Consider the following 242,739-nt stretch of genomic DNA (forward strand, 5'->3'; position numbering starts at 1 on the left):
TCTTGGGAACAGGGACGACATTGGCCAGCCACTCTGGGTACTCAACCACTGATAAGAATCCTACACTAAGCTGCTTCTGGATCTCCTCTTTCACCTGCAAGCTCCAACGAGGGTGCAATCGTCTCAACTTCTGCTTAACCGGTCTGGCATGGGGCAGAAGTGGCAAACGATGCTGGACGATGGATGGATCAAGGCCTGGCATGTCCTCATAGGACCATGCGAAAACGTCCAAGTAGGATCTGAGTAGCTGGATGAGGCTGTCTCTCTCATCTGTAGACAAATCCGATCCGATCCTCAACTCCCTAGGCTGATCTGCCGTGCCAAAGTCAACAATCTCGGTGTCCCCTACAGCAGGTGAAACTCTCTGATCAACGGGGTCTGAATCGGAAGCAGAAGACGAATCATCGTCTGAGTCATGCTGCGCAATCTCATCATCAATGTCAAAAATCTGTGATGTGGGTGAAGATAGTGCAGATAAATCAATAACATGAGAGGCAGGAAAATACTCAAAGGTGCTCAAATCCATAGATGAAAAGTCAGAAACATAGTCATGACGGGAGACAAATCCCGATAAAACATCAAAGGTGAGAGGTGGGTCCACAAGGTCGGACGCTCCCTCAACTAGGCCAACAGGGCCATCAAACAAATCAACAGCAACTATAACATCCTCGACGGCCTCTGGAGTGGGGGCAACCTGGATCTCCTCGACGATCTCGAGGACGGACACCCCAAAGAGATCAAAAGGTGAAGCGAGCTCCGGCGGGGCCATCTCCTCGGTCTGGCTCAAACTCATCGCGAGCATCTCATCAACGTACTCGTCACGCGGCACGGCTCCATCCGCTACGTCTCCAATCTCGGCAAAAGTCCCGTGATCATCGATCTCATCCGGGAAGCAAAGCGTCATAAGGCTCGTGCAATCTGGAGAAGAAGGAGCAATCAACACAGAAGTCGAAGGACCAGGGGCTCCGTCTCCCAATCGTAACTGCTGGACAAGGCGCTGAAGCTCAACCTCCTGGGTGGTACTAAGTCCGCTAATGATCACGTCTGCGCGGGTCAATGGCTCTGATGCCCTCACAAAGTAATCAGATAAGCTCATGGTGTATGGGCGAAGAGGATAGTCGAAAGGTGTATGAGTCAGCCGAGCCCTCACTCTCTCCTTGCGCAAGCGCGCCATATAGAGATAATCGGCCTCAGTGGGGATGAACCCGAGTCCGAACGGTACGTCATGATCAGGGATGGCTATGAACTCGCTCGGTCCATGCTGACGTCGGCCCAACCCCATGCCGGGTAGATAGGACATGCTCCGCATAATATCGAGCACCACTGTGCTCCCATGCTGGTCAAAGGACATGGCCACAAAATCTCGGCAGAAATCCTCTATCTCTACGGTCTGCACCTCATCGAAGGTGAATCCAGTCAGAAAAAGATCATCATCAGTGTGACTAATCTCGAGCACAGGCTCGGCAGCAATGAACATGTCTCCCACAGACTGCACCACGACGACCTGACCATCGTGAATAAACTTCACTTTCTGATGAAGGGAAGAAGGAATGGCCCCGGCTCGGTGGATCCATGGTCGGCCCAAAAGCAGGTTAAAGGATGTAGGAATCCTTAAAACCTGGAATATAGCGACAAAAGTGGCCGGACCGATCAGTAACTCGATCTCCAATGTACCCATGACCTCCCTCCGAGTACTGTCATATGCGCGAACGGTCTGAGTAGAGGGACTGAAATCAGAAGGAGCGTATCCAAGGGCGATGGCAGTGGCAAGAGGACATACGTTCAGGGCCGAGCCATTGTCCAAAAGGACAGATGGAACTCGGCGGCCTGAACAACCGACAGATATGTAGAGCGGGCGAGTGTGGTCTGAGCCCTCCGGTGGCAAGTCATCATCGGAAAAGACAATACAAGTGGCTCTGCCAGCCGTCATCATATGAATGAGTTCCTCGGGAGTGGTCGTGGTATCAACTCTGATCTGGCTCAGAGCTCGAGTCAGTGCATCCCGATGAGTACTAGAGGACGCTAAAAGGCTCCAGATAGAAATACGAGCCTGAGTGCTCTGCAACTGCCTCAAAATCTAGTCATCCTCTGCTCTGACCTCCTCCTGGGAAGCAGATGTACCCTCAACTGGCCTAGCTGCCGCGGGAGGTGGCTGTCGCATCACTCTACCCCCTCGGAGGATATACTGGATGTCCGGAGTCTGAGAAATATCAACATGTGGAGCTCGAACCTCCTCAACATCTGGGATCAGAATGTACGGCGTCTGAACGCTATAGCGCATGAATGTCAAAGGCTCGGAAGTGGTAGTCTGTACAGACGCTGCCTCAGGAAATAATCGGAATGGAGCAGGCATCTGCGGCTCTAGAGTCACCCCACTCGTCCCGTAAATCCCAGCTGGCATGATAGGCTCTGGGTCTGGATCATCCCAACTCAACATATGGACATGATCATCAGTCTCATCGAAGTCCAAGAAATGAATACCACCAGCTGGTGGAGGAACTGCATGTGTGGTGTGGGTCGGCAACGGGTTTGTGGTCACACTCGGCTGGCCCAAGTGTACCAAACCCTGGTCTATCAGATCCTGAATAGCGTGCCTCAGAGCGGTGCATCGATCGGTCTCATGTCCAGGCCCCTGATGATAAGCACAGTGTAAATCCATCCTGAACTGAGCTGAAATCGGCTGAGGTAGTGGCCGAGGGGTGAGAGCAATCAATAAACCAGCCTCCGTAAGCTTCCGAAGAGCCTGGCTCAACGGCATGCCTATCTGCGAGAACTGCCTCTGCGTCCTCAAAGCAAACGGAGCAGAAGTCTGCTGGGCTCCTGGTCGGGGATAAGGCGCCGCAGGTCTCGCGGTGAACTGAGCAGCGTAGCATGGCTGCCCTGTGGCTGTGTAGGAGACCGCGGGTCTCTCAATGCCCTGAGTGGCATAAGAAGGTAAAACCAATGTCTGCGGCATGTGTGTCTGATCATAAACCGGACGAGGTGTCCGTGGCCTGTACTGATGAGATGCATAGGAAGAATGAGGCTCAGAAAACTGTGGGATCGGCTGATGGCGTCTGAAAGGCCTCTGACTGGATGAACTGATAGCGCCAACCTCTGTCGGTCTCGGTCCTATGAATGGTTTCTTCCCCTTAACATCACTAGGGGAAGAATCTGCCCATAAACCTCTCGTGATGCCGTCCTCGACATCATATAAAGCCATAACCAGAGACCCAAAATCTGTGAACGGGACCCCGACTACATGTCTGGCGATCCTCGGCTGTAGGCTCCTCAAAACCATCTGAATTTGGTCTCTCTCTGATGGTCTATCCACTATCTCAGCTATTTTCCCACGCCAACGGGAAATGAAAGAAGAAACGGACTCCTCTGTCCTCTGCCTCAGAGCCTCGAGCTCTCTCCTCGATACGTCTACAACAGTGTTAAACGAAAACTGTCGTAGGAACTCCTGGGCCAAGTCATCCCATGTACGGCGTCTCGAAGACTCCAGAGACGCAAACCAGCGCTGAGCCGCCCCACTCAGAGATAGGGGGAAAAGAGTGATCATCTGAGGCTCGTCCAGTCCATGAGCCCTCATCACGGTGCTATAAAGTCTGAGGTGGAGGCGCGGACAACCAATACCAGTGTACCTCTCAATATCTGGCATCCTGAACTTAGCCGGCAAGCTGGCTACCGGCATACCCCCAAAATCATCCCAAACAACTGATCCATCTGACACTCTCATCTGCCTCATACACTGCTCGATGCGGTCCATGCGCGCATGCGTGTCATCAGCGACAACGGCCTGGGCGACTACGGGTGGAGCGATCTCAGAATGCCCGTGTAATACATATGGTGATGCCCGATGCACTGAAGGAACAGGTGGGGGTGGTGGAGGTGGGTGTGAGTCATATGGCGTCTCATCCTGAACTGTCGATGGTCTACCCTGCTGACCACCGATCTCCTGCCTGAGGCTAGCCAAAGCCTCCTGGATAGAAGCCATGGCAGCCGTGAACTGATCGACCGTGACAACCTGCTGATCCATATCTGGTGTATCTGAAACCCAAACTAATCTGCCCTCTACTCTGATCCACGAAACTATACCCAGACTGAGAGTAAAAATCCTGATCCTGAAAGTACTCCTCCTCTGCTCTGATCCACAAAGGTATATCAAGACAAGGAACAAAGGTCCGATCCTACAAAGCACGAAGAACGGAATAAGGATATGGCTCGGGGAATGTATAGAAGAAAAGATAATCTGAACAGGAACAAGCAAAGCATCCAAATGAAGATGAGCGGTCCGACCGTACTCAAACTCGTCATGATCTCAGTGCACTCTCAACTGGAGACTAAACAGAGGGAAAATCGGATCCAAAACTGCGACTACAGAGGCACGGAAAGCCCTCAGATGCACCCACGTGTAGGGAGGGAATCCTAATCGAAGGATCTACGGCTCAACCTACAAGGTCAAGGTGGCTCTAAATGGATAAGGGTGGACTTTAAAATATCCCTAGCAGAAGCGATCGTACCCTCCGGCGGTACGCAACCTTCTGCACGCCTCAAAAGAGACGGGGCGCTTCCATGCAAGGTGGTCATCACCTCCACACATGCACTACCTCGCATCCCAGGGGGTTTCCTATGGTGAAACCTCTCAAACTCTCAACACTCAATAGTCGGCTAGAGTGCACAGTGAATGGTGTGGGTGCATCCGAAACCCTAAGAAGCTAAAGCAGGATATGAAACACATTGGCCACACAAATATCCATGAAACCTAGCTCCGGGCTATACAGGTCTTCAATGATCGGTCTCCAATCGACATCAAAGTGTCACTCTCCTCCAGAATGCTCCCGTGCATCGATATAGCCCGTCGCTAGACCCTACTCCTAATCTCTGGCTCGGTCAGAGAGCAAGCACACAGAAGGTCTCACACTTGCAATAGTGAGAACCGGGATGAAAGGGATGACCGAAACCAAGAGAGTTGGAGGTAAGGGGATATATGTGCGGCCCACATAGACAGGCAACATGCAATCATGCAGAAGAAAGGCAGTCACGCGTCATACAGTCAAGCAAAGTACAGGATATATCACTCATGTCCACACAAAAAGCTACGACTATCAGGATGAATAGCGATATGAACATCATGCTCAAAAGACGATCAAGATAATATGCCAGTCAGAGAAAACAACATAGCCAGCTGAGTGATGTACAGCGGTGAGTGTATGCATGTGAAGTGATCAGAATAATCATGGCAAAATCAGGATCAATGTGCTAAGCAATACGAAATGATCAATCAATATAGTCAGCATGTCAAAATCTCAAATGAATATATCAATGAAGCATAGAGAAAATAGCTATCTCGGAATCCTCTATCAATACGAATCAATCATCATAATCAGCATGTCAAATATCTCAAACAAATATATCAATGAAGCACAAAGAAAATCACTATGTCGGAATTTCCAATCAAGATAATCGACCAATCCAATCAATCATGTCAATGTCCCAAGCAAAAACTCGGGAACCCTCAATGTGCAATCAAGAAGTGAGTACCCACTGATAGACTCATCAAAAGCCATGTTTGCTTCATCTTAAGTTCAAGCTTGACCCTCTAAATTTTCCCCAGTGGAGTCGCCATTTTGTGGACCCCGCATTTCGGCTCAATGCGTTTCCCACTCGAAGGCGAGCTCGATTTTTATTTGAAAATTTGATTTTATTAATTATAAAATGACTTGGAGTCGCCACTTATTTTTGTTTTATTTTTAAAAGGGTAAACAAAATAAGAAAGAAAAACCCTAAGTGTGACTCCTTACTTTGGAAAAGGTGGCCTGTGAAAAACCGGGTCGGGTTCGGGGGTCAGGTTACTTATCAGGAAGGTACGGTAAAAACCGTAGCACCCCTCTAAGTCCCTAAAGACGGGTCTCTACTAATAAAATAAAGCAATCATGGCAGTGGACGAGTAGATCAATGAGTACCCAGAATAAATCATGCACACGTGAGAATCAAAATATGCTTGGACAATTACCAAAGTGAAAGTAGGTGCGTACCCGGGGCAACGAGCCACCATGCGCTATCAAGAGAGAGGTTAGTGCACAATTAAGAAATAATAGCATGCATGTCGGAGAGCAGGATAAATAAATCATATATGATAACCAAGTCAATCAATCAAATCAATCAATAGATCATAAGATCATGTATGTGAGGCCCCCACCAAAGCCCGATTAATCTTGCATGAATTAATATCACAAATTCCATTATTTAGGAATTATGAAGATTCATCATTCTTGCTTGTATAAAAATTAAAAGAAATATAACATTATTTAAAAATCGGAGTGAAATTAAAATTGTTCGAGAGAAAATTAGATTTTTGATTATTTGGAAATTGAAGTCTCGAAAGTTATTTGAAGACTGGAGTCTTGAGAATTAAATTTAAGAATTGGAATTTTGGATATTAAATTTGAAAGAAATTAGAATTTTGGAAATTAAATTTGAAAGAAATTGGAAATCAAAATTTTAAAGAATTATTTAAAAAAGGAATTTAAAAAAAAGAATTTGAGGATAGAATTTTGGAAAATTCGAACTTTGGAGAATTATTTGAAAATGAAAATTTGTTTTGAAAAAAAAAGAAAAAAAAATAAAAATAAAAATAAACTTTGATAAAATAAATAAATAAATAAATAAATAATAATAATAATAATAAATGAATAAATAAGTAAATAAAATGGATAAGTGGGCTGCCCGTGAATAAAGGTGGATTGGAGAAAAGTTATGGAAAAAGTGAGAGAGAGAAAAAGAATTGCATAAATGATTAAATAATGGTTTGGTGGTGAAATGAGATTCAAACTTATTATTATTTTTTCATGACCCACTTTCCCATAACTCTTCCAGATTTGGGCTAAATAATTGAAGTTAATTTACACCACATGCAGAATGCCAGCCACAGTCACATATATGACGATAAAAAGCTATTAGAATGGGCGCTTTGACTTTTGTGGGAAACACGCGTATCATCCTCAACTGCGTGGGATGCTTGAAGGACCAAATAAAAATATATATATATATATATGGCGTTGCAGAACCTGGTGTCGAGCTGTTGAACGACGAGGCTAAAATCGCGAGAAGCCTTGTGGAGAAGAGTGTAGCAGAAGACCCAGCGCGGCTCTGGAGGGAGCTGCTTCTTGGGATGGCAATCCGCCATTTTCAGCTTCAACAGCGGGTATATGTCACCCGGATAGGTCAAAATCGCTCCCAAACTGCCCATTTTCTCCACATTCCTCTGTGTTTCGAGATTTGAAATTCGAGATTTGGAAATAGAGGTGTGACGGGCATGAAAAAAATTAAGAAGATGACAAGCTGAAGGTGGGCGTGCTCGTGAGACTTCATGTACATGGAAAAAAATGAAGAAATGAGCTAAAGATGGGTATCAGTGATGGAAATGGGTATGATAGATAGGGGCGTGAGAGAAACGAGAACGGTGATCTTGACTCGCGAAGGCTGCCGTGAGAGGCCATGACTCACCCTTCTTCCTTATAGCTCATGCATTTAGATGAGTATCGAAAAACAGAGGAAAATTATAGCAAAGAGACATCTCCACAAACAGAGCATAATAACACGAATAGCATAGGATGTCCGTCAAGGTTTCACCGCATAAATTATTAGTGAGTTGGCTGATTGAGTCGGAGAGACCAAATCGAATATGAACAAAACATGATTTTCATGCACTCACAATACGAACAAAACAGAGTAAAAACATCTTTTAGCAAAATGCAATGGAATACCTAATATAAAACAATAACAAGCAACCCATATCCATCTCAAAGATCCCCAAGTAAATCAAAAGTGTAGCTTTAAGCCCACACTCGGTCTAAATGATGCAAAGAAACCAGTGAAGAGTAAGGTAAAAAAAAGAATAATGAGGAAAACAAAGACCTTGAACCCACACTTACCTTTTGATCTTCTCTTAAAAGAGTTTGTTTTTGCTTTGAGCTGGCTGTGTCTCCCTTGGAAAACAGTTCTTCAAAGCTCCGCAACCCCCCACCAGCTTTGTTCTTTTTTCCCTCCCCGAGCTCTCTCCCCTCTCTCGTAATCCTCTGTCCTCCTTCCTTCTTTTCTGTCCCCTCTGTTCCCCTCTTCTTGCCGCAAGCCAGCCGTATCCCGTCCCATCTGCAGCCCCCAAAAGCTCTGCCTTCTCCCCTGCAGCTTCAGAGCCCCCAAACACAGCCCTCCCATCATGTCGAGCCCCGGGAAATGAAAATTAAAATTCAAAAGAAGGGTCCCTGCTTCCGGGGGTCTACAGTATCATATCTAGTCAAAATTTGAGACAACAAAACATGATCCAAATGGAAACAATGAGGTTAGGGTGTTGGATGTCATTTTCATTTTCTCTCTTTGGATGGAAATAGACTTCCCCCCTACAAAGTTGGAGTTTTGGACCAAAATATTTAATTTAAGAAAAAAAAACAAAAAAAAAATCATGTTGAATTTTGAAATTATTTCCCAATCCAATCCCTTTTGTACAAGTGGATGGTCCATTTGTTTTGAATCAAAATCATTCAGTGGCCCTAAACTTACAAAACTACCCTTTTAAAATGCTTTCCTTCAAATTATTATTTATTTATTTATTTTTATATCCAAGGAAACTTTCGTGAAGAGTGACCCAAACCTGGGTGCTCCCCTTCTGCTTTCCTCCAAATTATAAATGGCTCATGTTCCAAAGATAGTCATTTACAATGAAGGGAATGGCTTCTTAGACCTTCATAATCATAAATAAAATTAAAAAACAAAAAAATAATAATAATTTAGAATAATTCCTGACAGTCAATGAGATAAGAATATTTAAATCCAACAGGGGCAAATAGAGTTTGGAGATTGAATTATTTGATGAATATAAGAAAATCATGCACACTTGCCCTTCTAAAGTGTGCATTTCCAGGAGAAATAAACACCAATTCATTGATTATTTCCCCCCTTAAAATTGCAGAGAAGAGTGATTCTGGGAACCAAACAACTAAAATTCCCCAATCCCACATATATTGGGTTGTTTTATTCACTCTTTTTCAAGTGTCAATTATCATTGTTTGAGATCTGCATTGTAGTCATGTATCCACTTCTGAAGGATCTCCACCTCTTGCCTCCTCTGCTCAATCAGCCAGTCTGGGTCCTCTTTCGTGGCAAACCGAAAATCAACATGGTGAGCCCCTGGGGATTAAACCATGGATCAATCAATATACCTCTAAATAAAATCAAAGTAGAAGGAAAAGTTATGTTGAGTGATGTACTCACCTTTCTTGGTCACAAGGGCTACAATGCTAGCAGATATATTTTTCAGCACACTGCACAATTCAGATTCAATGTCAGTCAAATCTCTGAGACAAGTTGTCCAGTTCATATTTAGTTCATGATGATCAACATCAATGAACTAATCCTGAACATGGGGAAAAACACGCTTCCTATTCGTTTCTATGTTTGGATTGCTTGTTAGAAATCAGAACTCATGGAAACCAAAACTCTTTCTTGTCAGGATTTTAATTCCTCTCTTTTCTACGGTATCGTGATTTGCTTCCAATTCTATTCCTATTCCCGAGTATCAAATGCAGTCATGAGAAAAGTCTATTTCTTCATTTAGTATCTGCAATTTGTTTCCAGTATCAATTTCTTCATCTCTAATATGACTAGTTGCAGATCTGCATAACATCCCATGAATCTACTTTATCGACAGTGCCTTAATTTTTGCATTGCAGACTATTGGAGAAGTGAAAAAAAAATTGATTGACTGACCTGCCTCTGCTCCATGGATCTTGCATTCCATTGGAGAAAATAATGTTGCTGGCTGATCTTTTCAGCACTTGTTCGATTCTCTGCTAGGACAGATTTCAGAAAGTAAATCTCACAAGTTCTTATTCTTGGGAGAATTGTAACTTATTTTACTCATGTTCTCCCTAATAAAAAAAAGCATTTGAAAAGGAGGAAAAATAGAAGAAAGAAGACTCACACTGCCTCCAAATTCAGTCGTGATCCAGTGTGGTCGAGGCATAACTCCATATTTCCTCGTGCATTCATCTGCAAATTCTTTGTACTCAAAGGAAGATGGAGGAAACATGCTTTCATTGGAGCAAGTCAGTGGCATAACCATCTCTGTACATGCCTGAAAAGTCATTTGCAAATTATTGTCTGTTTACTTAACATCAATAAGTAACTAGTTCCAGCGGAAATGTCTCCTCTGTGTCCAAAAACTCTAATTTTCAAACAAAATAAAAGTAAAAAATCGATAAAACTGATTAATTAAATTGCCGTTTGGAGCCATTGGTCAGTGTTCTACAAATTAGGTCCAATGTATTGCACTACTGCACGAAAAAGTAATAAGGATGAGAAGAAATATCGCGAGCCCTTGTTCATGCTTCAATATGTATAGATGGGCTTATAATTAGCTTGTGATGGTGAGGGCTAGACAAGCTAATTATACCGAGCAATTGAGCATGTAGTAGCACATTTGAGTCATCTAGATTTAAATCTGGTTTGTTCTGAGTCAATATATGCCTCCAAAAGGGGTGGTTTGTATGGTAATGAACAAAACAGAAATCAGTACCTGCCAATCCCAACCATGGAGGCCATGAGCATCTTTTCCATTCTCCAAGTCAAAGCATTTTTCTGTACCAGAATAATTGTAATATAAGCTAGCAGCTGCAAAAGCCCTGCTAACATTGGTAGCCCCATGTGGAAATCGATCAATAATCTTGCACATCTGCATCCAAAAGAAATGGTTTATGAGAATTATTGAGCCTTTGGAATTAAACTTTTGATTGAATCACATATATACAGGTTTCAGTATGAGCCATACCTCCTCAACAGGATACGCAGGTAACGGCATCATAAAATTGGCTTTGGTTGGATAATTCACCATGGCTGTGTAAACAAAAGCTGACCATAACCAGTCCCGAGCTGAATACACCGAGTTGATGTCCCTTAAATTTGAAGAGAAATTTGAGCAAGCCATCCCCATGACAAGTAGGAAAATGCAGGAAAAGAGAGTAAACATCAAAGCATTCCTTTGGGACACAAAATAATTAACAATTTGGATTTCAGGTGCTAATGATTAACAGTGTGTAGAACTTGTTCCAATTAAAACCTAGGAGTACTTAGCAACTATGACAAAACATCATGAGAAACAAATTAATGTGAATTTTAGTTTGTTTTTATTTTGTCATTTATCTTTATAGATGTGATATTCTCAGTGGAATTATAACATCACGCTCTCTTCCATGTAGATATTTTCACTCAGTATGCAACGAGTTCTCACTGCTTTAAAACACATCCATATAATTAGGAGAAGCCTACTATATATATAATGTTAGAAACTTCTTCCTCTATCTGATGTGTGATATATCACAATTTTATCCCATGGGATTGTAAGGTAAGATAAAGAGATGTCCCTTGTCGGGTCAGACAATTAAACTCTCACACCAGATTCAGGAATTGACTTTGATACCGATTGTAATGACATGCTTCTTTCATAGAGATATTGATATCACATAAATAATTGAGAGCATCACCCCTGACCCACCTCCTCTCTGGGCCTTTATTTCAGCTTGTTTCTTAGCTGATAGAAGGGGACAAGGAATGGTAAAGTTTTCTGCATCTCTTTCACATGGCAGGCTTTTCAGGTATCAAAAGTGAATTTGTAAAGAAACTCGACAAAACTATTCCTAGCAGTTTCTTTCCTTTTCCTTTTTGTTCATTTTCGTTTATACATTTCCAAGTATGAAGTCAAAACTTACTTGCAAGTTCTGAAAGTTCTGCTGACCTCCGCCAATCCTCCTTCCTTAGCTGACATGGCGTCCAGCTCTGCCCAGCTTCCTTTTATCACCTCATAGCAATTCAAGCTTGCTTCCTGCTCAAATCCATTGAAAATTCTTTCATAAAAGAAAAGATCATACCCCAAAAAACAATTTCAAGAAGTGGGGGAAGAGAACAGAAGAAACATATATCACCCAAACTCCAACAAACAAGAGGATAGAGAGAGAGTTTACAGACCTTGAAATCCTGGGAAACAGCATCATAGAAGCTCGACCATGGAGTAATGTCATCAAACTGCAAAATGGGGGCTGAAGATGCCAAAGCTCCAATGGCTACATGTGGGTATTTCAATCTAAACCAGGCAGCCAGCACTGTGAAAGAGAGAGAAAGGGTGGTTTCATTAAGAAGAAAAGAAGCAAATATACCTACTGGGTCTGCTATAAATCTACTGTGGAACACTAAAGAGAGCATTAATGGCTATTCAATTCAATAAATGACAATCATTTCTGATATTACTATACCCAGAAGGAGAAAGTTCCATTTAATGAAGAAAATATTGGATTTGATTCACAAACGTAAGACCCACGAAAAAAGACCACCATCATATCACACCAATTCATTTTACAAAGCAGAAAAGGGAAATAGGAAAAAAAAAAAATTCAGAATCTGAGTGGGATCTTTATCTTACTTCCTCCATAAGATCCACCAAAGACCACAACAGGGGATGCTTCAGAAGACAGATTCTGCTTCAGACTCCTTATCAAAACTGCAAAATCTGCTAATGCTTGTTGTGAATTCAAGTACCCTAACGTCTCCGGAGACTTGTAAGACTCCTTTCCGAATGGCATTGATTCTCCATAAAATCTATGCTGAAAAAACAAAATCACACAGAAAACAAAATCTTAAGCAGTCTAGTCCCCATTACCAAGATTCAGCTACCGAGCTTATTTTAAACAACACCCAGATAGAGCTCTTATGATTTAAGCAAAACCAATATGGAAATTTTACGTTTTGACGAAAACCAAGAAATAAAAAAGGTGTTTTCCTTGTTTTAAAAACGCCCATAGAGCGATGTTTGTGGGGTTTTAGGAAGCAGTACTTCAATGAAGACCAGCATGGCTCGAAATGAGGGAGCAATGTCGAGCAAGAAGCCAGTGTTGGAGGCAAACCAATCGATGTCACCCTCATTGCCCGTGTAGACAAATATGGGAGCTCCATGGGTCCAGTACTGGGTGTTGATGAGGTACTTCTGGTAGAAGATTGTGGAGCTCTTAGGCGTGAAGGTGAAGTGGTCCAGGAGCTGAGGGAAGTACTGGGTCTTGAATGGGACCTTCGGTTTTGGTTTCTTTGCGTTGCGTACTTGTTTCAATGCAGACCCATGAATTGCTCTTGGAAACACCGTTGAAAGTGATTCAGAAGTTTTTGCAGTTGCAGCTATGGTGAAAAGAAGCAGAAACAGTAGAACAGATGGAGAAGAAGATGAGGCCATTCTCCCCCACTCTCTCTCTCTTAGGGACACTTGGAAACAAGGGTTGCTGTTTGCTTGCTATGTGAAGCCAAACCACATCCCTACGTTTCAAAAGCAATTTTGCTATATCTACCAAACGACTCAGATATTATGAAAAAATCTGTAGCTAATTCATTATATTATTATTTTATATGGTGGGATTTTTCATATCATATGAGTGTACGCAGATACATCTGATATGGTCAGTGACAGCATTGGTGGCTCTCAGCATTGTCATGTCAGTCCCTGATATCTAGTCAATCCTTCCTTTCACAATTTAGCCTTTGTAGAGTGTATTTAACGAAAATAAATAAAGTTATGAGTGACATACAATGGATGAGGATGATAATACATTCACGGATGTCTTTGAGATTAGAAGAGACAAATCTCAAAGCTAAATCTATGAACTTGACTCAATTTGAGGACACTGAAGTAGCTGGAAACCAAGGTGATTAATGAGTTTTGGGTCAAAATTAACGGCCTATTTATATAAAAAAAAAAATATTAGATGTAACCATTTTATAAAATTTATGTTCAAATTAACCTTTTTTTTTTTTTTTAACTAAACGGGAGTCACGTTATAGAAATATACTTTTTTTCAAAATTTTAGTTAAAACCTCAATTGATAACTAAGACTTCATTTTTGAACTGAAACCATATTGTCAACTAAAGCTTCAATTTTTGAACTAAAGTCGCAATTATCAATGCCTCAATTGTCAACTGAGGTTTTAGTTAATTTTTTTTACTTTCAAATTTAATTTAAAACTATTAAATTACAACTTATTATTGAAATTAAAAATATATACTTTAATAATAAATTATTTATATTTAAACTTAAAAATCTAGTATTACTTCAATAAACATAAATTGATAAATATAATACAATAAATTAAAAATCTTAAAATAATAAAATTATATGACATACAAATAAACTATAAAAATTTATAATTTATTAATTTTAGAAATTTAATTTGATGTTTTTTAAAATATTAATTTATTTGTATTATGATAAATTTATCTTTATCGAAATAATAATGTACTTTTAAGTTTCCATATATAGATTTTTTGACAAAATTAGTTAATGAAATTAATTAGAAAAAGTCTACTTCAAACCATTTATACGATGGAAATATATATATAATCTCATATACCTCTATAAGGAGAGAATTTATGGATAAATTTCACATAATACAAATAAATTAATATCTTTAAAAAATAACAAATTAAATATCTTAAATTAATAAATCATACAATTTTATATCTTATTTATATGTTACATAAATTTATTACTTTAAGATTATTAATTTATTAATAAATAAAATATTTATTTATAATATCATTTATCTATCAATTTATGTTTATTAAAGTAATATTAGATTCTCAAGCTTAAATATAAATAATTTATTATTAATATATATATATATATATATAATAAATTAAAATTTAATAGTTTTTAATTAAATTTTAAAGTAAAAAATAAATAAATAACTGAAGTTTCAATTGGTAATTGAGACTTTAATTAAAAAATGAAATCTCAATTAATAATTATGGTTTCAGTTTAAAAATTGAAGTCTCGATTAGTAACTGTCACTTCATTTTTTTTAAAGTTTTAATTAAAATTTTGAAAAAATATATATATTTATATGATATAAGTCTTAGATGATCCAAAAAATGTCAATTTAAATATAAGTTTGATAGATTGATTAGATATAATTATATATATATATATATATATATATATATATATGTATTTTTTTTAATTTTTTTTTTTAAGATGGGCCATTTTGACCCAAAACTCGTGATTGATGGCCTTCTTACTTCTAGGCATGAAGTTGTAGGTACTGAAAAGCAGCAGCTGACTTTTCTAAAGAAGTATAAATTAAAATAAGAGAGAGGGAGGAGGAAAAGCTGGGGAAGCATGAGCTGACCTTGTAAAAGGTGCTCAATCACAGTTTCACGGTCCATGATCACACAATAATACACACTACACTCCAATATGAGATTCTCTTCACCCTTCTCATCCATCCATTTTCAACTCCCTTTTTTTTTTTTATTCAATTCATGCTTACTTATTCCCTTTTTTTTTTTTCTTTTTTTAAATTTAAATTATTATTTATTAGGATTTCCAGTTATTATTAGGGCATCTTCAATGTAAGATGTTATAAGGAAAATATCAAACTAATTTTTGGGATTGATAATTACTTTGAAGCCAAAATGTTACAACACTTCAATGTAAAATGCAAAATGGTTTTTTTTTTTTTTAAACTTAATTTTTAGATTTTTTTTATTTTTATCAACTACTATTTTTCCAATAATTATAGGGAAAAAAAAGTTTTTTTTTTATAAAAAAAAGATGCATTTAAAACTTTCAAAAATCATACCAAAGATCACAATGAAATTGATAATGTGATATAATTAGGGTTGCCGTAGAAGTCTTTTTCGAGGAAATACTATCAGTGATTTTTCATGATTATAAATAATTTTTTAAAATTTTAAAAATCTTTCTTAAATTTTATTAAATATTTGATTTTTCTTAAAAAATCATTTTTTTAAATTAAAAACATTACAAATGGATTTTTAATTTGACTTTTCCTTATAAAATACTCGATTTAATACTTAATGAGTACATGAAAACTTTGCATGGTTAAGAAACTTATTAGGGATGGTTGAGCACAATTTGAAGAGTCATAGAACTTTACCTACATATGCCACATTCTTCCACAACAATAACCCAATAATAAATTAACAATATCTATAACAAAATATCAAGAAAAGCATACCAAAATATATTAAAGGAGATAAAAATCATTTAAAAAAAAATCTTTCAACAAGTAATGAGAACATAAGGGTCTCACTAGTTGGCAATTCAAGAGATTAATACGATGATTCTACATAAGAGAGTACTGCACAAATGATTAGTAAGATCAGCCCACTAGTACCCTTGAGAAGGAAGAAAGAAAAAACACTCTTTTCTCTACCAATTTTGTGCTCCCAAGCAACAACTATTCTCTTTGATAACACACCCATATATGACCATGACATGCCCACCAATAGGCTTGAGTTGCAACCCAAAAGAATATGCTAAAATGGGCTTAAAAACCTCAACCCTCATGGGTTAGACTAAGGGACTAGCCTCACATGAGGGGAGGAACCCCCATTGCAACTCCATCACATGGGTTTAAGTAGGGATGGCAATGGGGCGGGTCATTTCGGGTACCCGCCCCGCCCCGCCCCTAATGGGGTGGGATATTATTTTTTTAAATGGGTATGGGACGGGTTTGGGATTTTTTTTGAAACCCGGGGCGGGTTCGGGTATTGCCCCGCCCCGCCCCGCCCCGATTATATATAAAATTAAAATTAAAATTAAATTTAATTTAAAATTTAAAATTAATTTAATTTAATTTTTATTTTATTATTTTTAATATATAGATAATAATAAATTATTTTTAATAAAATAAGTTATAAAAAATATAATTATTTAATTATTTATAAAATATATTTATTTTAATATAATTAAAAAAATTTAAAAATAATTTTTTTTAAAAATTAAAATTAAAATTAAATAAAAAGCTAAACGGGGCGGGTATGGGAATGTAGCATACCCGCCCCGCCCCGCCCCGCCCCGCCCCGTTTAATTTTTTAAATGGGACGGGGATGGGAATTGATTTAAATAAACGGGGCGGGGTTGGGAGGGGGGCGCCCCGCCCCGAACCCGCCCCGTTGCCATCCCTAGGTTTAAGGATGCCAATTTGGTGCACAACTCCAACTTCGATTTAGGAACCACTTTTATCAAATTTTTTTCACTAAGCGACCTTTACTTCAATCATGCCTCTTAACTAATGAAATCTCACATGAATATGCTTGGTGTAGGAATGATACATGGTGCCCTTGCCTAAATCCGTAGCACCTTGGTCATTCATGTTGCTTCAAACTCAATTCTTAGCAAAAATATTCAAATATAAGCCCTTCTAGAAGTGTTTGAGCTCCCTTAAAACAAAAGCACATACTTGAGTTGCTTTTCAAGTATTTGAAAATTTACTTCATTGCCTCTCAATAATCCTTTTTAGGGTTAGACAAAAACCTACTCATGACCCTAATTGCATGAGCTATATATCTCATGCATACCATGACATGCATTAAACTCTCTATAGTAGAGTGTTAGGTTTATGCTAATCTAACATAAGGTAAACATCTATGAATTGAGTATTGCTTATTTTATGCAAATTTTAATAAAATTAAATGCAAGTGCTCACAAGGAACAAAAATAATAAGAGCAAGTGAATAAAAGAGAAGGGAAGAGAAATTTGCAAAAAAAAATGATTTTATTGAAGTTTAACATAACTTGATCTACGTCCATTTTGCTCAAGTTTCAATCCTAGGTCTAAGGCTCCAATATGAACAAGGATTTTCAAGTTAGAGTATTCAAACTCTTATACTTGGATTCTTAATTCCAAGGAACCTTCAATAAATCATCAAGAGATGTCTCACTTTTGAGTAAATCTCAAATGATACAACTTGATAAACCCCAAGTGATGTAGCACACTTAGAACAACTCACAAGTTTACAACAAACGAATTTCTAAAACCTAATTCCTAGTGTACAAGTTCGAGCTTAAGACTACATGATGAAATTATGATTAAGGTGCACTAAATGGATATCAAAGGTTTAAAAAGAAAGTGTACTAAAAAAAATACTTGCAAAGGTTCCAAAGATTTTTCAACAAAGTTTTAGAATCATGTCTCTCTACAATAAACGAATTATGAGCATTTATATACAATTTCTAATAGGAAACTGATAATTAAACTTATTTTTACTTGATTAAAGTACATGAGTGGTCGATCGATATACAAGCCATTGAAGGTTAGAAAAGTACTAAGCAATCATAAAAAGTTGTTTGCCTTGGTCAACTAAGTGATTGGTTGATTGAGGACTCAACCAATCAAGCTATAAGCTTAATAGATGCCTTATATCAATCATAGAAAAAAAATTGATCAACCACTAGTTAAATAAACAAAACAAAAAACTATATTTAAGAAATTATTGCATAACTATACAAAACATTGACTAAAATTTATGTCAAAATATGTAGTGGTTTCAAATACTATTTTTAGGCATATTTACAATGACTTGGATGTTCTAAATTATCAAGCATATATCTAATAGATGAATAAAATACTTTAATTCATCAAAAATCGAAGTTAATAAATGCACATAGTATGACATTTACACTTTTGTGCTTGCAAATGATTAATAAATTAATATATGTATATATCTTAAAATATTCTAAATATCATCCACATAAAAAAAAATCCATTAAAAGATGGTTGTTGGAGTTTATGTACTTTAATTGCGAGTTAATTTGTGATCTTTTATTAAAATATCATAAATATTATAATAAATTGTAAAAATTAATGAGTATTGTGATATTTATCGTCTCAAGAATAATGAAAACAACAAGAGAGAGAGATCTAAATTTCATTCTTTTCTATGTAAGGGAACATTAATTATTATTATTATTATTTTTCTTTTGCCCCCAAAATATAGAGAGAGATTCCAAAATCTCTGTTTCATTCTTTTCTATGAAAGGGAACATAATTTTCTTTTTCTTTTTTTTCTTTCGCCTCCCAATATAAAGATTTTGTTTAGAAAGTTTAAAAATAAAAGGAATTGCTAATGTTTCATGGTTGTTATTTAGTATAGCTTTTAACCTATGTTTTTGAAAAAGTAAAATAGCTATTTTATTTTCTAATTGATTTTATGTCTGAGATTATATTTAATCTGTTTTTTTATTATTAATAATAATGTATTTTAAATATATTTTTATTAAAAATAAGAATAAATTTTATATTCGTAATAGCAGTTATTAAAAACTAGTTTAGTGGATGTTTGATAAATCAATTTAATAACTTAAAGTTACTTAATAACTTAATTTAAGTTATTAAATAAATTAAATATATTTAATAAAATAAGTTAATGGTATAAATGAAAGTAAAAAATAACTCTAAGTAATAAATAAAAATAATTAACTTATTCTTCAGTTTACATCTTCATTTTATCTTTTTATCCTCATTTGTCCTAATTGCCTTCACGATCTCTTTTACTATTCCACAACGTCCATTGTTACTTGACTTTCTTTGTTTTAATTATAATTTATGAAGATAAATATATTAATTTGATGATTTAGAATAAAATTTAAATTAATTTTATTAAACAATCTTGATATCTAAATAAAAATTGAGTAATAAATTATAAGTCAATAAGTTAAATATAATATAATTTAAAATCAACTTAAATCATCAAGTAATAAATATTAAGTTTTATTAAACACCTCTTAAATGCATCTATAAAATTTCTTAAGAGATTTTTTTGAACATGTCGATATAAATGTATTATTATTATATATATATATATATATATATAATCAAATATTATCTTAAAAGTATAATATAAATGTTTTGTTATTTATTTAGAGTGTGTGTTATTATAAGTGAATATTTTTAAATTATAATTGTTTATTTAAATAATATAAATATATTAAAATGTTTTATTAAACTATAGAAATAAAAAAAAAGGAACAAAGTAATCAACATAATAACATGATCACATATAATTTTTATTATAAATATAATTCTTAAAATATTATTTGATTATATTTTTTTAACCATTTTTTGTTAGTGACGATTAAAAAGCAAACAAGATTTGATTGATTTCATTTTCTAAAAACCGTTTTTTTTCACTTGATTAAGATGGAAAAAATGGGAAATAAAAACCATTTTTAGAAAATAAAAAACTGAAAACAGTTTTCAAAACCAAATGTAACCATATATTTTTGTTTAAAAATAAATTAAAGTTTAAAGGGAACTTACTTGGATACGTCCTTACATCTTTGTCCAAGGATATTTTTATATTAATTTTGTCAAAAAAATTACTTCCAAAAGAAAATTCCAGAAATTTCCCTTTTTTTTTCTTCCCTCTTTTTGTTTTTTTGTTTTTTTTTTTATAAATAAAAGGCAAATACATCCAAATGAAGGGTCTAGAAAGCACTGGACCTATCTGGGAAATTCAGGGCACTGCCCACGTGTAAGGCTATTAGACGCCCACGTTGCCGTTTGAATAAGATAGCATCCGACACGCCTTATCGACCCAACGATACCAGGAGTTCTCGATCCAGAATTCCAAAACCCCAAAGTGCAAATCGGTAATTCAGAAACCCATCATCAAAAAATGGCCAAGAAGGAGATGGAAGTGGTGAGGGGTATTGACCTGCAGAGATACATGGGGAGGTGGTACGAGATAGCTTCATTTCCCTCATTTTTTCAGCCCAAGAATGGTATCAACACAAGGGCCACCTACACTCTCGAGGCGGATGGCACTACTGTCCGCGTCCTCAACGAGACTTGGAGTGATGGCAAGAGGAGCTACATAGAAGGCACTGCTTACAAGGCTGATCCCAAGAGTGACCAGGCCAAGCTCAAAGTCAAGTTCTATGTTCCTCCTTTCCTCCCCATTATCCCTGTTGTTGGAGACTACTGGGTTTTGTTCCTTGATGAAGAATACCAGTATGCTTTGATTGGCCAGCCTTCCAGGAAGTATCTTTGGGTATGTTCCTTGATTATTATTATTATTATTATTTCCCTTTTTCATCTGCTTTCTTCACAGGGTTCTTACAAAATTTTCAAATTAATCTGGGATTCCTTTTCAAAACAATTGTTTGATTCTTTTTGTTTAAATTTTTAATGGGTGGTTTCTATTTTTCCAGATATTATGCAGGCAGACCCATATGGATGAAGAGATCTACGAGATGCTAGTTGAGAAGGCCAAAGAAGTTGGGTATGATGTGAGCAAACTCCGCAAGACAACCCAGACTGATCCTCCCCCAGAAGGAGAAGGCCCCCAGGACACTAAAGGCATTTGGTGGATTAAATCTATTTTTGGAAAATAGGAAATCTATGAGTGAAATAGGGTTTTGCTTTCGTCTACCATTACAATAAAAGGATCAAAACTCTTATAGCAAATCTAGTTTGGGGTTTGTGTTTGTTAGTCTCCTTTGTTCTTTTGATTAAGGTTACGTATTTGTTTATTGTAATAGACAGTGTGTGGATGCATATAGTTTTCAATCCTTGTAAAAGTTAAAGTATGAACTGTGAAATTTGAACTCTATCTCAAATGGGTATCTGTTAAGTTGCTTTCATATGAAGTTTCATGGCTATTTTCAGTGGGGAGATGGGACATGAGGGTCCACCCGCCCTCTACCTTATCTCTTACTACCTTTTACGTGTTATTTGGATAGATTCAGATTCGTTTCTTGGAGTTTAAGAAAAACGCAGTTGGTCTTGGAATGAAAAATAAATGTTATTGATGGAGGCCATAGTTCCACCAACCCTTTGACAGGGTTAAATTGTTCATTGTTCATTTTTTTTTTATTTTTTTTACAGCCATTAATCATTTTCATCACGGTTTGACAGGGTTAAATTGTTTCATTGCCTTCCTATTTGTCTGCCAGAGAAATTTACATTTTAATGCTTATGATCATTAGAGAGTAATATTAAGAGGTTTGTTTTTTTAGTTTTTTTGTTAAGAGATTTTAGGTTGTTTGTTTGTTTTTTTTTTTTATAATTTATTATAAAATTTTGGTTGAATAGAAAAAGTTAATTGATATTTTTTAAAATAAAAAAAAATATTATTTTTTTTAAATTTTTTAATATTTAATATATATAAAATATTATAAAAATAAATAATCTAATATTTAACGACATTCAAATTTTATTTAAAATTAAGTAAAAAAATAAATTCCACCTACTTGAAAAGTTGTCGGCAAGACAAACATGTGTCTTAAAGATAAGTAAAATCTATATTTTTTTAAAAATTATTATTATTAAATAATATTTTCTTTTTATTTATTTATTTTTATTTAAAAAAGTTTTTAAATAATTTTTCATTTTTTTCAATGATATCTAAATATAAAAAATTTAATTTTCCTTATATCTTCTGTCATTAATGTTTTCCACCATAAATATTTAATTTCCATCATCTTACAACAACTAATTTATTTTCCCTTGAAATCTATAATTCCCTTTGTATCAATAATTGAATTTTCCCATCAACACTCACCCCATGAAAATGCCAAATTTTCTTCCAATTTCCAGATTCTCTGTATTCATTAAATCCAGGTTGACCAATCAACTCATCAATTTATGGAGGAAAAAAAGGTCCATCCATAGAGGTTCACATGTATTCTCTCCTAGTGTCCAGGTCAAATTGTCACGAGATACACAAAGGGGTTCCCCTTTTTCAATACCTATTCTTACTTCTTAGAACCAAGGGTTAGCTAAGGATAAACTTGTCTCGTATTCATCCTTTCCCACCCTTTTTTTTTTTTGCCAACCATAATTGTCAAAACAATTATGGTTAACTAATCATCCAAGAGCTAACAGGCTTATGCAATCCAACCAAAGCTTTATGAGTAGGAAGTGTTAACATACACTAAAATTTCCCAACATAAGGCCTTTTTAACTGAACATATAACATTCACAATACTTTTTTAACTCACCTTGCCCCATATTGATACTGTTTAATCTATAATAAGCAAAAAACCAACACCAGTATCAGCTGTTTCCCCATTTCCTTTTTTTGTAATCCAGAAAACAAAATACAATAATAAAAAAAATCAACAGAATTCTACCAAGCAAACAATTGATGATTGGTATAAACAGACAGATTACACAGTCACCATTTTGTCATCCATCTTCTTCGATACTAGAACACGTGATGTGAGGGCCATTACGGTAGAGCACCTTTGCTTTTGAAAGCTTACAATATACTACAGCACTGATTGGTTTTCTTCGCCTGCTTGTAGAACATCTGTTTCAACCACCACCGTCAGCTTTTGATATTAGCAAACAACATTCAGGCCCACGCCTAAGTTTAGAGATTTCTAAAAGAAAACCCTACTACTATCTAATAAGATTTCAAAATTTAAAATTTAAACCCTACTATTTCTTCTTGTCAATGGAGCATTCATTTTGAATTTGGTTCATGGGCCCAACACAAGGTTCTCATTTCAAGGTACTTTCTGTAAGGCACTTTCTATACCAGACAAAAAAGCCATTAAATGATGATACACATCGGTATGGTTGATTACTACTTTATTATTTGGAATTGAATGACTAACTTTATGGTTAACATTATCATTAGTTAACTATCATGCTTAGCTACCATTCTGCAAAAACCCAGAACCATGTTGTTATTAGAGAGTAGCAACAGCCCATTAATATAAGCAAATAACTTTAGATTCATCCCCTTTAACAATTATCTAATATCAATAAGAGTGGAACATCATATTAGGTATTCAATAACAACAGAGCTAGGATTCATATTATATTTGTACAAATATGTTGGTTTAGCAGATTGGATTGTGATAATTCTTCCCAGAGGTGATTTCAGAAACACTACCTCCCAATCTGAGCCTAAACTGTTTAGAGGCCCTTCAAGAAATTCTTTTATTTACCTTGATTCCACTCATCTCAATCTCTCAGAAGAAAATCATGTACCAGGAAGGAGAAAAGAGTTTTATATAAAAGCATATAATTTCATTATGTGTTAAAATATTTCCTTGATACAATCAGAATGATATGCGTCAAGCAAGTTTATTTGCTGAACAGTGGAGAACTAAAGACTGAGGAGGAAGTGGAGCCTGAGAATGATATTATGATGCAATTTCAGTGCATTTAGTAAATGATTACCACTTAGGCACATGTTCGCATTTTTGATAACTAACCGTGTCCAAGACTTGTGCTTTCAGTTGTAGGCATAAACAATCTACAACATTTCCTTTGGAAATTTGGCCACTCCCACAACAACCATCATAATGCTCACATGATATGATATATAACAAACATATCAGCTAATATCAGCCTCAGAATCTGTTGCACTCTAATTTACACTTTGGGACCTATCATCATTCGTGTTAGACACTGTTTAGTTATGTAATTCTTTCCTCATAAGTGTTGATAAGGATGTCACAATCCAAACAACAATTATAACACCAGCTTAATGCAGGCTGATTCCTACATTATAATAATATTATTATTCATTCAATTCAATTCAGACTTTAATCTCAATTGCTTGGTGTCAGCTATACAAATCCTATAATTCATGCTTCATAGCTAGACCTAGACATTAATGAGGTATTCTGTTACCTGCCATAGGGTAAAACACACTTGCATACAATGGCAGTAAACCAAAAGAGCAAACAACTCTGATTCTCAAAACCATGCACCATGCATGTTAAGAAGCATAGAGATACGCTGAAGGAGATACAAATGCACGGGCCTATGTATAGAGCGGGTAAATATAACAGTAAGATGCAATTAATGTACAGGTACCTGTGATGCTGTGCTGAGATCTGAACTTTTCTCAACTAAACTGTCCAGCTTCTCACCTCGTGCAAGGACACTATCAATAGTCTTATGCTGTGTCAAACAGAAAAATACATATCAAAGAAAAGAATAAAGATAGAAAAATAAAAAGAAGGAAAAAAGGAAACAAAATTAGACAGCAGATAGTTCTCCATCGTGAGGAAAGTAAATTTTATTATTATTATTATTGTTTTTTGCCTTTGCTACGCAACAAAATGATTAAGCATGCTTATTGCCAAATTGAACACATAATCAATTGATCATTGCATTTTCAAGTTCAGTCTACATTATAAGTGCATTCCAGTATCTATAAAGACAATCAAATGATGTGAATAAAATTACAAAAAGAGCCACAAGAAGTGGACAACAAGGGCACGTATAAATTAAAAGACTGGACAACATGAAGGCTATATCATATGGCAGAGACTGTTACTCAGTGTTGCAAGCTCTCTGAGGCCCCTCAGTTTAACTATTTTAGGACAACAGAAAAATCAGTAAACCCTCCATTGAAACATTTTTACCTGATTACAGTTCACATATGGAGGAAAATCCTTTTGCTGAATTATGAAGGGACTGCAAAACTGGTAGCCCAACACCTGCCAGGGTAGCCCAGTTGGTCAGGGCGAACACTAGGAAGTGTGGTCCCAATAAGTGGCACATGGTCCTGGGTTCAAATCCTGCCACTAATGATACTCTAAATTTACACCGTAGTTGTTGCGGGGTGGTTAGCACCCCAAAGTTTGAGTCCCCATGGAGAGTCCTAAGGGTTTGACCATGAAAGGTTCTACTGTTATATAAAAATAAATTAAAATAAAAGGATTATTTATTATTATTAATCCCACAAGATTTTTAAAATTGACTTCTCATGTGCATTTAATTCATTCTGATAGAAATTGCCTTCTCATGTGTATTTAATTCATTGTGATGGGCATCAAAGGTTTAACCAGCAGAAAACATGATTTAAATAGGACTATCTTATAATTGACAATAATATTCCATATATACACACAGGGATACATATATTTTATCTTTAATATTATTATCCCAAAACACCTGAGATTGATGACTGACAAGGAGGTTATCTTAAAATTTGACAACTGGGTTATAGAAGACAAGGAGAAAATGAAAAAAAGAGAGAGAACTTGATTTTATTCTAATTGCCATGAGCCAAAACACCTGATTTTGCATGAATGATAATAAACAAGCACGTGGAACTCACCACTGAAAACCAGATTATTGTGATTAAGGAGTGTTCTTCATCATGGGATTCATTTTGTTTTGTGTGTGTATGAGCAGGCACCTGGGGGATGGTGGGTATTGTTGTAGGATATTAAAGATTGGATTCAATACTACATACAAGTACATGGATATATAGAGGACCTAAACTCAAAATTTTAGATCCTTTCATCAGTTAGCTATAAAGAGGCAACTGATACGACAAATACATTTTCATTAAAAAAGAAAGGTACAAGAGATGGATGAGAAAACGTCAATATGGTTCACCATTCCCCACGATAATTTTCTAGGAAAGATATCAGGATCCAAGTAATTAACATAAAGGCTATTTTAACATAAAGGCTAACCAATAATTAGATACTTCAAAAAGGTCATAAGATCAAAACATATCCAACTTTAAAGTGACATATAAATAGCAGAAGCAACTGCAAACCTAAGAGCACACATATATGATGGCATAACCAGCAATAAAATTTCCCTATTTTCATATCACTAATAATTAGCTGTCTGATGACACAGAAAATACAACAATCAATAAGGAATCAAAAAAGCATATTTAATATGGTTATTTACAGGTATATGAACTGATAAAGAAGGAAAGAGAAAGACAATCTATTTATTCATACTGGATCTATATACATAAAATAATGCAATTGTAAATTAAAACTCACAAGAATAATTTTAGTTTCATCCAACTCTCTCTGAATTTTCAACAACTTATCAGCCTCTGCAGGATCCTGAAGATTTCAAAGAGAACAGAATAAAAAGTATTTTGGGTTATAAATGACCATAGCTTGAACCATTAAAGAAGAAAGGAACAAATCAAATTGAAATAGTTTATGATGCAAAAAAAAATTAATTGTACCTATATGCAGCCTTATGACGCAACAAACAAAATGAGAAAAATGTGGAGAAATACCTGAAATTTGGCTAGTGCTTCATTCAAATAGGGCCATGGTTGAGTGTTATCTGCTTGTACAGTCCTCCACGAATCACCAAAATTCTTCTGATACTCATCTATCACCTGTCAGGCATACAAACTTATCATTTGCACATGGAATCAAGCAGATGCCAACTATCATCTACAATTTTCTATCACAAAATAAAACCTCTATCCTAACCATGCTAAATCTTGGGATGCAAATAACTTCCAAGCATCAAGCAATTTAGAACTCAAAAAATCAGCAAACACAGTGCCTCAGTATTTTAAGTATCAACAAGTTGATTAGTCATTGAAGCTCACTTGTGTTTCTAGTATAAAAGTAAAATATATATATATATATATATGCAAATTAGGTTATAATCTGATGGTCCTCAAAAAAACTAAAGTATCCCACCTCCCTCTCTCCAAATCTTGGCACCACATAATTACAAGATCGTGACAGAATGGAACCTCAGCCAACAAAGAATGCAGTGGACTTAGTTGGCCTTCTCCACATCCACCCACATATATCCACCATCAACATGATAGTTTCACAACATATGATTATGGAATCAGGATAGAGTAGCATCTTGATCTTAAATGGCCTTCTCAGCTTGAATATGCCTCTTATTTGAGTTATTTCTCCCTTCCCTGCCCATCCCCCATTACCCCCCCCCCCCCCCCCCCCCTCCTCCCTCCATCCCTCCTACTGGTGGATTATAATAAAACTGACCCTTTCCCTTTAGCAACTATAACCATGTCCAAAGTTGGCATGACATGCCATGAATAGGATATTTACCTGAAATTTTAGAAACCTAAGTTCTTCTCACACTCAGCTAGATAACAAGAGCATCAGATCAAAAAGCATGATGTGAAGAAATTATTTATAATGCTTAAAACAATAGTGTCTTAGAATTCGATAACAAATTATATATATAATTTCAAACTCTCAAGACTCCAACAAGAAATCGATTTTCAGAGTTGAATATTTCCTTTGTTGGCTATAGCAATTGGAAAATATATACTTGTTTCACAGAAAACTTGATCTTTATTTTTATTAATTATGTAACTATTTTATACATTTGTATTAGACTTACAATATCTTAAAGATATGGATGCCGCAGAATGTCAAACAAAGCCCCACTTAGAACATACATCTGCACTAGACTAACAAAGACAAGAACTTGGAGAAAAACATCTCTATTTGTGCTGTCATCTTCAAATGATTCTCGATAAGTTCAATGAAGAATTCAGCAAACAAGAGGTGATTGACCTTCACAAGTCCACTTTTGCTCATTGACTTTTTATGTTACAAGATTGGGAAGGGAATATGAGCATATTCTTCTTGTCATCTCAGGTAGCTTTTCTATGAAATCTTTCTTAATTTTTGTTGACAAGATTCATTCCTTGCAAAAGTTTTTGGCAAATCTCCAATGCCTTCCAAAGTTGCTTTAGTTTCCCACAGGTTGCACACTTTGGATATGCAAATACCTTTACAAAAAATGACTTCTTTTTCAAGGAATGGAATATAGACATGTTCAGCCCATCTTAACTTGCACCACAACCACATACGATGCTCACTCAAAAACTTTAATTCGATGTTTAAACCCACAAGATTGGAAAAAAATAGGCCAGAAGATGAAATGAGTGAGAAATGGATTCAAGCCACTCCAAACCTACCTCTGAAACTAGGTACCATTGCAAATGAATCATATCAGTGATCATCTTTCCAAATTTAGATATGGTTGACTTAAAACAAAAGAAATAAAGTATGCCAGATCAATTATCTGAAATTTCTTTTGAAAAAAACAAAGACAATAAAGCCATAAAAATTGGGTTTACCTGGTTGAGCAAGGAAAATGCGCTTCGAACAGGATAGTGGTCATCCATAAAACCCAGTGCACAAAGACCATTTCTGTTGTAAGAATGCACTTTATATTCTATATAAAAGCCACCAAAGAATATTCAGCATTTACAAAAGAAAACATCTTCACAATAACATATCAAAACATACAAAAGACTTTCCACAGGAAACAAAACTCCAGTGCCTGCAATTTATAATCAATTCAATTCTAAGATAGCCAATTATGTTTTCTCATAAAAAATAAAATAAAATGAAGAAATATAACATTTCCAAACCTAATCGAATCCAAATCTCACCAGATGAGAAAATTAAAAGCCCTATCAATAGCTATAAGATAACAGAATATTTGAAACAATCGATTGCTTTTTAAATGATCCAAATCATCCAACCTATATTGGACGATCCGTGAGAGAAAACTTCACGCCCATATTTAAAAAGAAAAAGAAAAAGAAAAAGCCCAAAATTCACCCAATATAATGTTTTCGATTACACGAAATCTCAAAAATATACAAAAAAAAAAAAAAAAAAATTGACCTATTCGTCCCCTGGTTCATCGGATTTAAGCTCCGATCGCTGACCAACAAATCGAGGGAACAAAAAAAAGCAGAGGAAAACGAAACCAAACTTCATATCTTTTCCAGTTAAAACGAGGAAAAAAATTAAAATTTTGAAATTGTCGTTTTCATTTGATTTCCTATAAGTTTGATTTCTCGGTAACCAAACAGACAGAATTATGCAAAATAAAGGAGCTGGAACCCTGATTTAAGGGGAGAGAAGGAACCTTCGTGTTGGACGGATTGGCGTTGAGAGGGAGGAGTCCTTTTGGCAACTGTCCGACCCACGAAAACGATAAATTCCTTGACGCTGGATCTCTGAAAGTACCCGAAATGGCCGACATCGGATGCGTTCGCCAGGATTATCGCGTCGGATCCATCCGGATTGCATTTCAAAACCAGAAGTGCCGTGATCTTCATCTTTATCTCTCTTTCTCTCTCTAAAAAAACCCTCCCCCTCTCTCTCTCTCACTATTGTTTCTGTAGGCTTTCGTACGTGTTGATCCCAGTAGAAGAAAATGCGGAGTTGTTATCCGCTGTGATGGGGAGTATTTGAAGGTCTTGCAGCTGCTCCCCTGCAGCAATCACGCTCTGCCGACATCCAAGTTTTATTGCCAAACATATTCGGCACTCATCCACTTTGGGATGTGTAATTTGTTTTCATTTTTACTTTAAAAATTAAAATTAAAACATAGACATATTTTCAAAAATTAATTTTATAAAATATTTTTAGAAAATAAATATTTTCTTACAAATAAAAAAATTAGATATTATAAACATTTTCACCGGATTATCAATTTCAATCTAAATAAATATCTTAGACTACTTTTAGGATTGATTAAAATAAATAAATAAATAATTTTTTTAACATTTAAATGATAAAAAATTTCAAGTGATAGAAAACTTAAAAAGTATTTTTTAAAATTACTATCAAACAAGTAATTAGATAACGATAATAAAAAATATTTTTAACATTTATAACGCTTAAAATTTTTTATTTTTTAAGTTGTAAAAAATTTAAAAACATTTTTTATAATCATTGTCAAATAGACTTTTAGAGTGTTATTGATAGTAATTTTAGGAAGTATTTTTAATATTATCAATACTTAATTGTTTCTACTCAAAGTGTTTTAATGAAAATTTTTCTCTAAAAGTGGTTTTAGAAAAATTGTTTCTCTAAAAAACACTAAAAGTAATTTTTCAGATTTTTAAAAACATTTTCTAAAATTTATCCAACACCTATATTTTTATTTTTTTTTCTAAAAATAGTGTTTGGACTAAAAACACTTCTTAGAATAACAATTAATCGAGTTTTTTATCCTATTACAAGTTTTTATTTATATCATAATTTAACCTTAAAACATTTTTTCAAGTAATGTTAATTTTACATTATACCCAAATGTCAAAAGGTTTTACAGTTAAATTAAAATACAAAAGGACAATGGTGATTTTTTTTATATATAATTTATCCATATATTTTTAAATTTTGTTATATAATTATTAAACATTTTTTTTTTGGTTTCTAGAAAATAATAAACAAAAATATATCAAATGATGCTTTAATGTGTTAAGTATTTATAAAAGATAAAATATGGTGAAAAATAATTTCTATTAAAAAAAATATATAAGAACATAGTTTTATACCATTTTACTGGACGATAAATTTAAAATAAGGTAAAAATTCTATGCAACAAGCACAAAGACCAAATCATTTGGAAAATATTTATTTTTGAAAACATAAAAATCATTTTAATAGAACAGTGTGAAAATTATATGCAAGAATTAGCTTTTATTACTCTTGAGTAATACCAAAGTTAAGGAAACATTAATAATAGACTATGTCACTCCTTAAATGAATAATTAATAAATTTAACGTTTCAAGTTACAACCATATAATAAAAGACATAATATGATTTTTAAAGAATATAAGTGGAATTAAAGAGAGTTTTTTTTTTTTTTTAAAGGTTTTTGGTTAGATGAGAAATTGGGTTGGAGGGAGATGCTCATAATAGGAGTTAGGGGGTTTCAAAAAACCGTTGGTGTATTAGCGGTTTGAGTTGTCTACTTCCCTCAAAAACACACAAAAATGGCTGAATGTCTGGAAAATAGGAACCAACCCAGCTATTAATATGACAAATGTTTGGGAGTTATTCACCATTAACCTTCTCCCTTAACTCGCTTTTCCCCTACTCTCTCTCTCTTCCATTACATTCCCTTGAGGGTTTCTTGCTTATGTGAAACTTGAAAGGGAATGAAATTTTCTCCTTTCTAGTCCATATTTTTTCCTGTAAGTTCAACTGGGTGGCCTTTCTTCTTCCTTTTTTTTTAATTTTCTTTTCAATCCATTAATATTGAAGCAAGTTCTTCTTATGTTTTACTTTGTTTTTCTTGTTCTTGCTTTCATTTTTTCCCTTTCAAGTCTGGGTTCCATGTTGTGGTTTTCTAATTTTTACCTTAAGCAATGGTTGTGTTTGAAATTTTGACAGGATTAGAAGAAAATGATCAGGTGTTTATTTCTTTTCTCCTTGTTGATCCTCTCAACTTCAGCCCAGAAAACTTCCTCACAAACATGGCAGACTTTAAATGGTATGAAACAGCCACGGATCCCCACTATTATTGAAAGAAGTTGAAGGTTACAATATAAGTTTTACTGTTACATATCAGTGCTTCTCTTCATGTTTGGAATGTCTACTTGCCTGCAGGTGATGAGCCTGTTGTTATAGCCCGTGGCGGATTCTCGGGACTTTTCCCTGAATCTAGCCAATTTGCACATCAAATTGCGCTTTCCACCAGCCTGTCCAATGTAATTTTGTACTGCAACCTGCAACTGACAAAGGATAGCGTTGGCATATGCCAGACAGATATAAGACTTGATAATTCAACAAATATAGCAGCTGTCTTTCCAAAATCCCAAAAAACCTACACAATTAATGGAGAAAATGTTCAGGGTTGGTTCGCTTTGGATTATACATCTGATCAGCTCTTTAACAATGTAACATGTAAGTCTTGGGATGATGCCTCTTTTTCTTTACATGAAGCCTTTGGTTGGCAATGGTAGCAATGACTGAGGGGCCTGAAAGTGACTGTTTTCTCTTCCTTGTTTTGTTCTTTTCCCTCAGTGACTCAAAGCATATACTCCCGGCCAAGTTTGTTTGATGGCACGCTGCCATTATCTACTGTTGATGATGCAATTGGGATCAAACCCCCTGGCTTTTGGTTGAATGTTCAGGTATCTGTGCCTATTTTCTAGTTCTTTCTCAGAAATGAGAGAGATGTGTAGAGAAATATATATTGTTTTCTAGGCACAGGCATTGGTATTTTTCTGATTCATTTCTTTGGTGTTACTCTGCTCTTTCTTGTAGTATGATGCATTCTATGCTGCAAACAAACTCAGTGTATCATCATACATTCAAAAGACTACAAGATTTATGGGCATAAGTTACATTTCATCTCCTGAGATAGGTTTCTTGAAGAACATGAATAAAATCATAAACAAGGCCAAGACCAAACTCATCTTCCGGTTCCTAGATGCAGACGCAGTCGAACCCACAACCAAACAACCATATAGTTCAATATTAAAGGATCTTTCCTCAATCAAGTCAATTGCATCGGGAATTCTTGTCCCTAAAGAATATATATGGCCTCTTAGTAAGGACCAGTATCTGCTAACTCCCTCTAGTGTTGTAGCCGATGCTCATAAACAAGGCCTAGAAGTATATGCTTCTGGATTCGCAAATGATATGCCTGGAAGTTACAACTATAGTTATGACCCAACAGCTGAGTACCTGCAGTTTGTCGATAATTCAGATTTTTCTGTTGATGGAGTGCTCACAGATTTCCCTCCCACAGCATCAGAAGCCATTGGTGAGACCATCTCACTCTATTCACTGAAAAAATTATAATAGTGTATGATCCACATGTTATGGGTTTATTCTTACCATGGATTCTCTTTCTTGTGCAGCATGCTTAGCACACAACAAGAATGCTACCAGGCCTAGCAAAGGTAAGATATGAAATCACAATCTTCTTTATCATAATAAGTAGGAAGAATAAAAAATCGATCTAAGGGGGCAAATGCTATTGTTTCTTGCCATAATCCTATAAGTTTTCAGGGAAAATTTTGGTCATATCTCACAATGGAGCAAGTGGGGTTTACCCTGGCAGTACTGATCTTGCATACCAGCAAGCAGTAGATGATGGGGCTGATATAATAGATTGCTCAGTCCAAATGTCAAAAGATGGAGTTGCCTTCTGCTTAAATTCAGCTGACCTCTTGGGGAGTTCTAATGCCATGACTTCTTTCATGTCTCGATCTACCATGGTCTCTGAAATTCAACCGAAGAGTGGAATTTTTTCGTTTGATCTCACATGGAGCGAGATTCAAACACTGACGCGTAAACTTCTTAAAACATTCTTCTACATGTTCACACATGGGTTCTGAAGTCTGATAGAGCTATATCTCTCTCATTTCAGCTCAACTAACAAGTCCACTCCCAAATAGTGGCTTGGCAAGAAACCCAGCAAACAAGAACCAGGGGAAATTCATAACTCTCTCTGATTTCCTGGACTTTGCTAAGGCCAAGGCAGTTTCTGGAATTTTGATCGACATAGAGGTAGTAAGCAATTTAAATTTGCTAATTCCCACTGTCTCTACATATCTACTTTCATCCTGAATTCGAACACCCACTCTTTCTCCTCAGAATGCTGCCTACCTAGCATCGAAGAAGGGTCTTAGCATAATAGATGCTGTGACAGCTGCCTTGAGCAATGCCACCTTTGACAAACAAGCAACCCAACAAGTCATGATACAATCCGACGACACTTCAGTGCTGTCCAAGTTCAAGAATGTCCCAGGTTACAAGCGAGTTCTATCCATCAAGGAAATTATAGGTGATGTACCCAAGCAGACAGTGGAGGAGATAAAAAAATTTGCTGATGCAGTCAACCTCCCAAGATCGTCCATTGTCACAACTAATGGTGGCTTCACTACAACTTTTACCACTGTTGTTGATGAACTCCATGCTGCAAATATCTCAGCATATGTCTCAGTTCTCAGGAATGAATACGTCGCCATCGCATTCGATTTCTTCTCAGACCCGGTTGTGGAGCTTGCTACTTACGTTGGTCGCCTTGGAATTGATGGGGTTGTGACTGACTATCCAAAAACTGCAGACGCATATCTCAGTAAGCCCATCACATACCCAACTGTCTGACATTAGCTTAATCCGGTTCCTAACAGTTGAAAAAACTTGCAGGAAGCCCCTGCTCGGATTTGAATGCGAAAGTGGCATATTCCATATTGCCAGCAGAGGCGGGTGCATTACTTGGGTTGGCAGAGCCGGAAGTGTTGCCGCCAGCAGAAGCCCCGGGGCCACCGCTCACAGTCGACGACGTTGTAGACCCACCACTGCCACAAGTATCATCATCAAATGGCTCAACAGCCGATCCGGCTGCTGGACCTGTTAAAGCCCCTCCACGTTCAAGTGGTCGGGCAAATGCTGCCAATATGGGTCTCCATCTATTGGGAATTCTGCTGATTAGCTTACTTTCTGCGGGATATTAAATTTTATTGACCTTCCCATGGACTTTTATCTACATTCTTTTCCTATTGAAGTGGAAAATGTAAATTTTATTTTAGAACTAATTGTCACATCCTTTACAAATTCATTTCATACTTGTACCTAAAAAACTTATTTGTGATTGGTTTTTAGTTTTTACACATTCTCCTACTTGCTTTCTCATATCCATCAGTCAATGTTGTTCTGAATTTTACCTTTTTTAAAAATTTTGGAAAAGTTTGCTTCATACCCACAAAATTCCTGTCCATGAGTTGGTCATCCAAGGTCATTTTATTTTCCTATCCGCATTTTCTCATCAACCAAATAGGGCACACCCAATCTTTGGCACCCATAAAGAAAGAGGGAGAATGGGAAGGATGAGGCTCAGATTCGGCCGGAATCAGACAAAGAAAAGGTCCCCGCCGTGGCTGCAACCACAGTTGCCAATGGAGGCCATCCGGGTTGCCTCGCCCAAGCACGGGGTTATTGTTCTTCAGTGCCTGATTTTACTCGTGCAAACATCATCACTGCCTCTTTTTAAAGAGAGAAACAAGAGAGGAGGAAAAGAAGAGTGGGTGTAGAAGGGCCGTTGTTGATTTTGGTGTCAAAGAAATCATGGGCTCCGGTGATCTGATTGGATCAGTTTCAGAGAGGGGCAACGACCCTTCGCAAACTCCCCAGCCCTCTGAAATCTCTGAGCCTCATTCTTCGGTAGTTGACTTCAGTCATGACTCTTCTTGCTACTTCAATTTATACCGATGCCCTAGACTCTTGAAATTTTCCATTTTTTTTTTATTTTAATTAGAGCTTTAATTCAGAGGGGTTGGGCTGAGTTTGCGTCTAACTCGGGCCCAACCAAAATTAATAAACCCGAACCAGAACCCAATCAGTAACCTAAAATGTTCAACCTAAACCCAAACGTATACCCTGAATTTTCCCTCAATAGTATAAAACTTGTATACTCGTACATGCATCTTCCTCTATTCATTTGAGTTGATACAGGTTCTTAGGCAATGTGCAAGGATTGGTGGGAGAGAAAATGGCAAAATGCAGAAAAATAAAAAGAAAAATCATGATATTTCAAAACGATGTTGGTTTTGGTGTGTTCGATATCGAAGGTCAACAAAAAGAAGCACATTGTCAAATGGTCCATGGAAAGGTGATGTTGATTTTGGTTTGTCAAACCGACATTGAATTAATGACCACAGCCCCCCATGTTTGATTGATCAAAGTTGAAGGGAAGCACATTGCTGAAATGCTCTATTGCCTCAATTTGATAACAAAGCGACAATCCAAAGCGACACCATTTCTGATAGGGAAGCCACTATTCCTAGCTTATAAATATGAAAATGAGCAATTATGTTAAGGACACTTACTTTTTGAAACAAGACGAGGGGAAACTTTGTTGAATTATTCAACACAAAAATAAGAATAAGAACTGTAATTGAGAAACTTGAGTCCCAAGCACTAGCCTCCCTTAACATCAAACGTGGGCATTTAGGTATAAACACTTGCCATCTTCTTTAGTTCTTGCATTTTGGCTTTGTAATGTGAGTACGGTAAACATTTGTGTATAGACCTTTATATATTGTAGTAAGTCATTGGTGATGTGTGATGAATCAATTTTAGGATTTGAAGTGAAGGCCATGAAATTAGAAAACCCACTTTTGGAGAAGTGAATCCATGGTTTCCAATGTTTTATTTACTTCATTTTCACATGTCTACTACCATTTTTGTATTATTTGGCTTTTAATGAGGGTAGGAACAGTTTGAAATAGAGAAAAATAACCTCAAGTTTTGAATTTTGATATCATGTCTTTTCTTTTTTTTTTTTTTTTAATTTAAGGGTCTTTTGGTTGTTTTTAAAAACTATTTTAAAAAACATTTTTTGAGAATAGTTTTTAAAAAGATTTTTTATATTTTCAACAAAAAAAAAAAAAATGTATTTGAAAACTATATTATGTGAAAAAAATTTTGTTCTCAAAAACAAAAAAACACATGTTTGATTGAGTTAAATATAAAAGTTTTTTAGAATAAGTAAAAGCAAAAAAATATTTGAAAGTTATTTTTTAATTAATAAAATATTTTATTCCATAATATTATAAATAATTTTCATATACACAATTCATTTAAATTAAAAAAAGTGTTTCATTTTAAAATTTTTACATAAATTATAATTTTTTTAAAGAAAGGATTTTTATAACTATACATAAATATATTAATCTCAATAATTTAAAGAAGAAGAAAGGGCTTAAAAAGGCTAATGGATGAGGGTGTGATAATCATGTGAAAGTCACCTTTGTGAAAAATTTAAAAATAGCTAAAACAACACAAAAAAAATATATAAATATAAAAAACAATTTATTCTTTAAACAGTAAAAAAGTATCATATTATTATTCTAAAAAAATGATTTTTGAGAACACAAAAAAACAAAAACACAACCCTACCCAAATAAGTTTTTTATGTTTTTGGTTTTAAGATCAAAAACAATTCTTTAAAACAGGAACCAAACAACCCTAACCCTTTTCATGTTTTTTTAAAGAATAACTCATTTTTTCCCTAAATGTCTTGATTATTTTAAATATTTACATACATATTAAAAAACAAAAAATATTGAAGACATTATTTTATCAAAATGAGACCAAAAACTAATGAAAGATTAGATTTTAAAAATTAGATTTTCAATCACTCTTAATTAAAAAAACACAATTTAAAAAAAATTAAAAAGATTAAATCATTCTTCACATAATTATTAAAAAATAAAAAGATATCAATTATGCTTTGTGGGACCAAGCATCATGACTCATCTTCTTTGGGCCTCCCGCTACTTTAATCCTACACAGATGACACATTTTTATTAAGATCCAGATCCTATTATCATGGACCGGGCAATGGAGGCTCAGATCCGGCCGTAATCAGACGAGCTGCTGGGACGCCATGGCTGCAACTACGGTTGCCTGTAAAATGAAACCCATTTCACAGATCACCCGGGTTGCCCCGCCAAGAAACGAGCCCTTCATAATCTCTGATTTACTTGGAAAGTATCATCATAGCCCCTCGATTTATTTACTTGGAAACAGATCCAGGACCCTTTCAAGGACCCTAAATACATCCAACCAAACAATAATAAATAAATAAATAAATAAAGATGGACATCACGGGTCCAGGGAGGGCTCAGATCCGCCCGTAATCAGACAAGATCCATGTTCGCCATGGCTGCAACTACAGTTGCATGTGAAAAAACAGGGCATAGAAACCCATTTCACAGACAATCCGGGTCGCCCAGCCAAGAGATGGGTCCTTTCAAATGTCTGATTTACTTGGAAAGTGTCATCACAGCCACTTAATTTTCCTGCACATTTTCTCAGCAACCAAACAGATACAAGATCCTTCTCAGAAAACACATTTTAAAACACAAACAAAAAAACCAAAACAAAACAAAGATCAGCCTCAGCGCGGAAGTGAATAGCGCGTAAAAGGAAGGCTCAGATTCGCCTTTTATCAGACAAGAAAAAGATGACCGTCATGGTTGCAACCACAGTTGCTTGTGAAACAAGGCACAAAAGGTCCCATCACACAAACCATCCGGGTTGCCCCGCCAAGAAACGGACATTCCCAGTGCCTGACTTACTCTGAAAACGTCATCACAGCCTTTTATGTTGCCCATATGAACAGAGAGAGAGAGAGAGCTGTTGATTTTCCAGAGAATCAAGACAGCCTCTGATATATATGTATATATATATATATATATATATATATATATATGTACACACATGTGCATGAAAAGAAAGGAAAGAAAAGAAAGAGCCAAGGAAAAGGGCTGTTGACGGGCGTAGTAGAAGGAATCATCGGCTCCGACGACCATGAGATTCAGAGAGGGGCAACCACCCTTAGAAACTCCCCATCCCTCCGACACAGTCCCTGGAGCCTCACTCACACACGTGTATGAAAAGAAAGAGCGAAGGAAAAGGGCTGTTGATGGGCGTAGTAGAAGGAATCATCGGCTCCGACGACCATGAGATTCAGAGAGGGGCAACCACCCTTAGAAACTCCCCATCCCTCCGACACAGTCCCTGGAGCCTCAGTCTTAAACCAATGGGGTTTAGCCCTAAGATGTTATTTGGTAATCTGATCATGATTTGCAGGCAAAGGTTGTGTTTTTCAGCCTGGCTCAAAAATTGTGGATTTAAGGTTCGTGAAATTTAAATCCAATGGCACAAAAGCAAAGAGACCCCTAGAACAGATCCAGAAAACACAGGGAGCCAAAAAAAAAAAAAAAACGCAATTTTTTTGGTTTTCCTTGGGGGTTTTGCATGAATTTTCTCGGAAATCAAACAAGGATGAATTTTCCCGGAAATCGAATGGGGGATGGATTTTCTTGGAAATCAAACGGGGGTTGCAAAAACAAAAAATAATAACATGATTAGATTAGTACCTGCGAGGATTGAGAGTGGCAGAGGAAAATAGGGCTTTTTAAGGGATTCTCTCGTCCGGAGGGCAAGTTCAGAAAAGGGCTTCTTGATGCCCCAGTGAGAGAAGTGGATGGCCCTTTCCATTTTTATATTTAGTAGAGAGAGAAAACAAGGAAACAAATCATGAGAACAATTATTCTCTCTATATAAATAATTATTAATTATCCATCTTTATTTTGATTAAATCACTACCAAAATTTGATTTTTATAAATTAAAATTAATTTGATAAGATAAATTATTAATAATTTTAATTATTTAAATAAATTAATGTTAATAAAAAAAAGTTATTACCACATATTTTTAATAAAATCTTAAAAATTAAATATCAAATAAAATATTTTATATAAATTAATTTAATTTTTCATTTAAAATGTAATAATACATGTTTTAATAAAAATATTTAATTTTTTAAAATAAATATTATCTTCAATAAGATGGACTCCTTTCATCTAATAATATGATACTAAAGACTATTATAATATCATATATATTATATTTATATATAAATTATTTTTATTCTATAAAATCAAATATTTCTTAACTCAATTCTAACTTTATACACTTTCAAAATTCATATTTATTATTCTTAAAATTCAAATACCGAATCTACTAATATTTTCTATTTAATCATATTTATGTCAATTATATTTACAAAATAACTTTATAATATATATTATTGTTATTTTCCTTCTTTTTTTTTAAGTTTTTCCAAACATTCTTATAAATTTTAAATAATTTTTGCTCGACCGATATCCGTTTACCGATCTTTACTCTGTATCTATCCAAAATAAATGAAAGATAGTTTTTTACAACAATTTTTTTAATGATTTTTAAATCAAAAGTTAGTTTTAAAATCTGAAATATTTTTAATCCACTATTATGTTTTTAAAATTATATAATTATTTTTTAAAACAATAAAAACAAATAAAATAATTAAGGTTATGTTTAGTTTATTAAAAAAAATGTTTTATCATATTTGATTTAATAGTGAAAATAAAAATATAATAATAATTAAAATTACTTAAAAACCAATGTAGCTTTAAAATTTTTTTTTTGATCTTTAGCTTAAAAAAGAAAAATAAATAAAACGAATTTGACAAGATAATTAATCTCTCTGAAAGGAAGAGACTCAAAAGTTTTGGAGGAAGAAAAAAAGGGAGTAAGATTTGAGGGATAAAAATAAAGAAGGAACAAGTGGGTGGGTATTGCATTATATCCATGAGTTGATCAATAACTAGCTCCATTTCCTTTCCTTTATTTTCTTGCCAGCCAAACAAAATCTTAAGTCTGGAACCATCATCCCAGAAACCATTTATTAAAAGCCATACGCCAAGGATTCGTATAACACCATGGAATCAACCATCATCACCCTCTCAAACCTACATGCCATAGCTACACAGACTCTACTCCCAAGTTCCCAAATAACCAAGCTTCATATCTACTAGCTCCAAAATGGTTAAACAAGATGAAAGAAGGAAAGGAAGAGATTACTTGATGAGAGCCTGGTAAAGGCAGATCTGCAAAAATTACAAGCCTTGTCCACATAGCTTTATGTGGTCCCATGGTATCTATTTATAGCCCCATGAAAGCAGAATTACTTCTTCATTACCAAATGTCAGCATAGGCAATGCCCGACCTCCATCTTCCCATGGCTGCCAAGCCCTTTTATCAATATGTGAAGATGCAAACCAAAATGGTTAGCCCATCATCCAAAGCTAGCTCCTCCTCCTTATTTACACCTAACGGTTTCCCTGATTCACAACAAGTTCAATTTCCTTGCTCGACATCTTTCAGATAGAACAGAACAATTACGATTACAATCACAAAATGTAACACCACCCCACATCTTCCTCTGTTTATCTAAGCATTACAAGACCTCAAAGTTGATGTTCCATCATCATAATAGGCATGGTGTATTTCCAGTCTCAAACAAGTTAAGGTTCCATCCTAACACCATAATGGTGGGTTGTTTTACTTCAGACAACGAATCTGAGTCAGTTAACAGGCAAAAAGAAACATTCAATAGTTCAAGAAGATCGCTTAGAATTTTCTGAAAACCTCAAAACCGTTTTCATTTATAATTACAAACCAACCCAAAAATTGAACAATACGAGGCACTGGGCTGAACAATCACCTCAGAACTCTGGTAAAAAAGATGAAGGTTTCTATAGATAAAATGGCCTTTGCAAATAAAGCAATGAGAAAAATGGGATATAAATTAAGGAATGATAGAATGAAAATGTTGAAAGGAATTGCACATGGCTTCAAAGAATGAATAGATTTGGTACCCTTGCCGAGAAATTACATGGCTGCCTTGCCCCTCTGTTGAAGTACTACATCATGCACAACTTCCCCTGCTGAGTTAACAAAGTAGGTTTCCTGCCATGGAAAAAGAACATTTGTTGGTGCTTCAACAAGAACAAATTTAGTAAAAAAAGACGAATACTCACAATCTCTAAGGAGCTGACTCTATGAAGAAGGAACCCATTAACCATTCCCCTGAGGAAACAAAGAAAAAAATTTCATATGTATGAACCAATGTAGAACACCATTAGGAACTATGAACAGAAATACTCACTTACTAAAACCTGATATTTGATTTACAGAAGCAAGAGGAAGTTTTTCATCAATTGAACCTGGGTTCCTGATGTAGGCTATACTATCTTTACGAGCATAGTCACTACATCCCTCCCCACTCAGGTACACATCCTGATGAGCAAATGCATGGATAAAGCGTTACTTTCTTCATAGGCACCAGAAAGATTCCAAATTTGACATATCAGAAAGTTGTTCATTCAATTCATTAGGAACTGTCTTAGATTTTCATATATATTGAAAATTTTGGACTTTGATCATCTCAAAAGCAAGTTCTCTAAAGAACCCAAAATCAAAACCTTGGGCATGGGATGTCTTCACCCATTGATACTCAATGGGGAGAGCCATAAATACTTACCACTCCAAACTTATAAAAAATATGGTGTAGATGCTCATAAAGTTGTATTTCTATTCGTTCCCTGTTTCCTTCACAAACAGCCAATGAGCAGAAACCAACAACTATGCGCCTGGATCATAAGGAGGAAAAAAGGAGACAATTAGTACTTGGGAATTGGGATGGATAGTTTCTTTATTAAGTTAAATATGGAGTTGAAATGGTAGGGGTGCTTGGCAATGGCAATAGGACAGCAAACAATGAAGGTCCAACATAGTAACCAGAGAAAACAAAAGGAAAACGAATGTTTTAACTCAACAATTTGGGTTAAGGCAAAATTTAAATGAAAACCAGAATTTTATTGTTGAAAGAAAGAAAATTTGTGAAATAAAATTAAGTTGAGAAGTAGATTATCACGCATCAGAACCACTCTGAACTGACATGATTTTCAAATTTTTCAAAATTTTCCAGGCATTACAACCTTGCTTATTCCTAGGTTCATGCAATTATAAACAGCCAATATGGTGCAATGTAACCTTACCAGTCGCTATCTGATGTTTCTAGTGTCTTTGTCAGCCCATGTAATTGATCATTTCCAGCACCATTTAACGGATTCATAAGCATAAAATCCTTCAAGTTTCAAAGAGGAGACCAATTAAGAGGAAAGAAGAATGAAATGCGGCATAAAGGAGCAGAAACCAAAAAACAGAAACAAATGGGGGATAAAATGTGTGATAAATACATCTATGGGATATTGATAGTGTAACTAAATGAAATAGATATCAAATCAATCATATACACATATAAATACAACACAGAAATAAGCATGGCCATGGTGAAAAAGGGCTGCAATGTGGGTTGTAACCAGAGAATGGAATATGGACAAGGAGCATAAAAAATGATTTGGCAGGCCAAGAAATGGCTATTTTAATATGATGAAAAAGAAAAAGAACAAAAAAAATTCATTATGAACATGACTTGAAGAGTACACCTACGCTCAAATAATGACCAAGTGATCAACTTTAAAATCACATTGCTAACCTCAGCCCTACCCCTCATGGAAAAATGGAAAAAATAAATAAAAAGAAAAAAAATTCTTAGAAGGCCTTGAGAAGGGTAAACCTGCTGGGACTCAAACCCGGAACCACCCCACATCCCCACCCTCAACCCAAGCTACTCGAGCCACGCCTCAAGGGTGATAAAGATCTAACCTTCAGCATTGAATAAAAAATAAGCTAAATGTGCAAAAAATATCCAGTATTTTCTCATGCATTTTAATTGCTTACTAGACTAGATAGAATCTCCAGTCATTGATGAGAACAAAGAACTCAGTGTCTTTATTATTATTATTGAATAAAAAATAATCTAAATGTGCAAAAATATCCAGTATTTTCTCATGCATTTTAATTGCTTGCTAGACTAGATAGAATCTCCAGTCATTGGTAAAATTCAATAATTCCAATTTCCACCAGTTGATTTGTCAAGTCCCTAATTAAATAATGAAAGATAAAATACTTTGATGAGTTATATACTAAAATATTTGTGCTTCCCAATCTAATTCTAACAAGAACCCTACAAAATGCACACCTTAATCCAACTCAACCAACACTCAATCTTGCGATTGCCTCATAGTCCACAAGGTACATCGGAGAGACCTAACTTATCTTGATGTTACAAGATTTCACATGAACATCTGAATACATCTCCTGGGGCATGGTAAAGACGAATATAAAAACAAAATGAAATCAATACAAGAAGTTGATAGCCCCTCTATGATCATAACTGGGGTCAGCACAATCAGTAACATAAGATTCATGGCGTAGTATCGCATTCCAAACAATAAAATATTGAAGTGTATCATAAACTCAACACAAGCATATGCAATGTCAATTATCATTAAGTCAACAATGATATTAAACATTGGTATAAACAATTGAAACAATGACAACACAAAAGGAAAAAACCTTATACAACTATTAATCTATCCTCTTTGGAAGTCTTTTATCATCTTCCACAAATTTCCCATTTTCCTCCATATGCTGCACAAAATCCGACCCCATATTTTTTGTATCTTTGTCATCATTAAAGGAAATAAATGCATGCAACTTTTAAAGATTTGAGGCCATGTGAAAAACTTGTCATTTGATGTCAAGTTTTTTTATATGAAAAAGTTTTCCAAAATGAGAATGGCAGAACTATCAATCTATCTTCATCTAGGTTTGGAGCTTCTTGAGTCTTTTATCAATTATCATCCACCATAAAATTCCAGTTTTCTTCTGTAAATTGCTCAACCTCCAACATAATTTTTAATTTTTTTTCTAATTAAGATTAAATACATGCATATTTTGAAGATTAAGCCATGTGGAGAATTGTCAATCAATCGTAAGTTTTTCCTATATCAAAAGCATTTTTTAAAATTTTCGGCCTTGTTGGAAAAAAGACCTAATGAGATGGGTTTGTATCACAAAACACTAAGGATTGACTCAAAAGTCCCAATGAAATTATAGCTACTGTAAAAACCATGTAACCGCTTTCAAGCTTAAACCCATATTACAAGAGGATGGTGGAAGAGGCCTCTCTTCTGACTGACATAATAACCATGAGAAGTATTAGCCAACAAATCTTAAATTGAGCAAATTCAACAAACCAGTTGATACCTTAAATGCCCCAGTATCCAAACTAATAATGTCTAAGGTCTTCCCAAAAGGTATTTTGATCTGCTTTAGGAAGTAACCTGTTCCTTGTCCTCTTGAAACTCTGGTACTGTACCTACAAGAATTACAATTCAGGATTACCACACAAAGAGACTAAACCAAAAAGACTGTTACATTAAAAACTACATTGGAGTCCAAGTTTTGTAACAATGAAATTTCAAAAGATGAGCTACAAAAATGACACAACTGATTGCAAAGTGGATGGCATACCAGGGAACTTTCAGTGTTGAAAAACGCCAAGTACCCTGTAAAAGAAGATGTCATCTTCTAAGATTGTTCCTAACAGATGAAACCAATGAAACCTAATTAAACTCAGCAGTAATTTATTTTCTAATCACACACCTATAAAGCAAAACAAAATAAAACTACAGAATTAAATATGAACCACTATTCCATTACTCCAACCAAAGCATGGTTTCTATTATTTCAGTTAAATTCACAAAAAGTTAGGAGAGAATCATTTCTACAACTTACCCAGAGTGAAGCAATGCATAACTTTGATTAAATTTGGCTAAACTATGACAACTAAAGCTTCCATATAAATGGAGTGTAAGCCTGAAGGTGCCACAAGAAAGTTCATATAACAAATAGTAAAAGGGCTTCCCACATTGAATTTACTAGCCATGGTCTTACATTCTGTGTGAGTGGATCGTCTTCCCCAAGTTCACTAATGTTTATCACAAACCTTGCCTCATAAGTCTTTGCCGCCTTCTCCATCTTCATGGGAAAAAACAATTCAAATTAGAACAGGGAAAATAGAATATAAACTCAAAATGCTATTAATGTTAGTAGACGATAATCATTTAATGCAACTAAGTTCAATAACAGAGGGGGGAAATAACAAAGCCTAAAAACAGAGAAGGTGGAAGGCAGAAGTAACTTGGATGAATTAGAACCAAGAAGACAAGACAAGATCAAAACCAACAGATGAGAAGGCTGACACAAACAATTGAGAGAGATCAAAAACTGAACCATATAATAAAAAACTCACTCACATGATTATTCTTTGGCCAAAAGATAAAGGTTATGTTTGGTTCCAAAAAGTACCAAGGAAAGAAAAAAATACTAAGAAATATTATTATGTTGCATATACAATTAAAAACGGAAAAAGAAAGATCTTCTAGGGTTCAACAACTGTCATATTAAAAAAATAATAAAAATAAAATTTCGATCCCAGTAAAACCTAACACAAAATTCTTTCCTCAAAGCAAAATCATTCACATAGAAAGTAATTGAGAAAGAAATAATAAACTGTTTGGTTGCTGAGAAAATGGAGACATAGAAAAGGAAATCAAAATTTTGAAACTCTATTATTTCCATTATTTGAAGGCCTGGAAGAAAGAGGGAAAAAAACTTCCACTCTTACCTTAATTTAGGTTGTTTTGTCAATTTCGAGAGGGGAAAAAACAGGAAATTAATTTCAAGCGATTTCACTTTCAGCATTCTCAGCAACCAAACGGAGCGTCTGATAAAACTATCATATCCACCAACAGAGCCAAAACCAAATATACCCACCATCAACATCTTAAAACAAAATCCATATAGAACGAGAAAAACCCATGCTTTTCTTCAATGAACAAAAGGAATCAATAGAGAGGATGAGAAATAGACCTGTTTGAGAAGATGGGTTTGTTGATTAAGAGGTCTAAATCCTCCTCTAACACTGATAAAGTAAAGGTCAAGAGGCCTGCTACTGCCACTGCTGCTGTGGGACATGGGCTTCTCCCAAGGCCGACCCAAGTTGAATGCAAGCAAGACAGCCAAGCAGAGAGACAACTGTGTTATAACAGTGCGAACCCATGAAGGTTTCCCCATTGTTAACACAGGTCTCACAGCCTCAGCTATTCAACTGGTAATTGATTTCACTCATAGATCTGAAGATATATGAGGAACGTAACCGCCGTCACCCGTATCTCTAATCTCCTCAATGTTATCTGTAGGGACCCCTCCCACACGTGGCACACATTTTCATCCGAGTTAATCTCATCCGGATTTCCCCAAGAGTACACGTGGTGCGCTTCTCCTATCCGGACTCCCTCAAGAAGAGGCACACGACACTCACAAACATAACATCCAGATGACTGCCACAGCGCATCCGGACGACCGACATACACTATCCGGGTATATATATCCGGATCATTGATTGAAGTAAGCAAGTCTTACACGTTATTACAACAACCTGTCATGGCCCACGTTCCGCCACCTGTAGGGTGAAAGGACAAGAATGAAGTGACGGCAAGTCACTTCCTGCGATCACTTCCCACGATTTCTGACAGTCGCAGCAACTACCACGATCTCTATCAGCCGCCTATAGGGTGATGATGGCCCTGCCACCACCTAGTGTCATCATGACAACACAAAATATCTCCCTACCATTAAAGAGAGAAACAAAGCTTCTGATATTATATATATGAACCTTCACACAAGGAGTAAGGTAAGCTTGCTATACCTAGTAAAATGCCAACTGATTTATCTCTCTCTAACCATGGCTGACAAAACCATCGGAGGGTGCGTCCGGACACCCTGTCCGGACGCCTTTTGCAGGTAGTACGATTGAATCAAGAATCTATATTAGTTGAGATCGTGCATCCACCCATTTGGCAACTAAGTGGATCACCAGGGATGCGACGCTTCAACATTATCAATTGCTTGATTAAGATATTCGCTAATGAAGCTCCACTTGGCAGGCAGGACCCATTATTGAAGGGAAATGCCTTTATAGTTCGTTTATATTATGGACTCTCGGACTAAAATCGCTTTGTCATATTTGAAACTTTCCTCACAAACAAACGCACCATCAGCCATTAAACATCATATTTCAGCATTCTTTTTTTGCACATTGTCACATTCCTATCTCCTAATTTTCAAAAATTATTTTAAATTTAAAAATTGAGTTACCACTTCAAAATATAAACTTTTAAAATAAAATTATGTACATTTAAATCCATACTAAATATGTGTATTTGCGTTTATTGCCTTGTAATAATATTTTATTCTTTATTATTATTATAATTTAGATGAGTTGGTTCGATCTAATATAATATTTGAACAAATTTGGATATTTATTTTTAATATTCCGATTAGACTTTGGTTCATTTTTTAAACCTCATCTTAATTTGGATTTGACTTGGGAGATACCTCTAATGAAAATTAATATGGTTCTCTTCATACATTCTATTCTACTTTTCTTTTAATATCTTTGTTTATTCTCTCGTATTTTCTTATTCTTATTCTTTTATTTCACAACATGTTATCAACAGAGTTATGAATATATAGAAAAAGAGAAGAATACTTAAGGTAGAAAAGAAAAAGAGAATAATTCATCTACAAAATTTCTTATAGATATGTAGTCTTATTCTCTTCGAATGAAATATGAATAGTATGCATTGTATTATTATAATTTTTATTTACTTTATCTCATAACCAGAAGTTATGTGAATCATATTTCATATAATTACATATTTTAATTATTTAATAACTAGAAATTATATAGAAAGTTTTTTATAACCAGAAGTTATGAAAAAATATATGTCCAATCTTCATAACTAGATGTTATGGAGTAAATTACAAAAACACAAATACGTAGTCGGAAGCTATGCATAAGATCCCTAATTACTTTTTAATTGTATTATATATCTAAAAGTTATATAAAATAACATTATATGGCCAGAAGCTATATAATGAATAGTTCATAACATGAAGCTATGTACAAATCCAAAATTACAAATATACGACCAGAAGCTATGTATATAACTCATAATTATTTGTTTTTAATTATATAGTTGTGGACCCGCAAATTTCACGTGCGCCCCCACTCGATCGACGAGACTCGCTTTTTGTTGGTGAAAAATTAATTTTGGAAAATTCAGAGTCACCACTTATTTTATTTTTATTTTAAAGGGAAAATAAAATAAGAAATAAAACTCTAAAAAAAATGACTCCATAATTTTTGGAAAAGCGTGTCTTTGAAAAAAAACCCGAGTCTAAGTCCGGGGATTAGGTTACTTATTGGGTAGGTACCTCTAGGAGGTAGCATCTTTCTAAGCCCTAAAGAAGTCTCTACTGACTAAATTGGGGGTAATATAGCAATTAATTGATTAATTGGGGATACCAAGATAGGTTAAAGTGATTTCAAAAAATAACATGCCAAATAGGATCAAATTACCATAAAAGAGAGTTAGGGTGCATACTTGGACGACTTCTCAAGAGCTATCATAAAACATGAAAGTTAGTATTGAGATACATCACACAACACGCATTTTATCAAAGATAATCAAACAATGATCAAATATATATCAAGGCAATCAAACAGGATAGCAAGCATGGACATAGTACGCAACGACAATCATATTCATAGGGTTTAGAAAGTGGGTATTAGGGAACGTACCTGGATAGCATTTATAACTCCTAATGCACTTCCTCAAGACATGGGGGTTAGATAATAAATAATAAATAGTAAATCCTAGCATGCTTATCTAATTAATTAGCAAAAATTATCAGAATACGGAATAATTAATTATCATACATATCTTGTATACAATTCCTAAAAAGAAAAATGTAAATATAATTACAATAAATAGCAGGGTGGTAGTAAAAATAAATTTTGAAAAAGATTTTCTTATGTAGGGGTTTCACCAATTCCCCAAATTAATATACACAAATTTAGCCTAAAATTATCCCATTTATTTGGGACCACAAGCTTTCATTCGCGTTTTGTTCAAAACCAAAATTTTTGTTGAAAATTGAGAAAGATGTGAACCGATTAAGATACGGTTGCATATTATTTTTTAAAAAAAAGAAAAGAAAAGAGATTTTGATTCTAGAGGCTTTAAATGAATTTTATAAAAATAAAATAAAATCTTAAAAGGTTTTTTTGAGAAAAAGAGTTTTGCTTTAAAATAAAAGAAATTAACTTTTAAAATAGCAAAAATAGAAAACAAAATATCAATCAAAACAAAAGGAAACAAAGATCACAAAATAAAGATTTTAGAAATTATTGTCAATTAAAGTGGTGAGAGTAAAGGCCAACCTTCATGGGTTTCCAATGGCCCTAAAAAAAAAAAAAAAAAATTTGACCAACAATTACTAAGGCAACAAATTTATGACTTCCTAATCAAACAAACTAACAAAATTATCATACAAAAACTAACATTTAGATTTCAAGAAACATATGAATAACTAGAATTAAAAATGTAAACTTTACCTCACAGGATCAATTAAACTAAAGAATTAAGATTGATAACACGTTCAAATTAAAAATAAACTAGAATTTAAACTAATCGGAATTAAAACTATAAACTTTACCTTACAAGACCAATTAAACTGATAGATTTAAGATCAATAACTCATTCAAATTAAAAATAAACTAAAATTAAACTAATTGGAATTAAAAATATAAATTTTACCTCACAAGATCAATTAAACTAAAGACTTAAGATCAATAACATATTCAAATTAAAAATAAACTAGAATTAAACTAATTGGAATTAAAAATATAAATTTTATTTAAACTTTCATGTAGATTAAAATAAACTAGCATAGAACTAATGAATTGCAATCATAAAAGAGAGACATTTAATCTAAGAAAAATAAAAGATTGTTCGAAATCGAGATTTAAAAGAATTTATCACAAACAATTAATTAAACCAATCAACAAAAACCCAAACTAAAAAAAAAAGAAATAAGAAATAATGTATCAAAAACCGAAAACTAACCTGTATTGTATCGGAAAAATACTCTCTTGATGTGTCAAAATGACAGCCCAATTAGTCTTTCAAGTCCTCTGCCATTCCCCAAAAAAAAAACTCTTGCGCGTGCCCTCTCAAAAAAAGATTGCCTCTTGTATGTGGATCTCTGCTCCAAAAGAAAAGTCCTCTCCCTGCGCCAAAGAAATAAAATTCCCGTGTCTGTCTTCTCTCTTACTTCTTCATCAATTTTCAGCCGTTGAAGACCCTCGTCAAATGCACATATATTTAATAGAAAATTCAGTCACTTCACTAACAACAAGGAGTCATAATTTCCTCCACTATTCTGCCATAATTTTCAGCTCACTTATCAATGCTCCTTCACCAAATTTCCAACGCATTTCATTGTGAATTTTCAGCCATGAAAAAAAAGCTTCCATTCACAGCCACAATTCCCGTGTGTCCACCACAAAATTCAGTTTTCAAGAATTCACCTTTTGCATGAAACTACCATCAAAGGAATTCTCCATATGCAGCCATATATTCCGTGATTCATCCATGGAGATTTATAAATTCAAGGCCATTATCTCCATTAAACTATTTTAAAATTCATCCATGGAGATTTATAAATTCAAGGCCATTATCTCCATTAAGCTATTATAAAATTCATCCATGGAGATTTATAAATTCAAGGCCATTATCTCCATTAAGCTGTTATAAAAGTCATCCATGAAGATTTTATATGCAAGGCCATTGAAACCTGATTGGAATCAAGTAATTAATATTCACAAAGTGGCTGCCCATTCTCCATCAGAATCAAAGTGTTAACACGGCTGAAAGTGAATGAAAGCCTTTCCCTTTAACCAAGGCATCAACACGGCTGAATGTGTATAGAATCTTCTTCATTAAATCAAGGCGTCAACACGCGTAAAGGGGATGAAATTCCTGCCCGCTTCGATGGAGATCTCCCCTCCTTCCCAGAATAGTGCAGCTGAGTTCCAACCCCCCACCTCAAAAATCTGATTCTAAATGTCTCCGACCTGTTGTGTGTGTAGCTCTCCCGATCTGACCTGTGCGCGTGTTCTTGGAAAATCAGAATTGTGCGTGGACTCCTTCATGCGGCTGTGGAGACTTCCTGAAGTGGTGTGTGGCTGTTAGTGCGTGGTCCCCATGCTTGAGATTCAACTTAAGCACATGCATGCATGGATTCCTTCAATGAGATATCCTTACTCATTTTTTGCATGAGTTTGTTGACGTAAGTTACTAGGGAGAGGGTAAATCCTTTCTTTCTTTCGCTATTAGTTGATCTAAAGGCTTTTATGGTTATTGAGTGCACTAGACTAGAAACATACTTGCCCCATTAGCATGCATATAACGGAGCAACCAGCCCCCTTCAACATCTCTCATAACGTGTTCTACACTGTTGAAAGCTAAATCCACATGAGGTGTGTGATGCATAGCTAAAAAAACGCCAGTGACTAAAGATTTTCGGAGAAGTGATGCAAAACCTGTCTAGTCCTCTCTCACTGCAAGTCATAGGGCCAGAAAGTCAAGCATGGCCCAGCCCGTACCTCTCTTTCCTAGCTTCATCTTGGCTACGCTCGATCATGAAACTATCTCACCTCCGACTTTTTTTCACTATTTACTCTTCTCTCATTCATGCACCATACATCTTATCTGTAATGATAAATTCAGAATTCAATCTGCTGTTTCAGTCTTAACCTCAATGATTGCTGGTTGATCCTGAACTTCATGCTTATTTGCCCTTTGTGCAACTCTTATTTTTTTCTTGGATTGGTGCACATATTCTGCTGTTATAATATGGATCTTGGGAGTAGGCTTACTTGATGAGGCAACATTAAAACTTGACCTTTTTCCCGGCTCGGTGGAGATATTTCTGAGCCTATTGTAAGTGGACGGTACAGAGAACAAGAATGAAAGACTTCAATATTGGCTTCCCACAGGTTATGGGTCCCGTCTGCACTGTCTTGATGACATAATCACAGGGCTTGTAAATCCGTTGTTTCGGATCACACAGAATATGCAGATAACAGAACCTTGTTAGCGCCCTCGCCTAATCCTCCTTGAACGTCTGTATAATCAAAAGCCCCTCATCTTCTTCCCAAGACGTCAATTTCTTTTTGTATGGAAGTTTCCATATATTCTTCTATGGGCAGCAACTTCTTTTCTTCCTTGTAGTCGTGTCTTCCTTATATGCATGGTGGAGGTAACTTTATAAAATAATGCAGCTGTCACTTTCCTTTCTCTAAAATTTTGGTGATCTTCCTTCCAAATAGATGGCAGCCCGTTTTTTAGAAAAATAATAATAATAATCTTATTTCCATCCTTCATTCAGCCGTGATCTGCTTTCCTTTCTTCAACACTATAAATCTCATTTCCATGTTGCATAGAATATCCCCACATATATGCAGCCGTGTACATTACATCAAGAATCTTCTCCAATGTGTGCATTCGAATCTCATGCCAAAATAAAAAAAGAATTAAAATTAGTAAAGGTCATGAAATTGAAAATTAAAACTAATTTAAAATTATGCAATTAAAAAAACATTATGTCTATCATAGGTACACAAAAATAATTAAGACATCAGTTTACACAATTAATCATCAATCTCATGCAATATTCTATCAAATAAATAAATAAAAACAAATAACTAACCAAATAATAATAAATAAACAAGTAAATAAATAAATAAAATAAAATAAAATAGATAAATAAATAAATAAGAAATCGAGTACATGCAAACATTAAAAGTGCAAATCATGCAAATTATGTAAGTCATGTAGGAATTACTGAAAAGGTGACATAGGTGGGCCAGGATGCCTAAGTGGACCTAAAGTGAGTGCGTGTAGGCTAGAAGGTGCCTAGATGGGTCTAAGCGGGTCAAGGTGAATCTAAGTGGGCCTAGGGTTGTGCTTAATGGGCCAAGTGTATTTAAAAACTATCCTAAAAATGAATGAAAAGCCTAATTCTAAATTAAGGCTGCCAAGGGTCACAATAAGGAGTCAGATAATCCCTCAACCAAAGTCTCCGAGATGGCTCAAAAAAAGTAAGTAGTATGAGTAGCTATGGGCCACCAAGGAACTACTGTAAAGTATCAAATAAGTATCTAATAGGGCATGTGCTAGGAGGACAAAATTGAGGGTCTACAATAGTATAACTGAAAGTTATACAAAATAATATTTTATACCCAGAAGCTATAAAATGAATAGTTCATAGCTTGAAATTATGCACAAATCTGCACAATGAATAGTTTATAGCCTAAAGTTATGCACAAATTTATATAAAAAATAGTTCATTGCCTAAAACTATGTACAAATTTAAATATTTTCTTGTTCTAACAAAATAATCATAACTTGAAGCTATGAAAGATATTAACTTTTAATTTCTTTATTTTCTTTTAATTATATTGTTGTGGACCCCGCATTTCGGCTCAATGTGTTTCCCACTCGATGGCGAGCTCGATTTTTATTATTTTTGAAAAATTGATTTTTATTGATTATTTGAAAATGACTTGGAGTCGCCACTTATTTTTGTTTTATTTTTAAAGGGTAAACAAAATAAGAAAGAAAAACCCTAAGTGTGACTCCTCATTTTGGAAAAGGTGATCTACGAAAATCGGATCAGGTTCGGGGGTCAGGTTACTTATCGGGAAGGTACGGTAAAGACCGTAGCACCCCTCTAAGTCCCTAAGTCGGGTCTCTACTAATGAGATGAAGCTGACATGGCAATCAATGAGAAAATCAATAAATACTCGAACCAATCATGCACATATGAGAGTCAGAAAATGCATATAAACTAACCAGAGTGGGAATGAATGTGTACCTGAGCAGCGAGCCACTATGCGCTATCAAGAGAGAGGGTTAGTGCAAAATAAAGAGCATAAACATAGCTCACATGTCACTAAATCGAGTACAAAATCATCAAAGGCACGCATGACACTTCACTCAAAATTCATTTTTATTTTAAAGAAAATTTATTTGATGTTGGGCCCTCACCAAAGCCCATTTATTTTGCACGAATCAATTCCATAAATCCCATCACCTGAGAATTACAAAATTTGATTTTTGGCTTATTTTAAAACATTTTAAAATCAGAGAAGTTATGAAAGTTGCATGCCGAAGAGAGATGGCGGCAAATTTTATTAAAAACAGAATTTTGGAACCTAAAGAAAACCTAAGGATGAAAGATGGTAAATATTGAAATTATTTGAAAATCGATGTTTAAAAAAGTTATTTGCAAGAAAGGAGTCAGAAAATTATTTTCTAAGCCAAAAGATTGATGGAATGGGAGGTGACACGTGACCCAAAGGTGGCCATGCAGAGAAAATCCCATTATTAACCCACTTTGAAGGAGTGTTCTTTCTCTTATTTCCTTTCTCAGTACAACGAGCCTGATTTGAGGAAAAAACTGAGTCAACTTCCAGATTTAGGGCCTCTCAGCAATCCTTGATTTGATCTATTCTGGGTTCGACAAAAGATCTTCCCTCTGCATCTCAATCTCTCTTTCCTGGTTCACAATCTCCTTGGGAACATCTTCTATAACAAGAGATTGCACTTGAGGACAGGCAACAACTTGCATGGCCAGGTCATCAATTAGCTTCACTTCTTATCTCTCAATTCGCATCTTCAACAGTTTTCAAGCATAGAGTCTCCTTTCCAGCCTCACCTTGGCCTCCTGAGTTCCATTGCTTCTTGCATCACTCGCCTCGCTTTACAGCATGTGAAGTCCTGTACTTCCACTGGAGCCCATGCTAAACTGGCTATGGATGGCTTGATGGAGTTGCTGCCGAAGATGAAATGAGTAAAGGGCCCCTAAGTTAAACCCATCATGTCGTCCCATAGGAAAATGCTGAAATTGCATCATAGATACAACACTATCACAAAGTTATTCTTTCCGGTGAGGGTCCATAGGAAAATCAGTAATTCCACCCTTAAATCCTGGTAATACAGGAAAATCTTCATTCTGGATACTGAATTCTCAGTTTTGATGGACAACTCCAATGCTTTGTTTCCACAGAGAACCCAGCTATCCTTGAAAACTACCAGCAGAATTGGGGTGAGCGATCAGTTGGGGAAGACAGCAACAACACGCACTGAATTTGTGACGAAACATCTGAAAAGCGGGATACTAGCTGATGAAGAGTGTAGCTGAACAAGTGATGAGAAAATTACTGACAGCACGGTGTGGGTCGCCATGGATGGCACTCTATAGACGGGACTGTGGTCTGGGAATGAGGCTCTCCGATGTGAATAATCGGTATCTTAAAGGCAGTCTCATCAGTTATAACTTGGGGATGCAAACCGCACACCCATATCAATGAAACCAATGATAACATACTCTTGATCCTTGATGGAATATCAATCTAACGACATAGGAATCCCAGGTCAATCTGTGAAACAAAGGGACCTCAAGGTGAATGGTCAGCAGTGCATTTTCGTCGTCCTCACGGAAATTGATGTCACAAACGGGCCTTCATGATTGGATTTTCCTTTTCACTGTTCCATTGAGGATGGTATTTCCCATGCATTTTTCCATTTTGCATGAAGATGAGAAACTTCAGAACAAATCTCAGCAGCATATGTACGTGCCAAATCCTCTCTGAAAAGACACGGTTGCGAAACAGAAAGAGTGACCCCCATTTACAAAATCTGACGAAAGGCACAGTCGATGTTTGGTCTGAAATGAGTATCGGAGCTGGATAATGAAAGGGTGATGAGTTGGAGTGGTTTTGGGTGCTAATGTAGAGTGAGAACTGTGATGACGGGTATCAGTGGGTGATGGCATCCATGAGTGAGAAATGGATATGCATGAAGGGGTGTGGTGTAGAAATGGAAAAGGTGGCGGAGGATTCATGAAGGTGTAGGGCTATGGGCATGGTGGTGTGGGATTCCATGATGTGGAGATAAGAGTGTGGGCATGGTGAGGATCTTACAAGTTGATGGAAAATGGTGAGAGAGGAATGGATGATGAATTGCATGAAAAGTGGTTTGCATATGGTACAACAGTGGGAGAAATGTGTAGGTGGGTATGCGGTACAAAAAAAGGAATGGGTATAGCAAGCATGAGGTGTGATAGCTGGTGCATGATGACAAGAGTGATGGTGAGCTTGAGGTGGGTTTGATGCCGTGGATGCATGCATGGGAGTGATGGTATGAGATGTTGGAAGTGGGCATGGGAATGGTGGTCAATGAGAAGGGTGATCACACAAATGATGGATACGAGTATGGGGTAACATGATGAGCAAGCGGGCATAGAGAATAAAGATGAAGGGCCCAAACCATACTTCACCAGCTATCTTAAGATAATCCAAATCACCAGCACTAAGGGGTTGCCTTGAAGAGAGGAGTAAACTGTGAATCTGAACTTGATATTTTGCCATAATCAACAGAGGGTCGTGCCAACATGAGAGACCCAAAGACAGAACCAATACCACTTCCAACAACACTGAAGACCTGAATAACTTGAAGATCGGTACAGTTATTAGCCAGGTTTCTGATGCAATTTGAACAGAGGTTGATATTCTCTTTCCCAATGATATAATGGCCACAGGCAAAGTTATTGATAGCGTCCTCCTTGACACTGATGAATTGCTCTGAACGAAAAGGGTTGCCTGTGTGCTCCAAGCTCCACTTAATTAGTTACAGTAGGCTCAAAGTATGCTGGATTGGCACGAAAGACATGCTCCCTAGCATCGGTTTCATCTCAATCTCTTTTGGATGACCATAATAGGTACCAAAGAAGCCATGGTTGCTCAACCTGGTTCGAATCTTCCCAAAGACTCTAGTACCGATTTCCCTTAGAAACGCCCAATCTCAAACGGCCGATCCAAACAAAACAACCAACACTCCAAAAGAATACCAAAAACAGAGGAGAAAATATTGAAAGAATGACACAAAATAAAGCGAGGAAAGCATATTTTCAGAAGTTTCATTTCATGAATCATCCATGAACCCTCTGATTAGGTGAGAAAGACCCATCTCCCAACACGACTACAAGCACTCAGCATAACAGAGACTATCATACTCAAACCAGCAGTGGATAAAAATGAATGCAAGATTTAATCTCAACAAACAACAAAGCCGCCTTCATTATCTACCCCAAAACAAACCAAATGAGTATCCAAATATCAAAAAAAAAAATATGTAGAAGAATGACAAACGTACCTGAAAATCTCTTTCTCAACCAAGTATATGGGGCTTCAAATCCACTGCTCTGTTTCTAGCTTGCTCTTTAAGTCAAAACCTTCCTCTGTAACTTGTTTGCCTTCCCAGAGTTTGAACCTCTTTGCTTCCTCAAAACTCAAGAAGACCTCTCTTCTCAAAACAATATCCTCCTAAACGGTCAGAAAAATTACCTTTTCTCTCCTCTCAGACTAACACTCTCTCCTCCCCCTCCCCCAATGGAACCTCTCCTATTCTCTCTCCTCTATTTTTCCTCCAGTAGCAAAAACTTGAATCTCAAGCAAGAAAATCGTCTCTGAATGTGAATCTCTCCCCTCTCCAGCCAAACTTCGGGAAGGAAACCACACTCCTCACAGCAGAAAAATGGCTATCACCCTCACTCTCAGTAAGAAAACTCTCCCAAGAAAAAAGCTCTCTCCCCCTAGAAAATCTCCTTTCGCAGCCCAGGCACTTCACCTTCTGAAACTTAGAACTCTCTGAAAAACCCCGCCTGGAACCCCCACTCTCTTGACCTCCAAGCCAAAGGAAAATCCCCCTCACGGCTCTCTCATCACTGCAAAAATCCCGCACCTCCCTCCAGAATATCTTTTTTTTTTTTTTTTTTCTCCTCTATAACAACTTTTCTTTTTCTCCCGGATTTGCCCCTCCAACCCACTCTGCCGCAACAGCCCCCTTCCTCTACACCACCCCTCTGCTAATAACAGAAGACGCTCCTCAAGACAACGGCCTGCAGATCCTCATGCCACCTGTCAACCTTCCATTGGCATCCTAAAAGCATCATCTGATTCTGCACCAGCCTCTCAAGAGAAGACACGTGGTGGAGCAAGGCTCTTCCACGTGGCAAAATGAGCAGCTGCCTGAATGGCCCCAAATGGGGGGTCTACAATTGTGTAACTGGAAGTTATACATAAATAGTTCATAGTCTGAAGTTATGCACAAATTTACATTAAAAAAAAAAGTTGATAACCTGAATCTATGTATAAATTTGCATATTTTCTTGTTTTGACAAAATAATTATAACTCAAAGTTATGAAAAAATATTGGCTTTTAATTTTTATTTCGTATTCACTTATTTTTCACAATAGAAATTATGGAAAACAATTTTTATTAACAATTCTTTCATAGCCAGAAACTATGCAAACAATTTCTAATTCTCTTGTATAACCAGAAGTTATACAAAACAAAATTGTCAATGAACAACTATGTACCTAGAAGATATATAATTTTTTTTAAAATTTTGTTATATAACCAGAAGTTATATCATAATATAATTGTCAATTGTTTAATGTTATTGTAACATTACTTAAATTTTAATTATTCATAACCTGAAGCTATGAAGAAAAAGTTAGTAAATTAATAATTGTTAGAGCTTGTATAGCAAGAAGTTATATGAATATATATATATATATATATATTATATAACCAAAAGTTATATAAATATTATTATTCATAAACCGAAGTTATGAAAATAAGAAAATTAATATTCTTTGTGCTAATAAAATGTTATGTCAAAGTTGGTAATATGTACTTTTTTATAGTTAGAAGCTATAGAGAACAAAATTGTTAACTAACAATTTTGTACAACTTTATGAAATTTATATGACCAAAACTTATAATGAAATATATTATAGCTTGAAGCTATGATAACAAGCATATAGATAATATTTACATATTATCAAAAGATTAATATTTTGTATATCAAGTTATACAAATAGACAATTGTTTGATAGTTTTTATAAATTTCTATTATTAGAAGTATACTGTCATTAGTAGAAAAATTTATATATAGATGTGGAATTTTGAATTGCATGAAAGTATGATATTTTTGTATTATAGGTGATAGTTTGGAATATTTTTTTTATTCTAGTTATTTAATATACAATAATATTTTGATTTAGAAATTTGAGATTTTTTGGGTACATGTGAAATATATGACTTGGTCATATGATTAATAAATTGATTTCGCATGTCTTATTTGTTTATAACATGTTTTTATGATTGAAAATTTTTGAGTTGTATAAAATAATATATATTATTGCATGTTGTCACATATGATATTTTTATTAATGCATTAATTTCATTATTCAAGAATATCTTTTCAGAAACAATACATTCAACTATTATTTTTAATATATTATGTTATATCTTTACATACATATTTATATAGATTTGTAATGTTTCGATTTAAGTTTTGAAACAATAAGATGCTTTAAATCATGATATGTTCTTTTGAAATTTTGATTTATGAATTAATTTCTGCACATTGATTTATATCGTAATAATATTTTGAATAAAAATTATTGATCTATCACTACAATTAGTTTGATTATTGAAAGACTTCCTAGTTATTTCATATATAAATTGTTCCACACTTATAAAATCAAATGTGTGAGATATTTAAGAAACAAATAACTTTAAATTATCTTTTTCATATTTGTTTTGTTGTGTTATATATGCTTTCATTGTTTTTACACAACTTATTAAGGTAAGTCATCATCGATGACTAGTATATTTCCATTTGATTTTAACTCTTTTTCTATGATAATATTTCTTCAACTCTATAAAGGTGAGGTCTTTATGACATGTTTTATGACTTGTTATTTTGATGAAACTCTTGTCTCATTAATTGCACAACATTGATGACAGACAATGTTAATACTATATCAGGTGATAGAAACCTAATTAAAGGCTCCAGAATAACTTATACTATGTCATTAGTAGTATTTGATTCTATGTGAATGACACTTTATACGATGCTAGATCCAGAAGAATCTTGTAAGACCAACTTAGTTCCCCATGGTAAAAGGTCGTATGGATGTACATTATAAAACCAGAAGTTTTTATTTTGTAACTAGTCTATCTATACACTTGAAAGATAGAATGACACGTTGTGCAAATTATCATTTTAATTAGACAATTTTCTCGCCGTTAGGGGTAGAAGAGTCAATTCCAGAAGAACAGCGTGAAATTATTTGGAATGCATTGACTTTGACTTATCTTGATCCTCGTACTAATCAATGTGAAGTGGAAGTTCAAAAGATTATTTATTTGCAAGAACTTGTAAATCAACTACTAAATGTTTTCATTGATGCAAAGAAAGTGACGATCATTTTCACTTACCTAGAACATTCCAGTACGAATTAATGTCCCTGAATGACAATTAAATAATGCGTTGATGTCCCTGAATGACGATTAAATAATGAGTTGATGTCCCTGAAAGACAATTAAATAATGAGTCTAATGCACACTTGTAGACCCCCTTTTAGGTCATTCCTACCTTGCAGCTCAATTTTACCACGTGGAAGAGCCTTGGTCAGCCACGTGTCAGCACCTGAGAAGCCATGAGAGAATCATAATAGTGGTTTGGGGAGCCAATCAGGAGGTGACGCGTACATGGGAATATACTGGCCGTTAGAGGAGCAGATGCTGGCAGCTGGAGGTGAGGTGCTTTTGGAGAGGTTGCCAGCTGCAGGAAGGGGGTGTCGTCTGGCAGCTAGAGGAGCTCTCTGAGCAGGCCGTTAGAGATTTTTTTTAGGTGAGAGAGGGAAGCTAAGAAGAGGAAAAAAAAAGTCAGAGGAGAAAGGGGTGAGAGTTTGAGGAGAGTTTGAGAGAGAAAAGAGAACCTGAGGGAAAACGAGACAAGAAGGCTGGTGATAGGGAAGCTGACAGCTGCGGGAAGGTGGTCCGGGCTGCCGTTGGGTGATTTTTCGAAGGAACGTTTGAGGCTGGAATAGAACATCGGCACTCTCAGGTATGAAAGCAAAAGGTTTATTGTTAGTTTTTTATTCTTATTGATCCTCCATAGTTGCTGTTGATATTTTGAATGTTGTTTAGTTTGTTGGGATGAAATCTTGCTTTCACGGTTGTCATTGCTGATTTTGGTATACTCTGCTTCTATTATGAATGTGCCTCAATGTTGTGTTTAAAATGGATTTTCTCACCTAATCAAAGGGTTCATGGATGGCTCATGAAATGAAACCTCTGAAAACCTTTACTCGTTTTCTTTTTGTGTTTTTTTTTGTTTTGTTTTTTTTATTTCAATGGGTCCTTCTTTTGTTGTGGCCAATATTCTGCTTCTGGGTCTCGTTTAATGCCATGGCTGTGAGAAGAGGTTATTTTGGGTTAAAGAAGCAAACAAGTTGCATGAGGCTACTTTTGGCTGTTAGAGGGGAATATTTTTGAGGGAGTATTCTTTCTGGGAAAGGGAAAAACGAGTTGTTGAAGCAGCTCCACACCAGAAAAAGGTGAAGGGAATAGAGACGGAGCCCTTGCAGAAAGAGTGAACCCATCTTTGAACTCTATTCAGCTCACGTTTTGACCCAAAATCTATTCAATATCACTGAAGACAACGTGGGAAATCTCTGTATGTCACTCGAAACTGAACAGTAGAAGAATTTGTGGGACGATATTGAGGAAGTAGAAATGCTTGAATGTATTAAAATTCTCAGAGGTGTACTATGCACCAGGGCCTGTCTTGAGGGGATAGTTTCTTGGCTAGTTTCATGCTGGTATTGGGAAAAGTATTGGGGTGCTGCTCATGACTTGAGTGAGGGAGAGAGATCTACAAAGAGGGAAGTTGCTGGTTTTGACGACATTAGAGGAGGATTCAGGGCATTTAAAACAGAGGAGGTTTCTGGAAAGAACAAGGAGGGCATTGTGAGGGATTCTGGCAGAGAGCGAGAGGGGAGGATTCTGTTAGCTAGGGGACAGTTTCTTTGCCTGAGGGCAAGTTGTAGGGAAAAGGGGGAGAGGAAGAAAAGGAAAACGGGTGGCAGCTGAGAGGATTTGTGAGGAGAATAGGATGCACAGTTGAATGACATGCAGCCATGGAACTCCGTGCCTTTGATTTTGGTGTGCCTTAATGGAGGAATTATTTTTTTAATGAGAGAACTCACATGTGGCAGTTCAATGGCTGAAATTCTTCAAAAAAAAAAAAAAAAGTCAATGAGTTAAAGTGGTTATACATGGAGAAATTAATGGTTGAAATTCAAACGGGTGTACGTGGTGGGTTTTTGGAAATTCAATGATGAATATTCAAGGCATTTGATAGTGCACATCAACTAGCGAGTCGGCAATCCGGATGCACAGTTTTTGGTTTGTTTTTATTAATTTCACTTGCTTTTCATATTTTAATTTTTCTTTTAATAGAAAATTGTTCGAGTGAATTTGGTTTGCTTTTAAAGATCGATTTTAAATTCTACTTTAATGTTTAATTCTTTAACTTCTTTTAATTCATCCTTAGCATTCCTAATTTACTAAAATCCAATCTTAATAATCATCCTTAGCATTCCTAATTTACTAAAATCCAATCTTAATAAATCATTTGTTATCGTATTTCTTTTCCACTTATGCATGAATTGCATGGCCACCTTTTAGGCCACGTGTCACCTACTGTTTCAACATCTTCGACTAAAACCCTCTTTTGTAAATAATTTTTAAATTCTGTTTTTTTTTTTAAATAATCCTAAAATCTAGGTTTTTTTTTAAAAAAATTTCAAATAACTTCAATTTTTTTTTGAATTTCATCATTAGAGTTTTTAGGTCCCGAAAATCCGTTTTCCAATAAAATTCGTTGCCATTTTTCTTCGGCATACATTTTTCGTTACTTCCATGCTTTTAAAATATTTTAAAACAAGCATAGATTCAATTCCGTAATTCCGAATAACAGGGTTTATGGAATTAATTCATGCAAAATAAACGGGCTTTGGTGGGGGCCCCACATATGTGATTTATGATCGATTAACTGATTGATTGATTTAATTGTCATGCATGATTGATTTATTCTGCTCTATGACATGCTCGAAATTATTTCTTAACTATGCACTAACCCTCCTCTTGATAGCGCATATTGGTTCGCCACCCAGGTATGTATTTTCCTGCATCATGGTCACTCCTTATGCTTGTTTCTAATTCTCATATGTGCATGATCGATTTGGGTCTTCATTGATTTTCTCATTGGTTGCCATGTCAACTTCATTTTATTAGTAGAGACCCGACTTTAGGGACTTAGAGGAGTGCTACGGTCTTTACCGTACCTTCCCGATAAGTAACCTGACCCCCGAACCCGATTCGGTTTTTTGTAGATCACCTTTTCCAAATAAGGAGTCACACTTAGGGTTTTTCTTTCTTATTTTGTTTACCCTTTTGAAAATAAAACAAAAATAAGTGGCGACTCCAAGTCATTTTCTTAATCAATAAAAATCAATTTTTCAAAATAAAAATCGAGCTCGCCATTCGAGTGGGAAACGCATTGAGTCGAAATGCGGGGTCCACAACACTTGAAGCGTGGTAAACCCTGAAAAGGCAAACAAATTCCTTTAAAAGAAAAACACAAGGAAAGATATATGAAATGTGACACTCTTGAAGAAGTCGCATATAAAATGAGTTATTAAAATGATTGATCAATCTCAAGCAGCCCCTAAAGAGGCACAGTTTAAACAAGTAGCCTTATGATAGGTATATGTTTAATAATTAGTTCCTGAAAATGTACAAGTACCTGATATTGATGAGATCTCAATTATTTACTTATATATGAAAAAAAAATGGGATTGAAATACTCTTGTCATTAACAATATATTTTCTTTCCAAATAGCTGTTGACATCATAAGAATTGATGAGGATCCCAAAGTAGAAACTATGAATGAATGTCAACATAGAAAAGATTGGCCAAAATGGAAAGAATACATCCCAAAAAAATTATACTCATTAGAAAAATGAGAAGTATTTGAACCTGTAGTCCAAACGCCTGAAGTTGTCAAACTTATTGAATATAAATGAGTATTTATAAGAAAGTGTAATGAGAAAAATGAAATCACGATATATAAAATGTGACTCATAGCTCAAGGTTTTCCGCAGAAACCTAGTATTAACTATGAGGAAACATATTCTCCTATGATGGACGCAACCATATTTAGATATCTAATTTGTTTAACAGTCTTAGAATGACTAGATTTGCGTTTCATGAATGTCATTATTGCATATTTACGTGAATCTTTAGATAATCACACACACACACACACACACACACACACACACACACACACATACATATATATATATATATATATATATATATATATACGAAAATCCTTGAAGGATTTCAAATACTTGAAGCAACTAATTCAAAATATTGTAGCATATACTCAATTAAGTTACAAAGATCCTTGTATCAATTAAGCAATCTAAAAACATGTGATACGATCACTTCAATGAATATTTGAAGCGAGAAGTATGTATGTATTACCTTATTTATTTATACATATTCATTATATTGAATTTTTGCAATTATTATAGTATATGTGGAACATTGAATTTTTTTGGAACTCCTGAAGAGCTTACAAAAATAGTTGACTATTTAAAAATTAAATTTTGAAATGAAAGATCCTGGAAAACAATTTTTTTTTCCTCGACCTGCAGATCGAGTATTTTTCAAACGAAATATTAGTTTATTAGTCAACATATACAAAGAAATTCTTGAAGCACTTTCATATGGATAAATCACATCCATTAAGTTCTCTGATGATAGTTCATTCACTTGAAGTGAAAAATGACCCTTTTTGTCCTAAAGAAGATAATAAAAAACTATTTGGTCCAAAAATACCATATTACAGTGTTATTGGTGCATCGATGAATCTTGCAAATTATACATGACCAGATATTGCATTCCTTGTTAATTTACTTGTGAGATATAGTTCTACACCAATTCAAAGACATTGGAATAAAAACAAGCATGTACTACAATAACATGGGTCTATGTTATTCCAAATGATCAGAATCTTAAGTGCTTGAATATGTAGATGTTGACTATCTTTCACACCCCCACAAAGCTCGATCTTAAATGAGGTATGTATTTATCTATGGTGGTACGACAATATCATGGAGATCAATCATGCAAATAATGGAAACATGTGGACTACCCTCCATCAAAGGTAATGCTACCAAGTTAATAATGCTGCATGTATTGCACAAATTAAAGAATGATACATTAAGGGTGATAGAATTAAGCACATATCGTCCAAGTCTTTTACTTTCATTAACTCAAGAATAGTGATGAAATTGCTATTCGACGAATAAAATCAAGTGGCAATTTAGTATATCTATTCACAAAGGCATTGTCAATTACAATACTCAAGAAGCTCATTGGAATACGCCGACTCAAAGATCTCCATGTTGTACTACTAGAGAAAATATAATCATGTCAACATGAGGGGGAGCTAATTGATAAAAATATCACTACGCTACACTCTTTTTTCCTTCATCCAAGTTTTGTCTCATTGGGTTTTACTGGCAAGGTTTTTAATAAGACAATTGTGGTAATCCAAAAAAATATTGTACTCTTTTTCTTTCACTAGGGTTTTTCCTAGTAAGGTTTTAATGAGACATATTCTTATGATCATACAAGGAGGAGTATTATAAAATATGAGATTTTGTATCACTATGGTAACTTGTGGATGATCATTCATATTAATATACATCTCTTTGTAACTCCCTATAAAAGGGAGATACCTCTAATGAAAATTAATCTGGTTCTCTTCCAACATTTTGTTATACTTTTCTTTGAATATCTTTGTTTATTCTCTCATATTTTCTTTTTCTTCTTCTTTTTATTTCACAACTGTGGACCCGCATTTTTCACGTGCGCCCCCACTTGATCGACGAGACTCGCTTTTTATTGTGAAAAATTAATTTTAAAAAAAAGTTGGAGTCGCCACTTATTTTATTTTTTATTTTTGAAGGGAAAATAAAACAAGAAATAAAACCCTAAAAAAAATGACTCCATAATTTTTGGAAAAGCGTGTCTTTGAAAACCCAAGTCTTGGTCCGGGGATCAGGTTACTTATTGGGAAGGTACCTCTAGGAGGTAGCACCCCTCTAAGCCCTAAAGAGGTCTCTACTAACTAAGTTAAGGGAAGCGTGGCAATTAAATGGTTGACCTCGGGTACCTAAGTAGGCTAGGTGATTCCAAAAAAAACATAACATATCAAACAAAATCAAATCACAATTAAGGAGAGTTAAAAATGCGTACCTGGACAGCCTCCCAAGCGCTATCATAAAACATAAGAGATTAGTTTGGAGATACATCACACAACATTGTTTTATCAAAGATAATCAAACAATCATCAAATGTATATCAAGGCAATTAAAGAGGATAGCAAGCATGGGCATACATATTCATAGGGTTTAGAAAGTGGGTATTAGGGAACGTACCTGGATAGCATATTTAATTCCTAATGCGCTTCCACAAAACATGAGAGGTTAGATAACAAACAATAAAATAAGAAGTCCTAGCATGCTCGTTATCTAATTATCATAGCATAAATTGTCAAAATATATGAAAACAATAATTATCACACTCATCTTGTATACAATTTCTAAAAAAAAGATAGATATAATTTCAAAAAGTGACAAAAATGGCAACAAAAATAATTTTTGAAAAGATTTTCTTATGTAGGGGTTTCACCAATTCCCCAAATTAATATACACAAATTTAGCCCAGAATTATCCCATTATTTGGGACCACAAGCTTTGATTCGTGTTTTTGTTCAAAACCAAACTTTTTGTTAGAAACTGAGAAGGATGCAAACCGAACAAAAAAATGGTTGCATATTATTTTAAGAAAATGAGATTTTTTTTATTCCAAGGACTCTAAATGAATTTTTTTTTTAAAATAGGTTTTTAAAGGGATCTTTTAAGGAAAGTGTTGGATTTCAAAATAAAAAGAAATTAATTTGAAAATGACAAGACATAAGGAACAAAATACCAAGCAAAACAAAAGTGATTAAAATCGCAAAGTAGAGTTTTTGACAACTGAGAAAATTGAAGTGGTGAGAATGGAGGTCAATCTTCCCTATTTTCCGATGGCCTCCGAAAAGTAAATTTTACTAGAGATTACCAAAGCAATAAACTACTCAAACTCAGGTCAAATAAGCTAACGAGATACCCACCAAGAATTAATGACGAATATTCAAGAAACACATCCATTAAGAATAAAAATCAAGAATTAGCATGAGATCAATTAACCACACAAACACATCTAGATTTATTAAAATGAGACAAATTAAATCAAAGCAAACAATAATTTTCAAACATAGAATTAACTTTATTAATGAAGTAATTTTATATAAAATACTTAAATCGAATAGATGAGTGAAACTAAATCAGGGTAAACTAAAGGCATGAATTTTCAAATATAGAATTGATTTTATTAATGACCTAAAATTTTACAAACTCCTAAAATACTTAAAATGAATCAATTTAAACAAAAGGAAACTAAAACAAAATATGGATTTAGGGAATCTAATTTCAAAATAAATTACATTATTAAAATGAAACCTAGGCTTAAAATGAATTAAACACTAATTAAAGTCAATCTAAACTTAAATTCTTAACATACATGATCAATTATTTTAACAAATTAAAATTTTACAAGAGCACCTAAACCTAAAGTTATATAAAAACACTAACAAGAACAGATTTTTAAAATTAAATCTCTAACCTATAAAAATTAGTTTTATTAATAAATAAATGAAATAGGTAATGCATGACTAAATAAGTATAGCTAAAACAAAATACGGACTCATGGAATTAATTTTTTTTTTTTTTTTTGTGTATAAACTTACATTACTGGAATAAAATTTGAGCTTAACAAATGTTTTTAACACTAATTAAGGTAAGTTTAAAATCTAATATTTAACATATAAAAATCAATCATTTCAACAAACTAAAATTTTACTTAAACCTAAAACCAATTCAACCGACCTACAACAATTTTTTTTTTTTAAACTGAATTTTTAGCCCATAGGATCAATCTTATTAATAAATAAATAAATTACAAAGAATTAAATTAATAGCAAATAAATAAATAAATAATCAATAATTAAATGAATCAAAACTAAATTAAATAAAGATCAACTATATATTTTTTTTCAAGTAAAGCTACATAAAATTGTATTTTATGAATTGAATATAATACATCAAAACTAACCTTAAACAACACTAATCTTTAATGTAATAAATCAAAAAATTAAACAAAAAGTGAGATTGTGCTCCCATATTAAAACGAATACATGCTGGAGCCAATAAAACAAATCAACCCACTCAACCCAATATAATAATCCAACTTTAAATAGTACATCACAAGACATCAAAGTTCCACCCAATGTAATAAATAAATAAAAAATTAAACCAAAAGTGAGATTTTGCTGCCATATGAATACATGTTGGAGCCAATAAAACAAATCAACCCACTCAACCCAATATAATAATCCAACTTTAAAAAGTACATCACAAGACATCAAAGTTCCACTAAAAACTCATAAAAAAATAACTAACTTACCTAGTTGGCTTACCAAAAAAAACCTGGTGGCATGTAGTTGCTTTCTCTTCCCTAATGATGCTCGGGAACAATGGTATTGGTTGATGGGAACTGATGAGTTTTGGTTCTTCAGCCAATACTCTTATTTCAAATCAACAAAGCTCGTCTCAAGGAACGGTAAGTATAAATTTAAGAACCCCGCAACTGGTTTTCAATTATTTTGATAGCCAATAAAAAATGGATAATGTGTTCCAGAAGTTGGACGAACATGAGGACGTATGGCAGGAGAATGGAGAAAAGCAAATGTGCGGCCTGGTTGTGTAGTTGACGATGATGGGAATTGGAGGATTCTCTGTTTTTAAGGATATGTGGATGGATGGACTGCTGTCCAGATGGTTCTCGATTTTCAACCAAAGGAAGATTCAGAAGACTCATGCGACAGGAAAATTCAGATGACGCAAACACCAACTTCGGCCTGGCTACGTCAACTTCAGCAGCGGGGTTGACCAAAACGATCTGGGTGTTCAGGATCTAACCATTGGTGAGTTCAAATGTTGTCTCCCTTCTTTCCCTTCCAAATCTTCCCGTTCCCTCTCCTCTATACCTTCCCAATCGCGGGGTGAATAGCCGATGAATCACCAAACAGTTGCGTATGTGGGTTTCCCCAAAACAACTTATCTCTGCTCTAAAAAAAAAAACCTCCCTCTCTCGTGTGTCTTCCTTCCTTTTCTTTTCTTTTCCTTCTTCTTCCTCTTTTCTCAATCTCTCCGACTCCTCTCTAGCCACCAGTGATCGAAGGCACCGTAGCCAAGGTTTTCCTCTTTTCTGATCATTTTTTTTTCTCTTCTTGAATGCAAAAAAATATTTTCTTTCTTTCCTGGTGCAGCTGCCACTTCCCTCTAGAGAATCATTTCCTTCTCAATGGTCCCGTTGACTCTACCAATATGGAAAAAATCCCTCACCGGTCTAGAGAAAACCCGTAATCTTCCGCATCAGTCCAACATGATTAGAACCCTACATTTTGAACCTAGCCTTCATTTCCATCCCTATACACACCGAACATCTTCTTTTCACCTGCCAAAATCAGCTTTGGTAAGTTTCTAAACCTTCCCATCTCTCTCTTTCTTCCCTTTTTCATATCTGTCTTGGGTTGAATGCTCTTTCAAATCACGGTCGAATCTCCCTTCCATAGAACCCTGCAATAAAAATAGTAAAAACAAAATCATCCAATTAAATAGTAATAATAATAATAATAATAATAATAATAATAATAAATAAATAAATAAATAATAATAATAATAAAGATGATTAATCATATACATGTACAAGATAACCAAAATATTATTTCATGATAAAGAAACATAACGTTAGTATCTTATAATCTCCTAAAAATAAATAAATACAAGAACAAATAAACTAAAACCCACTTAAAACAAAAATCAAACAAATAGAATTCCAGAAGACAAACCTTAGTGTACTAAGCTTAAAGAACTACCCAAGGGATTCTAAGTGGGCCTAAAGTGGTGCTTAATGGACCTAGCCTTCCTAAGTGGGCCTAAGTGGGCTTAGAGTGGGCCTAAGTGTATCTAAGTGAACCTAGGATGCCTAAGTGAGCTTAAAGTGGTGCCTAATGGGTTAGGCATGTCTAATGGGCCTAAGGTGTACTAAGTGAACCTAAGGTGCCTAAATGGGCCTAAGGTGACTAAGTGGGCCTGAAGTGTCTAAATGGGCCTAAAGTAATCTAGTGGGCCAAGTGTACCTAAATGGGCCTAGGGTTACCTAATGGGCCAAGTGTGGTGCCTAAGTGGGCCTAAAGTGCCTAAGTCTAAATTAGAGCTGCCAAAGGTCACAATAAGAGGTCAAATCATCCCCCAACCAAAGTCTCCAAGGTGGCTTAGAAAAGATAGGCTACACGAATATTAACGGGCCACCAGGGAATTGTTATAAACGACATGTGCGAGGAAGACAAAATTGAGGGTCTACAACAACATATATATATATATATATATATATATATATATATATATATTAACGGGCCACCAGGGAATTGTTATAAACGACATGTGCGAGGAAGACAAAATTGAGGGTCTACAACAACATATATATATATATATATATATATATATATATATATATGTTGTTGTAGACCCTCAATTTTATATATAATTTTTTTTAAATGTATAAATCCATTTTATTTTTTTATTAGCTTAAAATTTTTATTTTTAAATATAGAAATGTATTTTTGTTAAAAAATTATATTTCATATTTTTGTTCCATTATTACTTTTATTCTTTCTTTTTTGTTTGATTTTTGCATGTTATGTTGTCCATTTTTCGTTTTTATTTCTTTCATTTTTTTATTTGGAAAAAAATAAATAAAATATAATTAATAGTGACAAATGAAAAGAGAAAAAAGAAGAAATGTTGAAAAATAAAAATAAAATTGGTCATTTTCGTGCATTTTATTTTATTTGTGTGTTTCGATTATTCTCCTTTTTAAACAATTGCATAAAAGAAAAAAAAATGAAAATGATTGTAGGTGATTTTCAAAATAGAGGTGATTTTCTTGAGGAAAGAATTCGAAAGTTGATGTATAATGTTGAAGAAGAGCCTTCGTTGTAGGTGGGACGAGAGAGGAAACAACTTTGAATTTTGAAACTTTACCATCTAAAATCAAAACAAAATCAATTGCAATTTACGCAATTTTGTAGGAAATTATTATTATTATTATAATGGTATAACAAGTTTAATATAAAAAAAATAAAAAATTTGTAGTATAAAAATATTATAATAAAATAAATAAATTTATTTTCAAAAATATGAAAATTAATATAAAAATATTAGGGAAAAATTATGTGTACACATAAAAAAATAAAATATAAAATTGATGGATTAAATTATTATTGAAATTATAATCCGACTTAAAGTCAAATTAGAAGAATTTTATGAAATGTCATATCAAAACTAAAATACTAAAAAATTTGTAGAATCAAAAGAAAATTATACTTTTGTTTGTGAAATTATGACTATAAAGAATAACTCAATTCATTTTCAACTCCAGTAAAAATTTTGATAAGTTGTGTATATGCATGTCTTGTTTAAATCTCAATATCTATAAAATCTAGTGAATAATAGTGTGGACCCCGTATTTCGCACGATGTGTTTCCACTCGATGGCGTGACTCACTTTTTGTTTATTTGTGAAAAATTATGATTTTTAGAAAAGACTTGGAGTCACCACTTATTTTTGTTTTAGTTTTTTAAGGGAAAACAAAGTAAGAAAAAAAAACCCTAAGTGTGACTTCTCATTTGGAAAAAATGGTCTATGAAAAACCAAATCTAGGTTCGAGGGGTTATGTTACTTATTGGGAAGGTAGGGTAAAGACCGTAGCACCCCTTTAAGTCCCTAAAAATGAGTCTCTACTAAATAAGGTGAGTCAAACATGACAATTAACTAGGAGATCAATGAATACCAAAATGACTATAGGTCAAAAGCAAGTTATGATAATGAATAAATAAAAAAAGTGAGAGTGAGAGCGTACCTTGGCAGTAGGTAATAAAGCGCTATCATGGAAACAAGGTTAGCTCAAGTATAAAATTATTACGCGCATATCAAAAATCAAGACAAAAATCAAGCAATATTCGTTAAGCATAACATTTGACAATCAGAAGAGAAAACTCATATGTGGGGTCCTCACCAAAGCCCAATTTATCTTGCACGAATTAGTATCACAAATTCCATTATTTTGGAATTATAAAAAATTCATTCTTGCTTATTTAAAATAAAGATAAACAAAAAATTATTTGAAAATCGAAGAAAATTTGTACAAGTGCATACCAAAATGAGAATGGTAGCAGACTCATTAAAATCAGGATTTTTGGCAACCTAAAACCCTAATAAATGATTAAAAGTTGTAGATAAAAAATATTTGAAAATTGGAGTGGGATTAAAACTGTTTGAGAGAAAACTAGAGTTTTGAAATTTATTTGAAAATTGAAGTCTCGAAAATTATTTGAGAATTGGAGTTTTGAAAATTAAATTTAAGAATTGGAATTTTAGAAATTAAATTTGAAAGAAATTGGAATTTTGAAAATTATTTGAGACTTGGAGTTTTGAAAATTAAATTTAAGAATTGGAATTTTGGAAATTAAATTTTGAAATAAATTGGAATTTTGAAAATTATTTGAGAATTGGAGTTTTGAAAATTAAATTTAGGAATTGGAGTTTTGAAAATTAATTGAGAATTGGAGTTTTGAAAATTAGTTTTAAGAATTGGAATTTTGGGAATTAAATTTGAAAGAAATTGGAATTTTGAAAATTAAATTTAAGAATTTGAATTAAATTTGAAAGAAATTGAAATTTTGAAAATTATTTGAGAATTGAAGTTTTTAAAATTAAATTTAGGAATTGGAGTTTTGGAAATTAAATTTAAAAGAAATTGGAATTTTGAAAATTGATTGAGAATTGGAGTTTTGAAAATTAGTTTTAAGAATTGGAATTTTGAAAATTAAATTTGAAAGAAATTAAAATTTTGAAAATGGAAGTTTTAAAAATTAAATTTGAGAATTGGAATTTCAAAAAATTATTTGAAAATAGAAATTTGAAAATTACATTTAATAATTGGAATTTTGAAAAATTATTTGAAAACAAAAGTTTTGAAAATCGGAATTTCGAAAAATTATTTGAGAATGGAATTCTTAAAAGATCAAATTTTTAACATAAAATGATGGATTAGGAGGGTGACACGTCAAACATTGGATAGCAGCCCTCTAGAGTGGAATCCCAAGGTTCTCCTAAAAAAATACCTCAATGTCTAAATGGCTATAAGCATCTGTCCAAAAAAAAAAAAAAAACAATAGTAGATTTTCCATTTGTTCCGGTCACTACTAATATCTTAATACTTCTTGGAAGAATTTCCGTAGCAAAATCCAACTTAGACAATATTCTTTTCACTGATTGCAACAAGAAGGAAAGTCCATGACTTTCCAAGGGAACTCCTAGTGAAACAACTACCATTTCGGCATCCTTGAGAAGCTTTGTGTCAAAGTGTCCAAGAACGGTTTTCAAATGACCATGCTTTTCAAACAGGAGATCGAGCTCAAGCGAGAGCAAGCTTTGTTGCAGCTCTACCAGATTTTCCCAACAAGAAAACAGGAAACTCTCAACCAAACCCAAATTCACGAAAGAGAATCAAACCATATGGGAAACATCTGGATCGGCGCGGTAGCTACAGTTTTGTAACAAATCTCACTTGGGGTCTAGAGATTCATGTTACCTCAAGCTTTTTCTTGTCAGCCTCATCATCCCATGGTTTCACATCCCAGTGTACAGTCCCATACCCAAGAATGCATAAACACCAGGAACAGGGAGAAAACAACAAAAACATAGCACAAATGAAGAAAATAATATGAACCATCAAAAGCCACACTTCATGTCTTAGTCAGTGGATGAAAAGGATTTCTAAATATCACAAAAGAGATAAAAATTAGTTGGACCAATTTTTGAACACAAATTGGAGCAACAAAGAAGCCGTTAACTATGAAAAAAAAAATTCATGAATCACCCAAAGATCAACAACAACATATCTCAATAATAGTGGATGAAAGAAAAAATTTTCACAATGGAGAACTTACTTCAGGGAAGACGTTGGAGGTCTTTCTTCTATAGAGCCCAATAACCCGTGAGCTTCTTCTCTACTTCTCTCAACTCACCATTTCACTCATAGAAAAACGATTCATTATGACCCCCCTCAAATCTCAGCTTATCTTTTTTCTTTTTGTTCCTTTTAAAATCCCTCAGCTGCCACAAAAACCCAGCACCCACTTTCCAGATTTTTCTCCCAGAAAATCCTCTTCAGCTGCTGCCCCTTTTTCTCTCTCCTCTCATCATAGTTTTCTTCATTTTTTCCTCCGATCCCCTTATCTTTTTAGTTTTCTACCCCCCCTCCCCAGTTCACCCTCCAAACCTGCAGCTACCCCTCAGACTACTCCCATATTTTTTTCTTTCAAGCTCTCAAAACCCTCACAACGCACCCGACTCTCCTTCAATCCCCTTGCTCAGTTTTTCATTTTTTTCAAGCTGTCACCTCCTTCGGTCCAGCTCTCCCTCTCCAAGCTTCAATTTTTCTCCCAAAAAAAACCCGTTCTCTCCTAATTTCATCCTCTGCTCAAGACAGCTCACCCATGTTCTATTTTTCTTTCACTTCTAGTCTCATCCTCCATCTGTTCCATTGTTCTTGGTTCAGTGAAGACGTCACCACTCTCAACCACCACCATGGCGAGTTGGTGACATCCTTTTCCATGCGTCTCAATCATGCAGCTTGTCCACCTCATGGAGAGGTCATCCCCCACTTTTCCAAAAAAAAAAATCTAGCTCACTCCCGAGTACCCAATGAGGGGTCTACAAATAGTTACATCAAAATGATCAATTCAAAAGAATTTAAGTCTGTATTAAAAGAGCAAAAAGATTTATCGTTGAAAGAAATATTTGAAAACACTCTGTTGCCAGTTCGAATTACTAGCTCCATAGGATTGCAACCCACCAACTATGTTATCTGAGATGCTTGCCAATCTACATGATCACTTCCCATTGGCATCTTTCATAAGGCCATCAAGAGTGGATATTTTGTAATATACACGTGGATACATTTTGGGATGTAGTTTGATATTTTATATTATTTTGTATTTTTGGTGTATTGACATTTTCATATTAATGTTGGGAGGTTGGATTAACACTTAAAATTTTTAAATACATTTTTACCTATGTTATTCATCATGGATGAAATAAGTATTTTTGAAATTTTAATTTTTAAGATTTTACTTTATTCCACTAATTTATTTTTATCATTTTAATCAATTCTATCTTCATAAAAAAAAATTATAAATAAGCTTTATAAGAATTCATTTTTATTATCAAATAATTATTTTGTTTTCTTAACAAAATAAATATTTTATAATTTTGAAATAAAATAATAAATACTATGTAACATTATCAAACGAGTTTTTTTTTAAATTTTTAAAAAATAATTATTGATTTTATCAAATAAATAAAATAGTATTTTAATCTATGGACCCCTTACTATTTTTCTTTCCTTTTCATGTATCACATGTTTAATTATTTTTTATTAAAAATTAGTTTTTGATAGGCATTGCTACTATAATACCACTTTCTTTTCATTAAGGAGAGGCACAAGAACCCATTACGATTAGACAATGGGTCAAATCATGAAGTCACATCTCACTAGTAGATTAAAAAAAAAAACTTTTATAACTTTGTTGTTATCTTTTCATTTTAAGGGTAAAATAGGAAAAAACAATTACGATGCACTCTAAAATTGCTTTTAAATTTATTCCAAAATTACCCTAAAAAATTTGCCATGAATGTGAGAAAAGTGGTGATGTGATAGAAGGAAAAAGTGATGAAATGAAGAGGCATGAGGTGTTGATTGGAGGGTGGCACTGTGGATGACGGTCCTATGGTGCCACACCGAGGTGAAAGTGTGGGCTAGTAGTGATAGTGGAGAGAAATGGATGCAAAAAATGGGTATGGTGGGCAGATGAAGAGAAAGAGAAAGAGAAAGAAAGTGTTGTGATTTGCAACGGTTGGTGGTATTGGAGAAAGGCAACATTTGGTGTTACAGAAGAGAGACAACATTGTGTCACAGGATGCACAAATGACCCTCCCCATGGGCTTATTTTGGAGGTGGGAAGCTTATGGAAACTCCTGAAGCCATCTACACTAAGCCATTGGTGGGAAGAGTGTGGAAGCTTCTAAAAAAGCCTAGGGATGTTCGCACATCTTTACATTATGGTGGAAGGCATGAGAAAATTCCAAGACTTTCTAGAGAGTTCTAGAGGTCTCTTGTATATTCTTGTACGTAAGCTTGTACATAGAATTATATAGGGTGTTCTAGAATATTCATGAGTTGTAAGGAACCCTCCAAGGTTCTAGAGAGTCCATTGGTGTTTATAAATGAGGGTCTTATTTGGTCAGGGCACCAAGCAAGTGAGTTTCCAAGCATTGTATAAACTTTCTTTGAAATCAGTAAAACTTCCGTTCTTTAAGTGTTGCCTACTACGCCCTCTAAAGCTTTTAAGTTGGGTGCATCTTTGCAAAGCAAACTAAGTATCAGGACTAATGTTGACTTAGCAAGATCAAGGGTCTTGACTTGTCTAAGTGTCGCACAAGCTTAGGAAAAGACTAAGTTTGTGACAGTTGGCACTAGGTTGTGGATAAGTGGTGGTGGTGATGTGGAGAAAGTGAAGGAAACATAGAAGAAGAAAGAAAAAGAAATATGGGAAAGGAAAAGGGAGAGAAAAAAATACTACTAGGTAAGGGAAACTATGAGCGGTGGCCAACGACGACACTAATAGATAATGTTATCAATGGTGCCGATAGATTCGGTGGAAGCGGTAGATTCAGTGGGAAGTGAGAGGCGACAGTGAATTGAACTTTGGTGGCAAATCATACACGACTACCCTCCTCCCATCGCAATCACCATCATTCTCATTTTTCGCTTAGGATCAATGTGCCCTCTCTAAGCAACATTGACAACCCCCCTCCCTCCCCTATCTTTTTCATTTCTAATGTTGTTTTCTACAATTGGAACTAGGTTTTCAAAAACATCGACTATCTCTGGAGGAGTAGTACTAGTACTGTGAATGATTGAAATTGTGATTTCAAAATTAGGTTGGGTTCCAACATAGAGGTAATAGAGGTTGTTAAGCCTTCAGGAAGACGTGCACAAGTGAACAATGTTCCTAGAGATTATAGTGGTGGAAGAATACCATAAAAAGATAAGAAAAGAAAAGGGAAAAGGACTCTTTCTCATGCCACCTACCCATTCTCAGTGTTGACACATTTTTCTAGCTGGCACCATTCCCTCCAATCGTCACCTACCCATCATCACCACCATCCCTTACTTTCATGGTAATTTTTTTAAGATAATCTTGGAACAAATTCAAAAACATTGTTAGAGCGCATGAATTAAGAATTTTTTTTTTCTCAACTTTATACTTAAAATGAAAAGATAAAAGCAAAATTCCAAAAACCTTATAGCTTGTTTAACCATATAACTTAAAAACGGTTATCTAATTTTAAAAATAGAAAACTGTTTTTTAACACTTTCAATTGTGGTTGGTCATTATTCTAAAAAAAAATAATAATAATTTAAAACTAGATTGAAAAAAAAATCAGGAAACAATCTCATTGATTTAAATTATTATTTAATTACTTGCACAATCGTATGATTATTATTATGTTTTTGTTATATTATATTAACAAGTGAATACTATGTTGTTGATTCTAGATATCCTTGTATTATGGGTTTTCTTCCTCCATATTGAGGTGAAAGGTATTATTTGTAATATTATCTTAGCAAAAGTTGTCAACCAAAGACTGATAAAGAATTGTTCAATTATTGACCTTCCTCATTTATAAATATAATTGAGTATTATTTGTGTTTTAAAAGCACGTTTTTCAATTTTAAAAATGATGTCATCTTACAAACCAAGTAGACAACTATAAATAGTTGTAGCTTGTTGTACTCTTTATAATTTCATTCGTAAATAGACTTAAAATGATGTTATATTTAGACAATGGGAAGAAGAACTTGAATTTGAAGATAAGGACGATACTACAATTGAAGTAAGTTATGCAATGAATTTATTAGATGAAGCAGCAACGATTATGACAACTTATCAAGATCGTATTTCATAGTAGAAATGGAATGCTTATGTTAATAGTTTGTAAACATTAGTCATTAAATAGTTATATTAATATACGAAGCAAGAATGTGAAATATGAAAATTGTTTAACTATTATAATTGACTTGAAGTGTTTGTGTGTACTTGGTTTGCAATTATTTTTGTTAGGTGCTTTCAATTTAAATTTTTTTTTTGTTTTTCCCATTAAAAAAATCAATCCAACTATTTATTTTACTCTCTTTAAAAAAATGAATATTAAAATTATTTTTAATCTTATAGTAATTTTTGTTTCATTTGAATAAAAAAATTGTTTAATAATTAAAACAATTATTTATCTATAATTTATATAATTTGAATTTTATTTATTTATTTTTAGTGAGATTTAACTTGAATGTGATTTATATTAATGTAAATTAAATTTTAAAAATAAAAATACAAAAATTGTTTTTAAAAACAAAGACGATTCTTTTATACAAACAAGTTTTTGTTTTTTAAAAACTATTTTTGAAAGTAATTGGCCAAACAATTTTTCTTTGTAAAAAATACAAAAAAAACCATTTTTTATTCTTTATCTTAAAAATAATTTTTAAAATTAAAAAACACGATCAAACACCTTATTTTGTTTTTATTTTTGGTGTATGATTGCATAATTTTTTCATTTTTTAAAATTGAATTTCAAGCAAGCTCATAATTATATAATTAAAAAACTTGTTTGATAGTAATTTTAAGAAGCAATTCTAATATTTTTAACACTTAAAAAATGAAAAAAGAATTATTTTTCAAGTATACAACGAAGAAATACTTGTTAGGATCACTGCTACACATTCTCTATGTAGACATATCCCACTTCTAACTCTTCAACTTCTGAACTCTTTTGATGAAATCCACACTCAAACCACTCACAAGCTCCAAATTCAAGTCCCAAATGCAGCCACTGCTTCAACCAGGTTTTGGAGTCAAAATAAGAGACGTAGTGATGAATTCCAGATAGTCCATATCTTAAAGTGAGAAAATATCCAAAAAAGAATTTGTTGTGTTGAGAGGGATTGCTTGAGAAATTCAGGATTAGGGAATTATTTTATCTCAGTGTGGTTTAGAATTCCAGTTTGGCAAATTCAGGATTCAGGACTGGCTTTGGGTTCAAAATGATTTGGGGTTTCTACTCAGAAACATCCAAAAATTGAACTATTTGACAAATTTGGGGTGTGGGAGCTGTTCCTTTGTTTGTGGGATATTTGTGCATGATTATGGAACTGCTGAACTGTGTTACATAAATTCAAATTTTATTTGCTTGATGGGGAATTGGTCTGGGAAAAGATAGCTGAAGAATAAAGGGATTGATGTCATGGGATAAGGTTTTGTTGGGTGGACTTGTTTTCCATGTTTTTTCTCCTCTAAAGGTTAGGGGTGAAAAATTGTATTAAATTCATTTTTTTGTGCAGATTTTATGATTTTAATGTTGTTGTTTTCCCTTTTGAATAAGGAATATAAAAACATTTATGGAATTTGATTTCTTCCAAAATTAGATGAGTTATGAAACCAAAATAGTGGTTGCATGTGGTTGAATCTCGGTTTTTATTTTATAATTTGTCATCCAAATCAAGCAATTCTTATATTTTTAGTTTTGAAAATGAATTCCAAAAGCATGGGCTAATTTATACCTTATGTATATGAGTTTCACTTTGTATATACTTTTTGTTTTTAAAAACAAAAAGTAGGAAGTGTATCCAAACACTTATTTTTACTTAAGTTATAAAGTAAGGAGGTGGATTTATTTTATAAGTTGCTTTTGGTGTCAAAGAAATTATTCTTAACATAATTATTAAAAAAAAAAAGATATCAATTATATTTGATTGGTATTATCAATTATGCTTTGCGGGACCAAGCATGCCCCATCTTCTTTGGGCCTCCCACTACTTTAATCCTACACAGATGACACATTTTTATTAAGATCCAGATCCTATTATCATGGACTGGGCAATGGAGGCTCAGATCCGGCCGTAATCAGACGAGCTGTTGGGACGCCATGGCTGCAACTACCGGGTTGCCCCGCCAAGAAACGAGCCCTTCATAATCTCTGATTTACTTGGAAAGTATCATCATAGCCCCTCGATTTTCTCATTGGGAACCAAACAGATCCAGGACCCTTTGAAGGACCCTAAATACATCCAACCAAACAATAATAAATAAATAAATAAATAAAGATGGACATCACGGGTCCAGGGAGGGCTCAGATCCGCCCGTAATCAGACAAGATCCATGTTCGCCATGGCTGCAACTACAGTTGCATGTGAAAAAACAGGGCATAGAAACCCATTTCACAGACAATCCGGGTCGCCCAGCCAAGAGATGGATCCTTTCAAATGTCTGATTTACTTGGAAAGTGTCATCACAGCCACTTAATTTTCCTGCACATTTTCTCAGCAACCAAACAGATACAAGATCCTTCTCAGAAAACACATTTTAAAACACAAACAAAAAAACCAAAACAAAACAAAGATCAGCCTCAGCGCGGAAGTGAATAGCGCGTAAAAGGAAGGCTCAGATTCGCCTTTTATCAGACAAGAAAAAGATGACCGTCATGGCTGCAACCACAGTTGCTTGTGAAACAAGGCACAAAAGGTCCCATCGCACAAACCATCCGGGTTGCCCCGCCAAGAAACGGACATTCCCAGTTCCTGACTTACTCTGAAAACGTCATCACAGCCTTTTATGTTGCCCATATGAACAGAGAGATACCCCTAAAACAGATCCAGAAAACACAGGGAGCCAAAAAAAAAGCAATTTTTTTGGTTTTCCTTGGGGGTTTTGCGTGGATTTTCTCGGAAATCAAACGAGGATGAATTTTCCCGGAAATCGAATGGGGGATGGATTTTCTTGGGAATCAAACGGGGGTTGCAAAAAAATTATAATAATAATAACATGATTAGATTAGTACCTGCGAGGATTGAGAGTGGGAGAGGAAAATAGGGCCTTTTTAGGGATTCTCTCGTCTGGAGGGCAACTTCAGAAAAGGGCTTCTAGTTCTTGATGCCCGAGTGGGAGAAGCGGATGATGGCCCTTTCGATTTTTATATTTAGTGGAGAGAGAAAACAAGGGAAACAAATCATGAAAACAATTTTCCTCTCTATATAAATAATTATTAATCATCCATCTTTATTTTGATTAAATTACTACCAAAATTTCGATTTTTATCAATAATATTTTATAAATTAAAATTCATTTGATAAAATAAATTATTAATAAATTTATTTATTTAAATAAATTAATATTAATAAAAAAAAGTTATTACCACATATTTTTAATAAAATCTTAAAAATTAAATATCAAATAAAATATTTTATATAAATTAATTTAATTTTTCATTTAAAATATAATAAAACATGTTTCAATAAAAATATTTAAAATTTTTTTAAATAAATATTATCTTCAATAAGATAAGTTTCTTTCATTTAACAATATGATGGACCCACATCGATCTTCATTTTGATACTAAAAACTATTGCAATCTCATATATATTATACTTATGTATAAATTGTTTTTATTCAATAAAATCAAATATTTTTTAACTCAATTCTAACTTTATACACTTTCAAAATTCATATTTATTATTCTTAAAATTTAAATATCCAATTTATCAATATGTCTCTATCTGCCGATGTTTTTCTTCTTGATCATATTTAGGTCAATTACACTTATAAAATAACTTTAAAATGTGTATTCTTGTTTATTTTATCATTTTTTGAAGTTTTTCCAAATATCCCTATGACTTCTACATAATTTTCGTTCCACCGGCATTTTCATACTTACCCTGTATCTATAAAAAATAAATGAAAACAATTTTAGGTTAGGAGTTATAAGGACAGCTAGTATTCATGCAGAAAATCAGCATCAGAATTCGTAACTGCATTTGATCAGCTAGTTTAGGAAATCTGTACAGCTCATTCTTTCCTTTATTTTCACATATGTTGTTATACGTTAGCACAAGTTTAGGAGTAATTTTAGTTTCTCAAATCTGTATTTATACCTCTTCTTCTAATAAGAATTGTGTGAATCATTTTGTCTAAACCTCTATATGGTATCAGAGCCCACCTTAAAACTCCAACGAGTATTTCCTGTCTTTCTCACTTCTGCTATGGCCACTTCTTCCTTTGATAGTTTTCCAATAGCCATCAATGCCACCCAGCAAATTATTGCACGTCTCACACCAACCAACTTCCCTTCATGGCATGCCCAATTTGAGTCTCTCCTCCTCGGCTATAACCTCTTTGGCTATGTCGATGGCACTCATACCTGCCCACCCCTACCGACGTCAACTGATGCAGCTGCCACTACCGCTCATCACCTTTGGTTCCGTCAGGACAAACTTATTCTAAGTGCAATTCTGACTTCAGTGTCCCCAGCTGTGATACCACTCATAGCAACCTCCCAGACGTCATATCAAGCCTGGACTAAATTGACAAAACTGTATGCTAGTCGATCCAGGACTCGTGTCATGCAGCTCAAAGAGGATCTCACCCTCATGCAACGTGGCAATCGCAACATTACAGAGTACCTACACTCTGTAAAAACCATTGCCGATGAGCTTGCTCTCATCGATGCCCCATTATCTCAAGATGACATCACCCTATATGTTCTTCATGGCTTAGGATCAGATTTTCGTGACATTGTTGCCCCGATTCGAGCCTGAGAGTCTTCACTCTCATTTGAAGAATTACATGATCTGCTACTTGGTCATGAGGCATATCTTCGAAGGCTTGACTCCACTGCTCAATCCTTGGTAGTTACTGCCAATACCACTCAACGCAGGGACTCACGCTCCTCAAAGAATCAGTCTTTATCAACTTATCAACAATCCAAGAATGACTCCAGATCAAAGTCTCGACAGTCGAAACAATACAAATACCCTCCAAGGTGTCAATATTGTGATCAACAAGGCCACATTGCAAAATACTGTCCGAAATTGAAACCCTCTGAAGCCACTGTGAACTGCACAACTACTACTTCTAGTCTAGACAAACGTTGGCTCATTGATTCTGCGGCTTCCCATAATATCACTTCTCAGGTTTCAAATTTACAATTTCACTCTGAATATGATGGTACTGATGAAGTTATTATTGGAGATGGATCAGGTTTGCCCATTACTCATTCCGGTTCTCTTACTCTTTCATTTCCAAACAGAAAATTTCAAGTTGAAGATACTCTATGTGTTCCTACCATTAACAAAAACTTGATATTTGTTCACCACTTCACAAAGCAAAACAATGTTATCCTGGAATTTCACCCAACTTATTTTCTTGTGAAGGATCGGAGAACGGGGGAGATTCTTCTTCAAGGACCGTGTGAAAATGAAGTCTACCCTCTACCCTCATCGCCTGCTGCTACTCCAATTGCTTTTGTCCATGAACGCACATCAGTAGCTGGTTGGCATCAGCGCCTTGGTCATCCATCCTTCAAAGTTGTCACTCGCCTCATTAGTTCTTTCTCCCTTCCCACCACTTCATATCTTTCTGGTTCTAATAATTGTCATTCGTGTTCTACCAATAAAGCTCATTAGTTACCCTTTCATAAACACGGTCTAACTAGCACAACACCATTTGATTTACTTTACACTGATGTATGGGGACCTTCTCCCACTCCTAGTCTCAATGGCCACAGATATTATGTTATTTTTGTTGATCACTTTACCAAATATGTGTGGTTCTTTCCATTGCATCAAAAATCAGATGTTAAAACCATATTTCCTCATTTCTATAAAATGATTGAAACTCGTTTTAACATAAAAATTAAAGGAGTTTATTCCAATAATGGAGGAGAGTTCACTGTTCTTTGACCCTTTTTCACAACCCATGGCATTAGTCATTATACAACAACCCCTTATACACCCCAACAAAATAGAGTGTCTGAGCGTCGTCATCGCCATATTGTGGAGACAGGTCAAACCCTTCTAAGTCATGCCTCTCTTCCATCAGAATATTGGGCTTATGCTTTTGCAACAGCCACATATCTAATCAATCGACTTCCATCACCTGTTCTTCATCATAAATCACCTCTTCAAGCTCTCTTCAAGCAACAACCTCGGTATGAAAAATTACGTTCCTTTGGATGTTTCTGCTTTCCCTTGATGAAGCCGTATAACACAAACAAATTTCAAAAGAAATCTGTTCCTTGTATCTTTGTTGGCTACTCTACTAGCCAAAGTGCATATCTATGTCTTCATCTACAAAATCAACGCATATACACCTCCAAACACGTAACCTTTGATGAATCTGTTTACCCCTTCAAACAGGTTTCCATGCCATCACCCACTGACTCATCCCCACCAGAAACCTCTTCTTTTCAGGACCAATTTTGCAGCTTGCTTCCAGGGAGCTTCCAGCAATCACACGGGCTCAAGGAGATATCCCCTCTGCTTCTTCGACTCCAAGTGAAGATCCAGCTCTTGTGCAACCTCAAGAGGCACCACTCTCCACTTCAGATCAGGTACCTCTTAGACCTTCTACTTCTGTTTCTCAACCAGAAAATTCAATACCATCCTCTCCACCACCATGTCCACGAACCATCATCACTCGCTCCATGAACAATATCTTTCGGCCAAAACAACTCCACACTACCACCAAGCACCCCTTACCTGAACCACCCGAACCAAGTTGTGTAAGTCAAGCTCTTAAAGATCCTCACTGGCGCAAGGCTATGTCAGAAGAAGTGACAACCCTCCTTCAACATGGGACGTGGGAACTGGTTCCTCCCACTCCTGGCCAGAATCTTGTTGGGTGTAAATTTGTGTTTCGGAAGAAACGAAATCCCGATGGAACAATCAGTCGATATAAAGCTCGACTTGTCGCTAAAGGATTTCATCAACGGCCAGGTATTGACTACTCTCAAACCTACAGCCCCGTCGTAAAGCCAGCAACAATTAGGCTTCTTTTAACCATTGCTGTCATGCATGGCTGGCCCCTTCGTCAGTTAGACATCAATAATGCATTCTTGCATGGTAATCTTGAAGAAACAGTCTTCATGCATCAACCTCCAGGATTTGAAGATCCATCTCAACCTCAGCATGTTTGCAAGCTAAAAAAGAGTATCTATGGTCTTAAACAAGCCCCACGACAATGGTATAAGGCCCTTCGGGATGCACTCCTCAGCTTTGGTTTTATTCACTCGGCCACTGACAACTCTTTGTTCATCTATAAGTCTCATGATATCTTGTGCTACTGCCTTGTTTATGTTGATGACATAATTGTCACAAGCAACACACTCAGCTTTGTGAATAACATTATCAACAAGCTTGGCTCTACATTCTCAGTCAAAGATATGGGCTCCTTGCATTATTTCTTGGGAATAGAAGTGATTCCAACGCCACAGGGGCTCTTTCTATCTCAACATCAGTATATACGGGATCTCCTTTCACGAACCTCCATGGAAAATGCTAAAGAAACACTCACTCCAATGTCCACTACAACCAAGCTTACAGTTCAAGATAATTCTGAATGTGTTGACAGCACTGAGTATCGCAAGATCATTGGAGCACTTCAGTATTTGGGACTCACTCGTCCCGATATTGCCTTTGCAGTCAACAGATTATCTCAGTTCATGCAGAAGCCGACAACAAACCATTGGGCCGCAGCAAAAAGACTACTCAGATATCTTAAACAGACCATGTTTCATGGTATCCTTCTCCAAAAGCATGATCAATTCCAACTCAAGACCTATAGTGATGCGGACTGGGCATCAAATACGGACACTCGTGTTTCAACCACTGCTTTCATCACATTCATTGGTCCTAATCCAATCTCATGGTCTGCACGCAAGCAAAGGGCAGTCTCAAGATCATCTACAGAAGTAGAGTTTCGGGCACTAGCTACTGCCACATCAGAAACAATTTGGCTTCATTCTCTTATCAAGGAACTTGGTCTCACTCTCATAGAAGCACCTCAAATGTTTTGTGATAATATTGGCGCCAACCATTTCAGTTTAAATCCAGTCCAGCACACACGGATGAAACACATTGAAATTGATCTCCTCTTTGTACGAGATCTTGTCCAAAAGGGAACTATTCGTGTTCAGCACATCCATACCATTGATCAACTAGCTGATCTCCTTACAAAATCACTCTCACGTCAACGCTTTCAACTATTAAGATCCAAGATTGGTGTTGCAGATGGCACCTCCATCTTGAGAGGGCATATAAGGACAGCTAGTATTCATGCAGAAAATCAGCATCAGAATTCGTAACTGCATTTGATCAGCTAGTTTAGGAAATCTGTACAGCTCATTCTTTCCTTTATTTTCACATATGTTGTTATACGTTAGCACAAGTTTAGGAGTAATTTTAGTTTCTCAAATCTGTATTTATACCTCTTCTTCTAATAAGAATTGTGTGAATCATTTTGTCTAAACCTCTATAGGGGTGGACTTGTTTTCCATGTTTTTTCTCCTCTAAAGGTTAGGGGTGAAAGCAACTTATAGCTGATGGTTGTTTTCAGAAATAAGCTGATCATATCATAGCTGACCGATTTCTTCTTTGGTCATCTTGAAGCAATTTTAATATTTATTTTTCAGTCAGCTACCTTCTATCTCTTCTTAGCTATCTAAAAATCCTCACTCATCGGCCTCCCAATATCAATGAAATGGTGCCCAAAATCTGAAGTGGCTTGAATTCAGTTCAGGTCTAAATAGTGGTTTCTGAATGTTGTTAAGTGGTTTATTTTTACATGGCAAAACATCTAAAATTAGTAATAAGATTTAATTATTATCTTTCTTCTTATAATTAACAATATTTTCAAATATCTCAAAATGCCAAAATATATTCCTTCTTATTTTATAAAATTGGAATTAGATATTTGAAAAGTAATAATTTGAAAAAATAATAATAATTTAAAATATTTCCAAATAACAAAAATACGAAAATTGACTACATTACAATGATGGTAATTAATATGTAATTAATTATGATAGAAGTTAGTGTTTCTAATTATATTTGGCTATTAAGAAAATGTTAGAAATTCTCTAGGTTGAGTTTCCTTAATTTTTCTCTCTTTTTTTCTAGTGGATGTTTAGATAAATGTGAGTTATGTTTTGGAGTTTTAATTGGAGAAATTCTGTGATGATGTTTTATGTCAGTTTTGTTGCATTCTGAGGTGTTGAACTTTGAAAAATTGTATTAAATTCAGTTTTTGTGCAGATTTTATGATTTTAATGTTGTTGTTTTCCCTTTTGAATAAGGAATATAAAAACATTTACGGAGTTTAATTTCTTCAAAAATTAGATGAGTTATGAAACCAAAATAGCAGTTGCATGTGGTTGAATCTCGGTTTTTATTTTAGAACTTTTTGGATTTATTTTATAATTTGTCATCCAAATTAAGCAATTCTTATAATTTTAGTTTTGAAAATGAATTTCAAAAGCATAGGCTAATTTATACTTTATGTATATGAGTTTCACTTTGTATATACTTTCTGTTTTTAAAAACAAAAAGTAGGAAGTTATAAAGTAAGGGGGTGGATTTATTTTATAAGTTGATTTTGGTGTCAAAGAAATTATTCTTAACATAATTTTTAAAAAATAAAAAATAAATTATATTTGATTGGTATTATAAATTATGCTTTGTGGACCAAGCATGACTCATCTTATTTGGGCCTCCCACTACTTTAATCCTACACAGATGACACATTTTTATTAAGATCCAGATCCTATTATCATGGACTGGGCAATGGAGGCTCAGATCCGGCCGTAATCAGACAAGTTGCTGGGACGCCATGGCTGCAACTACGGTTGCCTGTAAAATGAAACCCATTTCACAGATCACCCGGGTTGCCCCGCCAAGAAACGAGCCCTTCATAATCTCTGATTTACTTGGAAAGTATCATCATAGCCCCTCGATTTATTTACTTGGAAACAGATCGAGGACCCTTTGAAGGACCCTAAATACATCCAACCAAACAATAATAAATAAATAAATAAAGATGGACATCACGGGTCCAGGGAGGGCTCAGATCCGCCCGTAATCAGACAAGATCCGTTTTCGCCATGGCTGCAACTACAGTTGCATGTGAAAAAAAAGGGCATAGAAACCCATTTCACAGACAATCCGGGTCGCCCAGCCAAGAGATGGGTCCTTTCAAAATGTCTGATTTACTTGGAAAGTGTCATCACAGCCACTTAATTTTCCTGCACATTTTCTCAGCAACCAAACAGATACAAGATCCTTCTCAGAAAACACATTTTAAAACACAAACAAAAAAACCAAAACAAAACAAAACAAAGACCAGCCTCACCTCAGCGCGGAAGTGAATAGCGCGTAAAAGGAAGGCTCAGATTCGCCTTTTATCAGACAAGAAAAAGATGACCGTCATGGCTGCAACCACAGTTGCTTGTGAAACAAGGCACAAAAGGTCCCATCGCTTAAGCCATCCGGGTTGCCCCGCCAAGAAACGGACATTCCCAGGGCCTGACTTACTCTGAAAACGTCATCACAGCCTTTTATGTTGCCCATATGAACAGAGAGAGAGTGAGCGCTGTTGATAGCCTCTGATGTATATGTATATATATATATATATGTAAAAGAGCGAAGGAAAAGGAGCGTAGTAGAAGGAATCATCGGCTCCGACGACCATGAGAGTGGCAGAGGAAAATAGGGCCTTTTTAGGGATTCTCTCGTCTGGAGGGCAACTTCAGAAAAGGGCTTCTTGATGCCTTAGTGAGAGAAGTGGATGGCCCTTTCGATTTTTAGATTTAGTAGAGAGAGAAAACAAGGTTAACAAATCATGAGAACAATTTTCCTCTCTTTATATAAATAATTATTAATTATCCATCTTTATTTTGATTAAATCACTACCGAAATTTCGATTTTTATTTTGAAGGACCCTAAATACATCCAACCAAACAATAATAAATAAATAAAGATGGACATCACGGGTCCAGGGAGGGCTCAGATCCGCCCGTAATCAGACAAGATCCATGTTCGCCATGGCTGCAACTACAGTTGCATGTGAAAAAAGGGCATAGAAACCCATTTCACAGACAATCCGGGTCGCCCAGCCAAGGACAGGTCCTTTCAAAATGTCTGATTTACTTGGAAAGTGTCATCACAGCCACTTAATTTTCCTGCACATTTTCTCAGCAACCGAACAGATACAAGATCCTTCTCAGAAAACACATTTTAAAACACAAACAAAAAAACCAAAACAAAACAAAGACCAACCTCAGCGCGGAAGTGAATAGCGCGTAAAATGAAGGCTCAGATTCGCCTTTTATCAGACAAGAAAAAGATGACCGTCATGGCTGCAACCACAGTTGCTTGTGAAACAAGGCACAAAAGGTCCCATCGCACAAACCATCCGGGTTGCCCTGCCAAGAAACGGACATTCCCAGTGCCTGACTTACTCTGAAAACGTCATCACAGCCTTTTATGTTGCCCATATGAACAGAGAGAGAGAGAGAGAGCTGTTGATTTTCCAGAGAATCAAGACAGCCTCTGATATATATGTACACACATGTGTATGAAAAGAAAGAAAAGAAAAGAAAGAGCGAAGGAAAAGGGCTGTTGATGGGCGTCGTAGAAGTAATCATCGGCTCCGAAGACCATGAGATTCAGAGAGGGGCAACCACCCTTAGAAACTCCCCATCCCTCCGACACGGTCCCTGGAGCCTCAGTCTTAAACTAATGAGGTCTAGCCCTAACTTTTACTCATCCTTTCCCTTTTATACTACTCCCTGTCTTCTTCTTCTTTGCTTTTATTTTACTTTTTTGACCTTTCTACCCTCACTAAACCCGGTATCAAGGATTGAAATGTCGAATTTCGGGAAATTTCCCGATATTTCCTACCAGTCCAGCCCGCGCACAGGATACAAAATCTGTCCATTTTTTTAAAAAAAAACACAAGATGTTATTTGGTAATCTGATCATGATTTGCAGGCAAAGGTTGTGTTTTTCAGCCTGGCTCAAAAATCGTGGATTTAGGGTTCGTGAAATTTAAATCCAATGGCACAAAAGCAAAGAGACCCCTAGAACAGATCCAGAAAACACAGGGAGCAAAAAAAAAAGCAATTTTTTTGGTTTTCCTTGGGGGTTTTGCGTGGATTTTCTCGGAAATCAAACGAGGATGAATTTTCCCGGAAATCGAATGGGGGATGGATTTTCTTGGGAATCAAACGGGGGTTGCAAAAAAAAAAATAACATGATTAGATTAGTACCTGCGAGGATTGAGAGTGGCAGAGGAAAATAGGGCCTTTTTAGGGATTCCCTCGTCTGGAGGGCAACTTCAGAACAGGGCTTCTTGATGCCCCAGTGAGAGGAGTGGATGGCCCTTTCCATTTTTATATTTAGTAGGGAGAGAAAACAAGGAAACAAATCATGAGAACAATTTTCCTCTCCTATATAAATAATTATTAATTATCCATCTTTATTTCGATTAAACCACTACCAAAATTTCGATTTTTATCAGTAATATTTTATAAATTAAAATTAATTTAATAAGATAAATTATTAATAATTTTAATTATTTAAATAAATTAATGTTAATAAAAAATTTATTACCACATATATATAAAATAAAATCTTAGAAATTAAATATCAAATAAAGTATTTATATAAATTAATTTAATTTTTCATATAAAATGTAATAAAAATTTATAAATAAATATTGTCTTCAATAAGATGATTCATTAGATGAAACCATATCAATCTTCATTTTGATACTAAAGACTATTACAATATCATATGTATTATATTTATGTATAAATTGTTTTTACTCAATAAAATCAAATATTTTTTAATTCAATTTTAATTTTATACATTTTCAAAATTCATATTTATTATTCTTAAAATTCAAATAAATCTACTGATGTTTTTCTTCTTGATCATATCTATATCAATTATATTTATAAAATAACTCTAAAATATGTATTTTTACTTATTTTATCATTTTTTTTATAATTTTCTAAATATTCCTATAAATTTTAAATAATTTTCGTTCCACCAATATTTTCATTCTAATCTTGTATCTATCGAAAATAAATGAAAGACAATTTTTTACAACAAAATTTTTTATGATTTTTAAATCAAAAGTTAGTTTTAAAATCTCAAATATTTTTAATCCACTATTATGTTTTTAAAATTATATAATTATTTTTTAAAATAATAAAAACAAATAAAAATAATTAAGATTATGTTTAGTTTGTTAAAAAAAAATATTTTATCAAATTTGATTTAATAGTGAAAATAAAAATAAAATAATAATTAAAATTACTTAAAAACCAATGTAACTTAAATTTTTTTTTTTTTTGATCTTTAGCTTAAAAAAAAAAAATAAATAAAATGAATTTGAAAAGATAATTAATCTCTCTAAAAGGAAGAGACTCAAAATTATCGGAGGAAGAAAAAAAGGGAGTAAGATTTGAAGGATAAAAATAAAGAAGGAACAAGTGGGTGGGTATTGCATTATATCCATGAGTTGATCAATAACTAGCTCCATTTCCTTTCCTTTATTTTCTTGCCAGCCAAACAAAATCTCAAGCCTGGAACCATCATCCCAGCAACCATTTATTAAAAGCCATACACCAAGGATTCGTATAACACCATGGAATCAACCATCATCACCCTCTCAAACCTACATGCCAAAGCTACACAGACTACTCCCAAGTTCCCAAATAACCAAGCTTCATATCTACTAGCTCCAAAACGGTTAAACAAGATGAAAGAAGGAAAGGAAGAGATTACTTGATGAGAGCCTGGTAAAGGCAGATCTGCAAAAATTACAAGCCTTGTCCACATAGCTTTATTTATAGCCCCATGAAAGCAGAATTACTTCTTCATTACCAAATGTCAGTATAGGCAATGCCAGACCTCCATCTTCCCATGGCTGCCAAGCCCTTTTATCAATATGTGAAGATGCAAACCAAAATGGTTAGCCCATCATCCAAAGCTAGCTCCTCCTCCTCCTCCTCCTTATTTACACCTAACAGTTTCCCTGATTCACAACAAGTTCAATTTCCTTGCTTAACATCTTTCAGATAGAACAGAACAATTACGATTACAATCACAAAATGTAACACCACCCCACATCTTCCTCTGTTTAGCTAAGCATTACAAGACCTCAAAGTTGATGTTCCATCATCATAATAGGCATGGTGTATTTCCAGTCTCAAACAAGTTAGGTTCCATCCTAACACCATAATGGTGGGTTGTTTTACATCAGACAACGAATCTGAGTCAGTTAACAGGCAAAAAGAAACATTCAATAGTTCAAGAAGATGGCTTAGAATTTTCTGAAAACCTCAAAACTGTTTTCATTTATAATTACAAACCAACCCAAAAGTTGAACAATATGAGGCACTGGGCTGAACAATCACCTCAGAACTCTGGTAAAAAGAATGAAGGTTTCTATAGATAAAATGGCCTTTGCAAATAAAGCAATGAGAAAAACGGGATATAAATTAAGGAATAATAGAATGAAAATGTTGAAAGGAATTTCACATGGCTTCGAAGAATGAATAGATTCTGTACCCTTGCCGAGAAATTACATGGCTGCCTTGCCCCTCTGTTGAAGTACTATATCATGCACAACTTCCCCTGCTGAGTTAACAAAGTAGGTTTCCTGCCATGGAAAAAGAACATTTGTTGGTGCTTCAACAAGAACAAATTTAGTCAAAAAAGACAAATACTCACAATCTCTAAGGAGCTGACTCTATGAAGAAGGAACCCATTAACCATTCCCCTGAGGAAACAAAGAAAAAAATCACACAAACTTCATAGTTTCATATGTATGAACCAATGTAGAACACCATGAAGAACTATGAACAGAAATACTCACTTACTAAAACCTGATATTCCATTTACAGAAGCAAGAGGAAGTTTTTCATCTATTGAACCTGGGTTCCTGATGTAAGCTATACTATCTTTACGAGCATAGTCACTACATCCCTCCCCACTCAGGTACACATCCTGGTGAGCAAATGCATGGATAAAGCGTTACTTTCTTCATAGGCACCAGAAAGATTCCAAATTTAACATATCAGAAAGTTGTTCATTCAATTCATTAGGAACTGTCTTAGATTTTCATATATATTGAAAATTTGGACTTTGATCATCTCAAAAGCAAGTTCTCTAAAGAACCCAAAATCAAAACCTTGGGCATGGGATGTCTTCACCCATTGATACTCAATGGGAAGAGCCATAAATACTTACCACTCCAAACTTATAAAAAATATGGTGTAGATGCTCATAAAGTTGTATTTCTATTCATTCCCTGTTTCCTTCACAAACAGCCAATGAGCAGAAACCAACAACTATGCGCCTGGATCATAAGGAGGAAAAAAGGAGACAATTAGTACTTGGGATGGATAGTTTCTTTATTAAGTTAAACATGGAGTTGAAATGGTAGGGGTGCTTGGCAATGGCAACAGGACAGCAAACAATGAAGGTCCAACATAGTAACCAGAGAAAACAAAAGGAAAACGAATGTTTTAACTCCACAACAATTTGGGTTAAGGCAAAATTTAAATGAAAACCAAAATTTTATTGTTGAAAGAAAGAAAATTTGTGAAATAAAATTAAGTTGAGAAGTAGATTATCACGCATCAGAACCACTCTGAACTGACATGATTTTCAATTTTTTCAAAATTTTCCAGACATTACAACCTTGCTTATTCCTAGGTTCATGCAATTATAAACAGCCAATATGGTGCAATGTCTAGTGTCTTTGTCAGCCCATGTAATTGATCATTTCCAGCACCATTTAACGGATTCATAAGCATAAAATCCTTCAAGTTTCAAAGAGGAGCCCGATTAAGAGGAAAGAAGAATGAAATGCAGCATAAAGGAGCAGAAACCAAAAAAAAAAGAAACAAATGGGGGATAAAATGTGTGATAAATACATATATGGGATATTGATAGTGTAACTAAATGAAATAGATATCAAATCAATCATATACACATATAAATACAACATAGAAATAAGCATGGCCATGGTGAAAAAGGGCTGCAATGTGGGTTGTAACCAGAGAATGGAATATGGACAAGGAGCATAAAAAATGATTTGGCAGGCCAAGAAATGGCTATTTTAATATGATGAAAAAGAAAGAGAACAAAAGAAATTCATTATGAACATGACTTGAAGAGTACACCTACGCTCAAATAATGACCAAGTGATCAACTTTAAAATCACATTCCTAACCTCAGCCCTACCCCTCATGGAAAAATGGAAAAAAAAAAAATTCTTAAAAGGCCTTGAGAGGGGTAAACCTGCTGGGACTCAAACCTGGAACCACCCCACATCCCCACCCCCAACCCAAGCTACTCGAGCCACACCTCAAGGGTGATAAAGATCTAACCTTCAGCATTGAATAAAAAATAATCTAAATGTGCAAAAAATATCCAGCATTTTCTCATGCATTTTAATTGCTTACTAGACTAGATAGAATCTCCAGTCATTGATGAGAACAAAGAACTCAGTGTCTTTATTATTATTATTGAATAAAAAATAATCTAAATGTGCAAAAATATCCATTATTTTCTCATGCATTTTAATTGCTTGCTAGACTAGATAGAATCTCCAGTCATTGGTAAAATTCAATAATTCCAATTTCCACCAGTTGATTTGTCAAGTCCCTAATTAAATAATGAAAGATACAATACTTGATGAGTTATATACTAAAATACTTGTGCTTCCCAATCTAATTCTAACAAGAACCCTACAAAATGCACACCTTAATCCAACTCAACCAACACTCAATCTTGCGATTACCTCATAGTCCACAAGGTACATCGGAGAGACCTAACTTATCTTGATGTTACAAGATTTCACATGAACATCTGAATACTGGTTTCCATAATTCTTTGTTATCATACATCTCCTGGGGCATGGTAAAGATGAATATAAAAACAAAATGAAATCAATACAAGAAGTTGATAGCCCCTCTATGATCATAACTGGGGTCAGCACAATCAGTAACATAAGATTCATGGTGTAGTATTGAAGTGTATCATAAACTCAACACAAGCATATGCAATGTCAATTATCATTAAGTCAACAATGATATTAAACATTGGTATAAACAATTGAAACAATGACAACACAACAGGAAAAAACCTTATACAACTATTAATCTATCCTCTTTGGTAGTCTTTTATCATCTTCCACAAATTTCCCATTTTCCTCCATATGCTGCTCAGAATCCGACCCCATTTTTTTTGTATCTTTGTCAACATTAAAGGAAATAAATGCATGCAACTTTTAAAGATTTGAGGCCATGTGAAAAACTTGTCATTTGATGTCAAGTTTTTTTTTATATGAAAAGGTTTTCCAAAATGAGAATTGCAGAACTATCAATCTATCTTCATCTAGGTTTGGAGCTTCTCAAGTCTTTTATCAATTATCATCCTCCATAAAATTCCAGTTTTCTTCTGTACATTGCTCAACCTCCAACATAATTTTTAATTTTTTTTCTAATTAAGATTAAATACATGCATATTTTGAAGATTAAGCCATGTGGAGAATTGTCAATCAATCGTAAGTTTTTCCTATATCAAATGCATTTTTTAAAATTTTCGGCCTTGTTGGAAAAAAGACCTAATGAGATGGGTTTGTATCACAAAACACTAAGGATTGACTCAAAAGTCCCAATGAAATTATAGCTACTGTAAAAACCATGTAACCGCTTCCAAACTTAAACCCATATTACAAGAGGATAGTAGAAGAGGCCTCTCTTCCGACTGACATAATAACCATGAGAAGTATTAGCCAACAAATCTTAAATTGAGCAAATTCAACAAACCAGTTGATACCTTAAATGCCCCAGTATCCAAACCAATAATGTCTAAGGTTTTCCCAAAAGGTATTTTGATCTGCTTTAGGAAGTAACCTGTTCCCCGTCCTCTTGAAACTCTGGTACTGTACCTACAAGAATTACAATTCAGGATTACCACACAAAGAGACTAAACCAAAAAGACTGTTACATTAAAAACTACATCGGAGTCCAAGTTTTGTAACAATGAAATTTCAAAAGATGAGCTACAAAAATGACACAACTGATTGCAAAGCGGATGGCATACCAGGGAACTTTCAGTGTTGAAAAACGCCAAGTACCCTGTAAAAGAAGATGTCATCTTCTAAGATTGTTCCTAACAGATGAAACCAATGAAATCTAATTAAACTCAGCACTAATTTATTTTCCAATCACACACCTATAAAACAAAACAAAATAAAACTACAGAAATAAATATGAACCACTATTCCATTACTTCAACCAAAGCATGGTTTCTATTATTTCAGTTAAATTCACAAAAAGTTAGGAGAGAATCATTTCTACAACTTACCCAGAGTGAAGCAACGCATAACTTTGATTAAATCTGGCTAAACTACAACTAAAGTTTCCATATAAATGGAGTGTAAGCCTAAAGGTGCCACAAGAGAGTTCATATAAAAAATAGTAAAAGGGCTTCCCACATTGAATTTACTAGCCATGGTCTTACATTGTGTGAGTTGATCGTCTTCCCCAAGTTCACTAATGTTTATCACAAACCTTGCCTTATAAGTCTTTGCGGCCTTCTCCATCTTCATGGGAAAAAACAATTCCAATTAGAACAGGGAAGATAAAATATAAACTCAAAATGCAATTAATGTAGTAGACGATAATCATTCAACTAAGATCAGTAACAGAGGGGGGAAATAACAAAGCCTAAAAACAGAGAAGGTGGAAGGCAGAAGTAAGTTGGATGAATTAGAACCAAGAAGACAAGACAAGATCAAAACCAACAGATGAGAAGGCTGACACAAACAATTGAGAGAGATCAAAAACTGAACCATATAATAAAAAACTCACTCACATGATTATTCTCTGGCCAAAAGATAAAGGTTATGTTATTATTTTTTTATGTTTAGTTTCAAAGTAGAAAATAAGCGATAAAATCAAATATAATTAAAATTATTTAAATTATATATATTTTTCAATTATTTAGTCTATACATAGAACAGAAAAAATAAATAAAATGAATTTGAAATAATATAAAAAATAATTTATTAAATTTAATTTATTTTTAAATTTTCTTTATCGCTTTTTCTTTCTTCCTATTTTTCTTTTCCATTTTTTTCCCACATTTTCTCTTAAATTTTCCACTAAGCAAACAAAGCCAAAGATCCTCAAGTTGCATATACAATTAAAAACGGAAAAAGAAAGATCTTCTACTGTTCAACAACTGTCATATTAAAAAAAATAATAAAAATAAAAATTCGATCCCAGTAAAACCTAACACAAAATTCTTTCCTCAAAGTTAAATCATTCACATAGAAATTAACTGAGAAAGAAATAATAAACTGTTTGGTTGCTGAGAAAATGGAGGCATAGAAAAGGAAATCAAAATTTTGAAACTCTATTATTTCCATTATTCGAAGGCCCGGAAGAAAGAGGGAAAAAACTTCCACTCTTACCTTAATTTAGGTTGTTTTGTCAATTTCGAGGGAGGAAAAAACAGGAAATTAATTTCAAGCGATTTCACTTTCAGCATTCTCAGTAACCAAACGGAGCGTCTGATAAAACTATCATATCCACCAACAGAGCCAAAACCAAATATACCCACCATCAACATCTTAAAACAAAATCCATAAAGAACGAGAAAAACCCATGCTTTTCTTCAATGAACAAAAGGAATCAATAGAGAGGATGAGAAATAGACCTGTTTGAGAAGATGGGTCTGCTGATTAAGAGGTCTAAATCCTCCTCTAACACTGATAAAGTAAAGGTCAAGAGGCCTGCTACTGCCACTGCTGCTCTGGGACATGGGCTTCTCCCAAGGCCGACCCAAGTTGAATGCACAAGCAGAGAGACAACTGTGTTATAACAGTGCGAACCCATGAAGGTTTCCCCATTGTTAACACAGGTCTCACAGCCTCAGCTCTTCAACTGGTAATTGATTTCACTCATAGATCTGAAGATATATGAGGAATGTAACCGTCGACACCCGTATCTCTAATTTCCTCAGTGTTATCAATTGCTTGATTAAGATATTCGCTAATGAAGCTCCACTTGGCAGTTGGCAGGCAGGACCCATTATTGAAGGGAAATGCCTCTACAGTTCGTTTATATTATGGACTCTTTGACTAAAATCGCTTTGTCATATTTGAAACTTTCCTCACAAACAAACGCACCATCAGCCATTAAACATCATATTTCAGCATTCTTTTTTGCCCTTTTGATAATTGTGACACTGTCACACTCCTATCTCCTAATTTTCAAAAATTATTTTAAATTTATAAATTGAGTTACCACTTCAAAATATAAATTTTTAAAATAAAATTAAGTACATTTATACTAAATATGTGTATTTGCGTTTATTACCTTGTAATAATATTTTATTTATTTTATTCTTTATTATTATTGTAATTTAGATGAGTTGGTTCGATCTAATCTAATATTTGAACGAATTTGGATATTTATTTTTAATATTCAGATTAGACTTTGGTTCATTTTTTAAATCTCATCTTAATTTGGATTTGGCTTGAGAGATACCTCTAATGAAAATTATTATGGTTCTCTTTATACATTCTATTCTATTTTTCTTTTAATATCTTTGTTTATTCTCTCGTCTTTTCTTCTTCTTATTCTTTTATTTCACAACATGTTATCAACACAGTTCTGAATATATAGAAAAAGAGAAGAATTCATCTAGAAAATTTCTTATAGGTATGTAGTCTTATTCTCTTCGAATGAAATATGAATAGTATGCATTGTATTATTATAATTTTTATTTACTTTATCTCATAGCCAGAAATTATGTGAATCATATTTCATATAATTACATATTTTAATTATTTAATAACTAGAAGTTATATAGAAAATTTTTCATAACTAAAAGTTATGAAAAAAATATGTCCAATCTTTATAACAAGATGTTATGGAGTAAATTACAAAAATACAAATACGTAGTCGGAAACTATGCATAAGATCCCTAATTACTTTTTTATTATATTATATAACTGAAAGTTATATAAAATAACATTATATGGCCAGAAGCTATATAATGAAGAGTTCATAATATGAAGCTATGTACAAATCCAAAATTACAAATATACGACCAGAAGCTATGTATATAACTCATAATTATTTGTTTTTAATTATATAGTATAACTGAAAGTTATACAAAATAATATTATATAGCTAGAAGCTATAAAATGAATAGTTTATAGCTTGAAATTATGCACAAATCTGCATAATGAATAGCTCATAGCTTGAAGTTATGCACAAATTTATATAAAAAATAGTTCATTGCCTAAAACTATGTACAAATTTAAATATTTTCTTGTTATGACAAAATAATCATAACTTGAAGTTATGAAAGATATTAACTTTTAATTTCTTTATTTTCTTTTAATTATATTGTGTAACCGGAAGTTATACATAAATAGTTTATAGTCTGAAGTTATGCACAAATTTACATAAAAAAAAAAGTTCATACCCTGAATCTATGTATAAATTTGCATATTTTTTTGTTTTGATAAAATAATTATAACTCAAAGTTATGAAAAAATATTGGCTTTTAATTTTTATTTCATATTCACTTATTTTTCACAATAGAAATCATGGAAAACAATTTTTATTAACAATGGTTTCATAACCAGAAACTATGCAAACAATTTCTAATTCTCTTGTATAACCAGAAGTTATACAAAACAAAATTGTCAATGAACAACTATGTACCTAGAAGATATATAATTTTTTTTAAATTTTGTTATATAATCAGAAGTTATATCATAATATAATTGTCAATTGTTTAATGTTATTATAACATTATTTAAATTTTAATTATTCATAGCCTGAAGCTATGAAGATAAAGTTAGTAAATTATTAATTATTAGAGCTTGTATAAGAAGTTATATGAATATATATATATATATATATATATATATATATATATTATAACCAGAAGTTATATAAATATTATTATTCATAAACCAAAGTTATGAAAATAAGAAAATTAATATTCTTTGTGCTAATCAAATGTTATGTCAAAGTTGCTAATATGTACTTTTTTTTATAGTTAGAAGCTATAGAGAACAAAATTGTTAACTAACAATTTTGTACAACTTTATGAAATTTATATGACCAAAAGTTATAATGAAATATATTATAGCTTGAAGCTATGATAACAAGCATATAGATAATATTTACATATTATCAAAAGATTAATATTTTGTATATCAAGTTATACAAATAGACAAGTGTTTGATAGTTTTTATAAATTTCTATTATTAGAAGTATATTGTCATTAGTAGAAAAATTTATATATAGATGTGGAATTTTGAATTGCATGAAAGTATGATATTTTTGTATCAGAGGCGATGGTTTGGAATACTTTTTTTATTCAAGTTATTTAATATACAATAATATTTTGATTTAGAAATTTGAGATTTTTTGGGTACATGTGAAATATATGACTTGGTCATATGATTAATAAATTGATTTCGCATGTCTTATTTGTTTATAACATGTTTTTATGATTGAAATTTTTTGAGTTGTATAAAATAATATATATTATTGTATGTTGTCACATATGATATTTTTATTAATGCATTAATTTCATTATTCAAGAATATCTTTTCAAAAACAATAGATTCAACTATTATTTTTAATATATTATGTTATATCTTTACATACATATTTATATAGATTTGTAATGTTTCAATTGAAGTTTTGAAATAACAAGATGCTTTAAATCATGATATGTTCTTTTGAAATTTTGATTTATGAATTAATTTCTGCACATTGATTTAGAACGTAATAATATTTTGAATAAAAATTATTGATTTATCACTACAATTAGTTTGATTATTGAAAGACTTCCTAGTTATTTCATATATAAATTGCTCCACACTTATAAAATCAAATGTGTGAGATATTTAAGAAACATATAACTTTAAATTATCTTTTTCATATTTGTTTTGTTGTGTTATATATGCTTTCATTGTTTTTACACAACTTATTAAGGTAAGTCATCATCGATGACTAGTATTTTTCCATTTGATTTTAACTCATTCTCTATGATAATATTTCTTCAACTTTGAGGTCTTTATGACATGTTTTATGACTTGTTATTTTGATGAAACTCTTATCTCATTAATTGCACAACATTGATAACAAACAATGTTAATACTATATCAGGTGATATAAACCTAATTAAAGGCTCTAGAATAACTTATAATATGTCACTAGTAGTATTTGATTCCATGTGAATGACACTTTATACGATGATAGATCAAGAAGAATCTTGTAAGACCAACTTGGTCCCCCATGGTAAAAGGTCGTATGGATGTACATTATAAAACCAGAAGTTTTTATTTAGTAACTAGTCTACCTATACACTTGAAAGATAGAATGACACGTTGTGCAAATTATCATTTTAATTAGACAATTTTCTTGCCGTTAGGGATAGAAGAGTCAATTCCAGAAGAACAGCGTGAAATTATTTGGAATGCATCGACTTTGACTTATCTTGATCCTCGTACTAATCAATGTGAAGTGGAAGTTCAAAAGATTATTTATTTGCAAGAACTTGTAAATCATTAACTACATGTTATCATTGATGCAAAGAAAGTGACAATCATTTTCGCTTACCTAGAACATTCCAGTACGAATTAATGTCCCTGAATGACAATTAAATAATGCGTTGATGTCCCTAAATGACAATTAAATAATGAGTTGATGTCCCTGAAAGACAATTAAATAATGAGTCTAATGCACACTTGAAGCGTGGTAAACCCTGAAAAGGCAAACAAATTCCTTTAAAAGAAAAACACAAGGAAAGATATATGAAATGTGACACTCTTGAAGAAGTTGCATATAAAATGAGTTATTAAAATGATTGATCAATCTCAAGCAGCCCCTGAAGAGGCACAGTTTAAACAAGTAGCCCTGTGATAGGTGTATGTTTAATAATTAGTTCCTGAAAATGTACAAGTACCTGATATTGATGAGATCTCAATTATTTACTTATATATGGAAAAAAAATGGGATTGAAATACTCTTGTCATTAACAATATATTTTCTTTCCAAATAGCTGTTGACATTATAAGAAATGATGAGGATCCCAAAGTAGAAACTATGAATGAATGTCAACATAGAAAATATTGGCCAAAATGGAAAGAATTCATCCCGAATAAATTATACTCATTAGAAAAATGAGAAGTATTTGGACATGTAGTCTAAACGCCTGAAGTTGTCAAACTTATTGGATATAAATGAGTATTTATAAGAAAGTGTAATGAGAAAAATGAAATCACAATATATAAAATGTGACTCATAGCTCAAGGTTTTCCGCAGAAACCTACTATTAACTACGAGGAAACATATTCTCCTATGATGGACGCAACCATATTTAGATATCTAATTTGTTTAACAATCTTAGAATGACTAGATTTGCGTTTCATGGATGTCATTATTGCATATTTACGTGAATCTTTAGATAATGACACACACACACACACATATATATGAAAATCCCTGAAGGATTTCAAATGCCTGAAGCAACAAATTCAAAACATTGTAGCATATACTCAATTAAGTTACAAAGATCCTTGTATCAATTAAGCAATCCAAAAACATGTGATACAATCACTTCAATGAATATTTGAAGCGAGAAATATGTATGTATTACCTTATTTATTTATACATATTCATTATATTGAATTTTTTCAATTATTATTGTATATGTGGAACATTGATTTTTTTTGGAACTCCTGAAGAGCTTACAAAAATAGTTGACTATTTAAAAAGTAATTTTTGAAATGAAAGATCCTGGAAAACAATTTTTTTTTCCTCGGCCTGCAGATCGAGTATTTTTCAAACGAAATATTAGTTTATTAGTCAACATATACAAAGAAATTCTTGAAGCACTTTTATATGGATAAATCACATCCATTAAGTTCTTTGATGATAGTTCATTCACTTGAAGTGAAAAATGACTCCTTCTGTCCTAAAGAAGATAATAAAGAACTACTTGGTCCAAAAATACCATATTACAGTGTTATTGGTGCACCGATGAATCTTGTAAATTATACATGACCAAATATTGCATTCTTTGTTAATTTACTTATGAGATATAGTTCTACACCAATTCAAAGACATTGGAATAAAAACAATCATGTACTACAATAACATGGGTCTATGTTATTCCAAATGATCAGAATCTTAAGTGCTTGAATATGTAGATGTTGACTATCTTTCACACCCCCACAAAGCTCGATTTTAAATGAGGTATGTATTTATCTATGGTGGTACGACAATATCGTGGAGATTAATCATGCAAATAATGGAAACATGTGGACTACCCTCCATCAAAGGTAATGCTACCAAGTTAATAATGTTGCATGCATTGCACATATTAAAGAATGATACATTAAGGGTGATAGAATTAAGTATATATCGTCCAAGTCTTTTACTTTCATTAACTCAAAAAGAGTGATGAAATTGCTATTCGACGACAATTTAGTAGATCTATTCACAAAGGCATTGCCAATTGTAATACTCAAGAAGCTCATTGGAATACAGCGACTCAAAGATCTCCATGTTGTGCTACTAGAGAAAATATAATCATGTCAACATGAGGGGGAGCTAATTGATAAGAATATCACTACGCTACACTCTTTTTTCCTTCATCCAAGTTTTGTCCCATTGGATTTTACTGGCAAGGTTTTTAATGAGACAGTTGTGGTAATCTAAAAAAATATTGTACTCTTTTTCTTTCACTAGGGTTTTTCCCATAGGGTTTTTCCTAGTAAGGTTTTAATGAGACATTCTTATGATCATCCAAGGAGGAGTATTATAAAATATGAGATTTTGTATCACTATGGTAACTTGTGGATGATCATTCATATTAATGTACATCTCTTTGTAACTCCCTATAAAAAGGAGATACCTCTAATGAGAATTAATCCGGTTCTCTTCCTATATTTTGTTATACTTTTCTTTGAATATCTTTGTTTATTCTCTCGTTTTTTTTTCTCATTCTTTTATTTCACAACATATATATATTGTTAGGAATTTGAGGCTAATCCAACTTATGGTAATCACCCTAGAGGGGGGGGGGGGGGGGGGGGGGGGGTGAATAGGGTGATGGTCTCTTTTCGCAAATTTAAACAAGTGAATGTAAGAGACAATTATATACAAATATCAATATATATATATATATATATATATATATATATATTGTTAGGAATTTGAGGCTAATCTAACTTATGGTAATCACCCTAGAGGGGGGGGGGGGGTGAATAGGGTGATGATCTCTTTTTGCAAATTTAAACAAGTGAATGCAAGAAACAATTATATGCAAGTATCAATATATAGACAATTGCATATAAATTAAAGAGTAGGGAAGAGAGAATGCAAATACAAGAGTTTATAGTGGTTCGGCGCAACCCGACCTACATCCACTCTCCTCTAATTTCAATCCTGAGCTTGAGGTTCCATTAATCCAAGACTTCCAAACCAAGCCTTCAAGCAATACAATTGGATTATGGTTCCAATTCACCCTCTTGGACTTTTGGCTCCAAGCACCCTTTACACTTCTCAAGAGATATCCCACTCTTGAACAACCCTTCAAGTGATACCCCACACTTGAGAAACTTCCTCTCAAAGATTTACAAATGAATGATCTCTCAAAAATCCTAGCACAAAAACTTTAAGCTCAAATGATACAAGAAAAACTATGATTGAATGGTGCACTAAAGACATGCAAGTTTTGAAATAATGGTGCACTAAAAAATACTCTTCCAAGGCTCAAATATAATCAAGAAAGATTTGGGAAGATTAAGCTCTCGAAACAATGAATATTGGAGCCTTTTTATAGAAGAAAAAAACCAAACTAGCCGTTGGGGGTTCGTCCGGTTGAGCTAGGGGTTGATTGGTTGACTAGCCGTTAGCATTTAATGATTGGTAGGTGACTGTTGGGCCTCAATCGGACCTCGACCGGACCTCAACCGGTTGATGTTCAACCTTGACCAGGAAGAGAAGGCCACTAGGAGAGAGAGAAACTTTTTAGCCTCCTTCAACCGGTCCTCGACTGAACGAGCACAACCGGTGAATCGGTTGAACCGGTTGAATCATTTTTTGGCTCAATACCCAACCTTTTTCAACTTAAAACCTTTTAACACAAGTTTGAAAATCATTTAACACAAGGTTTTAGTTAAAAATATGAAATCATCCAATTCTTAAAATTTTTAAAACAATATTACTTTTGGATGATTTTGATGCAAAAATAAAGAATGAAATGCATGAAAGTCCTAGTGCACCAACAACCTTACAAAGAGATCTTATGAAGCTTTGGTCTTAAAAAAATTTTCTCTTTGAGGTGATCTTCTTCTTCATGATTTCTCCTTGGCTTGATTTGTCTTTATGATTGCCACTTTGGAAATCATTTTGCCTAATCACACTTGAAATATGACCATTAGTTTTAAACCTTGTTTTGTTATCATCAAAATCAAGATTAACCAAACTTTGGTTTCACACACACACACACACACACACACACATATATATATATATATATATCAAACTATAATTATATAATTTTTTTAAATGTATAAATCCATTTTATTTTTTTATTATCTTAAAATTTTTATTTTTAAATATAGAAATGTATTTTTGTTAAAAAATTATATTTCATATTTTTGTTCCATTATTACTTTTATTCCTTCTTTTTTGTTTGATTTTTGCATGTTATGTTGTCCATTTTTCATTTTTATTTCTTTCATTTTTTTTATTTGGAAAAAAATAAATAAAATATAATTAATAGTGACAAATGAAAATAAAAAAAGAAATGTTGAAAAATAAAAATAAAATTGGTCATTTTCGTGCATTTTATTTTATTTGTGTGTTTTGATTATTCTCCTTTTTAAACAATTGCATAAAAGAAAAAAAAATGAAAATGATTGTAGGTGATTTTCTTGAGGAAAGTATTCGAAAGTTGATGTATAATGTCAAAGAAGAGTCTTCGTTGTAGGTGGGACGAGAGAGAAAGCTACTTTGAATTTTGAAACTTTACCATCTAAAATCAAAACAAAATCAAGTGCAATTTATGCAATTTTGTAGGAAATTATTATTATTATTATAATGGTATAACAAGTTTAATATAAAAAATAAAAAAATTGTAGTATAAAAATATTATAATAAAATAAATAAATTTATTTTTAAAAATATGAAAATTAATATAAAAATATTAGGGAAAAATTATGTGTACACATAAAAAAATAAAAAATAAAAATTGATGGATTAAATTACTATTGAAATTATAATCCGACTTAAAGTCAAATTAGAAGAATTTTATGAAATGTCATATCAAAACTAAAATACTAAAAAATGTGCAGAATCAAAAGAAAATTATAATTTTGTTCGTGAAATTATGACTATAAACAATAACTCAATTCATTTTCAACTCCAGTAAAAAATTTGATAAGTTGTGTATATGCATGTCTTGTTTAAATCTCAATATCTATAAGATCTAGTGAATAATAGTGTGGACTCCGCATTTTGCACGATGTGTTCTCACTCAATAGCGTGACTTGCTTTTCGTTTATTTGTGAAAAATTATGATTTTTAGAAAATACTTGGAGTCGCCACTTATTTTTGTTTTATTTTTTTAAGGGAAAACAAAGTAAGAAAAAAACTCTAAGTGTGACTCTTTATTTAGAAAAAACGGTTTGTGAAAAACCAAACCTGGGTTTGGGGGGTTAGGTTACTTATTGAGAAGGTAGGGTAAAGACCGTAGCACCCCTCTAAACCCCTAAAAATGGGTCTCTACTAAATAAGGTGAGTCAAACCTGACAATTAACTAGGAGATCAATGGATACTAAAATGATCATAGGTCAAAAGCAAGTCATGATAATGAATAAATAAAAAAAGTGAGAGTGAGAACGTACCTTGACAGTAGGTAATAAAGCGTTATCATGGAAACAAGGTTAGCTTAAGTATAAATTTATTACACGCATATCAAAGATCAAGACAAAAATCAAGCAATATTCGTTAAGCATAACATTTGACAATCAGAAGAGAAAACTCATATGTGGGACCCCCACCAAAGCCCAATTTATCTTGCACGAATTAGTCTCACAAATTTCATTATTTTGGAATTATGAAAAATTCATTTTTGCTTATTTAAAATAAAGATAAACAAAAAATTATTTGATAATTGAAGAAAATTTGTACATGTGCATACCAAAATGAGAATGGTAGCAGACTCATTAAAATCAGGATTTTTGGCAACCTAAAACCCTAATAAATGATGAAAAGTTGTAGAAATTAAAAAATATTTGAAAATTGGAGTGGAATTAAAATTGTTCAAGAGAAAACTAGAGTTTTGAAAATTGAAGTCTAAAAAATTATTTGAGAATTGGAGTTTTGAAAATTAAATTTAAGAATTTAAATTTTTAGAAATTAAATTTGAAAGAAATTTGAAATTTGAAAATTATTTGAGAATTGGAGTTTTCAAAAATTAAATTTAAGAATTGGAATTTTGGAAATTAAATTTTGAAAGAAATTGGAATTTTGAAAATTATTTGAGAATTGGAGTTTTGAAAATTAAATTTAGGAATTGGAGTTTTGGAAATTAAATTTGAAAGAAATTGGAGTTTTAAAAATTAATTGAGAATTGAAGTTTTGAAAATTAGTTTTAAGAATTGGAATTTTGGAAATTAAATTTGAAAGAAATTGGAATTTTGAAAATTATTTGAAAATTGAAGTTTTGAAAATTAAATTTAAGAATTTGAATTAAATTTGAAAGAAATTGGAATTTTGAAAATTATTTGAGAATTGAAGTTTTGAAAATTAAATTTAGGAATTGGAGTTTTCGAAATTAAATTTGAAAGAAACTGGAGTTTTGAAAATTAATCGAGAATTGGAGTTTTGAAAATTAGTTTTAAGAATTGGAATTTTGAAAAATTATTTGAAAACAAAAGTTTTGAAAATCAGAATTTCGAAAAATTATTTGAGAATGGAATTTTTAAAAGATCAATTTTTTAACATAAAAAGATGGATTAGGAGGGTGACACGTCAAACATTGGATAGCAGCCCTCTAGAGTGGAATCCCAAGGTTCTCCTCAAAAAATACCTCAATGCCTAAATGGCTAAGCATCTGTCTAAAAAAAAAAAGTAGCAATAGTAGGTTTTCCATTTGTTCCAGTCACTACTAATATCTTAATACTTCTTGGAAGAATTTCTGCAGCAAAATCCAACTCAGACAGTATTCTCTTCCCTGATTGCAACAAGAAGGAAAGTCCATGACTTTCCAAGGGAACTCTTAGTGAAACAACTACCATTTCGGCATCCTTGAGAAGCTTTGTGTCAAAATGTCCAAGAACGATTTTCAAATGACCATGCTTTTCAAACAGGAGATCGAGCTCTAGCGAGAGCAAGCTTTGTTGCAGCTCTACCAGATTTTCCCAACAAGAAAACAGGAAGCTCTCAACCAAACCCAAATTCACGAAAGAGAATCAAACCATATGGGAAACATCCGGATCAGCGCGGTAGCTACAGTCTTGTAACAAATCTCACTTGGGGTCTAGAGATTCATGCTACCTCAAGCTTTTTCTTATCAGCCTCATCATCCCATGGTTTCACATCCTAGTGTACAATCGCATACCCAAGAATGCACAAACACAAGGAGTAGGGAGAAAACAACAAAAACATAGCACAAATGAAGAAAATAATATGAACCATCAAAAGCCACACTTCATGTCTTAGTCAGTGGACTTAAAGATAGGTGGATTAAAAGGATTTCTAAATGTCACAAAAGAGATAAAAATTAGTTGGACCAATTTTTGAACACAAATTGGAGGAACAAAGGAGCCATTAACTATGAAAAAAAAAATAAAGATTGGTCGTATTGGAGAAAGACAACATTTGGTATTGCAGAAGAGAGACAACATTGTGTCACATGATGCATGCACAAATGACCCTTCCCATGGGCTTATATTGGAGGTGGGAAGCTTCTGAAAACTCCTTAAGCCATCTATACTAAGCTATTGGTGGGAAGAGTGTGGAAGCTTCTTAAAAAGCCTAGGGATGTCCACATATCTCTACATTATGGTGGAAGGCATGAGAAAAGTCTAAGACTTTCTAGAGAGCTCTAGAGGTCTCTTGTATATTCTTGTATGTAAGCTTGTACATAGAATTATATAGGGTGTTCTAGAATATCCATGAGTTGTAAGGAACCCTCTAAGGTTCTAGAGAGTTCCATTGGTGTTTATAAATAAGTGAGGGTCTCATTTGGCCAAGGCACCAAGCAAGTGAGTTTCCAAGCATTATATAGCTTTCTTTGAAAGCAGTAAAACTTCTATTATTTAAGTGTTGCCTACTACGCCCTCTAAAGTTTTTAAGTTGGGTGCGTCTTAGCGTAGCAAGCTAAGTATTAGGAGTAATGTTAACTTATCAAGATCAAGGGTCTTGACTTGTCTAAGTGTCGCACAAGCTTAGGAAAAGACTAAGTTTATGACAGTTGGCAATAGGTTGTGGATAAGTGGTGGTGGTGATGTGGAGAAAGTGAAGGAAACATAGAAAAATAAAGACGGGAAAGGAAAAGAGAGAGAAAAAAAGACTACTAGGTAGGGGAAGCTATGAGCGGTGGCCAACGACGACACTAATGGATAATGTCGTCAATAGTGGCGGTAGATTCGATGGAAGCGGTAGATTCGGTGGGAAGTGAGAGGTGACGGGGAATTGAACTTTGGTTCTCCTCCCATTGCAATCACCATCATTCTCATTTTCCGCTTAGGATCAATGTGCCCCCTCTAAACAACATTGACAACCCCGTCATCTTTTTCATTTCTAGTGTTGTTTTCTATAATTGGAACTAGGTTTTCAAAAACATCAACTATCTTTGGAGGAGTAGTACTAGTATTGTGAATGATTGAAACTGTGATTTCAAAATTAGGTTGGGTTCCAACATAGAGGTAATAGAGGTTGTTAAGCCTTTAGGAAGACATGCACAAGTGAACAATGTTCTTAGAGATTATAATGGTGGAAGAAGGCCATAAGAAGACAAGAAAAGAAAAGGGAAAAGAGAAAAGGACTCTCTTTCACGCCACCTACCCATTTTCAGTGTTGACACCTTTCTCCCATTGGCATCATCCTCTCCAATCGTCACCTACCAATCATCACCACATCTCTTACTTTCATGACAATTTTTTTTAAGATAATTTTGGAACAAATTCAAAAACATTGTTAGAGTGCATGCATTATTAAATTTTTTTCTCCACTTTATACTTAAAATGAAAAGATAAAAGCAAAATTCCATAAACCTTGTAGCTCGTTTAACCATATAACTTAAAAACAATTTTTTTAACACTTTCAATTGTGGTTGTTCATTATTCTCAAAAAAAAATAAAAAATAAAATAAAACTAGATTGAAAAAAAAATCAGGAAACAACCTCATTGATTTAAATTATTATTTAATTACTCCCATAATCGTATGATTATTCTTATGTTTTTGTTATGTTATATTAACAAGTGAATACTATGTTGTTAATTCTGGATATCCTTGTACTATAGGTTTTCTTCCTCCATATTGAGGTAAAAGGTATTATTTGTAAGATTATCCTAGCAGAAGTTGTTAATCGAAGACTAATAAAGAATTGTTCAATTATAGGCATTCTCGTTTATAAATATAATTGAGTATTGTTTTGTGTGTTAAAAGCACATTTTTCAGTTTTAAAAATGATGTCATCTTACAAACCAAGTAGACAACTATAAATAGTTGTAGCTTGTTGTACTCTTTATAATTTCATTCATAAATAGACTTAAAATGATGTTATGTTTAGACAATGGGAAGAAGAACTTGAATTTGAAGATAAGGACGATACTACAATTGAAGTAAGTTATGCAATGACTTTATCAGATGAAACAACAACGACTATGATAGCTTATCGAGATCGTATTTCATAGTAGAAATGGAATGCTTATGTTAATAGTTTGTAAACATTAGTCATTAAATAGTTATATTAATATACGAAGTAAGGATGTGAAATATGAAAATTGTTTAACTATTATAATTGACTTGAAGTATTTTGTGTGTACTTGGTTTGCAATTGTTTTTGTTTCAATTTATTTTATTTTATTTGTTTTTCCTATTAAAAAAATCAATCCAACTATTTATTTTACTCTCATTAAAAAATGACTATTAAAATTATTTTTAATCTTATAGTAATTTTTGTTTTATTTGAATAAAAAAAATTGTTTAATAATTAAAACAATTATTTATCTATAATTTATATATAATTTGAATTTTATTTATTTATTTTTAGTGAGATTTAACTTGAATGTGATTTATATTAATGTAAATTAAATTTTAAAAATAAAAATAGAAAAATTGTTTTTAAAACCAAAGTCGATTCTTTTATACAAACAAGTTTTTGTTTTTTATCTTTAAAAATTATTTTTGAAAACAATTGGCCAAACAATTTTTCTTTTTAAAAAATACTAAAAATGCCATTTTTTATTCTTTATCTTAAAAATAATTTTTTAAATTAAAAAACACAATCAAACACCTTATTTTGTTTTTATTTTTGGTGTCTGGTTGCATAATTTTCCCATTTTTTAAAACTGAATTTCAAGCAAGCTCTTAATTATGTAATTAAAAACTTGTTTGGTAGTAATTTTAAGAAGCGATTATAATATTCCTAACACTTAAAAAAAAAATTATTTTTCAAGTATACAACGTAGAAATACTTGTGAGGATCACTGCTACACATGCTCTATGTAGACATATCCCACTTCTAAGTTCTAACTCTTCAACGTCTGAACTCTTTTGATGAAATCCACACTCAAACCACCCAAATCCAAGTCCCAAATGCAGCCACTGCTTCATCCAGGTCTGCTTCATTCTCATTTCATCACTTCCTTTTTCTATTAATTATTTTATGATTGTCCTTTTTGTTTCTTTTGTATGAATCCTAAGTGTCTTATTGTTTTCCATGGGCAGAAAATACTTCCATGAGAAATTCTTCCCCAGAAAATTTCCCCAACCTTGTCTGGTAATATACCCATGTTTTTTTCCTAATCTTTTGCGTCAAGCTTGGAAACTTCTGCTTCTGTCTTGTGCCCCTTATGATGGGTTTTGGAGTCAAAATAAGAGACGTAATGATGAATTCCAGATAATCCATATCTTAAAGTGAGAAAATATTCAAAAAAGAATTTGTTGTGTTGAGAGGGATTGCTTGAGAAATTCAGGATTAGGGAATTATTTTATCTCAGTATGGTTTAGAATTCCAGTTTGGCAAATTCAGGATTCAGGACTGGCTTTGGGCTCAAAATGATTTGGGGTTTCTACTCAGAAACATCCAAAATTGAACTATTTGACAAATTTGGGGTGTGGGAGCTGTTCCTTTGTGGGATATTTGTGAATGATTATGGAATTGCTGAACTGTATTACATAAATTCAAATTTTATTTGCTTGATGGGGAATTGGCCTGGGAAAAGATAGCTGATCACATTATCCCACCTTTGATATCAGCTGTTGCTTTGATTCTCAAACTTTTAAATGGAGAAATGACTGTTGTAGAGAAGAATAAAGGGATAAGGTTTTGTTTGGTGGACTTGTTTTCCATGTTTCTTCTCCTCTAAAGGTTAGGGGTGAAAGCAACTTATAGTTGATGGTTGTCTTCAGAAATAAGCTGATCATATCATAGCTGACCGATTTCTTCTTTGGCCATCTTGAAGCAATTTTAGTATTTATTTTATAAGCTGATTTTGGTGTCCAAGAAATTATTCTTAACATAATTATTTCTTTTTTTAAAATATCAATTATATTTGATTGGTATTATCAATTATGCTTTGCGGACCAAGCATGACTCATCTTATTTGGGCCTCCCACTACTTTAATCCTACACAGATGACACATTTTTATTAAGATCCAGATCCTATTATCATGGACTGGGCAATGGAGGCTCAGATCCGGCCGTAATCAGACAAGCTGCTGGGCCGCCATGGCTGCAACTACGGTTGCCTGTAAAATGAAACCCATTTCACAGATCATCCGGGTTGCCCCACCAAGAAACGAGCCCTTCATAATCTCTGATTTACTTGAAAAGTATCATCATATCCCCTCGATTTTCTCATTGGGAACCAAACAGATCGAGGACCCTTTGAAGGACCCTAAATACATCCAACCAAACAATCATAAATAAATAAATAAAGATGGACATCACGGGTCCAGGGAGGGCTCAGATCCGCCTGTAATCAGACAAGATCCATGTTCGCCATGGCTGCAACTACAGTTGCATGTGAAAAAAAGGGCATAGAAACCCATTTCACACAGTCCGGGTCGCCCTTGGAAAGTGTCATCACAGCCACTTAATTTTCCTGCACATTTTCTCAGCAACCAAATAGATACAGATCCTTCTCAGAAAACACATTTTAAAACACAAACAAATAAACCAAAACAAAACAAAGACCAGACTCAGCGCGGAAGTGCATAGCGCGTAAAAGGAAGGCTCAGATTCGCCTTTTATCAGACAAGAAAAAGATGACCGTCCTGGCTGCAACCACAGTTGCTTGTGAAACAAGGCACAAAAGGTCGCCCAAACCATCCGGGTTGCCCCGCCAAGAAACGGACATTCCCAGTGCCTGACTTACTCTGAAAACGTCATCACAGCCTTTTATGTTGCCCATATGAACAGAGAGAGAGCGCTGTTGATTTTCCAGAGAATCAAGACAGCCTCTGATGTACATGTACACACGTGTATGAGAAGCCCTTTTCTGAAGTTCCCAATATTTCCTACCAGTCCAGCCCGCGCACAGGATACAAATTTTTTTTAAAACATATGATGTTATTTGGTAATCTGATCATGATTTGCAGGCAAAGGTCGTGTTTTCCAGCCTGGCTCAAAAATCGTGGATTTAGGGTTCGTGAAATTTAAATCCAATAGCACAAAAGCAAAGAGACCCCTAGAACAGATCCAGAAAACACAGGGAGCAAAGAAAAAAACAATTTTTTTGGTTTTCGTGGGGGGTTTTGCATGGATTTTCTCGGAAATCAAACGAGGATGAATTTTCCCGGAAATCGAAAGGGGGATGGATTTTCTTGAGAATCAAACGGGGGTTGCAAAAAAATAATAATAATAACATGATTAGATTAGTACCTGCGAGGATTGAGAGTGGCAGAGGAAAATAGGGCCTTTTTAGGGATTCTCTCGTCCGGAGGGCAACTTCAGAAAAGGACTTCTTGATGCCCGAGTGAGAGAAGTGGATGGCCCTTTCGATTTTTATATTTAGTAGAGAGAGAAAACAAGGGAAACAAATCATGAGAACAATTTCGCCATGGCTGCAACTACAGTTGCACGTGAAAAAAGGGCATAGAAACCCATTTCACAGACAATCCGGGTCGCCCAGCCAAGACATGGGTCCTTTCAAATATCTGATTTACTTGGAAAGTGTCATCACAGCCACTTAAATTTCCTGCACATTTTCTCAGCAACCAAACAGATACAATATCCTTCTCAGAAAACACATTTTAAAACACAAACAAAAAAACCAAAACAAAACAAAGACCAGACTCAGCACGGAAGTGAATAGCGCGTAAAAGGAAGGCTCAGATTCGCCTTTTATCAGACAAGAAAAGGATGACCGTCATGGCTGCAACCACAGTTGCTTGTGAAACAAGGCACAAAAGGTCCCATCGCACAAACCATCCGGGTTGCCCCGCCAAGAAACGGACATTCCCAGTGCCTGACTTACTCTGAAAACGTCATCACAGCCTTTTATGTTGCCCACATGAAGAGAGAGAGAGCGCTGTTGATTTTCCAGAGAATCAAGACAGCCTCTGATATATATGTATATATATATATATATACACACATGTGTATGAAAAGAAAGAAAAGAAAGAGCGAAGGAAAAGGGCAGTTGATGGGCGTAGTAGAAGGAATCATCGGCTCCGACGACCATGAGATTCAGAGAGGGGCAACCACCCTTAGAAACTCCCCATCCCTCCGAGACAGTCACCGGAGCCTCAGTCTTAAACTAATGAGGTTGAGCCCTAACTTTTACTCATCCTTCCCCTTTTATAGTACTCCCTGTCTTCTTCTTTGCTTTTATTTTATTTTTTTGACCTTTCTACCCTCACTAATCCCTGTGTCGAATTTGGGAAATTTCCCGATATTTCCTACCAGTCCAGCCCGCGCACAGGATACAAAATCTGTGCAATTTTTTTTTAAAAAAACATAAGATGTTATTTGGTAATCTGATCATGATTTGCAGGCAAAGGTTGTGGTTTTCAGCCTGGCTCAAAAATCGTGGATTTAGGGTTCGTGAAATTTAAATCCAATGGCACAAAAGCAAAGAGACCCCTAGAACAGATCCAGAAAACACAGGGAGCAAAAAAAAATAAAGCAATTTTTTTGGTTTTCCTTTGGTGGTTTTGCGTGGATTTTCTCGGAAATCAAACGAGGATGAATTTTCCCGGAAATCGAATGGGGGATGGATTTTCTTGGGAATCAAACGGGGGTTGCAAAAAAAAATAATGTACCTGCGAGGATTGAGAGTGGCAGAGGAAAATAGGGCCTTTTTAGGGATTCTGGAGGACAACTTCAGAAAAGCGGATGTTCGATTTTTATATTTAGTAGAGAGAGAAAACAAGGGAAACAAATCATGAGAACAATTTTCCTCTCTCCGTATAAATAATTATTAATTATCCATCTTTATTTTGATTAAATCACTACCAAAATTTCGATTTTTATCGGTAATATTTTATAAATTAAAATTAATTTAATAAGATAAATTATTAATAATTTTAATGATTTAAATAAATTAATATTAATAAAAAAAGTTATTACCACATATTTTTAATAAAATCTTAGAAATTAAATATCAAATAAAATATTTTATATAAATTAATTTAATTTTTCATTTAAAATGTAATAAAACATATTTTAATAAAAATATTTTAAAAAAATATTGTCATGGACTCATTTCTTCTAATAATATGATGAAACCACATCGATCTTTATTTTGATACTAAAGACTATTGCAATGTCATATGCATTTGTAAACCTCAAAATTTGTCTTATTTTTATTTTACATTAATTTTGAGCTCAATTTTGTTCTTAGATTTTAAAACCCGATTATATTTTATTTTATTGGCTCATTTATACATTTTAAGTCTTAATTCTTATTATTTCGTTTATTTTATCTTATTTTTCCTTTCTTTTTATTTTATTTTATTTTTTTCTCTTTCCTTATTTTCCCTCATTCTCCTCCCAATTCCCACTTTCTCTCTTCTCTCTCCTATCTCCTATACTAAGGATGAAAATATCGGTAATCACGAATATATCGGTACTTCGATTTTACGGATATATCGTATCGGCGGATATTTTGGAAAAAAATATCGGTAACCTTAAAATTGTTAAAAACTTATGAAAATATAAGAAAAACCTCATAATAATATAATTAAAAGTATAATAGACATTTTAAAGTTATTTTATTGAAAATTTTTATATATGTATAACATAATTTATCATATTTGATAATAATATCGTATGCATCGATAAAAATATGAATTTTATAAGTGTACATTTATTATTAAATTACATATAATATTATGATATTTGATTATAATATGTCTAATTTTAAAATATATATTAATATTAAAATATGATCCATTTAATTCAATTGTATTAAACAATATAAAATAAATTATGATATATATATATAAATTTTTAATATTTAATTAATTATTAATGATATTAAAAACATTATGAAGAAAATTATATAATTTTTATACTTTTTGATAATTAATTAAAAGAAAATTTTGTATTTAATTATAAAATAATTATAATTAATTTGCTATTTAAAATATTCTTTTAACATTTTCTTTATATAATGACTTTAAGTATATATATGTTTGGTGCACTTTATATTACAAGGGCAAGTTAGCCGCAAATGGAGTGAACCAAAAGGTTTGGGGTTCAGATCCCCTCAGAAGCAATTTCAAGCAAATATCGTTGGATCGTGTCGATACCCTTCGATACACATATATCGTCGAAATATCGCGACATTTTCCTCCTTGCCTATACCTACCTCCATACCCTTTGCCATACCCCCACGTTCAAGACCCATACTCTGGCTCTTGATTGATATTAATTTTTTATTTTTTTTTCCCAGGCCGGACTGCATTTGTTGGGCCCTTTCTCCATTTTTCTTTTTTCTTTTTTTTGGGGGAAAAAGGCAACTCCCCCCAACTCTCACAAGGTTCCCGATTGTTTCTTCTTTGGGCTCATCAATGGCGGGAGAAGAGCGATTGAGCTTAAGTTTAGACTTGCTGATGGCACCGACATCGGTCCAAACAAGTATAATCCAACTACCTCTGTGGGATCTCTCAAAGAAAAGATACTTACACAATGGCCTAAAGGTTGCAAATCCTTTTTACCCTTTTAATCCCCTGCTTCATGGATCTTGATATGTTGGCTTCTTTTAGATTATTGTCCTATTTGTTTCCTTCTATGCATGTTTTCCATGATTTTCTTTTATTGATTTGGCTCAACATTTACACCTCCGTATTTAAAGAATCATGCCTTCTCTTTTTTAGATTGTGTGTTAGATGGGTTTTCTTGAGAATTTTTTTTTTCTTCTTCTATGAGAATGTTTGTTTCAACAGAAAAATACTTTGTGGATATATTTTCTGGAAAAAAAAAAAACAGAGAATAAGATTCATAAATTAAGGCTTTATTTTTTATTATACTGAGCATCATGGAGCTAGGGTGTAGACCCCCTCCCGGGGAGGAGGAGTTTTAGGCCATTTTATTTTTTGCTATCATAATGACTTTTTTGACCACCCCGGGATTTCAGCTGAAGGAGGTGGCCAGATTAGATGGGAAAAAACAGAAGAGGAGAGAAAGAGGAAAAGGAGGGCTTGCTGAGGAAGACAAAAACAGGGGAGAAGAGAGGGAAGAAAAGGGAGTTCTGGGTGAGAGTTTTAGCTGGGGTCTGGGAAGGGGAAAAAACACGCTGGGAAACACCTTGCAGGAGGGCGATACAGGTATTCTTCCTGTTGGCTGAGGATCTTTTTGTGTTCATCACATTCTATTATGCTTTCTAGCTAGCATGAGATGCTATCTCAGTTCTTAGAGGCGAGCAGCTAATACTTTTTTTAGTATCTAATTTTGCTCACTCATATTCTGCATCTGATTTTCTGACTTATCCTTTAGACTCTGTTCTGCGTTTTTTTCTTTTTTTGTGAGTTGTTAGTCATGCCCATCTGGTTTTCTCTTAGAAATCTGTTTGAAATACATTTTGACACACCTCCTACATGTGAGCCCATGGATCGTTATACGAAATGATGCGTGTAAAGGGTCATTTTGTGTCTATTGCTTGTGCTCTGTTTTTGCTGTTCTCCCTTTGTCATTGGTGCTCGGCCATAGAGGGGATCAGACTTTCCATCTCAGCTTGAAGGAGTAAGAGGACCCAGGAGATATGCTCCCTGTCTGTGAGTACTAGAAAGGCCATGGCTACGCTCCACTCATTTCATCTGTAAATGAGACATCTAGCTTGTTTTGTACTGGTGACTCAAATCTATCCATTGAGGTGGCATTCTTCCGTCAACTAAACTTGAAACCCTTTTAAGAGAGACAAACCATGTCATTAGCTGTGGATATGAAGACAAGACTGATTAGGCAAGGAGATTGGAGGAGTTCATGGTTCAGTGATAGAAGGTATTTTGACCGTGTTCAAGATGTATGCACGAGGTTGGATTTCAATGTATGGCTATAATGGGAGGTTCATTACGCCAATGCCATTGCTCATCCCCCTCATACCCATGTCAGCCACTTTCTACACCCTCTCACCATCATTTCTCTCACTAAACCATACCTCATACCCATTAAATCTTTCATGCCTTTACCCATATTTCCATTACGCCCATGCTTACCACGTATCCACCATGGCCACGTCCTCACTCACTCCTCCTTACACCCATATCTCACCTCCCATGTGTGTCATCATCCTTCTTAGTCCCATACCCGTATACCCACTACCCAAATACCCCACTTATCCATCTCTTACCTGTTTCTCTCTCTATATTATCACCATACCCATACCATGCTCGTCCTTATTAGCCAAGACCACCTTGCATACCCACAAAGTTCATCACCTATTGCTCTCCACGCCAAACATCTTCCATTTCATCAATCACCGAAAACCCTTTTTCTCACTGTTTTAATGTTCCTTTCTTACCAATCCTCTTGCCATCTCACCCACGTCTACGTTACCCATGCACGCCTGGCTGCCCAGGTTGTTGTGAGTCTCCTCTAAGGTCCCGAATCTACCTAGCCTTCATAGTGGCAGCAGGAGCATAATAAAAAAATAAAAAAAAGGAAAGAAGAATGTATTGCATGGTAGGCATGAAACCATTTAAATAATTGGTGAATTAAAAGTCAAAGATATGAGTTTTTTTTATATTATTTTTTATTCTTAATCAGTGGCATGGTTCCAGCAGGCTTCAAGATGGTTTTTTTTATTATTTTTTTCTCTTTTCTCCCACGTGTCATCTTCTTAATTCCACTTTACATGTTAAATTTTTTTTTTTAAAGTCCTATTATCAAATAATTCTTTTAAAATCCCAACGTTTCAAATTCATTCATTTATTTTATCTATTTTATTCATTTATTTTTTATTTGTCTATTTATTTATTTATTTAAAAATCTCAATCATTAAAATTCAATTTTTCAAAAATCCGACTTCCAAATCTAATTTTTAATCTAAAAAATTCTAGTATTCACGTTCACTCGTTTAAATATTATTTCGTTATTATTATCATTATTTCATTTATTTATTTGTTTATTTCCTTTAAAAATTCCAATCATTAAAGTTTAATTTTTCAAAATTCCAATTTCTTTCAAATTTAATTTCTAAAAATCCGAATTCCAAACAAACTCTAAAACCCCAAATTTCTAGTGATTTTCGAGATTCCAATTTTTCAATTAAATTTCAAAAATCTAATTTTCTTCGGAATAGTTTTAATTCCGCTCTGGCTTTCAAATAATCTTCTGCTCCTCTTGACTTTAATAAGCAGGAACAAATTTTTTGTAATTCCAAATAATGGAATTTATGGGATTAATTCATGCAATATAAATCGGGCTTTGGTGGGGGCCCAACATACGTGATTTTATGATTGATTGATTTGTTTGTTATGCGCGATTTATTTATCCTGCTTTCCGACATGCATGCTATTATTTCTTAATTGTGCACTAACCTCTCTCTTGATAGCACATGGTGGCTCGTCGCCTAGGTACGCACCTACTTTCACTCTGGTAATTGTCCAAGCATATTTTGATTCTCACGTGTGCATGATTTATTCTGGGTACTTATTGATCTACTCGTCCACTGCCATGATTGCTTCATTTTATTAGTAGAGACTTGTTTTTAGGGACTTAGAAGGGTGCTATGGTTTTTATCGTACCTTCCTGATAAGTAACCTAACCCCCGAACCCGATTCGGTTTATCACAGACCACCTTTTCCAAAGTAAGGAGTCACACTTAGGGTTTTTCTTTCTTATTTTGTTTACTCTTTTAAAAATAAAACAAAAATAAGTGGCGACTCCAAGTCATTTTATAATCAATAAAATCAAATTTTCAAATAAAAATCGAGTTCGCCATCGAGTGGGAAACGCATGAGTCGAAAAAATACGGGGTCCACATAGTGGCGACTCCACTGGGGATATTTAGAGGGTCAAGCTTGAACTTAGGATGAAGCAAACGTGACATTTGATGAGTCGATCAGTGGGTACCTATTTCTTGATTGCACATTGAGAGTTGCCGATATCATTGGATGCATGCTTGGTTATTATACTCATTTGAGATTTTTGACATGCTGGATTATTGATGATTGAATCTTATTGCATTGTTTAGCGTATTAATTCTAATTTTGGCATGATTGTTCTGATCACTTCACATGCGTACACTCACCACTGTATATCACTCTGCTTGACATGTTGATTTTCTTACTTGTATACTAATTTTGATCGTCTTTGAGCATGATTTTTGTATTACTATTCATCTTGATTGTTGTATTCTCGCTTATCTTGTGTGTACATGATGATATATCTGAGCTTTGCCTGATTGTGTGTCGCATGACTGCCCTCCTTTTGCATGACTGTGTGCCGCTTGTTTATGTGGGTCGCACATCTATCTCCTTATCTCCCATCCTCTGGTCTCGGTCATTCCTTTCATCTCGGTTCTCACTATTGCAAGTGTGAGACATTCTATGTGCTTGCTCTCTGACCGAGCCAGAGATTAGGAGTAGGGTCTAGCGACGGGCTATATCGATGCACGGGAGCATTCTGAAGGAGAGCGACACTTTGATGTCGATTGGAGTCCGATCATTGAAGACCTGTATAGCCCCGAGCTAGGTTTCATGGATAGTCGTGCGACCAGTGTGTTTCCTCTTCTGCTATAGATTCTTAGCGTTTTCAGATGCACCCACACCATTCACTGTGCACTTTAGTTGACCATTGAGCGTTGAGAGTTTGAGAGGTTTCACCATAGGAAACCCCCTGGGATGTCGAGGTAGTGCATGTGTGGAGGTGATGACCACCTTGCATGGAAGCACCCCGTCTCTTCGGAGACGTGCAGAGGGTTGCGTACCGCCGGAGGGTATGATCGCTTCTGCTAGGGATCTTTAAAATCCACCCTCATCCATTTAGAACCACCTTGACCTTGTAGGTTGAGCTGTAAATCCTTTGATTAGGACTCCCTCCCTACACGTGGGTGCATCTAAGGGCCTTCAGAGCCTCTTTAGTCATAGTTTAGATTTGACACTCCCTCTTTTAGTATCCAGTTGAGAGTGCTCGGAGATCAGTATGAGTCTGAGTATCGGTTGGATCACCTTTTGTCATGTCATCTTGGATTATGTTTTCCACTCGATGAGTTTAGTATATTTTCTCCTAGGGCTTTCGTCTTTCTTTCTTAGTTCGACACATCCATTCACTTTGTCGTCACTTGATGGATGCTTTGGGATATGATCATGACCATCTTTTTACACTGTACACCTATCACGGGCCCAGTACTTCATCTTTCGTTTGATCCTGGATTCGATTTTTGACTCGATGCTCATATTTTCATTACAGAAAGGTGAAAGGCACATTTTTACATTCACACATTTTTCGAGAGAGTCACCTTGACCACCTTATCATCTTTATCTTATGGAGCTCGAGTTGAAAGTGAATCAGAGATATTGTTGTTGTTGTCGCTTGGCTTTCCTAACCTAAGAGCTATCGGGTGCCTTCTCGAACTTCATGCGCCCCAGAGACTGCTCATCATACGTGTCATAGGTGGTGGGGGCCTCAAAATTTGTCTCTCTACTCAAGTCGACCCCGACATCCTTGAAAGCACGGGTAAAGAAGCGGTCGTAGGGGAGTACTAGCGTCGAGCTCTCAACACAGGAGATCATATGCATCATCATAAGGTATCTAACATGAATCCGTCTCCCGATGAGGATCGAGTCCACAATGAAAGCCTCGAGGTAGGAGACCTCGTCTCGATGTCCTCCACGTGGCAAGAGAATCGAACAGATCATATGGTGAAGGACTCGGCTAGTCATTGTCAAGCTGTGAACTGATGTTTTGCCCATCTCCTAGGGATCAACAAGTCTTCACAACCTCTGAACAGCCTCTCTAGGCTCAAATCCTGGCACAGTGGGCCACGCCTTGGCCTCATAAACACGGAGTCCAATCGAAGGGATGTCGAGAATGCGGCAGATGCTCTCGGGACTCAAACGGATCTCAACGCCTCTCATAGTGGATAATACGGGTCCTCCAAGCCCGTAGGTTGCCCGAGAATAGAAAGCCCGCACCAGAGTCGGGAAGACCGGCTCAGAGATCGTCACTACGGGCAGCCATCCCATCCGTCCGAATAGCCTCTCAAAGTCAAAGTGCTGAAGTTGAGAGAAGTTGACACTTCTCCCTGGAATGACTTTTCTCTGGGCAAATTTCTGCTTGTAGCGTTGATAGTCTTCATTCGAACTGAAGAGTGTCGTGTCAAACCTCGCCTTTCGACGATCCTCCGTCTGCTCGGGCTGAGATGGCTCAACAGGGTGCTTACCCTGAGCCCTAGAAGTGCCCGTCTCTCTCCTTGGTGCCATCAATGAAGCGAAAAAGGAGTCCAAAGAGAGAATGAAAGCAAAGAGGAAAAAGCAACCACCAACCCGAAACCCTAGACGCCCGGAGATGGAGCTGAACAACCCTGAGACGCACGGTGCAGAGAAGAGATGCTCTCAAGAGGTGAAACCCTGGGTTTCAAACCAAAACCCTAGCCCAAATCTGTCCCAAAATCAAGTCCTCAGCCTATAATCGGTTTGAAATCTGGCCAAAAAGTCTTTGGGAAGCAGGGATGTGAAGGGGCGGCAAGCTTTGGAGGAGAAAATGGGATAAATGAAGCGCGCGGGGGGCGTTTTAAATTCTCAGCCCTGACGAACCGGTCAACCGATTCCTCAACCGGTCGATCGCCTGGTCAACGATCAACGGTCAATTTTTCCAAATTTTCTTGCATTTTCTTGTCTCATGATCCTCTCCCTGCCCTTTTTAGTTGAAATCCCTAATTTTTTATGTCTAATGCCATGGGAATTTTGATTTTTGGTCAAAATTTGACCTCTTTCCTATGATTATTTCTATATGATGCATATGATATGAATTTCACGCAATCATATGATATATTCAAAAGCAATATCAACAAGAATTCATCAAGCAATCATTTGATCATAAAGAAATCACCCCTAGTTGTCTTCTAATATCAACAAATTGCTCTTCACTTAGGTGTTTTATAAAAATATAGGCAAGTTGATCTTTTGTGTTTACAAATTCAAGTGTAATGTCACCCTTTTGTGCATGGTCTCTAAGAAAATGATGTCTTATCTCCATATGCTTAGTCCTAGAGTGTTGTACCGAATTCTTTGAAATATTTATGGCACTAGTGTTATCACATTTTATAGGAACATGCTCAAAAATCAAATTGAAATCACCAAGTGTTTGTTTCATCCAAAGGATTTGTGCACAACATAAACCGATTACTATTTATTCGGCTTCCGCCGTAGACAAGGCTACCGAATTTTGCTTCTTACTATGCCATGAAACAAGTTAATGTCCTAGGAAATGACAAGTGTCACTAGTGTTTTTCCTCTCAACTTTACAACCGGCAAAATCGGCATCTGAGTATCCAATTAATTCAAAGTTATCACCCTTAGGATACCATAGGCCTATGTCCATAGTTCCTTTTAAATATCTAAGGATTCGTTTTACAGCACTTAAATGAGATTCCTTAGGGTAAGATTGAAATCTAGCACACAAACATATACTATACATGATATCAGGTTTACTAGCGGTCAAATATAGTAAAGAACCTATCATGCCTCTATACATAGTTGAGTTGACGGGCTTACCTTTCTCATCCATGTCAAGCTTGATGGATGAACTCATTGGAGTCTTCATTGTTTTGGCTTCCTCCATATTGAACCTTTTGAGGAGATCCCTTATATACTTGGCTTGATTGATGAAGGTTCCTTCCTTTAGTTGCTTGATTTGAAGTCCAAGGAAAAAGTTAAGTTCTCCCATCATGTTCATTTCGAACTCACTATGCATACATTTTGAGAATTATTCACAAAGAGAGACATTAGTAGCTCCAAAAATGACATCATCAACGTATATTTGAACTAAGAGCATGTCATTATCTTTGGTTTTTATGAAAAGAGTTCTGTCAATTTTTCCCATTTTAAAACCCTTTTTCAAAAGAAATTTACTCAATCTTTCATATCATGCTCTAGGTGCTTGTTTCAAACCATAAAGTGCATTTTTAAGTCTAAAAACATGATTAGGAAAGTTAAAACTTTGAAAATCGGGTGGTTGTTCAGCATATACCTCTCCATTTATAAAGCCATTTAAGAAAGCATTTTTCACATCCATTTGATATAAAACAAAGTCTTTAAAACATGCAAAGACAAGTAGCATCCTAATGGCTTCCAATCTAGTTACGGGAGCAAAGGTTTCTTCATAATCTATCCCTTCTTCTTGATTAAAACCTTGGGCTACCAATCTTGCTTTATTCCTTATAATTATGCCATTTTCATCCATTTTGTTTCTAAAGACCCATCTAGTTCCAATAACACTTTGATTTTGAGGTCTTGGCACTAATTCCCATACTTCACTTCTTTCAAATTGGTTTAACTCTTCTTGCATGGAAATCATCCAATTTTCATCAACTAGAGCATCTTTTATATTTTTAGGTTCAATTTGAGAGATAAAAGCAAGATTATTGCAAATATTTCTAAGGGATGATCTAGTCCTTACTCCACTAGATGGATTACCTATAATTTGATCTTGTGGGTGGTTGATGACAAATTTCCAATCTTTAGGTAGGTCTTGGCTTGATTCACCTTGCACTTGTTGAGGAGGAGGTAGTGCCAAAGGTGATTCCTCTTTCTTGGGATCCTCTACAACTTTTTCTTGTTGCCTTCTATTTTCAGTTTGTAATTTTCCCATGGAGGTCTCCAAGCCTAAATCATCATCAAAGCTCTCTCTTTCTTGGAGAGAATTGTTAGATTCATAAAAAATAACATGGATGGACTCCTCAACTACCATGGTTATTTTATTAAAAACTCTAAAAGCTTTACTTGAAGTTGAGTAACCAAGAAAAATTCCAACATCCGATTTTGCATCAAATTTTCCAAGATTGTCTTAGGTGTTTAATATAAAGCATTTGCACCCAAAGACTTTGAAATAGCTAATGTTGGGTTTCTTGTTTTTCCAAAGCTCATAGGGAGTTTTCTTAAGAATAAGCCTTAATAAAATTCTATTTAAAACATAACAAGAAGTGTTAATGGCTTTGGCCCAAAAGTATTTTGATAAATTGTTTTCATTTAGCATGGTTTTAACCATTTCTTGAAGAGTTCTATTTTTCCTTTCAATTACCCCATTTTGTTGAGGAGTTCTAGGAGTTGAAAAGTTGTGGTTAATACCATGCTCATTGCAATAGTCTTCAAAATCAATATTTTCAAATTCTCTCCCATGATCACTTCTTATACAAGTAATTGTAAAACCTTTTTCATTTTGAACCTTGTTGCAAAACTTTGAAAACTCATAAAAGGCTTCATTCTTTTGACTTAAAAATAAGACCCAAGTGTATCTAGAGAAGTCATCCACAATAACAAAAACATAAGTTTTTCCTCCAAGGCTTGGTGTCCTAGAGGGACCAAATAAATCCATATGCAACAATTCAAGAGGTCTAGTTGTTGAAATGAAATTTTTGTTTTTAAAAGAGTTTTTGATTTGCTTTCCCATTTGACAAGCTTCACAAATTTTGTCTTTTTGAAAATTTATTTTGGGAAGGCCTCTAACAAGTTCATCTTTGTTGAGTTGGGAAATGAGGTCCATGTTAGCATGTCCCAACCTCCTATGCCACAACCAACTTTGATCATGCATGCTTGAAAAGCATCTATCATGGTCATCATATTTTGAAATATTTATTGCATAAATATTATCACATCTATGACCCATGAAGATGGTTTTATCATTTTGAATATCTTTGATGATGCAATGAGATGCTTCAAAAATCACTTTAAAACCTTTGTCACAAAGTTGACTTATGCTCAAAAGATTATGTTTTAAACCATCAACTAATAAAACATTTTCAATAAGAGAGGATGTGTCATTACCAATGTTGCCTTGACCAATGATCCTTCCTTTTGAATTGTCTCCAAAGGTAACGTATCCTCCCTTTCTTTTTGTAAGGAAAGCGAACTTGGATTCATCCCCGGTCATGTGCCTTGAGCATCCACTATCCAAGAACCACTTATCCTTCATTGATCCCTACAAAATAAAATTCAAGTTGATTTAGGTACCCATATCTTTTTGGGTTCTTGAGGGTTAGTGACCTTGGATTTTTCAACCCAAACCTTTCAGCTTTAGCATTAGAAATTTGTTGAGTACCATTTCTTAAGGGACATGTACTACTAATGTGCCCTCCTCTTCCACAAAAGTTGCAAGTGGTGGAAATACTTGCACTTGCGGATTCTTTTACAAAGTAGTTTTTAAAATACTTTCGATTTTTTGACGATTTGAATCCTAGCCCTTGTTTGTCAAAGACACATTTTTGGCTAGCTAAGATCATTTCAAAATATTTTTGTCCACAAGAGAAAATTGAAAGAGAGGAGGTTAACCATTCATTTTTCTTTTTCAAAATCTCATTTTCACTCCTTAAAATCTCATTTTCCTTTTCAAGATGAGTTTTAGATAATTCATCAATTGAAAACTTTTCTTTCACTTCTTCAAGTTCCTTTTCAAGATCTTGAATTTTCTTTTTAAGAGAATTATTTTTCAAACTAAGTTTTTCAAAATCCTCATATAATTCTTCAAAAACATCATGCATATCTTTATCACTAAAGTTAGAGTTTACCTCATCAAGTTCATCTATTGCCATGAAGCACATGTTTGCCACTTCCTTCTCATTTTCTTCTTCGGAGGATTCTTCACTTTCACTCCAAGTGGCCATCATTGCCTTCTTCATTCTTCTCTTGGCTTCACTCTTGTAGAAAGGACAATCATATTTGATGTGTCCCGGCTTTTTGCACTTGAAGCATGTCAATTCTCTTTTCTCTTCCCATTTCTCCTTGTCACCATGAGATGAAGATTCCTTTTTAGAAGGATCCCTTCTAGAGGTGAATTTCCTTCCTTTAAACCTTTCACCTCTCATGAATTTATTGAGCTTTCTTGTGATGAGGGCTAGATCATCATCTTCATCACTTGACTTTTCTTCTTCAACATCTTCTTCTTCCTTGGTTGTAGCTTTAAGGGTTATGCTCTTCTTCTTTTTGTCTTCACCCTCTTGTAGCTTCTTTGCCAAATTGATCTTATATGTCATTAATGACCCTATGAGTTCTTCCATAGGTAGCTTAGTCAAGTCTTTTGCTTCTTGAATTACGGTGACCTTGGTATGCCACTTGGATGGGAGAGACCTCAATATCTTCATCACCTTCTCGAATTCCTTGTAGGTTTTTCCCAAAGCTTCAAGACCATTGACAATGTCGGTGAGCCTAGTAATCATCTCAACAATAGTCTCAGTTTCTTTCATTGAAAACAATTCATAATTATGAACAAGTAAATTGATTTTTGACTCTTTCACTTGATTAGTTCCTTCATGAGTTATTTCAAGCAACCTCCAAATTTCTTTAGCTGATTTGCATTGACGTATTCTATTATATTCATTTCTATCCATAACACATTGCAAAGTAAAAACGGCTTTGGCATTTAATTGAAAGTTTCTTCTATCAAGCTCATTCCATTCTTGTTTGGGTTTTGGAACCAAAACACCATCCACTAGTTTAGTGGGAAAGGTTGGGTCATCTTCAATGACATCCCATACATCTAAATCAGTAGATTGCAAATACCAAGTCATTCTAGTTTTCCAATAGGGATAATCGGTTCCTGTAAAGAATGGAGCTCTATGTTTTGAAAAATTTTCAACTTGGGATGAGCTTGATGGAATAGTCATTTCCTCTTAAACGATTAAGTCTTAAAAGAAGAGGTCTAGCTCTGATACCAATTGAGAAAACAAAGGCTATGTTTAGTTAAGAAAAACACCCAAAAAAGGGAGGGGTGTGGGGGTGAATTGGGTTTTTAAAATCTTTTCAATCACAACAAAATTAAACAAAATATAAGCAAAGTAAAAAGATAGAGTTGAGAGAATTCAAACTTGGGTTTATAGTTGTTTGGCACTTCCTTGCCTACGTCCACTCTCCTCAACCTCCTAACCGAGTGAGGGTTCCACTAACTTGAAGCTTCAACCAAGCTTCCAATCTTCTTACACTTGGATTCTGGCTCCAATGGGCTGTTACATAACCTCTTCAAGATTCAACCCTCTTGAAGGCTTTAACACTCAGATTGTTACAAAATATACTCACTCAACCTAGCTTAAAGATGGCTCAAATACAAGGCAAAGCTAGGATGACAATAAGAGTGCACTAAAAGATATGCAAGTGGTGATTTAATGCACTTATGAAAGAAATGAGAGTTTTTTGATCAAGAATAGGTAGGTGGGCTTTAAATGCAAGTGTTCTCTTATCAATAAATGAAGTGGAGCTCTCAATTTATAGGTTTCTAAGCTCAGGAGTCAAAATCAACAAAAGACAACCTCGTCCGGGCGAGCTAGGGGTCGACCGGTTCACTAGCTGTTGGAGCATTTAATGCATGACAGGTTACCGTTGCCTCAACCTGACCTCGACCGGTCCTCGACCGATAAAGGAATCACCTCGACCTGGAAGAGAAGGCTATTGGGAGAGAGAGAAGGTTTTTAACCTTTCTCGACCAGTCCTCGATCGAACGACCTCAATCGGTTGACCGATTGGCCTTAGCCTCGACCGGTTGAGCCTTTTTGGCCCCGAGAAACCTATTTTTTGATTCCTTTCTTTTCTAACACTTAGGCAAGGTCTTTAGGTAAATTATTAACCCAATTTTGAAACATTTTGCCTAAGGTAAATTAGTTAAAAACTCGGGTTTTAATGAAGTCGACGTTTTAAAGAATAAACCGAGTTTTCTAAGATGCATGAAAACGTATGAAAGTCCTAAGTGCACTCATGCATTCATCTTACATTAGTTTCCTATGATCTCAAGTCTTCCAAGCGTCTCGATCTTATATCCATTTGGTCATTTGATGATTTTTCGAGTTTATACCTGAGATTCTTAAACATTAAACCAATTAGTTACTTAACCATGGTTTGTTATCATCAAAACCCGATTAGGAGAACCCTTGGGCTAACAATAACATTATATGGCCAGAAGCTATATAATGAATAACTCATAGCCTGAAACTAAGTACAAATCTAAAATTACAAATATACGGTCAGAAGCTATATATATATAACTCATAATTATTTGTTTTTAATTACATAGTATAACTGAAAGTTATACAAAATTATATTATATAGCCAGAAGCTATAAAATGAATAGTTCATAGCATGAAGTTATGCACAAATTTATATAAAAAATAGTTCATAGTCTGAAACTATATACAAATTTAAATATTTTCTTGTTCTGACAAAATAATTATAACTTGAAGCTATGAAAGATATTAACTTTTAATTTCTTTGTTTTATTTTAATTATATTGTGTAATTGGAAGTTATACATAAATAGTTCATAGTTTGAAGTTATACACAAATTTACATAAAAAAAATTGTTCATAGCCTGAAGCTATGTATAAATTTGCATATTTTCTTGTTTTGACAAAATAATCATAACTCAAAGTTATGAAAAAATATTGGCTTTTAATTTTTATTTCGTATTCACTTATTTTTCACAATAGAAATTATGGAAAACAATTTTTATTAACAATTGTTTCATAACCAGAAGCTATGCAAACAATTGTTAATTCTCTTGTATAACCAGAAGTTATACAAAACAAAATTGTCAATGAACAACTATGTACCTAGAAGATACATAATTTTTTTTAAATTTTGTTATATAACCAGAAGTTATATCATAATATAATTGTCAATCGTTTAATGTTATTATAACATTACTTAAATTTTAATTATTCATAGTTTGAAGCTATGAAGAAAAAGTTAGTAAATTAATAATTGTTAGAGCTTGTATAGCAAAAAGTTATATGAAAAAATATATATATATATATTATAAATTTATATTATATAACCAAAAATTATATAAATATTATTATTCATAACCCAAAGTTATGAAAATAAGAAAATTAATATTCTTTGTGCTAATCAAATGTTATGTCAAAGTTGTTAATATGTACTTTTTATAGTTAGAAGCTATAGAAAACAAAATTGTTAACTAACAATTTTGCACAACTTTATGAAATTTATACAACCAAAAGTTATAATGAAATATATTATAGCCTGAAGCTATGATAACAAACATATAGATAATATTTACATATTATCAAAAGATTAATATTTTGTATATCAAGTTATACAAATAGGCAAGTGTTTGATAGTTTTTATAAATTTCTATTATTAGAAGTATACTATCATTAGTAGAAAATTTTATATATAAATAAGAAAGTATGATATTTCTGTTTTAGAGGTGATAGTTTGGAATATTTTTTTTATTCTAGCTATTTAATATACAATAATCTTTTGATTTAGAAATTTGAGATTTTTTGGGTACATGTGAAATATATGACTTGGTCATATGATTAATAAATTGATTTCGCATGTCTTATTTCTTTATAACATGTTTTTATGATTGAAAATTTTCGAGTTGTATAGAATAATATATATTATTGTATGTTGCCACATATGATATTTTTATTAATGCATTAATTTCATTATTTAAGAATATCTTTTCAAAAAAAAATAGATTCAACTATTATTTTTAATATATTATGTTATATCTTTACATATATATTTAGATAGATTTGTAATATTTCAATTTAAGTTTTGAAACAACAAGCTATTTTAAATCATGATATGTTCTTTTGAAATTTTGATTTATGAATTAATTTTTGCACATTGATTTAAATCATAATAATATTTTAAATAAAAAATATTGATCTATCACTACAATTAGTTTGATTATTAAAATACTTCCTAGTTATTTCATATATAAATTGTTCTACACTTACAAAATCAAATGTGTGAGATATTTAAGAAATATATAACTTTAAATTATCTTTTTGATATTTGTTTTGTTGTGTTATATATGCTTTCATTGTTTTTACTCAACTTATTAAGGTAAGTCATTATCGATGACTACTATTTTTCCATTTGATTTTAACTCTTTTTCTATGATAATATTTCTTCAACTTTATAAAGGTAAGGTCTTTATGACATGTTATGACTTGTTATTTTGATGAAACTCTCATCTCATTAATTGCACAACATTGATGACAGACAATGTTAATACTAATTATACTATGTCACTAGTAGTATTTGATTCCATGTGAATGACACTTTATACGATGCTAGATCCAGAAAAATCTTGTAAGACCAACTTGGTCCCCCATGGTAAAATGTTGTATGGATGTACATTATAAAACCATAAGTTTTTATTTAATAACTAGTCTACCTATACACTTGAAAGATAGAATCACACGTTGTGCAGATTATCATTTTAATTAGATAATTTTCTTGCCATTAGGGGTAGATGAGCCAATTTTTTCTATGTTGACATTCATTCATAGTTTCCAGAAGAACTACTAAATGATTTCATTGATGCAAAGAAAGTGACAATCATTTTCGCTTACCTAGAATATTCTAGTACGAATTAATGTCCCTGAATGACAATTAAATAATGCGTTGATATCCCTGAATGACGATTAAATAATGAGTTGATGTCCTTGAAGGACAATTAAAATATGAGTCTAGTACACACTTGAAGCGTGGTAGACCCTGAAAAGGCAAACAAATTCCTTTAAGAGAAAAACACAAGGAAAGATATATGAAATGTGACACTCTTGAAGAAGTTGCATATAAAATGAGTTATTAAAATGAATGATCAATCTCAAGCAGCCCCTTAAAAGGCACAGTTTAAACAAGTAGCCCTATGATAGGTATATGTTTTACAATTAGTTCCTGAAAATGTACAAGTACCTGATATTGAAGAGATCTCAATTATTTACTTATATATGAAAAATAATGGGATTGAAATACTCTTGTCATAAGAAATAATGAAGATCCCAAAGTAGAAACTATGAATGAATGTCAACATAGAAAAAATTAGCCAAAATGGAAAAGAATACATCCCGAAAAAATAATACTCATTAGAAAAATGAGAAGTATTTAGACTTGAAGTTGTCAAACTTATTGGATATAAATGAGTATTTATAAGAAAGTGTAATGAGAAAAATGAAATCACAAGATATAAAATGTGACTCGTAACTTAAGGTTTCCTGCAAAAACCTAATATTGACTACAAGGAAACATATTCTCCTATGATGGACGCAACCATATTTAGATATTTAATTTGTTTAACAGTCTTAAAATGACTAGATTTAGTATCTCCAGAAACAAAAAGCAAATTATTAAAAAATAAAACCGATAAATATATGCACTTAGGAATAATTTTGATAGGAATAATAGGACTTCATCGTAAAGAAATTGGAGCACTTATAAATATTAACCTTTTAGATACTAGAAACAATACAGTAGGACGAGCTCTTTTAGCTAGTGCAGAAGTTAATATGAACCAAAATTACGCAGTTATTGGTTGTATACCTCAATTTTGTATAGATCTTAAGGAATTCACAAAAAAAATAAAAATAACTGTAAATACTAAAGGTTATGATATGGAATTAGGAAGTAAAAACCTTAGCATAGCTATAGGATTTATAGGAAAAACTACTAATGCTTTAAGTTTAAAATGTGTGATGGAATTTGATGATATAGTAAAAACCTTTGGAAGTAAGACAGTAAATATGATAGAAGCAAAACCTGTAAATATCGACTATTTACTAGGACGAGAGTGGGAATTACCTCAAATAAATAAACCAATAATAAAATATCCAACATCCAGTAGCTTATATGAAAACCAAGATGGAAGTGCAAGTATAACCTTTGGAAATTATAAAACTGTAAATGTAGAGGTAGAGTCAAATAGTGAGATAGAAAATGTAAATGTTATACAAGAAGATATTTTACTAAACATTGAGACAGTAGAAAACCTATACAAAAACTCAGAGTTAGTAAATATAATGTTAGAAGAATTTAGTAATCCAACATTACTAGATGAACAAGTGGATCAAGAAAACTTTGTTAATATAATGTGTAACAACTATACAGATGACCAAATAATAGAACAACTCTATAAAACCAATTTAATCAAAAAACTTATAGATATAGAAATGATAAATCAATTTACTATTCAACCAAAAGTTAACGAAAACATAGAAATAATCTCAAACGAATCAATAAATACAATAAATGAAGAAAAAGAATCTGTAAATGTAAAAAGTGAAATAGTAAAATATAATAAGTCGTATAGCAAGCCAAAAGGACCTCAATGGAAAACTAAAACAGAACCTTCTAGTTCTTTGCAACCAGTATATAATTCTTTGCAACCAGTATACGAATATGGAACAATATTAGATATAGATAGTGCGCAAGATCTTAGAAAAACCATAGAAAATTGGGAGCAATCTTTAAATTCAGCAGGTGTGGTAGTATCCTTTGAAAACCAACAAGAAATTTATGAATTTTGTAAAAGTACCCTTAGAGGAACTGTACTACAATTTTTTAGAAACATGGAACAAGAAAACAGTAGTTATTTTCAAGAAGTCAGAAATAATTTTAGCATATCTGTATTTATAAATCTAATAAAACATTATTTTTTAGGAACAACACAAGAAGATGTAAAGGAACCTGCAATATACCTTCATAAGTTAGAACAATTGAAATTATGTAATCTTTCATATATAAGAGAATATGAACAAAAATTTAGGAAATATGCAATCTTTGCTAGAATAGACAGAACCCCTGAATATTTAAATAAATATATATTAAAAATACAAGGACCCATAGGACTTAGACTATGGAATGAATTTACAACCTCCGAGTATTAAAACTCTCCTTATATAGGTGCTAGAATAGAATTTGTAAAAAATTGGCTAGAAGGAGAATGTGTAAGCATAGGAGAAAGAAGTCAGATAAAGAAATAAGACATAAATCAACAACTTTGTAGAAAATTACATATAGGAGAAAATCTAGATATAGGATGCAGAGAATATAAGTTTAGAAAACCTAAGAGATATAATAAATTTTTAAGAAGAAAGTCAAGAACCTTTTATGAAAAACAACCATATCAGACAAGGTACAAAAAACCTGGAAAGTTTTGGATAAAAAGAAAAAGAACCTCAGAGAGAAAAAGACAGTGTAAATGTTATTTGTGTGGTCAGGAAGGCCATATAAGACCTGAATGTCCTGAACTTAAAAAACCATTAAATGAACGAAATAGAAAAACCCAAGTAAAAATAAACCTAATAAATGAGTATCAGCTAGATAGTGAAGAAGAAGAACTTATCAGTGAATTAGACTTTGAAAGTGAAAATTCAAGTGTATATAGTGTAGAAGATAGTGAAAATGAAAAAGAAGAAATTTGTATGATTATTGAAAAAGAGGAAAATCAAGCTAAGAAAACCCTTTTAAATTTAGAAAACCTTGTACAACCTTTAGAAAGTAAAATAAAACCTTATAATATATGGAAAGATTTACAAATAATAATCAAAGGAAAATTTTCAAAAGAAGAAGAAGACAGTAGTTCAAAACCTAAGGACACAGAAGAACTAAAAAGTCCTGTAAAAGAACCAATGAATCCTGAAAAAATAATCATACAAACAATAGAACAAGTAAATATGGCAAATAAAGTTAAATCTATTATTTTTCCAACAACAATTAAATTAAAAACCATTGAATTAAAGGTAGATGCAATGTTAGATACTGGAGCCAGTAAAAACCTTTTATTTGAAACCTTAGTACCTCAAGAAGATCAGCAAACATTAGTTCAACCAGTAGAGTTAATCCAATACAATCAACAAAAACTAATACTAACCAAGTATATTTCAAACGTACCAATCATAATTAATAACATAACCTTAGTATTACCCCAAACTTATCTTGTACCTACTATAAGTTTATATCCTTTTATTTTAGGTTTAAATTTTGTACATTCTTTACAAGGAGGGATAACAATACAAAATAACCAAGTTAGTTTTCATCCTAAAACCACAACAATTGTTTATACAAACATGGAAAATGTATTAAATAAAAATCATAATGTAACATTTCATCAAATTAGCAAAGTGGAGGCACAAAAGGAAAGCATAATTAATGACTACTCAGAACAATTAAGAAATGCAAATAGATTAAAAAACCTTATATTAGAAGCAGAAAAAATAGGAATTATAGGAGAAGACCCACAAAAACATTGGAATAAAAATAAGACAACCTGTAAAATACCAATTAAAAACCCAGATTTAACAATAAAAACGGCAAATATAGCATGCAATCTTATAGATACAAAGGAATTCAAAATTCAAATAGAAGAACTGTTACAGAATAACCTCATAAAACCAAGTTTTAGTCCCCATAGATCCTCAGCTTTTTTAGTTAGGAACCATAATGAAGAAAAACGAGGAAAAGCTAGGATGGTTATTAATTATAAAAGATTGAATGATAATACATATGATGATGCTTATAAAATTCCAAACAAAGATTCTTTAATTAATTCTATTCAAGGATGTAAATATTTTTCTCAGTTAGACTGTAAAAGTGGATTTTGGCAAATCAGATTAGAAGAGGATAGTAAACCATGGACAGCGTTTTCATGTCCTTGTGGATTATATGAATGGAATGTAATGCCATTTGGACTAAAAAATGCTCCTCAGATATTCCAACGAATGATGGATAATATTTTTGGAAAATATTCTTTTGTTCTTGTATATATTGATGATATTCTTGTCTTTTCATATACTATTCAAGAACACATAAAGCATTTAGAATTGATTTTTGAAAAATTAATTAGTCATGGATTAATAGTAAGTAAAAAGAAATTGAAATTATTTAAGACTCAAATAGAATTTTTAGGATTAGAATTAGAGGATGGACAAATAAAATTACAAGAACATATAGTGCAAAAAATAAATAATTTTCCAAACAAACTCGAAGACTTAAAAACCCTTCAAAGTTTTTTAGGATTATTAAATTATGCTAGGCCATATATTAAAAACCTTAGTAGATTAGCTGGACCCCTTTATAGTAAAACAAAAAACACAGGGCAGAGATATTTTAACCAAGAAGATATTAAACTTATACAGAAAATAAAAGAACTTGTGAAACATCTCCCAACCTTACATTTACCCTTAGAAAATGAATATAAAATAGTCCAAACTGATGCTAGTCAAACAGGATGGGGAGGTATACTTTTAGCAATAACTAATGTAGGAGAAGAAAAACTTTGTAGATATTGTAGTGGAACTTTTAATGATTATCAAAAGAACCTTAGCTCTACAGACTTAGAAATTGAAGCAATAATATTAGTCTTAGAAAAATTTCAATTATTTTTTAACCAAGAACAATTTACTTTAAGAACCGATTGTGAGAATATTAAAAAATTCTTTGAAAACAAAAATTCTTCAAAACTGTCCACCAAAAGATGGATAAAGTTTCAAAACTCTTTAATTGGTTTCAAACCTAAATTTGAACATATTAAAGGAAAAGATAATATATTAGCAGACTGGTTAAGTAGACAAATAATTAATAATGTCGATAATACTAATGATTGATTTCATGATTACAGGACCATGGCTCAAAGAAAACCTACGAAAGCAAGAACCTTTCAATATGGAACCATATGTCTAAACGAAGTGTTGAATCCAAACCTAAGGTTTAACTCTTTATTTTCTCAAAACCTTTTTGAAGAACATAAGGTTATTGTAGATAATTTTTGGTCTCTAAAACCACAGAGTTTTTCGAACCAAAATTTAGAATATGCTTATGGAAAAACAGTGTCAGCTTTAGCCCAACATTTACAAAACCTTCAAAACCAACTGATTGCTTTAGAAACCCAAAAATTCCAAAACCTCAAAATCCAAGAAAATCAAGAAAATTTGATAGAAGATTTGAAAACCAGTATAGTGTCAACCAATCAAACCAGCTGTTCAAACAGTCAACCTGAAGTAATTAGTTTAATTAAGAAATCAGCTCTTCTGACTGAACAATATGAAAGGCTTGTTGTTAAAAATATAATTGGAATTGATAACTATTCTTTCGTCAAAACCTTTTTTCTACAAAACCAATATAACAAAGTGTTTAAAAATCAAGAACTTTTGTATAAACATTTTAGAACTAAAAATGCCGGTATAAAAACAGGGTATATGGCATTTCATGACCCTGAATTTTTCTTTGTTATATATTTAGCTTATGTAAATATGTCTGTTGTAAATAAAGAAAATTTTGATTTAGTACCGCAACTTATGGATCAGGGAATTTTAAAAAATATTTTTATGAACCATATATCTCAAATCCCTGAAAATTTCCCAGAAAAATTGAAAGATGTTTTAACTTATCTTTTTAAAGCCGAAAAATATATAGATATTTCTTTTGAAACCATTCCACCTTTATTTCAACCTGATGGATCAGTAGTACCAGCCTATCATCATGTATATATAAAACATAATAAAGACCCACTCATCCCTCAACAAGAACCAGAATGGGAAATGACCCGTTCAGATGAATTTCCAGAATTTTGTACTCGCTTTAGAGCTTTTCAAATCTATGATCTTAGACCAACCCGGAATAAATTATTTCATCTCATTGGCGAAACAAAAACCATGTCTATATGGAGAGTAAAACCTTTAGAACACATTATTGTTCCAAACCCTTTTATTACTTTAGAAGAACAGGATTTTATAAACGAACTCAGTGTAGATATACCGGAACCATCTTCCTACCTCAGCGATGACGCATTATTTTGGGACAACCTGGACGATGAAAGTTATCATAATCTACAAAATGCAATGGAAGGATGATGTCAGCAATGACGACATTAAAGCAGTAAATGCGTCTTCAACTACAAAAATTAAATATGGCAATACAAGTTCAGAAGCAGTAAAGGCATCCACAAGCCACGTATTATGCAAGAAAATGACAAGAGAAAGAGACAAGAAGGAAGAGAAGAACGGATGAATAAACAAAAGTCACAAGTAAAAGTCTCAAAAGTCTTTGTATTTATTTTATACCAAACCTCTGAACACTGTAAATATTTTCCTACCATCCAACCACTTGAAATTAATTCTCACCTGTATTCTCACCTGTCACTTGTAAATGCTTTGCCTATAAATTAGTGGTAGTAAAAAAAAAAGAAGTGTGCCCGAGAAAGTGTGTCAAAAGGTGTGTGCAATAGTGTGCAAAGTTGTCTGTAAAAAGAAGCTCCATCTTCAGCCTTGTACATTCATCAGCAATCAATAAGAAAGTAAGAATTTTCTGTTAAATTTTTTGCCTTCATTTAAATTTATTATGTATTTTTCTTACCCTTAGGGGGTAAAAAGGTAAAGTAGGGAAATGAAAATTATTTGAATTATTTTTAAGTTTTCTTTACTAGTTAATATATGTAATATACATGGATCCTTTTTATATAATGTTCTCATCAACATAATAAAAAAAAAATCGAGTTATTTAGAAAATTTTGGGTGTAAAATCATGTTTTAAAAAACTAGAGTCTTTAGTCTTAACCCTTGACCTCAAACCTGTTTTTGCCGGAAAATTGGCGTCTTAGGGAGACTATGTCTGGTCAGAAGGGGGGTATTACCTTGACACGAAGTGATGTTTTTTAAAATTTTGAATTTTACTACCTGAATTTTTGAGATATCCGATTTCAAAAACTTAATTTTATACGTTGAAAAACTTTCATTATAAGCATAGAAACCTTTTATGTTATTTTAATAAGTGTTTGAAAAAATTTTATATTAAAATATTAAGTTTTCCAAAATGTCTGAAACCTTTTATGTTATTTTAATAAGTGTTTGAAACTTTTATGTTAATTTAATAAGTGTTTGTAAATTTTATATTAAAATAGCTACTTCGTATTCATTCAAATATTTAAGAGAGGTTAAGTTTTTAATATCTGTGGTTAAATCTTTTACAGTAGTTCTTAAATTATGTAATTTATCACAAGTTTCTCTAAATTCTTTACGTTGAGCATACAACCTATTATTAAGTTCTTTTACACGATCATAATCTATATTATATATACTAGGAGGATAAGGAATAAAAGACATTAATTCTTATGACACTAATTCATGTTAAGTAAGCAGAGCAAATAAAGATTCAGAATAAATTAAGCAAAATTAATCAGACTTTATATGGGGTAAGATAAAGTTCGGTACTCTGAAAATTAATTTGAATCTACAGTCTCCTTTCCTAATTCATTATGTTGGATTTTTCCAATTATTATAGTATATGTGGAACACTGAATTTTGTTGGAACTCCTAAAGGGCTTACAAAAATAATTGACTATTTGAAAAGTAAATTTGAAATGAAAGATCCTTGAAAACAAATTTTTTTTCCTCGACCTACAGATCAAGTACTTTTCAAACGAAATATTAGTTTATTAGTCAACATATACAAAGAAATTCTTGAATCACTTTCATATGGATAAATCACATCCATTAAGTTCTCTGATGATAGTTCATTCACTAGAAGTGAAAAATGACCTCTTCTATCCTAAAGAAGATAATAAAGAACTACTTGGTCCAGAAATACCATATTACAGTGTTATTGGTGCACTGATGAATCTTGCAAATTATACACGACCAGATATTGCATTCCTTGTTAATTTACTTGTGAGATATAGTTCTACACCAACTCAAAGACATTGGAATAAAGTCAATATTGTACTACAATAGCTCAATCTTAAATGAGGTATGTATTTATCTATGGTGATATGACAATATCGTGGAGATCAATCAAGCAAATAATGGAAACATGTGGACTATCCTCCATCAAAGGTAATGCTATCAAGTTAATAATGTTGCTTGCATTGCACAGATTAAAGAATGATACAGTAAGGGTGATAGAATTAAGCATATATCGTCCAAGTCTTTTACTTTCATTAACCTAAGAAGAGTGATGAAATTGCTATTCAACGAATAAGATCAAGTGGCAATTTAGTAGATCTATTCATAAAGGCATTTTCAATTGCAATACTCAAAAAACTCATTGGAATATGTCGACTCAAAGATCTCCATGTTGTGCTACTAGAGAAATCAACATGAGGGAGAGCTAATTGATAAGAATATCACTACGCTGCACTTTTTTTTCCTTCGTCCAAGTTTTGTCCCATTGGGTTTTACTGGCAAGGTTTTTAACGAGATAGTTGTGGGAATCCAAAAGAATATTGTACTCTTTTTCTTTCACTATGGTTTTTCCCATAGGGTTTTTCATAGTAAGGTTTCAATGAGGCATATTCTTATGATCATCCAAGGAGGAGTATTGTAAAATATGAGATTCTGTATCACTATGATAACTTGTGGATGATCATCCGTATTAATGTACATCTCTTTGTAACTCCCTATAAAAAGGGAGATACCTGTAATGAAAATTAATCTGGTTCTCTTCCTACATTTTGTTCTATTTTTCTTTGAATATCTTTGTTTATTATCTCGTCTTTTCTTATTCTTATTCTTTTATTTCACAACATATATATATATATATATATATATATCAAACTATAATTATATAAATTTTTTTAAATGTATAAATCTATTTTTTTTTTATTATCTTAAAATTTTTGTTTAAAATTTTTTATTTTTAAATATAGAAAGGTATTTTTGTTAAAAATTTATATTTCATATTTTTGTTCCATTATTACTTTTATTCTTTCTTTTTTGTTTGATTTTTGCATGTTATGTTGTCCATTTTTCATTTTTGTTTCTTTCATTTTTTATTTTTTATTTGGAAATAAATAAATAAAATATAATTAATAGTGACAAATGAAAAGAGAAAAAGAAGAAATGTTGAAAAATAAAAATAAAACTGGTCATTTTCGTGCATTTTATTTTATTTGTGTGTTTCGATTATTCTTTTTTTTAAACAATTCCATAAAAGAAAAAAAAATGAAAACGATTGACATAGCAAGGAAGAAAATAAATAAAAAACTAGAAAAACCAAGAGAAAAAAAATCAAAATAGAGGTGATTTTCTTGAAGAAAGTATTCGAAAGTTGAAGCATGTAAAATGTCGAAGAGGAACCTTCGTTGTAGGTGGGACAAGAGAGAAAGTTGCTTTGAATTTTGAAACTTTACCATCAAAATCCAAAACAAAATCAAGTGCAATTTACGCAATTTTGTAGGGAATTATTATTATTATTATAATGGTATAACAAGTTTAATATAAAAAAAAAAATTAGTATAAAAATATTATAATAAAATAATTAAATTTATTTTCAAAAAAATGAAAATTAATATAAAAATATTAGGGAAAAATTATGTGTACACATAAAAAAAAATTAAAAATTAATAGATTAAATTACTATTGAAATTATAATCCGACTTAAAGTCAAATTAGAAGAATTTTATGAAATGTCATTTCAAAACTAAAATACTAAAAAATGTGCAGAATAAAAAAAAAATTATAATTTTGTTGGTGAAATTATGACTATAAACAATAACTCAATTCATTTTCAACTCTAGTAAAAATTTTGATAAGTTGTGTATATGCATGTCTTGTTTAAATCTCAATATCTATAAAATCTAGTGAATAATAGTGTAGACTCTGCATTTCGCACGATGTGTTCCTACTCGATGGCGAGACTCGCTTTTCGTTTATTTGTGAAAAATTATGATTTTTAGAAAAGACTTGGAGTCGCCACTTATTTTTATTTTATTTTTTTAAGGGAAAACAAAGTAAAAAAGAAAACTCTAAGTGTGACTCCTTATTTGGAAAATATGGTCTGTGAAAAACCAAACTTGGGTTCGGGGGGTCAGGTTACTTATTGGAAAGGTACGGTAAATACCGTAGCACTCCTCTAAGCCCTTAAAAATGGGTCTATACTAAATAAGGTGAGACAAACATGACAATTAACTAGGAGATCAATGGATACCAAAATGATCATAGATCAAAAGTAAGTCATGATAATGAATAAATAAACAAAGTGAGAGTGAGAGCGTACCTTGGCAATAGGTAATAAAATGCTATCATGGAAACAAGGTTAGCTCAAGTATAAAATTATCACGTGCATATCAAAAATCAAGCAATATTCGTTAAGCATGGCAGTTGACAATCAGAAGAGAAAACTCATATGTGGGGCGCCCACCATAGCCCAATTTATCTTGCATGAATTAGTCTCACAAATTCCATTATTTTGGAATTATGAAAAAATCATTTTTGCTTATTTAAAATCAAGATAAATAGAAAATTATTTGAAAATCGAAGAAATTTTGTATAAGTGCACACCAAAATGATAATGGCAGTAGACTCATTAAAATCAAGATTTTTGGCGACATAACACCTTAATAAAGGATGAAAAGTTGTAGAATTAAAAAATATTTGAAAACTGTAGTGGAATTAAAACCGTTCAAGAGAAAACTAGAGTTTTGAAATTTATTTGAAAATTGTAGTCTTGAAAATTAAATTTAAGAATTGGAATTTTGGAAAATAAATTTTGAAAGAAATTGGAATTTTGAAAATTATTTGAGAATTGGAGTTTTGGAAATTAAATTTGAAAGAAATTGGAGTTTTGAAAATTATTTGAGAATTGGAATTTTGGAAATTAAATTTGAAAGAAATTGGAATTTTGAAAAGTATTTGAGAATTGGAGTTTTAAAAATTAAATTTAGGAATTGGAGTTTTGGAAATTAAATTTGAAAGAAATTGGAGTTTTGAAAATTAATTGAGAATTGGAGTTTTGAAAATTAGTTTTAAGAATTGGAATTTTGGAAATTAAATTTGAAAGAAATTGAAATTTTGAAAATTATTTGAAAATGGAAGTTTTGAAAATTAAATTTAAGAATTGGAATTAAATTTGAAAGAAATTGGAATTTTGAAAATTATTTGAGGATTGGAGTTTTGAAAATTAAATTTAGGAATTGGAGTTTTGGAAATTAAATTTGAAAGAAATTGGAGTTTTGAAAATTAATTGAGAATTGGAGTTTTGAAAATTAGTTTTAAGAATTTGAATTTTGGAAATTAAATTTGAAAGAAATTGGAATTTCGAAAAATTATTTGAAAATCGTATTTAAGAATTGAAATTTTGAAAATTTATTTGAAAATAAATTTGACAATCGGAATTTTGAAAAATTATTTGAGAATGGAATTTTTTAAAAATCAATTTTTTAACATAAAAAGATGGATTAGGGGGGTGACACGTCAAACATTGGATAGCAACCTTCGAGAGTGGAATCCCAAGGTTCCCCTAAAAAAATACCTCAATGCCTAAATGGCTAAGCATCTGTCCAAAAAAAAAAAAAAAAAAAAAGTAGCAATAGTAGATTTTCCATATGTTCTAGTCAATGCTAATATCTTAATACTTCTTGGAAGAATTTTTGCAGCAAAATCCAACTCAGACAATATTCTCTCCCTTGATTGCAATAAAAAAGAAAGTCCATGACTTTCCAAGGGAACTCCTGGTGAAACAACTACCATTTCGGCATCCTTGAGAAGCTTTGTATCAAAGTGTCTAAGAACAGTTTTCAAATGACCATGCTTTTCAAACAAGGGATCGAGCTCTAGTGAGAGCAAGCTTTGTTGCAACTTTACTAGATTTTCCCAACAAGAAAACAGAAAACTCTCAACCAAACCCAAATTCATAAAAGATAATCAAACCATATGGGAAACATCCGGTTCGACACAGTCTTGTAACGAATTTGACTTGGGGTCTAGAGATTCATGCTACCTCAAGCTCTTTCTTGTCAGCCTCATCATCCCATGGTTTCACATCCTAGTGTACGGTCCCATACCCAAAAATGCATAAACACCAAGAACATGGAGAAAACAACAAAAACAAAGCACAAATGAAGAAAATAATATGAACCATCAAAAGCCACACTTCATGTCTTAGTCAGTGGACTTAAAGATAGGTGGATTAAAAAGATTTCTAAATGTCACAAAAGAGATAAAAATGAGTTGGACCAATTTTTGAACACAAACAAAAGCAATAGAGGAGCCATTAACTATGAAAAAGAATCCATGAATCACCCAAAGATCAACAACAACACATCTCAATAATAGCAGATGAAAGAAAAAAATTTCACAATGGAGAACTTACTTCAGGGAAGATGTTGGAGGTCATTCTTCTCTGGAGCCCAAGAACCCACAAGTCTCTTCTCTACTTCTCTCAACTCACCATTTCACTCATAGAAAAATGATTCATTCTAACTCCCCTCAAATCTCAGCTCACCTCTCTTCTTTTTGTTTATTCTAAAATCCCCCAGCTGCCACAAAAACCCAGCACCCACTCTCTAGATTTTTCTCCCAAAAAATCCTCCTTAACTGTTACCCGTTTTTCTCCATCATTTCTTCATAGTTTTCTTCATTTTTTCCTCGGACCCCCTTATCTTTTCAGCTTTCTACCCCCTCACAGCTCGCCCTCTAGACCTATAGCTACCCCCCAGACTACTCCCATATTTTTTTCTCTCAAGCTCTCAAAACCACCACAGCGCACCTAGCTCTCCTTCAATCTCCTTGCTTGGTTTTTCTTTTTTTCAAGTTGTCACCTTCTCTAGTCCAGCTCCCCATCTCCAAGCTTCAGTTTTTCTCCCAAAAAAAGCCTATCATCTCCTAGTCTCATCCTTTGCTCAAGACAACTCACTCATGCTCTGTTTTTCTTTCATTTTCAGATCCTTCATCCGTTCTATTGTTCTTGGTTCAGCGGAGACGTCACCACCCTCAACCACCACCATGGCAAGTTGGTGACGTCCTTTTCCATGCATCTCAATCATGTAGCTTGGCCACCTCATGGAGAGGTCGTTCCCCACTCTTCCAAAAAAAAAATGTAACTCACTCCCGGGTGGCCAATGAGGGGTCTACAAATAGTTACATCAAAATGATCAATTCAAAAGAATTTGAGTCCGTATTAAAGGAGCAAAAAGATTTATTGTTGAAAGAAATATTAGAAAACACTTTGTACTACTACATCTTTTTTCGGTTCGAATTACTAGCTCCATAGGATTGCGACCCATCAACTATGTTATCTGAGATGCTTGCTAATCTACATGATCACTTCCCATTGGCATCTTTCATAAGGCCATCAAGAGTAGATATTTTGTAATATACACGTGGATACATTTTGGTATGTATTTTGATATTTTATATTATTTTGTATTTTTGGTGTATTGACATTTTCATATTAATGTTGGGAGGTTGGATTAACACTTAAAAATTTTAAATACATTTTTACCTATGTTATTCATCATGGATGAAATAAGTATTTTTGAAATTTTAATTTTTAAGATTTTACTTTATTCCACTAATTTATTTTTATCACTTTAATCAATTCTATCTTCATAAAAAAAATAATAAATAAGCTTTATAAGAATTCATTTTTATTATCAAATAAATATTTTTTTCTTAACAAAATAAATATTTTATAATTTTGAAATAAAATAATAAACACTATGTAACATTATCAAACGAGTTTTTTTTAAATAATTATTGATTTTATCAAATAAATAAAATAGTATTTTAATCTATGGACCCTTATTATTTTTCTTTCCTTTTCATGTATCACATGTTTAATTATTTTTTTATTAAAAATTAGTTTTTGATAGGCATTGCTACTATAATACCACTTTCTTTTCATCAAGAAGAGGCATAGGAACCCATTATGATTAGACAATGGATCAAATCATGAAGTCACATCTCACTAGTAGATTAAAAAAAAAATATTTTATAACTTTCTTGTTATCTTTTCATTTTAAGGGTAAAGTAGGAAAAACAATTACCATGCACTCTAACATTGATTTTAAATTTATTCCAAAATTACCATAAAAAATTTTCCATGAAGGTGAGGAAAGTGGTGATGTGACAAAAGGAGGAAGGGATGAAACGAAGAGAGAGGTGGTGTCGACTAGAGGGTGGCACCGTGGATGACAGTCCTATGATGCCACACCGAAGTGAACGTGTGGGCTAGTAGTAATAGTGGAGAGAAATGGATGCAAAAAATGGGTATGGTGGGCATATGAAGAGAAAGAGAAAGAAAAAGTTGTGATTTATAGCGGTTGGTGGTATTGGAGAAAAGCAACATTTGGTGTTGCAGAAGAGAGACAACGTTGTGTCACATGATGCACAAATGACCCTCCCCATGGGCTTATATTGGAGGTGGGAAGCTTTTAGAAACTCCTCAAGCCATCTACACTAAACCATTGGTGGGAAGAGTGTGGAAGCTTCTAAAAAAGCCTATCTTTACACTATGGTGGAAGGCATGAGAAAAGTCCAAGACTTTCTAGAGAGTTCTAGAAGTTTCTTGTATATTCTTGTACATATGCCTGTACATAGAATTACATAGGGTGTTCTAAAATATTCATGAGTTGTAAGGATTTCTCTAAGGTTCCAAAGAGTTCCATTAGTGTTTATAAATAAGTGAGGGCCTCATTTGGCCAATGCACCAAGCAAGTGAGCTTCCAAGCATTGTATAACTTCTTTTGAAAGCAGTAAAGCTTCCATTCTTTAAGTGTTTCTTACTACGGCCTCTAAAGCTTTTATGTTGGGTGCGTCTTAGCGTAGCAAGCTAAGTATCAGGAGTAATGCTGACTTAGCAAGATCAAGGGTCTTGACTTGTCTAAGTGCCTCACAAGCTTAGGAAAAGACTAAGTTTGTGACAGTTGGTAGTAGGTTGTGGATAGGTGGTGGTGGTGATATGGAGAAAGTGACAGAAACATAGAAGAAGAAAGAAAAAGAAAGATGGGAAAGAAAAAATGAGAAAAAAAAAAGACTACTAGGTAGGGGAAGCTATGAGCGGTGGCCAACGACGACGCTAATGGATAATGTCGTCAATGGTGGCGGTAGATTCGATGGGAAGTGAGAGGCGATGATGAATTGAACTTTGGTGGCAAATCATACATGACCACCCTCCTCCCATCGCAATCACCATCATTCTCATTTTCCGCTTAGGATCAATGTGCCCCCTCCCCTCTAAACAACATTGACAACCCCCCCCCCCCCCCCCCCCCCCCCCCCATTTTTTTCATTTCTAGTGTTGTTTTCTACAATTAGAACTAGGTTTTCAAAAACATCAACTATCTCTGGAGGAGTAGTACTAGTACTGTGAATGATTGAAACTATGATTTCAAAATTAGGTTGGGTTCCAACATAGAGGTAATTGAGGTTGTTAAGCCTTCAGGAAGACATGCACAAGTGAACAATGTTCCTAGAGATTATAGTGGTGGAAGAATACCATAAGAAGATAAGAAAAGAAAAGGGAAAAGGACTCTCTCTCATGCCCCCTACCCATTCTCAATGTTAACACCTTTCTCTAGCTGGCACCATCCCCTCCAGTCGTCACCTACCCATCATCACCACCATCCCTTACTTTCATGACAATTTTTTTAAGATAATCTTGGAACAAATTCAAAAACATTGTTAGAGTGCTTGAATTAATAATTTTTTTTCTCCACTTTATACTTAAAATGAAAAGATAAAAGCAAAATTCCAAAAACCTTATAGCTTGTTTAACCATATAACTTAAAAACGGTTTTCTAATTTTAAAAATAGAAAACGGTTTTTTAACACTTTCAATTGTGGTTGGTCATTACTCTCCAAAAAAAAAAAAATTAACTAGATTGAAAAAAAAAATCAGGAAAACCTCATTGATTTAAATTATTATTTAATTACTCGCATAATCGTATGATTATTATTATGTTTTTGTTATGTTATATTAACAAGTGAATACTATGTTATTGATTCTGGATATCCTTGTATTATGGGTTTTCTTTCTCCATATTGAGGTGAAAGGTATTATTTGTAAGATTATCCTAGCAGAAGTTGTCAACCAAAGACTGATAAAGAATTGTTCAATTATAGGCATTCCTCATTTATAAATATAATTGAGTATTATTTGTGTTTTAAAAGCACATTTTTCAATTTTAAAAATGATGTCATCTTACAAACCAAGTAGACAACTATAAATAGTTGTAGCTTGTTGTACTCTTTATAATTTCATTCATAAATAGACTTAAAATGATGTTATGTTTAGACAATGGGAAGAAGAACTTGAATTTGAAGATAAGGACGATACTACAATTGAAGTAAGTTATGCAATGAATTTATCAGATGAAGCAGCAACGATTATGATAGCTTATCGAGATCATATTTCATAGTAGAAATGGAATGCTTATGTTAATAGTTTGTAAACATTAGTCATTAAATAGTTATATTAATATACAAAGCAAGAATGTGAAATATGAAAATTGTTTAACTATTATAATTGACTTGAAGTGTTTTGTGTGTACTTGGTTTGCAATTATTTTTGTTAGGTGCTTTCAATTTTTTTTTTTTTCCTATTAAAAAAATCAATCCAACTATTTATTTTACTCTCTTTAAAAAAAGAATATTAAAATTATTTTTAATCTTATAGTAATTTTTGTTTCATTTGAATAAAAAAATTGTTTAATAATTAAAACAATTATTTATCTATAATTTATATATAATTTAAATTTTATTTATTTATTTTTAGTGAGATTTAACTTGAATGTGATTTATATTAATGTAAATTCAAATTTAAAAATAAAAAGAGAAAAATTGTTTTTAAAAACAAAGTCGATTCTTTTATACAAACAAGTTTTTGTTTTTTGTCTTTAAAAACTATTTTTGAAAACAATTGACCAAACAATTTTTTTTTTAAAAAAATACTAAAAAATAACTGTTTTTTATTTTTTATCTTAAAAATAATTTTTAAAATTAAAAATTACGATCAAACGCCTTATTTTGTTTTTATTTTTGGTGTATGGTTGCATAATTTTTTTATTTTTTAATACTGAATTTCAAGTAAGCTTATAATTATATAATTAAAAACCTGTTTGGTAGTAATTTTAAGAAGTGATTATAATCTTTCTAACACTTAAAAAAATTTATTTTTCAAGTATACAATGTAGATATACTTGTTAGGATCACTGCTACACACGCTCTATGTAGACATATCCCACTTCTAACTCTTCTACTTCTGAACTCTTTTGATGAAATCCAAGTCCCAAATGCAGCCGCTGCTTCAACCAGGTCTGCTTCATTCTCATTTCATCACTTCCTTTTTCTATTAATTATTTTATGATTGTCCTTTTTGTTTCTTTTGTATGAATCCTAAGTGTCTTATTGTTTTCCATGGGCAGAAAATACTTCCATGAGAAATTCTTCCCCAGAAAATTTAAGGTGATAAATTTTCCCCAACCTTGTCTGGTAATATACCCATGTTTTTTTCCTAATCTTTTGCGTCAAGCTTGGAAACTTCTGCTTCTGTCTTGTGCCCCTTATGATGGGTTTTGGAGTCAAAATAAGAGACGTAATGATGAATTCCAGATAATCCATATCTTAAAGTGAGAAAACATCCAAAAAAGAATTTGTTGTGTTGAGAGGGATTGCTTGAGAAATTCAGGATTAGGGAATTATTTTATCTCAGTGTGGTTTAGAATTCCAGTTTGGCAAATTCAGGATTCAGGACTGGCTTTGGGCTCAAAATGATTTGGGGTTTCTACTCAGAAACATCCAAAATTGAACTATTTGACAAATTTGGGGTGTGGGAGCTGTTCCTTTGTTTGTGGGATATTTGTGAATGATTATGGAACTGCTGAACTGTTTTACATAAATTCAAATTTTATTTGCTTGATGGGGAATTGGTCTGGGAAAAGATAGCTGATCACATTATCCCACCTTTGATATCAGCTGTTGCTTTGATTCTCAAACTTTTAAATGGAGAAATGACTGTTGTAGAGAAGAATAAAGGGATTGATGTCATGGGATAAGGTTTTGTTGGGCGGACTTGTTTTCCATGTTTTTTCTCCTCTAAAGGTTAGGGGTGAAAGCAACTTATAGCTGAGGGTTGTTTTCAGAAATAAGCTGATCATATCATAGCTGACCGATTTCTTCTTTGGTCATCTTGAAGCAATTTTAGTATTTATTTTTCAGTCAGCTACCTTCTATCTCTTCTTAGCTATCTAAAAATCCTCACTCATCAGCCTCCCAATATCAATGAGATGGTGCCCAAAATCTGAAGTGGCTTGAATTCAGTTCAGATCTAAATAGTGGTTTCTGGCTGTTGTTAAGCTGTTTATTTTTACATGGTAAAAACATCTAAAATTAGTAATAAGATTTAATTATTGTCTTTCTTCTTATAACTAACAATGTTTTCAATTATCTCAAAATACCACAATACATTCCTTCTTATTTTATTAAATTGGAATAAGATATTTGAAAAGTAATAATTTGAAATAATAATAATAATTTAAAATATTTCCAAATAACAAAAATACGAAAATTGACTACATTAAACAATGATGGTAATTAATTATGATAGAAGTTAATGTTTCTAACTATATTTGGCTATTAAGAAAATGTTAGAAATTTTCTAGGTTAAGTTTCCTTAATTTTTCTCTCTTTTTTTTTTCTAGTGGATGTTTAGATAAATGTGAGTTATGTTTTGGAGTTTTAATTGGAGAAATTCTGTTATGATGTTTTATGTCAGTTTTGTTGCATTCTGAGGTGTTGAACTTTGAAAAATTGTACTAAATTCATTTTTTTGTGCAGATTTTATGATTTCAATGTTGTTGTTTTCCCTTTTGAATAAGGAATATAAAAACATTTATGGAGTTTAATTTCTTTGAAAATTAGATGAGTTATGAAACCAAAATAGTGGTTGCATGTGGTTGAATCTCGGTTTTTATTTTAGAACTTTGTGGAATTATTTTATCATTTGTCATCCAAATCAAGCAATTCTTATATTTTTAGTTTTGAAAATGAATTTCAAAAGCATGGACTAATTTATACTTTATGTATATGAGTTTCACTTTGTATATACTTTTTGTTTTTAAAAACAAAAAGTAGGAAGTGTATCCAAGTAGACACTTATTTATTTTTACTTAAGTTATAAAGTAAGGAGGTGTTTGGTAAAACTTAATTCTTATTACTAAATAACTTAAGTTGACTTTAAGTTAAATTATACTTAAGTTGTTAACTTAAAACTTATTAGTAAATTCTTACTTTAAGTATCAAGGTTGTTTGATAAAATTAACTTAAAACTTATTTTAAATCATTAAATTAACATGCTTATCCTCATAAGTTAGAATTAGGGCAAAGGAGGTTGAGTAACGGTGGAGGTCATGGAATAGCAAAGGAGATCATGGAGGTAATTAGAGCAAATAGGGGTAAAAAGGTAAAATGAAGATGTGGACTTAAAAATAAGTTAATTGTTTGTACTTATTACTTAAAGTTGTTTTTTACTTTAAGTCATACCATTAAGTTATTTCACAAAACATACTTAATTGACTTAATGACTTAAATTAAATCATTAAGTTACTTTAAGTTATTAAGTTAGTTTACCAGACACCCACTTACTCTACATCTTAAATTTAAATATTCTTTAACTTAATTTTGGTCTATTTCATTAAGTATTAAGTTGTTTATTTTTTACTAATGTTTGAATGTTATTAAATATTAAATTGGTTGTTTTTAATAATTGTTTGTTTCTTATTACTTTATATAATTAAAATAAAGATATTTGAAAACCAATAATTTAAAAAATAGTAATTTAATATACTTTTGAAATTCCAAAATACCACAACTGATTAGTTGTTTTGGTAATTGGGTAGTAATAAGAGTCTCTAATTATTTGGTTGTAACAAAATGTTAGAAATTTTCTGGTGACTTACATATGGTGCATATTTAGACCTATGGATTATTTATGATTGAAATGCATGTTCAATTATTAAAATTAATTCATTAATTTTCAGGTTTTCAATTTATGAAATTAAGAATGCCAAATCCTAACTTTTTATTTTTTATTTTTTATTTTTTTCAAAATTAATTGAAATTGTTGATTCTAGTGGATATTAAGATGAATGTTATGTCTTGGAGTTCAAATTGCATGAAATTTGAATGGTTTGGTTTATTTTTAAGTCAAGGGTTAACAAAAAATTTTAAAAATGAATTTGGTTTTATTTGAAGTTAGAAATCAGGTTTGATCGTGGAAGAAAGCTAAAGGTTCGAAAAGATAAAAGAGAAAAAGTGACATTTTCTATTATGATAAGTTAAAAAACAATCAGGTCTAAAATGTCTTAAGCCTGAAGCTATTTGCTTTTAAGACTAAAGTCAAAAGGAAAAAAAAAAAGAAACAAATCAGGCCTTGGCCTTTATCTGTCTACCCTTAAGTCTATTAACCTTGTAAAACTGCTATGACTTGGGGGTGGGATATTCCATAAATAAGAAAACCCCTTGTTATGTTTCTCACTGAGATTAATTAGGGGCCTTGACTGGGTTTACTAATATGTAAAATGGTTTGACAGGACGGGGAATTAAGTCTTTGAGGCAATGCACACTGTAAGGTGTTAAAAAGACTGGAAACCTCTCTTATGTCAACACTTTGCATGTTCACAGACGGGCTTCAGTTTGATCAATCTTTACAGGGTATTATTCTGTTAATATGATCCTCCTCTGTACTATAAAATCCAAATGCTCTAAACTACTGAATGCATTTGGTCATGTAAACAGGACAAAATACATAAATAAATAAATTATAAAAAGACCAACATCCCTGGTATATTTTTCATACTATTTAACATGATAGATGTGTTCTTGAAGCATTGTATATGTGCATTTTTAGATTTATTTATGCATCTTCTAACCAGGAGTAATTTTCTTTATGATATTAAGAGTTTTAATTGGTATTCTCATGATCACTTTTTTTGGTGGGAAAAGAATGGAGGAGGCATTACCAAGACCATCTGTTCCGTTGTGGGAACGGTTTTCCAACTTTTGGACCAGCGCCTGGGAAACATACAAACGCAAGCCAACCTCGTATTGGGTTCTTCTCATTCTAAGCAGTGGAGCAATGCTTGTGGCATTTCCTGCTTCTAGCATCCTATCTCGTCTCTATTATGACAATGGGGGCAAAAGCAAATGGATTATTTCATGGGTGGCTGTGGCAGGGTGGCCTCTAACTGCGTTAATGTTAGTTCCCACATACTTATATTTTAAAACCTCGCCTACTCCTCTGAACCTCAAACTTGTTATGTCATACATTGTGTTGGGCTTCTTAAGTGCTGCTGACAACCTCATGTATGCATATGCTTATGCCTACCTCCCTGCATCAACTGCTTCTCTTCTGGCATCATCCTCCCTTGTGTTCTCTGCACTGTTTGGTTATTTTCTTGTTAATAACAAACTCAATGCTGCAACTATAAATGCTGTTGTGATCATTACTGCTGCTGTAACAATCATTGCCTTGGATTCAGATTCAGACAGGTATGATAATGTTAGTGACAGCCAATACATTATGGGGTTTATATGGGATATCTTGGGATCTGCCCTCCATGGGCTCATTTTTGCTCTTTCAGAGCTAGTGTTTGTGAAGTTACTGGGGAGAATTTCCTTCCATGTTGTTTTGGAGCAACAGGTCATGGTATCTTTATTCGCCTTCATATTTACCACGGTTGGGGTCATTGTGGAGAAGGATTTTCAAGGGATGGCGTCTGAGGCTAGAAGTTTCAAGGGTGGCAAAGCTTCATATTACCTGGTTCTCATCTGGGGTGCCATTACTTTCCAGTTGGGAGTTTTGGGAGGAACTGCTGTGCTTTATTTGTCATCCACTGTGCTAGCTGGTGTTCTCAATGCAATAAGGGTACCACTCACCAGCATTGCAGCTGTTATATTACTGCATGACCCAATGAGCAGCTTCAAGATCCTCTCTCTGATCATTACCTTTTGGGGATTTGGGTACTATATCTATGGCAATTCCGCTGTGAGTAAAGATTCCTTGTCATAGTTGCCAACTGATTTTTATTTTTGCTAATATATGTGTGATAGATTTATAGATTGAGGAATTGTATTCATTCTCAATAGTGCCCATTAGCAGGGCTTACATTTACAACTGTAATATCTTGCTTGTTATTTGGTTGCATAGAAAGTTGTACGAGACGGGCAGAAATGTGCCCTGGTAAGAACCTTTGAATTAATATATGCATGGCCACTGTTTTACTCAAGAATTTATTGATTGAAAGTTTCCAGATTTAAGGTTTTCTCATTGTATATACATTGTGACAAACATCTATGATAATACTACAATCCCAACAATGCCATGTCTAGTTTTTCTGAAACAAATGAGGTTGGTTTTATTTGTGCTGTAGGATAAAAATTGTTTCAGGTTTAACATTGTTGGCAAAGGAAGTCTGACTATATGAAATGAGCCAAGGATGTTGGGATTAGTAGAACCAACAATCCACTTTCCATATTCAATCCTCCAAATGGAAAAAAAACATATTACCTTAACACGATAAAACAGTCAACCTAGTGTACAAGATTAATCCACTTAATTGGAACCACAGATCTCAGGTAAAAACAGGTGTATGGTGAAGACACTAATAGCATGGAATGTGGAGTAATGAGTCAGATTTCGCCTCTCTAAAGTAATCTGAACCTCATTGTTTTCATTATTCAAATTGATGGTATGGAAAAAAATTGGTTTGCATTGGTCTATTGATGATAGAAGGGGGGATGGTCCAAACCTGGACTGAGAGCCATCTGCTCTTGGTTTCTTCTCAACAAGGATCAGTTGGGCTCTCATGTTGTCTGCTTTGTACTGCTTCATTTAGTGGTGGAATGGGCTGTGCAGAGTCTCTGACAATGCATTTTTATTGCACTGAATATGCCCATTGGTAGCAGTTTGATTAGCTACTGAACACCTGTCCTCGTAGGGCTTTGATTAAGTTTAGAAAACGCTTTCTTGAAAGCATTTAAGAATACCCAATGCATTTATTCTTTTGATTATTTATGCATTCATGTCAAGGAAGTCAAACTGAATGAAGACTTTTGAAGGAGGTTATAAACCTTGATACTGGTGGAGACTCTTAATTAAAATTAAAATTTAAGGGGTTGTTGGAGAGTTATGTAGACTTGATCATAAGCAATAGGTCAAGCCTTCCACTTGGTTTTTTACTAATTTTGGTTGTTCCCTAGTGAGTTGGTTCATGTACTAAAGACCCATTGGCTCTAGCTCTCGATTGTTGGTGTGTAACAGTTACAGGTGAATAAAATATATCCAACTTACCAATCAAAAGTGGAAAAGATTCCAAGAATAGGTGGCTTGAAATTGAGAATAAAATAAAATAAAGTCTGCAATTTGTTGTGTGATCTGGGTAGGAAATTCAGGAAAATTAGATGATTAGGACTTGGTTAAATCAATAAACACAATGGTCTAAGTATACAGCTAATCATTTGATGGTTTTAATTCGACTGCTCACTGAAGGAATTCAGGTTGAATACCATTATTCTAAGCAAAAATCTTCCTGGACACTCTGCATGGTGGCCATTGACAGAGGGGAAAACCTGTGTCGCGCCAGACTTCACCAGTTCAATGGAGTGAATCAGGATTATGAAAACCACTTGCACCAATCTACTTTCAAAGAGGATGCATGATGAACCCTGTTTGCCCCAAAAGATGTGTAATGAATAAACACCAACCATTTTTTGTATTTTGCTTCATGCTGCACTTGCCCAAATCTAGCAAATATAGCAGATGCTGGTACTTGAAAGAGAAATGAGTACAGTAGGAACGGCATAGATCAAAGACATTGCCAAATTACCTTTTAGAATTGGCATCAAAACATTATCATTTTTCTTTTTGGGGTAAAATAGTATGTTCCATGGAAAGTAAGCTTATCAGCATAAGATCTTTGTCCAATCCAAACAAACAGAAAATCCTGAAAGAAAAGGAAAAGGAAAAAGAAGTCCTAAGCATGTGAACTTGAGGCTTAGTAAAAGACCAAATGCATTGACACACATGCAAAAGCAAATATTCGGCTAAGATATTCCCTAGAATGGCTGACTGAGAATCTTTTTGTCTTTTTTATCAGAAACAGACGATGTGTTTGTATTAATAAAAGTAGAAGCCGAAGAAGAGGATGAGACATCCTTCCCACAAAATACAAAACATGACCAAAGACAGACTGGACTCCACTATACAAGGAGAACTGTACCCACATAAGCAGAATGGCTGACTGAGAATCTTATGAATCATTTGTATAATTGTTTTTCCCCCACTCAATCTGTGTGGCACAATTAAGGAAATGCCTACCAGAAATTTGTGGTTCTACATAGTATAATCATGATACAATAATTTTTACAAGTAATCCATTCAGCAGGAAACAAGGCTAAGCAAAGCTATGGTGGAAGCAAAGATTCTAACTTTCCAGCAATATCCGAGAGTGGAAAGGATTATAACAATGAAAAATGACAAACATAATCCAATATTATGGAGTTAAAGACTATATTATATAAATTTCACCCAGCTGTAAATGCAAGGTTCCTTTGTTTGGGGATCAGCAGCTCCTGTTTTCCCTTCATATCCCCTCCACATGCCAGAAAACAAGTTTTAATTACACAACTAAACGAGAATCATAATAGAAGTCTGTTGCACACACATAGTCGATAAAACCCCTCTTTTAACTACATGAAAGACGATGTTTGGTTTTTAGCTATAGCTATTGCCACAGCCACATATTTAATTTTTAGGACCAATGTCCTTAAGGGCACAGATCTGCTCCTCTCCCATTGCAGACATGACAGTCACCACAAGGTCTTTCCCATCAGCGAACCCATCTTTAATCTATATACAAGAAAGCATACAAAGATATTTAATCAGTATGAAATGCATAATCTATCAAGATGGCAACAAAAAGAGTCCAATAAAAGGCAACCTGGCTGAGCAGATTGTCATCGGTGGGAAGCCTCAGATCATCCTTGGTGTTTCCATTTTCAGTTAAAAGACTCACCTAAAAGAAATCAAAATCTATTTAGTTTAGATCACAAGATAATATTTCAATTCCACAAAGGCCAGTTTGGCTAGCAGAACAGTCATACTGAGTATACTTGAGTGTACACACAAACATTTGTTTTAATCAGTTGAAAATCTTCAATAAAATTTGCATGGCATTATCTAATCCAGATAGTATGGCAGAAACCAGGGAACCTTTAGGCCTCGCACAATTCAAATGCAGAAAACATGCTAAAGGCACACTTCAGTATTAACTGGTGAGAAAACTTACAAAACCATCTTCAGAAATATCAATCAGCTGATAGTCAGTACGATTAACATGGGGAACCTGAGAAAACAAGAATTGAAAAAACCAACTGATCAATAATCCAATCAATTTAAATGGGATTGCCATCCAACTTGGGTGGAATTACAAAGTCCCATCTCCTGGAAAAATGGAAGAACAGTATTCTAAAGAAAGTGCAATAAAATAAAATAGTATACATCACAGTTATGGGATGAAGGAACAATATCTTCAAGTTTCTTCCCATTAAATATGTCAATTCCCACGAAATGGCACTTGGCATGTCCATGCTTGCCTGTTTTTGAGGTGGAAACCTCTACAACCTATTTGGAAAACACAAACCAAAGTGAGGAGCTCGTAAATTGTGAATATCAGAAGCCAGACAATCTCTGAGCCTACCACACCAAATGTACCAAAAAATAGAGGAAAAAGAGTATAAAATCCTAGAAAAAAAAATTAATTACAGCAAAAATAAGAGTGGTAGCTCATTTGGCCATCATTTCATATATAATGTTGGCATGTCAGGACATTGTCTGGAACACAACATGGGGAGGTCTAAATACCCTTGCAAAGAAGCTATACAAGAAGGCTGTCCCCATGTTTCAAAACTCTCCTGAGAGACGGTTTCTACAAATTAATTTAAGGAGATAATATCTTATCAAGACCAACAATTGATGGAGATTTAATGTCTCCATTTTTTTTTCCTTCACTTCAGAAAGTGGATAATTAATTTTTTTTCTTTTTTTAATTTCCCTTCATTCTCTCCTACTCCTTCAACTGGTGGATTAGCAAGGCCACATTATCATCCAGTCTGATCACAACTGAAGACCTTAATGTCACATGCTTTCCTGAGCCTAAGAGTGCGAGTTTGAGAAAAATAGTATATCTTATTGGTAAGTACTATGTTAAGTTTATCCAAAGGGCAAGCTAATTGCCTTGCTTTGATCTCTCCTCTTCATTCAGCACTATTATGGGATACTTCCTTACAAACTACACCACTTTGTCATGATGAAAATCGAAATTCCACCACATCTGTTAGGTTTAAGTATGAAAAGAAAGAAAGCACCATTTGATCACACATTCTGGTCAAAATTCAGAATGGCTCAGGTTACCATAATTTGATGAGAGAGAGAGAGAGAGGGAGAGAGAGAGAGAGAGAAAAAGACAAAATTAGAAGGCATGTGACACATGATGCATGATCTACAAAAGTTCAAATTCAAGAACAGCTCATATGTATATTATTTATGATAATTGGATCTCAGGAACCCATATTTATCACACCCAACCCATAAATTTAAAATTAAGCTATTCAATTAGGGCCAACACCGTCATAGAAAGGGTCATTCACTACACAAAAGAAATTAGAAAAGCCCCACATTTTCGGCTTCAGGCAATACCCCGGGTGTGGTGATATGTCTTTACCCATTAAAACCCCCTGAAAGAAGATGCAAAACATCAAGCCAGGTGCATCAAGTTAAGTTGACATTTTTAGGCGGTCATTCATTCTCAATCATGAACTCTGCTTCCATATAATCAATCTGGGATTTTCCATTAAGCTCACAGGCATGCTCAACTATGGATAACAACAGTGTCAGTACAAAGACTCCCATACAGGACATTTAATTTCTAAAAGAAATACCCATATCAAAAAATCTTCAAAAAAGCACAAATTATATCAATTAAAATATATTTAATTTCCTCTTATTTGAAAAAAATATATATATTATTTTCATTCACACCAATTAATAAATCTCCAGACACCCTCATGCAATTATTTAATTGAACTCACAACCAGCAAAAGAAATACAGCTACAAATTACCCAAATCAACATAACATCACATAACCATAAAGATCTGAGAGATATAATACAAACCCACATAAATTCAAACATCAGCACCCAAAAAATTTAAAAGAAAAGCAGAAAAAATAAAAAATTAAATAATTTAAAAAAAAAAAAGAAGGAAAAAGGAAAAAGGAAAAAGGAAAAGAAGACCTTGCAAGGCCTGGCCTTGATGACGATGTAGCCATTCTTGCGAATTGCACCAGCTTGCTGAGGATATGTCTTTGAAGCCCCAGCATCAGCCTTGGAGTCGAAGTGATGTTCCTCGTCAGACATGTCTCTAACTTTCCCTCTCTAACTTTCTCTCTCTAGAATGAATTAAAGAAGAGGAAGACTTCTCTGAACAAAGATTACTGCCTTTTATTAGGGTGCGTTTGGATCCACTTCCTCCCTCTATTCTCTCTCTAGGGCTACACCTACCCTCAAGTTCCTTATCCTCCAGTTTCCTCCTCATTATATTTCATGCAAATAAAATAAAATATATATAAAGTAGAATAATTGAACATAATGAAAAAAAAAGTGAAGTATATATATATATAAAGTCAATAAAATATTTTTATATAATATTTTAAGTTTATTTAAATTATTTAACTTTATTATATAAAAATTAAATAATTAAAAAATATATATATTTTTTACTAATTTTAATTATATTTAATTTCTTTCATAATTTTTATGAAAAATCATGAAAAAAAAAAATTTAATGTCCTTTTTTCTTTCCTTAATATCTGGAATCAAATATAACCTATATATTATAAAATATTTTTTTGTGATTATATTATCTTGATTTTTCAATTGTTCTATATTATTAGAAAATATTTTTTATTTTTTACTTTTATCAATATTAAATAATAGATAAAAAGGTAAGGATATATAAAATTGTTTAAAAAATATAAATATTAAAATGTCTTTCCTATTTTAAATTTAGAAAAAATTTTAATAAATTTTTTAAAATATAAGATAAGTACTGAAAAAAAAGAAAGACAGATAGAGACGGGAATTATCCAACATATAAATATAATTCAGAATTAATTTTATTACGTGGATTTTCTTTCTTTTATTTATTATTATTTTTTAAAAAAATGGCTGCTTGCAAGTTACAAAATGGTGATGGAGGTGACAGATTTTGGACCATCAGTCCCCCCGGGTCTGAAGAACCTCACATATTCTCCTCTAAAATAATGCAGTGGGGAATCAGAATTGGATGCCTCTTTATAGATCACATTTATTCTAACAACCAATTTTTATTTATTTTTATTTTTATTTTTGGTTTCTCAACTATTTAGCTACTTGAAGTATAAGAAAAAAAATCCCCCACAAAATAATATTACATTTCAGCTTCTTTTATTATTATTATTATTATTATTATTATTATTATTATTATTCTTATTTTAATACTAATTAGACTCCGTTTGATAATGATTTTAAGAAATATTTCTAATTTTTTTAGTATTTGAAAATTTTTATCTTTTAAGCATTAAAAATATAAAAATACTTCTTAAAATTACTGTCAAATAGACTTTTAGAACTTGTTTGATAGTAATTTTAGAAAACATTTTTAATATTTTTAACACTTAAAATTTTTTATCATTTCAGTGTTAAAAATATTAAAAACATTTTCTAAAATCATTATCACTCGCACTTTAAGAGCTCATTTGATAATAATTTTAGGAAACGTTTTCAATATTTTTAATACTTAAAAAATTTTAACATTCAAGTACTAAAAATGTCATAAATATTTTATAGAATCATTATCAAATACACTCTTAATTTATCGGTCTTCATCTAAAATATGTCATAATGCTACTTAGGTTTTCCTTTCAATAGGTCAAAAGAAGGTTTAAAATCAAAAAAGAAAAAAAAAATTGAAGCTCTTTTTTTCTAAAAATAGTTATCAGTCATGAGAAGTTATATAGTGATAAATTATACAGAAATAGTGTCAAAAATAGGGAGAAATCTCATAGAAATAAAGCAGAAAAAGCATGTTGCATGTGAAACAAATCAAACAACAGCCAACAACAAATATAGAAATCCCATGGAGTGGAATGATATGATATTTTGGGGGGCCCAAAGTAGTGGACTTGGCAAGTGGAACCCAATCACAGATATTGGTAAGCACTAGAGGCCCAAGCCGGGCCCATTTCCCAAGAATCCCTCAAGATAAGAGGATCAAATTGTGATCACCTGCCCTCATCCACCGTGGATTTGTCTACAATCTACAAGAAGAGACATTCATAGCCGTTCATCAACCAACATTTTAATCTTATGCTTCCCAATTTTTGGGTGTTCGAGTTGATCATTTAAAAATATAGGTTTCATCAAAGATAATCCGAACATATTAAAGATATCTATCATCAATCATTTTTATTACACGCTTTCAAGTCTCATTTGTTTATTGCTCGGTCTCGCTTGTTTATACCCTTATCCAATAGCCTAAATTTAATGACATCAAGATTCATCGGTTGATACGTAATCGATACCTTATTATTTTTCATTATTAGATTTCAACAAAAAAAAAACATATAATAAATTAGCGGTGAAATGATAACAACATGGTCATAGTTATGATTTCCACCAATCCTACCATAAGAATTGGGGTCAAAGCATTTGGGTACAATAATTTCTTATACTTGATCACTCACTCATGATGTTGGAATTCAAAGGGGTTGTGTTGAATCAGGATTTTCTTTCCTTCTTTTTCCAGGCCAGCCAAGCATGCAGTCAAAAAGAAGCCACATGAATGCTTCCCCCACCAAAGAAATAAAAATGTCCCATGGTTCCCTTCATAAATTATCCAAGAAAAAAGATGCTCACCTTTCTCAGATTAATTTAAGAGACCTAAAAGTACATGGACCTTTGGTGCCCAGTTGAGGGAGATACAGGGAGATCTGATTCCACATTGCCATTTTCCTTTTTTCAAACTCTGGAAAGTCAGTGACTTTCAATCAACCTGCTCAACTACCAAACCAATCAATCCACCACCCATTTGAAAATTTTCACTCATGATCATGGCATACACAGTTTTTCTCCAAGTGGGTGATTTTAATTGTATTAGTAGGCACCAGGCATTGGTTGTACTTTCAACTTTGAAGTCCAGAGTAGGAAAGTAAAATCTGATGGTATAGGCTATAGTGCAGAAAAATATGTACAAGCCTGAGTTTGACAAGGAAAGCAGTAAAGAGAGGGCAGAATTATCTGAGAATAGCCTATGAATGAATGGTCCAGAGGTGGTCCATGGTTTCACTGCAATTGCCATGGTGCTCACAATCAACACCAGGTCCACAGCATATCTGTCTAGTTCTGTAAACACCCCTTAAGAAGATTACGTAAGCCTTACATACAAGGGGTGCCTATCAAGAAGCATATTTCTCTGAGAGAGAAACCAAAACCATTCCTACCAACATATGCATTTTTGCTGACTTTTGCCACCACATGTGAAAAGAAAAATTCGATCAGATTGTCTTTGCAAAGAAAAAAAAACCAAACAAGAAACAAAATCCAAATTGCATGAGCTCATTGATCTAAGAAGATTAAGCTAAAATGGCTGTAGAGTGCTTTTGTTGATGTGGATGATGGAACCATAACAAAAGCAAAGGGAATGAAAGTTCAGAAGAATGCTACCTTTCATGGATCAAACTTCTGTGTATATAAATTAAGCTTTTCTGCCATCAACAATGGGAAGGTGAAATGAGAAACCAAAGTCCAGAACATGTCTTGGGACTACTGTACATTTCCTCCCATGGCAGCATATATAGAAAGAACTCATGCAAAAGGAAATGAATAGATAACGGAAAGAGCAAAAGACCAACGTCAATTTTCCTTTAGCGATGCGCAACTGGTTCAATATCTTTAAGAAGTCCAACTATCTGCTGCATGCTAGGCCGCTTTGAGGGAAGGTCTGCGGTGCAGAGATATCCAATCTTCAAGGCCTCCTCCATTTGGGCATCCGGTCCTGTTCCACGAATTTTTGGATCAATAGCTCTTGATCCCTGGTTCTTTCTCACCAATCCTCTCACCCAATTCACCAAACTTGATTCTTTCTCTGGATAGTCATCTCCAATGGGCTTTTTCCCGGTAATTAGCTCCAAGAGAACAACGCCAAATCCATAAACATCAGATTTTGGTGTTGGGGTCCCAGATTCTGGATCAGATAGCTCTGGGGGCATGTAGCCCTGTGACCCACGAGAGATGTCATCCTCTAATCCACTTCCAACAATCTTAGCCAAGCCAAAATCAGATAATCTTGGCTCTAAGTTTGTGTCGAGGTATACACTACTAGCTTTAACATCCCTGTGAATTATTGGAGGTGAGCAGCCATGGTGGAGAAATGCCAGTGCACGGGCAGTGCCTAGTACAATTTTGTGACGAAATCTCCATGTTGTTAACAGCCCTTCAGATCCAACATTTTGGATCCCATGGTTGTCATCTTCTTCCCATGTATCTGTACTCCAATCCTCTGTTGTTTGAACCCCAAGTGGTAAGTCATGAAGCAAGTTCTGCAAATTGCCATTCTCCATGTACTCATAAATAGCAATCCTTTGATCCCCAGCTAAGCAGTATCCTGTCAATGGAACAAGATTAGGATGCTTGATACGACCAAGGTGCTCCAGCTCTCTAGCAGCTTCTTGGTCTGTCATGGTAAAGCCATGGACCAAAACTTTTACTGCTACATGAATCCCACCAGGTAGAAATCCTCTATAAACAGGTCCAAACTTCCCTTCAGCCAATAGCGTACCCCGATCAAAATTTGAGGTTGCAGACAAGAGGTCTGCAAATGTGAAATTTAACAGTGGCTTCTCGAAAATTACCACTGGAACAGATGTTGCAAGCTTAACATCAGCTACCCAAGTGGTTGAATCCGTCTGGAATGAAAAAGGACCAGAAATAGTTTGCTCTTCTTTATATGATAGTTGCTTCACTGCCCACATGGTGGTTTTCCTTCTGCAACCAAAGGCTAGAAATAGCAATCCCACGAATAAACAGATCATTGAGAGGGTTAAAACCAAAGCAAGCTTGAGCCCATCATGTCTTGGGGTTTTTTTTTTGAAGAAAGCAGGGTTTGCAGCAATTGGGCAGCTGTCTGTAGAACCAAGGAAGGATGTTTGGAGAGTTTCCTGTGAGAACTCTGAAGAGCAGAGGCTCAAGTTGTTGTAAGAGAAGTTGAATCTCTCCATCCATGGAAGTTTCTCTAAGAGTGACAATGGGATTTCTCCACTCAAGTTGTTGTGTGAAATATCAAAAATTTGAAGGTTTTTGATACTGGGGAGAGGAACTTGACCACTAAGATGATTCTTGGAAAGGTCTAGCGTATTCAAACTACTTAATTGTGAGATGTCGGTGGGAATGGGACCTGTGAGTCTAGTTTCAGACAGGTTAAGATATTCTAAACTGAAGAGCATCCCAATTTGTGGGAATTCTTGTTCAGAAAACCGATTGTGTGCAAGGTTGAGGTATTTGAGATTTTGGGCCTCATTCAAATAATGAAAAATTTCTCCACTGAGATCATTCTCAGACAAGTCTAGGTAAAACAAATGAGACCAATTGAAGCTAGAATTAGAATGTACCTGAGAAATGTGACCCTGAAAGTGATTTTTACTCAGGTCAATGACCTGCAGTGGCTCCTGAAAAACAGCCATTACAGAACCCTGAAACTGATTCCTGGAAATGTTTAGAACTGTGATGGATTTCAGTTCCAAGAAATCTGAAACCCGGCCATGAATCTCATTCCCAGCAAGGTTCAAAATTCTGATCTTAGGAAATGCAGCACCAAAGCCATCAGGAACTGTTCCATTAAACCGGTTGAAAGAGAGATCCATTGAAACAAGAGATTGGCAATTGAGAATCCCCAATGGAATATTCCATTCAAAACCATTGTGATCAAGTTTAAGAACTTGCAGACTGGTGAGGGAGCTTATAGCAGCGGGAATTTCCCCAGAGAAATTGTTGTTTGAAAGATCCAAGATTTCAAGTACACCGAAATTGCCTATGTTGCTAGGAAGGGACCCAGAAATCAGGTTACTTGAGAGATTAAGGGCCTTGAGTGAGCCCAAACTCCAGAAATCTGAAGACAAACCAGTGATTTTGTTGTTGCTGAGATCCAAAGACTGAAGCTTGCTGAGTTTTCCAATGGTGGTGTCAGGAATCAAACCAGATAGACCCAACCCGGAAGCCACCAACCCCACAACATTTTCTTCTTTGGCATCACAGAAGACTCCTGGCCATGAGCAAAAGGGGATAGAAAAGTTGTAAACTTGAGAAGATGTTAAACCCATCTTCTCCAAGAAATCCAACACAAAGGACCCATCCGTATTGGGTTGTTGACAAGGTAAAGGCCTGAAGAACAGTGTTAGAACCAGAAGAAAACCCAAGGAACCAAAACCCATTGGAGATAAGGTCCTAACACTCAGAAATAAGAAAGAGAAAACTCAACCCAGAACCCTCCAACAACCTCAAAACTCTCTCACAACTTCAAAGCCACCATCCCAGTAACATAAATGGTTCTGGTTCAAGTTAAATACTACTTTTATGGCTTCTGCAACTCCATTAAAGCCCGAGTACCACCACCACCACCGCCAGAACCCAGCTGAGAGCGGTTTGTGGGTTTCAAGAAAAGATGATTAATGAGCCAAAACTCCCCCAGAAACAACACTTACTGCAAAACCAAGGGAGCCCTTGCTGTAACCAGAACCCCCCAAAAATGACTGGAAATATCTGTTGGCTGAAAACCACTATTCACAGAACACACATGGTTTGAGGACCATGAAGGTTTTTGGGTTTCAAGAGAGAACGTGAACTCACCTTGTCTGTCTTTGCTGGTCCAAGAAAGCCAACAAAGGAAACAGCCCAAACGAAGAACTCTTTTGTCTCTGTATAGAACATGAGAAGCTTTACTTTCCCCAAATTTTCACCAAATATTTTGCGGTAAAGACTCTTTATATGAAAGCCAGGAGAGAGAGAAGGGCATATTGGGAAGGCAAGGTGACAGTGTAGCGTGGTCAGAGGTTGGCCTTCATAAATGAGAAAGCTTGATGAAGAAATATCTATTGCTTTGAAGAATTAATCACTGCTTCTTGTTGTTGGTGGGAATTCAATGATTCTGCATTCACTCCTGTTCATCATCTTTTTGTCTAAATTAAATAAAAACCATTTTCACTAATTAAAATGGAAATAAATCTTTACCAGAAAAACAGTCAAACATAGTTAATTCTTTATAGTATTAGCAAAGAGGTGGCAGCATCCTTTTGGTTTTTTTCTCTCTGCTTTCACTATTTTCCCTTCCAAAAATTCAAACTTTTTCCACTGATCTTGGACTAAATGCAGCTTTTTTTGACAACATCAATTTTATAAACATTTCCATGAATTTGATTTTATCCTTATTCGGAGTCTATGAAAATATTTCCATAAATATAAATTGAATGGTTTTTATTTTTTGTTTTTTACTTTTATTAAATGTCTGATTAAATGAGGTAAATCTTAAAATAGAATATTGAATTTAATTTTCTAGGAAAAATAATTACCCTTTAAATTCTGATTTCAATTGAAAAGTTTCAACAATAGACCACACATTTCTATAAATTGGGTATCAATTGTTGCTGTCGTAATTATTCAGCATTGTTTGATATTGATTCTAGGAATCACTTTAGTCCATAAGTGTTATTCAACCACACAAAAATTAAAACATCTGAAAATTTTCAAAAAATACTTTTAAAAGTATAAAAAATAATTTATAATGTTAAAAAATCACTTTTAATATGTTTTAAAAAAACACTTGATATGTGATTATGTTAAAAATACTTGAGTAAAAACACACTCCATTCTCAAGAAAAATAAGAGGGTTTGTTGGATTTTTTTTTTTTTTGGTACTTATTTACTATAATAAAACTTACCATTGTGATCATTGAAATCTATCTTCTATTTTACCAATTATTAGTAAATATCGTCATTCAAATGATTTGATTTAGAGTATTGATAGTGATTTTATGAAACGTTTTTAATTTAAAAAATATATATTTTTTAAATTAGATATTTGATCAAATTTAGGAAACACTTTTAAATTTTTTAAAAATCATTATAACATTGAAAAATCACTTATGATATTTTTTAAAGAAATATTTTTTATTTTGTTGAAAACAATTTAAGAGAAAATATTTTCATTAAAAACACGCTATTACAGTACTCATTCTAGAAAGTGTTCCTAATATTTTAAATATTAATATTGAAAATGTTAAAAACATATCCTAAAATCTTCATCAAACACAATTTTAAATAAGAGTCAATTTGATAATGATTTTAAAAAACGCTTTTAATATTTTTAACACTTCAAAAATTTTATCATTCAAGTATTAGAAAGACTAAAAAGATTTTATAAAATCATTATCAAACATACTCTACATTCATTTTTAAAAATGAGATTTATTATTCATCAAAACCTAAAATTTCTTCAAACCTTACATGTGATGGTGCAGATCGGCGGAAACTTGGGGGTAATAAATATTTGAATTCTTTGTCTAAAGTGTTGTTTGAACTATTTAATTAATGGTATATACTATAATTTTATTGAAAGAAGATGACCCAAGAAACTTGATTTAAATATTTTTTTTAAATCAATTTTGTATATTTTATTGTGGCTATTTTACGTTATATTTTGATTTTGAATGGAGTATGAGTGGTAGTGGCAGCTGGTTTTGTTGACTTCACCCATTGGAAAAAGTTTTCTCCTACCCCATTTTCTTGAGGAGGGGACTGTCCATGTGAAAAAATAATACAATGCGGCCATCCTCAGTGTGGTAACAATGGATCATGGCTGACCCATGACTGACCCATCTTGGCCATTCAATTGGAGGGTCGTCTTCATCAAAAGATTCAAAACCCTAAACCGTCAAACCAGCCAATAAACTTTGATATGATTAGCCAAACGATCACATTTGTGTGGACCAAGATATTTCCTTTAATAAATAAATTAATTTTTAGTCCATTTACAAAACATAAATTTGGTTTGAATTGACCAATTTTAATAATTATCTAAATTAATTTAATTATAATTATAATTTACTTAACCCATATTTTACCAATTTAAAATTAATTAATTAATTAAATTAAATTAAAGTTAATTATATTAATTTAAACATTAAACTAATCCAAATTTGCAGAGATGACCCATTTCAAGTTCAAGCCACGGCTACTCAATCTATGGCCTTGGCTGCTTTCAGGCCCCCCCACAAACCCATATTGTGGGTGCATCATTATGGTGACTTATCTATCATTAATCTTCAACTCTTAGGAAAATCTACTGATTTGAGCCTCTTTTATACTCTATTGATGTGTCCAAATGAGGGACCATGAAAATTCGAAAATACCCTTCTCATATACGATTAAAAAACAGGATCCATAGAGGGCAACACTGTCTTTGAACCCAAAGGATCTGTCCCCTTCATTAGAAAAAAAAAAATTTGAGGTGACAAGTGACGACAGCCACATTATCTGAGAGACATGAGCATGCCCAAGACCCACAGTAAAAAAGAAGTGGGAGAGAGAAGCCAAGAAGCCCACATTCATGATTGAGGTGGAGTAGGAAGAAATCAACCCACACTATGAATTAACACCCCCCAAGCATTGAATCATAGTGATCAGGCTCATGCCAGCAAACTTATTCTCCAAACAATGTTCACTAAAATAAAGGTCAAATCATATCCTTCTTGCATCTAAAAAGCATTTAGTTAATATCATATGAGATGGAAATAATGATCTATACTCACTTGAGAGGAAGGTGATGGGGTTTGATTGCTCCCTCATCACATTCTTAGGTCAAGTCGTGACAAAATAAATCGATCAAATATCTCGAGATATTCACGAGAAAAAATAGATCAACCTTCTATAATAAAACTCTATTTAAAGACTTAAAATGTTTTTAATATGATTTTTACGTTTTTAAATATTTTGTAAAAATAAGTTTTATTTTTAATTATTATTCATACTTATATGATTATTTTTTAAAGTATTTTAAAAAATAAGTAAAAATAATTAAAAACACTAATTTTATAGATTAAAGGACATCATGGGCTACCTCCAATCAATTAATGACAGCTAACTCAAGAAGTAAACTACAAGCTTATTGCTAATAATAAGAAACTCAAAAAAATCCGAACGTTGTAAGGCATACATAGATATCCACGCTTAGTAAAAGATTTGAACACTGAATCAATGTTCAAGGATTAGATTCCATGTTTGAATTGGGACCAAGACCAATGGGTTCGAGCCCTGTGCCCTTTACGGTTGGAACCCACTCCCAACATTATTTTTTCTTTCTTTATTTTACTACAAATGGGGTCTTGGGCCTATGGTTGATTTTATATTTACTGTGGCCCACATTTTGTGACCTTCTGGAGACAGTAGGTTCTAATATCTTATGTTGTGTAAGGTCATGTTCTTAAATTATAATAAACATTTGGTCATCATAAATGTTGGTGTTAGGTGATTATCTTTCATGATTAGTGGAGACAGCTTCTGGATTAAGGCGAAACCCCATTAAACTAACAATAGGATGGGATTATCCCTTAAGTATGAGTGTTTAAAACAGTAACATCTCGATTCCCGAGCTTTTAATAAATAATTCTAAAATTACTATGGTTGAAAATTTTGCATCAAAGTTTTCAAGGCAACTTTTTATAATTTATATATTTGTTTCTTATTTAAAGTATATTTGATAACAATAAAATAATTAAAAATATTTTTTAAAATTATTATCAAATATATTTTTAATATCGGGTTTTAAAAAAATGGGTTGGTGGTGAAATGTAAATTCGCTTTTTCAAACTACTTTAATTCAAAAATTGAACTCATTTTGTCAAATAATGAATTTAATATTTGTATTTTGTTATCTTTTGAATCATTTTATTTTAATAATATTTTTAACAAAAAATCCCCCAATTGCCACGTCAGTTTTGAGCGGGGAAAAGGGTAGAATGAGAAGGGCATGTGATTAGTGTGATTGCAGAGGGTTTCTCAAGTTCGCTTGAAAATGTCGCAACCAGAAAAAGGTGGGTCCCAGTAGATATAATTATGGTGTGATGATGAGCAACCCCATGCTCACAATCTGGCAATCATGGCGGACATGCCGGTGAGAGTAATGGTAGCTCAGTCCCTCGCTTTTAATCAGAGTCTCAGACCAACCTGCCTTGTCTCTGGAGGGCAACATGTCTTTAATTAACTGCATATTAATATTTCCTTAGAAGGGAAACTTGCCCTATTCAATTAATCACTTAATTGGAGGGGTCTATTATTTGGAAGGAGGGAAGATAGGACATATGCTGGCTTCTTTGGTAACCCTCCTCAAAAAGAGTTTTCAAAAATAATATTTTAAAGAACTTAGGAATATTTTTAACCTATTTTTAAATATATTTTTATATCAAATGTTTTATTATTTATCATTTTATATAATTCAATAATTATTTTTAAAAATGATCATAAAAAAATAAGTGAAAACAAATTAAAATAGTTAAAGACCATTAAAAGATATTTTTTTTAAATATTTTTATTTTTATTTTTAAGAATATAAAATAAAAAACAATTTTTTGATTATTAAATGTATTTTAATTTTTTTTTTCTTTTTTTACTCTGAATAATAAAAAAACTGTTTTCAAACATATCCAGAATCTTTTTAAAAGCACTTTGCTTGATGCTATTTTCTCAATATGTTTTGAGAACATGGGTTTGTAAAATGGAGGGGAGGACAAATATTTATGTTTTTGTTTTGGATTTTTTTTTTTTTTTTTTTTTTTGTTCCTTTTTCTTAGGAATGGATCCATCTATGGGAAAAGGGAGTCACATTTTATGATCAAAAAGAAAAAGAAATGATGGAAAAGACTGAAAAAAAAAACACAAAAAGGAAAAAGTGGCACTGCCCACCATTGAAAACCATCATAAAAAGAGAAGGTTACTATCATAAAAAGAAGGGAAGAAGACTGAGATCAGCTTTCCATGTGTGACAACCATCTCACTATTTCTATTTTATTATTGTCATTACACTTACAATATAATATGATAACTTTTAAGCCAACCAACAGGGGGGCATTGGGCAAAGATATTACATTTCAAAGGAGTTGAGATTGGCACACTTCCTTAACAACAAAGTAGCTCTTTCAGCTAAAAGTCCTCAAACATGACGTATAGCAGCAGGGTAACAAGTCAAGCTTGCTCACCCATTTAGGTACGCTTCATTTCTTTATATCACTTACTTTCTTCCTCTTCCCCCGATCATATTCTTCATCCCTGTAAGAGTTGAAAAGTTCATACCCCAGATCACCACACATACAGAAGAAGAAAGAGAATAAAAGAGTAATCATGCTGATCATCTAGAACTGGCAATGGAGTCTCAGCTTAAACCCATTTATCACACAGGATGAAGAACCCGTGTGGATCCAGCTAAAACAGTTTGAGTTACAAACACAGCTGAAAAGAAATTTGAAATCATAAACAAAAACCCACAACGTTAACCTGAAGTTTTTTTCCCTCCCTTTCACCTAAAAATTTCAGACCCAGACTCAATATTTCATGCATTAACTCTTATCATCTTTCAAGCTACCAATGCAAGAAGGCACCTCAGCTATCATCAGTCATCACAACAGTTTCCACATTCTAATAGACTCTTCACCAACAGAATAAGTAATAATATTCAACTCACCATTCATCTGGTTCATAACCAGTGATTGCACCCTCCACGCTTCTTGATTCCATAACCTGGGTTGAAGGCCATTCTATATCATCCCACCGAGCAACTGCAATCAACAATACAAGGCCAAAAACATCATTCACGAAACCAAGTCGCTTAAGGGTTATGATGAACACGCATTTCAAAGAAATTTCCCTAGCAAATATGTATTAATTTGGACCAGTTTCAAATATTTGGGATTTCTTGGTGGGAGAATAACATGAAGAAGATGGTAAAACCAATATTGGAGGAGAGGGAGGGGGGAAGAGAAGATGTCCTGTGTGAGTTTTTGTTTGGGATGGATATTAATATCACAAACCCTTCAGCACACAATACCTCTTAACGTCACTTTGCACAAATGGATGGATTTTTAATGCCAATAGGAATGCAACACTTGACGGGTCTCATCTAGATCTGAGCAAACTTAAAGTGGCTAAAAGCAGCAATATAACCAACCAAGCAATAAAAGTTTACTTTAAAAAGAAAGGAATTTTTCTAAGTGCATCTCCTTGATTGAATGCAATGAATATAGATCTGTGGACTCGCATTTTTCACATGTGTCCCACTTGATAATGAAACTTGTTTTTTTGTAAAAAAAAATAATTAAAAAAAAAATTGGAGTTATGATTTATTTTTATTTATTTTTAAAAGGAAAAATTAAATAAAAAATAAAATTCTAAAAAATGACTCCTTTGGGATAACATATCTTTGAAAACCAAGTCTAAGTCCGGGATTAGGTTATCTATTGGGAAGGTATCATGAGGTAGCATATCTCTAAGCCCTAAAACAAGTTTCAACTAATTAAATTGAGGTAACTATGACAATTAATTTGTAAATCAGTGGATACCAAGAAGCGAAGGTGACAATAATAAAAACAAACAAGAACATAGCAATAAAATACTTGCACAAAGCATACATATCACATGGAATTAAACAAATAAGAAAGGAGAGTGTGTACCTTAAAAATGAGTCAAGGGTTTTCCCAAAATAATAAAAGTTTGGTGAACAATTAATAACATTGAATATAAACAATCATGTTAAAATTTCACATCATACGTAGTTCACTTAGTTGCACTTTAAGCTTGACTCACTTATTGGCATTTTAGCTTAATTCACTTAAATGCACTTTAGCTTAACTTACTCAGTTATGCCATAACTTAGTTCACTTAGTTGCACTTTAGCTTAACTCACTTAGTGACACCTTGGCTTAGCTCACTTAGTGACACCTTAGGAAAGCTCATTTAGTGGCATTCTACGTTTAGTTCACTTATTTTAGCTTACTTAGTTGCATTTGAGGAAATTCTTAGTTACATTTTAAGTTCAGTTGCACTTTAAATTAGTTTATCTAGGTGCATATTTAATTCATTCCATTTAGGTGCACTTTAGGTTAGTTCATCCAAATGCATTTTACGTAGATTTTTAGTTGCACTTTAGGATAGTTTCATATCACTTTGCATAGCATGTGCATGGGGCTGGAAAGATTTGAAGGAGTTCACGGCTTTGAGAGTTTGAAATTACAAGGATTTCCTTTTTGGAGGGATACACATGGCATTAGAGACCTTGCCACAGAAAGGACTCTCTTTGGTATCATTCATGGCATTTAGGATGTTCTTTTGGAAAAAGGGATTCTTGGAGATACACGGCTGCCCATAGGACTCTTGAAGATTCACACGTCATGAAGAATTTTTAAGTAAGGCAATCAAAATGGGAAGTCCACGACTTGGAGAGTCAGAGATCAAATTAGAAATTTTCGAGATTAGATAGGATCCTCTTTGACACAGTTTTGGGAGACTTGGAGGGAGAACACGATTGCCTTAGTTTTCTTTAGGAAGGTAAGAATATCTTGGAAGCAAGGAAAGGATTCTTTTTGGGAGAGATGAGGGCTGCCATGTGGGGATTTAACGCCATATTGATTTTTTAAGGAGGAAAGACTCTTAAGATCACACACGGCTGCCACATCTTGGAGGGATAAATGGATTGAAATTTTTTTGGGAGATTTGGAGAGATTGAGAGAGGGTAGACGAACTTTCCCATCATATGCTGAACAAGTTTCAGTAGAAAGGGTTACAGTTCACTTGTTGACAACTTTTCCTAAATTAGTCGTTATTAAGCAATAAATTTCATGACAAGGTTTAGGTGCAGGATCACCCTAAAGAGATCATCACGCCATTGAGTGGGGGGCGCACTTGAGAGACCTTGTTGCCACATTAAGGAGAGAGTCCACGACTTGGAGATGGAAAGTTCTTAGACCCCACATTGAGAGGGGAGAAGGGGAGTTTCACCCCAAAGGAATTTTTTGAGAGAAGATCACTCATTGGAGACTTGAAGATATTCATGCCAATGGGAAGGATTGATCACAACATTGAGTGGATAGAAGACAAGACTTTAGAAAGGTAAGATCTTGAATTAAAAAGTGACATCTTGAGAAGGAAAGAGGGCATCTTGAGAGGCAAAAGGTGAAATCTTGAAGGATTAGAGGCGTGGTATAGCAAGATTCATATTTTTCAAAGTTTGAGGTATGTTCTCTTTTAATCTTCGGCATATATAGTGCTAATGATTATCTCTCCATTCCTTTTTTTTTTTTCCTTTCATATTGCTTAGGCATTGGAATTCTCTTTGTTTGGAGTAGATAATGAAGATCATTTTGATTGTTGATTGATGTCTATTAGAATTAAAATTATGATTATTTTATTTGGAATTTTTCTTCACTTGATTGGGACTCTTTGACAATACATGATAAGTGGCTAAGAAATTCTTTATTTGATTTTTATGATCTTTAGCCTTATTTTTGGGTTTGTTTGAGATGTTTAGATTGTTCAGCTACAACCACTTAATCTTCATACCCTACACTTTTCTAGGGTTGTTTGATATTTTATGTGTTTTAGTGTCTTTAAAATTGTTTTTTTTTCCAAACTTTTTCTTAAATAAATCAATCCTCTAACTTTTCTTAAAAATTCATCTTAGGTCATTAGGGTTAAAAAAAAATCATTTTTTTTCAAAAGACATGCAACCAATTGCAATTGGTATGTATCTTTCCATTGATTTTTAAAAGAATTTCGATTTTGTAACATATGAATCAAAGTTCATGGTTCCAAACAAAATGGAATGATTCTTTACCTTGATGAACTTAGTAATGATCATATAATGTTAAGGATGCAAGAATTAAATTCGTGTATGTTAAACAGGGACTTGGTAAAGTCGCACATATATTTAATTTTTTGAGAGTCTACTACCACTGTTTGTTGTATTACTGACCACTAAATTGAAAAATTGGAATCGAATGGTTTAGGGTTTTTCTAATCTTTTTTCATACTTGCAACGTGTTCCTAACCTTTTAAACTTGTCAATCAAACTTTATTTGAGCTTAAAATCAATTTTCAATTGAGAGATGTAAATTAGTTTTTACACAAGTCTCATTCTGACTTTATTCTAGACACTCGAACTGATTTTGTAAAAATAAATTATTTCTTGATTTCCTTAATTTTGTTTGATATTTTTCTCTTGATCTATACTTTTTAAAGTTAATTTTAAGACCAAGCTTTGTTGAAAACAAATTCTTCAAATGAGAGAAAAAAAAAACTTTTTCCTACCCCTATTGCACTGACCCTACTTTATAGTCAAGGGCTGTTTGGCTTAATTTAAAAATCCTTGCCATGTAGTTTAATCTTGTTGTTATTTTTCCTGTAATATAGACATTTTGAATATCTTGTACAATTTTTTTCTTAATTTTATCATGCTTCTAGATAGGTTAATAAAATTAGTCTTTGCATGTCATAAGATTTTGCTCTGTTTCTGACCAATATACTTGTGATTAAATATGGTATAATTTAATGGTTTAGGGCTTCACAAGTCTTTATTATTTTTTTTATAGGAAACCACGCATGAATATATTGATAGAAAAAGAAGTACAAAAAGAGGATGAGGAATCCTCCTGCCAAAAGTAAAACTAAACAATACGAAAAAATAACAATACACTAGGCCATCCCATTGGAACTATTGGATCTACACATTGCTAGCCAATCAAATTGTAATACGTTAAGGGGGATGCCCTTAAAACCCGCTAAACAACAAGCCCAAAAGGACTCAAGGAAATAAATGGAATCCCAAAGATTCTCTAAATTCCTAGCTTTGTCCTCAAATATCATAGCATTTCTTTCCCGCCACACAACCTAGATTAACGCTATACATGCGTTTTGCCACAGAATTACCCCTCTCTTGGACTTGCCAAAACCTTTATAATTGATGAACATCATGTCTGAAATGTTTTTCGGAGGTACCCAATCCATCTTGGCTAGTTGAAAAAGTCTGTGCCACAACCCCAACGTCACTGAACAATGGAGGAAAAGATGATCTGTTGATTCTCCTTGCTCCATACACAACTTACATATGTCAGGGCTAAGAGCTTTGTGAGGTCTCCTCAATTGTAGCAAGTCATTGGTATTTACCTTCTTGTGTGCCACAAGTCAGACAAAGGCCTTAACTTTGAAAAGGACTTGAGATTTCCATACAAACTTAGTGGGGAAAAATGGAGATGAATCAGGCATTTGGGACAAGGCTGTAAAGAAAGACTTGACTGTAAACAATCCTGAAGACAATAAGGACCAAGATCTCGCGTTTGAAGCGGAAGTGGATAAGTTCATACAATCAAGAGAGTGCATGAGGCGTTTTAGACCTTCTATCTCAGAATCGGTTAGATTATGACGGAAATTAAAGTTCCATGAGAAAGGGCGAGTCGAACCGAGAATTGAAGATATAAGAATATTTTTATCCATTACTACTTGATATAGTCTTAGATATTGGTCTTTAAAGATTTGGTCTTCCCACCACAAATCTTCCCAAAAGCGAATTCTTTCCCCATTTCCTACGATAAACCAAGTATACTTGGAAAAATCCTGAAAGACTTGTGCAATGGCCTTCCAAGGACAGCGGTGTGACCATCTGACTACAGTATTGGCATCCCAACCATTTGAGTGTGTCTTGTATATGCTAAGAATGACCTGATGCCATAGAGTTGTACTCTCTCTAGGAAACCTCCACAACCATTTCCCTAAAAGAGCGCGATTCCTTAAAGGTATCTTCCCAATCCCCAAACCCCCTTTTACCCTCGGCTTGCACACTGCATCCCACCTAACAAGATGATCTCTTTTGCCTTCCCCAACCCCTGACCAAAGAAAGTCCCTTTGCATCCTCTCGACTTTTGCAACCACTGAAGCTGGAATCTTAAACAGAGAAAGGAAGTAGCTAGGGATATGGGAAAGGCAAGAGTGTAGGAGAGTTATCCTACCACCTAAAGATAAGTAAGCCTTTTGCCATCCGCCTAATCTCCTAGAGATTCTCTCAATCACTGGATCCCAGAATCCACAAGCAGTTGGATTCCCTTCCAAAGGAAGACCTAGATAAAGTATAGGCCAATCTGAAGCCTTGTAGTCAAGCATCAAGGCTAACCTAGAGAGATGATTCTGATCAAGGTTGATGCCAAAAAGATTACTCTTGTCTAGATTGACCTTAAGCCCAGACATTTGACCAAACACTAACAATAAACTCTTAAGAGTTTGCAGTTCTTCCTCTCTAGAGTTAGCAAAGAGGATGGTATCATCTGCAAATTGCAAATGGGACACCCTACATCTATTTTTACCTACCCTGAAGCCCTCCAGCAAACTTCTTTTCTCAGCTTTCAACAACATTCTACTCAACACATCTGCAACAATAGTGAACAGGAAATGGGATAAAGGGTCACCTTGTCTTAAACCTCTAGATGTCTTGACCCACCCTTTAGCATTACCGTTCACTAGAATAGCATAAGAGACCGATGACAGACAACCTCTCATCCAACTCCTCCATTTAGAACTAAATCCCTTCTTCTCCAACACGTGATCCAAAAAGTCCCATTTCACATGGTCATAAGCATTTTCAAAGTTTATCTTGAATACAACTCCCTCCTCCCCTGATCTCCTTTTCTCATCCACAATCTCATTAGCTATAAGAACTGCATCCAGAATTTGTCTCCCTTGAACAAAAGCACCTTGAGTGGAGTGGATGGTCTCGTGTAGTACTCCTCTTAGACGCCCTGACAAGACTTTTGCTATTACCTTATATAGACAAGTGATCGGACTGATAGGTCTAAAATCCGAAATCTTCTTTGACTGACTCTTTTTGGGCAAAAGGACTATGAAGGAGGCACTGGTGTTTTGATTAATAATCCCGCTATTGTGAAACTCTGCAAACACCCTCACTAAGTCTTCCTTGATCACATCCCAACAATCCTGAAACATTGCTATGGTGAAACCATCAGGCCCCGGCACCTTATCCCTATCTAACTGAAATATGACATTAAAGATCTCTTCTTCAGCGAAAGGGGAATCCAGCCTAGAAGCACTCTCTTCTGATATAGGAGACCAATCAATACCTTCTACTCTCCATGACTCACCAGGAGGACTCAAGTAGAGCTTTTTGAAATAAAGTAATATCTCCTCTGTGATGCTTTCTGAATTATCCAACACCAAACCTCTTTCATTCTCTAAGAATTTGATGAAATTCCTGTTTCGTCTCCTATTAGCCACTTTGTGAAACAGCTTTGAGTTACAATCCCCGTAACCCATTTTACCTTAACTTTTTGTCTCCAATGAATTTCTTCCCTCAAAATTAATTCCTCTAGCTCCCCTTTTCTTACAACTCTTTGAGCCGCAAGATCAGAAGAGAGAGCCCCTTCTTGTTCAATGGCATCAATGTTAGCTATTTCATCCAAGATGGTTTTTTTCCTTTTCTTAAGCATTCCAAAAGTATTCTTATTCCAATCTTTCAATTTTGCCTTAACAAATTGTAACTTCCTCATGAACTTGTGACCTTCCCAACCATTTCCTACAAATTCTCTCCACCAACTGCTAAAGCACTCTTTGAAACTATGATGTTGCAACCACATATTCTCGAATCTAAAAGGTATTGGGCCCCACTTGAATGGATTGGTATCCAAGACAATCGGCTAATGATCCGATGTCCATCTAGGAAGAACTTCTTGAAGGCTTTGAGGGAAGGAAAGCTCCCACTCATTTGAATAGAGAAACCAATCCAATCTCTTACATACCGATGACTCTTGCATGTTTGACCAAGTAAAAAAGGCATTCCGTAATAGGGGATCATGTAATTCGCATTCTCTTATAAAACCATCAAAATCCCTCATGCTGGAAGTGAATCCAGATTCACCCAATTTTTCTGATCTTCTCCTTATAACATTGAAGTCACCTCCCACACACCATGAAGGATAAGTAAGGCCAAAAAGGTCTAACAGCTCCACCCAAAAATCCTTCCTAATTGAGGGGTTGTTTGGCCCATAGACTGCGGACAACCACAATGGTCCGCTTCCATCCAACAAGAACTTGACTGAGACAGAAAAAGATCCTATTACCACCTTCTCACCGCTCATTTTCTTTGAGTCCCAAATGATCAAAATCCCTCCTGAAGCCCCGCACGCCGGAAGAATAGCCCACTCCTTATTCCTAACCGACCAGACACTACCTACAAACCTTCTGTCACACACCTCTCTTTTTGTTTCCTGAGACATCACTACATCCGGATTCTGAAGTCACAAAAAATCCTTAACCACCCTCCTCTTTTTCCTAGATCCCAACCCCCTTATATTCCAGCTTCTGATCTTCATAAAAACACCTCACTATCCCTATATCTCCAAACCATCGCCACCAAAGCTCAATTGGCTATGGCAATTCTATTCTTTCGTCTTGAATACACCTTAATATCCAAGGAGCTTAAGACACAAACTTTAGCCATTTTGCTAGGGGAAAGACCTTCTATTTGGAACCCACTCATCTAGGAGAATTCTAAGTCTCCCTGGCTAACTGAATCCAGAATAGGGGCCCCATGAGGCGAGCTGGGATTGGTCTTATCATACTTAAAGCTCTCAGACAACAGATTCAATCTAGCCACCTGGGACACCGCTTCAACATGGTTAGGATTGCCAACATACCTAAGATGATAATCCCCAACGACATTTTTTTTTTAACAAATTTCAGTTAACACTCGGTTTTTCGGAGGAAACTGGGAATGAGAGGCTGAAATGGAGAGATTGGGAACAGAAGGACTCTGGTATGGAGGAGCCATACCAGAGAAGGGAGAATGTAAAGGCAGAGAAGATTGGTGAGAAGATACCTGGAAAATTTCCACTTCCGTCATTCCACAGTACCCCTCAAAGATAAGCCCTTTTTCTCTGTTTGCGGGATAAGGATGATCCGAGACTGAAGATCCACTATGAGAACAACCCACAAAGCCCTTAACACCTGCTCTGTCTTTTCCTATAGCAATATTGCGCGTTTTCTCCTTCTCTTTTGACATAAAAGGAGCCCTAAGAATATTCCTTTGTTCCACGATTTCCTTCGTTGGCGTCATTCCTTCCTCGGAACACCCTTGAACCAACTGTGTTCCCGCTTCGGAGGTGTCTTCCAATGGAAGAGTATCGCTACCTGTCGGCGATCTCTCAGTCGTGAGTGGCTCTCTTCGGCTTCGATCCCCTTGTCGGCATGCAGAGCTTGAAGGAAGTAAAACATTCCACAACATCTTTGAACCGCACTTCACCGCGAAGCCCCTTTGTTGATTTTCAGATTCCTCGTAGCCTACCTTCGCCTTCCCCTTTGCAGAATGAGTAGCTCTGTGTGATGGGCCCTTCGAAAATTTGTCTTGCTTGCCTCCCATCTCTTGGCCCAGCGACTGAATCGGGCCTTTCCCAAGGACTTCCCTCTTCCAGCCCACATCAGTTTCAGACTGTGGGCTGGGCTTACTAAAAGAATGGGCCTTTGTCTTGGAGGCCCAAATCTCATCCACGAGATTTGACCGGGCTTTGACCCTACCAGCCTGCCCTGGCCTAGCACCACCTGCTCTCTGGCTTTTTGAATTTGAACTGAAAGACGTTGGAGGCCAGTTGTTTCCCACTGTCATCCTATTCATTCCACGTGTCCTCCCGAGAGCATTCTCAGCCTTTTAACCACCTCTCCACTCCATTGTTCTGCCAACTGCCCCAGCCGAGGACCCCTTTCCAGCCGTTGATCTATCTTCCTCTTCCCTCTTTCTGCCAACTGTCCCCATGTGAGCCTCAGCCAAATGCCGAGTTGACTCACCCATCTCTCTAACCTGCATGCCGTCTTCCTTCCCAGCCACTGCAACTGAGACTGTGAAATCCCATCCCCCATCTAACACCTCAATCAAAGCGGGAAGCACCGATCTTTCTTTCATAACAACTCTCACCCTAGCTTTGCTTAGATAAAAAAAATTCAGCGTTCACCAATCTATCTCTGTCACCATCCCCCACTGCTCCATAATTTTCTTCAAGTGAACCTCAGTCCATAAATGGAATGGTAAACCCCTTAAATCTATCAAACCTTCCTTGAATTTCTCCTCTATTTCTGAATTTTCCTTTGGCGACCATCTTCTCAACAAGACTGTAATTCCTCCTTTAATCCTGATGAACCTTGACTCGTGTAGTGATACAGCTTCCTCTAAGGTTTCTTCAAAAAACAATCCTTTTCCTCCGGCGAAAGGGACGACTGTCACCACGCCTTTGTGCCCTAGCCCGGCCAACCTCAGCCCAGTTAACAGAACCAACATGACATTCGCACACCACGACCCTCGCCCATCTCCCTACTGAAACAAGGTCGCCTCTCCTTGATCTTTCTTCTTTGACTACATTCGCGAAGGACTGTTGCAAAGGACTCGCGAATTTGTGCAAGATCCTTCCTTCCCTGCTCTGCCTTCCCTTTTCGTCAAAACCCGAGGAGGGGACCACCAACATTGAATACAACGCATCCTTTAAAAGTTTCCATCCCCTGCCATTGTCCCCCTCAGGTATTACCAGAAAGGTTGACTTCCTTTTGGAGGCGAACTCTAATAATCTTATTAACCTGCCATGAACATTGAAGCAAACCTCCAATAGATGAACTCTAGTATTTTCTCTAAATTTTCTATTGAAACCCATAAAAATCTTCATCTCAATGGCCTTTGTCAATTGTTTTATCAACCAACTAGCCTCTTCCTTCTCAAAGCCTAAGACGAAAACAGAGCCTTTACTGTGCTCTGTTAGTGAACACCATCTTCCTCCGACCTCTCCCTCGAAACTAACCCAAAAGGTCTTCCTCTCCATTGAGACCTTCAAGGTCCTTCCCATGATCTCTTGCACGCTTTTGACTCTATTATGGTGGGTGTATTCTGATGCCATCTGGGCAAGGATCTTTTTAACTTCACAAGTCTTTATTGGATATACACAAATCTAACTTATGCATCTTTAAGCTCATATAATCATTAGTACATTCATCAAGGCAAAGAATCATTCTATTTTGTTTGGAACCATGAACTTGGATTCATGTATATAAAATCAAAATTCATTTAAAAATCAATACAAAAATGCATACCGATTGAAATTGTTTGCATATCTTTTGAAAAAAATGATTTTTTTAACCCTAATGAGCTAAGATGAAGTTTTAAGAAAATTTAGAGGATTAATCTATTTAGGAAAATGTTTGAAAAAGAAAAAAAACAATTTTAAAGATATTACTAAACCACAAAATATCAAACACAAATAACCCTAGAAAAGTTTAATGTATGAAGATGATTAAGTGGCTTTAGGTGAACAATTTAAACATCCCAAACAAAAACAAGCAACCCAAAAATAAGACCAAAGACAATAAAAAAACAAATAGAAAATTTCTTGGTCACTTATCATGTGTTGTCAAAGGGCCTCAATCAAGCGAGAATAACTCCAAAACAAACAATCCTAATCCCAATTCTAATAGACATCAATCAATATAAGATCAATCAACCATTCATCAACTTTTCATCAATATGTCATCAACAATATCCAATTAACAACAATCAAAGTGACTTTCATTATCCACCTCAAACAAAGATAATTCTGTACTTAAGCATAATGGGAGGAAAAGAAATAGATGAAGAGATAATCATAATCAAGATATTCAAGAAAATAAAAAGAACATACCTCCTCTTAAAAAAGATGCAAACTTGCTCCTTTCTTGTTTCCCAACGCTGAGTCTCACCTTCTTAATCTTCAAGACTTCAATTGTTCCTTTCAAGACTTCACCTTTCTTCTCAATTTTGTGGTAGCCATGCCCGTTCCTCAAGGCTAATCCTGCACTTGAACCTTGTCACGAAATTTACTCCTTGATAATGATTGATTTAGAAAAAGTTGTCAACAGATGTAAGTGTAACCCTTTTTGTTAGCTTTCTGTAGCTTCAAGAATCCACTTATTTGCATATTTGTAGTGAAAGTTATGCTCAAAATACTTAAGTTTGTTTAGTATATGACAAGAAAGCTCTCCTACTCTCTAATCCATGAATCAAAGAGTCCTACCCTCTCTAAATCTCCAATTTGTGAGTCTTGCTTATCTCCTCTCCATGCCGTGTGAATCTCCCCTAAAATCTATGGCAGCCATGCCTCTTCCCAAAAGGAGTCTTCCTAAAAAATCTCTAACTTCCTCAAATCTTCTTACTTTCCTAAAAAAACAATGGAGTCATGTTCTGCCAGCAAGTCTCCCAAAATCATGTCAAAGAAGATCCTACCTAATCTCTAAAGTTTCCAATCTGATCTCCAACTCTCCAAGTCTATCTAAAATTTCAATGTCAACCATGCATATCACTTTCCAAAGAGAGTCTTTCCTTATCCAAAGTTTCCAATGTTGTAAACAATTTTTTAAAAACTTCCCATTTTGATTACCTTCCTTCCTGAATTTCCAAGAGTTCTATGGGCAGCCATGTATCTCCAAGAATCCCTTCTCCAAAAGAACATCCTAAATGCTGTGAATGATGCCAAAGAGAGTTCTTTCTATGGAAAAGTCTCCAGTGCCCTGTGTATCCCTCCAAAAAAGAATACTAGCAATCTCAAACTCCCAAAGCCGTGTACTCCTTCAAATCCTCCCAAATAACCCCATGCATATGTCATGCAAAGTGATATGAAACTATCCTAAAGTACAACTAAAAATCTACCTAAAATGCATCTAGATGAACTAACCTAAAATGCACCTAAATGAAATGAATTAAATATGCATCGAAATGAACTAACTTAAAGTGCAACTAAAAATCTTCCTAAAATGCATCTAGATGAACTAACCTAAATTGCACCTAAACTAAAGTGCAACTAAGAATCTTCCTAAAATGTATCTAGATGAACTAACTTAAAGTGCATCTAAACTAAAGTGCAACTTTGTGAGCTAAGCTAGAGTGCAACTAAGCAAGATAAACTTAAAATGCAACTAAACGAACTAAGGTAAAGTGTAACTAAGTGAACTAAGTAAGTTAAACTAAGATGCAACTAAGTGAACTAAGTTAAAGTGTCACCAAGTGAACTAAGCTGAAGTAAACTAAGTGGACTAAACTAAAATGTCACTAAGTGAGTTAAGTTAAACTGCAACTAAGTGAAATAAGCATAGTTTTAAAAGGTGCGCTCACACCACTCCCTAGTTATAGAGCCTTGCTTGCCAAGATATGCGCCTTACTAAAAAGGCACGCCTTGTTGGCTTTACTCTTCCTTTTTAAACACTTTTATTCTTGAAATTTCTAATTATATATTGAAATTTATATAATTTCATTACTTTTTTATTGAATGCTTCTTTTAAACGTTTCAAATTTAAAATTTTTTATTGATCAGATTAGATTTTAAATCATATTTTACAAAATTGATGTGTATCCTAGGTTGCATTTCACTTCACTCAAACACACACCTTGTGTTGCACCTTATGCTTAAGCTATAGGAGACTTTTGCACATTAGGCATGACTTGTGCCTTTTAAAACTATGGAAATAAATTAAGGTGCCACTAAGTGAGCTGAATCTAAGGTATCCCTAAGTGAACTGAGCTAAGGTGCCCTTAAGTGAGCTGAACCTAAGGTGCCAGTTAATGAACTAAGCTAAGAGTGCAACTAAGGTCACATCTAGGATCCATAAAAAAAAATCCTTCGATGATGAATCTTTCAAGGTGGCTAAAAAAAAAAAGTACCAAATGAATGACAATGAACCACCATGGGACTGTTATAAAGCAACAAGAAGTGACGGAGAACACATAGGATAACATGTGCTACTAGGACAAAATGGAGGGTCTACAAGATCCCAGAAGCTATTTGCCCATAGATGTACCATGTGAATGGATCAGAAATAGAGCTGCTTATGCAAGGTTAAAACGAATTCATGAAGTTGATAATACAAATAATATATGAACAAATAAGAACTGTCCAGGGTCTAGATGACCACTTACCATTTGTCTCGTCTAGACCTCTGGTAAGCATACTCATTAGTCCATTCTGCATACTCCTGACCAATTCTGTCTTTGAACTCCACATCCTTCACGGCAGTTCTTTTATCTCCCTTTTTGGTACCATGCTTAACCCTTTTTCCCCAAGGATTAGTTGGACCCACAGAAATTGTCTGGGTTTTATCAAATGTGGATGGGCCCTGAACAATAGATAAACAACCTGCTTCCAGTAAGTGTTCTTCAGTGAGATTCTTGATGTCAGAAGTGTGCCGTTTGCTCTAGTGCTTCTTCTTCTTTCGCAAGCTCAAGGATGCTTGGAAGAGAGTGTTTGAAACAAGATGCATGCTTCTCATCCAACACTTGACATGCTTCTTTTTTAATTTTCTGTGAGGCTTGCAATCAAGAGTTTTCATGTGAATAGATCTATTCACAATGCTTGACGGGCTTGAAAATTCTATCAACTTGGTTGATAATTTTTAGCCACCATCATCAGCCTTTTCAATAAGTGAATCACCAGCAGCACTCCCTTTGGGTATAACTTCCAACCTGCAATGAAGGAAAATGTCAATGCTTGACCAAACAATTAATTTGACTTTAAGGTAGTCAATAAATAAAATAACTAACTGAAAATTTTCACCACTTGGACCATTTGGCAACTTAACAGGTTCTATTTTCTCCAATGTTCCATCTGCATTTGAAATAATACCAACCTACATAAAAATGGTTTCATGGGTCAAGAATGAGGTGCAAAATCCACAATAGCATATATACATATACTGCAATGGTTATGGAATTTCCAATTACCTTTGGAGAGGTCTTCTCTGAGTCAGGCTTATCAGCAGCAGAATTTGGGAAATGATGCAGTTCGCTTGTATGACATCTAAGACGCCCTGATATTTCTTAGAAATTTAATCCTCACTGCACCCATTAAATTTGGCACCAGTTGATGCTGCAACAGCACTGTCAAGATTAGAGATACTACTTCCCTTAACAGATGGAGCTGATGGTGGCATGGATTTCTCCAGAGTAGGGTTCAGAGTGGGAAGCCCCATCACCCAGTGTTTTGATAATGCTACATTGGGTGAAGGTTCAGACATGGGACCATTTGTCAATGCCAAGCAGTCAGATGAGAACCTGCTACTTTTTGGAGCTGACGCTTCTCTTGATAGAATCTCCTTTGGCAAGCCAACATTTGATACATCATTTTGAGTTACAGCAGCAGAAGCATCAGCAGCACTTAAACTTTTCCCAAGTGGTCCACTTTGAATGGTTTCCTATAGATCTTGACTTACACTGGAACATGTTTTCTTTGCTATGGAACTTGCAACCAAGTTCTGTTTCTGAACATAAAACAACATGTAGGCCTTCTGATCCAAAACAGTTCTCTCACTAACCTGGACAACCTGTATGCCAAATTAGGGTAAAATCATAAGGAAGTCATCCCCCTACGTAAAAAACTGAAGGTGCACACATATTAGGAGGTGTCCAAACAGCAGATGGAACCCTGAATCAATTTTTTTTTGCTGTATCCAACATTTCAAGGCATAAGCACACTCCAGAATGGAGTCACCAATAGATGAAGACATGAAATATGGGGCCTTCACCAATAGATAATTCATGTGTGAAAGGATATGTTTAAAACTGAAGGGGAACTTAAAAGTTGCAATACTGAACTCCAAGGGGAAGCCTAAATTATGTTGGATATTACAAGACATGATATATATATATATATATATATATATATTTGATAGGTAAATTTTTGTCCCCATCAAGACTTGAACCTGGACCCTCCAACAAACCATCCCCTTTTATCACTTAAGCCAGACCTCAAGGGGCTAGGTAGTTAAGCTCATATTTAAATAACATTTTTTGAAATCACAAAAAGATCATACCATAAAATGACACATTCGTTTCAAATGGAATGATATCATCTGTGCACAGTGTACAAACATACTCCCAGAATACCATGAATATGGACTCAAAAAAGTTATGTTGCTTCCTACCCGACTGTCATCGAGGGAGTACCACATGCCAGTAGAAGTGCGAACAAAGCAGTGATAGTCACCGGAATGGGTGCTCCAACTGGCATGGACTAAAACCCTCTCCATAACGAGTAAACTTCATATTTTCTTCCTGTCCAGCAAAGAAAATTAACCATAAATAAAAATACAACAGCACAAGCTACAAGTTACCACTGGGAACATACAGAAATATCAGAATAGCAAACAAAACAACAAATTCAGTGCATGAGGAGAACAAAAAGTTCTCATTAGATGGTAACACCTGAGAGGTCCATGAAGCATACAGGACACATGCAGTTAGATAAAATCTGTCTATATATATGACATATGGAAGGTAAAAATTAATGTTATATCGGTACTACCTAACAATTTGGTATGGAAAATTTTGATACAATTCATAAGCCTGATAAACTGCAAGAAATCTTTTGGAAACATTTAACTTTACTTCAGCCATCAGTGATAACACACCGTCAGGCACATGAAGGGTGCTACATGAGATTCGGCAAACCAAAACCCAGAGCACCAAGTACTTGCCACATGTGCCACTTTTCCATAGTGTACCTAACTCATCATTAATACAATGGTACCTCGACTTTGACCAAACTTTCCAACTGCAATTGAACTGTTACATAGAAATGTTTTTGCAAAATGGGTGTAAAACAGTTTCTTCATTGGGAACAGATGAAATAATGAAGAGAAAAACGTCATGGACACCTGTGGAAAAATTTTAAGAAAGGCATAGAGAAGTGCCCCCCAGTGAATTTATTTACAAGTAAAATTAATTTTTTGATGCACTTCTCTTATTATTTGCAATCTGCTTAGCTGAACTATTTCAGCCCATTTTTTCCTTCATCATTTGCATTTCTTTCAATTTCCAGCATTCTGCAATAATTTCTTTCAAGGGGGCATCCTGTTTCTACATCATGAATTGTTTTTCACACTCACTTTCCTCTAGGGAAACAATTATTAGTAAAAATTAGATTGAAACTGTGGATCAAGTGTAACATGTGAAAGTTGACCAAGTTTCGAAAATATAATTTAGAAAAAATAGAGATAAAGCACGGCTACAAAATACTGACCGGCTAAACTCAGGTTCAAAGTGACAGAAACAGAATCACAAATTAGATAAATAACAAAATGATAAATACCACAAAATATAATTTAGAAAAAGTAGAGCAGTGGGCCAAATTACTAACAGAATCTTCGTAAAGATAATCAAGAACTTGTTTACTCAACCCAGATTATCTTGGTTAAGGGGTTGCAACAACAAATAGAGAAATCATCCAAAAGAAAAGGACAGCATGAAAAATACATGATACTTCACAAATAATACATGACACAGTGCATTTTTCATGTAAATGATATAACCAACACATATTGCATCTTGAGTGTATCTATACATTTTTCATAGGAAAACAAGAATAGCATAACTTAAAAGATGAAAAGAAAATAAGCACACTGCATAACGCTTAATAAACTCTCACCTCCTGCACCGATGAGTAAAATAAGGTAAAGAAAGTCGTCCACCCTTCAAGAAGGCTTTCAACCACCCACATAAGGATTTCAGGAAAAAAATGTTCCTGCTTCAGGTTCAATAGCTTCATTCATTTAAAAATCCTTCAGTTCCACATTCCTTCCATTAGCACAAAAGGATTTTTGGGCTTACAGAGGACCATCAACAAGGACAGGGTGTTGAGATTTATCAGAGTCCCACCAAACACCCCCTCAAAGATTCAATCCTCTTTAGTGTGGCTAGGATGTCCAACAAGATCTTCAGGGAAGCTGCATTGACACAGATTTTCCCAACTAAGTTGTCACAAACCCAATCTTCACCTCATGCCTAGGAACAGTACCTTGACCCAACACTGTTTCCAAATGATTCATGGAAACCCAGGTTTGAGGCCTTAACATCTATGACAGCCCACCCAGACAAATCAAAATCTTTCCCAGAGTAATGAAGAGACATCTTGCATCCTTGGAAAACACAGAGAGCAGCAGGATCCTACCAGCCAAATTCTTTTTCACCTCCAAAGAAATCCTTCTCTGTGTCCACATACAGCACTTGTCCAAACATTTTAATAACCAACCCAACCCTTAATTTCTCTTGTTGATCCACCTCAAATACCCTTTCTGTCTTTCAACAATCACCCCGACAACACAACTCTTCACTTCTTCCACTTCAAGCAAAAAAAATTTGGTCTCAACCTGAACAAAACCTTCTCTATCCTGTGTCCACTTCAAAAAGTATGATACACGATTTGTGCAATATGAACACATTTGACTATATTTGATAGTTTTAAGAAAATTCAAATTTTTATCATTTAACAAGAACATCACAATAATATATGGACGTCAAATGGGAAGGAACATAGAGAATGACCCTACATGGAATTTTAGTAAGGCAAAGAAGAAAGATTGAAGCTCTAAATGTATTTACTGTTCCAACCAATATGAGGAGGCATCAATTGATAGTTGTTAAAAACCAATTTTCCTAAAAGGCTAAACTTGTAAGATTTTGACTCATAATGTATATCAAGCACTCCAATAACCTCCACAAATAGCCTCTTTTTGGGGTTACATGCGGGCTTAATAAAGTGGGGAAATAGACATGAAATGAGATTCGAACACATAACTAACGTTTTTAGAACCAGATCGATCATTGAACAGAAAAACTTACCAATTCACGATTCACTGGTTGGCCCAATGGTTCAACCATAATCAAACCGATGATGACATAATTGAATAATTTATATATTATACAAAACTAAAAATAATTATAAGCAATTAAAAATATATATATATAATTAATTTTTTTTAATAATATTTCATTTTTATATTTGATATATCAAATGAAATCATAAAAATAAATATATTAATATTTTAAATTTATTAAATAGAACATGTATAATATTTAAATATGTTTAAGATGAAAGGAAAATTATAATATTTAATTTTATCTTCATGTCTTTGTATTTTATTATTTTAAAATTATTATATTAATTATTTATATTATTTTCATAATTATTATCATAAAAATAAACATGAATGTAAATATTTACATTTGTCCAAAGGTTTTATATGACAAAAATTTCAAAAAAAACATTAATCTTGCTATATATTTAATTTTACAGCATTAATATACAAAGATAACATATAGCTGAACAGTCTAACACTTACTTTTACAGCTGGAGATCAGTGGATCAAATCCATGGTTGTCAGGGCTGTAAGCGCTCTTAGGCTTCCACAAGAAGTGGGAGTCTATAGCAATTTTGAGCTTGACCAATTCTTAGGGAACCAAACAGTTTGTTTAGTTCAACTATCCAACCATCAACTCAAGCGATTCAATACTGGTGCAACAATAAAACAGTTCCCTTAGCAAACCGGACTGGAGAGGTTGCCAATCAACAATCCGACCAATTGGACCGATGGTATGCTCCGTTTTTTAAAACATTGGAGAATTGTTTTCAAAAACATTTCCCAAATAGAGCCTTGGGCTCTCATTCCCAATTAAGCACCAACCATGCATGTAGACATCTGAAAAGGCCACACATAAAGAGAGGAGGAGAGCAAACCAACCATCATAGATTTTGAATTTGTTTCTAAAATAGACCAAGCAGGGAAGTCCCCTAATCCTAATCACATAGATAGACATGGAACAGATCAAATTGAGAAAGCCCCAAATGACAACCATGGGTTGGATATTGGCTCAAGTTCCACTCACTAATAGTCCTTCCAAGCAGTTAATTAGCTTAATGACCTAGGGACTACATCAAACTTTGAGCACATTACTATGTCTGTCCAAGCTCAATCAATTGTAGGCATCAATCATGCAAGAACAATTGAAACCTTTTAAATACGATAAATTCAAAATTTCATTTACTTTGATGGAATTTAGATAAATCTTAAAATCCTAAAGTTTTTTACAGGAAGAGTAGAACAAGGGCCCATTATAAATTTTAAATTCTTTATTCAATCCTCCTCTCCGTCGTGCACTTAAAAGAACAATTCTGGAACACGTTAATCTAAGAAACCTCAGATGTTTAGAGCATGCATAGACAGAGTTGGGCACGTTCAAGCACAATTCTATCTATGCATATATGGGACTTAGGAAATATGGACTTACCATATTCTATTGTATGTACTAGTATATACTTTATACATAGCATAACACTTAGAATAATTCCTAATGAGGACACTTAAAAACAAATTGAAGCCTAATACAAAATCTTTAAATAAGGCTTGAAGATAGAGAAAGAAAACAACAAAACAGATGGAATATAAACATCTTACCAATCCATTTCATGATTATCAAGTAATTATAATAAAGAATATAACACCTAAAACTGTTATTGTAGACCCCATAAAATGAATCTTCTTAATGAACACAATGTTTAAATCCAATTAGACAACAAGTTAATAATGACTAAAACAACAAATGTATCATTTCAAACAAGACTGGCTCTAAAGCTCAAATGGACATCTTGATTGCCAAAAATGGGACATATTAAGACCAAAATAGCATTCAAATCAATTAGCGGAGGGATTCTTAAATCTAAGTTAATTTTAGGGATTGGGTTCTTCTTACCCTTTTTATAGGCTAACCATAGTTGTTAACTAGTAAAACATATCGTGTATCATTTTTCTATTTTTCCGTATTATGAATCAGACCATATCATGTATTGCAAGTTTAAAAAAAAAAAAAAATTACGTACACATGTACATATATATTGGAAGCATGAAGTAGAGAATAAAATTTCATGAAAAATAGTAGGACTTAAAGAGTTAAAACTATGTTATACCATATCAAAAATCAAATACTAAAATTTTGAAAAATTCAATTTAAAAATACATGAGTTTAATATGTAAGTTTATCATAAAATTCACAAAAATAAACTTCCTGAATTTTTAGATACAATTTTTTTTTTTTTTTTAAATTCTAGTTAGGGATACATACTTATATGTGTTGTGGATATATAAGATCTTGTTTGGTAACTATTTCTTAAAACAATTTTTTATCCTCCACAACCAAAAAAAAAAAAAAAATGCGTTGGCAATTAGAAAACAAAAAACAAGGTACTTTTAAATAACATCTTTTAGTTGTTTTTAGTTGTTTTCATTTGTTTCTTGAGAGTTGTTTTAAAAAAATATTCAAACAAATATGGAGAATGATTAAAACTAAAGCACTACATATAAAAGTTATTTTTAAAACATATTTAAAAACGTAGAAGACAGGTTTAAAACGTTTCAAATTATCAAATAGTCTTTTATTTTACAAAACATCACTAATGGTTTTCAAAAACTATTTTTTAGAATTGTTTTGGAAAACACTTCTCAAACAAAGCCTATGTCTTTATGTGTTATCTACAAAGTTCTAACTTTGCATGTTTGTTAGTATTTTTTCTCCATTGAAGAACTTCTTTTGTTTCCCAAAAAAAAAAAAAAAAACCTAATATATTAAGTAAAAGTTTTTAATCATGAAGTACAATTATTTTCAGAGTCAATATTTAAATCATTCAAACAAAAATACCTCAATATTCATTGTAAAAACAAATTTACCGAACTTCCAACATAGTCTTTGACAATAAGAATGTAATTTTTCATATAGGATTATTTTACCTTTTTCTCCCTTTTATGATCAATTTCTAACTTTACTATACATTTTAAATAATTAATAAAATAATCCTTTTAATAAAAAAATATTGATTTTATTTTTAAAAAATTATGAAAAATATTTGAAGATGTATGTATCATTATATAGCGTATCATATTGTGTATCGTATATGTATTATAAGATAGGCTTAAGATAAGATATGGATTGCAAAATGTATGAATTTCCATTCAAAATGAATCGTATCATTGTATCATATTGTGTATCATAAGTTTTTAAATTTTAACAACTATGAAGCCAACAAGGATCAAGTTCTTCTTACTTGCACTAGGTTCAGATTGCAATGACCTTGTTGTCATCCTGCTAAAGGAATTTTCTCAAGGAAATATAGAAGAAATGCAGTAATTTACTTTACAGAGTAGTGATATTTTCTTTCACATCACATAATAGAAAATTTATAGTTACAAATTACTTACACAAAAAACCCAACACATATAAGTTTATTTTGAATGCACACAAATGTGTGTGTGTGTGTGTGTGTGTGTGAGAGAGAGAGAGAGAGAGAGACTTACAAGCATTTTGATGCTTTCTGCTTTGCAAACATGCTGCTAAAGGCTCTGTATAAGTAAGGCATTGCAATAATGAATTAAGAAAACAGGTATTACCCAGATTTTCCAAACCAGCACCCTGTAAAATTATTTATGCCACTAACATTGATAAGCTATTGGATAATTCCATGGTACCAAGTGCAACATAATTGAATAAAGACACCAAATTCAACAAAATAACTAAGTCCCAAATAAATTTGAACTGAAGACCACCAACTTAACAGAAATCATACAACAAAAAGAAAACATTAATCCAAGGAGGAAATGAACTGTAAAGAAGTTGATCAAAAGCAAAAACACAACAAAATATTCAATAGTTAGAAACAAATTCAAATGGAACAAAATTTACTCAATGGCAGAGCACATGCCAACAAGAAAACTATTACTGTCAATCGATAGCTTCAGAAAACGACATTTAACTGAAATGTGAGAAGTAATACATAAAGCCACTGACTGAAGAAACAAGCTTGTTCATTGTTTTTCCAAAATAGTATAGAAAGCTTATCTTTCTTATGGTTGATCACTCAAAGACATCCAGTAATAGAGTGAACAAAATCATAGCCACCTAATAAAATATTTTCACAAATGGTTGAAACTTGAAAGAAGAAGACATAGTGAACAGTAGAGCATATACCAAAAGAAAACAACTTGAGCAAAATCAAACTCAACAAAATATTAAAAACCCAGAAGAATTATCGAAGACGTTTGAAACAAACTCAAATTGAAGAACGATCCCTATGAAGTACACCATATACAGAAAGGGAGATGAAAAAAAATTCAATCCAAACCTCCCAAACTTCTGAAACTAAACAACACCTATCTGAAAAGAACATACAGACAAGAAACCCCATAGTAGAAAACATCGCAAACCGGAAACGATTTCCAAAAACACACAAAAGCAGCTTACAATTCTTCTAAATGTGATCCCAATCCCGAGCTCCGGATCCAACCCGTTCTCCACATGATCAGACCCATCTTGCTTCTTCCCACTCGAAGCCGCTGGACCAGTACGGTGCCCGGGTCGCTTCGCATTTGTGGTGGGGTTCAGAGTCTCAAGTCGAAAACCTCCGTCTCCGTTAGTGAAGCCAGAGAAAGGCTTTCTTGCGAGATGAAACTCGATTCTTCTATGGAACAAGGACCTAGTTGAAGATGGGTCCGGCGAAGCCGTGGGACCATTTTCCTGAATATTGGCTTCTGGGCTGGAGATCAACGCTTCCGCCCTGAACCCTCTGTAATTGAATCAATAGAGCTCCGAGATTCGGCCTTTCTATTCTCCCCAGACTCTTTCTCCATCTTTTGCATGCGCTTGGTGTTTCGGCTTCTGCCAAATAGAGAAAAAAAAAAGAATAAGGGCATGTTTGGTTGCTGTTTTTAAAAGCTGTTGTGGAAAAAACAGTTGTACATTTTTTAGTGATTTTAGAAACAAAATAGCGTTTGCCAAAAACAGTTTTTGGTTTTTTTTTGGTTATAAAAAAACATGTTTTGTTGAGTTAATAAAAATGCTTTTTAAGATAAGTAAATAAAAAAGAAAGTTGTTTTTTTTTAACTACTCTTTATGAAGAGAGCTTTAAATAAAGAAAAAAATTAATAAAGATAATAATAAGAGGATGATGGATTTGAATGAAAAATCAAATTACATTTTTTTTAATTTGATTTTAAATTTTTTATTCTGCTTTTTATTTTATTTTAATTATAATAATTAAGAAAATGAAATATTTTAATAATAAGGTGATCTCATATGATTAAGAAGTAAAGACTTTACAAATTCAAATGTCATTCTTTAAATTATCTTAATTCATGATTATCAAAAAATATTAAGGAAAAAAAAATATTTTTCTTACTTTGATTGTTCTAGGAAAAATAATAAAAAAATAAAAAATAAATAAAATTAAAATTAGTAAAAACTTTATGTATTTTTAAATTATTTTATTTTATATTAATGGGTTAAAATAAGTGAAATAAATTTGGGATAGTATAAAAATAATAATTTACTAACTTTAAATTTATTTTATATTTTTTTTCATTTTTTATTTCCTTACATTTTGTTTCTTTATTTTTTTTCTCTTTCATTTTTCCTCAAAGGATTTTATCTCATACAAAATCCAAAGCTTCCAATTGAGAACATCTTTCTCTACAACCTAAGGTTGTTATATTTCATAAATTATCAACAAATTCCTTTTTTTTTTCAAATTTTTATGTGTTTTCCCAAATTTTCCTACAAACCAAAAGCATGGTAGGAAAAAAAATTATACCATGAATGTTACAATACCAATCATGTCAAAAAGTAAACTGAAATGGAAGTTCCGAAGATGATTCTTAAACAAGGTAAGAATAAATTGAAAATCATTTTTTAAGTCTTTTTCCAAAATTTTCAAAAACTAAATGAGAGAAGAAATAAGAAGAAAATACTCATCACAAGCAAGAAAATTATTGTTAGATCTCTTCACAAAAAGTTGTTAGCAGATACCATTATAAGTAGTTGTTGCCAATCAATTAATTGGTCTTTACAAACACGATCGGACTTTTGAATTTAAGGGCTTGTTTGAAGAATATTACTAATACCTAATGTCATGTGAGTTGTGTTAAAATTTGAAATATTAGTAAATACAGTATTGATATTTGAATATAAATTATTCAAAATTCATGAAAATATTTAAGAAATTTAAAAAAAAATGATAAAATTATGAAATATATATATATATATATATATATATATATATATATATATTAAAATTATTTTGTATGTTTAACTGACGTAAGTATGATTAAAAATAATATTTATCAAATTTTATAAAAAAATTTAGCTTAAATACCTTTATTCATTTATTTTAAAATATTTTTATTAAAATATGTTTTATTACAATTTAAATAAAAAAATTAAATTGATTTATATAAAATATTTTATTTAAGATTTAATTTTTAAAATTTTATTACAAATATGGTGACAACTTTTTCTATTAACATTAATTTATTTAAATAATTAAATCTATTAATAATTTATCTTATCAAATTAATTTTATTTTATAAAATATCATAACTTTATTAATTTTTTTATATTGTAATAATTTTTAAGTAAAATTATATTTTTAATATTTTAAAATTAAAAAAAATAAAATTAAAAGTATAAATATGAAAAAAAAAAAAAGTTAAGAGTTAGGTGACGGTAATTTTTTAAAATAAGATTAATAAAATAAATATGAAGAGTAGTTTAAAATAAAATGATAATATAAATTTAAAATAAAACAAATAATTTAAAAAATAAAAAAGCCACAAATAAAAATAAAATAAAATAAAAAACTAGAGTTTTTGGAAAGGTCACCGATATTTTGAGGAAAAATCTTCTCCATGTGCCCATGCTTCCCATTTCTGATTTTTTGGTGAAAAATCTCTCAACCGTGGCCTTAGCCACCTTCGATATTTCGACGAAATATCCCAAAATTTCAATCCTTGGTATTAGCAAGGACTGCACTTGAGGCTTATTCACTTCTAAGTAATTAAAATTATGGTTATGGGTAATTTTGTCTTTTCAAAATTCATATTAATTTTAAGTTTTCATATCTTTCAACTCAATTCTAAGAATTGACAACCTAAAACATAATTCCAAACGTAGGGGTAGGGCAGGTGAAGTGAGGAAATAGAATCCTTGGTCAACCAAATCTGTAAAGACTAAAGCAATGGGCCTACCCCTACGTTGGATGTAGGGATTTTATGTCCCTCTCATGGAACCTTAATCTTCTACCTTAAAACTATCCTCGTCGTTTATGGCAGGGTTGGTAAACCAATAATTTATATAGATATTTTATTATGGTCGAGATCTGGTCCATGATGGATTATTGAGCCCACCATTGGGATGGCCCATGGGCTGAACAGGGTCCATGGACTTTAGCCCCTTAAAAATAAGTCTAGGCTTGAAACTTAAATCCGTGTTGACAATTGTGAAAAATTAAGAGAAGTATTTCTATAACGTTTTTCCCTACAACCGTACCCACACCTTAAAATAGCCAAAAAAAAAAAAAACAAAAATGAAAAGAAAAGAAAGCAGTATTCATACATGTAAAATAATAATAATAATAATAATATTATTAAAATTCTATTTTGATCATGAGAAGGGTATAAAAAATAATTGAGATTAAAATTCTATTTGGATCACAAAAGATAGCAAGGGAAAGAATTAAAAAAATAATTTAATTTTTTTATTTGATTTACAATTGGAAATATGAAAGAAAATTATTTACAAATTTATATATATTTTTAATTTTTAAATTTTATATTAAAAATAATTAAATTTGAAAAATATATTAACAAAAATTATCAAATTAAAACTTAATTATTTTTTCTTATTTTCCCTCTATTTTCATGTTTTGATATTTTCTCCCAAACTTTTTAAGATCGAATAAGTATTAAAATTCTAAACTCGTCAAAATTGATGAAAATAAAATAAGGGAAATAATAATAATAATAATGTTTCATGCCAATAATAGCAAGAAAATGGTGGGAGAAAATGCTAAAAAAAAAAGCATAAAACTATTTCCATTCCTGAAATAGAAAAATGTATAAAAGAAATAATTAAAGATAAATAAAAATAATTAAGAAGAACATAGAATGACATAATGACAAAAGGAAAATAATTAAGGAAAAACATAAAGGTAAGAATACACTTCACTCAACATTTACATAAATGAAGGTTAATCAAATATTAATAATAGTTTATTCTTTTAATGTAGAGAATAATATTTATTTTCTTTATTTTTAGGATATTTATTATCATTTATTTGCATAACTCATCATTATTTTTATATAAATTTTTGAAAAGAAGTAATAGAACTTAATGTTTTCCCTAACCAAATTATCCAACTTTTCATAATATCAAAGCTAGGGAAGGAGACTCAAATTCGAGTCTTCTTTAAACGCCTTAGTTTCCACCAATCCAAACGAAGAATTACCTAAATAATGGCAATTGAATGTCACAAAGACTTAACCTACCCTAAAAAAAACAACTCACCTTAATATTTTAGCTTTTTATCAGTGTTCTAATTTGATTTCAATCAAGTTAAACATCATAATAATTTTTCTATTGTGGCAAAATTAAATCATTCCTTTATTTTGCAATGTTAGTGTTCATCATCACTTCAAGTCTGAATAAATTAAGAAGGATGACGAATGAAGTAAAACTCATATCCTACAATACAAAGATTAACAATGGAAATATTTTCAATTCTATGGTTTCTTGGAACTATGAAAGGTCTCTTCAAAAATATTTAAGAGACTTTAAAAATATATCTGACAATTTCATAGTAATCAAAAAGTCAATTTCGGATCGAAACAAAATTTTTAATTCACTCATTGTAGAAGATAAAGGTGTACAAATTTTTTGATTTACCATGTTTATTAAATCACCTTATCCTTCTTTTTAATTAGTTCATGTTAGCTTTTTAATAATATAAGTAATCACTCGCTGCTCAAAAGGAGAAGAAGAAAATATTCTTAGAGTATGCACAAGTTTTTATTTGAACAATAAAACCATGATGGAAATAGTTGACAAGGTGAAAATTTCAATTTGAAGAAAGAGGTTTGCAATGCCCCAAACCCAATTTAGGGGTAAAATCGTAATTTAAAAATTATTAATTAATTAAAGTAATTTAATAAGGGTAAAAAAGTCTTTTTGTATTTAAAACTCCCAAATATAAATTAGATTTTTTATGCGTTCTCTATTCAGAAAACCTTTTTATATAGAGATTAGAAACATCAGAGAGCATAGGATCAAAGATTTGGATGTTTAGGATTTGAAGATCAAATTTTCAGGTAAGATTTTTAATCCTTAAATTAATATTTTATATTCGTTAATTAGTTTTGAACACTTTAAATATTCTTTGGAATATTTCAATTTTGATTAAAGTTCATTTAATTAATTTATAGGTCAAAAAGATTAAAAATTTATGAATATAGTTTGATTTATTAATGGAGATCGACATATTTTGATTACTCAAATGAATAGATCTAAAAAAAATAATAAATAAATAAAATAAGAGTAGCATGATTTTTTGGAACGGTGAAGAGAAAAATAATAATAATAATAATAATAATGTAGATATATGTCGTGTAGCAGAGGGTTTGAAAGAAAGAAATAAAAAAAAAACAAAAACAAAAAAAAACAAGGATGCGTGTGGACGTCTAAGAAGAAGGAAACAAAATAAGAAAAAAAAATGTTATTATTATAATGATAATAATAATGAGTGTAGTTGGTGGCTTAAAGTAATGGTATTGCAGGCTCTTTGAAAGTAATAATAATAATAATATATATATTTATATAATGGGGTGTGAGGGTGGAATTGTGGTTAAGTGACAGTTGGATTATGGGAACACTAATAATAATAATAATAATTTCTTGTATAAGTTTTAATTTAATTTAAGTATATAAAGAAATAAATAGTGAGGGTAAGATTGTGAAAGAAAATGAATTTTACAATAATTTGGAAACTTAGTAAATTAATTTATTATTATTTAGTTAGTTGAAAACAATATTGGGTAGTAATAGTATTAGCATGAGAAATTAATTAGGATTTTTGATACTAAATAAAATATTTTTAGGATTGTCAAATTTTTATCTTTAGATAATTGCGTATGATATTATGTTAGGTGAGGAGTAAATTCGTCAAGCTAAATACTTCAAGTTTTTGAGCGATTCTTCAAGGTAAGGGAAATTAATGCAGATTTTATAAAATGAAATAGTTTTATTTTTATATGATCTTTTGAAATGTGTAAAAAGATTATTTTTATTTATATGCATGGATCAAGTATATGTTTTGTATGAAAAAATATATATTTGAGCATTTTTTTTGTTTATGAAAAATAAAATTTGTGGAGATATATTTTGTTTTGTAAGTTTGTATTAATGAAATGAAGTGTTTAACTCTAATTTCTATGGCCCTAATCAACAGGTTATAATTGTTGGCATTTCTATGGCTCTAATCAACGGGTTATAATTGTTGACATATTTGACCCTAATCAACGGGTTATAATAGTTGGTATTATATGACCCTATAGTCAACAGGTTCTAATAGTTGACCTTATGACCTTAGTTAACGGGTTATAATTGTTGATATTTAGTTTTGTTCACCTTTAATGGAACAAATTTGAAACTAACCATCATTTGTAAAGTCTCATTTAACTGGACATCATTTGTTATTTGATAATCAAAGTAAAGGTATTTTGAATGTATTCGATTTGGTTTTGATGAAAAATTGTTTTGAAATGGATATGAGAAAGTTTTGTTGAAAAGTTTGAATGTATTAGTATTTTGAACTCAAAAATTTTTATGAAAAAAAGTATATGTTATATCTCCTATTTACAAATATAATTGAAAATGTTTAATTCATGAAACTGCATTGATGTTCCTTATTGAGCTTTAAGCTCATGCTGATAATTTTTCAAGTACTCTTACTTTGGGCCAAAAAGTGATGGCTAGGTTAGGGAATTTTTTATTTGTTAAGATTTTGGTTCAAACTTTATTTTAAATATTGTTTAGATGTTAAAATTTAATTTCTGTTTAAATTATTTGAATTTAGAGTTATTTGGACAATAACACTTTGATTGATGTGTTAATTTTTTTTTAACGTTGATACTTGAAGATTTTAGAATTTTGTCTTACTATTCTGAATAGGAATTTGGTAATTGGTAAATTTTTAGTTACAATATGAATATTAATGTCATTTCCACTTTGAACCTTTAGCCTTGAGATGTGAAATTGGGTTTTGAAGCATGATAGTAGTAGGATAAAATGCAGCATGATAGTAGTAGGATAAAATGCAAAATGTCAAGCGCATGAATATACTTCAATTGATATTTTCATAAATAAAAAATAATTAAATATTAATAATATTTGATTCTCTTAATTTAAAAAATAAATTTTTTTCCTTGATTTTGAGATATTTGTTATTCTTTTCTTTGTATCGAAGTATATTCTTATATAAATTCTTGAAAAGAAGTAATAGAAGTTAATGCTTATATTATCAAATCATCAATTCTCTATAGTTTTTAAAGTATGATTAGTAATTTTTTTTTTTTTGAAAATAAAGGTATTTTTAGATAATATATTTTAATTGTTTTTAGTTATTTTTATTTATTTTTTAGAATTTGGTTTAAAAAATAATTGCATAAATGTAAAAAAAACCATAATAAATATAAGTTATTTTAATAAAATATTTGAAAACATAAAAAACACATCAAGAATATTTCAAGTTTCAAACAGAGCTTTGTTCCAACTGTTTTTGTATTTTTGAAAATTGTTTTAAAAAAAGTTAGCAATGGAGCCTGAGATTGAGGACAGAGGCAGGGCAGATGTTGTGTACGTAGTTCACTTTTATGATATCAAAAGAGAATGAAAAATATTGAAGGGGTCGGATGGCTTGATTTTAGAGGAACAAAATATTTTTGAGGTACGTGTGGTGGGACTGCTTTTTGAATTTTGGTGCTCTTCACTTCATGCTAAAATGTTTTGAAATACTTAAAAGTCAAATGGGTTGTGGCCCATCTTGGATTCATTTTTACGCCCACTCACACAAAATATCATCTTTTAAGCCATTTGGACAACCTGTGGCCCATGACCAATCACACCCCTACATTCTATATTCTTACTATTAATATATGACCTCAAATTTATGCTAACATTTAAATTCAATTCAATTGATGCCATCATTGGTCTTGATCTTGGTCAAACTCTCTACACCATTTATAAATATATTCTTATATTATTTAAAAGAAATGTTATTAATAAAAAGTTATGGGGTTTTGTAGTTAATAAGAATTATTCAAATTTATTATAATTAATCGGTATGTGATAGGTGTTTGGTAAACCAATTTAATAATTTAAAGTGATTTAATAACTTAATTTAAATTATTAAGTAAACTAAGTTTGTTTGCTAAAATAATTTAATAATACGACTTAAAGTAAAAAATAATTTTAAGTAATAAGTAAAAATAATTAACTTATTTTTAAATCAACTTTTTCATTTTACTTTTTTATTTCCATTTATCATAGTTATCTTCACGACCTCCTCTGTTATTTCATGATCTTTACTATTACTCAACATCTTTTATCATATTAATAATTTATAATGATAAATATATTAATTTGATGATTTAGAATAAGTTTTTACATTAATTTTATTAAATAACCTTAATACTTAAAGTAAAATTTAAATAATAAGTTTCAAGTCAATAACTTAAATATAATTTTATTTAAGATTAATTTAATTAATTAAATAATAAATATTAAGTTTTGTCAAATGATAAGACGCCTAAGATTTTAAAATTTATTATCTACACATCCCAATGGGGTAGCCTAGTATATAGTGCACATTCAAAGTCTTTGAGATGAAGTGAAAATGGGTTCAAATTTTGACTAAAGTATTAATTTAAGAACTTATAACAGTGTTAGTGGGAGATAATTTTCAAAAATTAAATAGAAGTTGTTCCACTTGTTTGTAAAAACAAAAGGAAAAAAATAAATGCAAGTCTTCTTAACTTGTGAGGTGGGTTTTTTTTTCCATAAATTAAAACCTAGAGTGGTGGGTTGAATTGACCAGTGAATTGACCCTGAACCACAAGCTTGAATATGTTGGATGTGCATCATCATGACTACCTCCCAACAAACTCCATACACAACACCACTACCACACCCCCAATCATCGCTCTCTCTCTATCTCTTTGAGTTTAAGATAACCTTTCAATCATTATTTCACTTCCATTAACCTCCAAGTTATACCCATTCTTCTACCTCAAGCCCAGTCTTCCTGAAGATGAAAAGTACTTCCATTTTCATCCTTACAAGTATTTGCTATTTTATTTCTAAAATAAAATGAGTAAAGAGTAAGAGAATACAATGGATTGAAATATCAGAAGCTGCCATGGCCCACCATCTTGAGTATATCCTTAGCAACATACCAATAGAAAATATCATGAAAATAATGGCATTCTATCATGTATGCAACGCAGCAACAGTCACTTGTTTGTTTTCTTTGGAAGAAAACTCAAAAAGAGAATCATGATCTGGTGGTTTTCCAATCTGCAATCACTTAAATTTGTAGAGTAGAGTAGGGTGGACCATAAGATTAAGGTATGGGGTTTAAAAGAAGGATTGAATTAGAAAGTGATTACAAAGGTGGGAGTGTGGTTGGTATTTGGGTATGAGCAAGAGGGAGGTAGCCAGGTAGGGGTGTGGAGTGGGTGGAGTTGGGTTGTTAGTTGAGTGAATGGGAAGAGAGTGGGTTGATTACATTGTTGAACCCTTCTTTCTTGGCTTTGTTATTTCAAGTGAAAATTTGTGGACACATTTGATGATCTTTCATTTATGAGAAAAATAATAGAAGACAAATTTATTGAAAAAAATGGAATCAATGGTCTTATTGCTTTCGATTCGATTTAAGTTTCGTTATTTTATAGTTTCATTTCATTGTTTTATATTTTAATATCTTTCATTTTTTCTCGATTTTATTATAATATCATATCATATATTTGTATTATCATTAATGATTTAGATTTTACTATATATATATACTTAAAATGATCGAGATTGTAAAGTTGATAGTTGATAAATTCATACCCTCGAATCTTTAAAGATGATTTGAAAGACTTAAAGTGAAAGTTCAATGATTAAAACTTAAGCACAAATAATCAAATTGATAGAGCATATTATTGATTGAATAAGGACAATCTTATCAAAAACCCACATTAATGATGTGATTTGAAAGGCTAACAAAATTAAGCCCATTACTACCATGATTTTGAAGGACTAACAAAACATTAATTGATAGAGGCTCCCAAAGTATCATTTTTCGTGCCATTTTCTCCCCATCCAAACGTGAGTTTCAAATTAAAATAATACTACTATTTTTTAATAGCAACCCTGAAGACACGTTCTCTCTGTAGAGAAAGAGCTGACTTCATGGCAAAACAATTTACTGTTGAGAAATAATTAAATATAATAAGAATGCGTGACTCTGTGAGCGCTCTTAGGGAAGGGTACACCCACCCTAACCCTTTTCATCGTTGGATGATATATTTGAAGTGGACGGAAGGATGATCGGACGGTGTTGCTTAAGTGGCGAGTGGACCCCAGCGCTGGCCAATGGATTTTTAGTTTAGTTGAAGTGTGTCCGGAGCAGAGGAACAATAGCGAAAGAGGCAAGGACAGACGTGGAAGGAGGAGAGAGAGAGAGAAATGAAAAAGCGAGAAAGAGAGAAAATGGAAAGAAAGATGCGAATGAGTCAATTTTTTGAAATCCAACAGCTACAATTCTCCAATTCCTTCTTACCAAATCCAATTATATTAAATACCCATCTCTGAAAACCTTCCCTCTTCATTACCCAGATTTTGGTTTCTCCAGTTTTGATCAGATTTCTCTGTGTCTCAACGATTTCCCCTGCTTTTCGTTGGGCTCTGGGTTGTTTACAGCAACCCTTCTTGTTTCTGATCAATCTGTTTAAATTATTTACTTTTTCCATGCCTCTATACCTCTGTGTCCTCTGTTTATCGATCAATCTCTCTTTTCGCTCTCCTTGAAATTCAAAGTTTTCCAAGTATTTTCAAGTTGAAGCCGTTGTCATCTGATTCTATTCTGTTTCTCAAACATTCTCTACAATTTCACCCACTTTTCAGAAATGATATTCATCTCTCTCCGCTGAAATCCTCTGTTGAATCTTTAAATTTCATCCCTTTTCGGGTTTTATTCTCATATTAAATTCAATTCCCCTGTTTTTTTTTTCCCGGCGTCCAGTTTCAAAGCCCATCTGGATTTTTGGGGAATCAAATCATGGGAATTCAGAAAGACAGAATAAGATTGAACGTAGGAGGCAAAATCTTCGAGACAACCGTCACAACCCTCGCTAACGGCGGCCGCAATTCGCTGTTTGGAGCAATGTTCGATGACAATTGGAATTTTCAATTCAATAACTCCGATGAATACTTTATCGATCGCAACCCCGATTGCTTCGCCGTCCTCCTCGACCTCCTCCGCACCGGCGAACTCTGCATTCCCGCCAACATTCCCGAGAAACTCCTTTACCGTGAAGCCCTCTTCTACGGCCTTCTCGACCACATCCGCTCCGCCAAATGGGGCCAATTCGACGGCAACAGGCTCAGACATTCAAAATCTGTAATGGGTCGAGCTCCCGGCGACGGCACGGCCATTCGAGCCGGCCCGGACGGTGGCTGCTGCGTCGCACATGGCAGCATGGTTCATGTCTATGATTGGATGCTAGAAGAGCACCCTCCAATCCATCTTGATTACCAGAGAGTTAACGATGTGGGGTGGATCGACCCCGGGAACATTGTGATCAGTGCCTGCGAGCGGTTAGGCCGCGGAGACGGCGGCATGGGGCTGTTCAGCTCGTCGACAGGAGAGCTAAGGTCGAAGTTTCAAGTGACGCATGACAATCAAGTGAAGAGCTATACTGCCGGAGCTCTGGGTTTTAGTTCAGATTATAGGATTTTTGCTAGCTGTAAAGGTCGGAGCAATGAGTATGGGATTGGAGTTTGGGATCAGATTACAGGGAAACAGATTGATTTCTTCTACGAACCTTCTGGTTGGTCTCTTGGTGATGCTGACAAGCTTCAGTGGCTGCAAGGAACCAACTGTTTGATGGTGGCAACTTGGTTTCCCAGGAAAGACAACTGTTACATTAGTTTGCTGGATTTTAGGGAGAAGAGGATGGTGTGGTCTTGGTCTGATATGGGAGCTCCAGTAACAGCTGATGGACGGCGGGTTCGGGATGCTATAGCAATGGAGGAGAATAGTTCCATATGTGTTGTTAATGAGTATGAGGGTCTGGGTTTCATGGATTTAAGGAGCAGAGCTGCGAGTGTGAGATGGAGCTCGAGGAGTAGGTTGATGGAGGGGAAGATGCCCGATGAGGCATGTTACCCGAAACTGGCGCTGCACGAGGGGCAGCTATTTTCCTCCATGAATGATAGCATTTCCGTATTTTGTGGGCCTGATTGGGTGTTGACGTCTAGGCTTCGAAGGAGCTATGGAGGTTCCATTTGTGATTTTTCAATCGGTGGAGACAGGCTCTTTGCCCTTCACAGTGAGGAAAATGTGTTTGATATATGGGAGACTCCATCTCCGCCCATTATATGATTCACCAGGGGATCGTCTCTGCTCTTTTTCTCCTAGTCCTAGATTTGCACAAAGGAAACAAAACGAATGAAGCTTTGGTTAATGCTCCTTAGATTAAAAAAGAAATATAGTGTGTATTTAGGATTTTAGACTTGTGGAATTTGAGTTTTGTTTCCCAGTCAACATACAGAAATGAAAGTGATTGCCTAACTACCATAATTTGAAGTCTTGTTTTCCTCTAGAAAAACTGCATTCTCATTCATTATTCAAGGGTCTACTCGCCTAAACCCCATTTTCTTGGTCTACTTGCGTAAAATACATTTTCTTCTCATTCTTTGGACTGACTAGGAGGACTCCTTCATATATCTCTTTTGGACAGACCCCTCTTGTTGTTTCTCCTTTTGACCAGTATTTTTCACAAAGTTGATTCTTTCTCCCTGTATTTGTTTCTTTGGGAGAAGAGAAAGAGAGAAAAAGAGGGAAGAGGAAGGAAGGTGATGCTCTTCTGCATGTGAGCAGTTGCAACTGCTAAGCTGGTGGACACGGTTTGAAGCAGTTGAAAGTAGGATAAAGTTGTTAGGTGCTGTTGTGCTTTAGTTTCAGATGAGCTTTGAGTTCTCAGATTGCCTGTAAGATCACATACTTTGAATACTATGAGCTTTTTCTAGAGCACAAAATCTTGTTATGATCACACCCACGCCAATAACCCCTTACTCCTGCCTTTACTCTTTGCCATTCATGAACCTGTTGCTATCAAGAGTTTTAAAAAAGACAAGTCTCTGCATGCCTGCTTTCACGATTTTAAAAAGGATGAGCAAGCCCAGGATATGATTTTATCCACCAATAATACAAAAGTATAGTAAATATGACTAGTCTAATGTAAATCTGCAACTTGCTAATATTGCGCACCAATGTCACTGACATGAATATTTATATAAGAAGATCCTCTGTTAAGAGAAATCACTGTGAAGCATCGACAAATGTCAGTGATTCCAACAAACATTACCATGATATTATTGTATAATAATTCTTAGCTGAGTTCTGAATCATATATCAATCTATGCAGTGAACCATATAGAAATTCAATATAAGGTAATAAAATAGCAAAGCTGGTTTTAATAATCCAAGGAAGACCCCACTTTTCAGGACCATCTCAGTTTCAGACAACTGTGTTTTCACTTAAAAAACAATGCTGTTTCTTGGGTAAAAAGCCAAATCTACCAGCTACAACTCATATTCATATATGAAGTCAAGACTCTCCTTCATTGTACCCTCACAGTCTGAAAATTTGATATTGTTCTGAAACTCTTAAGGCAAATAAAAATATAACATGAACAAGTGGCATATATAATTGCCCATGTTGAGAGAACTATCACTGAAATCTCTCTCTCCCAATATTCTGGGCCTCTTGATATGTCAAGCCAAAAGAACTTCCCTCAATGGTTGCCCTCCACTCTCAACACAGGTGGTTTCCAAGTAAGCAAATGTAAAGAAGAGGAAAAGCATAACCCAAAAGCAAAGTTATTGATTTCCAGGAAACTTCCTCCAATGTTTCCCGCCACTCAATTTATAAATAATAAAGGGAGAAGAGTTGTTTCAACATAAATGAGAACATGGAAAAGCAAATAGGTAATTTGACCCAAAAAGCAAAGGATAATCAGATAAGAAAGCACAAAAAGGAGCCGGACCCATCCATCAGGCACACAATAAATCAAGCATAATCAGGCATTACTTTTCTAAGGAAGACGATTGGCTGAGATTCTTCAGGGGCAAGGTTGTCAAAGGCAACATAGTTTTGTTCTTTGTTGTAGACATGGCACATTGTCAGGATCGTCTTCATTAAACGCCAGTTCCATCTAGCCTCGTTCAGATACTGTTCATGTCAGGAGAAACCATGTGAGTGAAAAGGGCAGGTTTGTCAGCATCCTTTAAGGGAGTTTGGGAACCACATGGAAACGTAGTCATTACATTTTGTTTTGCATTGGTTTATTCTTCACCTTCAATTGTTTAATTTCAGTAAATGGGATCCTTTTTAGAAAAAAAAAAAAAATTGATTAATTTCTATTTTTCAGTGTAATCAGTTTATTTCTTATTGCATTTTTTGTCCTTCTGGGCCAACATAATGACCCCATTCTGAAGGAATATTTATGCTTTCAAATTCTAAGAAAACAAAAGGAGGTACTTCCATGTCTATGTCCATGTCCAGTCCAAACCCCGCCTTACTATGAACTGGGCCTTCAAAGAAAAACCATGAAAAAAACTTGAGTAGTCCTACCTTTCCCCAATTTTCTTGAAGAGACTGATGAGCAGCCCGCAAGTTATAGCTGGGTATCCTAGGCGAAATATGGTGGGGGATATGGACGTTGATATAATGGCAGAGAATCTCTATCCTGTCCAATAAAGAAGGAAAAAAAAACAGAAATTTAGCTGGTGTACTTCATGTCTAATCATATAAACAATTCACTTCATTTCAAAAGACTATATAAATGAATATGACTACTTTGATACTTTTCAGTTGCACTTCTATGAATCATTATGCACCAGTGAACTTGTAATTGATCTTCAACCAACAAAAACCACTGACTGCATGAGTGAGAACTAAATTAAAGTACAATTACCCTTATTTTGCTTTTCTCGAGAACAAGTTAGACACGTTTTCTCAATAGTCAATATGGCCCAAGAACTAAAGTACAATCAATAGAACATCTGCAAAATAATTTCTTTTTGGCTTGTCAACTGCCTTATGCTACATGTTAGCCTCCTTTTTCAGCACATACATCAGGATATATGGAAGTAACATTTACTTACAAAAAGCCTTATCAGTGACCAAACAAGTTCTAAAGGGACTTCCAAGGGTTGGGTATATTACTAAGAGTAGACTACTCAAAGCACTCAGAAATGTTCATAAGTGTTATCAAATATGATAATCGTGTTGCCCCAGAGCCCAGGCACTTGGTGCACAGCAAGTGAGGACAACAAATAAGTCACCCTTCTGAGAAATAAGGTCACTAATATAGTTATACAACATCATTTCATCAGCTTTGGAAATGCACTTGATCTGTCATAAATTCAGAAAACAAGAGAAGAGAGCAAAGAGAAATTGTAGCAAAAGAGATTCATTACCAACGAGGGTAATCACAATGAACAGTTCCATTGAGCTGGGCCTGAGCTGCATTCCATTCATCTGATGATTTAAAAGGTATGTGAGGAGCTGTATGATGGACCATTGTGAAGGTACTCATCTATAAATATCAAAAAGAAATAATATTAGATGCAGAAATAGAAATTTTAAATTTGAGTAATCATGTCACTGTATATATATATATATATATATAAAACAATAAATTAGTTAGCAATCATTGATAAATACATACAGAGAAAGTTGGGATTTTGGAATTATTCAATACTAGAAAATTTTCAAAATTAGAAATCGATCTGTAAAACTATCAAGAAAAAGCCCTCCAGGGTGTAGCTCAATGGCAGTGTCCTTTGGCAATGAACCAGAGGTCCTGAATTCGAGTCTCCCCTGATTTAAGTAACATAGGATAGAAGAAAAGGCCCATATCACCCAAAGTTTGCTTCACCAGAAGTTGGGAACTTGGGATAAATGTTTCATTGTCAGGGTTGATTCTCCATTATCAAGAAAACTATCATGAAAAAATTGGCAAGTAAAGGGAATCTAAGCAAAAACATTATGATGATTTAGAAAATATAAAAAATGAAATAGTCCAAGGAAAGCAATGCATGCAAAATAATGGTGTTAGAAATCAATCTCACAGTATTCATGATAGTTGTGAATAAATCCTAAGCTATTAGATTCCAAGTGATTAATCAGGTTATGCATCACTAATCACAAATCCACATATTATTCAAGGACATTTAAAAAAAGTTAAGGAATTTTGTAACCAATGGTGGACCCCACTAAATGTGGTACCAATCCCTCCTACCAAGTCTATCACACATCTGAAACATCCAAAAGCAATATCTATGGTCCATCTGACTAAATAATATCAAAACCATCCAAAGCTATTGATCAATTTATCATGTTTCATATGGCATCCACATATAATCAGAAGGGGTTAGGGAGGAGCATTACCCAGAAGTGATAACCCAACCATGGCATTAACCAGAACTTGATCCATCCCATGACTCCCGTCTTATAGATAATCAAGGGCCATCCAATAGCCATAAATGCAAAGACACATGCCAAACTTATCTTCACCCTCTTAATTTCGTTAGGTCTGTACTTGTTCAAATCGAAGTGCCAGATCAACCTATTACAAGGCTCATTAATGTTAAAAGTACATCCATATGAAATGAAAACACATGAATGTAATGATTGCTCAAGTCACTATTAGTAACTGTAGACATCACAAACCCAGAAAGTTACAAATGCAGTAATCCTCAAGTATAAAACTATACCAGTGAGCTATAGACATCCAAGGCCGAATTGGACCGTATCCATATATAATTGCTTTGCGCAAGGTCGGTGATGAATCAAACTCCTCCTTCAAAACAGGGTGCCAAGCTGTGTCTTCAGACAACCTAGATTTAGGAAAGATGGAGAGAAGAGTTTGCAGTTTTAGATGTTAAGATTGAAAAATTGAAGGAAACACAAAAATTTTATGTAAATAACAGGGAGAAGAGTACAAAGGACAGAGTTAGAGTTTTATCAAATAATAATAATAATAATAACAATAGAGTGAATAAAAATCTCACACACAGATAATGGGGTTTGACATGCAACCAATACAAGGTTTCAACATAGCAAAATAGGATTTTAGTGTCCTACTAGGAAATTGGGTGCATTCTATCCAGACAATGCTCCAAACCATCAGTTTTCTGGTACTGTAAACACAGTAGTATTTGAGGAACTGTTTTATGAATATGCTTTTGCCTAATACCAAAACACCAGGCTAAAGGATACGATACAGGTTCAGAAAGAAATTATAATTCACCCTCCTCCAATCTTTTCCTTCTCCCAAAAAAACTATATATATATATATATATATATATATAACGAAAGAAAACAAAAGACAGAAAAGGATGGCGGACTATTATTGACATAAAAGGTCTAAGCCAGACCTAGAAGAGCTCAAGTAAAAAGTATCCTACCAAACTGAGGCTGACAATACAAAAACAAATCCAAGCTAAATACCCTAACAACTTTATATTACATTTTTTTTTCCTTTTCAAACTCTTATATATTATACATTTTCCACTTAGCCATCCAAAGAATTGTGATAAGTAATCAGGGCACTATATCCTTTCTATAAAACATGGAAGATGCTAATATATAGTTTCAATCAGAACCAATAAAAAGCAATTATTTCCATTGAATAAGTGAATTGATAGGAAATATCATACAGACATGTTTGTTTTTGCGTGATGCCGATCATGCTTAAACCGCCATGGTTCGTATGGATATATTAGTGGCAAAAAGGCAAGAGTTCCAACAATGTCTTCAAGTAATTTGTTCCTCGAAAACGATTTGTGAGCACAATCATGCCCTATAACAAAGAACTTAAAAAAGGAGGGAAAGGAATAAATCAATACAAAAAATTTCTTTTCTTGAATATACAGTTATTAGGAAAAAAAATAATAAGGGAACTTAAAAGTACAAATGAGCAACAAAGCATAAAGAGATGATAAATACAGAACTGACCCCAGTGACTGCAGTCCCTGTCCATGCCCAAGCCAGAGGGAGTAGATACCATGGAGCTTTTGAAATCATGAAAAGCCCCAATGCATAGGAAGTTGCAGATATTAAAACTGACTTCCATGCTTTCACATCATCAATCTCAAACACCTTACATCAAGAAATTGGGGGGGAAATAGCATCAGAAATTCCACCAAATATGCTGAATATAAACATAAGCCAGATTCATATATTCCGAATATCCATTATCGGAGATGACATCACAGGGAGAATGTGGCTTGTTTATACAGATAAGCCACATTAAGAAGGATTGTCTTCTTTTGAAAACTAGTATATGATATTTTTTTCTTAGTAATATTTTGGTTATGATGATGGTTTATTTTGGACATCTCCCATGATATTATTTTGGATGTTATTAGGCTATGATACTTCGGACATCTTATTCAGTTATATGCAGCTAGATCCATTATCATTATATATGTTGGATGTGATATATTTTCAATGTTGATTTTACCTATATCTATTAGGATGAGACGATAAGAATGAACATATAAATGTCAAGTAACAATGTATTTTGAGCAAACATTCTGCCCAATTTATGTTTTATGTTGGATGCATAATGTGGCGAATGTCAAAATGTTTGACCTTTGCCTCATGATGCATAAATTTAGCATGTTGCTCCGTTTTTTTATGATGCATCAGCATTATTTTGAGCCTGTTTTTGTATTTGTTATTATCACTTTTGATGGAAAAATACATGTTCCATGTGAAAAGGAGATTAAACAGGGGCCTTTTTTTTTTTTGTGAACATCCAGTAAGTGTAATTATTAAAGAAATTTTCTATGGAAAAAAACCCTCATCAATCACATTTCAAAGGTTTCATTGTTTTCACTATTTGTGCTCTACTAATACCAAACATATCTACACATTTCTTTTAACCCGAAGAATCATTTTCACTTCTGTTACTTAACACGTTTCTGAATATGGTCAACAAGAATTTCATTTTTACTATCAAAAAGGCCCTAAGATTCTCCTAGTTGCAAGCTACCCATCTGAAACCACTGCCATTCTCTTTCTTCTCACTCACTCTTTCTAGCTCACCTCTTCTATTGCTGACCCACATAGCTAACCCCCTCCTACTAAGGATCTCCCACAGATAGTTAAACACATGCTTACTCTTGGGTTGGAGAATGTACAAAACAATACATTCACTAAAATTTTCAGACAGCTTGGATTTGGGCAATTTGGGCAAGTTTTCAGTGTGCAACACACAACATACGCAAGTACAGTATATAGCTAAAAATAAATATTGTAAACAATTTCCATTTAAATATGTGAGATTAATAGATAATAATCTAAAAAAGGTGCAAATGAGCAAAGCAACATATCTGCTTGAACATAAAATATATAATCAGAATTGATCTTAGGTAAAGATATCAATAGTCATGGAAATATACATTTTCAGCAGCATGATAAAAATAAACCATCTCATCAAAATTAACCGGAAAAGATTATCTTAAACATCTGAAGTGATGAATTCTTCTTGATGGTCAGTCCAAAATCGTATATGAGCAAACAGTTTGATCAGGAAAGAACTTCAATGCATAAAAGAAGCTCTTAATAAAATTACCTTTTTTGGAATGGTATCAATGACATCCCTTAATGTAACATTTTCTGGAAGTGGTTCTCCAATTTGTTCAAAGCCATAGCTTTCAGCTAATTGTTTCCTATATTCTGCACTGTCTATGGGAGAAGGTGCAACTGGAATTGCCACAGCTTGTACAATTTTAGACCTTTTCGTGGAAATGGAACATTTTCGATGTTTTATTTCCTTCCCAAGAATACTTTCCAACTTCAGACAAAGCATGCCTGTCTATCAGCATAAACATTTATGAGGTGCCATAAAAACAAATGGGACAAGAAACAAACAATGATGCGTGACATCATACTTATTCAATGATACATGACATCTATATGCACAACCAACAAACATTATTCCCAATGTTTCCATGCTTGAGATACAAGAAAAGAAATTGCTAATAGTACCCAGGTGAACTCAATGCATACAATTTAGAAGAAGGCGTTTTTTCTTCCTTTTATATGGCGAGGGTGAAATATAAGGTTGCTCACATAACTACATCAATCTAATGATTGGGAAAAACATCCACCTTATGTAAAGGAATATAAATTGTCATACATGTTGACAAACTCAAGGATGTTGGAATTGGTGATAGCAAGAATCAAAATCCATTTTCATTTATCATGGTTGAGATAAAACCTTTTCCATTTTGGAGGGAGCAACTTAGAGTGGCAAAAATTTGGCTAGAAATGACATATATTTAATAATGATTATGAGAGAGGATTTTGTAGAGCAAGTTAGCAGAGTTTTAAAGCTAGCTTTTTAGAGACCATAAACTCCAAATATGGTTCAAAGTCATGGTATCAGTTGCTGGTTTGGAAGGTCCCGAGGTGGATTGATCTTTGCATCTTAGATTCAAGATAGTGTAGTCAAAAGGCTACAATTTTTATTTTTTTAAAAATGAGAATAATGTCAGAAAAATAATCACAATTAGATGGACACACACTCAAATTGCATTATGGTAATATTAAAATTTGAAAAGTCTAATATTTCAAGTAAAACTATTTTTCTACTAAAAATACAAAACTTGATAATCAATTTCATATTGAATGATGCAGAGTCAATATGCTTTGAAACTTATATGGGCTTTGATGCTATGGCGCAAATTGGTCATGACCAAAGCATATTATCAGTTACACTTCGGTCATCACTTGATTGCACTATCTATGATTCATCTATATTGGCCAATTCATTGCTAAAATTTAAAAATCTTGTACCAGGTCTTGTTCTTGCTTCAACAATGGAGATGTTCTAGATATGACTTGACCAATACTTTGAAAATTGATTGCAAATGACTAAGGTATCAAGTGGTATCATCATGGCATTGTTGCAGGGCATGCAACCAAAATTGTTGTGATGTGGCACAAAAATAAAATACTCTTGCCCAGCACGTGAAATAGCTTTGCTGTGTGTGTGGCCTCTCTGAATAATATTCTTTATTCTATTTCCAGATGGAAGGTTGTTATAACAGGCTATTATTCAGTGTGATGCAAGTGTAAGAAAAACACTGTTTCACAACTAGGTTTTCTAGTGCTCTGTTTTAAGCCAAAAACAAGGGGTTGTAAAAGGGGGCAGAGTGTGCTGAAAGGGCTGAGTACGGGTTATGCTGTAACAATTTCTCTCCATTTTTCTGTCTATTGGATTGGTTCTTCAATTGCGTCCGTGAATGTAGGCTTGAGAAAGCTGAACCACGTAAATCCTCTATTATGCTCTTTGTCATTTGCGTTTCTTTCTCATTAAATCATTGATTGCTTGTTCCTTGAGAAGCATCATTTTCTTGCTGATTTTTTAACAAATTGGTATTAGAGCTTGGTTGATGTTTAAGATGGGATCAATTAAAAGTGAGATCGAAAGATTCATTGGGAAAAATGATTTCAATGTCTGGAGAATGAGGATGAAAGCTATTCTGTTTCAACAAGGAGTGAAAGATGCATTGAAAGATGAGTCGGAGCTACCAGTCACCATGACGGCAAAAGAGAAATCAGACATAGATGAGAAACCCTACCATTTGATCATTCTAGCTCTTGGAGATAAAGCTTTGAGGGAGTTCTCAGAAGAAACTACAGCTAAGGGTGTTTGGAACAAGCTTGAGCAACTTTACATGCAGAACTCACTTTCAAACAGGTTGTATTTAAAAGATAGACTCTATGGATTTAAGATGCAGGAAGATAGATCAATTGCAGATAATCTTGATGATTTTGCCAAAATTGTGCTTGAGATGTCTAATATAGGCATCAAAGTGGATGATGAAGATAAGGCAGTCTTGGTGTTGAAATCTTTGCCTGGTTTGTATTCCAACTTCAAGGAAACTATGAAGTATGGTAGGAAAACCTTAACACTTGAAGAAGTTCAATCTGCTCTTAGATCAAAAGAATTGGAGCTAAAGAAGAAAGGGTCAAATGGAGAAGGCTTGTCTATCAGGGGAAGGTCAGATAAGAGAAACAACAAAGGAAAGGCTTCATCACGGTCCAAATCTTGTGGTAAAAAGAAGTGTTATCATTGTCAGAAAGAAGGACATTTTAAAAGAGATTGTCTTGAAAGGAAGTCTAAGCAAAATGAGGCATCTAAGGAGACATCTAAGGAAGAAAGTAATGCTGCAATGGTTTCAGTAGGTTATGACTCTGCTGAAGTTTTTACTATTACTACTAAAAACACTGAGAATGAATGGGTTTTGAATTTGGGATGCACATTTCATATGTGTCCAACAAGAACTTATTTCTGTAATTACCAAAAATTAAATGGAGGTAGTGTTTATTTGGGGAACAATCAAACTTGTAAAGTCATTGGTATAGGAACAGTAAAAATCAGGTCTACTGATGGAACAATTAGGCTCCTGAGAAATTTGCGACATGTACCTGATCTCAAGAGAAATTTAATATCTCTGAGAAGGTGTTAAAAGGATCTTTGGTGATCTTTAAGGCTGACAAGATAAATGGGTTATTCATTCTGCACGGGGAGATTCTAAATGATTCTGCAAATGTACCTGTTAGTACTGTTTCAGAAAACACTAAGCTATGGCATCTCAGATTGGGACATATCAGTCAGAGGGGGTTACATGAAATTGTTAAGCAAGGGCTTTTGGGCAATGACAAGATTAAGGATTTGGAATTTTGTGAACATTGCATTTATGGAAAAGCTAGCAGGGTGAAGTTCAGTCATGCAATCCATAGAACCAAAGAAACTCTGGATTATGTACATTCAGATTCATGGGGACCTGCACCAGTGATTTCTCATGGTGGCAACAGGTACTTTCTTACCATAATTGATGATTGTTCACGAAGGGTATGGGTGTATTTGTTGAAACACAAGAATGAGGCATTGGATAGGTTCAAGACCTAGAAAAATCTGATTAAGAATCAAACCAGTAAAAGAGTTAAACATCTTAGAACAGATAATGGACTTGAATATTGCAATGAAAAGTTTGATAATTATTGCAAAATTCATAACATAGTTCAACATAAGACAATGAGAAAAACCCCTTAGCAAAATGGCTTAGCTGAGAGAATGAATAAAACCCTTGTAGAAAGGGTCAGGTGCATGTTATCAAATGCACAACTTCCTACGGAGTTTTGGGCTGAAGCTGTTTATACAGCTGCTTACTCGGTGAATAGGTGTCCTTCCTCGGCTATAGGTTTAAAACTCCTATGGAAATGTGGTTAAGCAGTCCCTGTGATTACAGTAAATTGAGGACTTTTGGATGCATTGCCTATGCTCACCAAAATGAGGGAAAACTAGAGCCTCGAGCTAGGAAGTGTATATTTGTTGGTTATTCGGATGGAGTGAAAGGGTGTAAGCTTTGGTGTCCTACAACTAAGAAGTGTTTTATAAGTAGGGATGTGGACTTCAGGGAGTGTGAATTTCTTAAGAATGACAGAGAAGTTTTCATTAACAAAGAAAATGGAGAAGTCAAGGATAAGGTAGAGTTTTAGGTGGAGTTAAAAGATAAAATTGATGAACCTGAGTTTGAAACAAAACCACAACAATATGACATTCCATTGGAAAATTATCAATTGACCAGGGATGGAGCAAGGAGATCAATAAGACCTCCTCAAAGATTTGGTTACAATGATATGGTAGCTTACTCTCTGAGCATAGGGGAAGAATTGAGCTGTGCAGAACCTGAAAATTATTTGGAAGCCATTTCTTGCAAAGATTCTCCAAGGTGGATGACTGCTATGCAAGAGGAATTTGAATCACTGCTCAAAAATGGAACCTGGCAGCTTGTTGATAAACCTAAAGGTTGTAAAGTAGTAGGATGCAAGTGGGTGTTTAAGAAGAAATTGGGAATCCCTCATGTAGAACCTGAAAGATTTAAGGCAAGATTAGTTGCCAAAGCTTATACACAAAGAGAAGGAATGGATTTCAATGAAATTTTCTCACCTATGGTAAAGCACACCTCCATTCGGGTATTACTTGCTTTGGTGTCATTGTGGAATCTTGAACTTGAGCAAATGGATGTTAATAGGGCATTCTTACATGGAGAATTAGAAGAAGAAATTTTTATGCACTAGCCAAAGGGTTTTATAGTTAAGGGAAAGGAAAATCAGGTTTGTTTGCTTAAGAGATCGTTGTATGGGCTAAAACAGTCCCCAAGGCAATGGTATAAACGCTTTGACAAGTTCATGACTAGTGTTGGATACTCAAGGAGTAAGTTTGACAACTGTGTATATATGAGAAAGCTAACAAATGGGAGTTATGTCTATTTGTTATTATATGTAGATGATATGTTGTTGGCAAGCAAGAGCATAACGGAGATAGCTCATTTGAAGACACAGCTACAATCTGAGTTTGAGATGAAGGATCTTGGATGTGCCAAGAAGATTTTGGGGATCGAGCCATACAGGGATAGGTCTACTGGTATTCTAACAATCTCCCAAAGAGATTATATTGAGAGAGTGTTGAAAATATTTAACATGGATGCTGCAAAGGCTGTTGATACACCAATTGGAGCTCAATTCAAACTTTCTTATGATTTGTCACCAAAAACAGAAGAAGAAATGCAGGATATGTCTAATGTAGCATATGCTAATGACATAGAAAGTATTATGTATTATGTATTCCATGGTCTACACAAGACCTGACATAGCCTATGTTGTGAGTTTGCTTAGCCGTTATATGAGTAATCCTGGAAGGGATCGTTGGGAGGCTTTGAAATGGATTTTGAGGTATCTCAAGGGTACTACAGATTTTGGGCTCATATACCAAAGAAAGCAGACAACAATTGGTTTGGTTGAAGGTTATGTGGATTCAGATTACGCCAAGGACTTGGATGAGAGAAGATCAATAACAGGTTATTTGTTTACTGTGTGTGGATGCATAGTAAGCTAGAAATCTACACTACAAAATATTGTGGCTCTCTCTACCACCAAAGTTGAGTATGTAGCTGCTGAAGAAGCCACTAAAGAAGCTTTGTGGTTAAAAGGTCTAGTATCTGAATTAGGAATGAATCAGAAAAGTGTAACAGTTTTTTGTGATAGCCAAAGTGCTCTTTGTTTGACAAAGAACCAAGGTTTCCATGAGAGGACTAAACACATAGATGTGAGATTCCACTTCATAAGGGATATCGCGGAACAAGGATTGGTAAATGTCAGCAAAATTTCAACCAAGGATAATCCAGCTGATATGCTTACAAAACCAATTTCAAAGGTCAAGTTTAAGCAATGCTTGAACTTGATAAATGTTGGAGTTGTCTGATAGTAACAACAAACGCACAAGGGAATCAATCCAGGCTGAGCTTGGTTTCTTATTTTGGTGCCAAGGTGGAGATTGTTGTGATTGGCACAAAAATAAAATACTCTTGCCCAGCACATGAGATAGCTTTGTTGTGTGTGTGCCCTCTCTAAATATTATTCTTTATTCTATTTCCAGCTGGAAGGTTCTTATAATAGGCTATTATTCAGTGTGTTGCAAGTGTAAGAAAAACACTGTTTCACAACTAGGTTTTCTAGTGCTCTGTTTTAAGCCAAAAACAGGGGGTTGTAAAAGGGGGCAGAGTGTGCTGAAAGGGCTGAGTACGAGTTGTGCTGTAACAATTTCTCTCCAATTTTCTCTCTAGTGGATTGGTTCTTCGATTGCTTCTGTGGATATAGGCTTGAAAAAACTGAACCACGTAAATCCTCTGTTATGCTCTTTGTCATTTGCTTTTCTTTCTCATTAGATCATTGATTGTTTGTTCCTTGACAAGCATCATTTTCTTGCTGATTTTTTAACAAAAATGATATGGAAAAGTTTCTATTGAGGAAAACAAAGTGGGCATTGTGAGGTCTGTACAGTTCGTAGAAAGGGTTCTTTGTATCTGGGGAGGTAATCTACATGCCAAAATGCCAACAGATATGTGACACCATTTTGGGTGACGTGAACTGCTTTAAGTTGGTTGCATCACAGTTGTGGCTGGTTTTCTAGCTACTTTCTCCACATTCCAATGATATTCATGCACAAGAATCTAGTTAGTTGGGATACTTCACTTTTCAGCAACTGGACTTGGAGAGGAAAAAGAAGAACAAAAAATACCAGTGGTGTTAACACTTCAGAGTGCTTTTTGCAATGTATTTTTTGAATCATTTGTATAAATTTCATGTCAGGGTGTGAAATGGTTAAGAAATTGAGAAAAAGGACCAGTAGTTAGTTTGAGGTGGAGAAATTTTGCTACAAGAGTTTGAACTTGGATAAACTTCTGGTTTTCGGGTTTTCCGCTTTTAAAAAAACAGAAAATAGTAAGAATCCTAACACAGATTGTAGAGATTTACCTTAGTAAGATAATCATTTTTTAAAATTTGTTCAAAAAAATACAAGAATTAAAAAAAGTTTACAACCCCAAATTTTAAAAATTATGATAGCAGTTTTTTTTAGTCAATAAGTACCTGCTAATATTCGATACTTTTTGATTTAGCAGCCTGCATAAAGTATTGAACAGGGTCTCTAATTGTCGTTACGAGTTAAAACTTCATAGGAAAATAAAAGCATTTAGGGAAGGCGTGGGTTTAAATTGTTGGGTGGACATCAATTAAGAGTTGGTACAAGAATGCAAGTTCCGAATTCCAGTTCTGCCTTTTCAAAATTTGATCAATACACCAAACCTCCACCAGACTCTGTCGCTTTTAGTTTTCCATTAGCCTCAATTACAAATTTAAATTTTGGGCTGGGCATCATCGTCAAACATAATCAACTTTACCATTTCCCCCAATTGCATACCAAAGGCATACTCCAAACAATACCTAAGTATGAATTCGAGTACCACAGCTGAATCCAAGTCTTGAAATAGTTTAGATTTTGAAACCAATGACTGATATCCAAACGCCGTTTTCTACTCAAAATGCAGTTGAAAACTGAGTGTGTATAACTCCTACTCAATAATAAAGAGATGCACCGAATAAACGAAAACCCAGATTCCCATTAAGCCAGAAAACATAAAAATTACAATGAAACTAAAAATTCAGAGAACTAACACAGGAAGATTCAAGACCCAACTACAGAAACTGAAAAAGAGGCCAACCGGGTGAGTGAGAGCGAGATGCATACCTGGAGAACAATGGGGGCCAACTCTATAGCTTGGAATTGATCTTTGATGGGGGCCCTGGCAAATCAAACCGTGATACACGTAATGTGGTGAAAAATGTTTTGAAATAAAAGAGAGAGGCTATATACATAAACAGAGAAAATGGTGAATAGGGCTACCATGAAGAGCAACATAGAATCAGCAATTCTGGAAGCCATTGAAGGGAAGCGCAGAAGACCCCAACCCCTGTGTATTAAAAAGGTAGAATTATGTGGCCAAGGGGAAAGAGGGTCTCAAGGGTCTGCTCTCAGCCTCTTACATAGGCAGCTGTGTCAGTCTCCGTCTGGCCGCCAATTGTAGATAGAGTTTGAAATCGATTACAACCAGTTGCGTTTTTTTTTTTCTTTTTCTTTTTCTTTTTTTTTTTTGCTTTATTTTGAAAATGTTTGAGTTAGATTGTGTTTCTAAAATTTCACTTTCTGATAAATTGACTTTCGTGGAAATCAAAGTCCACATCCACTAGGCACGAAAAACGACTTGGAGTTAGGCAGCAACATCGACATTTAAGGTTGAAACACTTTTGGTACACGTAAACATTTTCAAAAATAATTTTTAAAATTTATTATTTTATTTCTATAAAACAAAAATATGCTTGAAAATTTAAATTATTTTTAATACTTTTAAACCATGTTTTAAAAATATTTTTTACATCTAATATTTTATTTTTAATCATTTCACATATTTATATAATTATTTATTAAAATAGTTCCCATAAAACAACTCAAATATGTTATTTGAAAACACTTTATTTTATTTTTTTAAAATTAAAAAAAAAAATAATTTTCGATTGTCAAATATGTTTTTTGTGTTTTTTATTTTGAAGAACAAAAACTGTTCTAAAAAACACTACCCAAACAAATCATTTGATTTTGTTTGTGAAATGTTTTCAACAACCATTTTAAAAAGTAATTTTAAAAAATAATTTTTAATAATTATTTGATATTTTATAGTATAAATTTTAGTTTAACATTTGGAATATTCAATTCTTGACACATGTTTTTATATTTTTAATTAAATTTTAAAAATATTTTTTTATCTATAATAGTTAATTTTTTTTAGTAACATTAAAATATAAAATATTAAAATGTATATGCAACAAGTGTTTTAGTTGAAAAAAAGCAAAATAATGACAAACCTTTTTTTTATTGATATTGCACAATTTAAATTAGAAAAAAAAAATTAAACAACCACTTTGATTAATAAGTTTTCTAAGTTATTAAAATATTTATATTTTTGTTCTAAAACAATAACAAGAAAATAATTATAATTTTAAAACAAATAGAATGCCTTTTATTGAGTTTCTAGTTACAACTTATTCACTTTTATCTTTTGTTTAATGTAAAAAAAAAATGGAATGATAACATATAAAAAAAGATGTAAATTTTTTTTAAAATGGAAAAAAAAAAAAGAAAAAAGAAAAAAAGATAGGTATTGATAAAAGAGAACTAAATAATTTTGAATAAAAATGTGGTTCCTCCCAATATTAGCAAATAGTTTTTATTTTTATTTTTTTTTATGATGGGAATGTTTAGTTTGTAGGAATAGATAATGGAAATGGATATTTTATTTCCATTCCTATTTATTATGAAATGGAAATGAATTTGTAATTTCATTTATAGTGTTTGGATGGACTTAGAAATTTAATATTTGAATAATTATTTGCTTTCATTTAAATGTTTGATAATAATATGAATATAAACGAAAAAGAATTAAATTGACAATAATATAGTTACATTTTAAAATAATAAATTTTGAGAGTTTTTTTTTTACTAAATGATAAGACTAAAAAAATAATATATACTCAATAAATAAAAAATTACCATAAAAAATCATACAACCCTAATATACAAATATTTAATTATTCTTTTTATATAAAAAATTGAACAATTTGTCATGCAATAGAAGCTATAAAATTATATTTTATGAATTATGTCAATGATTCAAAACAAAGAAGAGGGTTAGAAAATACAAAAGATATCCAACAAAGAAATTTAAAGAGAAGGAACCAAAAACTTGTTAGTTCATCATAAGCTTAAAACCGACCATGTAGGCGGTACAAAATAAAAACATAAACTTAAAAATAAAGCTTAATTAAAACCGACCATATAGGCGGTATCAGAACATAAAATAAAATGAAAAATAAAATAAAAATTAAAACTTAATTAAAAACCATCCATATAGGAGGTAATCAAAACATACTTATATTATACATAAGGAGAAATATCTTACAATGGACAAGGGAAGAAAGCTTGAAGAAAGCTTGGAGGCTTGAAGAGGTTACATGATGAGAGAGAGAGAAGAGAGAAGGGAGAGAGAGAAAGAAGAGAGAAGGGAGAGCTTCAGCTTAAAATTGAACGTAAATTGAACGTGCTTACAAATGAGGCCCGAGCCTCCTTAAATAGGCAAAAAAGGAATCTTGAACAGTAACCATGAACAGTAGACCCGTGCTTGAATAGTGAATAGTGAACAGTGAATAGTAAGATTCACTAATAAACCGAAAAACCCCGAAACACCCTTTTTCGGCTGAGAAGACTTCTGGCAAGCTGCTTTATACTGTGAAGACACATGCTTGCTGCTTTTGGAACAGATACTGCGAAGCTTGTAAAAAACTTTTGATGGAAGACAAAAGGCTGATGGTTACTTAGATCTTCTTATGGGAGGAAGGATTCCTTCACAGTCATCACCATTGTCTGGAAGGTAGCTTGTTGAATCGTCAGACTCTGCATAAGAATTTTCTTGGGAAAAGCTTGAGCTTCCTTCATCAAGGATTTTCTGAAACTCTTGAGGGGTCTTAGCTGTTGCGAGCATGGCTTGTAACTGCTGCTTTTTGAGGAGAAACTGAGACATATCATCACTGGCTGAGACTTGTGAGGGGTTCTTGAGGAAATACTGCTTGACTGCATCAGTAGATGCATCATTTTTCAATGCATCCCACCACTTAGTTTTAAAAGTCCTTCCCAGAGATGGAAAGGCTGCTGATTCGTCTGTAATAATAATATAGTCCCACTGGACTATCCAAGCCAGGCCAAAATTGCTGAAAAAGAAAAGTAAAGGGGGAAAAGCTGAAAGTTCTCTGGGAATATTAAAAGAACTTCTGAATAGCTCAAAGCCATCCAGAATGGGCTTAGGAAGAATCTTAATAGTTGGACCATAATAAGTCCACCAACTGTAGAACCAAAATGGGAAAGAGGAAAGCTGATTCTTAGATGGAAAATAGAACATCCATGAATGATGGAAGTCCCTATTCTGGATCAAAAAAGCATTAAACCATGCTCTCTGATAATCCCAATAATTAAAAAACCTTGGCTTAGATGGTTCAGAAAATTCCCTTGAAAGATTAGGATTTCCGCCCCATTGCTTGACTGTAAGGATCTTATAGATATGGCAGGTGGAGAATGCCAATCCCATATTGCTGAATTTATCAGCGTTATGCTTAATCTTAACAGAACCAGTTTCTATAAGGACTGCTTCATAAAACTCTCTTGTTTTTAAAACATCACCAGAGGGATAATGAAAATTTTCTTGAAATGCTTTTGCAGCAATCTCTCTGGGGTTTTCAGAGAAAAATTCTCTTTCAATAACTAAAAGAGATTGATTTAAATCATTTTGCCAATATCTTGATTTTGTTGAAAGAGATGTGGGGTTGGCAGCCACCATAATTTGTTTGCTTGAAAAAGAAGAGCTTGTTGCTAATTCCTTTTGAGAGGGATTAGCCATAGTAACCTGCTTAAAGGTCTGAGACCCTGAGGTAGCTGGATATTGTGTTGCCTTAATAGGTTTAGAATGATCAGAAGGATCATAGTATAAGGTTAACATTTTGTTAGGCATATGGCTGGATTCATGCATAGGTTTAGAAGAATGAAGCTTTGCCAAAAGTTGTGCTTCTTCCTCTTCAACTTGTTGACTCCAAAGCATTTTATGGGTAGAAGGAGATTGGTTAGCTTGACTGGATTGGGGTTTTTGAGAGCTAGAAGCTTGAGTATTCTTTTTAGGGGCCATGATCTCATGAACCCTGCAAAATTCACGAGATAGCTGATTAGGGTTGAAATAATCTCCTTTAATAAAGTAACTTTGAAACTTAGATTTTAAAATAATATACCAGTTAATTAAATCATACTTAAAAGTTATATATTTAGTTTTTCCAAAATCTTTGAAAAAAATAAAAAATTCTTGATTCAAAATCCCAATTTGAAATTTTGAAATGCATAAAGGAATGCTTAAAATGTTATTATGCATGAACTGGTTGCCTATTATCTTACTTGGGATATCTAACCCAACAAGGTTAATTTCTTGGTTAAGAGGGGTGATGCATCCAATTGGATTAGCAAATTCAAAAAGAATTTCCTTATCAAAAAGCTTAGTTCTTATACCTTGGTTATCTACCCACAAGGGATAAATAGAGCTTAAGAAGGGTATTCCTAGAAGGGCTTTTTCCTTAAGGTTCTTGACAAGGATAAAGGTTTGCTTAATACAGATGTCATGGTTACGGATATGAACATCTGTTAACTTATACTTAATGGCAAGTCTTTCGCCATTGGCTCCAAATAGAGACTCACTAGTCTCTTCGCATAAAGGAATATGTACCAGACTTTCTTGAAGACAATTTTCAGCTGCTCCTGAATCAATCAAAGCAATAATATCAAAGACAAATTTATCTTTGACTACTATAGTAAGGGAGACTTCCCACCTCTGGAAGATAACCCTACTCACAGTATTCAAAAAAATATTTGTCTCATTATTATTAACATGAGAAGATTCTGGAATATCCGTATGGATTTCTTGGTTGCCAATTCTATTGATTTGATCTTGGAGATCAGAGAGACCTAGACTTATGAATTGTCTTAACTCCTTAATCTCCTTTTTATGCTGCTTAACTTCTTCATGAAGTTCCTTAATGCTGACATCCTTGGGAGACTGCTGGTCGAACCTATTTAAGATATCGTTAAGGTTATAAGGATTAACAGTCTTCTTGGCTTCTACCTTAACAACAGATTTCTTAAAAACTTCATAAAGGTTTTGCTTAGTTTTTTCATCTTCAACTTTTCTTAAAGTATCTAGGATGAATTCCTGATCTTGGCTTATGACATTTATGGTTTTAGGACGACAATTATAATTACCCTTAATACAAACATCTTGGTCACTAGAAGATTGGCTAGAAACATCGCCACTGTTATCTAGTTGATTAATATCATCTTCATTATATGAATCAGTCCTTGATTCAGAGTCTGAGTTTAACATTACTTTACAAAGCATATTTTTTAGGTCATCCGAGACACTTAAGTTGTTAATCTTTTGCTTAACTTTACAATCTTTTTTATAATGGCCAACTTTGCCACATTTAAAACAGATAATTGGCTTGACATCTAAAGGAGTTTCTACCTTTTTCTGGGTATCTTTGTTGACCCTTCTTTGGACGTGCCTTGAATGCTTAGTATCATTCATCCTATAGTTGTCATGGGTACCTCTCTTACTGTGGTAAAACTTATCTTTGCTAGGCTTCCTACTTGGTTTTTGCTTAGAGGGAGGCATAGTTTCCTTTTGGCTGAAACCAAACTGGCTACAGAATGATCCAAATTCATTCTTGTAGATTTTTTGTTCATTCTTCATTTGTTGCTTAAGCTTGAAGTCATTGCACAACTTAATCCCTTCACCTGTGACAATGCTTATAATCTCACCATAGGTTAGCTTATCATAAGGGATTTGACCGTTATACTGTTCCCTTATCTTGATCCTAATTCTCTCAGAGAAAAGCTTGGGTAATCCTGAGATGAATTTTTCTTTCCAAAAAGACTGGTTACAATTAGACCTTAGCATGACTTTGGTTAGGAAGACTTCCTTATACCACCTAAAATCATGAAGCTTAGGACACTTAAGGTTGGTTAAGAGATCTGCAGTTTTATCCTTAATTTTTGCAGGATCTCCAATGAAGTGCTTGGATATTGAGTAGATTAGAGTAGCCACTGCATCCTCAATATCTTGGCCATCTTCGTCCTTAACCACTTCATTACTCTCATTAATCCTATAGGCTTTAAGGATACTATTTCTATCATCAAAAGTGAGATAATTATCCCATCATCCCTTAAGCTGACCTGTAAACCCAGCAACAATGGTCTGAGCTACAGCATGATCTGGCAGTCTATTGTTTAATTTATAGGCTGTACTAACCATGGTCATTTCTTGAAGCTTAGTGAGTATGTTATACTCGGTCATACCGTCTATGTTCCATTCATAGATAGTACCACTGGTGTATGAGGCTTGAGTATACTGATTTCTTTCCTCAAACTGCATGTCAGGAAAAGTAGGCCTAGGATAGTAATTCCTAGTCTTAAAGGTTTCCAAGTTGTTAATAATTTGATTATGGGGTTCCTCAAACATCTTAATTAGTTCATCAGCTTCTTCTTCTGAACTAATATCACCTTTAACCATGTTGATCCTCTTATCAGGCTGAACAGTCAAAGGAGTAACAAGATTATCCTTAATCTTCTGATTAATCCTATCGACAAAAGCTTGGTTGACTTGGGGATTTTCTTGGAAATCCTTAGAGAATTCATATGGCTTATTTTCATTATTACTACTGGTAACCTTTATACGCTTAAAGGGATAATCTGGATATTCCTCTTGTTTGAAGAGTTCAAACCAGATCCAAAACTTAATATTTTTCTTTTCTTGTCTTAAGTAGGCATAGAATTCTTCTTGGTAAATGGTTCTAATGACCTTAGGGACAGTGCTAAAGAACCAATCATTTCTTTGCTTATTGACTTCAGAATAGAAGTCCTTTCTTAAGAGATCCTTGTTGATCTCAAAGTCCTCATCACTTAGGCTTATTGTGTTAATCATCTGGGAATAGGTAGGAGACATAACAGGGGACTCATCCTGTTGGGATTCCTGAGTAGACTCATTTTCCTCAGAGTAAAATGGTCTAGCCACATTGGTGTAACTTCTGACACCTGTTAGCTTAACGTTCTTAGGATTTCCTGAGTTGGATCCTTCTTCTTCCATAGTGGTTCTAACTGGGATGGAAGAGCTTGAAGCTCTAGAGGGTTCATAAACAGAAACTCTAGGGCTGCTGGAATGTCTGAAAGATTTGGAGAAGACCAGTTCTCCTCCTCCATCTGGATATTGAACAATTTGTTCAATACTTTCAGAACGCTGTGCTATGGCTGGAACAGCATTAGCAAAATGCCAATTTTCAGGGAAATCAACATCTTTCCACAAGATCTTCTTGGGGATGATGAAATCCGACTTATCTAGCATATCAGAGTGAAAATAGGTGGTCTCACCTTTAGGACTAGTGCAAAGAGCCCCAGATCCAACGCTTGTGTTCATGCTCTTATAGGCAAACCTGGTTATGATAGAAACAGGACTGTTTCCTGGTTTGATCTTAAAGCCATGAGTCTTAATATGCAGGACAACTGAATCTAAGATGTCTGCATCTCTTAATCTAACTGTGAAGTTAGGATAACACTGGAAATAAACTGGGCCATCATTCAGTCCAGCTTGGACTGCGCCTATAATAGAATCTCGATATTCGAGATGTCTATTATCCCTTAAACACATGACAATAGCGGTGTTTAAACCTAATCTTGTCAAAGGCTTAGCTGCTACTTGAATCATACCAAAGTGTATGAAATTATAGCCATCTTTCTTATGCTTTTCAACGGATCTGTTATCTAGAAGTCTTATGACTTGGTCGTCTTGTTCTAAACTGACTGTCATTTCAGAGGTCTTAATGGTATAATCTGTGAAGAACTTAAAGGTTCTTTTCTTATAAATTTCTTGATTAGACACCTTGGGTAATTTCCAATCATCTAAATCATTTTGAATCTTAGGATAATTGATCTCTTCACTGTTTACAACAGTATCTTGAGAATCACTGGATCTCCTAGACATGGTTCGGAAAATTGAACTCATTTTAGGGTTTTTGATCTAGAGCCTAATAGCAGATTGACAAACCTTATGAGACGTCACCCCAACCCTCTTACAGCCTAACAAACGCCTATCCACGGCTAACAACGGCTCAACCGGCAGGGCTCGCGCTCCCAGGCACACTGCTACCTATCCTAGGATAGGCCAAGAACACCCAAAACAAGACCCAACTCCCCTCCCACATGGCTCTGATACCATAGACACCCAGGACAAGGTCATATGCAAATGAACAAATGAATTATGCCAATGATTCAAAACAAAGAAGAGGGTTAGAAAATACAAAAGATATCCAACAAAGAAATTTAAAGAGAAGGAACCAAAAACTTGTTAGTTCATCATAAGCTTAAAACCGACCATGTAGGCGGTACAAAATAAAAACATAAACTTAAAAATAAAGCTTAATTAAAACCGACCATATAGGCGGTATCAGAACATAAAATAAAATGAAAAATAAAATAAAAATTAAAACTTAATTAAAAACCATCCATATAGGAGGTAATCAAAACATACTTATATTATACATAAGGAGAAATATCTTACAATGGACAAGGGAAGAAAGCTTGAAGAAAGCTTGGAGGCTTGAAGAGGTTACATGATGAGAGAGAGAGAAGAGAGAAGGGAGAGAGAGAAAGAAGAGAGAAGGGAGAGCTTCAGCTTAAAATTGAACGTAAATTGAACGTGCTTACAAATGAGGCCCGAGCCTCCTTAGTAAATATTTGAATAAATAAAGATAAAAGAAAGAGTTACAATAAATTGTATTGCAATTTGTATTATATTTCTAAATTGATTTTCAATTAATAAATCTAAATTCAACTATTGTGTGCCTACATTTTTCATTCGTAATTTTGGTTTATTTGATCATATACAAAATCAATTTTATTTATTTATTTATGCATGACATTGTTGTGCCATATTGTTTTTATTTAAAAAAAAAAATGAAGTCTAAAATTTTGACGAAGAAAAAAACATTCTTTGTGATGAGCACAAGTTGTCTTTATGCAAATATAGCATTTTAATATGGTTCAGAGTCATTTGACTTGTGTTTATGGCTTAAGTTGCAGCAATGACTACAATGTCTCTTCATCAAGCACCTTTGGTATAAGCAGAGCACCACTAATGGTAGCTCACTCATAGACATTCTTATTTACACTTCCTTCATTGTTTTTGAAACCCGCAAGGAACAACTATGGATTCTTGCCTTCATAAGTTCTTTAGGTTGTGGGAGCTCTCAATCTTGAAGGTTATTTGCTTGGAACAACAATGTGTTCCCCTCATTTTGCAATAATGTAACATTATATTCATGAATTGTAAGTGAATTAATTTACAATTGTAGGGTAAGAATGAATGACAATTTGGTAAATATTTTAAAAAATAATGATAAAAAACAGTCACAACAAATTGCATCACTACTTTTATTATATTACTAAGTTGATTTTAAATTATTAATTTGATAAATATAATTCAACTATTACGTGCTTACATTTTTCGCAATGAGGAATTTTCTCATTTTTGGATTATTTGATTATTTCTAAAATCGATTTTTTTTATTTGTTTATGCATGACACCTATGTGTCATATTGTTTTTATTAAAAAATGAAGTCTAAAATTTAGAGAAAAAACATTCTTTATGATGGGCATAAGTTGTCATTATGCAAATCCAGTATTTTAATATGGTATTAGAGTCATTTGACTTCGTTTATGGCTTAAGTTGCAAGAATGACTACCGGTACCTCTTTATCAAGTACCTTCAGCCAATGATTAAAATATTGGTAAATATGGATATATCGGTATTTGGATTTTATGGATATATCGGAAATATCGGAGAAATATCGATGAGGCGAAAATTATTCAAAATTCACAAGAATGCTTGAAAAAAACTTTTTTTAAAAATAATAAAATAAGTAAGTAATGCTAATTTTTTTTTATAAAAATTTAATAAATATTATCTTTAATCGTACATTAGTTTATTAAAACATATTTTATTACATTTTAAATAAAAATTAAATTGATTTATATGAGATATTTATTTGAGATTTGATTTCTAAAAATTTATTACAAGTGACAATTTTTCTATTAACATTAATTTATTTAAATAATTAAAATTATTACTAATTTATCTTATCAAATTAATTTTAATTTACAGAATATTTGGACTTTATTAATTTTTTTATATTGTAGCAATTTTTCAATAAAATTATATTTTTAATATTTTAAAATAAAAACATTTAAAATTAAATAAAATTAAACAGATATAAAAAAGAATGAAGTGATGGTAATTTTTTAAAATAGCATTAATGAGATAAATATAAAAGGTACTCAAAAATAAAATGATAACATAGATTTAAAATAAAAAATAAATTAAAAATGAATAATTAAAAAATAAAATATGATAAATATTTATTTTTTTTAAAAAAAATAAAGCTTTCAAAAAAGTCTTCGATATTTCCCAGATATATCGGCGATATATTCGCCAATATATCTTAGATATTTTGACGAGCTTTTTCCGCTGCTCTACACGTCACTTCACGCTCAATTTTTTGGTCGATTTATTGGTTCCAAATCGATATATCGATGATATTTCAGTGATTTTCCCGATATTTTTTCAATATTCCTCCCGTTCGATAATCGATGCTCAATATCCTTTCGGGGTCGTCCAATATCTGATATATTAGCGAAATATCGTTGATAAAAACCAATTTTTCAATCTATGCCTTCAGCACAAGTGGAACACCACCAATGACAACTCTCTCACAAACATTCTCATGTACACTGCATTATTTTTAAATCTCACAAGGAACAACTATAGATTGTTGTGCTCATAGATTCTTTTGGCTATGTGAACTCTCAATCTTGAAGGTTATTTGCTTGGAATAACAATGTATCCCCTCATTTTGTAGTTGTCGTTTTGGATTATTTGATTATTTACAAAATCGATTTTGTTTATTTGTTTATGCATGGCATTGATATGTCATATTGTTTTTATTTAAAAAAAAATGTTTAAAATTTAGGAAATTTTTTTTTTATGATGGGCATAAGTTGTCATCATGCAAATCTATTATTTTAATATGGTATTATAGTATTTTGACTTCGTCTATGACTTAAGTTGCAGTAATGACTACCTTTTCATCAAGTACCTTCAACACAAGTGAAACACCACCGATGACAACTTTCTCACAAATGTTCTCATTGAAAGGTTATAAAATAAATTTATAACACATACAACGGAAATTTGATCTATTTTGCATTCAAAATATATACTGCAGCTATCAAAAATTTAAAATAATAACCTGGATATCAGTTCTTCAAGCATAAAATTTTCTCCAATTGTATGAAGACTCTACGTGTATCCACACCGAAATTAATCTTTGCTATCAACCCTTTGATACGCGGAACTTAAAAAAAAAATAGAACAACACTTTGTCTTTCTTTGGCGTAAAAACAAGGAGGATAAAGATAGATCGATCCTTATTCAGATTGTGTATGTATGCTATATAGCATATCCGATACAACTTCTGTTTTAAGTGATAAGATAACTCAACTAATTTGATTTTTGATTTTATCACTTAATCTATCTCTATCGTGTCCTCCTTCTTTTTTAGGCTACTAAGAGATTCTATTGGTCCATTTGTTTTTCTTTTGCTATTTTCAATAGCATTTGAAAAACACTTTGACCAAGTCTTGTAAGTTAAAAACAAAACCCACATCCCTCCTGTAAGTTGCTACATGTACCCATATGTTTGCAAATGTTTAGCAAACATTCTCGTGGACTAACTTCCACGTCCAAAGAAAAATATTTTATTTTTTTATCTATATATTAATTATATTCTTGGTGCTAGCAAAGAATATAATAATATTCCACATAGAACATATTTATTTATTTGATTAAAATTAAATTCTCTAATTTAATTATCAAATAATAATAAATAGCTCTTTGCAAAGATTAAAACACTCGTTTGTGTGTGACCCCGTAGGTTCATTACTAAGCTGGTAGTAAATTAATCAAATCAATTTACTAATTAAGGTAGGCGTCTAGCAACACTCCTTAACGTCCAGATAGTATGAAGTAATATCTTTTACTTTCAAGAACCGGTAGAAGAATAATGTAATATTTCCTTCCATCATTTACAGCTCTGGGCTAACTCTAGAGTATGGTATTACTGTCAAACTCTAATAAGTCAACACATTATTTATTTAGTGAATGACTTAAGAAACTCATTTCTTCATTCATTCAATTGCCCTTGGCCAAGGTCTTGTTTTTATCATAGAGCTCAAACTCATTACCACGAGTTGATGGATTCCTTCTTGATTAATCATTAATTCTACAAGTATTTAATTATATCCAATATCCATTCAACTAGTGCCCTAAGGCATTAGGTGTCCGGGATTAAAATATAATAAATAACTTGTTAATTACTTTGATAATCTCAGGTCAAAGAAAACTATTATATTTCTTCTTGAGAAATTCCTATTGACAATTTAAGGTAAAGATAACCATTAGAAATTCTCAGTTGAGTCAGTTCAATGATCACATCTACATGTGCATCACCTATATATGTAATTTAACAAATGAGATATATCAATCTTTATCCAATAAAGACCATCACATATATATTGATCTATCTGGATTATTGATGTCCTGTTGACAATAATCCTATGATCAAGAACAGTTTAGATTAAAATTATTAAAAGAATTGCTTCTCATTATCATAATCTCTATCATGATAACAATTTTTCAAATTTTAATCAAGGACCTTATCATATAAACTATTTTAAACAGATATGATAATGAAATAAAGAATTAATACCTTATTAAAACTAAAGTTGATTACATGATAGATTGGATCTTGGGCATACATTTATCCCCAACACTCATTTACACTTCCTCCACTATTTTTAAAACTCACAAGGAACAACTATAGGTTCTTGCGCTCACAAATTCTTTTGGTTGTGTGAATTCTCAATATTGAAGGTTATTTACTTGGAACAATAATGCATCCCCTCATTTTGCAATTACGTGGCACCATATTAATAAATTGTAAGTGACGTAATTTATAGTTATGGGTGTAAGAATGAATGGTAGTTTGGTAAATATTTTGTTAGCTTAAGGGTTCTCCTAAGTAAGCTTTGATGATAACAAATTATGGTTAGTTTGCTAATGAGTTAAAATCAAATTGAGTTTAGGTGTTAATTGTGAGATTCAATTGGAAAATCAAGTTATTCATGAAATGATCAAAGCAGTGTAAGATCAAGTGTGCATGAAGACCTTTAAACTTAAGAACCTTATGTAAGGTGAATACTTGGGTGCACTTAGGTTTTTCAATTTATTCATATATTATTTATTCATACTCGTTTTGAACCTTAAAGATCAAATTTTCTGAATTCGAGTTTTAATCCAAAACCTTAGGTAAAAACCTCTCAAACTTGGTTTATAAAAGTACTTAAAGAATGTTGCCTAAGTGTTAGGAAGAATTGAATTTAAAAATGAAAGGTTTTTAAGCCAAAGTGTCTAACCAATCAAAGGTATGCTCAACTGGTCGAACCTGTTACCCTTTTCCAATCAAGAACAGGTCAAAGGTGCACAAAACCTTTTCTCTCATCCAAAAGGCTTGTTTTCTTAGTTGAGGAAAAACATTTCCCAGTCGAAAGTGCCCGTTGCCCAGTCGAGGTTAAGACAAGCCCTTGCAATCACTTGCAATGCATTAAATAAATGCCTATAAGTTGGTTAACTTGTCAAATCAAAACTCGATCAAGAAAGACTAGTTGGTGTATTTTTGGATGTTCGAGGTTGAAAACCTATAAATAGAAAGCTCATTTTCATTTGCTGATAAAGAACACCTGCTTTAAACTCTTTCCAAACTTGTTTCTCATATTCAAAGTTCTCATTCTCTCTTTTGGTGCATTAAACTCTCATTTTCAAATCATCTTAGTGCACCTTTGTTATTCATTATAACTTTCTTGTACTAGTTCATTAATTGTGCTAGGTTGAGTGTTTTTCTATTCACATTTATTGAAACAAGGATTGAGTATTAGTGCTTTAAGTTAAGGATATACTTGAAGAAAAGTTCCCATTGGAGCTAAAAATCCAATTATAAAGACTTGAGAATTTGGTTAAAAGCTTCAAATTTAGTGGAACTCTCATTCGAGAAGAGCTTAAGGAGAGTGGATGTAAGTGGAATTGGTTGAACCACTATAAAATCAGTATTTGCAATCTCTCTATCCATATCTCTTTATTTTTATTATTATTCATTGTTGCTTGAGAATAGTTTTCCAAAAAGCTTTTAAAACCCAATTCACTCCCACTCTTGAGTGCTTTTATTAAATTGACTAGCCTTGTTTCACATATTTGAATAAATAAGGATAAAGAAACAAGTACAACAAATTGCATTGTGGTTTTTATTATATTTCTAAATTGATTTTAAATTATTAAATTAATAAATATAATTCAATTATCGCGTGCCTATATTTTTTGCAATGAGGAGTTTTCTCATTTTTAGTTTATTTGATTATTTACAAAGTCAATTTTCTTTATTTATTTATGCATGACACTGATGTGCCACATTTTTTTTAATAAAAAAAATGAAGTTTAAAAGTGGTATATTATTGTATTCCATTTTTATTATTATATTTTTATTTACTCTATGTCATAGCCAGGAGCTATATAAAATTCATGCTAAACAACTTTATAAGATTCATATAACCAGAAGTTATAAGAAAAATATTTTCTAGCTTGAAGTTATGCAATTATTATTATTATTACTTTTTTTTTTTACATTTTATTGTAATAAAATTATGTAAAATTATTTTATAGCCTAGAGCTATGATAACAAGAACTTTCTTAAGGAAGAGGAGGATAAGGGCTCTCTTTAGAATACAATGGTCTCGAATTCTAAAAACTTAAACCTCTAAGGGGGTTTATATAGTCCTTCTTGTGGGCTTAAGTGACTTGAGTCTATCTTGAGGTTGAGTCATTTAATCTAACCCATTGGAATAAGGGTTGTTAATTAATTAGTCAAATCTAGAAAAACAAAAAATAATTAATCATAAAATTCTATGCAACCCTACATTTTTATGAAATTGCTTTTATACACATAAATGATTAATTCTTTATAAAACTTTAAGATTTTGTACTAATAAAGAGCACTAGGACCCATAGAAAAATACCGACACCCTCAAATCCAATTTTGAAATTGACTCAATACTTTACTAGAAAGAGTCAATTTGCACTTTAGTATCCTATGAGATTAAATCAAGATATAAGTTGATTAAATTCATTTAATCAATTTTTTGGGTTCATGACCTACTATCCACACAAAAACTCCTCATGAAGTGATGCCCAATCTCTCTTAATTACCTATATAATCCTAAAGTCTCAAACCCTCTTATTATGTGATGAACTAATATACTCTAACTTACAAAGAGCATATGTCAAATTCCACTAAAATAATTACTATGACCACAATTTTCATGATCACAAATCCTTAGGATCATCTAAGGGGGTATAATGTCTCAATTTTATGAGATATCATTGTGTCTATGTTAAGAATATTTGTTACTACCTACTTTAGTTAACAATGATTCAATATATAAGAAATATACGACCACCTTAATGTCATCCATAGGTCAAAGTCACTGAAGACCTTAATACTAACTTAATATCCTTTCAAGGTTGATGTCCCATTTAATATAACAACTTGATGAATCATGACTATTTGATAACCAATGTCATGATTCATTGTAGGTTTTGTCTAATATACACCAGTACACTCACCATGAAAAAACCTCATAATGACCAAGACAAATCGTCCTTCTAATTAAGAGGTAGTGTACTTCATTCTTTGATGGATTGTACAATTTCATAAACCGACTATTAACACTTATTATCTTATAAGGAACCCATGACTTAAATCTTTTGTATAACTTATAATGCACCTATATCATGTACAATGCAAATGATACAAACATGAATACTTAGTAATTAACGCAATAAAGGATTTAAATGAAAACCATAAATCATAATAAATAAATATATTAATGAATTTGTATTGTGTTATATATATCATGTTATGTTTTTTAGGGCTTTATCTTAACACCAAAATTGAAGGAAAAAAATTTATTTATTTATTTATGTTACACTTAAAACTAATGGATTCAAATATAAAAGGTTCATTTGTTGTGATGAAAGAATAAAAAATTAATGATCCTTATATATTATAGGGTTGCATAGTTATAGGTGTAATTGTAGTTCCAACCTCAAAATCAATTTCAAAGACTATTAAATTGTGGTGTATGCGACTATGAGCGAGAGAGAATGACAATTTTGAGTAAAAGAGATTTGCTTGATGGATAGAAAATAAAAAAGACCTTGATTTTTATGAGCATCATATGTTTGAGAAACAATGTAAGGTTAAATTCAGTGAAATTGTTCACAAGACTTAATGTACTTTGCATTACATCCATTCAAAACTTTAGGGCCTTTGTCAAGTTGTATCACATAGTGGTGGAAGATATATGTTAACTTTCATCGATGATTACTCTAGAAGGTCTAGGTATATATCTTAAAATATAAGAATGATATGTTTGGGAATTTCAAGCAATGAAAATCTATGATTGAGAAGTAGACAAGAAAACATATCAAGCACTTGAGAACTAATAATGACACAAAATTATATGAGAAAAAGTTTAATCAATTTTTTAAAAATGAAGGTATTTTAAGACACCTCACAATTAAGCACACTTTACAACAAAATGGTATTATAAAATCAATAAATAGAACTCTATTTGAGAGAGCACAATAAGGCTATTGAAGGAATTTTTGGTTGAAGTAGTTAATTTAACTTGTTATCTTGTAAATTAGTCTCCTTCAATCTTTATTAATTATTGAATGGTATGGTTCCCTACTAATTATATAAATTTAAGAGTTTTCTTTTTGGTTATGCCTATGTGAATGAAGATAAGTTGAAACCAAAGGCAAAGAAATGCATATTTTTAGGGAATGCAGAGCAGATGGTATAAAAGAGTACAAGTTATGATATATAGATTCAAAATCTTCCAAATTTGTAATTAGTAAAGATGTGACCTTTAATGAGCCTACAATCTTTAATTGTAGGAAAGAGTAATTTGATATAGAAAACAACCTTATGTAATACTTTAAGAATTACATAAACGAATATTTCAATAAAGTCAAATAAGGAAGAGGTACAACATCTTGATGATAAAGAAAATGCACCACTAAAACAACAATGTAGATTTTGCAATAAAAGAAAGAGACGAATTAAATTACCTTAGAGGCTTGCTCATGCAAATTTGGTTGCTTATGTATAAAGTATGAATAAAGCATTATGAGAAACCTCATACTTATCATGAAGTCATCACTAGTAAAGAGTTTGCATAGTGGATTGTTATGAATTAGGAAATTGAATATCTTAAAAAAAAAAAACAATACTTGGTAATTAATTAGTCGAGAAGCCTAAGGAGCAATAAGTTATTGATTGTAATGAATCTACAAAAGAAGTAAAGAATTCTAGAAGTAGAGGATGTTAGGTTTAAAGCATACTTGGTTGCAATGGGCTACACATAAAAGAAGAATATGGACTTCAATAAAGTGTTTTCCTTAATTGTAAAGCATAACCCAAGCACGGTGTTACTTGTTAGGGTTGCTCTATTTGATTTACAGTTGGAGTAGCTTGATGTCAAAACTACTTTTTTGCATGGTGTGTTAAAAGAACAAATTTATATGCATCAACATAAGGGATTCATTATTCTAGGAAAGGAAGATTATGCTTCTTTGTTGAAGAAATCTCTTTATGGCTTGAAACAATCTCCTAGGTAGTGGTATAAAAAGTTTGATACTTTTTTGATTGGTAATATCTATAATAGGAACAAGTATAATAATTTTGTTTGTCATAAGAAATTGTCTTATAATTCTTTTATTTATTTGTTATTATATGTTTATGACATCTTAATTATTTACAAGAATATGTCTCAGATCAATAAGTTGAAAACTTAACTTTATGGCTTGAAGTAATCTCCTAAGTAATCGTATAAAAAGGTTTGGTACTTTTATGATTGGTAATGTCTATAGTAGGAATGAGTACATCAGTTTTGTTTATCACACGAAATTGTTTTATACTTTTATTATATATTTATTGTTATATGTTAATGACATTTTAATTACCTATAAGAATATGTCTTATATCATCAATACATTAAAAACTTAACTTCAAGGAGAATTTGAAGCGAAAAACATTCAAGAAAATATTGGATATGAAAATTCATAAAATTGAGATACAGAAAAGTGTTTCTCACATAAAAAGTATCTTGAAAAGTATTAGAACACTTTGGAATGCAAGGGTCAAAGCTAATGGGTACTCTATTAACATCTCATTTCATTTCAATATTATAAAAGTTATAGTAATTTTTTCTTTGACTTTTCTTTACAGGCGTTGCTAAGTATAAAGTCAGTATTTTAGTATAATAGAGAATTTGGATCATCTTGAACTACCATATTTTAATGCAATTACACTCTATATATGTTTTATATATTAAAGCCCACTAGATATAACATTCTCTATTAATTTATTAATAATGTATAGTTTTGCCACAACTATAAGACATTAGAATCATGTTAAGAATATACTACACTACGTGAAACAACTTATACAAATATTTTATTCAAGAAGATCATAATCATAACTATTTGGCTATATTGACAAAGATTATCTTTTGGATCTTTATAAAACCTAATCTTCAACCGAACATGTCTACTTATGGTAATACCACTTTATTATGACAATTAGGAAAGCAAATCTGATTGTCACTTCTTCAAATCCTTCCAAAATACGAATAATTCATGAAGTAAATTTTGAACATATATGATTGAAATCTAGGATTCAACATGTTTGAGATTTGTGTCAATGAAATATCTACAATAAAATATAGTTGGATAATATTAAGTGTTGCATATATGGTATATATTAAATAAAATTATATTAAAGGTAATAAAATCAAACATATTAAGGCTATATTTGGTACATAGGAATAGGGAGTTAGAATGAATATTTTATTTTTATTACAATTTCGTCTTAATTAAGAATGAATCTAATGATTCCGATTCTTGTGTTTGGATGTATAGTAGAATGTAATGTTTAAATAATTATTTGTTTTTATTTTAATATTTGGAAATAATGTGAATGAGAATAGAAAAAATAAATAAATTGACAATAATAATACCTTTACATAAGTATAAAATAAATTTTTATTTAGTTTTTTTTGTTAAATAATAAGACTAAGAAAAAAAATAATATTTACTCACTTAAAAAGTAATCATAAAAAGTCATACGAATATCATGGAAATGAAAGCGCAAAAATAGTAATTTAAATATATTTAATATAATTTCTTGTATTAAAGGAATCAAAATAACTCTTATTGGAGATCAATTGAAATCTCAATTATAAGTTAAATTTCATTTCTATTGTAATATATATATTTTTTTAATTTCTATTATTATTTAAGTTATCCAAATAGGAAAATAGGAGAATGAATAAGAAAAAAAAAAATGTCCATTCCTCACTCTCTCTGGAAAACATAGCCTACAAAGACTAATAATGAGCTGATAGACCCACACACCTTAGTTATAAAAGAATGGTTGCAAGTAAAATCAAGTAATAATTTAGTCTTTAGGTTGAAAATCACTTTCACATCTCATATGACATCTATATCAACAGACTTCTTTGGATATCCATAATCTAGGTAACTATTGTAACTAATCTAACTCTAGATGAGTTCCTCAATCAATATGATATCTCCCACAAGTAAATCCTTAACTATTGTCCCATTTATTTTTTATTTTAAAATTTTAATTATATTAATAATAAATATATTTTATAAATAAGTAAAATAATTATAAATCTTATAACTTATTCTATTGGAGAAATAGATTTTTTATTTTATTTTACGTGTTAAAAAAAAAATTAAACTATTTTTAAATTTAATTATACATAACAACCAATTCCATTACAAATTTTTCTTCTTCTAAAACTAGTCCATTAAAGGGTGCAACGACATAGGTATAAAAGAACTCTGTCATATTGACATTTTAGTGCATTGCACATACTTTCATTTCATCTAAATTGTTTTTATTTTATTTAGATTTTATTACATTTTACCCCTCAACCAATCATGAGTTTCACATATTACCTCCTCAAGTTTAAAATCAAACACACTAATTCTTAAATATCAATACAATGCAAAAGG

At 33.5% G+C, this 242,739-nt stretch overlaps 11 protein-coding genes, 5 long non-coding RNA genes and 1 other non-coding gene across 39 annotated transcripts; 4 read left to right on the forward strand and 13 right to left on the reverse strand.

Moving 5' to 3' along the window:
• Positions 1 to 8,784: 8,784 nt before the first annotated feature.
• On the reverse strand, positions 8,785 to 13,352 carry LOC100853380 (uncharacterized). Its single transcript, XM_003633114.4, has 10 exons — positions 12,866 to 13,352; positions 12,455 to 12,635; positions 12,004 to 12,137; positions 11,748 to 11,860; positions 10,811 to 10,934; positions 10,559 to 10,714; positions 9,965 to 10,117; positions 9,751 to 9,830; positions 9,256 to 9,305; positions 8,785 to 9,171 (listed from the first exon to the last, which is right to left on the reverse strand). Exons 1-10 carry the CDS (start codon positions 13,253 to 13,255, stop codon positions 9,044 to 9,046), a joined length of 1,509 nt encoding a protein of 502 aa, XP_003633162.3. The 5' UTR covers positions 13,256 to 13,352; the 3' UTR covers positions 8,785 to 9,043.
• A 7,145-nt stretch (positions 13,353 to 20,497) lies between these two features.
• TIL (temperature-induced lipocalin) lies at positions 20,498 to 21,215 on the forward strand. The gene is given in 2 exon segments (NM_001281236.1): positions 20,498 to 20,872; positions 21,033 to 21,215. Coding segments are annotated over 2 exon segments (558 nt in total).
• A 1,547-nt stretch (positions 21,216 to 22,762) lies between these two features.
• On the reverse strand, positions 22,763 to 29,905 carry LOC100853418 (VAMP-like protein YKT61). The gene is made up of 6 exons (XM_003633115.4): positions 29,494 to 29,905; positions 28,691 to 28,788; positions 26,846 to 26,950; positions 26,598 to 26,663; positions 24,658 to 24,744; positions 22,763 to 23,134 (listed from the first exon to the last, which is right to left on the reverse strand). Exons 1-6 carry the CDS (start codon positions 29,684 to 29,686, stop codon positions 23,084 to 23,086), a joined length of 600 nt encoding a protein of 199 aa, XP_003633163.1. The 5' UTR covers positions 29,687 to 29,905; the 3' UTR covers positions 22,763 to 23,083.
• Positions 29,906 to 31,727: 1,822 nt separating this feature from the next.
• LOC100247394 (glycerophosphodiester phosphodiesterase GDPDL7) lies at positions 31,728 to 34,900 on the forward strand. Its single transcript, XM_059740849.1, has 9 exons — positions 31,728 to 31,852; positions 31,931 to 32,265; positions 32,386 to 32,495; positions 32,629 to 33,130; positions 33,228 to 33,269; positions 33,379 to 33,660; positions 33,740 to 33,879; positions 33,967 to 34,450; positions 34,522 to 34,900. Exons 1-9 carry the CDS (start codon positions 31,728 to 31,730, stop codon positions 34,827 to 34,829), a joined length of 2,328 nt encoding a protein of 775 aa, XP_059596832.1. The 3' UTR covers positions 34,830 to 34,900.
• Positions 34,901 to 37,676: 2,776 nt separating this feature from the next.
• On the reverse strand, positions 37,677 to 39,490 carry LOC104880701 (uncharacterized). The gene is made up of 2 exons (XR_786887.3): positions 39,261 to 39,490; positions 37,677 to 38,177 (listed from the first exon to the last, which is right to left on the reverse strand). It is a non-coding gene; the product is annotated as an uncharacterized LOC104880701 (long non-coding RNA).
• Positions 39,491 to 40,574: 1,084 nt separating this feature from the next.
• LOC100257638 (uncharacterized) lies at positions 40,575 to 46,862 on the reverse strand. Of its 8 annotated transcripts, none has more exons than XM_010658286.3 (10): positions 46,553 to 46,860; positions 45,575 to 45,658; positions 45,152 to 45,186; positions 44,885 to 44,996; positions 42,769 to 42,857; positions 42,252 to 42,360; positions 41,877 to 42,007; positions 41,749 to 41,797; positions 41,587 to 41,677; positions 40,575 to 41,049 (listed from the first exon to the last, which is right to left on the reverse strand). In XM_010658286.3, exons 1-9 carry the CDS (start codon positions 46,754 to 46,756, stop codon positions 41,600 to 41,602), a joined length of 891 nt encoding a protein of 296 aa, XP_010656588.1. In that variant the 5' UTR covers positions 46,757 to 46,860; the 3' UTR covers positions 40,575 to 41,049; positions 41,587 to 41,599. The 8 variants fall into 8 exon arrangements, with proteins under 8 accessions (XP_010656588.1, XP_019078555.1, XP_010656586.1 ...); XM_019223010.1 differs by adding an exon at positions 46,308 to 46,415 and having other exon boundaries at positions 41,587 to 41,797; positions 46,553 to 46,666; XM_010658284.3 differs by having other exon boundaries at positions 41,587 to 41,797; positions 44,885 to 44,990; positions 46,553 to 46,862.
• A 32,814-nt stretch (positions 46,863 to 79,676) lies between these two features.
• LOC100253298 (probable purine permease 5) lies at positions 79,677 to 155,482 on the forward strand. 5 transcript variants are annotated; one of them, XM_059740868.1, is made up of 4 exons: positions 79,774 to 79,792; positions 150,620 to 150,659; positions 153,785 to 153,905; positions 154,197 to 155,482. In XM_059740868.1, exon 4 carries the CDS (start codon positions 154,198 to 154,200, stop codon positions 155,260 to 155,262), a length of 1,065 nt encoding a protein of 354 aa, XP_059596851.1. In that variant the 5' UTR covers positions 79,774 to 79,792; positions 150,620 to 150,659; positions 153,785 to 153,905; position 154,197; the 3' UTR covers positions 155,263 to 155,482. The 5 variants fall into 5 exon arrangements, with proteins under 5 accessions (XP_059596850.1, XP_059596851.1, XP_010645373.1 ...); XM_010647072.3 differs by lacking the exon at positions 79,774 to 79,792 and adding an exon at positions 150,390 to 150,509; XM_059740867.1 differs by lacking the exon at positions 153,785 to 153,905 and having other exon boundaries at positions 79,677 to 79,792.
• On the reverse strand, positions 80,668 to 82,032 carry LOC104880702 (uncharacterized). Its single transcript, XR_002031125.2, has 2 exons — positions 81,784 to 82,032; positions 80,668 to 81,253 (listed from the first exon to the last, which is right to left on the reverse strand). It is a non-coding gene; the product is annotated as an uncharacterized LOC104880702 (long non-coding RNA).
• On the reverse strand, positions 88,401 to 91,281 carry LOC100853453 (uncharacterized). 2 transcript variants are annotated; one of them, XR_009466967.1, is made up of 3 exons: positions 91,042 to 91,200; positions 89,124 to 90,702; positions 88,401 to 89,016 (listed from the first exon to the last, which is right to left on the reverse strand). It is a non-coding gene; the product is annotated as an uncharacterized LOC100853453 (long non-coding RNA). The 2 variants fall into 2 exon arrangements; XR_009466966.1 differs by having other exon boundaries at positions 89,124 to 91,281.
• On the reverse strand, positions 92,354 to 93,652 carry LOC132254667 (uncharacterized). The gene is made up of 3 exons (XR_009466969.1): positions 93,515 to 93,652; positions 93,353 to 93,443; positions 92,354 to 92,816 (listed from the first exon to the last, which is right to left on the reverse strand). It is a non-coding gene; the product is annotated as an uncharacterized LOC132254667 (long non-coding RNA).
• Positions 94,098 to 98,970, reverse strand: LOC104880703 (uncharacterized). The gene is made up of 5 exons (XR_009466965.1): positions 98,519 to 98,970; positions 97,319 to 97,400; positions 96,899 to 96,933; positions 96,632 to 96,743; positions 94,098 to 94,142 (listed from the first exon to the last, which is right to left on the reverse strand). It is a non-coding gene; the product is annotated as an uncharacterized LOC104880703 (transcript).
• On the reverse strand, positions 114,152 to 116,549 carry LOC104880704 (uncharacterized). Its single transcript, XR_009466968.1, has 2 exons — positions 116,345 to 116,549; positions 114,152 to 116,014 (listed from the first exon to the last, which is right to left on the reverse strand). It is a non-coding gene; the product is annotated as an uncharacterized LOC104880704 (long non-coding RNA).
• A 2,265-nt stretch (positions 155,483 to 157,747) lies between the features above and the next one.
• LOC100267006 (eukaryotic translation initiation factor 5A) lies at positions 157,748 to 160,898 on the reverse strand. Its single transcript, XM_002273229.4, has 5 exons — positions 160,546 to 160,898; positions 158,752 to 158,874; positions 158,540 to 158,596; positions 158,192 to 158,266; positions 157,748 to 158,100 (listed from the first exon to the last, which is right to left on the reverse strand). Exons 1-5 carry the CDS (start codon positions 160,666 to 160,668, stop codon positions 157,996 to 157,998), a joined length of 483 nt encoding a protein of 160 aa, XP_002273265.1. The 5' UTR covers positions 160,669 to 160,898; the 3' UTR covers positions 157,748 to 157,995.
• A 3,099-nt stretch (positions 160,899 to 163,997) lies between these two features.
• Positions 163,998 to 167,449, reverse strand: LOC100251401 (probable LRR receptor-like serine/threonine-protein kinase At2g24230). The gene has a single exon (XM_002271541.4). It carries the CDS (start codon positions 166,773 to 166,775, stop codon positions 164,214 to 164,216), a length of 2,562 nt encoding a protein of 853 aa, XP_002271577.1. The 5' UTR covers positions 166,776 to 167,449; the 3' UTR covers positions 163,998 to 164,213.
• A 4,864-nt stretch (positions 167,450 to 172,313) lies between these two features.
• Positions 172,314 to 195,977, reverse strand: LOC109122241 (uncharacterized). 10 transcript variants are annotated; one of them, XR_009466906.1, is made up of 9 exons: positions 195,500 to 195,977; positions 194,557 to 194,671; positions 188,248 to 188,488; positions 187,160 to 187,758; positions 186,993 to 187,065; positions 186,359 to 186,901; positions 184,092 to 184,241; positions 173,072 to 173,165; positions 172,314 to 172,659 (listed from the first exon to the last, which is right to left on the reverse strand). XR_009466906.1 is itself a non-coding variant. In XM_059740716.1 (8 exons), exons 5-8 carry the CDS (start codon positions 186,441 to 186,443, stop codon positions 172,605 to 172,607), a joined length of 384 nt encoding a protein of 127 aa, XP_059596699.1. In that variant the 5' UTR covers positions 186,444 to 186,901; positions 186,993 to 187,065; positions 187,160 to 187,758; positions 194,557 to 194,671; positions 195,500 to 195,934; the 3' UTR covers positions 172,314 to 172,604. The 10 variants fall into 10 exon arrangements, 3 of the variants coding, with proteins under 3 accessions (XP_059596699.1, XP_059596698.1, XP_059596700.1); XR_009466908.1 differs by having other exon boundaries at positions 188,359 to 188,488; positions 194,557 to 194,601; positions 195,500 to 195,940; XR_009466909.1 differs by having other exon boundaries at positions 187,018 to 187,065; positions 188,359 to 188,488; positions 195,500 to 195,940.
• Positions 195,978 to 205,722: 9,745 nt separating this feature from the next.
• On the forward strand, positions 205,723 to 207,932 carry LOC100251988 (BTB/POZ domain-containing protein At2g24240). The gene has a single exon (XM_002265537.5). The coding sequence runs from the start codon at positions 206,403 to 206,405 to the stop codon at positions 207,726 to 207,728; it is 1,326 nt and encodes a 441-aa protein (XP_002265573.3). The 5' UTR covers positions 205,723 to 206,402; the 3' UTR covers positions 207,729 to 207,932.
• A 1,280-nt stretch (positions 207,933 to 209,212) lies between these two features.
• LOC100248377 (omega-6 fatty acid desaturase, chloroplastic) lies at positions 209,213 to 222,984 on the reverse strand. 2 transcript variants are annotated; one of them, XM_003634815.3, is made up of 10 exons: positions 222,680 to 222,984; positions 222,524 to 222,578; positions 214,997 to 215,235; positions 213,373 to 213,516; positions 213,079 to 213,230; positions 212,130 to 212,252; positions 211,804 to 211,981; positions 210,831 to 210,949; positions 209,983 to 210,097; positions 209,213 to 209,580 (listed from the first exon to the last, which is right to left on the reverse strand). In XM_003634815.3, the coding sequence occupies exons 1-10, from the start codon at positions 222,716 to 222,718 to the stop codon at positions 209,419 to 209,421; spliced, it is 1,326 nt and encodes a 441-aa protein (XP_003634863.2). In that variant the 5' UTR covers positions 222,719 to 222,984; the 3' UTR covers positions 209,213 to 209,418. The 2 variants fall into 2 exon arrangements, with proteins under 2 accessions (XP_003634863.2, XP_059596531.1); XM_059740548.1 differs by lacking the exon at positions 209,213 to 209,580 and having other exon boundaries at positions 209,737 to 210,097.
• Between the last annotated feature and the right edge of the window lie 19,755 nt (positions 222,985 to 242,739).

This window comes from Vitis vinifera, chromosome 11, assembly GCF_030704535.1.
Source record: "Vitis vinifera cultivar Pinot Noir 40024 chromosome 11, ASM3070453v1".
Classification (NCBI taxonomy): Eukaryota; Viridiplantae; Streptophyta; class Magnoliopsida; order Vitales; family Vitaceae; genus Vitis; species Vitis vinifera.

What these genes read in the sequence shown, in the direction of transcription:
- LOC100248377 (XM_059740548.1), bottom strand. Translation starts at nt 222,718, where the DNA reads ATGGCTTCCAGAATTGCTGATTCTATGTTGCTCTTCATG. An exon ending in ATTCTATGTTGCTCTTCATG is followed by an intron (nt 222,579 to 222,679) that starts GTAGCCCTATTC and finishes TTGATTTGCCAG; the next exon opens with GGCCCCCATCAAAGATCAAT. An exon ending in TTGATACCATTCCAAAAAAG is followed by an intron (nt 213,517 to 214,996) that starts GTAATTTTATTA and finishes TCTTGATGTAAG; the next exon opens with GTGTTTGAGATTGATGATGT.
- LOC100853418 (XM_003633115.4), bottom strand. Translation starts at nt 29,686, where the DNA reads ATGAAGATCACGGCACTTCTGGTTTTGAAATGCAATCCGGATGGATCC. An exon ending in CCAATCCGTCCAACACGAAG is followed by an intron (nt 28,789 to 29,493) that starts GTTCCTTCTCTC and finishes GCTTTTATATAG; the next exon opens with AATATAAAGTGCATTCTTAC. An exon ending in ATCTCAGCACAGCATCACAG is followed by an intron (nt 23,135 to 24,657) that starts GTACCTGTACAT and finishes TGGTTGAAACAG; the next exon opens with ATGTTCTACAAGCAGGCGAA.
- LOC100267006 (XM_002273229.4), bottom strand. Translation starts at nt 160,668, where the DNA reads ATGTCTGACGAGGAACATCACTTCGACTCCAAGGCTGATGCTGGGGCT. An exon ending in ATATTTCTGAAGATGGTTTT is followed by an intron (nt 158,267 to 158,539) that starts GTAAGTTTTCTC and finishes GATTTCTTTTAG; the next exon opens with GTGAGTCTTTTAACTGAAAA. An exon ending in ATGACAATCTGCTCAGCCAG is followed by an intron (nt 158,101 to 158,191) that starts GTTGCCTTTTAT and finishes TCTTGTATATAG; the next exon opens with ATTAAAGATGGGTTCGCTGA.
- LOC100853380 (XM_003633114.4), bottom strand. Translation starts at nt 13,255, where the DNA reads ATGGCCTCATCTTCTTCTCCATCTGTTCTACTGTTTCTGCTTCTTTTC. An exon ending in GATCCATGGAGCAGAGGCAG is followed by an intron (nt 9,306 to 9,750) that starts GTCAGTCAATCA and finishes TGAATTGTGCAG; the next exon opens with TGTGCTGAAAAATATATCTG. An exon ending in AGCCCTTGTGACCAAGAAAG is followed by an intron (nt 9,172 to 9,255) that starts GTGAGTACATCA and finishes TTTAATCCCCAG; the next exon opens with GGGCTCACCATGTTGATTTT.
- LOC109122241 (XM_059740716.1), bottom strand. Translation starts at nt 186,443, where the DNA reads ATGTGGAGTTCAAAGACAGAATTGGTCAGGAGTATGCAGAATGGACTA. An exon ending in AGGTCTAGACGAGACAAATG is followed by an intron (nt 184,242 to 186,358) that starts GTAAGTGGTCAT and finishes GTTCAAGTGCAG; the next exon opens with GATTAGCCTTGAGGAACGGG. An exon ending in GGTTATGAACCAGATGAATG is followed by an intron (nt 172,660 to 173,071) that starts GTGAGTTGAATA and finishes CAACTCTTACAG; the next exon opens with GGATGAAGAATATGATCGGG.
- LOC100257638 (XM_010658283.3), bottom strand. Translation starts at nt 46,756, where the DNA reads ATGGGGAAACCTTCATGGGTTCGCACTGTTATAACACAGTTGTCTCTC. An exon ending in ACGATCCACTCACACAGAAT is followed by an intron (nt 45,187 to 45,574) that starts GTAAGACCATGG and finishes CTTCTTTTACAG; the next exon opens with GGTACTTGGCGTTTTTCAAC. An exon ending in TGGATACTGGGGCATTTAAG is followed by an intron (nt 42,858 to 44,884) that starts GTATCAACTGGT and finishes TGAAACTTGAAG; the next exon opens with GATTTTATGCTTATGAATCC.
- LOC100251988 (XM_002265537.5), top strand. Translation starts at nt 206,403, where the DNA reads ATGGGAATTCAGAAAGACAGAATAAGATTGAACGTAGGAGGCAAAATC.
- LOC100247394 (XM_059740849.1), top strand. Translation starts at nt 31,728, where the DNA reads ATGGTTGTGTTTGAAATTTTGACAGGATTAGAAGAAAATGATCAGGTG. An exon ending in GCTCTTTAACAATGTAACAT is followed by an intron (nt 32,266 to 32,385) that starts GTAAGTCTTGGG and finishes CTTTTCCCTCAG; the next exon opens with TGACTCAAAGCATATACTCC. An exon ending in GCTTTTGGTTGAATGTTCAG is followed by an intron (nt 32,496 to 32,628) that starts GTATCTGTGCCT and finishes TCTTTCTTGTAG; the next exon opens with TATGATGCATTCTATGCTGC.
- LOC100253298 (XM_059740867.1), top strand. Translation starts at nt 79,723, where the DNA reads ATGAAATCCACACTCAAACCACTCACAAGCTCCAAATTCAAGTCCCAA. An exon ending in GCAGCCACTGCTTCAACCAG is followed by an intron (nt 79,793 to 150,619) that starts GTTTTGGAGTCA and finishes TTCCATGGGCAG; the next exon opens with AAAATACTTCCATGAGAAAT. An exon ending in TCTTCCCCAGAAAATTTAAG is followed by an intron (nt 150,660 to 154,196) that starts GTGATAAATTTT and finishes TGGTGGGAAAAG; the next exon opens with AATGGAGGAGGCATTACCAA.
- LOC100251401 (XM_002271541.4), bottom strand. Translation starts at nt 166,775, where the DNA reads ATGGGTTTTGGTTCCTTGGGTTTTCTTCTGGTTCTAACACTGTTCTTC.